This window comes from Pantherophis guttatus, chromosome 4 (genome assembly GCF_059756535.1).
Source record: "Pantherophis guttatus breed Tessera chromosome 4, ASM5975653v1, whole genome shotgun sequence".
Classification (NCBI taxonomy): domain Eukaryota; kingdom Metazoa; phylum Chordata; class Lepidosauria; order Squamata; family Colubridae; genus Pantherophis; species Pantherophis guttatus.
Window position 1 is genome coordinate 153,540,727 of NC_142066.1, and position 251,522 is coordinate 153,792,248.

Consider the following 251,522-nt stretch of genomic DNA (forward strand, 5'->3'; position numbering starts at 1 on the left):
GTCTGTTTTTCTTTGCTGTCTCATTGCTGGTCTCTGTTAGTGGTGTGCAGCTTGAGATGGTGAACCCCCTCTTCGTCTTCTTCTATTGGATCCCCCACTATGTCTGCTGTTTCTGAATGGACACCCTCCATTTTGGTGGTAAAAGCTGAGGTATTTGTTAACTGTATTTCAGAAACTGACTTGTTGGACAGCTCTGCCGCTCAGGCTTCATCTAAAGCCAATTGTAGTGGGAGTACAGTTTTGGTTAGCAGATGGCGCTGTAAGTGTAGGTCTCCGATGCCACAGGCAAGCCTATGTCGTAAGGCATAGTTGAGGTGTTCAAATTCACAGTAAAGAGCTGTGAATGAGGAGCTCAGAGTGAGGAGATATATTGGTTAATAGTTTCCCCCTCTTTTTGGTTTCTATGATAAAAGGCATGCCTCCTTGCTATTACAGAGGGAACAGGGGAGTAATAGTTTTTTAAATTTTCGCTTATTACATCCCAAGGTACGGTATGTAATTTCTGAGGGACCAGTACATTTTTTGCTGTTTCAAATACCTCATTCCTGCAGTAGGATAAAAAATAGGCTTTCTTTCTAAATGCTGGTATATTCATTAGCCAATAAAAAGCATTCGAACTTTTCTAAGTAGGTGTCCCAGGATTCTGTCGCAGGATTGAAAGCGGCAAAAACAGGCAAGGCTGCCATTCTCCACAGATGGGGAGACTCAGTTTCTTGTAGAAGCGTTGGGTGACTTCTCGTTGCTGACTGCAGGCTTCAGCTCTCGTAGTGACAGCTCGGTGACTTCCTTCGTGTTAGCTCTCATCTCTGTGCCTCAGTTTGGGATGAATCCCATCCTCGTCATCAGCTGAAATGTCTCTAGAAGGGACTGACAGACTGAGGTGAAACAGGGTTGAAGGCTAACTGGTTTAATTCTAACAAACAACTAACATAGCAATTGCTAACTCTGACAGCGGCAGCTGCTCGGCTCACTGGAGCAGCAGCTTGCCAGCACTTTGACATTTTATATACTCCTGCCGGCTGCGTCTCAACTGATCAGCGATCAGCGGCTCTTCGTCTTGGTGCGAACCGAAGTCTAACCCAGACACAGCACTCTCCCTTTGAATTTTCCAGGAAATTCTCTCCAGTTAAGAGCCACAGTGGCATAGTGATTAGAGTGCAGTACTGCAGCCTATTCCTGCTGATTGCTGGCTGCCAGCAGTTTGGCAGATCGAATTTCACCAGGCTCAAAAGGTTGACTCAGCCTTCCATCCTTCAAAGGTTGGTAAAATGAGGACACAGATTGTTGGGGGCAATACTCTGTAAATCATTTAGAGAGGGCTGTAAAAAGCACTGTGAAGCAGTATATAAGTCTAAGTGCTATTGCTATTGCTAATTAAAGGGGGAAGGTCCGACTGTCAACTCTGAAGTGAACCTGGCTGAAGCCATCTTGTAGTGCCTCATAGCTGCCATGAAGCCAGGGAGGGGGAAGTCAAAACAAAATGCTTTCTTGTGGAAACCAAGGTCATTGAAACAGGTGTCCGTTGAAAAAGGAGAAGAGCCTGCCTTCCATCTTCATTGGACAGTGTGACTGGTGGCACCTGGGAGGGGGGAGTTTGATTCTTTTAATTAGGTGAAAACCATGGGAACTTTCAGAATTGGTTTTCACCGACTGCCGATATGATGTATCCAATAAACATATCATTTAAGGAATCGGAGTTATGCTTTCAGAGGGTGCATTACTCAGAACACTGACAAAAGTCATCTTGGGTTATTCCCAAGGGCTCCCATTCAAAAGCAGAGCAGCAACGCCAAAGAACCAGCTTTGGCAGTGAAATCAGCAGATTGTTGGTAAGAGGGGAAAAAAAACATTACCGTGCAGCAGCCATCTTCAAAGGGGCGATAATAACCAGTAGTTCAGATCCTTGTAGAGAGAGCTTAAACTTGCGATAAGTGAATTCTTCATATTTAGAAGTGAGGGAAAACTCTGAATAGTTTTAAGCACTTGCTTTTAATAAGTCACAATGGTAGGTTGGGTCTGTATTCTGAAGCCATGAACTATGATGTACAAACCAGAAAAGACGAAGTGGGATGGGAGGGAAGGAAGAAGTGATGGGAGAGAGGGAGGAAGGAAACTGCAGTGAGAAAGGGCGATGGCCCTACTGTGAATGCCTCTTCTCCAATGTTGTGGAATGGTCCAGAAGTGGGTTGATACAGTGCAATCTGCCCAGAGTCGTAACTTTGGGCCACGCCCCCTCTTATGACCGTTGGGGCCCAGTTCTTGGCGAAGACGCCTGAAAGAAAACTTAACCAGAAATTAATAAGGACCAGCTCCAGGCCCACGAATGGGCAGGGCTGGACCATTCCGCAGCATTGGAGAAGAGGTGTTCACGGTAGGACCAACGCCCTTTCTCCCAATGGACTGCGGGAAGTAGGACATACCCAAGTTCGGCTGTCCCTTAAGGGCGGGAAGCCGTAGGAACTCGCGCCCTCAAGGCCAGGTGAACCTGTTACAGGACCCTCCTCCCGAAGGACGCCTCCGCCGAAGCATAGACATCCATCTTATAATGCCTGACGAAAGGCGAAGGAGTTGTCTACGTGGCTGCCCTGCAAAACTCCTCGAGGGATGCTTGCCGTTGTGGCAGCTGCTCCACGTGTCGAATGCGCCGTGATGCACTTGGACCTCGTATGCCCGGGCAATGCACGCCCTATATCAACCCACTTCTGAATCATTCCGCAGTCCATCGGGAGAAAGAATAATACAAAAAAGATCCCTCTCTTGGTCCAGCCAACCTCACAGGGTTGTTGTGGGGGAAAATAGCATTAAGCACACCATTTTGAGTTGCCCAAAAGAAAGGCAGTAAATAAGGAACAAATAAACAAATCAACCATATTCCAAATATATATCCTAACATTTTACTGGTGATAAAATTGAATATGTTCACCATCTTAAGTTATTTGTAAATATTAAGGCATTTATTTAGTGACCATTCAAAGTTACAATGGCACTGGTAAAAGTGACTTATGACCATTTTTCACACTTAAAATCATTACAGCATCTCCATATCATCAAAATTCAGACACTTGGCAACTGGTTCAAATTTATGACCATTGCTCAGGGATGAAATTTACTTACCTTCACTACCAGTTTGGAAATGTGAGCACGCGCACTCGCTACACTTGCATGCACCTCCCTGCATGCGCAGAGCCTTCTGAGCATGCGCAGAGGTTCAAAACCAGGACATGATAACATCCGGGCAGGTGGGCAGAGCCTCCCACTGCCGGTGCTACCAGTTCGCCCAAGCCTAATAGAACCGGCTGAATTTCACCATTGCCATTGCTGTGTCCAAGATCATAGGATCACCTTTTGTGACCTTCTGACAAGCAAAAGTCAGATGGGGAAGCCAGATTCACTTAACAACCGTGTTCCTATCTGATCAACCACAGTGATTCACTTAACAACCGAGGCAAGAAAAGTTACAAAATGGAGCAAAACTCACTTTAAAATGTCTCACTTAACAACAAATTTGGAGCTCAGATGAGACTACCTGTCTCATTTTTTTTTCCAGAAAATAATTCTGCTTTTCCACCAGGTGGCAGCAGAAGCACATAAATGCTTTTTGGATATATATATTTTTTTAACTAAAAGGGAATGTTGCAATTTTTTCAGAATAGTTGGCAATTTTAAGGCTCTTCTGAGAATCTTCCCTGTTAAATTCTGGGCGAAGAATGGAGGCGAAGCCAGAGTGATTTCTAACAGCTTTTTATTCAATACTGCCTGTGAGGCAACTGAAGTCCCTGGCTGATATAGCTCCTTTTATAGGAAACTGATCAGCCAAATAACCAATCAGGAGAGAGTCTTTTCCTGCTCCAACGGACCATAATGAGGACTTCACCTGACAACTATACAAACTATATATAAAAACAAACTATACAAAGCACCTCTCTCAAACAAGACGGAGCATTATGGTGCTCAAAATAACAATTTAACATATGTAGTCTTTTAGGTAGGCAGGGCGGCAATATGTCCATTGCAACCTATGAGGTTCTGTCCCAAGACCAGTAATTCCATAGCCTTGACTAGGTGGAGTGGCTGATGCTGCTTCAGGTGCAGCTTGCGGCAGCAGCAAGGGCTCACTCACTGGTGCTTCTAACACAAGAGGAACCGAGTCAGCAGGCATCACCACAGTCCCTTGTTGGTACCATTATTTGTGGTGGCTGAGCTGTTATGTCCTTAGCCGGAGCCATGAGGGATTGTTTGGTGTTGGGGCTTTGCAACCTCACGTTGCAAAGCTGATTACTTGCAAAGCCCAGAATAACATTTCAAGAGACTTATGGAAGAGGCAACGGCGACTGAGGCATCCCAGAAATCCGCAGCCGCAATGAAGAAAATGAATAAGGGGCCGCAAGGGAAGGAAGAATCGGCAATCCACTACGAGAATGTGGAAACCGAGTCAGAAGAAATGAGAGGGGACAAAGTGCATCACCTCCATTCAGAACGAAAGGGGAGACCCCAAAGAAAAAGGAAAGAGTTCTAGTGTGCAGGATGCGAAGGAAATCACCCAAGGACGGAGTGCAGATTCCGAGACGCAATCTGCCAGCAGTTCGACAGAAAAGGGCACATAGCAAGAGCCTGCAGGGCATCTCAGCCAGTATCTCACAGGAACAGACAAACCAGCCCATCACCAAGAACCAGACAATTCTAAGCAGGAAACCGGAAGCAGACATTTGGAAGAAACCGCAGGAGCGAGGACCATGGATCGGAGAGAGGGGAAACCCATCAGACAATAATAGTCGGACACGCGAGCGCGGGAAAGTCAAAGAAGATGGCAGTGACCGTTTACATCAAGGGGAGACCATGCAAAATGGAGGTCGACTCAGGGTCATGCCTGTCCATAGTCTCCTGGACGACCATCCAATCCCCAGACTCACAACCAGCGCACTCAAGCATCAAAGACTCATCCTGAAAGACTATCGGGGAACCGGATCCCAGTGCTGGGCATTGGAAAGTTCAATATAAAGTTCAACGACTTGCAGGGGAAACTGCCCCTCACCATAGTGGACCGGGACAGACCTAGCCTATTGGGTCTGGAGTGGTTCAAGCCTTTGGGACTGACAGTGACTGGAATCAATCAAGTTGAAGACGACAGCTGGGAAGAAGAACTGATGAGGGACTTCACAGACGTTTTTGACGGCAAATTGGGCAAGTACACGGGGTCCCCAATATCATTTAACCTAGATCCCCAAGTTGCCCCTGTCAGAATTAAACCTAGGAGGGTTCCTTTCATTCTACGGCCCAAAATAGATGAGCAACTGGACAAACTCGTTGCCCAAGAGGTATTGGAGCCGACAGACCATGGGTCTGTGCGCCTCTGTGAGGACTATAAGAGCACCTTAATAAAGCGTTACAACAGACCGCCTACTCAGTATCCATTGTGCAACACCTTTTACACTCTCAGGGGCAAGGGAACATATTTGCAAAGCTCAATCTGGCCCAGGCATACCAACAGCTACCTGTAGATGATGCCACAGCTGAAGCGCAAACAATAGTCACGAACGGGGGAGCATTCAAGTGCAAACGCCTGCAGTTTGGAGTACGCGTAGCCCTGGGACTGTTCCAAAGTCTTATGGAACGCCTGTTACAGGGAATCAAAGGGGTCATTCCCTATTTTGACGATGTGTTGATTTTGGCTATAAATCAGAAACAACAGCAGCATTTGAGAGCAGTGCTAACCAGATTCCAAGAAGTGGGGTTGAAAGTAAAAAGGGACAAATGCCAGCTAGCCGAAAAACAAGTAGAATTCCTGGGATACCTAATCGATGGTTCAGGAATACAACCCACCCTGGGCAAACTAAAGGCGATCAGAGAGGCACCAACCCACACAAATAAAACAGAATTGCAGGCATTTCTGGGGTTATTGAAATTTTACAATATTTTCCTGCCACAGAAAGCCACAATTGCTGAGCCACTTCACCAGTTACTGGATAGGAGAACGGAGTGGACGTGGGGGAAGACGGAGAAGAACGCATTTGAACAGATAAAAAGATTTTTAACTTCGGACAGAGTATTAGTATAGTACAGCGGAACGTTGCCATTAAGACTGATTTGTGATGCATCTCTGTTCAGCATTGGAGCCGTGCTAAGCCATTGCATGCCAAATGGCAAAGAAGCCCCCATCATATTCTATTCGCAAACGCTGTCCAAGCCGGAAAGAAACTACAGCCAGCTAGATAAAGAGGCATTGGCCGCCGTGGCTGGCATTAAAAGGTTCCATGAGTACCTATATGGAAGAAAATTTGAACTAATCATAGACCACTAGCCACTCCTGGGGATCATGGTGGGAGATAAACCTATGCCCCCATCCTATCCCCAAGAATGCTAAGGTGGACAAAATTCCTTGCAGCCTATGACTACCAGCTAAAGTACAGACCGGGAAAGACCATCGACCACGCTGATGTGCTCAGCAGATGTCTGGTTCCGGAACCAGTAGAAGACCCGGCACCAGCCACAACTACCCTGCTAATAGAAACCATGGAGAACACTCAAATCTCGGCTACAGACATCGCAAGAGCAACAGCAAGGGACGGAAATTTGGTGGGTGTTTTAAATTGGGTCTGGAAAGGATGGCCTGAGACGGGCATGGACACTGAATTCCAACCATTCAAAACAAGGCAAACAGAACTTTCTGAATTGAGAGGGTTGTGGGGGGATAGAGTAATAATCCCAAAATCGTTAAGAAATGACATATTAGATTTGTTACATGAGGGATACCCGGGGATAGTGAAAATGAAGGCGTTGGCAAGAAGCTACGTTTGGTGGCCAGGGATGGACAAAGAGACATGTGTATTGACTTCCACATCTTGCCAGGAATCCTGCCCAGCACCACACACAGCACCCACACACGACTGGGAGAATCCCGGGGCCACTTGGTCCCGCATACATATAGATTTTGCCGTGCCGTGCCAGGGAAACACATTTCTGATCATCGTTGATACCTATTCTAAATGGTTAGAGGTAAATTTAATGCCATCAACGACGACAGAAGCAATCATCCGAGTCCTCCGGTGACTGTTTGCAACACATGATTTACCCGATCTGGTAGTCTCCGACAATGGGCCCCAGTTCACGGCTAACCGATTCGAAAGCTTCTTAGCCAGCCAAGGGATACGACAAGCGCTATCCGCGCCCGGAAAACCGTCTACTAAGGGATTGGCTGAAAGGATGGTGCGGACGACAAAAGAAACCTTAGCAAGACTGGAATCAGGGGACATACAGGCGAAAATAGATAAGCTACTGAGCATACAGCACATTACACCCAGTGCCAACACACACAGAAGTTCCGCAGAACTGTTAATGGGAAGGAAACTAAGGTCTAGTTTAGACAGTCTTCACCCCCATTACAGCACAGAGAAGCCAGTTGACTCCACCAGCAGGACTACACAGTTCCAAGTAGGGGATAAAGTGTACGCAAAGAATTTTAGCGGAAACCCCTTATGGGTCCCAGCAGAAATAACTCAGGTCACAGGACCCCTGTCCTACAGGATAGAAACGCACGTTGCCTTACCTAAATGTCCCTTTTCGGGGCGCTGCAGATCCACTCCGTTCCCTCCCTATTTCTGGTTACTTGGCTGCCTGCTCTGGGGTCCTTTCTGCAGCATGACCCGTTCAAGGACCACACGGCCAACTGAAGCCACTGCGGTTCTGGATGGCAAACGGCCCCTTGGCACAGGGCAATCCGATGGGATGGGATCACCCACGGTCTGGACACGGAGAGCTGCAGTAGATCCGGGAACCAAGGCCGGCGGGACCAATGTGGCGCCACCAACAGTACTGTCAACGTGATCGGGGGGAAGGCGTACAACAGTCCGGTCGGCCAATGACACCTTAAGGTGTCCACAGCCTCCGCCAACGGTGTTGGATAACGAGAGATGAAGCAACGGAGGTGTGTGTTGGGAGTGGTGAAGAGATCGACCAGCGGGTCCCTGAATTGGAGGCAAAGTTCCCGAAACAGTCATGGATGTAACTGCCACTCGGCCTGGTCGATCAACTCCCTGCTGAGCCAGTCCGCCCGCCTGTTGTCCTCTCCGGAGATGTGGTCCACCCGAATCGAAAGAAGATGCCACTCCGCCCAACTGAAAAGTCTCTCCGACTCGAGCATCAAGACATAAGACTTGGTCCCTCCCTCCCGATTCACGTGTGCCTTTGCCAACGTGTTGTCTGTGAGAGCCAAGACGTGACTCCCCTGAATCACTGATCGAAATCGGAGGAGGGCCAACCGAATTGCCCGCAGTTCGAGTAGATTGATGCTCAGGGTGCACTCGGTCGGAGTCCAGAGGCCTTGAGCAAGCTGATTCGAGAGGTGGGCCCCCCAACCATGAAGTCTGGCATCTGTGGTGATCACTATGCGGTCCAGAACAAGAAAGTGACAGCCCCGCCGAATGGCCGGAGACTTCCACCAATGCAGGGACAGGCAGACCTGAGGGGGTACAGACACCTTCTTGGACGAGCTGGCACATCCCGCCCGTTGATGCGGGAGCAGGAGCCACTGTAAGGGTCGAGCATGTTTGTGGGACCACGGGAAGATCTGGTAACACGAGACAAACTTTCCGAACAATTGCGAGAGTGTTAGCAGAGGAACCGACCTCTGGGCGAGGACCTGGTCGAGAAGAGTCGAGATGTCCCGCACCCTCTCCAGTGACAGAAACATCTGCCCTTTCGCCAAATCTATTATGGAGCCGAGGTGCAGGATAGTCGTGGATGGAATGAGACAGCTTTTGTCCATGTTTACAGTGAACCCATGTGCCCGAAAAACTGTCAAAACCCGATCCATGTCCCGTGCTGCCTGTTCGGGAAGATGATAGGACCAGCACATCATCCAGGTAACACAGAGTCCTCACTGGTACCGAGCCGAGGGATGCCGCTATGACTGCAACCAACTTCGTAAAAGTTCTGGGTGCCAAGGAGAGCCCGAATGGCATGGCACAATATTGGTAGTGCTCGCCCCCAAACTCGAAGCGCAGGAACTGATGACGTGAGGGGTGGATGGACACATGCAGATAGGCCTCGCGTAAGTCCACTGACTGCATAAGATCCCCTTTGCGCACAGAAGCAAGAATTGAACGCAGAGAGTGCATTTTGAAGCGGCGATAACGCACCGCCCAGTTCAACTGCTTCAAATTGAGGATCCCCCTGACACCCCCAGAGCTCTTGGGCACTAGGAAGAGGATGGAGTAAAATCCGGTCCTAAGTTGATCCTGAGGAACCGGCTCTATCGCCCTGATTTCCAGAAGGTGGGCGATCTCTGCCAACATCAGTTGACGACGTTTGGAAGACAGTGGCACGGGGCACTTGACAAACCGTCTTGGTGGATGGTCCACAAATTCGATTGACAGTCCCTCGGACACAGTCTGGCGCACCCAAAGATCCTGGGTCAACAATGCCCACTGACGGTGAAAAGCCTGAAGACGACCGCCGATGGGGCCAGGAGCCGGTGAGTCATTTGCCCTGCCGGAAGGACTTGGAACCGGAACCGCGAAAGGGATGTTTGGAAGTGACTTGAGGATGGCCTCTGTCCCTAAAATTTTGCCTGTCCGAGAAACGGTCTGTCGGGTGGAACGGCTGGCTGTAAGTGGAGAGCCTGCCTTCCCAGAGTAGGGACGAAAGGACTGGTGGTGTGAGTATGGGTTGAAATGCCTGTCCTGTCTCCGGAAAGTCGATGGAAGAACTTTCTGCTTGTCCTTATCTTCCACAAGGACAGGTTCCAAGTCCACTCCAAACAAGGCGGGAGCTTCGTACGGTGCCGCCGCTAGTTTCCATTTAGTTTTGATGTCGACCTTCCAGGGGCACAACCAGAAGAGACGACGCGACATGACGGAGGCGGCGAGGGCTCTTGACACAAACTTCACTCAGTGATGCGTCCGCGGAGTATTCAGTCGCGGCGATAACTTTGTTGATATCGTGCTGTAAGCGCGTTTCCTCAGGCGGCATTGATCTGGCTGCAATTAACGCAGCCAGATCAATGAAGGACGATTAAAGAAGGACGTGGCCGTAGCCGTCCTAATGGCCCAAGACACTGCCTGGTGAGCCTTGCGAAAGGCCATTTCCACGCGCCTCTCCTTTGACTTTAAGCCATCCAGAGGATCTGCCGAGAGCATTGAGTGGGAAGTGAGGCCCGCCACCGGAGCATCCACCGATGGTAACTCTAGAAGCGAGTCCAACTCAGGAGCCGAACAAAAAAGTTTCTTGTCCAAATTGGTAGGCACCGAAGATGAGCCCGGCTGGCCCCGTGGCTCCTGCAGCACGTCAATGAATAGCTGAGGACATGGTATGAAGTCCTTCTCCTGTTTGGCCTTTCGGAACAGAGCATCGTGTGGACCATTTTCAGGTTGCGCCCCAACTGACCCCAAATTGGTAGTTAGCCGTGCCTCATGGAGCAGGGACTTGAATAAAGTAGGGCGAAACAATCCCGTAAAGGCAGGCGAATCCAGCAATAAGCCCTCGGCCTTGGAAAACTCGGGGTAATCGCCCTCAGAGTCAGACCCCTCAGACGATTCAGGTTCATGGCGCTGCGGCGAACGAGAGTGGCGTGGTGCGGGAGCCACAGGGGTCTCACGAGGTGTCTCTAGCGATGAACCTTGTACAGCGGGATGCATCCCTGCTGCCATGATGGAAGCCAAGGCTGTGGACAGCATGGTTTGAAAGTCCAATTGCTGGCCCGTGACCGGCTGAGGAACGTCTCGCAAACCGGCCGCCGTGGGTGTGAATGTGGCGGTAGGCGGAGGACTGGGAGGCCGCTGGGTGGAGACTAACCCGGCCACTGAGACGTCTGGTAAAGACTATGAAACTCCCCTAGACAGTGCCAGCGAAGGCGATGGGTAGGTTCCAGTCATGCCTCGCCCTGAACCAGAAGCTGTGAGATGAAAAGCTGACTCCGCCTGGCCATCCGGAGCGGCCGCAGCAAGCCGTGTCTTTTCACCTTGACGCTCCGGAGCCTTTTGTCGGCGCGGCGTGTCCTTATCAGTGGACGAAGACGCCTTGGAGTGGTGCGACGGCTGCTAGACTTTGACTTCTTGCCCGAATGCTTCTTATGGGACTTTATGGACCTGGCAGGGCTGGCTTCCAGCTCAAGGTCCAAAGAAAAGGACGAATCCGCTATAGTCTGGCCGGGTACTCAATCCAGAGCAGGCGCCTTATTGTATATAATTATTTATTTGTTATTGTTTTTTTGTTTTTGTTTTTAATATACAAAGGGCCGCCCTTAACTGCAAGGATAGTGGCAAAACAGTTCTGTTCCAGGCAGGCTTAATGCAGAGGCCTGTAAGGCCAGTTGGTCTACACCTTCAACCTCAGAAAGATTCAAATACGGGGGGAGAGGCAGGGCGACAGGCCTGCACAACCTCTGAAACCCCCCGACCGTCGTAGGCTCTCCTGGTGGTTTACGATGCGTGGGCAAGCAGAAAGGCGCCCCCCACGCTACCCACCGGCGTCGTGCTAGGGCCGCTCAAGCCGATACGAAAATGGCGGGCACCACGGATGGAAACAAAATGGCGCCCGCTGCCCCAAGGCCAAACAGCCGATGGTCCAATGTGGCGGAAACAAGCCTGCGTGCCCAAACGGCCACACAGCCTGGCCGTAAACAGGCTACTCACAGTGATTTTAAAGTCCGCCGCCAAATTGGAGGAAACGGCATGACTGATGGCACCGCCACAGAGCTCAGATGGGACAGTTGCCGTACGCTTGCTGCCGCAATTTTCGGGCCTGTACGAGCTCGTGCAGTGACCCTGATGCTGCCTGATTGGAAGGCTGGGGGCTGGGGGCTGATTGCCGAGAACGCGGTCCCCACACGATGGCCACCCACGGCACAAACGGCTGGATCCGCCCTGAAGGGTTGGGAGCTGGGAGCGCTGAGGCGCAGATCTTCGGCCTGACCTGTTCTTGCAGGCGTATAGCCGGCAAATCAGCTGGCAGTCGGCAAACGCCACAGCAAACTTCTGCTCTCTCCCGAAAGGAATAAAAAATTACTCAAAATGAAAGAAAAAGCCTAAACGGATGAAAGAACAACTCTAAAGAGCACAGAGCGACTTACACACTCAGTCTGTCAGCAACTGAGAGAAAGATTGGGGAGTTAGGAGCGGGGGCGTGGCTAGAGCACAGAGGGTGGGTAAATTAAGTTACAATTTCTCTCAGTTGCTGTCAGAATGGAGGGGAAATTCCATCTATGGAGTGGAGCCGCAGCGCTCTGGAAAACAGAGGACAGCCGGAGCTGGAAAAGACACATAGATCAGCTCAGGGGCCGACTAGTCAGAAGAGAACACGAATCACAAGAGGGAACCCAGGGGCGGAAAAAGGAAATTCACACAGAAACAGACCAGGCCCTACACCAAACACCACCAAACGAATAACAGGGACAACACTCAAACCCAACTAGAGACAGTGAACACTTATCTGGGGTCCAGGAGGGAGTTCTCAATAGCAGCGACAGTCCACCATTCCAGCTGGGGGGGAAGGAATAAACATCCAACAAAATAGGCCCACGCCTGCGCCGGAGTTCGAGAGAGTTCCGGAGGCGCCTCCAGGAGAGACACAGAACTCGACCTCTCACTCCAAGATCACTGGAACAACTGAACTGTGCAGGTCTAGTCGCGCCCCGAAAAGGCCCACCTACTTGCGTGACTACGTGGTTTGAGGATTCCAGGATTTGTTAATGCTGATCTAGAGGGGAGGGGTGTTGAGTATTGAATGACAATTCAAATGGACCAATTAGAAGCGAGTAAATAGAGTGGGAGATTTAGAAGCACGTCAGTGGCTGAAGCCGCGGACAGCTCCCTTTAAAAGAGGCTGCTGCTGCTAGGCAATCCATTGCTGTACCGGAGCTAATAAACTACTGTAACTGCTGTGCATGTCCTGTGTCCTTCCTGTGCCCACTATTCAACAGCTATCCGTTCTGTTCTTTTACTGCTAAGCAGAATACTTTACTCAGTTAAATCCAAATGGAGTTTGGGAGGCAAAGAGAAGGAAAGCAGGTTTTGTCACTTTTGTGGCTAAGCAAAGGTCTCAATTAGATGCAAACAAAGTCTTTTTATAAGTTGCGCACAGAGAAGAGATGCATTTTTTTGTTTGTTTGTTTTGTTTTGTTTTCTTCACTCAAACAGAATGTCCATCAAAGCTCCAAGAGAAAGAAAGGGAGGGGGTCAGGCAGTTTATGTCATTTTACTGTTTTGTTCTCCAGACATCTGGCTCCACTGGGAACAGGCAGATAAACTCTAGCAAACAGGTTTTCATGCAGATTATATTTATTTCGAGTATCCTCAAAACATAGACTTACAATCATGGCAAGTCAAGGTGAGGTTCATCCAAATGTTTCATAATCTATCCCATTTCTAGTGTAAAATGACAGTAGTTCTGTCCCCTTGCTCAGAAAGCATGCTCCTCTCTTCTGTGGTAGTTCAAAATGGCCGGGTCTTTGTTCTGCACCCAGGCAGAGAGCCTCAGTGGCCAATCAGACACACAGATGTGGTCACATGTCATGGACTACATTTCCCTTAATGCAATCTCTCTCTACATCTCCCACAATGCAATCTCTTAAGGACACAGCTCTTAATTCTTAAGGTAACTAATTCACTATAACTCATTATCTGAAAGAAGCACAGAGAGGCTGGCCTGACCGATGACGCTTCTGCCTTGCAGGTGCCTCCGGAGACGGTGAAGCAGTCCTCTCCCTGACTCTGTTGTCTTTTCTGCATTCTTTTGAGGCCAGTTTCTAGCCTTGCAGTGGTAGCTGTTGGTTGGTTTGCACGACAGACTCTGGCTAAATGTCCCTTCTTTTCACAGATGGCATTCTTGAACTAACATGCAGTTCACGGGTGATAGTTGCCACAACCAATTCATGCTGGTTGCCTCTTTTCTGTGGCTACATTCCTCCCCTTGAAGGATTTGAGGGGATAGATGTCATCATCCTGATCTGATGATTCACTGTGGTTAGCATCTTCATGATGCACAGTAACTGGTTTCCGCGATGCTGATGGGATGTTTGATTTTTTTAATCTCATCCGTTGTCTGATTGGACATCTCAGCTGCTTGTGCCTCATCAGCTGTCTCAAAGATCTCTGGGCCACAGAAGTTTAGGAAAAGTGCCTTAGAATTGTGGATTCAATTCTAAGTAGCAGCAGATACTTCTCTCTGGGCACAATGAGTTATTGTGTGCTGCGAACTCTGCATAGGTGTCAGGAAGGGCATCGGGCCAGTAAATGCTCGGCTCCATTCAGTTGCCCTGACTCCACCCCGATGCAAGGGATGCAGGGTCATTAATAGACACACACAAAAATTAATAACTGTCAGAAGTTATCACAGCCTTGGAAAGGGTGGTTTATGCCCTATAAACATTATCACAAAACATTGGCTCTTATTTACTTGCACTATCCTGTAGTCGCATGGTTTGTAATGTTTTGTTTGTTTTTTTAGTATGGTTATTAAGCAATTAAAATGGCCATAAGTCCAAATGGGGCTATTTTGCCAGGAACTGACTCTGTGATTTGGCCATACATTTGCTTTAACAATGATCCTAAATTAACAATCAGAAAATTGGGTCTGGTCAGTGTTGACTTGATTTACAACTACTACAATCTACCCCTGAAATTCCAGTCCCAATTGTGGCCCTAATTTGAAGATTACAGGATTTACAGAAATGTCTGTGGAGATTCTCAGTCATCCAGGTCATGGTTGTCCCAAAAGGCAACTGGACTCAGTCATCCAAGTCACAGTTGCTTTTTTAAAAGGCAACTGGACTTTCTTTGTTTTTCTTTGTATTTCTCATCCAAGAAGCTTCTTCTTCAGTTCTGGCTGGAAGGTGGAAGGACGTGTATTAATTGCAGTCATCTGGTCGTTAGCACTCTTAGAATTGTTGAGGCTTCTTCTGTCCTCCACCATTTCAAGTCCAGTTGCCTCTTGAAAAAGCATCTTTGGGATATTTACAGAAACAATAATTTACAGAAGGAATTACAGGCTACTGATTTGGTGTTATACAACCAGCAAATATGTTTTGTTTCCATTTGCTAGTTTCCCCTCAACCTTTTACTCTGGATCATTCTCATTATCTGCAAATATTTGGTTGTAGAGCACAGTGAAGCTGTCAAATAACATCCCTCTCTTGTTTCTTTTTTGCAAATGAAGTTCAGCATCGAATTTTCTCATCCATTCCCTCGTCCCAAAGGGATTGTGTCTGCTGGACTCTGTAGGGAAAGAAACAACCTTTGGAGGATTAGACCCAGAAAATGTCTTTAGAGATGTCAACCAAGATTAGTCATCCCAAATTAACAATATCCCTGTGATTCCCCAAGAGAGCACTTGGAACATTGTTAGATCGAAGGATCTAGCCCAATAACTCTCAGTACAACACAATAACTGGTATAGCTCATTTATTCGTAAGTGAAGGTATGATATAGGCCCAAGTATCTGACATTATATCTATGCCTTATAGATATTCGACTGGATCTGAGGGAGGTGCCCTTGTGGAGGGTCTCTTATACCCGGAGGGAGAAGTCAAAGGTAAGGTGGGGTTGTGGGGATGATGGGTTTGAGTGAGTTAACCCATGCTGAACCATGGTGTGGGGATCTGTACAAGAGTTAGACGTTTTATTTGACAAACATTGATTTTCACCAAGGTTCCCATCATTAAAAAAGAGAATAAGAATGATTCCTTTCTGGTAAAGAAAGGAAATTTTGCCACCAGGCTGAAAATGCATTTCCCTAAATCCAGATAGACCTTGACTTTTTAACAATCGTTTAAAGCCACAACAATAGCTATTTACGATCACAATCCAAAATCCCAACATCCGTGAACACATTTTGGGTGCTCAGTTCACGGCTGTTTGCAGCATCCCATGGTCACATACCACAATTTAATTTTTGTTGGAAACAAAACCATTTACTTCTGGTTCCTGCCCCCCACTCCCATAATGTTCTATGCATGTAGTCCTTGACTTAAAACCACAATTAAGCCCAAAATTTCTATTGCTAAGTGAGACAGTTGTTAAGTGAGTTTTGGCTTGTTTTATGATCTCACAGTCCATGATTAAATGATCTTGGATTCACTGAAAGGTCGTAACTATGAAAGGTTCTCATAAGTCACATTTTTCACTGCCATTGTAACTTTGAATGGTCACTAAATTAATTGTAAGCCGAGGACTACCTGTATATAATGTCCACTGGCAGAGATGAATTACTTAGGTATAGTCCTCGACTTGCAACCGGTTACAATGGACCTTTGGAGTATTTACAAACCTGATTTGGAAGTTCCGATAATTGGGCCTCCTATCGTCATGTGACAGCACTGTGCCCATAGGAAACCATTGGTTCGCATAACAACTGCTGCATTCATTTAATGGCTGCCACACTTGCTTTAAAATTGCTAATCATGGTCATCAAGTTGAGGACTACTTATATAAAACATTAAAGCATACAAATATTTATGCAAAAGATATTAAAATTTATGCTGATAAACATCAAGGCATTCTTTTCATTAGTATAGTATAAGGAACTGGGATGAACAAATATGTTGTTAGTTGCGAAGTCATGTCATCGCGAAGTCATCGCGACCCCATGGACAACTTTCCTCCAGGCCTTCCTGTCCTCTACCGTCCTATTTTAGCATTTCAATCCCCCATGATGATAAGGACAACATTTTTTGGTGTTAATTCTAGAAGGTGTTGTAGCTTTTCATAGAACCGGTCAATTTTAGCACCAATGGTTGGGACATAGACTTGGACTACTGTGATGTTGAATGGTTTGCCTTGGATTCGAACTGAGATCATTCTGTCATTTTGGGGATTGTATCCCAGTACTGCTTTTCCTATTCTTCTATTGACTATGAAGTCTACTCCATTTTGTCTGAGGGATTCTTGCCTGTAGTAGTATACTTGATGGTCATCTCAATTAAATTCACTCATTCCTGTCCATTTTAGTTTGCTGATTCCTAAGATGTCTATGTTCAGTCTTGTCCTCTCTTGTTTGACTACGTCCAGCTTGCCTTGATTCATGGATCTTACATTCCAGGTTCCTATGGAGAAAAAAATCTTTAGAGCATCGTACTTTCCTTTCACCACCAGGTACATCCGCAACTGAGGATCCTTTCGGTTTTGGCCCAGTCGCTTCACTCTTTCTGGCGCTACTAGTACTAGCCCTTTGCTCTTCCCTACTAGCATATTGGACATGTTCCGACCTGAGGGGCTCATCTTCCATTGTCATATCTTGGTACTGTCCATGGGGTTTTCATGGCAAAGATACTGGAGTGCGTTGCCATTTCCTTCTCCAGTGGATCACATTTTGTCAGAGCTCTCTGCTATGACCTGTCCGTCTTGGGTGGCCCTGCATGGCATAGCTCATAGCTTCATTGTACTATGCAAGCCCCTTCGCCACGACAAGGCAGTGATCCATGAAAGAAAACTATCAACTATCAATAAATATAGTTTTAGTCAATTCAATGTGTGAATAGTTCATTAACAAGCAATTCAAGAGTTGAATCAATTAAATTGGAAGTTAATTCTAGCATCAGATTCTTGCTTAGTCAATTAGATTGCCTGTGGGAAAATTGCAGGTCGGAAGTGAACCTGTGCAATTATTAAGTCCAAATTAATGTCTTGGGACGGATGAAGACTTTGATTTTCATCCATTTTCATTTAAATTGAATGGCTGCTTCTTCTAAATGAGAGAGAAGACCAGAACAGATTTACCATATAATATTAGCTTAGTATATTTTTATGACTTATAGGATAAAATAAATTTAAAAATGCAAAGCCATTGGGTGTTTCTTTAAAAAAGCTCCCATCTCTTTCTTAATTCGCAATATATAGTAATTTGGGTTTTTTTCCGGTTCAGGTGCTCTGTTTAATTTCCTCTGACTTTTAATATATAATTGAGACAAAGCAGAAGGGATGAAAATACATCTATATCCTTATTAAAGTCATTAAATTAAATCCACGGAATTTTTCTGCACCTCTGAGACAGAGCTTTACCATTCACCCAATCCTTCCTTTAGCACACAATTGTGCCTCCAGTGTTGTAGGCAGAGTCAAAAAAGTCAAAATGATGGCTTACGGTGTATAAAGGTTTAGAGCAGGAGTCCCCAACCCCTGGGCTGGCACAATTTGCACTGTCGGTGATGCTCCCCCCGCTACCCAATCAGAGTCCTGGGATTCCCTGCACCGCTCAGCTGATTGGCTTTGCTCTCCCTGCTCTCCCTGCAACACACTCCCCCCCCCACCCAAAGTTCTTTGGTACCCCAAAGAGTGAGGGACAGTATAGTGGGCTTCAGTAGGCAAGAACCAGACCAGCATAGCTGCAACAGCATTTATTGACTCAAAAATTGAATTGAGGAACTGCAGGCAAATGCTTGTAATTTATACTCTAGGCCCACAGGGCCGTAACCAATCATAGAACTAGAAGAAAGCCCACCCAAATATAAATGTTCTAAATTTCCCTCCAAAACAGTTGGAGGTCATCTAAAGGTTAGTTTCACCTTAGCACAACTATATACATTCAATACATAACACCCCTCCCCGCTAGAATAATTCTTATCCTCAGTCTGTTCGACATTCATAGTCTTTGAGATAGACTGGGGGCCCACTGATCCTACAGCCGCCAGGGACTGGTTGCATTGAAGAAGTGGAAAAACGGGGAGAAGCAAGAAGCTAACAGAGACTGCTGCCTTTCTGTCACTGTTTCGAACCTGCAGCACCAAGAAACAGCAAGCAAATGCTTAGTTACGAGCATTTAATCTTGGAAAGTGGCACAAAGCAACCAAAACAAAAGCAGCCCTAACTGTTGCTGCTTTCCCGCCAATTCAACCCCCCTGCTTGTGCCCGTCCCACCCATGCGGCCTCTGGATGCCGCGAAAGGCCTAGAACCGTGATGGCAAACCTACATGCCTGAAGTGGCACCACAGAGCCATGTCACCTGGCACGCATGGCATTGCCCGTTCCTCTTCCGGGTTTCTGGTGTGCATGTGCATGTGATGATCAGCAGTGCCGGAAAATGGAAGAGCTGGTCTTCCATTTTCCGGCATGAGATGCGTGCCAGCCAGCTGATTGGTGCATGCGCATGCATGGCAGTAACTGGAAGACATGCTGCATGCGTGCCAGAACCCAAAAGTACCTTATCTGGCACGCGCATGCCCCCTAGGCAGCTCCTCTTCCTGGTTGCAGCCCTAACACGTGCACACAAAGTCCTCCCTGTTTGGCACTTGCCAAAAGGTTTGCCATCACTGGCCTAGAATCTTCGGCCACACCTCTGCCATCCTTCAGCTGCCAGCCTGCTCTCTGTGCTCCAGCTGATCGGCGCTTCGTTCTTCAGCTGATCAGCTCCAACCCCCAGATGCTTTCCAACATGCCGACTTAACAGCAGAGCAGTGAAGCAGCATCGTGGCCTCCAACCGATGCGCCACTCCCCAGCTGATTGTAAGCCAGCTCCTTTGTTGCCCAGGTGATCATCACCATCGCTGTGAGTTCCAGTCCCGGCGGCTGTCCCTGCAGCCTCCCCCCGCACTCCGAATGGCCTGCCAGACGGGTTGACATTGTGGGTGCTCACTGGAGGTTTTCAAGAAGAGACTGGATAGCCATTTGTCCAGAATAGGATAGGGTCTCCTGCTGAAGCAGGAGGCCTTCAAGATCCCTAACAAATCTATTTTTCTAAATACGTGCCAGTTACCAAGTGCCCAAACACTTGACAATTGTAAATGTTGTAAATTGTAAAAGTCACTTTTTTCAGTGCCACTGTAACTGCGTGGTCACTAAACAAATGGTTGTAAGTCAAGCATTACCAATAACTGCAAATCTAACTATTGGATTAATTCACTGATTATATAGCAAGGCTGTGATGCATTATGATGAAAGGCAGCAGGGAGGAAAAAGGACAGAAGGAGCATTGGTGGGTTTAGGAAATAGTTCTTTCTAAGAAAATACAGGTAGTCCTCAATTTACAACATTCATTTGAAATGGAAGTGGATAGACTTACCTTAGAGCTCAAGGATAAATGTGGAACAGTACTATATAATCTGGAAAAATTTTTTATGAATGGCTAGACAAGAGGAGAATAGCTGAGACAAGGGTGTAGTGGTGGATGAGAAATATATACATTATGATGGATAATATATATGTAAATTGCATAAATAGGTACAGGTATAGATTAATAGACAAGTATGTATAATTGTGTAGAAATATGATATAGATTGTTAATATGATATGTATAAATAACGTATAAGATTAAAGAATTATAATATTAATTTTGTTATACAAATTATACATAATTTAAAATGTTGGAAGATATTTAGAACCAGTGATGTCATATTTATTTATTTTATTATTGTGATTTATATGCCGCCATTCTCCCGAAGGACTCAGGGCAGCTTACATACAACAATCATCAATACAAATCACAGTGTAGAAATTAAAATAAAATTAAAATGGGGAAGCCAGATTCGCTTAACAATTGTGATACTAAACAACTGCAGTGATTTACTTAACTGTGGCATGAAAAATCATACAATGGGTCTTAAGCAACAGAAATGTTGGGCTCAATTGTGTTTAGCAAATCAAACACGGCAGCAAATCAAAACTAACATGAAGGATGGGCGTTTTAATTTGGACTCCATATCTAGATCTTGAGGGGGTTCCATGAATAGCTCTAAAGGACTCTGTGAATTTAAAAGGATTATTTTCACTAATCCTCAATTTATGACCACAATAGAGACTAGAAAATGCATCGTCAAGCAGTAAAGTTGTTAAGTGAGACTTCAGATGACTACGGCCTGTTTCCCCATTAACTGCTTGTTGGAAGCCACTGGGAAGGTTACAAATGGTGATCAGGTGACCCTAGAATTCTGCAACCATCATAAATGCAAGTCAGTTGCTAAATGCTCAAATCACGATGACTGGACACAGCAATAGTTGTAAGTGTGAGGACTGGTCTCAAGCCACTTTTTCACAGTGCTGCCGTAAATTCCAACGTTCGCTAAAATAAATAAGTCGAGGACTACCATGTAACACTTGGGAATTTTCATTCAGTCATGCGTGCAGATAGGCCACAAACCCATTCGTGGCTTCTAGACTCAAAAGTTGTTTATTTGCTTCAATAACCCAACAGCGCTGCACTCTTAAACAAAGGGGGTTTGTTATTGGTTTAATGGATGAATAAAAGGCCCATGAAGATTATTTGTTATGTTTGGATCACTGTATTTGAGCGTAATTGGTTCTCTTTGTAATGCAGCTTATATCTCTGTATTTTATTTTGTGCCTTTGAGTATGTTTTCCTAAGAAGGGCTCTCCAGGTTTAGCCAAGAGGTCAGGGGCATAAAAGGATTGATTAACCTCTCAAGGCTAGATAGAGAGGGATGGTGAGGACAGGAAATGGCACTCAAAATTAGATTGTGATCATCAAAAGCCAGACAACATCTAATAGCGGAACAAATTCGTGGTGCATTAGGCTGGGATACAACTATACAAATATTCCGTTGCTCCAGAAAACTTAAAAATACAAGAAACTTTAGTTAAATATATTGCTGTTTGGCGCCAAGACATGCCCACTGTCTGGCCGCTGGGGGGCAGGAGGGATCAGTAGATTTAGGAGTTTTTGAGACCATGGGAGAAGGACATGGACAAGGATCAAGCTTATTATGCACTTCCTTGGATCCTACAAAAGAACAAGCAGATGTTTAAGGATTGTGATGACCTCCTGCTTCAATACCGGCTTCGGCTCCACCACTCTATAAAGGAATTTACCCCCTCTCCAAGCAGGTGGCCATTGGAAGGGGGGACACTAATAAGGTCCTTCTTCATACCCCCTTCTCCACATCTGACCTCTATGCATGGAAGGACAGATTGGGTTCCTACACTGTAGCCCCAAACAAGTATTCTGAATTGGTCTTGTCCATTATTCGCTTCTGCTGTTAACGGCGGCTGCAAAAAGAGCGGGAGGCCGAGCAACGCACCTCGCGCCAGCTTATCTAATGTTTGCACCAGCCATCCACGTAAAACAGCCTTGCAGCAGCAAGCTGCTCCAGCAACCCTGGCCACTGGGCCGCTTCTGCTGTGTAATTGAGGTTGCAAAAAGACTGGGAGGCCGAGCAATGCATGCCCCACGCCGGCTTACCAACCCAGGGTCCCATGATTCCCTTTTGCGACCTTCTGACAGGCAAAGTCGATGCGGAAATCCAGATTGACTTAGCAACCGTGTTGTAACTTAACAACTTCAGTGATTTCCTTGACAACTGGCAGGAAAGATTGTAAAATGAGGCAAAACTCGTTTTTTTTTTTGTCTCACTGCAAAAATTGCAAATCCCAACCAGCCAGTTCTCAAGGGAATCACTGCAGTTGTTGAGTTACAACACGGTTGTGAAGTCAATATGGATTTCCTTATTGACTTTGCCCATCAGGAGATCGCAAAAGGGAATCACGTGACCCCGGGTTATAACCGTCATAAATACGAGTCAGTTGCCAAGCTACTGAGCGTTGACCATGTGACACCCTGGCAGTGTTGCCATGAGTATCTGGGTGAAAAACAGGCATAAGTCACTTGTTTCAGTGGGATATTTGGAAAGAAGAGATTGCAAATATCCCAGCCAAGAGCATCAAATCCAAAACGTGCAACAAGAAACCTTTTTTTTTTTTTTTTGCAAAGAAAAGGCAGGTCTTATTTTTGGGGACACACGGTACTAACTTTCTTGACTATGGGCTAACTGTTAGTCCCTATAACACACCAATTCGATCTGTCAAGAAACTGGACAGCTCTTATAATTTTTGCCAAGACCTTCAAGCCATTAATATTTTACGAGAAAAGTCCAAGAGGGTGGAGTCCATTCCTCCACCCGCAATAAAATACCTTATGCCACCAGACTCCAAATTTTGGCCTTAGACAATTTAGAACTACGCTGACTTCAGTCTGATCTAAGCATAGTACATAAAATTATCTGCCACAATGTACTTCCTGTCAATAACTATTTTAGCTTCAACCACAACAATACATGAGCAAATAATAGATACAAATTCAAGGTAAACTGCTCCAAACTCGATTGCAGAAAATATGACTTCAGCAACAGAGTGGTCAATACCTGGAATGCACTACCTGACTCTGTGGTTTCTTCCCCAAACCCCCAAAACTTTAACTTTAAACTGTCTACTGTTGACCTCATCCCATTCCTAAGAGGTCTGTAAGGGGCATGCATAAGTGCACCAGCGTGTCTACCGTCCCTGTCGTAATATTCCTTTTTACTTACTCTTTTCATGTATTCAAATTATATTTATACTTTTACCTGTTATCTTATATATGCTTGACAAAATAAATCACTGTGACATTACATCAAATGGTACCTAACCTTATACCTCAATCAGTCAACTACATCTGCAAAGCTGGCTGGGGAATTCTGGGAGTTGAAGTCCGCCACGCTTAAAGTCACCAAGGTTGGAGACCCCTGCCATAGAGGATACTACCATTACAATATGTAGATGGTTTGCTGGTGGCTGTCTCTTAAATTCTGTCTCGTTGCTAAATTTCCTTTGTTGGTGGGATTACAAAGCTCCCAATGCTAAAGCTCAGCTTGTTCAATAGGAGGTCTGGTACTTGGTTATATCCTATCACAGGGAATTAGGAAGCTATCCCTGGAAAGGATCCAAGCTGTGTGCCTCCTTAAACCACCAATCACTAAGCGCCATCTTAGGGGTTTCCTGGGAATGGCAGGTTTCTGTGATATCTGGATTCCTAACTTTGCGTTAATAGCTAAGTCTTTATATCAGGCCATGATGGGCTCTGATGAGGAACCCTTTGAATGGATCAAAGAATGTCAGGTGGCATTCGACAACATTAAAACGGCCTTAAAAAACGCCCCTGCCGTTGGCATTCAGGACATTACTAGATAATTCACATTAACGCATTGTAAGCCGCCCTGAGTCTCTGGAGAAGGGCGGCATATAAATCGAACCAATAAATAAATAAATAAATTATTCATATCACAGAGCAGAGGGGTAGCTGCTGGAGTCCTGGCTCAAATCCTTGGTACTGGGTCACCTCCGGTAACATATTTCTCCAAGTAGCTTGACCCAGTCAACTGCTCAGGGATGGCTGGCTTGTGGTTACTGTCCTTTTGCTGAGGCTGCTGAACAATTAACCTTTGGCACCACTGTTACAGTGGAAACTCTGGGGATGCTGCCATGGTCAAAAGTGTGAGAAACTGTCATACGTCTTTTTTTTTTCAGTGCCATTGTAACTTTGAATGGTCACCAAATGAACTGTTGTAAGTTGAGGGCTACCTGTAATTGTTCTAACTGTCAGGAAATTTCTCCTGAATTCCAGGTTGCTTCTTCCCTTGATTAGTTTTTATCCGTTGCTTCTTGTCCTGCCTTCAGGTGTTTTGGAGAATAGCTTGACTCCCTCTTTGTTATGATAGCCTCTCAAATGTTGAAATACTGCTATCATGTCGCCCATTAGTCCCATCATGGCGAACCTATGGCATGCATGCCCAAAGTGGCATGCTAAGCCATGTCACCTGGCATGTGCAGCCTTGCCTGTTTGTCTTCCAGGTTTCTGGCACTCATGCACATATGATGATCAGATGTCTTTCGTGCACGCAAAAAAACTGTGTACATGTGTGCCAGCCAGTTGATTGTCGGGTGCACATGTGTGCCAGAACTTGGAAGTTCAGCTTTTCTGGAGGGCAATCCCTTTGTGCGCGCTACTGTGCCGAAAATCGGCCTTCACATGCACACCATCCAACTGATGATCGGGCACGCATGCATGCTAAAACCCAGAATTTCAGCTTTTTCAGAGCATCCCTTCAAAGTTTCTGTGCAACCTTTCGGCACTTGGTGCCAAAAATGTTCACCATCACTGCTGCTATGTTGAAGGAGATTGGGCTGTGCAATGACTTGAGACGAAACTCAGAACGAACAGGTAACTTTTATTAACCCACAACAGCCACAACAGAAGCAGCCGCGCCAGTTTGACAGCTCCTTATATACTCGCTATCAAACGGCTGAGCCAATCAGAATGATTTCCATGCTCTCCACTAGGGAAACGGGCCCCAGAGAGGACTTAGAACACGACACTCCTCCCCACCACATTCGCGCATGCATAGTCCTGGAGAAACTCTGGCCGCCACCGGGTCAGCCCTGATCGTCGGGGCCATGGAGTCTGCAACTGTTCTTTCAGAGTTGGCCTTTCGCCTGGAGTTGGATTATCGCTGCTCTCGGCTGCGTTTGTTCCATCTGATTTTTCCGGGTTCCTTTCGCCTCTGGGAGGTAAGTGCTGGGTTTCTCCATCTTTCACGTCGCGGGCCTCGGTCGGGGGTGGTGTGCTCGCTGTCTCAGTGTTCAGCTCTTGTTGTTGTTGTTGTTGTTGGGCCTCTCGCTCAGCATTGTCCCTTTGTTGTCGGCTTGAGTCAGGCCACCTAGCTCTCAGTTGATCTTTATGGTGTTTCCATACCCAGCCCTGACCCATATCCACCCTATATGAACAGGGCCCGGTAATGCTCACAATCTTCCCTGGCAGCCAGAGAGGTTTCTGGCTCCATAGTTTCAGGCATAAACCGTGTCCTCTACTTGGAACAACCGGTGCTTGCTTCCTGAGTCTAAAGGCTTGCTAGGGGCGTATTGGGGGTGCAACCGGTCTAATGTGGTCCTCAGTTTCCGGCCCATCAGGACCTTGGCCAGGCTCTCATTAGTGCTCTCACTTGGGGTGGTGTGCTGTCCCAACAAGTACTCATCTACCCTCTCCTGCCAACTCCTCGGCCCCATTTTCTTTAATGCCTCTTTGGCAGATCTCACAGCCCTCTCAGCAAATCCATTACTGGACAGATGGAATGGGAATATCAGGCAATGCCTGATTCCCAGGCGGGCCAGGAAGGACTCAAACAAGGTGAATGTTAACTGAGGCCCGTTGTCCGACATGAGCATGTTGGGCAATCCATGCATGGCAAATATTCTCCGGAGGGCCCTGATGGTAGCCTCCGAAGTGGCTGTGTGCATTAGGACTCTTCCACCCACTTCGAGTAAGCTTCGGCCACCACTAGGAATAGCTGTCCTTGCAGGGGGCCCGCGAAGTCAATATGGATGCGGGACCAGGGGGCTCTGGGTTCCTCCCATTCCCTAGGGTGGTCCTTGGTAGTATCGATTATCGATCTACCCTCTGGGCATTTCTGACAGGTTGAAACCTACTCTGTGACATCCTTGTCAAGGTATGGCCACCACATATAGCACCTCCCTAGGGCCTTCATCCTCACTATCCCCAGGTGACCCTGATGTAAGGTATTTAGTAAGGAGCACCGCAAGGAAGACGGCACTATCACTCGATGACCCCATAGCAAACACCCATTCTGAACAGGCAGTTTAAGCTGCCTCAATGTGTAAGGCTGTAGCTCCTGTCCAAAGGGTCCACGTGGCCACCCCCTGTTTACCCAGTCCATGACTTGGGCAATCACCTTATCTCGAGCAGACGCACGAGCAATGTCAGCGGCAGTCACGGGGAACGGTGAGTCATCAATAAGTAATACGGTGAATGCCAGAGCCGGGGCTGTCAGCAAGGTAGGGGGCATCGGTTCAGAGCATCGGCGTAGGCAAGATGCTTCCCCGGCCGATGGGGTATAAGAGTACGCTGCTAGGAAGATGGACCAGCGGGTCATCTATGGCGATAGGATCTGCGGGGTTTGGCGGTCATTGGCCAGGATTCCTAAAAGAGGCTTGTGGTCGGTAATCAAATAAAGGATTGACCATACAGATAGTCATGGAATCTTATGATCCCGGCCACCAGAGCCAAGGCCTCCTTATCCAATAGTGAATAGTTGCTCTCCATCAGTGTTCGGGAGAAATATGCCACTGGGAATTCAAATCCATTGGGGAACCTGTGGTTAGGACAGCTCCCATTCTGTATGGGGAGGCGTCGCACGCCAGCAGTAAGGGCAAGTGGTCACAATATTGAGTCAGGACAGAGTTAGAGACAAGGAGGTGCTTGACAGCTTTAAAAGCTGCTGCCTCCCTTGCTCCCCACGCCCACGGGGCCCCACGATCAAGGAGGCAGTGCAGCGGCTCCGCTACCGATGCCATCTGCGGAAGGAAAACCGCGTAGAAATTCAAAAGTCCAAGGAATGCTTGGAGCTCAGACTTACTGTGAGGGGGTGTGGCGTCCACAATAGCTGTCATTTTCGCCGCTGTAGGGTGAATTCCTGTTCCATCGACCAGGAAACCAAGGAACTCCACTTGGGGCACTGCGATGTGGCATTTTGTTCATTTAACCTTGAGGCCCACACATTGGACTTGTCACAGCATTCGTGAGTTCCGGCATCTGGTAGTGGAAACCAGCATGTCGTCGAAATATGGAACGACCCGGGGATTCCATGGAGGATCCATTCCATTAGGCTTTGGAAAAGCCCCGGGGCCACACTGACATCGAATTGGAGACGGCAACAGCGAAACGCACCTCGGTGCATGACAACTGTTTGAGCATCTGCAGTCTTATTGTCGACAGGCAACTGCTGGTATGTCTGGACTAAGTCCAACTTGGCGAACACTGATCCTTTATCCAAGGAGTGCAGCAGGTGGTGCACCATGGGAACCGGGTAGGCGTGTGTTTGTAGAGCTCTGTTAAGGGTTGCCCGGTAATCCACGTAAATGCGGATGGAACCATCAGACTTGATAGGAATCATGATTGGCATTTCCCAATGGGCATGGTCTACCGTCTCCAATATGCCCTGGGAAATGAGTTTCTCCAGTTTGGCATCGATTCTTGGCTTTAACACGAACGGCACCCGGCGGGGCTTCAATCTGCGAAGCGGGAACTGAGGATCTAGTCTGAAGGACACGGGAGTGCTGGTGTATTAACCCAATTTCCCATCGAAGACAGTGGGGAATTCATTGACCAGGATATCCAATTCAGAAGATTTAATAGAATTAACGCCCTGGATGATTAATCCCAGAGTGTCAAACCAATTTAAGCCTAACAAACTCCGCAGGGGGCCATCCACAATGACCAAGGATAGGCGGGCCGAGAATTTCTTAAATTGGACTCTGAATCTTTCACTGCCAACAATTGGAATAGGGTTTCCCTGATAGTCTCTTAGGTGTAGCCCACAAGGGGCTAGATGTCTTTTGGACATACTTGACATGAGATGTTTTAAGGTGCTCCATGACGCGATTGACGTGGCTGAGCCCTTTCTACCTCCATCTGGCAGGAACGTCCCTCGATGTTGACTGTGAGGCAAATTTTCTGCTTGATGGTTTGGTCAGCTTGCTACCCCACCAAATTCACCTCTGAGGGGTCTCAGACGTAGTCGATCTGGTTGTTCCGGAAACTCGATCTCTTGGTGGCAGCCACCTCTCTGTTTTAGGCGTATACCGTGGCAGCTTTGGCTATTGAGCCGACTGGCAGACCCTGGCTATGTGACCCCGCCAACCACAATAGCGGCAGATGGCTTCCCTGAACCGACAGGCGGTTCTTGGGTGATTTCCTCCACACCCCTTACAGTCCAGCGGCATAGGTTTGTTTCTGGGTTTCGGTTTCCTTAAACCGATTAACATCCCAATCCACATCCTCCTCATCATCTTCAACAAACTTGGCTTCACTGGAGTGCACGGCCTCATCCCTAGGCTTCAAGGGCCATGTCCCCTAGGCATAACAGCTATGGAGAGGGTGGCCAGTTCAGCGGCGCATGCTTTGTCTAATGCCTCCTGGAATGACAGCTCAGGCTTGTTAGAGGCCTTGGCTATTAATCAACATTTGAGGTGTTCATCCCGTACTCCCAGTGGTGGGATTCTGCCGGTTCTAGGCAGTTCGGCTGAACCGTTTATTAAATTGCTGGCTCGCCTTGCCCTGCCCCTCCGCACCACTATTTACTGGCCTTGGACCTCGCAACACACAAACCATTTGTTAAATTGCCGTTTGTTAAATTGCCAATAAATAGAGGTGGGGTGGGGCGAGCGAACCAGCAATTTAACAAACGGTTCGGGGTTTTTTTGTAATTTATTGGCCTCGCAGGACACCGAACTGTTTTTTAAATTGTAGCTCGCCCGCCCCTCACCCTGCCCCATCACTATTTATTGGTCATGCAGCACACCGAACCATTTGTTAAATTGCTGGCTCGCCCGCCCCTCACCTTGCCGTGCCCCACCACTATTTATTGGCCTCGCTCGCTGTGTTGCAAAGCTTGCCTTAGTGACACACCGAGGCATAGCTGCATTTCTTCTTTGGCTCCTCTCAACCACGTGGCCCAGCCTACTTTCCTACCTTTGCCTGTGGCGGCCTCCCACTCTGTTCCCGAACCCCACCTCGGACTGCCCTTACCGCTCCAGCAGCAGAACAGGTAAGTACAACTGAGTGCTGCCCTCAGGGAAGCGGCCGTGGCCTACCCTTTTTAAAAATGTAGGAGCAGAATTTTAACTTGGTAAACTGGACAGGAGAATGGACGTTGTCTTACCTGAACGTCCTTTTTCGGAACGCTGCGGATACACTCCAGCATTGGGAAAATCCTCATATTTGACAGCAACTGAGAGAACTTATATTTAAATTAGCTTGCCACTCTGTGCTCCTACCACACCCCTTTTGCACTCGAATCCCCAGTCTTGAACGAAGACACAGCCCAGAATAGGGAACAAACCGTTTATTGAAACAACGTAACAGCAACCACAAAAATGCAAAGTCAAAACAAAACAGGGAGGGATGGAGTGTATCCGCAGCGTTCCAAAAAAGGACGTTCAGGTAAGACAACGTCCATTTTCCAGAACGCTGCTACTACACTCCAGCATTGGGACATACCCAAGCCTAACTATCAGGGCCGGGCAACTGACTGCTCACCCCAGAAGACCCAGAAACCACACTCTGCAGAACCCTGCGCCCAAAGGACGCCTCAGCCGAGGCGAAGGCATCAATTCTATAATGTCTAATAAAGGGCGACAACGAAGTCCAAGTGACCGCCCTACAAATGTCCAACACAGAAGCTTGAGTCGCCCAAGCAGCCGACGTGGCAGCACTCCGAGTGGAATGGGCCTGGATCCTCGACGGAACAGGTCTGGCCTGCTTCTCGTAAGCCAAGGCTATACAAGCCTTGATCCAACGACCAATCATCACCGACGACACTTTTTGACCCATCGAGGCTGGATGGAACGAAACAAACAACACCTCCGACCTCCGAAATGAAGCGGTCCTCCGGATGTATCGCCTCAAGGCCCTACGCACATCAAGCGTGTGCCACAGAACCTCACGGTGATGTCTGGGTGACGGACAAAAATCCAGCAGAACTAGTTCCTGAGAGCGGTGGAACCACGAATTCACCTTGGGTGTGAATGCCGGGTCAAGACGAAGCACTACGGTGTTAGGGCGAAAGATACATAAGTCCTCCCGGACGGACAGAGCCGCCAGTTCGGAGATGCGTCTAGCCGACGTAATCACCAACAGGAAGGCCACTTTGAGCGATAGGTGCTTTAACGAAACTGAACCCAGAGGCTCGAACGGGGAAACAGTAAGAGCTTGCAAAACCAATGATAAATCCCACAAAGGATAACGATGAACAGTGGGTGGCCTCAGGTTCGTGGCACCATGGAGAAAACCCCTCACCCACGGGTGATGGGACAGTGACGTATATGGAGGAAAGGAGAGTACTGTGGTCAAGGCAGCCATCTGACGCCGCAAAGTAGACGGGGCGAGACCCTTGTCCAGCCCTGATTGGAGAAATATCAAAATGTCCTGAATTGAAGCCGATGTTGGATCCACGTGAGCTCCGGCACACCAACGACAAAAAGCCCTCCAGGAAGCTTCGTATATCCTAGTCGTGGAAGGCCTACGGGCCGCCTGCATCGTCCCAATCACAGTGTCCGGCAAGCAGCCCTTCTTGAGGATGACGCGCTCAAATGCCAAACGGCCAACTGGAGCCACTGGAGTTCTGGGTGGCGAATGACCCCTTGACACAGCGCTACTCGATGAGGCGGAATCACCCACGGATCAGACAACGAGAACTCCACGAGGTCCGCGAACCACGGTCTGCGCGGCCAGTTGGGTGCCACCAGCAACACTTCCGCCCTCTCCGCAATCATCTTCCGGATCACCTGGGGAATCAACGTTATCGGAGGGAAAGCGTACAGTAGGCCGACGGGCCACCGACACCTCAATGCGTCCACGTCCTCTGCCAACGGAGATGGGTAACGAGAGATGAACCTTGGAAGTTGGGCATTGGTGGGACTGGCGAACAAATCCACCACCGGATGTCCGAAGCATAGAGAGGCCTCCCGAAACAGCCTCAGGAGCAACTGCCATTCGGCTTGATCTATCAACTCCCTGCTGAGCCAGTCTGCCCGAGTGTTGGCCGTCCCCGAAATGTGGTCCGCACAAATTGACAACAGATGGCGTTCCGCCCAACCGAACAGCCACTCCGACTCGAGCATCAACGCCTTCGAACTCGTCCCCCCTTCTCGATTCACATGCGCCTTCGCGGAAGTATTGTCTGTGAGGACTAGAACGTGGCGCCCCTGGATCAACAGTCGGAAGTGGATTAAGGCCAGACGAATCGCTCGAAGCTCAAGAAGATTGATACTGTGAGCTTGTTCCTTCAGGGTCCACTGACCTTGGGCTACCTGGGCCCCCAGATGGGCCCCCCACCCATGAAGACTGGCATCGGTGGTGACCACGATCTGGTCCAGATCCAGAAACCAGCATCCCTTCAGAAGAGCAGACGACTTCCACCACCGAAGCGACAGCCGAACCTGGGGGGGGCACGATCACCTTCCTCGGAGAGTTGGCACAACCCTTCCTCTGAAAGGGAAGAAGCAGCCATTGAAGCGGCCGGGAGTGCCGTCGAGCCCATGGCACAATGCGGAAGCATGAGACCAGCTTCCCCAATAACTGCGATTAGGTCAGTAGAGGGACTGACCTCCGGACCAGGACCTGGTCTAACAGCGTGCGGATGCTCTTTACCCTCTCTGGCGACAGGAACACCTGACCCTTCACAGCGTCGATCACGGTCCCGAGGTGCAGGATCGAAGTAGACGGGACAAGATGGCTTTTTTCCAAGTTGATCGTGAAGCCGTGCTCCCTGAAGGTCGACAGCACGTGCTCCATGTCCCGAACTGCCTGAGCCCTAGAAGACGAGAGGACCAGGACATCGTCCAGGTAACACAGAACTCTCACTGGGACGGCACTGAGAGTCGCTGCCACCACCGCCACAAGCTTTGTAAATGTCCTGGGTGCCGAAGAAAGACCGAACGGCATTGCACAATACTGGTAATGCTCTCCCGCAAATTCGAAGCGCAGAAACTGTCGATGCGAGGGAAGTACCGGAACATGAAGATATGCCTCTTTCAAGTCCACCGACTGCAGGAAGTCCCCCTTGTGGACTGAAGCCAGGATCGAACGTAAGGAGTGCATCTTGAAGCGGTGATAACGTACCGTCTGGTTCAATTGCTTGAGGTTGAGAATCCCCCTGATGCCTCCCGACGACTTTGGCACCAGAAAAAGGATCGAGTAGAATCCGGTCCCCCATTGGTCGGGGGGAACCGATTCTATTGCATTTATTTCCAGCAAGTGTGAAATTTCTGCCTTCATGAGTCTGCGACGGTCGACCGACAAGGGAACCGGGCAGCGGATGAACCTTCGCGGGGGGTGATCTGTGAATTCTATCGCGAGGCCCTCCGAAATCGTACGACGTACCCACACATCCGGAGTGGACATCTCCCATCTGTGATGAAAAGCTCGAAGACGACCCCCCACTGGACCTGGAGTCGGTGAGTCATTTGCCCCTCCGGAAGGACTTGGAGTTGGACCCACGAAAGGGGCGTTTGGACGCGGTCTGATGTCTGCTGCGGTCTCGGAAACGCTGTCTATCCGAGAAATGGTCGGCAGGCTGGAAGGATTGTCTGAAAGTGGCAGGGCCTCCCGACCCCGAATAAGGACGAAAGGGCTGGCGTTGAGAGTAAGGAGTGTAACGTCTGTCCTGCTTATGAAGAGATGAAGGCAACACTTTCCTCTTGTCCTTGTCCTTAATTCGGACTGGTTCCAATGCGTCACCGAACAAGTTGGAAGCCTTGTACGGAGCTGCCGCCAGCTTCCACTTAGTCTTAACATCGACTTTCCATGGGCGTAGCCAGAAGAGCCGCCTTGAGGTGATGCCAGCCGCCATCGCACGCGAGGCGAATTTTACTGAATTCAGCGAGGCGTCCGCCGAATATTCCGTGGCTGCGATGATTTTATTGACATCATGGCGTAAGCGGGTCTCCTCTGGCAGGAGGCGGTCGCGAAGCTGACGCAACCAGATCAAGGAACCTCGATTGAAGAAAGAAGTGGCTGAGGCCGTCTTGATGGTCCAGGCCACCGCCTGATGAGCCCTCCGGAAAGCCAACACAGTACGCCTCTCCTCCGACTTGAGACCCTCTAGTGGATCAGACGAAACCATCGATTGAGTCGTGAGGGCCACAACAGGCGCGTCCACCGGAGGCAGATTCAACAGTGTTTCCAGCTCAGGAGCTGGATAGAACAATTTCTTGTCCAAATTGCTGGATGCGGTGGACGATCCGGGCTGGTTCCAAGGGGCCTGCAACACGTCTGTGAACAGCTGAGGGCACGGCACAAAATCCTTCTCTTGCTTGACTTGCTTGAACAAGGCATCATGTAGCCCCGGTTCAGATTGGGCTACCGGTGGCTGGGCTCCCACAGACCCCAAATTAGTTGTCAACCGAGCCTTGTGCAACAGGGATTTAAACAAGGCCGGGCGGAACAAGCCCGTGAAGGCCGGGATGTCCAGTGTTAAGCCCTCGTCCTCAGAAAACTCTAGGGCATCCGCATCCTCTTCCCCTTGGTCAGAGCTCTCAGACGAATCGGAATCCCCTCGAGGAGAAGATCGGACTCTGCGCGAAGTTGCGGCAGACCACCCGCGAGAAGAGGAGCCGGTCGAGGAAGTCTGGGCCGCTATTTGTGCACTCGCTGCCATGATGGATGCCAAGGCCGTAGAAAGCATAGACTGAAAGTCCATTTACGACTGAGGTGGAGAAGGATCCACCGACCTAAGCCCCGCCGCCGTAGGAGTGAAGGTGGCTGAAGGCCGATGTCGAGGTGGCTCCAATGAATCCAGGCCAACGAGCGACACATCTGGCATAGATTGAGACACGCCCCTCTGTAGAGACAAGGGAACTGGCTCCGCCGCCCGCGAATCTGTCTCATCAGGAATGGAAGGGTACTGCTGGCTAGACCCTGCTTCTCGGCTGGAGGAAGAGGCAGCCACTTGTTTGGCCTTTTCCCATTGCCGTTCCAGGGCCTTGTGACGGCGTTGGGCATCTTTGTCAGCTGTAGCGGAACCTTTAGGCAGGTGTGTCCCGAAGCTACTGGAAGCCGAGGTTTTGCGTGATTTCTTTTTCTGGGACTTGGAGGTCCGCACAGGACTGGCTTCCTGTTCCACATCGGAGGAGAACGAGGAGTCCGCCATGGGGCTTTTTTTTTTTTAATAATAATAATAAGAGGCTAGGTCAAATGAGACCAACGCCCACAGCAGAAGCCAGCCTCCCACGGGAGGAGCAGTAGGCCCTACTTTGCCCCAAGGGGGGGAAGGCCCAGAGAAAGAAAGGTGCACAGGCCAGGGACACAGGGAGGCTTCGTACGAAGGCCCCACCCACGTGACCCACAATTAATCTGGCAGATCTGCGGCCTAAACGACCCCCCCTGTCTCCGATGATGCCTTAATAGGTCTGGCCCAGGCCACCTTCGAAAGGCTCACCCTTCCCCACGAGGTCTGATCCGATGATGCGGCAATAAGGATCACAAAATGGCGGCCGCCCACGTGTTCAAAATGGCGGCCCCTCAAGCTGATGCAATAAGCGGTAGCGAGCCTCCCACCGGCCGCGATACACCGCTAGAGCTCCCCTGGCGCCTGCCTCACGGTCGCCACGTGGGGAGCGGACCTCCGATCGTCAATCACACGGCGGGGGGGGGCGGCGAGCCACTGCGAGCCACACCACACCCCTCCCGACCGTGACACATGGCCTCCGATCTGTGGCTGCAGATTGGGCCCAGCAACGGCGCCGCCCGCTGGAGCCTGACGGGACAGACACCGGAATCAGGCCGCAGCGATGCGCCCACGCTCTCTGCCGGCACCTTCCACCCGCCATCGCCGTGCTCCTTCAATTGCAGACAGCTGGGGAGGATGGCGAACCGCCCAGCCCCGACCCCTTCAGCGGTCAAATGTAGCCAGCTCTGCCCCGCAGGGACAGAGGCCGGTGGCTGTGAGCGCTCACAGCGCTCGCGTTGGAACGGCCCTGCTTACCGGCACGAAACCGACCTACACCTTCTAGTTGGGAAGTCAAACCACAAATTAAAGAACCAACTAAATTCCCGAAAGAAATAACAGAAAAATAAAAGGGGCTAATCAAAAATAAAACAAAGGCCTACATGCACTCCGGAGCACAGAAAAAACCCTCTCAGTCTGTCAGCAACTGAGAGAAAGACTGGGGATTCGAGTGCAAAAGGGGCGTGGTAGGAGCACAGAGTGGCAAGCTAATTTAAATATAAGTTCTCTCAGTTGCTGTCAGATATGAGGATTTTCCCAATGCTGAAGTTTAGTAGCAGCATTCTGGAAAATAAGATTATATTTGGCTTTTTTTTTCTATTCGTGATCTCCATGTGAACATAATACACTCAGCGGCGCCATCCTACCTAACCTACCCCATCCAGTCACTGCGACCATCTGCGCGCGGCTTTTCAATCGGCTCCAGGAGGAGGAGGGGTGCCAACTGCCCATTGCGAAGAGCAACCAGAGCCAGCTGCAAATGCAGCCGGGCGGGTACACGCCTCCAGGCCAGGGCAACATAATGGTTGACACTGCCGCCCCCGTACAGCCGATTGAGCGCTTCTCCTGGGTCTTCTCAGCAAATTCTAATGCTGCCGAGAGCAGCTCCCAAAAAAACTTATTGGCCAGCTTGGATTGGATGGCTGGGAGCATGTGACGTCGAGGTCAAGCTCCGGGTGTGGGTCAAAGAGAGAAGTCGTGCAGGTGTGTGTCTGGCTGTGGTCGTGGGGAGATTGGATTGCCCCATGTCACGTGTGGCGCCTGGGCCAAGCACGAAACTCCCGGGCGCCCTCGGGAAAGGAAGGGTTGTCGGCAGAAGAAGAGACGTGGCAAGGCGGAAGGGGTGGTGGCAACTTGTTGCACGCTCTTAAGCCGCGCACGCTCTTCTCCGAGGGAAGACCGGGGATGCAATGAATGGGACAACGTGGCTTGGCTTGTGGGAAAGCCATGGGATTTCTGTTAAATCCGGTGGGCAGACATAGACAGAGGCTTGGTTGCTGAGAACACTAACTTTATTAACTTAACACGTAACAGCAACAGGAACAGTCATGGAGAGATGGAACGGCAAAAGGCTCCTGACAGCTGCTTAAATAGCGAGCTGTCAGAGACGCGCACCAATTTCCCTCCACTTTGCTGCTCGCATCTGAACCAATCATCGGCTCCCGACAACAGGCACGGGCACCTACAGACGTAACTGAGAGAACTCAACACCCCTTTCCACCCGGACCGCGCATTCGTAGTCCTCCAAATACGCGGACCGCCGACGGCACCATCCAGACCAGCGCAGGCAGGGCATAGGTGATGCTGCTGCCGGAGTCACACCCTCCAACCCAGGAACCAGAGGAGCCTGCGCATCGCTTGCCGCACTGGAGGAACTTGAACTTGCCACTGGGCTTCACTGTGCAGGTAAGTCCTCTGCCGAGGGCTCGTTGGGCCGAAGTGGTTGGTTGGGCTCCAGTTGGGTTGGCGTCCCTTCGGGGTTGTGGTCCCTTGTGGCGGCTGCCGGGTCGTGGGCAGGCCGCAGTTCAGCCACCTCCACAGCCCGATGTCTCAGCTGATTTACATGCCGTCTCCAAAGTCTCCCATTGGTGAGTTGGACCCTATAAGAATAGGGCCCCGTTATTTGTGTTATCTCCCCGGGCAGCCATCAAAGGTCTTTATCGAAATTCAGCGCATAGACTAGTTCCCCCACCCCGAAAACCCTGGGTGGTAAACTAGCCCCTGGGGGCTGGTTCTGGGCGTAGTTTTGGTGCAGGTGGTCCAAGGTTGTTCGGAGCCGCCTGCCCATTAGAAGCTCAGCAGGGCTGTGTTTTGTGGAAGAGCAAGGGGTCGAGTGTTGTGCCAAGAGGTACTGGCAAATTTTGTGGTGCCAATCGGTGGTGCCCAAATGGCGTAGCGTGTCCTTGGCTGATCTAACAGCCCTCTCCGCCAGCCCATTAGCAGCTGGATGTGAGGGAGCTGTCTGGGCATGGCGGATGCCCAGCCGGGCTAAAAACAGCTGGAAGGGTGCCGAGGTGAATTGCGGGCCATTATCAGTGACTATGGTGTCCGGGAGCCCATGGGTAGCAAACAATCCCTCGAGTATCTTTATTATAGCTTGGGAGGTGGTAGAATGCATGATGGCCAGTTCCACCCATTTGGACTGTGCGTCCACCACAACTAGGAATGTTTGGCCCATGAAGGGTCCCGCTAAGTCCAGGTGAACTCTTGCCCAGGGGGCCTGAGGAATGTCCCATGCCTGCACAGGAGCCGCCGGGGGAGCTGGCCTTGAAAGTTGGTATTGCTGGCATCGGCCTACCCACTCCTCTACATCTTGATCAAACTGGGGCTACCATACGTAACTTCTGCCAAAGGCCTTCATGCAGACAATCCCCGGGTGGACAGTGTGGAGGTGAGTCAGCACCTGTACCCTAAGATCAGGGGGCACGACCACCCGGTTACCCCACAGGAGACAGCCCTGCAATACTGACAGCTCCAGGCGCCGGCAGAAATAAGGGAGGACCGCGGCAGACTCTGGGGCAGCGGGCCAGCCTCGGTGAGTCCAGTCTAGTCTATAATCTTGGACAGAAGAGGGTCAGCAGCAGAAGACGTATAAACGTCATTCGCCGCTACCAGAGACGGTCGTTCGTCCACCAGTAGGACGGACGCCGTGGGGGCCGGGTCATGGACAGGTAAGGGAAGCGGGCAGCTGCTTAGGGCATCAGCGTGCCCTATCGCCTTCCCTGGCTTGTAGATAAGTTGGTAAGAATAAGCCGCTAGAAACTCCGTCCAACGCGACATGCGCGGGGACAGGATCTGGGGGGGGTTTGCCTGTCACCTGCTAAGAGCCCCAGGAGGGGCTTGTGATCAGTAACAGGTAGAAGAACCTGCCATAAACGTAGTCATGGAATCGCTTGATTCCAGCAACGGCCGCTAAAGCCTCCCTATCAATCTGGCTGTAATTCCTCTCCGCAGCCGACAAAGTCCTGGAATAGTAGGCAACAGGAGCCTCTGCGCCATTGGGCAAGATGTGGCTCAGGACTACTCCCACCCCGTAGGGGGAGGCGTCATACATCAAAGACAGGGGCAAGCAGCTGTCATACTGAACCAGGACGGCGTCGGAGGAGAGGGTGTCCTTAACGGCTTGGAAGGAAGCAGAGGCGCGATGGTCCCAATGCCACGGGGATTTTGCATCTAACAGCCTATGGAGAGGCTCTGTCAATGAAGCTTAATGGGGCAGAAAAACTGAATAAAAATTGAGAAGGCCAAGAAATGCCTGAAGTTGAGCTTTGGAGGTGGGGGCAGGGGCATTTTTAATAGTCTCCACCTTGGTCGGCGCTGGTCGGATTCCGGAAGCATCAACAAGGAATCCCAAAAACTCGACCCTGGGAGCCCCAAAATGGCATTTTTCTTTCTTCATTTTTAACCCAACATCCCTAAAACAAGACAGGACAGCCCTAAGTTTAACGACAAGTTCGTCCTGATCAGCGGCCATGATCAGGACATCGTCAAAATAGGGCACCACCCCGGGAGGCCATGGAGCAGTCGCTCCATGAGACTCTGGAAAATCCCTGGGACCACACTGACCCCAAATTGCAGCCGGGTGCATTTAAATGCACTGCGGTGCGTAATGATCGCTTGGGCCATGGCAGTGTCATTATCAACCGGAAGCTGTTGATAAGCTTGGGCAAGGTTCAGCTTTGCGAAGATTTTGCCACTGCCCAAAGAGTGTAGCAAACGCTGGACTACGGGCACCGGGTAGTGGTTGGCCTGAAGCGCTCTATTGAGGGTGCCCTTGTAGTCGGCGCAGATCCTAATTGACCCATCCTGTTTAAGGGGGATACTATAGGGGTCTCCCATTTGGACTGTTCAATTGGTTGGAGTACCTCCTGAGCGATTAACTTGTCAAGCTCCTGGTCTACCGTGGGCCACAGTGCAAGAGGCACCCTCCGTGGCTTCAGCCTAATGAGCGCTACTTGCGGGTCCAAATTGAATGAAATGGGAAGGCCCTTGTATTTGCGAAGTTGACTGTCAAACACATCTGCAAATTCACACATAAGCGCAGCAGCAACATCAGAGTTTGCAGTGTGAATGCCGGAGAGCCCGAGGCAAAGGGCAGAGAACCAGTCCAACCCAAGCAAACAGGGGAGGCTGTCCCGGACAACAATCAGGGGCAAGAAACCAGAAAAAGAGCCATAGGCGACATGAAATGAGCCACAGCCTAGGGTGGGTATGGGTCTCCCCTGTAGTCCTTCAAGATGACATGGCAGGGCAGCAGCTGTCGGCGGGAGACAGAGGGTAACAAGGCCTTGAGGACAGGCAAGGCTATTAAGGACCTGAGGAGCCCGTGTCAACTTCCATCCGACAAGGGGCCCCCTCTAGTACGACAGTCAAGTAGATCTTACTATCGGGAAACGGGGAGGAGGCGTGGCTAATCAAGACCGCCGCTACTTCGGCATCGTGAGAGATCGTGAAACTCTCTCGGCGGCCCGGGCATTGGATCTTCTGGTGCTTGGAACCTGGCTCTCCTGTGTCGTCTGTTTCTGGGAAAACTGCATGGCAGACTCTGGAGAGATGTCCTCACTTTCCGCACCGTCGGCAGATGGCGGATCGGAACCTGCAGTCGGAGCGATTGTGAGGACCGCCGCAGCCTAGGCAGCTACTTTGGGATGTCTTCGCAGCGGCCGGCCACTTCTTCCACGGGGTCGTCTTGACGCGGCTCACCTCGCCATCCGCGTCGGAGGTTTCATTGTCGTCTGCCTCCCCGTAGTGAACGGACTGATGGCCATTGGCCATTGATGGCCATTCCTTCAGCCCCGGACTGGAATCGCTGAATTTCTGCCGAAGACTTGGCAGACATCTCGGCAGCCCAGGCTTCGTCTAAAGCGATCGGTAAAGTTAAGTCAGTACGGGCCAGCAACCTCTGCTGCAGCTTCAAATTCCACACTCCACACACTAATTGGGCCAGGAGCATGTCATCGAGCTCCTGGAACTCGCAATGCAGGGCCGCCGTACTCAATGAAGTCATATATTCATTGATGGACTCTCCCTCTCTCTGGGACCTCTGGTGAAATGCGTGTCAGCTCGCGATCTTGGACGGTGCAGAGACTAATCTTGTTTGAGTTTTCCCAGCAAGGTCTCCCAGGGTACCTCAAACACTGGCTGAGGGGCGGCTAGAGCCCTGGCCATCCCAAAGATTTCACGGCCGCACGAGCTGAGGAAATAGCTCCTCTTACGAGCACTGGCTATTTCTGACAGGTTGTTTGCCTGCAGGAAGCACTCAAACCTTACGAGGTAGTCCTACCAGGTCTCCGAAGCAAGCTCAAATGGAGTGAATGCCGGCAGCCCCGTTGCCATGGTTGATAGACGCCCGTAATACGCTCACCTGAATTCAGTCCAGACTCAGGCAACCGTCACCTCAGAAGGATCCCATCCTCGTCGCCACGTGTTAAATCCGGTGGGCAGCCATAGACAGAGGCTTGGTTGCTGAGAACACTAACTTTATTAACTTAACACGTAACAGCAACAGGAACAGTCACGGAGAGACGGAACGGCAAAAGGCTCCTGACAGCTGCTTAAATAGCGAGCTGTCAGAGACGCACACCAATGAGCGAGCAGCAATTTCCCTCCACTTTGCTGCTCGCGTCTGAACCAATCGGCAGCGCCCGGCAACAGGCACGGGTGCCTACAGACGTAACTGAGAGGACTCAACAATTTCCACTCTATTCTATGCCAGGTTTTGTTTGTTATATCAGCTGCTAGGCACTCTTTGAACGATGATTATTTGTTCTGTAGTTCTTATTACGCTTGTGGCTGCTCTTCCCCCAAATATCTGAAAAAGTTATAGATGGGAATGTGTTAAGGTCCATATCTGGAATATCCTGCATGGTGGCAAGAGGCATCAGTTTTCTCATTGACACTTTCCAGGATCTTTGACCTGCATTTTGAAGATATTCCTGTCTGTCTCCACCAGCTCTCAAAAATTTGGGGTCCTCTGCTCCGGATCCTGATGAACTGCAGTACCCAGCATTTTCACCACGGACTATCCTGGCTGAAATACTTGAAATGGTCTTTTAGCAACATTTTTTTAAAGCCAATGGTCCCCCACCCCTTGGACCAGAACTGGTCATAATACTGTACAAAAAAAGATGTCTTGTACTTTCACAATGCATTTGTACCTCTGAATAGAATAAACAGTACATATTGTGAGCTATGGTAAAAACCTTTATTTCCTTTACACTAATTATACAACAAACAAGGAATGCTTATTTTCTGAAATCATGTACATTCCAATTTTTTCCCCTTCTGGGCTCAATGTGGGCTTAAAATGAGCACAGGACCATAACCAAGTAAACGTATATAGTAAAGTACTAACAATCATTAGGTGGAGTAGCCATTTTAGATTATTTATGTTGGGTATTAGGGAAGTACCCAACAGGCTACATGGACAATGCACAGCTGCAATGCGTAGCTCTTAAATCAATCTCCTGAATTTAAAATGTTATATAGGCGCTAGTCTAAAGAAAGATTCCACTATCAGTCCAGTGTGATATTGCAATCACACATGTGTCAGTTCTACAACAACAGAACTATTCACAACAGATATTTATTCGAAGCAAGTCCCATTGACTATATGGGAAGGTGCATATTCCCAGGTAATTAAGAAATGACTGGGTGCTTAAGGTTGCAGACCCCTGACCTACCCCATCCCATTGCTTCACCTTGCAGCCAGCCCTGTAGGTCTGTGCCCGCCTCCCACCTGGGCAGCAGCGGCTTACCTACCCCAGTTGTATCACCTTGCCCTGCAGCCGGCCCGAACGCCTCGGACCGCCTTCGACTGCTCCAGCAGGTCATTTTTATTTAATTAATTTAATTAAGAATGCTACAATGGGCATAAATGATGACAGGTCAAAAGTGCGATGACCGGTCAGAAATCACTTTTTTCAGCCCTCTGGGTAGTCCCTATGTGCATATGGACTACTCAGAGGGCTGAAAAAGTTATTTTTGATAGGTCCTCATACTTTTGACCAATCCTTGCACTTAAACTGTCCTCACGTTTTATGTTTTGTGCCCTATCTTCTCACCGTGTTGAAGAGAACTAGTTGTGAAATGACTGACACAGTTGTTAAGAATGCTGCAATGGGCAGAAATGTGAGGATGGTCATAAGTGTGAGGACCAGTCAAAAGTGCGAGGACCAGTCAGAAATGACTTTTTCAGCCCTCTGAGTAGTCCCTATGCACATAGCCACACCCACCCTGTCACATGACCAGCTAGCCACACCCACCTGGTCACATGGCCAGCTAGCCACGCCCCCAACTAAGCCAAACTCACAGAACAGGTTGTTAAAAAAATTGAATCCCACCACTGCGTACTCTGCTAACAAGTCTTTCAAGGAGATAGTCATCAAGATCCACAAACTGACAGTGTCATGCCACTTTCCTCATAGCTGCCACATACTGATTGATCAATTCCCCCTCTGCCTGATCTCTGTGATAGAAGTCCTGGCGTCTTGCAATCCTCGACGGAGCTGGGGCATAGTGCTTCTTTAGTTTACTCATAAATTCATCCCAGGTCCCTGAATGAATGGACTGAGGGGCCATTAGCACCATGGCGGCTTCAAACATCTCAGTCCCACAGAAACTGAGGAAGTAGGCACGTTTCCGTTCGCTGGATAAGTTTGTATAGTCATTGGCGATAAGGAAACATTCAAACCTTGCAACATACGCCTCCCACGATTCGTTGTCGGATTAAACGGGGCGATGTTTTGTGAGGAAGCCATTCCCACCAACAGACTCAGCTTCACTGCTCTGTGTGACTGAAGCTGTGCGACGTCTCGTCGCTCACTGACTGTTCGCTAATGACTGTTCTTAGTAACCTCACTCTTCTCTTTTTCATTTCGCTCAGATTGCCATCCCATCCTCGTCGCCAGTGCTATGTTGAGGGAGATTGGGCTGCGCAATGACTGAGGTGAAACTCGGAACGAACAGGTAACTTTTATTAACCCACAACAGTCACAACAGAAGTAGCCGCGCCAGTTTGACAGCTCCTTATATACTTGCTGTCAAACGGCTGAGCCAATCAGAACGATGCTTGATTTCCATGCTCTCCACTAAGGGAACAGGCCCTGGAGACGACTTAGAACACGACAACTGCACTAGTCCTTCTTTTCATTAAACTAGTCATACCCAGTTCCTGCAACTGTTCTTCATGTGTTTTAGTCTCCAGCCCCCTAATCATCTTTGTTGCTCTTCTCTGCACTCTTTCCAGAGTCTCAACAGTTCCAGAAGTGTCCAGATTTCATGCATGTGACACCCTCTACACACCAGAATGTGGCAACTCGCCATAGCCAATTTGCCACAGGACAACTGAACATGCCCAACTTGTCATGGGGGCAATTCACTGTCGGACAATTCCACAATTCAATTTAATTTTTAAAAATAATTAATAATTTAATAATTTTTATCATTCACCCTTTATTTTATCCTTCCGTTGGCATCCTTTCTTTAATTTTTCTATTCTACTATTTCTTTGATAGTGGTCTAACTCTTGTCCCGCAACGAGTTGGCCACGGCACGTTGTCATAGACCCCCACACACCCTCCATCATCTCACAAAAACTATGTGTGGATTTGGTTATCTGTAGATTTTGTTTCCTTCTGTGCAAAGAGCAATAGAAGTGAGGCAATGCAGCTTGTTGGGTCGTTTGGAATTTTCTTAATAAGGTTGAGTTTGTTTTTGGCTGGAAAAATACTTGATTTACTGATTTCTGCACAAGCACCAGGCCGCCATGGTTAGAGTCGCAGAAAAACAGGAAATTCATCAGGTTTTCATTAACCTACAAACATGGCAGAGAAAAGGCTTCTCTATCCCAGAAAGCCAATTTTGCCTCCATTTAAGATTATCGACCCTCCTTGAAGCCTGATCCTGTGAATATTGTCCCCGTCATCCTATTTTGATTAAGAACCTTGTTTACATGGGCTCTTCAGAAGACTTTTTAAGCATTCCAAGTGACTCATGGAGAACATCTTGATTATATTGAGTTGTCAGCCAGAAGAAGTGGTTGGGGTCTTCTTCACTTCGAATAGAGGGAAGACACTCTAAGGCAAGGGTGTCAAACTCACAGCCCGCGGCCCGGATATATCATGCGCTGGCCACGTCCACCCCTGGTTTAGCGAAGAGGGGGAAAAGTCGCGATGCATCACATGATACCACGAGTTTGACACCCCTGCTCCAAGGGGACCTGCAATAACCAGGAAAGTGAACTGCATGATCTCTAAGATTCCCTCCCAACATTAGGAGTCTATGAAAAGGTTGTTAGTAAAATTGGACTACAGAAGAGAATATTTATAGCTCAGGGTTAATGATAGGGCAAGCCACGTAAACAGAGCAAACCCCCCTTCTTTCTTTAGCACTGATGATGTTACCTAATTTTTTTTTTTTTAATTTGATTTATATGCCGCCCTTCTCCGAAGACTCAGGGTGGCTTACAATGCGTTAAGCAATAGCCTTCATTCTTTTGTATATTTTATACAAAGTCAGCTTATTGCCCCCACAAACTGGGTCCTCATTTCACCTACCTTAGAAAGGATGGAAGGCTGAGTCAACCTTGAGCCTTGGCGAGATTCGAACCCTGCAGTAATTGCAGGCAGCTGGTCTTAATAACCAGCTTAATAACAGTGTGCCTTAAACCCCTGTACTACCAAGGCTCTTTTATTTGGTAATGAAACATCTGCAGGGAAGAAAAAATAAGCTCAGAGACTACTAAGGACCCCATAGTCCTCTTCCGCTCTGCAGGCTCCACTCTCTTCTAACACTGACGATGAAATGTCTGCAAGGAAACAAGCTCAGATAACACGAATGACACACACACACACACCCAGTCCTCCTCTCCACAACCCCTGCTCCCGTCTAGCACTGAAGAAATTACCTAGCTGGGTAATGAAAAGTCTGCAAGAAAACATCCAAGCTTTGAGAGCATCAAAGGATCCAAAATTGGAACTTCTAAAAATTAGGTTGGCTGATCAATCATGAAGTCATTGTTGGCTGGTAGTGACCACTTAGACAAATTGATAAAAATATAATTTAAAAAAAAGTAAAGAAGTAAGTACTCCCTTTGCCACAAGCATAAACATTTTTAACAAATTGTCCCTACTTGTTTTTTACAGGTCATCCTCGACTTAACAACCACAATAGATCCTGGGATTTTGGTCATAAATTGTTGTAGGTCGTATGTTGACCTACCATATAACCAGACTCGATTTTATGACCATTTTTATAACAACCATAAACGAATTACGTGACTGAATCAAAATCCAATGGCATTTTTTTTTGCTAAAAAACAGCAAAAAAAATAATAAAACCTGATAGTGTGACTGTTGGATTCTCAGTTGGTTGTTAATGCGAGACAACAGCTGAGCACCGGAAATGCAATTATATGACTGTGGCACTCATAACTTTGAGGGCAGATTATAAATAATTTTTTACAGAATCCATCATTAACTTCAAATGGTTGTTTAGCAACTGGCCATAAGTGTATGTATATACAATGTATGATAAAATGTATATACATTGCAAATCCCATGCAAATAAAAACAGCTGGATTTTCATGGTGTTGAGTGTGTTGCAAGCTGAATTTTTTGACCGTATGTTGTGGACATTCTCAGCATTTACTCGGTTCAGTTATTTGCCTTCAACTCTTGTGTGATGGTTGTGTTTGTTGTTTTCCAATATATTTGGATTTCCTTTTGTATTTTCACAAGACCGAGACCCCTTTCACCTAGGGTTAATCTTCCGTCACTTCTCCCTGCTGTTTTGGGAGTTGTTAATCTTCCAAAGCTTTCACAACCAGGTGTTTCATTTAACAACAAGCCATTGCAACCAGAAGCTGAGCCAGAGACCTTGAGGGCAGCAAATCTGAGTCTCTAGAGTTTGCACATAATTTGCCTTGTAGCTTAGCATCTGCTGGTTGAAAGTAAAGTCATGGTGAGCCTCTCATGAACTGGGCACCTCTTTGGTTTTCTTTATCTTTCTTGCCCTAACTTACAACAGTTCATTTAGTCACTGTTCAAAGTTTCAACGGCACCGAAAAAAGCGACTTAGGACTGTTTTTCACATTTACGACCATTACAGCATCTCCATGGTCACGAAATGATCAAAATTCAGTCACTTGGCAACTGACTCACATTTATGACCATAAATGTGTCATAGTGTCTTGGGATCATGGGATCCCCTTTTGCGACATTCTGACAAGCAAAGTCGATGGGGCAGCCAGATTCACTTAACAGCCAGGTTACTAATTTAACCACTGCAGTGATTCACTTAACAACTATGCCAAGAAAGGTCGTAAAACGGGGGCAAATTCACCTAACAAATGTCTCATTTAGGATCAATTGTTGTCGTAAGTTGAGGACTACCTGTATGACCCTCCTATCTAAGTGAACCCAGTATGCCAGAACCCTCAAAAATAACCGCTGTTTGCCAGATGCCCAACATCTGATCATGTGACTGAGGAATGCTGGAACAGTCATAAATGTGAAGACTGGTGATAAATCATCTTTTTCTGTGCTGTTGTAATTTTGAATGGTCAGTAAATGAATAATTGTAACTTAAGGACTATATGCATTGGTTTTTCTTTCCCTTACCTGGACTCTCCCACTCTCTCTCGCTCTCTCCCTCTTTCCCTCTTCTCTCTCCTCTCTTGCTCTTTCTTTCTCCTCTCTCTTTCCTTCTCTTTCCCTTTCTCCTCTCTCTCTTTCTCTCTTTCTTTCTCCTCTCTCTTTCTCTCTCCTCTCTCGTTCTTTCTTTCTCCTCTCTTTCCCCCCTCTCTCTCTCTTCTCCCCCACTCTCTCTCCTCCTCTTTCTTTCTCTTCTCTCTCTCTCCTCTCCCTCTTTCTCTCTCCTCTCTTTTTCTCTCTTTCTTTCTCCTCTCGCTTTCCCTCTCTATCTCTCCTCCCCCACTCTCTCTCCCCCTCTTTCTTTCTCTTCTCTCCTCTCTATCCCTCTTTCTCTCTCCTCTCTCTTTCTTTATCCTCTCTCGTTCTTTTTCTCCTCTCTTTCCCTCTCTCTCTTCTCCCCCACTCTCTCTCCCCCTCTTTCTTTCTCTTCTCTCTCTCCTCTCACTCTTTCTCTCTCCTCTCTCTCTTTCTCTCTCTCGCTCTTTCTTTCTCCTCTCGCTTTCCCTCTCTCTCTCCTCCCCACTCTCTCTCCCCCTCTCCCCCTCTTTCTTTCTCTTCTCTCTCTCCTCTCGTTCCTTCTCTCTCCTCTCTTTCTTTCTCCTCTCGCTCTTTCTTTCTTCTCTCTCTTTCCCTCTCTCTCTCTTCTCCCCTACTCTCTCTCCCCCTCTTTCTTTCCCTTCTCTCTCTCCTCTCTTTCCCTCTTTCTCTCCTCTCTCTCTTTCTCTCTCTCTCTCTTTCTTTCTCCTCTCCCTTTCCCTCTCTATCTCTCCTCCCCACTCTCTCTCCCCCTCTTTCTTTCTCTTCTCTCCTCTCTATCCCTCTTTCTCTCTCCTCTCTCTTTCTTTATCCTCTCTCGTTCTTTCTTTCTCCTCTCTCTTTCCCTCTCTCTCTCTTCTCCCCCACTCTCTCTCCCCCTCTTTCTTTCTCTTCTCTTTCTCTCCTCTCTCTCTTTCTCTCTCTCGCTCTTTCTTTCTCCTCTCGCTTTCCCTCTTCTCTCCTCCCCACTCTCCCTCCCCCTCTTTCTTTCTTTTCTCTCTCTCCCTTTCTCTCTCCTCTCTCTTTCTTTCTCCTCTCTCGCTCTTTGTTTCTCCTCTCTCTTTCCCTCTTTCTCTCCTCTCTCTCACACATACACACACTCTCTCTCTCACACACACACACACAGGAACATCAAATTTTCATGCTTTACCCCTTGTGCTTCTTTCCCTTTATCACATCTCATAGTGAGAAATAGGACACAGACATTTCTCATCGCTGTCTTCGCAAGTTCTAAGCCATGCAATAATCTACAAGGATGAATCTGAGTTCCAAGCAATGTTGGAACAAAAAATATGCCTGCTGCAGGCCAAGCCAGAATTTCGGCACTTAGCAACTGAATAACAGAGTTGGAAGGGTCCTTGGAGCAGTGGTGGGTTGCCCCCCCACCCGGTTCGCACGGGTTCTATAGAACCGGTCGTAAAACTGGCGGGAGGCTCGTCCACTGACTCTGATGTCATCAAAACGCTTCTGCGCATGTGCAGAAGTTCCTGCGCTTGTGCAGAAGAGTGCGTGTGCACATGAGCGAAGCTTCTTCTCCTGCCCTCCTGCCTTCTTCTCCTTACTTCTTCTCCTGCTTTCAGGTGCTTTGGAGAATAGGTTTACCCTCCCACTTTTTTCTGGCAGCCCTTCAAATACTGGAAGACACCCCTAGTCCTTTTTATTAAACTAGATCTGTGATGGCGAACCTATGGCACGCGTGCCACAGGTGGCACACGGAGCCATATCTATGGACACACAAATGTTGCCCTAGCTCAGCTCCAGCACGCTGGCCAGCTGATTTTCTGGCTTTCCGGTCCCACCGGAAGTTGTGAAACGGGCTGTTTCTGGCCTCCGGGGTGGGGTGGGGAAGGCCGTTTTCGGCCTCCCCAGGCTCCAAGACAGCTTCTGGAGCCTGGGGAGGGCGAAAAGCAGGCCTACCGGGCCCACCATGCAATCGCGTGCCGGGAGCGTGGGGGGGGTCACGTGTGCATGCGCGGGGGCATGGCGCATTGAATTATGGGTGTGGGCATGTGCATGCACAACCTCACCGCATTCCCCCTGCTTTTGGCACGTGACGGCAAAAAGGTTAGCCATCATTGAACTAGACATACCCAATTCCTGCAACTGTTCTTCATATGTTTTAGCCTCCAGCCCCCTATTCATCTTCGTTGCTCTTCTCTGTACTCTTTCTACAGTCTCAACATCTTTTTTATGTTGTGGTGACCAAAACTGGATGGCCACCATTCCACGTGTGGTTTTACCAAGGCATTATAGTCTGGGTCACTTTATGGGCGTTTGCAATATCCCACGGTCATATGCCCATGATTTTTGGCCTTTTGCCAGTTTCCTGCACTTACTTCTGATTTCCTACTAAAGATAACCATTGGATAAAATAGATTCACTTAATGACCACAATGGTGTTCACTTAATGACCATTCCAAAATAGGTTATAAGATCGGGTGACCTGCTTAACAACCATGATGATTCCAACCTTAATTCCGGGCTCAATTAATTACAGCCATAAGTCAAGGAGGTATGAATGTTCTACTAAACAGCAAGGGATCCATAAAAATGTCAATTCCTCAGTAACATTTTCCTACTTAAACAAAAACAATCCTCACCAAAGGATGAGCTTCCTCCCAAAATAACTTTTATGTGAAGTTTTTCTATCTGCTCCTCTATTTTATAATGCTAACGAATGCAAATATCTGATTGTGGTAGCATATTCCCCTGGATCTTTTGTTAATTTACTAGGCAAATAAGCCTATTAAAATCCTAGATTAATGACCAAAATCTCTTTTGGGTGGCTTTAAAAGAAAAACAGCTAGCAAATTATGAGGCTTACCAGAAAATTGTGTTTTCCCGCTCCATTTGCAAGCTTTAATTCACACTCACCTGACACCCTTGGTGGGTTAACAGAATATATAATGCTGAAAGTGGAGCTGGTACATGCAGTAAGAAAAATCAAGATGAGATCGAAGTTCTATCAGGTACAGCTGTCAACTCTCTTGCCCCAAAATCACTTACAATATGTTCTGTTCTTTGGACATAAAATGCTACGTGAATCCAATAATTTTATATGTTGTATAAACCCCCTCATAAAATGGGCCTGGAACACTGAAAATGGTTCTTCCAGAGCAGTCTTACTTAGCCTTAGCAAGTTTGAGATGGGTGAAGTTCAACTCCCAGAATTCCCCAGAGAGCATGATGGTTGGAGAATTCTGGGAGTTGGAGCCCACCCATCTTAAAGCATGGTGACTCTGGGAATTGAAGTCCATCCATCTTAAAGCGTGCTAGTTGGGGAATTCTGGAATTTGAAGTCCATCCATCTTAAAGCATGGTGACTGGGTAATTCTGGGAGTTGAAGTCCACCCATCTTAAAGTTGCCAAGGTTGATAGATGAATCTATGGATTATTTACTTATTCATGGGAATTCTGGGAATTGAAGTCCATCCATCATAAAGCATGCTAGTTGGGGAATTCTGGAATTTGAAGTCCATCCATCTTAAAGCATGGTGACTCTGGGAATTGAAGTCCATCCATCTTAAAGCGTGCTAGTTGGGGAATTCTGGAATTTGAAGTCCATCCATCTTAAAGCATGGTGACTGGGTAATTCTGGGAGTTGAAGTCCACCCATGTTAAAGTTGCCAAGGTTGATAGAGGAATCTATGGATTATTTACTTATTCATGGGAATTCTGGAATTTGAAGTCCATCCATCTTAAAGCATGGTGACTGGGTAATTCTGGGAGTTGAATTCCACCCATCTTAAAGTTGCCAAGCTTGATAGAGGAATCTATGGATTATTTACTTATTCATGAGTAATATTTACATGGCCACCTAACTTATTTAAGATCACCTGTGGCTGGCCAACCAAGCCAAAAGCAGGATCTGCCCCCCTCCCCCACCCATTACAACCAATCTTATTCCAGCCAAACTGACAAAATAATCTCGAATCACCTTACACATGTGCAGGCCACGTCCACCGCAAAGGGAAAAAAACGTGACGGCAGGAAAACCTACACCATTTCAAAGAAATGGTTGTCCAATATCTCTTCTTTAAAATTTGCAGTGTTGGGGCATTCACAACTTCTGGAGGCAAGCTGTTCCACTGATTAATTGTTCTCACTGACAGGAAATTTCTCCTTAATTCTAAGCTCTTTCTCTCCTTGTTAAGTTTCGATCCATTGCTTCAGGTGCTTTGGAGAATAGCTTGGCTCTCTCTTCTTTTGGCAGCCCCTCAAATATGGGAAGACTGTTATCATGTCACTCCTAGTCCTTCTTTTCATTAAACTAAAAGAGCCTTGATGGTACAGTGGTCTAAGCACCCTGTTATTAACACAGCTGCCTGCAATTACTGCTGGTTCGAATCTCTCCAAGGCTCAAGGTTGACTCAGCCTTCCATCCTTTCTAAGGTAGGTGAAATGAGGACCCAGTTTGTGGGGGCAATAAGCTGACTTTGTATAAAATATACAAAAGTATGAAGGCTATTGCTTAACGCATTGTAAGCTGCCCTGAGTCTCCGGAGAAGGGCGGCATATAAATCAAATTAAAACAAAAAACAAAAAACAAAAAACTAGACACTCAATTTATTCCAGCAACCATTCTTTATATGTTTTAGCCTCCAGTCCTTTAATCATTGCTGCTCTTCTCTTCATTCTTCCTAGAGTCTCAACATGTTTTTTGCATTTAAAGCGCTCCATGGCATTGGACCTGGATACCTTCGAGACCGTCTTCTGCCACCAGTAGCCTCCCACCGGCCAGTCCGCTCCCACAGAGAGGATCTCCTCAGGGTGCCATCGGCCAAATTATGTCGGCTGGCGACACCCAGGGGGAGGGCCTTCTCTGTGGGAGCCCCTGCCCTGTGGAACGAACTGCCCCCAGAAATTCGTAAGATCTCCGATCTCCGTGTATTTCGCTGTGCCCTCAAAACCTTGTTGTTCCGCCAGGCTGGGCTATCAATGTAAAGATTTTAATTGGTTTTAAATTGGTTTTAAAAATGGGATTTTAAATTTGGGGTTTTATAATTGAGCCTATTATTTAATAATTTTAATCATTTTTGTCTGTCTTTGCGCTTTTAATCAGGCTGTACACCGCCCTGAGTCCTTCGGGAGAAGGGCAGTATAGAAATAAAATTAATAAATAAATTAAATAAATAAATAAATTTGTGGTGACCAAAACTGGTTGCAGTATTCCAAGTGTGGCCTTACCAAGGCATTATAAAGCGGTACTAACACTTCATATGATCTTGATTCTATCCCTCTGTTAATGCAGCCTAGGACTGAGAAAAGCCAATGAAACTTGAGATGTCTTCTCTTTGCTTATGGATGGTTCTGGTTTGGTTACTTGAAGATCCATATTCAGAGAAGGAACCCAATACAGGTAGCCCTTGATTTAATCAAAACATCACCCTTTTTTTCCAACACGCATTACATGGAAAAGGATAGTGCACAAGTTATAAGTACAAATATATTTAACCTCTGTCTCTCAAGTTACATCATATTAGAGATAGTCTTCAAATTATGACCACAAAACTGAGCCTAAAATTTCCATTGCTAAGCAAGAAAGGTATTAAGTGAGTTTTGACCCGTTTTACAATCTTTCTTGCCACAGTTGTTAAGTGAATCACTGCAGTTGTTAAATTAAACTGTTAAAATGAATCTGGTCTCTCCATTGACTTTGCTTGTCAGAAGGTTGCAAAAGGAGATGACAGACCCTGGGACACCGCAACCGTCACAAACAAATGTCCATTGCCAAACATCTGGATTTTGCTCCCTTGACCATGAGGAAGCTGCAACGGTTGTAAGTGTAAAAAATTGCCATAAGTACCTTTTTTCAATGCTGTTCTAACATCAAATGGTCATTAAAGAAATGGTTATAACTTGACTACCTGCAAATTGATTGTATTTCTTTACCAACAGCCTTAGATGGAGCTTAGATCATGGGGGGTAAGGTGTTCTGCCCCAGCTACGGATCCCAAAGAACACAGCACACACAAATTCTGAACAAAACTTAGTTTACTCAAATAACACAGTTTTAGCAAATGCCGGCTGTTAATAAGCGTTCTTAACAGCCTGTGAGAATTCCACAGATAAGATAAGATTCAGAGTCTTACTGGAGTTGGCAGAGAGCCCAGAAGCAAGGTTGCAGATGAATCCCAACGCGATGATTAGCGAACTAAAGTTGTTTCCTGCAGCTTGTTACAAGCTGTGTTCTTTCTTAAATAGGCTAAGCGTGTGGACAAATAGCCCAAAGCCTTACTCTCGAGGAGACCTCCTCCTGAGGAACCACTCCTGCCTTTTGGCAGCTCTGTGTGCCCGTGCATTGAAAAAAGGCTCCTCCTCTTCCTCCTCTTCACTTAAAGGAGCCTCTGGAAGTTCTGAAGGCCCTGGCTGAATCCCTGCCTCTGGCATCACATCTTCAGCCTCCTTGCTGTCTGACTCAAATGCCGGCTACACAGGCTGCTGGCGCAGCACCACACCAGCCTCCTCCTCGTCGGGATCAGCAACAATCCGCGCAGGCCGCTGGCGGGCCACAACATAGGCGGAGGAAACAATCAGGATCTTCAGACATCAGATGGAAGATTTGCTTTCAAGTTCTTGGTTCAACCACTTGTCACCAAGGGAGGGCAAGGAACTATGTTGCAAGTTCTGCTAACGATTTGGGACTTGTTATTTTCCTGGGTTCCAAGATCACCGCAGATGGTGGTGGGATTCAAATTTTTTTACTACAGGTTCTGTGGGCGTGGCTTGGTGGGCGTGGCATAGCTTGGTGGGCGTGGCAGGGGAAGGATACTGTAAAATCCCCATTCCCTCCCCACTCCAGGGGAAGGTTACTGCAAAGTCCCCATTTCCTCCCAATCAGCTGGGACTCGGGAGACAGAGAATAGATGGGGGCGGGGCCAGTCAGAGGTGGTATTTACCAGTTCTCCAAACTACTCAAAATTACCATTACCAATTCTCCAGAACTGGTCAGAACCTGCTGAATACCACCTCTGACTACAGCCAAGAAATTAAAAGATGCTTGCTCCTCGGGAGGAAAGCTATGGCAAATCTAGACAGCATACTAAAAAGAAGAATGGGACAACAGAGAATGAGGTGGCTGGATGGAGTCACTGAAGCAGTCGGCGTGAGCTTAAATGGTCTCTGGGAGATGGTAGAGGACAGGAAGGCCTGGAGGAATGTTGTCCATGGGATCACGATGGGTCAGGCACAACTTCACGACTAACAACAACAGCAACAAAATGCAAGGTACTCAGTGTACCTCCTAATGAATAATAATGTTGGAAGAAATATTCATCTGGTCCAGCTTCCCACGATAATTTCTTCCTAATGGTCGCAACTGCAATCTCCATCATCCTCAGGCCCTGCTGTCTGCAATGATAGAAGATGCTATCCAAATGTTGTAGGACATCTTTGCTCAGTAAGAAAGAATTAAGCTGAACATGAAACATGCATCTTGCTGGTGATATCTGCCAACTTTAAATGAGGGCAGGACAAGAAGCAACGGATGGAAACTAATCAAGGAGAGACGCAACCTAGAAAAAATTTCCTGACAATGAGAACAATTAACCAGTGGAACGGCTTCCCTCCAGAAGTTGTGGGTGCTCCATCATTGGATGTTTTTAAGAAGAGATTGGATGAAGGAGAGTTTCCACTTCTCTGGAACGATGTAGGGTCTCCTAGTTGGGCAAGGGGTTGGACAAGAAGACCCCCAAGGTACTTCCAAATCTGTTATTCTGAATTCTGTATCTCCATGCTTAGCAGGGCAGACTCGTTAACGTATAGGTAGGAGGACATCAACAGGGCTAAGGACTAGAATGAGAAGCTGAGGAAAATGGCAAAGACCATCATCATCATCATCATCAAATCACCAGGACCTGAACTGAGCTGAACAAAAGCATCACTTTTATGGAAGGATTTATAGAAAGAAGTTATGTTCGGCAGCTTCATTCTGTGAATTAAAATGGAAGCTACCCCATATGCCAATTTATTTATTTATTTATTTATTTATTTATTTATTTATTTATTATTTATTTATTTATTTTTGGATTTGTATACGCCCTTCTCCGTAAGGACTCAAGGCGGTGTACAGCCACATAAAAACATAGACTACAAATATTAAAATACCATTAAAAGATATATATAAATTTGGCCCCATCATTAAAAACAGTAACAAACCAATTAAAACATTTAAAAAGTGTTAAGGGCACGGCAGAAGGCACCGAGGTCTTGGATTCTCCTTATCTCTGGGGGCAGTTGATTCCAGAGGGTGGGAGCCCCCACAGAGAAGGCCCTCCCCCTGGGGGTCACCAGCCTACATTGTTTGACTGATGGCACCCCGAGGAGGCCCTCTCTGTGGGAGCGCACGGGTCGATGGGAGGCCGTTGGTAGCAGCAGGCGGTCTCGAAGATAACTAGGTCCTATGCCATGGAGCGCTGCAATGCCAATTGATATCTTCTTAGGATGATACGGTCTCCTCCAAATATTTTACTATGCTCCACAGCCAACATACACAGTTTAGTAACCAGGAGATAAGTATTGTGAGAGCTGGTTTTGGATAGTGGTTAAGGTGCTGAGCTAGGAACTAGGAGATGGTGAGTTCTAGTGCCGCCTTAAGGCATGAAAACCAGATGGGCAACTTTGGGCCAGTTACTAGGAGAGGGAGAGTTCTAGTCCTGCCCTTAGGCATGAAAGCTTGCTGGATGAGTTTGGGCCAATCACCGAGAAACTGTCCCACTTCAAGCACAAAATCTGGCTGGGTGACACTGGACTATATTCAAGGACGCCAGGAGTTCTAGTTCTGTCTTGGACATGAAAACCAGCTGGATGATTGATTCAGTCCCTCTCTCTGGCCCAACACACCTCACACAGAAAATAGGAGGCAGAAGGAATATTAGATATGTCCATCGTCTTGAGTTACTTATAAAGTAATAAAGGCAGGCTAAAAGTCAAATAAATAAAAATGAAGTCCGGCAGAGGTGAAAGACAGCAGATCAGCAAAAACAGTCCTGCAGCAAAAGATGATAGAGTGGTACCTTGGTGTACTCCACTGCTTTGAAACTCATCGAATTTGGAACTCAACGCATTTTGACAACGAAAATTTTGTCCCAGTGCTCATCATTCACTTGGTACCAATGCACAAGCTTGAACTTGTAGGTGTAGGCTGCCTTGTGTGACTCACTACATTATATTCCTTATGGGGAAAAATTAGTTTGGTACTCATTGTTTTGGGGTCACATCACGCCTCCCGAAACCAATTAATGATGAGTACTGAGGTACCACTATTTTATTCGATTGCTGTTCCCATGACAAACTTACCTTTTAGGGAAAAAAATCTGTTTAAAACAGATAAAACCTTTTTCAGTATAAACTGAAAATCTGATAGTTACCCTGAATCAGTTAATTGCTGCTTGTACTTTTGAACTGTGACCAAAAGAATACAATTTGCCAAGAACAGATTGATTTGATGGAAGAAAATGGCAATAGATTCCATAAAATAAAGGACAAACATTTTGTTTGTAACTGCCTACAGCTGGAACAAGTTTCAACCTCAATTAAAAAAAGGAACAAATGAAAATTAAGCAACGCACAAACGCAGTAAAATTAAGGTACACCAAGATATAGTTACAATCCCAGTAAAAATTACATTTATAAAATTACAAAATTATAAACCTGCCTACCATCTAACTTTGCTCATAAGGTTTACAGCAAAACAGCTCAACTATTTTCCTTTGGATGATCTCGGGTAACACTTAGCAATAGACTTATATACCGCTTCACAGTGCTTTACAGCCCTCTCTAAGCAATTTACAGTGTCAACGTATTGCCCCCAACAATCTGGGCCCTCATTTTACCGACCTCGGAAAGGATAGAAGGCTGAGTCAACCTTGAGCCAGTCAGGATTGAACTGCTGGCAGTCGGCAGAGTTTGCCTGCAATGCTGCATTCTAATCACTGCGCCACCACAGCTTTTGTTGGACGAGAATGATGTCATATAGAAAGGAAGAGAATACACCCAAATAAATATTCCTTGGCATTCCTTTGAGGATGCCCAAACAGACATGGATTCTCAGGAGGCTTCTCCAATTTGAGAACAGAATAGAATAGAATTCTTTACTGGCCAAGTGTGATTGGACACACAAGGAATTTGTCTTTGGTGCATATGCTCTCAGGGACCAGAAATATCATTCCTCTTCCTCTTGTGCTTCTTCAAAGTCCAACTTTCATTTCCATCAAGACCATGGCCTGGACATCTAATCTATTCAGGTGGAGACATATCGTGGCATAACAACGATTGAGAGAACTAGGTATGTTTAGCCTAATGAAGACTAGGAATGATATGATAACAGTTTTCCAATATTTGAGGGGCTGCCCAAAGAAGAAGGGGCCAACCAAGGGGTGAAATTGACTTGCCTTCCCTACCAGTTTGCCAATGTACACACGCTATCATCTGCACATGTACAAACCCTTTGCGCATGCACAGAGGCTTAAAATGACACAAAAAAGCAATGTCATCAGTGGTGGGTTCCTCCTGGTTTGGTCCGGTTCGGCCGAGCCGGTAGCGGTGACGATATGACGTCACCGAACCGGTACTTTCCCCCCCCCGCCCTCCCCCCCACCCACATTATTCTTACCTTTTATTTTGTCTCACCCCCAATCTATTGCTGTCTCCTGAGTCCCAGTTGATGACTAGAGGGAAAAAACTGTTTAAACTCTTGCCGCGGGGCTTCAAAGGGCCGTCCTACAGCTGATCAGTGTTAAAAGCAAACAAATGAGTCGGATCGTAAGTGCGAGGACTGGTCAGAAGTGCGAGGACCTTCCAGAAATGACTCTGACCAGCTAGCCATGCCCACCTAGTCACATGACCTCCAAGCCACACCCACAAAATAAGCCACGCCCACAGAACCGGTAGTAAAAAAATTTAGAACCCACCCCTGAATGTCATGATGTCCGCGTGGGTGGGCGGAGCCAGTTCACCTGAGTTTACCAGTTTGCCCAGTTCTACTAGTTCGTCCAAGCCGGATAGAGTTGGCTTGATTTCACCCCTGGGCCAACCTATTTTCCAAAGCACCAGGACAAGAAGTAATAGAAGGAAACCTGTGAAGGAGAGATGCAACCTAAAACTAAGGAGAAGTTTCCTGACAGAACAATTAATCAGTGGAACGGCTTCCCTCCAGAAGTGGGTGCTCCATCACTGGAAGTTTTTAAGAAGAGCTCGGACAGCCAGTTGTCTGGAATGGTACAGGGTCTCCTGTTTAAGCAGACGGTTGGATTAGAAGAACTCTAAGGTTCCTTCATACTAACAAGCAGAGACATCACCCGGCCAAAAAATGTGTGTATAGTCAAGGCGATGATTTTCCCACTTGCAATGTATGGCTGTGAATGTTGGACCATAAGGAAGGCTGAGCGCCAAAGAATGGAGGCCTTTGAACTCTGGTGCTGGAGAAGACTCCCGCGAGTCCCTTGGACTACAAAGGCGATTAAAGTAGTCAATCCTAGAGAAGATCAACCCCAACTGCCCTTTAGAAGGCCAGATCCTGAAGATGAAACTCAAATACTTTGGCCACCTAATGAGAAGGAAGGACTTACTGGAGAAGAGCCTAATGCTGGGAACGATGGAGGGTAAAAGAAGAAGGGGACGGCAGAGAACGAGGTGGCTGGATGGCGTCACTGAGGCAGTCGGCGTGAGATTAAATGGGATGGTAGAAGAAAGGAAGGCCTGGAGGAACATTGTCCATGGGGTCGCAATGGGTCAGACACGACTTTGCAACTAACATCAACAAGGTTCCTTCCAACTCTGTTATTCTATGTTCTGTTTGAATATTTTATCAAAGGAGTGCTCTACCAAGTGTTAAGTATGGTTGATCCTAAAAGTCAGATATTATCCAACACTTTGACATATCCATTGCCATTTCTAAAAAAGAAATGTTATTTTGAATGCTCTGGTAGGAAAAACTTTAAGATAAAATAATAAGAGCACATTAAACATCTGGTGGGCTAAGATTTTTGCTTTTCTTGGATTCTTGGGCAGTAGATGTAGAGTTCCTAGTGCTCCCTTGGTTGTTTTTTTTTGCAGACATTTCGTGACCCAACTACAGTATGTAATATCATAATTGCTGGAAGGGAATGGGGTTTATGGAGAGGAGGACAATAACAGCTCTGGGGTCCTTGGTGCTCTCTGAGCTTGGTTGTTTTCATGCAGAGATTTCATTACTAAACTAAGTAACATCATCAGTGCTAATGAGAATTTCTCCCCTCTTTATCTGGCCCTGCCTATGTTGCTGGATATGTAGTTTTCTCCATGGTAATTTCCTTGGTTAGGATACTGTTTTCTAGTTGATTGTTTGTCTGGTATTAATCGCTGCTTATCTGGGAGTTGGTTTCTGAAGAGGTTGTGTTTTGGTCTTTTCGTTTCCTTTTTAGCTTTTTTATTTCTCTCTCTTAAATGGTTTGTCAGTGTGTTTTATCTCCACGTTTCTCTCTCCAGCAACACTTCACAAAGAGGTCAGTGTCACTTCACTCCTGTTGCGATGCTTTAGGAAAGTGGAAAATGCCAGGTCCAGCTCTGTTCTCAGCTACTTTTTGCTAGGAAATAAAAAAATCCAAATCCCCAAATCTTCGGGGTTTTCTTCCTTTTGCAAAACCTACTCAGCCTCTGAGAAATGAAGGAAAAAGAAAGGAGGGCATGCCGGCTGGGGAATTCTGGAAATTCAAGTCCATACATCTTAAAATCACGGAGGTTAAAAAAAATCACTATCAACCAGAGACGAACAGAAGTGAATCGGTAATTACGGCTTCTTTGATCTGCTTCACAAAGTTAACTATTTTTACAGAAAGCCTTGCTGAAGTACAGCTAGTCCTCATCTTACAACCATTTGTTTAGTGACCATTTGAAGTTACAATGGCAGTGGAAAAAGTGATTTATGACCAGTTTTCACACAACCGTTACATCATTGCCGTGGTCACATGATCAAAATTCAGAAGCTTGGCAACTGGCATGTACTTTTGACTGTTGCACTTTCCCAGGGTCACGTGATTGCTATTTGTAACTTTCCCAGCTGGTTTCCAACAAGCAAAGTCAGGGGGGGGAGCCAAATTCACTTAACTGTATGGTTTGATTAATACTTGCAGTGAGTGTCTTAATCATTGTAGCAAAAAGATAAAAAAATAGGGCACCATTCACTTAACAACTGTCCTGCTTAGCAACAGAGATTTTGGGTGCTGCCACTCACACGGCCAAATTCCCCTCTCCTCTCCCCCACACAACTCCCATCCAGGCCGCCAAGCTGCAAGGATTGGAGACACTTCTGATTTGCAACATCACTTCCTTATGCTCCGTCTCCTAATAACTGACCCATTGCTTCCAAGGTGTCTGCTCTAAGATTGCCTGCAGGTAGTCCTTGACTTATAACCATTCACTTAGTGACCAGTCACCATTTAGACCTATTTGAAAAAGAGGACTTGGGACCCAGAACCAAATTTCCAACAGTCGCCCCTCCCTCAAAGAGCCACATAACTGCACTCTGGATGCTCAACAACATGGCGGATTCTACGACTACTTGCAAGGCCCCACTGCCACGTGACACATTTTAAAATGGTTTCGCTAAAAACGGGTGCTTCTGGATTTCTGCGAAACCATGCCATAAAGAATAATGGATTCATTAAAACTTATTCAGCTTAACAGCCACTGCAAAAAAGTCACGAAAAAACGACTGTTAACAACTTATGACCATAACGGGCAGGTTCCATTATGGTCATAACTTGAAGATTATCTGTAATTTGATCTAGTGGTTAAGGCAACAGGCTAGAAAGCAGAGATAGGGAGTATTTATTTATTTATTTATTTATTCATTCATTCATTCATTCATTCATTCATTGGTTCAATTTATATGCTGCCCTTCTCCGGAGACTCAGGGCAGCTTACAATGCGTTATGCAATAGCCTTCATACTTTTGTATATACCTGCTTAGTAGGGCTTTCACCCCCCCCAAGCGGTGTTCTTTTTTATACAAAGTCAGCTTATTGCCCACACAATCCGGGTCCTCATTTTACCTACCTCGAAAGGATGGAAGGCTGAGTCAACCTTGAGCCTGGTGAGATTTGAACTTGCAGTAATTGCAGGCAGCTGGTGCTAGTTAACAGCACTTTAGTCTGCTGCGCCACCAAGGCTCTAATTCCATCATCATGAAAGCCATTTGGGGGTCTTTAGGCCAATCACCAGGAGATGGTGAGTTCTAGTTCTGCCTTACGCACGAAATGTGGCTGAGTGACTTTGGGCCAATTACCAGGAGACAGGGAGTTCTAGTCCCACTTTAAGACATGAAAACTAGCTGGGTGACTTTCGGCCAATCACTCTCAGCCCAACCTACCTCACAGGATTGTTGTTGTGGACGAATTAGGAAAATGTGTAGGCTATATTTGCCACTCTGAATTATTTGTAAAACTAGTAAAATAAAGAAATTGCAAAACCCCACTAGTCCCCTAACATGTTTATTTAATGGGACAATATTTTTTCCTTTTTCATTTTCACTTTCATTGTTTAATCCATTTCTTTTTTTAAAAAAATATTGTACATCTTTTGTTGGAGAGGAAATAAAAACTTAATTAATAGAAGCCTTACCCTTGCACCATCTGTGGCCATCTTTGAAAGCACATCCATACGGTTTCCCCTGAAGTGATAATTAAGGAAAATAAAACCTCTGTCCCAATTTGATCTACGATTTTGTCTGTGAATTATTTTCCTTCTCCAGGAGTATCAATAAGAAGCTGAGAAGTACAAAGTGTTGCTTTATACAATAAAGGAGGCAGGTAGAACGAAGACGAAGGACTAACATTATACTAGCACATTGCATAAATATTATCTCAGGACAGAATGTCCTGCAAGAAAATATGTGGTGTGGTTGTCTACTTCGGAATTAAATCAGAAGTCTGCAGAATGATAAAAAGTTAATACAATAGTGTGAATAAGAAGGAGGAGAGAATTTAACTGGCAACATTTGAGCAGATCTGATCTTCATCTCACAAAAAAATAAAGTTATAAACAAGTGATATGCTTAAGGACACACCCATCACAAGTAGTCCTCGATTTACAGTAGTTCATTTAGTGGACTGTTCAAAGTTACAACAGCACTGAAAAAAGTGACTTACAACCGTTTTTCACACAACTGTTGCAGCAACCCTGTGATCACGTGATCAAAAATCAAACGCTTGGCAAGGGTTTCATATTTATGACGGTTGCAGCATCCTGGGGTCACATGATCCCCTTCTGTGACCTTCTGACCAGCAAAGTCGATGGGAAAGCCAGACTCACTTAACAACCGTGTTACTAGCGTAACAATTGCAGTGATTCACTTAACAACTGTGGCAAGGAAGGTCGTAAAATGGGGCAAAACTCACCTAGCAAATGTTTCACTTAGCAACAACAGAATGTTGGGCTCAATTGTGATTATAAGTCGAGGACTACCTGTACAGGTAATCCTTGACCTGTGACCACAGTTGTGGCCAGATTTCCCGTTGCTAATCAAGGCAGGTTTTTAAATGAGCCATGCCTGATTTTATGATTGTTTTGGCATAGTGATTAAATGAATCACTACAGTTATTGAGTGGCTTCTCCCATTGACTTTCCTTATCAGAAACTGTCTGGGAAGGTCACAAATAGTGATCACATGATGTAGGACACTAACCGGGGATCCATGGAGATGTTGTAACAATTTTAAGTTTAAAGATTGGTGGTAAGTCAAGGACTATCTCGAGGATCAAAATTTCCATTGCTAACCAAGTTAGCTAAGTGAATGCATCTGATTTTATGTCATAGTTGTTAACTGCATCACTGAATGGATCACATGGTCATTAAATGAATCCAGCTTCCTCCCATTGTCTTCACTTGTGGGAAGCCAACTGAGAAGGCCATAAATGGTGATCCCATTATCCCAGATGCTGCAACAATAATTGATACATGCCAGTAACCAAGCATCTGAATTTTGATTATGTGAGCATGGGAATGCAATGGTCCTAAGTGCAAGGACTCATTATAAGTCATTTTTTAAGTGCCATTATAATGCTATCTATATCATCTATCTACCATCTATCTTATGTATCCATCCAACCACCCACACATAAATTCTGTACTTGAATCTGAATCTGATTTATGATGGTGCTATTCATTCAATTGTGTCGGATCGGTTTTATCTTTGAATTATATTCCAACTTTTCAATTCTGTTTTCTACCCACCGAAATATTTGCCTTTTCTTTCTCTGGCTTAAATCAAGCTTTCTGAAATTACGTTCTGAGTGCCAATGTTGAATCCTAGGCTAAGTTGAGCCTTGGACAGCTTGCAGGAAAACGGCATAAATTCTCCTAGAGAGCATTTCTCAGAGAGAAATGACCACAAAGTGAGACAGAAGTGTCCAAAGCAGTATATAGAAAGACAGGCATAAGCATCTATGTAGCCTGGGTTCCTTCAGCACCCTGGAGAGCTCCATATAGAAAGTTGTTGTTCTTACCAAGGGTTTCCCCAAGTAATGGGATATTTCAAAGCATGGGAATCTGATTAGATAGAGCCATATTTCATAACAACTTGAATAGACCCCATTGTATCTTCCCTGAAGCAGCAAAGAAGTGGAACAGACCCACTTCTGTCAACCTACTGCCAATGACCTCCTCATCTATCAAGTAACTGGTGGAACACCATGCTGAATACCATCTGTCAGCTTCTCTTACTCCCCTCTGAATGCTGAGTAAGAAGTTGCACAGTCCCATTTTTTTAAAAAAATTTGATTTATATGCCGCCCTTCTCCGGAAACTCAGGGCAGCTTACAATGCGCTAAGCAATAGCCTTCATCCTTTTGTATATTTATACAAAGTCAGCTTATTGCCCCCACAACTGGGTCCTCAATTTACCTACCTTAGAAAGGATGGAAGGCTGAGTCAACCTTGAGCCTGGCGAGATTCGAACCTGCAGTAATTGCAGGCAGCTGGTCTTAATAACAGGGTGCTTTAGACTACTGTACTACCAAGGCTCATTTGATCATTTGGCTGCTGTTCTTGCTGGTAAGCAGTATCTAAAGGGTTTACTCCCAGCACAAAGCAGCATGTTTCTGTACAATTACTTCCTCTGGCAGGGATTTTAGCCTCCGCCTCACTCAATAAATAGAATCTAATTTTTATTTACTCTTGTGGAATATTTTTATCCTGACATTCTCCTGAGAGAAAAAGCCCAGGGAAGTTTGAGAATAAAGGCTGGTTCTTAGAAGCATTACCTGAATGACACGATTCTTAAGGAGAAAGGAAAGCTGGTAGTTTCTTGGTATAACAATTATTGAAAGAAATAAAGTCTGGTTCATTGATTTTGCTATTCCAGGGGATGTTAGGATGGGGGTGAGGGTGGGGAATGATATGTTGGGACTTAGAGCAAAGATGAACACTGATGGGAAAAGAAAGGTGTAATGATGGTTATACCAATCACAATATCAGCTCTTAGAGTGATACATAAAGGGATTCCAAATTTATCATACCTGAACATCCTAATTTTACACACAGACACACACAAAATAGCTTGGAATTGCCTACATTCTGAGATGCTACCTTAATACTTTTAAGTCTCGGTTAAGACTTGAATTATTAAGCTTCTACCAGGATTAGACTGGGATCTATTCGTAGATATTCACCCAATATTAATATATTAATAAAACAATATCTATGAATGCCACTTATGGGGAATGGGTTTATGATATTCTAGTGAGCTTGAGAGTTGTTTGTTTGTTTGTTTACAAATCAAACTTTTAACCAACCCATTTCCTTCATTGAGCTACACCAGATACATCTTAGAGCCAGATGTAACTATCAACCTAGTGAGAAAATAGAAAAAAGAATATTATATACTGGTAGGTAGTCTTCAACCTACAACCATTCATTTAGTGACCATTTGAAGTTTCATAATGGTGCTAAAAAAAAAAGGGTGACATAACCATTTTTCACACTTATGACTTTGCAGCATCCCCATGGTCACATGATCAAAATTTGGATGCTTGGCAACTGGTTCATATTTATGATGGTTGCAGAGTCCCGGAGTCATGTGATCTCCTTTTGCAACCTTCCGACAAGCAAAGTCAATGGGGAAGCCAGATTCACTTAACAACCGTGTTACTAACTTTAAAATCTGTAGTGATTCACTTCATAATTGTGACAAGAAAGCAGGAGTGAAATTCAGCAGGTTCTGACAGGTTCTGGAAAACCGGTAGCGGAAATTTTGAGTAGTTTGGCGAACCGGCAAATACCACCTCTGGCTGGCCCCAGAGTGGAGTGGGAATGGGGATTTTGCAATATCTTTTCCCTGGAGTGGGGTGGGAATGGAGATTTTGCAGTATCCTTCCCCTGCCACGCCCACCAAGCCACACCCACCAAGCCACGCCCACAGGACCGGTAGTAAAAAAAAATTGGATTTCACTACTGCAAGAAAGGTTGTAAAATAGAACAAAAATCCACTTGACATCTGTCTTGCTTAGAAACCGAAGTTTTTGGCTCAGTTGAGGTTGTAGTTTGAGGACTAGCTGAATTGCATTGGTAACCTCCTGGGTCAACAAAGTCAGATGTTAAAATAGCAAGCGGGCAACAGGACTCAGCAATGAGACCTAGACCTGTAGAATTCCTCAAAGAACAACATCCACAGGTAAAACAAAAGTTACACACCATTATGGTGTGTAATTATAAATTGGAATCAATGAAGCAGGAGGACTTAAAGTGAATGTAAACAACATTAACTTTGAACGCTGGAAAAGAATTTATCCAGTCAAATATCACTGAACAACAATTAGCAGATGAAAGGGGATTAATTACCAGAAATAAAATATTTACGGATGAAGAACTGAAAGAGAGTTAGAAAACAGCCGGGAAGGGGGAGGAGGGAGAAGAAGAAGCAAAGGAGAGAAGGAGGGGAGGAGATAGACATGGAGGAAAAGTAGAAGATAGAAAAGGAGGAGAAGGAGGAGGAGGAGTCAGAATTAATAAACAACTACCCCCAAAACAAATGAATCTGCCAAAGGTTTGTTGGTCCTTCACAGGGGTGAAATTCGGCAGATTCCGGAGAACCAGTAGCAGAAATTTTGAATAGTTCGGAGAACCGGCAAATGCCACCTCTGGCTGGTCCGAGTGGGATGAGAATGGAGATTTTGCAATATCTTTCCTATGCCACACCCACCAAGCCACACCACACCCACCAAGCCACGCTCATAGAACCGGTAGTAAAAAAATTTGGATTTCACCACTGGTCCTTCCCCAGTGAATTTGGCACCCAACTTTCTTTGAAGTAGCCACAGCTGGAAACACAGCTGTGTGCCTGGTGTGAGCAATACTTTAGTGCTTCCCACAAATAATATTTCAGGAGAGTTAAGCCTGCAGAGAATATTTATTTATTTATTTATTTTTATTTATTTAATTTGATTTATATGCCGCCCTTCTCCGGAGACTCAGGGCGGCTTACAATGCATTAAGCAATAGCCTTCATACTTTTGCATATTTATACAAAGTCAGCTTATTGCCCCCACAAACTGGGTCCTCAATTTACCTACCTTAGAAAGGATGGAAGGCTGAGTCAACTGTGAGCCTGGGGATATTCGAACTTACAGTAATTGCAGAATAGGGAAACATTTCAACAAAGTCACCCTGACCGCATCAAAAATTTGATGGTTCTTTTTCCCACATTTCCCCCTTTAATTGTAAAAGCATCCAAAGGACAGACTACATCAGTGGGTTTTGAGAACTATGCTAAATTCCAGCCAAGGACCCTTGGAGGACTGCAAAAGAAAGTCCCAGCGGCTGATGTCCCCCCCCCCCAATTTAGGGGGAAAGCTCTTGATCTTTGGCCTTGTAGAGATCTATCAAGATCTTTGAATAACCACTATGGAAAAAACTGGAAGAGAAGGAGGGATCCATGCTAATTCAAGCTAGAGAAAAGTGTAACTTGGTATACACAAAATGATGTAAAAATATCATATGTGTACTCCTCGACTTACAACAATTCATTTAGCGACTCTTCAAAGTTACATCAACGAAAAAGTGACTTAAGACCATTTTACAACTATTGCGCCATCCTCATGGACATGTCAAAATTCAGATAGTTAGCAATTGACTCACATTTATGATGACTTGGAGTGTCCCGGGATTTTGAGCTCCATTATAGTCATAAATTGAGGTCTACTTGCATACAACATTCAAATGTCAACAAAAAAAATCTATACAAATAGTCTTCGACGTACGACCATAACTGAGCTCAAAATTTATGTTGCTAAGCAAGGTGAAGTGAGTTTTGCCCCATTTTATGATCTTTTTTGCCACAGCTGTTGTTAAGTGAATCATATGGTCATTAAGCAAATCTGACTTTCCTCATTGACTTTGCTTGTTGGCTGGGATGGTCACAAATGATGATCACATGACCCAGGAATGCAGCAACCATCGTAAATACATGTTGCGCCCAAATTTTGATCATGTGACCGTGGGAATGCTGCTGAAGTCGTAAGTACGATGACCTGTCATAAGTCTGTTTTTTAATATCATTTTAACTTCAGTCACTAAATGAACGTCATATAAGTAAAGGACCACCCATAATTTTAAACTGTTTAAACAACACACAAACAAAAATCCTAGATATAACAAGCAGAATTCACTAATGCACCAGACTGATCTTTTACCCTCTCAGTATTGTTATTATCAGGTACTTAATTCTTTTCCAGAATCTCAAACAATCCTACCAAATGTTCCAACACACACACTCATCCTCCACTTACAATTATAAATATTTTGTTCTTTTTATTCATTAGAAAAGGATTTGGGGCAGTTATTTGCCATCACTCATTTTATTCTTCTTTGCAAATCATCTTCCAAAAAAAAAAAAAAAAGAACAAGCTACTTAAACATAATCCAGTTTCTCCCAAAGCTTCCAAAAACAGTGAAAATTCTTTGCCAGCAGCTCATTAGAGCCCCAAGGCACTAAATTTTGACATTTTCCTATTTGCCAACACCAACTGGCCAGCTGTAGTTCATATTTAAATAAAGGAAGTCCTTGACTTATAGCCATTTGTTTACTGGCCATTCAAAGTTACAACGGCACTGAAAAAAGTGACTGATGACTATTTTTCATATTTACAACCATAAACAACCATATGTTGCAACCATATGCAACATCCCCATAGTCATCTGATTAAAATTCAGGCTCTTGGCAGCTGACTCATATTTATGACGGTTTCAGTGTCCCGGGTCATGTGATTAACTTTTGCAACCTCCTGACAAGCAAAAATCAATGAAGAAGATGGATTCACTTTACAACTATGTTGCTCACTTAACAACTGGAATGATTCATTTAACAATTGTAGCAAGAAATACGGGGCAAAATTCACTTAATACAATAATTCTGTCTCACTTAGTAATTAGTAACAGAAATTTTGGGCTCAGTTATGGTTGTATGTTGAGGACTAACTGTATATGTTATGAAATATTATGCAGGAACATTATCAGTTGCAAATATATTCTTTTTTATTAGTTCTAATGTAAAATACAAAAATATAAAATAAAATAGTAGGAAAATAAGGGAAAGGAAAACTTTAGGGGAAAGAAAAAAGAAAAGGCATTGACTTCCAATTCCCTTTGGTGTATTGAATAAGATAATAACATTAAGCCTCAACGTTTTGCTTTTACATAATAGTATAAATTAGCCATTTCTACAACCACAAACCTATTTAATCGATAAAACCCAAAATAAAATTTTCAATTCTTTTTCTACTTTAAGCACAAAGTCCAGAAGCGGTTTCCAAGTAGAAACAAAAATAATTGTATTTTTTTTTTCTTTAATCAAAGCAGCTAATTTTAACCATCTCTGCTAACTCCATCAACTTTTGCAACCATTTACCCATTGTGGGAATCAACGTATTCTTCCATATTTTGTGCATAAACTAATCTTGCTGCCTTCAATATATATAACATCAAAGTTCTAATTCCCCCCCCCCAAGTCTTTTTCCGTTAAACCCAAAAGAAAAGTTTCTGGTTTTCTCTTTATATTCACTTTGAAAATCTCCTGCATTAAGATGTGAATCCTACTCCGATATTTTTTTTTTTGCTAGTTGCAAATATATTCATCTGATGGACTCAGTCAGAGTTCGGTGAATGTGCAGTGTGGGTTGTATCTGACTTCTAAAGGCAAACACATCGAGTGCCCAGGGAAACACAAAAGCCATTGCAGATGAGAAGCTACTAAAGGTCAACGTTACCAGCTGCGTTTTAGGGCCACCAGATGTCCCAGAGATAAATTTGCGATGCAATCACCAACTTCTGGGGAAAAAAAAAAAAAGGACACAATGTCAGAGCTGTCTTTTTCATTTGCCCAAAAATGCTCCTCTTCCATAAGTCTCCAATTTTAACATTTTATAAATCTTTGGGTCTTGTTTCTGGAAAGGGTTAGATGTATAGGCATTGGTGTTTCAACAGAATTTAATAGAATAACAAAGTTGGAAAGGACCTTGGAGGTCTTCTAGTCCAATCTTCTACTCAAGCAGGAAACCCTATAACACGTCACAAAAATGGTTGTCTAATCTCTTCTTTAAAATTTCCAGTGTTGGAGCACCCCACAACCAGTCATTCCACTGGTTAATTGTTCTCATTGTCAGGAAATTTCTCCTTAGTTCTAGGTTGCTTCTCTCCTTGATTATTTTCCATCCGTTCCTTCTTGTCCTACTCTCACGTGCTTTGGAGAATAGCTTGACTCCCTCTTCTTTGTGGCAACCTCTGAGATATTGGAAGACTGCTATCATGTCTCCCCTAGTCCTTCTTTTTCATTAAACTAGACATACCCAGTTCTTGCAACCTTTCTTCATATGTTTTAGCCTCCAGTCCCTTAATCATCTTTGTTGCTCTTCTCTGCACTCTTTCCAGAATCTCAACATCTTTTTAATACAGTAATTCTCAACCCATGGCCACAACTGAGCTCCAAATTTCAATTGCTAAGCAAGACAGTTGTTAAGACAGTTTTGCCACATTGTACGACCTTTCTTGCCACAGTTGATAAGTGAATCAAGATTGTTAGATGCATCTGGCTTCCCCATTGCCTTTGGTCGTCAGAAGGATTACATGATCCTGGGATATTGGAACCATCATAAATATGAGACAATTGTCAAGCGTCTAAGATTTTGATCACATGAGCGAGGAATGCTGCAAAAGTTGTAAGTGTGAAAAAACTATCATAAGTCACTTTGTTTCAGAGCTGTGCAATTTCAAACGGTCACTAAACGAATAGTTCCTTCAGCTTTTTCGTCGGGCCCTGAAAACCTATTTATTTCAACTAGCTGGGCTGGCTTGAGTTAAATTTTAAATTGATTTTAAATTGGGTTGTTTTAATTTACGGCCAAAATATTTAATTATTTTAATACTGTTTTTAAATTTTGTATGCTCTGTTTTTTACTTTGGCTGTGCACCGCCCTGAGTCCTATTTGGAGAAGGGCGGTATAGAAATTTAATTAATAAATAAATTTAATTAATAAATATAGAAGTTTCTTCACAAAACTAGCTAGATGACTTCAGAGCCAGATATTCTTGTATTCAGCCCAATGTACCCTGCAGGCTGGTTGTTGTGGGAAAATAGGACGTATAAACATTAAATGTGCTACTTTTTATATAAAATAAAGCTGACGCATAAATATAATGATAGATGGATACAGGTACTCCTCCACTTACAACCACAATTGGGACCAGAATTTCTGTAGACCAGCAAGATAGTTGTTAAGTGAGCAAGTTTTGTGTTAAGCGAATCACTGCAGATCTTAAATGAAACACATGGTTGTTAAGTGAATCTGGCTTCCAACTATTCACATTGCTTGTCAGAGAAGGTTGTAGATGGTAATCACATGACCCAGCTGCAGTGATTGTAAATATATGCCAGCTGCCAAGCTACCAAACTTTGATCTAGGGATGCTGCAATGGTCATAAGTATGAGGACCAGTTTAAGTCACATTTCTCATTGCTGTTCTAACTTTGAATGGTCTCTGAATAAATAGCAATAGCACTTAGACTTATATACTGCTTCACAGTGCTTTTACAGCCCTCTTTAAGCGGTTTACAGAGTCAGCATATTGCCTCCAACAATCGAGGTCCTCCTCATCTTGGAAGGATGGAAGGCTGAGTCAACCTTGAGCCTGGTGGGATTTGAACTGCCAAATTGCAGGCAGCCAGCAGGCAACAGAAGTAGCCTGCAGTACTGCACTCTAACCACTGTGCCACCATGGCTAGTTGTAAGTCAAATATCTCTTACCCTCCCTCCCTCCCTCTCTTTATCTATCTATCTATCTATCTATCTATCTATCTATCTATCTATCTATCTATCTATCTATCTATCATCTTATCTACTTATCGACCTATCTATATATCAATATGTACCCTGTTTCCCACAAAATAAGACTTCCCCTGATAATAAGCCCAATTAGACTTTTGAGCGCATGGCAATAAGGCCAAGTTCTTATTTCAGAGTTCAAAAAAATATAAGACAGGGTCTTATTTTCTAGGAAACACGGTATATAAAGAGAGAGAGAGATCTATTTGTTTGTCTGTAGTCCTTGATATGTGTGTGGAGAAAGAGAGAGAGAAGTGGGAGATGATAGATGGTTAGAGAGAGAGATGAGACAGATGACAAATACATGATAAATAGAGATAGAAGAGAGAGAGAGATTAGATAGATAGATAGATAGATAGATAGATAGATAGATAGATAGATAGATAGATGTTAAAAGAGAGAAAAGAAAGAAATCACGAGAGGCACAATGGCCCTACCATCTCGCTGGTTCAGGTTTCTCTGCTTAGTATTTCAAATCAATTCTTCTGATCCATCAGAATGAGTGTGGGTTTCGTATTGGACACCAGCTCATCTGTCTTCTACCTGCCTGACAGCAATATTGATCTCCTAGAAGATGAATAGTCCTGTCTGAAGAAGCTGGCAGCCAGCGGACAAGTAAAATTAGACTACAGAAATAAATAATCAGAATTAAACCTTGAACTTTAACCTCGGACATTCAGGGACAGGATGGATAGAAGGCACTTCAAATTTAGGTTGGGAATGTAAAAAATCAAAATGGCACTGAAGATGTTACCTAGACAAATAAGGAAACATCTGCAAGAAAGCAGCTAAGTTCAGAGAACACCAAGAACTCCTAAGAAAAATGTTTTTAAAAGCTAGAAAATTCTGGGTTTAGATATATACAATGATTCACAGGATTTTGAAAATTAATATGCAGCTGGGTGGGACCAGAGGTTTTTCTTTTAGGACTGAGGAGCAAATAGCTGGAAAAAAAGGTCATGGGATTTTATTTTTGGATTTAATGACTGCAGTGAGATTACAGGTTCCTCACCTTACAATCACAATTGAGCCCCAAATTTCCATTGCAGGACAATGGAAGTTATAAAGTGAGTTTTGTCCTACGTTACCATTTTACTTGCCACAATTGCAAAGTGAATCACCATAGTTGTTAAGTTAGTAGTATGTTTGATAAATGAATCAGGTTTTCCCCCATTGATTGTGCCTGTCAGAAAGTTGCAACCATCCAGAGTCACTGCAACCGTCATAAATATGAGTCAGTTGTCAAGCATCTGAATTTTGGTCACATGAATCCGGGGAATGGTCATAAATGTGAAAAATGACTCGCCTTTTTCATTGCTCTTGTTCTTCCAGCTTTCATTTCATTGTAAGTTGAGAGATGACTCCATATTCCCTGGAGAGCTCAACAAGGAACACTTAAAGAAACTAGGTCTGTTTCATGGAGATAAAGAGAGAATTATTTTATTCTTTATGTCCCACTTCGATATTTTTTTCAAAAAATAACTCAAGGTGGTAAACATACCTAATAATTTGTTAGGAGGCTTTAAATATCTGAAGGAGTGTTATCCAGTGGCTTAAATATTGTGGTTCTGGTTAGACATGAGGAGGAAGTTTCTTGATTGCACGCGTTGTGAGCCAGAGGAACAGACTGCCACAAGAATGGAGAATTTACAGGAAGTGTTCAAATGAGGCCTCGATGGTCATCTTACTGCATAATGATGATGCTGTAATATAGCCTGTCCAGAACAAAAAGCTGCACTAGATGACCTATAACAGTGATGGCTAACCTTTTCCAGACCAAGTGCCCAGAGCGCCTGAACATCCAAAATGCAATGTGTGGGCAGCCCCCGTGCATGCGCCCCAACCCCGCACATGCATGGCCCCACATGCACCTGCCCCCCACATGTGTGCACAGCCTCCACATGCGCCTGCTCCCCGCGTGGGTGCACAACCCTTGCATGCACCTGCCCCCAGACATGGGTGCCCGGCCCCCCGCATGCACCTGCCCCCAGACATGGGTGCACGACCCTCGCATGCACCTGCCCCCCTACATGTGTGCCCGGCCCCCCGCATGCGGCCCCCGCATGTGCTCACAGCCCCCCGCCCCCCGCATGTGCAGCAGAGACCCGAAGACCAGCTGGCGGTGGGAGGCATGCACAGCAGAGCTAAACTGGGGCAACGGCTCACGCGCCCCCAAAAAGAGGGCGCTGCGTGCCACCCCTGGCACACATGTCATAGATTCACCATCACGGACCTCTAACGTATTCTTCAGTTCTAGGGTTCAATAATTCTATAATTAGATAGGCTTTTGGTTTCAACAATCCCAATTCAACAATTAAGATCAGGCTGAACTGAATTCCCAGTGGTTGAGATGTACCCATTTTCAAGTCTTGTTTGCTATTTTATTATATTATGAACTGTTAATTTGTATTAATTAATTATAGTTTCCTTTTTGTTTGTTTGCCTTTTTCCACAGCTTCGCATTGTGTGAGTTGAGTGCCAAATGAATAAGTAAGGTCCATCCTTGTGTTTATACAGGCTGGAAAGGGGTAAGGAAAGGGGCATTTTAAAAATAAAAGTGTTGTATGAGTGATAAACTGCAATCCAGGGGTGAAATGCTGTCGGTTCGGACCGGATCGCCCGATCCGGTAGCGATGGCGGTGGGTGGTTCGGAGAACCAATAGCAAACATCCCTGCACACACACCCCATGCCCAGCTGAGCAGCACCCATTATCAGAGGCTTTTTAAAATTATTTTTAAAAGCATTTTTTCTACAACCTCTTTGGCCGAAAAAATGCTTTTAAAAGTAAAAAAAAAAAAAAAAGCCTCTGATGATCCTGCGGCTCAGCTGGGATCGTCAGAGCCTTTTAAAAGCATTTTTTCTACAATCTCTTCCACCGAAGAGGTTGTAGAAAAAATGTTTTTAAAAGAAAAAAAAGCCTCTGCCGATCAGGCAACTCAGCTGGGATCGTCAGAGCCTTTTAAAAGCATTTTTTCTACAATCTCTTCCACCGAAGAGGTTGTAGAAAAAATGTTTTTAAAAGAAAAAAAAGCCTCTGCCGATCAGGCAACTCAGCTGGGATTGTCAGAGGCTTTTAAAAGCATTTTTAGGAGGTTGTAGAAAAAATGGTTTTAAAAGTTAAAAAAAAATAAAAAGTTAGCCTCGCCCACCCAGTCACATTAACCACCACCACCAAGCCACGCCCACAGAGCCAGTAGTAACAAATTTTACATTTCACCACTGCTGCAATCTACAGGTAGTCCTCAATTTACAACAGTTTGTTTAGTGACCGTTCAAAGTTAGAACAGCATTGAAAAAGGCAACATGACTGTTTTTCACTCTTATGACCGTTGCAGCATCCCCATGGTCACGTGATCAAAATTCAGACACTTAGCAACTTATTCATATTTATGACGGTTGCAGTTTGATCCCCTTTTGCGACCTTCTGACAAAGTCAATGGGGAAGCCGGATTCACTTAACGACGGTGTTCCTATCTTAACAATTGTGATGACAAAGTTCGTAAAATAGGGCAAAATTAACAACGGTCTCGCTTAGCAACAAAAATTTGGGGCTCACTTGTGGTCGTAAGTCAAGGACTACCTGCATTCATTTGTCAAAAGATTCCTGTAGGCCATTTTACCCCTTCATTGGAAAACGAAAACATAATTGAATAATCTCAATGTTTTTCAGCTTTAGCATCTTTGGATTTCAACTCCCGGAATTCCCCAGCCAGCAGATGAAGCATGCAGGCTGAGGAATTCTAGGAGTTGAAGTCCAGACATCTTAAAGTTGCTGGAATTGACAAACATTGCTCTAATGGACAAACACTATATAGCAGGGGTGAAATGTAAAATTTGTTACTGCCGGTTCTGTGGGCGTGGCTTGGTGGATGGGGGGGTAATGTGACTGGGTAGGTGTGGCCAACTTTTTTTTTTTTTCAAACTTTTCAAAGCATTTTTTCTAATGCTTTGAAAAGCCTCTGCCGATCAGGCAACTCAGCTGGGATCGTCAGAGAGGCTTTTTAAAAAATAACTCTCTGCCGATCAGGCAACTCAGAGACTTTTCTGAGTTTTTTTTTTTTTTTACCACCTCTTCGGCCAAGAGGCTGCAGAAAAAAATGCTTTGAAAAGCCTCTGACTATCCCAGCTGAGCTGCGCAATCATCAGAGGCTTTTTTTTTTTTTACTTTTAAAAGCATTTTTTCGTCGGAAGAGGTTGTAGAAAAAATGTTTTTAAAAGTAAAAAAGAAAAAAAGCCTCTGATGATTGTGCGGCTCAGCTGGGCATGGTGGGGGGCGGGGGGGTACAGGGATTTTTGCTACCGGTTCTCCAAACCACCCGCCGCCATCGCTACCGGATCAGGCGATCTGGTCCGAACCAGGAGCATTTCACCCCTGCTATATAGGTAATCCTCTATTTATGACTGTTTATTTAACAACAATCTGAAATTATGACAGCCTTGGCAAAAATAAGTTATGACCTGTACTCATGCTTACAACTATCAAAAATTGTCACACTGCATATACAGTCACATGATTGCAATTCATGACTTTTTTGCCAATTTGTGTCCAAAAAAGCCAACAACCACCTATTGGAGAAGCTGGATTCACGGTGACTCACTTTATAACTTGTAAAAATGGTCATAAAATCAGATCTGGTCACATGGTGCACAGATGTGCCACATCTACGCACAGTCACTCAGGCACTAGTCACTTCCCGCCTGGACTACTGCAACGCTCTCTACATGGGGCTCCCCCTGGGGTGCACCCGGAGGCTCCAGCTGGTCCAGAACGCGGCCCCGCGGGGGATTATGGGGGCGACGAGGCGCTCCCATGTGACACCTCTCCTGCGCGAGCTGCACTGGCTCCCGGTGGTCTTCCGGGTGCGCTTCAAGGTGTTGGTGACCACCTTTAAAGAGCTCCATGGCTTAGGGCCGGGGTATTTACGAGACCGCCTTCTGCCACCAACAGCCTCCCACCGGCCAGTACGCTCGCACAGAGTGGGCCTCCTCAGGGTGCCATCCGCCAGACAATGTCGGCTGGCGACCCCCAGGGGGAGAGCCTTCTCTGTGACGGCGCCCACCCTCTGGAACAACCTCCCCCCAGAGTTACGTATAATAACAGACCTCCGGATTTTTCGTCGGGCCCTGAAAACCTATTTATTTCTACTAGCTGGGCTGGCTTGAGCTAAATTTTAAATTGATTTTAAATTGGATTGTTTTAATTTACGGCCAGAATATTTAATTATTTTAATACTGTTTTTTAAATTTTGTATGCTCTGTTTTTACTTAGGCTGTGCACCGCCCTGAGTCCTATTTGGAGAAGGGCGGTATAGAAATTTAATTAATAAATAATAAATAATAAATAAATAAATGGTGACTCACCTAAAGATTTCCCTGAGAAGAAGAAAAAAAGCAGCAAGGATGATTAGGGGACTGGAGGCTAAAACATATGAAGAGTGGTTGCTGGAATTGGGTATGTCTCGTTTAATGAAAAGGAGGACTGGGGGTTGACATGATAGCAGTCTTCCAATATCTCAGGGGCTGCCACAAAGAAGAGGGGGTCAAGCTATTCTCCAAAGCACCCGAAGGCAGGACAAGAAGCAATGGGTGGAAACTAATCAGAGAAGCAACCTAGAACTAAGGAGAAATTTCCTGACAGTGAGAACAATTATTAAGCTGGTTATTAAGACCAGCTGCCTGCAATTACTGCAGGTTCGAATCTCGCCAAGGCTCAAGGTTGACTCAGCCTTCCATCCTTTCTAAGGTAGGTAAATTGAGGACCCAGTTGTGGGGGCAATAAGCTGACTTTGTATAAATATACAAAAGGATGAAGGCTATTGTTAACGCATTGTAAGCCACCCTGAGTCTCCGGAGAATATAAATCAAATTAAAAAAAAAAAAACAATTAATCAGTGGAACAGCTTGCCACCAGAAGTTGTGAATTCTCTAACACTGGAAGTTTTTAAGAGGAGGTTGGACAACCATTTGTCTGAAATGGTGTAGGTTTTTCTGCCTGGGCAGGGGGTTGGACTAGAAGACCTCCAAGATCCCTTCCGATTCTGCTATTCTGTGGTTTCAAATCAAGGACATATGTTGCTAGAAGAAGGGTGCAAAAATGAATGTAAATGCAGGGATGATGTGCCGGCCATTCAGGAAGATCAGCTGCTTTTCCCTAAAATTAGAAATACAGCTGGGGGGTGGGGGGGAGCAGGAATGTAGCTGTGTTGGAGTTGCAGCCCTGGAAACGGGCTTGGCTGGGAGTCAGCAATATTTATTGGAGGATGGGTAAGAGACACAAGGCTCAGGAGGCAGCGCATCGTTATTCTTAGAAAATTAAACCTGTCCAGAGTTTGTTTTGGAAGCATGCTCAGAATCAAAAGCAAAAATGTGTTGTTAACCTAGAATAAAAATGAGAAGAGATTTCGGGCAATATAGTACAAGTACTCCTCGACTTACAACCACAATTGACCCCCAACGTTTCTGTTGCTAAGTGAAACATTTGTTAAGTGAATCTGGCCCAATTTTAACATTTGCCACAATTGTTAAGTGAAACATTGCAGCTATTAAGTTAGTAACATGGTTGTTAAGTGAATCTGGCTTCCCCGTTGACTTTGCTTGCAAAGGAGGAATCCCATCACATCACCCCAGGATGATACAATAATTGTAAATACTATTTACCAAGCACCTGAATTTTAATCACGTGATTATGAAGCTGCTGTGAGAGTTTTAACTATGAAGATCAGTCGTAAGTCGCTTTTCCCACTGCGGTTGTAACTTTGATTGGCCGCTAAGCAAATGATTGTAAGTCGACATCTACCCTGTATTGCTGTGATGGCGAACCTATGGCACACGTGCTGGAAGTGGCACGCAGAGCCATCTCTCTGGACACGCCATCTGTCTCCCGTTGCTCTTCCTTGTTCCATTGAGCCAGCTGGTCTTTGCATGCACGGGAGCACCGGAAACTGGAAAAGCAGCTCCCTGGCGCACGCGTGTGTGCTGGGAAGCTGAACTTCCGGTTCCCAGTGCGCCAGCTGGTCTTTGCCCGCGCATGCGTGCCAGAAACCAAAAGATCAGGTGACTGGCACGCATTCACACGCCGGAAACCGGAAGCTCAGCTTCCTGGTGTGCACATGCGTGCCGGGGAACTGATCTTCTGGTTTCGGCGCTCCCGTTTCAGCACTCGATGCCAAAAAGGTTTGCCAACACAGCTGTATTATTACATAACTGCAGCTGTCAAAAAAGCCAACCCAGTCCTAGACTGCATGAACAGAGGGATAGCGTCACGATCACGTGGTTAGTACCTCTTTTTAATGCCTTGCTAATACCCTATTTGGAATAATTGCATCCAGATTTAGTCGCCACGAGACAAAAAAGATGTGGAGACTCAGAGAAGAGCAAAAAAGAGAATTAGGGGACTGGTGGCTAAAACATATGAAGAACGGTTGCAGGAACTGGGGATGTCTAGTTTAATGAAAAGAAGGACTAGGGGAGACATGATAGCAGTCTTCCAGCATTTTAGGGGCTGCCCCAAAGAAGAGGGAGTCAAGCTATTCTCCAAAACTCCTGAAGTCAGGAGAAGCAGCTATGGATGGAAACTAATCAAGGAGAGAAGCAACCTAGTGAGAACAATTAACCAGACTTGCCTCCAGAAATTTGGGGTGCTCCAACACTGAAGAATTTTAAAAAGAGATTGGACAACCATTTGTCTGCCATGGTGTAGGGTTTCCTGCCCGAGTAGGGGGTTGGACTAGAAGACCTCCAAGGTCCCATCCAATTCTGTTATTCCGTTCTGTTCTTAATATTCGGGTGTATGGCATTGCATTGTGTTACAAAACTAGTTTGATGTAGGTGTTAAGGAGCTAAGCTAGGAGTAAGGAGACTGGGTTCGAGTCCTGCTCACAAAAGCTCCCTGGGAAATTGGGACACAATCCCTCCCTCTCAACCCAAAAGTTTGGGGTAGTGAGGAAAGGCTGGACTGGATTGGAAGATCCCATGGGAAAAAAAAAAAAAGCTCTTGAGTGACTTTGGGCCAATGCTGATCTCTCAATCCAGCCTACCTTGCAGGGTTCCTGTGGCGGGAGAAAACTAACTGTTATGTCCGTCCCCTTGAGCTCCTGAAATAAAACCAGGATAAAAGTGTAGCAAACAACTCAATTAATATCGCAGCTTGGATCAACAGACAATCTCTTCTTTGCGATGTCCATAAAAAGGGGGAGGAATCTGATAACAATAGAGGCTGCTACCATCTTGACTTTTTTGACCTACCCTGGCCTGGAATGCAAGAAGGAAGCTCCCCAGCTGCCCACCAATTCATGTAATTCAAGTCCCCAAAAGCAGGTATAAAGTGGGAATAAAATATTATGAATATTAATAGCGATAATTTGATACAGCACCAACAGCCCAAGGCTCTCAAAGGTTTAGCATTTAAAAATAGAGTCCCCTTACTGCATGTTTGAAAAAAGAGGTGCTCAATTATTTACTATTTAAAATCATTTTTTAAATAAAACATTTGGCACCTCCAAGATGAAAATAGAGCAGGCAGTGGTTGCAGCTGCATTAATTCCCTCCTTCACTACAGCACAAAAGAGGCTGTCAAAGGAACAGATAGATAGATAAGAGACAAGGTAGCCCAGAACTCCACAGCGGGTGGGGGAAAAGCCAGATGCTGCAAACAGCTGTAAATGCAACCCAGCTGCTGAGCACTCAGAATGCAATCACGTAACTGTGTTGGTGTGTGTATGTGCGGCTGCCAGAACTCCAGAACCAGGTCAAAGGTCACTCTGGGAAAGTCTGTCAGAACTTTGAAAAGTTGTTAAGTGAACAGTCGTTATGTAAGGACCACTTGTAAATGCAAATGTAGGTAGTCCTGGACTTAGGACCACAACTGAGCCCAAAATTTATGTTGCCAAGTGAGACATTTGTTAAGTGAGGTTTGCCCCACTTTCTTGCCACAGTTGTTAAGTGAATCACTGCAGTCGTTCACTTAGTAACGCAGTCGTTAAGTGGATCTGGCTTCCCCATTGGCTTTGCTTGTTGGAAGGACGCAAAAGGGAGGATCAAATGATTTTGGGACACTGCAAATGTCATAAATATGAGTCAATTGCCAAGCATCTGAAGTTTGTTCACACGATTCGTACTGCAACGGTCGTAAGTATGAAAAACAGTCATAAGTCACTTTTTTCAGTGCCATTTAACTTCAAACAGTCACTAAATGAACTGTTGTAAATCGAGGACTACAGTACCTGTATAGTCCAACTTGTTTCTCTAAACATATGACTTTTCCACCATATGACTTTTCTTTCTATAATCTGCCCTGTTTAATCAACAAAGTCATAAATCACAAGTCTGGGTGTTTGGGTTTTTTTTTTCCCCATTTTTTGTAAAATGTCCCTTCCAGTCATTAATCAAGGTAGATCATGTCTTTTCTCTAATCAAAGAAGTTGGTTTATCCACCAGTCTCATCAGTGGTGGGATTCAAATAAATTAACAATTGGTTCTCTGCCCTAATGACCGGCTGGGTGGGCGTGGCCATGGTGGGCGTGGCCAGGGGGTGTGACAGGCAGCACTCAGCCTCCTGCACCCCCCTTGGGAGCAAAAATGGGCCAGGGGGGACACTGCCACTCCCGCGTCCTGTTTTGGGCCTAGTAGCCTCCTGGGAGGGCCTGTTTTCCACCTCCCCGGGCTCTGGAGGCTGGAAATAGGCCCATTTTCACCCTCCACGAACCACTGGGAGGCCCATTTTCCACCTCCCTGGGCTCCGGAGGCTCTCTGGAGGCAGGAAATAGGCCCATTTTTGCCCGCCACGAGCCTCTGGGAGGCCCGTTTTTCACCTCCCTGGACTCTACACGCCCCCTGCACTTACTTGAGATCCAAAACGGGCTGCGTGGGGACTCCTGGGAGGGGCGGGGTGGGGAGAGGCCAGTCGGTCATCAGAACTACCGGTTCGCCGAACCGGATGTAAAATTAACATCCATTCGCCCGAATTGGTCTGAACCGGCTGAATCCCACCTTTGAATCTCATCAACCATTTCCTCACTGTGGGCTGTGTCGAAGTTTTCCATTGCAGGGCATATAGTAGTAAGTAGGGTAATCAACTACAGGTAGTCCTCGACTTAAAACCTTAGTGGAGCCTGTCTATAACAGTCATAACTCATGACAGTTGTAAAATGGATCATCACATGTTCAAACAGGTTTTATTTATCCTCTTTTGTGGAGTTGTTAAGCGAACCCTTTGCCCACTATGGAATGCTTTGCTGAAAGGATAGCTCGTTTTTTTAACAAAAACATCGTAAAAACAGGTCAATTGTCAAGGGCCAAAAATGCAGTCATGTGACTGTGGGAAGGGGCAGTTCTCAGAATTTCGGAGCTGGGTCATAAGTACATTTTGTGGTGGTCCACTGTAATTTTGAACCCACCATACATCAAGAACTATGCACACAGATGGTCCTCAATTTACAATCATTTGTTTAGTGACCGTTTGAAGCGACAACGGCACTGAAAAAAGCGAATTATGATAAGTTTTCACACTTAATGACCATCACAGCATTCCCACAGTCACTTGATCAAAATTCGGGCTCTTGGTAAATTGCATGTATTTATGACGGTTGCAGCGTCCTGCGGTCATGGGATCACCATTGGTAACCTTCCCAGCCAGCTTCCAACAAGCAAAGCCAGCTTCACTTAACGACTGCATGATTCCTTAAAAACTGCAGTGATTCACTTAACAAGAATAGAATAGAATAGAACAGAACAGAACAGAATAGAACAGAACAACAAAATAATATAGAGTAGAGCAGATTAGAACAGAGCAGAACAACGATAGAATAGAGTAGAACAACAGAACAGAGTAGAATAAAGTAGAACAGAACAGTAGTATAAAAAGGTAAAAGTAAAGGTTCCCCTTGCACATATGTGCTAGTTGTTCCCGACTCTAGGGGGCGCTGCTCATCTTCGTTTCAAAGCCGAAGAGCCGGTGCTGTCCTAAGACGTCTCCGTGATCATATGGCCGGCATGACTAAACGCCAAAGGCGTACAGAACACTGTTCCCTTCCCACCAAAGGTGGTCCCTATTTTTCTACTTGCATATTTTACGTGCTTTCGACAGAAGGTGGGACAAGGAACGGGAACTCACCCCATTATGCAGCCCTAGGGATTCGAACCGCTGAACTGCCGACCTTTTGATCGACAAGCTCAGCGTCTTAGCCATTGAGCCACTATGTCCCACAGTAGAATAGAGCAGAGCAAAACAGAACAATGGAATGAAATGGAATGGAATGGAACGGAACGGAACAGAACACAACAGAACAGAATACTTTATTGTCACTTTATAGGTACATTAATCAGCATACATTAAAATGACATTTTGTTGCATTCAGCTTTCAAAAGATAGCCATTATGCATATACCCATATACACACACATATATTACACAGAGGAACATCACAGTTTAGTTCGGATGTACATATATACATGGTGAAAAAAAAAAGAATCTTGCGAGTTTACAAGACGGTTGGCATAAGGAACAAAGCCGTGATAGAATCTAGTAGTTTAGATTTAGATAATCTAGATCAGGGGTGTCGAACTCAATTTCATTGAGGGCCGCATCAGGGTTGTGTTTGACCTTGGCGGGCAGGGGTGGGCGTGGCCAGGGTGGGCGTGGCCAGCTCGACGTCACTCGGGTGGTGGCCTGAGCGCTCTGGCAGCGAACACAGGGTCCCGAGCTCCGTTTTCAGCTGCAATGGCCTCCTGCAACCCTCTGCCAGTGAAAATGAAGCGCAGGAGGACTGCACACAGCCCTCCCGAGCTCCATTTTCACTGGCACTGCAGCACAGTCCTTCGCTATTTCCAGGTCGGCCCTGCAGGCCAGATCTAAGCACCCCACGGCCGGATCTGGCCCCCAGGCCTTGAGTTTGACACCCCTGATCTAGATTTTACAACTGGGAAAATGGTTGTAAAAGTGGGGCAAAACTCATTTAACGACTGTTCTGCTTAGCAAAGGAGGCTTAGGCCTCCATTGTGGTCATAAGTGGAGGACTTCCTATAATGCAGCCGCCATCTTGATTTGTTTGATCTCTCCTCCGACATTATGAACAGTTCATGGCCAGGTGAAGATTGCTGAGCCATGAGCTGACGGTCATTTTCCAGGATACGGTCTCCACTCTTCGTGCAAATCATGCCAGTTCTGGACAGAGGATGCCAACTGTTCAGGGGGCGCCGGGGCAGGGCTGGGGCAGTCATCTGTCATCCATTCCATGCCTGTTATTCCTAAACCCCTTTCTATTTAAAAGGCAACAAAGAGCAGAGGGCTTAAAATACACCCACGATTGACAAGGACTGACCATCAGTAAAATATATCCCAAAGGCTCAGAGACTGGTGACAGACTAAAAAAAAAACTCCAAGCACTCTTGCATTTCAATACACAAACATAGACACACAATTTTGCACATATTTTAAAATGAGAGCCACACAGATGACAGGCGTCAATTGCTTTGGGGACATTAACGGGTGACATCCATTGTGTGAGCTTCCACACTTTTTGAAAGTTGTGATTGTTTTCTTTTCTTTTCTTTTTCTGCTGTCAGAACACATTTGCGGTGATAACTTGGATAACTTGGTGGGGTGGGGGGGGCAGGAAGGAAACCTTATGCAAGTTTTAAAGATGCGTTCAAGATTACATTGCTCAGTTCGTTTTAAGAACAATAGAAATGGATCTTCCATTGTATCTGTTGGGCAATCGACTGGAGTAGAGTAAGCACGCCTTTTGAGTTTCCAAGCAGAAATTAAACATCCCATAATGCATGAATGAAATGAGAGATTTGGGTGGGTGTGTGGAGGCAGGAGCTTCCAATTAACAGAGTTGGAAGGGATTTTGGAGGTCTTCTAGTCCAACCCCCTGCTCAGACAGAAGATTCTATACCATTTCAGACAAACGGTTATCCAATCTCTTCTTAAAAACCTCCAGTGTTGGAGCATTCACAACTTCTGGTGGCAGGTCGTTCCACTGGTTAATTGTTCTCAATGTCAGGAAATTTCTCCTTAGTTCTAGGTTGCTTTTCGATTAGTTTCCATCTGTTGCTTCTCGTCCTGCCCTCAGGTGCTTTGGAGAATAGGTTGCCCCCCCTTTTCTTTGTGGCAGCCCCTGAGATACTGGAACACTGCTCTCATGTCTCCCCTACTCCCCCTTTTCATTAAACTAGTCATACCCAATTCCTGCAACCGTTCTTCATATGTTTTAGTCTCTAGTCTAGGCCTTTATTCAGAGGTGAAATGCTACCTGTTTGCACCAGTTCGGGTGGACCAGTAGTGATAAAAACTGCCGGTTTGGGCAAACCTGTAGTAAAAAAATGCTTTAAAATTTTTTTAAAAAGGTTCAGATGATCACAGCTGTGCGATTGTTGGAACCTTTTTTAAAAACCTTTTTAAAGCATTTTTTACTACCGGTTCAGGCAAATAGGTAATAAAAAATGCTTTAAAAAGTTTTTTTAAAAAAAGTTGGCCATGCCCACCCAGTCACATCACCAAGCCACGACCCACCAAGCCACGCCCACAGAACCGGCAACAAAAAAATTTGCATTTCACCACTGCCTTTATTCACCTTAGTTGTTGTTCTCTGCACCCTTTCTAGAATGACAACATCTTTGTTGTAATGTGTTGATCAAAACTGGATGCAGTATTCCAGGTGGGGCCTTCCTAAGGCTTTATAAAGCAGTACTAAAACTTCACACGATTTTGATTCTATGCCTCTGTTTATACAACCAAGGATTGCATTGGATTTTTTGGCTGCTGCCACACGCTGCTGGCTCATGTTTAAGTGTGTGGCCCGTACGCAGCCTGTGCAGCTAGTAGCTGATTCAGACAGTGAGGAGGCTGGTGTGGTGCTGCGCCAGCAGCCTGTGCAGCTGGCATTCGAGTCGGACAATGAGGAGGCTGGAGAAGATGTGGTGCCAGAGGCAGGGATTCAGCCAGGGCCTTCAGAACCTCCAGAAGCTCCTTTAAGTGAAGAGGATGAAGAGGAGGAGTCTCTTCTCGATGCATGGGCGCACAGAGCTGCCAAAAGACAGGAGTGGCTCCTCAGGAGGAGGTCTCCTCGAGAGTAAATCTTGGGGCTAATTGGCCACTCCCTTAGCCTATTTAAGGAGGAACTCCGGCTGAAGCAATTTGCAGGGAACAACTTCGTTCACATACCTTCGTGTCTTATCTTGCTTATCTTATCAGCTTCCTGCAAATTGCTTCTGGGCATTCTGCCAACCATAGTAAGCTTTCAGTTATTATTCTTTGAATTCTTGGCGGCTGTTAATGCAATTAATTAACAACCGTTGTTGTAAAAGACTGGTTTATTCAGTAAATTAAGGTTTGAACGGACTTTGTGTGTGCTGCGTTCTTTGGGGTCCGTAGCTGGGGCAGAACATTAAGTGATCGTCCACTAGGACTCTTTAAGGTCCCTCTCACAGTGACTGTTCTTGAGCCAGGTCTCGCCTAATTGGTACTTGGCACCTTTGGTTTTTCTTGCTCAGGTGCAAATCCTTGCTTTTCTCCACATTATATTTCATTTTGTTGGATATTGTTTTTCTTCCCTTGTGAAGTCCCCCAGAGTTGTTTTGAGGCTGGAAATGCATCAAACCACCTTGCAACTTTGTGAGTTGTCCTGCTCTCTCATGCGCGGGTGCACTTTCTGCCTTCCCAAGAATGCGGTGCAAAAGGAAGCAAGGCCCAGCCCTGGCACTCTTAATTACATTCTTTCCACCTGCCGTCAATGGTTTCCAACAAATCCTGCCACTGTTCACTTCTTCCGAGCTGTTTTAATAAAGCTCCTTTTTCAATCTGCTTAAGCTGGCATTACAGGCAGAGAAGCAGCCTGAAAGAAAAAGGAAAATTGCCTGCCAAATCTCAGGGAGAGGCCAGTAGGGAGACCTGGGGATTGGAAGGTATAAACACTGTAGAGTGTGAACAGAAAGAGCTCTGTGATTTCACAGCCTCTAGCTGGCCTCCTGATGTGGTTAGACTACACTTGCCATCATCCCCAGCCAATACAGCCATTGGTGGGGAATTATAGGAACTGAGGAGGAGATAAGGGCAAGATCTGGGTTGGGGAACTTCATGGCATTTGGAGAGAGACAGGGAGGGAGGGAAGGAGAGGAAGAGAGAGAGAGAGCTTCCTCAGCGAACACTGGTGAGGTAGACATGGATGAATACCAAGAGAGAGAGAGAGAGAGAGAGAGAGAGAGAGAGAGAGAGAGAGAGAGAGAGAGAGAGAGAGAGAGGAGCTAGAGAAAGAACTGACAGCGATGGATGGATGGATGGATGGATGGATGGATGGATGGATGGATGGATAGATATTGGGAGAGGATGGATGGGTGGGTGGGTGGATGGATGGATGAATAGATGGATGGTTGGGTGGATGGATGGATGGATGGATGGATGGATGGATGGATGGATGGCAGAGGTAATGGATGGACAGATGGAAAGGATGGTTGGATATTGGGAGAGGATGGATGGATGGATGGGAGAGGTGATTGATGGAAGGAGGAGAGAAATGATGGATGTTGGGAGGGTAGATGGGTGAATGGAGAATGGATATTGGAAGAAATGGATGGATAGATGGATGGATGGATGGGAGAGGTGATTGATAGATAGAGGGAGGGAAGGAAAAATGTGCAAAATGATGGATGGATGGATGTTGGAGAGAGGATGAATGGAAACATGAATGGATATTGGAAGAAATGGATGGATGGATGGATGGATGGATGGATGGATGGATGGATGGGAGAGGTGATTGATGGAGGGAGGGGAAAAATGATGCGCTTAAGACTTCTTTATTTCATCAAGCTGGCCTGGCCTAAATCTTCTCCCCTTTTTAAATGTAAATTTTAATTTTGTTTTTAAATTATGGGGTATTTTAAATTCAGCCAAATTATTTAATTCGTTTTTAATTTATTTTAAATTTTTGTATTTATGTCCTTCGGGAGAAGGGCGGTATAGAAATTTAATAAAAATAAAAATAAAATAAATAAAATAAATGGATGTTGGGAGGGTAGATGGGTGAATGGAGAATGGGTATTGGAAGAAATGGATGGATAGATAGATGGATGGATGGGAAAGGTGATGGATAGATAGAGGGATGCGCAAAATGATGGATGGATGGATGTTGGAGAGAGGATGAATGGAATGATGAATGGATATTGGAAGAAATGATGGATGGATGGATAAAATGATGGATGGATGGGAGAGGTAATGGATGGATGGATGGATGGATAGGAGAAAAGATGAATGGTTGGGCCCATAAAAGAGATGAGAGAGACAACAGACAGATAATAGAGAAACTGTCTCTAAGATGGTAACTCCTGGAGTTGGACAGACAAACAACAGTACTCTTCTAAAAAAAAAAAAGACTCCCACTTAGGCATTCAGTCATTATCCCAACATGGTATGGAGGCAAGAGAGTGGTTAATTTCCCCCTCCCCTTCACTTATCTTATCCAAAAGGACCCCTTTGAAAACCTGACCTTCCACTTAGAAACTTCCATACATACATATTATCTGCATCGTTCTTTCTCTCGTTTCCACCACCCTCCCTTCAGATTGCATTTCAGTTCCTGCTGAAACACCATTGACAAAAGTCACTCAACATCCAGAAGAGGATTCTTCCTTTGCTTGTGTAGGAAGCACTTATCTCAATGGGGCATTGATTTCTCAAGAAAAGTCCTTGAGCTTTTTGTTACAAACTAAAATTAATTACACTGCTGGATTCGAAGGTCTCTAGGTGGGTTATTTTATTTTGAGAGAATAATTCTGCGCTCAGTCTACTGCTACTCTTCCATGTTGGGTTTCATCATGGTTAAAAATCATAATTATTTAAAAAAAATAATTAAAATAGCGAGGAGCTAGACAATGAAACTTCTTTTGCCTTCTAATTCACCCATTTTTTCTAAATATCTGCATGAAAATGTTGTATATAGCTGGAGGAGTTTTTTCCAAAGAGAGACATTTCAATTGCTTTATGTTTCCTTGTTAATGATACACATACTTATCAACATAAATGTGATTTAGAGTGAGAATAGGTCTCATATACAGGTAGTCCTCAATTTATGATCACAACTGAGCCCCAAATTTCTATTGCTAAGTGAGACAGTTGTTAACTGAGTTTTGCCTCATTTTTAAATACTTCTTGCCACACTTGTTAAGAGAATCACTGCACTTGTTCAGTTAGTAACATGGTTGTTATCTGAATCCGGCTTCCACACTGATTTTGCTTCTCAGAAGGTCGCAAAATGGGATCACATGACCCCAGGCAATCATAAATGTGAATCAATTGCCAATCATCTGAATTCTGATCACAGGATCATGGGGATGCTTCAACAGTTGTAAGTGTGAAAACTGTCATGAGCCACTTTTTTCAGTGCTGTTATAACTCTGAATGGTCACTAAACAAACTGTTGTAAATCGAGGACTACCTGTATTTTACCAAAAATTGTTAGATCAGCAATTATGTGTTTTGCTGAGTATATTTCCAAAACTCAGGTTTTGCAAATTCTGATTGAAAAAATTTCCATTGGAATACTGGCTCAGAAAGATGAAAACAGAAATCCATTCAAATGTGAAATTAAGTGAATGTATGTAATGATTTGACACAAATGATTATGCTCAAATTATCCTACTTTGGATACATGATCTGAAGATCCAGTTCTCTTCAGAAGATCTTGATACTTTATGAAGGAAAAAGGGAAGGAAAGGAAAGAGGGAGGGAGGAAAGGAAAAGAAAGGGAAGAAAGGAAAGGAAGATAGAAGAAGGAAAGGAAAATAAAGGATCAAAGAAGAAGACGGAAAGGAATGGAAAGTGGAAGGGAGGAAAGGAAAGGAAAAGAAAGGGAGGAAAGGAAATGAAGATAGAAAAGAAAGGAAAGGAAAAGAAAGGAAGATAGAAGAAGAAAAGGAAAGGAAGATAGAAAAAGGAAAGGAAAAGAAAGGGAGGGAGGAAAGGAAAGGGAGATAAAGGGAAAGGAAAGGAAGATAGAAGAAGAAAAGGAAAGGAAGATAGAAGAAGGAAAGAAAAGGATGACTAGTGGCAAGATGGATGGACTCATTTATAGATCATCTTGAAAAAGGTTGGTCTATCTGGTCATTAAATACCTTTCTTAAGAAGTCCATACACTGGGAAAATATTTCTTGAGAAGTCTACAATGCTGGGAAGAATGGAAGGAAAGAAAAGGAGAAGACAATCTGCAGAAGGTGGATGGACTCACGGTAGAAATGGGGCACCATTGGAAGATCTGAAGGACCAGGCTGGAGATACTTCATCTTGGAGAAGCCGTATCCATTTGTTTTCTAAAAATTGACACCAGTTTTATGGAATATAATATAATATATAATATAATATAAAATGTTCCATTTGCTTGTAGTCTTGCACACACCTTATGTTAAGACCCCAGGAGATATCTCACCACACTTTTGACCCACAATCTATAATCTGAGGTTGTGTGAATCAGTCCTCAAGAAAGTACAATTCCTTTGCCTGTTTTCTACTCCAGGGTGCACCAATAGCACCCAAAACCTGGCCATTGCTTAAAAGGAAACTTCTCACACATTCCAGAGAAGCTTCAGCAGTAGCCACTAACCATCCACTCATCGCTACTAGCGAAGTCATTGAAGATATGTACAGTATCTCCATGTCTTATAAACAAACATTTCCTTTCCAGGTTTTGTTCAAATCTCAGAGACATTCAGTGATTCTGTCATAAAATTATTTCCTTTGCTCAAAAGGAAAAAAAACCTCTCTCTCTCTCACACACATACAAGTTCAAAGAGCAAATGTTTCTAGTAGTGCGGTTCATGTTTTAAATAAACCGAGTGCCAAGTTTTAAATGCCTACCCAAATTAGATTCATTGTTGGGATATTTAAAGAACAGGTGGCTAATCATAGAAGAACCCAGAGTAGCATTTTCCAATCTTGGAAACTTTAAGATGTGTGGACTTCAACTCCCAGAATTCTCCAACCAGCCATTGCAGCATTTCCCCCCCACGCCTCCTCCAAGGTCACATGATCAAAATTCAGATGCTTTGCAACTGGCATGTATATATTACAGTTTGCTATGTCCTGGTTTCATGTGATCCCGTTTTCCCACCTTCTGACAAGCAAAGTCAATGGGGAAACCAGATTCACTTAACAACCGTGCTATTAATTTAACTGCAGCGACTCACTTAACAACTGATAAGAAAAGTGGTAAAAAGGGGCAAAATTCACTGAATAACTGTCTCACCTAGCAACAGACATTTGAGGGTCAGTTCTGGTTATAAATTGAGGACTACTTCAACACAAAAATTTAGGATTTCTGAAAACTTTGTGGTGGGTTTCCTGAAAGGGCTGAGATCAAGAAACTATGGTGGACATAGCCTCCTGCTATTTTGCAGATTTTAACAATTTGGCATGTTTTCACCCCCTCATTAATGCCTCCATTAAAATCACTGCACAGATTACCTGAGTGTTATGACACAATGGGGTATTTTTGTATATGCGTCATTGTTTTGACATCTTTGGGACTGGGGACAGACCCCCAGTGGCGCCTGTTGCATCTTTTTAAGATTATAACATCTCCTAAAAGCAGCCATCCCATTGTTCAACCGTGTTTCCAAAAATGTCTGTGACATTTTTTTTGCCATTTTGTGATATTTTTCTGGCAAAAAAACACCTATTGGATAACTTGGGATTCCAGACTCACAACTATATAATAATTTACTTAATAACTGCAGTGACCCACTTAATGACCATTGTAAAAATGATGGTTAAATCAAGTCCAGCCATGTGTTGGCTCAACTTGCAACCCCAATGTCTTATTATGACCAAAATTCCAGCCTCAACTGTGGTTGTAAGTCAAGGACTACCTGTGCTCCATCTTAAATACCAAGCAAAATTGAGCTGGGATAGTTTCTCTGTCGTGTTTTCTACTCATCTAGAACTAGAGTGATGTTTCTTCTTCCTTAATGAGTCTTCCAATCCTTTTTTCACACAGATGACCATTGCAGCATTCCCAAGGTCACTTGATGAAAATTTGGAAGCTTGGCATGTATTTATGACTGTTGCATTGTCCCATTGATCTCCTTTTGCCAACCTCTGGCAAGCAAAGTCAATGAGGAAGCCAGATTCATTTAATGGCCATATCACTCGCTTAACAACTATAGTGATTCACTTAACAACTATGGTGTAAAGGTCGTAAAAACAGGGTAAAACTTGGTTAACAACTGTCTCGCTTAACAACAGAAATTTTAGGCTCAATTGTGGCTGTAAATTGAGGATTGCCTGTAATCCAGTACATTTTGCATACTAAGCTAAGATGCAATTGGTACATTGGGATTCAGTTATTTTTAGGAAAAAGTAACACATTTCAGAAAGATTTGGGACATTTTACAGAAATGGTCTCTAAAGTGAGGTGTATGCATCAGGCTGTAGCCAAAGAAAATATTACAATGTCTATTTATATCATCTTCCCCTCACCCCCCCCTTTTTATAATTTTCATTTAAGAGCACATATTTTATAATGGATATAATACATATCCATGTATTATAATACATGTATATCATTTACAAATAAAAATATACAAGGGGATGAACCAGGGGAGAAATCCAGCAGATTCTGACAGGTTCTGGAGAACCGGTAGCGGAAATTTTGAGCAGTTCAGAGAACCGGCAAATACCACCTCTGGCTGGCCTCAGAGTGGGGAGGGAATGGAGATTTTGCAGTATCCTTCCCCTTGAATGGGGAGGGAATGGGGATTTTGCAGTATCCTTCCCCCAGGAGTGGGGAGGGAATGGGGATTTTGCAGTATCCTTCCCCTGCCACGCCCACCAAGCCACACCACGCCCACCAAGCCACGCCCACAGAACCGGTAGTAAAAAAATTTGGATTTCACCACTGGGATGAATGCTGTACATCAAGGGTGTGAAACTCAAGGCCTGGAGGCCAGATCCAGCCCACGGGGTGCTTAGATCTGGCTTGCAGGGCCACCCTGGAAACAAAAGAACCGGCCCACGGTGCCTCAACCAGCAAAAACAGAGCTCAGGAGGGCTGCTGGCTGCTGGCAGAGCTCTGTTTTCACTGGCAGAGGGTCGCAGGAGGCCGTTGCAGCCGAAAACGGAGTTTGGGAGCCCATTTTCGCTGGCAGACCACTTGGCTCACCACAGGTGCCCCGACACGAGTGACGTCGAGCTGGCCACGCCCCCCTGCCCCCCCCATCCCCGAGGTCAAACATAACCCTGATGCAGCTCTCAATGAAATCAAGTTTGACACCCCTGTTCTACATTATTTTTCTAATACAGGGATATAATAGAGAAAGTTTGAAAATCACTCTCAGTTATAAACATAATAAGCTGTGTGATAATGACTCAAAAACATGGTTTATTGCATGGTTATGTATCTGAATCCAGAAAACTGGCCAATTCATAAAACCATGGTTAAAACAAATGATAGCTTAGCTAGGTCAACATGCAACCCAGCTTATTAGCCTCATCAGAACATTTATATTATGATTTTAAACGCATTTTTCAATCAATCAATCAGAATAGAGCTGGAAGGGAACTTGGAAGTCTTCTAGACTAGTCCAGCCTCTGCTCAAGCAGGAGACCCTAAACCATTTCAGACTAGTGGTTGTCCAGTCTTCTTAAAAGCCTCCACTGATGAAAGACCCACAACTTCTGAAGGCAAGCTCTTCCACTGGTTAGTTGTTCCCACTGTTAGGAAATTTCTCCTTAATTCCAGGTTGCTTCTCCTTGATTAGTTTCCATCCCTTGTTTCTTCTCCTGCCTTCTGGTGCTTTGGAGCAGGGATCTCCAACCTTGGCAACTTTAAGCCTGGAGGACTTCCACTCCCAGAATTCCACAGCCAGCTTTGCTAGCTGGGGAATTCTGGGAGTGGAAGTCCCCCAGGCTTAAAGTTGCCAAGGTTAGAGACCCCTGCTTTGGAGAATAGGTTGACTCCCTGTTCTTTGTGGCAACCCCTTAGATATTGGAAGACTGCTATCATGTCTCCCCTAGTCCTCCTTTTCTCTCACTGGCCATATCCAACTCCTGCAACCATTCTTCATAGTCTCCAAGCATTTAATAAACCTAGTTGCTCTTCTCTGCACTTTTCCCCAAAGTCTCAATATATCATAGTTTGCTTCTCATCCAAGAAGCCTCTCCAGTTCAGCACCTTTGGGACAACCATGACCTGGATGGCTGAGAATCTCCATAGACATAAAGTTCTTTAAATTCATTTCCAGAACAGATGAACCTCCGTCAAAACCGTTCTCTGCACGTGTTCAAGAGCCATCGTACAGGTCATTCAGTTTGCAGATTCTTTAAAAGGCGCACGCCCTCCATCCGCCGATCCTCAAACGGAGATGCTGGTGACCAATGACTTCTCACTCAACCCCACCCCAAAATAATCTGAAACTCGGCACTATTCCCCCGCTCAGGAGACTGGGGGTGGGGGGGGAGCGAATGCCCTCTGCGCATGTTCAGAAGCCCCCGCGCAGTCCTGCGAATGAATTGAGCTCCGTTTCTGGAAAGGGACTGGCGCTCAAGGCAGGCTGCCTGCCTCCTCGCCGCCGTCGCTTGGCGGGACCCGCGGGCGCAGAGCGCGTCGCCGCGGGAACGAGCGAGGGAGGCAAGACGCCGGGAGCCTCGGAGCTGGGGGAAACAGTCCTGGTCCCCCTGAGATGCGCCCACGCAAGGGGGCAGCGGGACTGATGCTATGGGGCGGCCGACCCGGCGCCAGTGGAGACCCCGCGCTCTGCGCGCCGCCGCCTTTTTGGTGCTGCCCGTAAGTGGCCGGTGCGCTCCTGCCGTTCTGCGGGAAGTGGGGGAGGGGGCTAAATAGGGAAGGGGAAGCCCCTTTCAGAATACTTCACTCTTATAACATGGGTGGGTTGGGAAGGAGGTCCCCGAACTGAGCCCCGTTTTATTCCTTTGCAAAGTCTTCTTTTTCCTTTTTCCACCTGCTGCCAAGGGACCCCTTTGGCGAGACGCAGCTGGCGTCGGCATTGCTGCGGAACAGGGGAGGCGCTCTTCACATGACCAGAGGTCCGGTTGCCTCTGCATGTGTATGTGTGTAAAATAGTTAAGTTTCAGACCGGAGAAGAAAAAACTTAGCGATGGGTTCTGAACTTTGACTTAGTTTTTTTTTCCTTTGCCCTTTTGATCTTTAAAATAGAATCGGAAATGAAAGCTTTCCCCTTTTTTTCCTGTCTCAAAAAGAAAAATATCAAAGAGAAGTCTCTTTCTGAATCTTGGATTTTTAGCGGGGGGTGTGGGAGGCCAAGTTGTTGCAGAGGATAGTAGTTTTGGAAAAACCACTGGACTAAAAAGAGGCTGGATACCTTTGTTGTTTTGTTTTTGTATTATTATTATTATTATTATTATTATTATTATTATTATTATTATTTAATATTTACTGAGATTCACAGCCTTTGAAGCAGGTTAATAGCTCAGCAGCTCGAGTCCTAACCAAGGACCTAGGAACTGTTAAGGTATCGTCGGAGGATGTAAACTGTTCCAAGTAAGGTGGTTTTTTGTAGAGTCAAAATGTTCAAGTCCGGTAAATTTAGAATTTCTAAATAGCGAGGTAGCCCTTTGGGTATTGCCCCAAAGATTTGTTAAACTAGGGGCCAAAGGATCCCATTTGCATTTAAAGAATGATCTATTAATTAATCAGGCTGGTTCAGACAACATGCTCAGTTTCCATAGAAAACAAGCAAGTTTAATACTAACCAGATTTAGGCAGGATGTATCTTTGTGGAAACTCTGCCTCTGATTGACCTGATTAAGAATGCTGAGCGAACACAACCACTTCCTTCTTTTAAAAATGTATATATGGACAAACTTAAGGCTCTGAATGAGTGCTTTTAATTAGTAGAGCAGAGCATTTTTCCTTTGGTTATTTCTGAACTGGTTATCATTAGAAAATGTGTACCATCCGAGCTCTGGATTTTCAGATTTTAAAAAAAGAGTTTCTCTGAGCATGTACAGGTGTCATTCCATCTATGGGAATATTGGGAGGGTGTACTTTTTGAGATGAGACCAATTAAAAGTATTAAAATTATAAACATTATATATTTATAACTTCCAGAATTCTTAACCAGCACTTAGAATGGGTGTATACATTTCTTTTTTACAATTGCAAAAAAAAAAGGGGGGGAGGGGGGCTTTATACTTGCAGGAAACCATTAAATATAGAGGTAGCCCTCTACTTACAACTGGTCACTTAGCAAGAGTTTGAAGTTTTGCCAAAACCCAGAGTTTACTTTCAGTTTTTGGCAAGCCACGTCCATAGTGATGAATGACCCTGGCATTCATGTAATGACCACCACAAAAAAGATTGCAAAATGAAGTTAGTCATGTAACTGACCCATTTTATGACCATCATAACTTACAGTCATGATGGGAAGGCTACATTATGGTCTTAGGTCAAGGATTACCTGTACCGCTTTTCTGTTGCATATAAAATCTGTAAAACCTAGAACAAGCCCATGTCTAAATGAAAGGTGGTGAGATGGTTGCTAAGATGGAAAAAGCAAGAAAAATAATCATCCGACGTTTGGTGCTTGGCGTCTGTTGACAGCTGAAATACAGGTAATCCTTGACTTATGACCACAATTGAGTCAAAAACTTCCATAGCTAAGCAAGACTGTTGTTAAATGAGCCATGCCCCATGTTACGACTTTTTATGCCATGGTTGTTAAGCGAATCAATACAGTTATTAAGTGAATTAGGCAAATCTGGCTTCCCTCATTGACTTTGCTTGACAGAAGGCCGCAAAAGAGGATCATGTGACGCCTGGGCATGGCAACCATCATAAATATGAACCAGTTGCCAAGCATACAAATTTTGATCACATGACCATGGGGATGCTCCAGTGGTCATAAGTGTGAAACATAGTTAAAAGTCACTTTTTACAGTTTTGTTATAACTTCAAACGGTCACTAAATGAACTGTTGTAAATTGCAGACTACCTAGAGAGACAGAGAAAAGAAGGAAAGGAAGGAAGGAGGGAGGGAGGGAGGGAGGGAAAGAAAGAAAGAAAGAGGAAGGAAGGAAGGAAGGAAGGAAGGAAAGAAAAACGAAGGAAGAAAGAAAGGAAGAAAGAGGAAAGAAGGAAGGAAGGAAAGAAAGAAAAACAAAGACAGGAAGGAAGGAAGGAAGAAACAGGAAAGAAGGAAGGAAGGAAAGAAAGAAAGAAAAACAAAAAAAGAGGAAGGAAGGATGGAAGAAAGAAAGAAAAGAAAAGAAAACTGGTCATCAGTCCCTTTTCTTCAGTGCTGCTGTAACTTTGAACAGTCATTAAACAACCATTTAGTCAAGGACTATCTATAATATAAAGACACAAAGAGGGAACTTATTCATTTGCTCACATAAGCTCATAGTTCATAGTTAAAGATATATTATAGTTAACTGGAGAACCAGTTGGGTATAGTGGTTAAGGTGCCGGCCTAGAAAGCAGGAACCTGGGAGTTGTAGTCCACCTTCCTTAAGCTTCATTAGACTTGCCTGCAACTATATGTGGGTGTCAACATATAACTATGCTACGAAGGGGTTGATGTGTAAGCGTAGTTTGCAGATGGTTGCAGATGGGCTCATAGCAACTATACATTGTGCAGAGATATGAGTCCTGTCTGCTAATTGGTTGAATTGACTTCCTCTTGGGTGGCTCATTCAAATGACAACATGACTAACTAGAAGGTTTATGTATAAATACAACAATTACACAACCGTCACTTGACATGCAGTGACATAGAATTTTGCTCCAGACTTTAGGCACAAAAACTGGCTGGGTGACTTTGAGTGAATCACCAAGAAATGATGAATTCTAGTCCTGACTTAGGCTTGAAAGATGGTTGGGTGACTTGGAGCCAGTCCCAGGAGACAGTGAATTCTAGTCCCACCTTAGGCATGAAAGCTGGATGGGTAACCTTGGGCCAATCACCAGGAGGCAGTGAGTTCTAGTCCTGCCGTAGGCAGGAAAGCCAGCTGGGTGACTTTGAGCCAATCACCAGGAGTCGTTGAGTTCTAGTACCGCCTGAGTCTCCCAGACCAGCTGGGAGACTTTGAGCCAGTTCCTCTATCTCCACCCAATGGACCTCATGGGTTGGGAAAATAGGAGGAAGGAGGTCTGTTATTATGTATCTTTGCCAACTTGAGTTACTTATAAAATAACAAAGGTTGCATACAAATCTAATATAATCATAATAGTTATGACAGTTCATGAGGAAATTTTGGGAAAGATGGGGTGCATACATGTGACCCAAATTCTCTCTGTTACATCCTTCCTTGCATTTAACATTCCTGCACCAAATTGATGGCATACAGAATATTTCAGTGTTTCTTTACTTTGGCAACCTTAAGATATGTGGACTTCAGCTTCCAGGATTCTGCAACCAGCATCCTGGCTGTAGAATTCTGGGATTTGAAGTCCACACGTCTTAAGGGTGCCAAAGTAAAGAAACACTATTTTTACACGGACTTATAGACTGTGAAAACAACCACCTGATCCAGAGACACTGCAGCTACTGTAAAATATATGCTGGTTAAAGAATAACAGAGTTGGAAGGGACCTTGGAGGACTTCTAATCCACCCTCCTGCTCTATCAGGAAACCGTATATCATTACAGACAGATGGCTGTCTAATCTCTTCTTAAAAACCTCCTGTGATGGGGCACCCACAACTTCTGGAGCCAAGTCCTTCTGCTGGTTAGTTGTCCTCACTGTCAGGAAATTCCTCCTTGGTTCTAGGTTGATTCTCTCCTCAACTAGTTTCCATCCGTTGCTTCTTGTGCTGCCTTCAGTTTCTTTGGAGAATAGCTTGACCCCGTCCTCTCTGTGGCAGCCCCTCAAATATTGGAAGACTGATATCATGTCACCCCTAGTCCTTCTTTTCATTAAACCGGACATACCTAAATCCTGTAGCTGTTCTTTATATGTGTTAGCTTCCAGCCTCCTGGTTGCTAAACGAACACTTTGATTGTTTATTATATGACCATAAGAGGCAGTGGTGGGTTGCTACCAGTTCGCCCAGGTTCTGGCGAACCGGCGGCGGCGGCAGGAGCCTCCACGCACCCATTCCCCGGATGTCTCTGCACATGCGAACCAGTAGTGTCCAAAATTGAAACCCACTAATTACAGGAGGGATGATGCAATGGTCATAAGAGTGAGGCTGGATCATAAGTCACTTTTTTTAGTGCTGCCAACATTTCATAAATTTGTTGTATTACAGGTAGTCCTTGACTTACGAACACAACTGAAGCCAGAATTTCCCTTGCTGAGGTAGTCAGTTTTTAAGTGAGTTGCGATTTTATGACCTTTCATAAATTTTTATGACCTTTTTTTTTTTTGCTACAGTTGTTAAGCGAATCACTGCAGTTATTGAGTTTATCATGCGGTTGTTAAGTGAATCTGGCTTTCCACTGTTGACTTTGCTTGTAGGGACTTTGCAATCCCCTTTTGCGATCTTCTGACAAGCAAAGTCAATGGGGAAGCCAGATTCACTTAACAACCGTGTTACTAACTGAACAACTGCAGTGATTCACTTAACAACTGTGCCAAGAAAGGTCATAAACTGGGACAAAACAAATGTATCATTTAACAACAGAAATTTTGGGCTCCATTATGATTGTAAATTAGGGACTAACAACAGTTTACAGCAAACTCAGCAGAATCATTAAAAGTCCTATGGATTTATAGGAAAAAGTAGTGGCCAAAATTGTGGAAACCTTTTCGGAAAAGTGTATTTTCTAAAACTAGCTAATAATACCACTTTTTTGGGGGGAAGTGGTAGCATAAAATTATATATCAATGGAAAGATAATTTAATCAAGAATGTAATGCAGTAACTTTGCTGAAGGATTTGCTATTAGAATAGCAGTTACAGTATAAAGAACAAAAGTGGAACACGTACGAGATATATAGAAATTATCACCATAGAAAAAACAGAGATATACAAAAATTATCCCCATGTCAGTTAATACTTAGTTGGGGTAACCTTTAGCATGAATTACGGCCTTACAACATCTTCCCACTGAGTGAACCAAGTCTTTTAATTCTGCAGCTGTTATCATGTGAACCCAAGATTGAATGATGGCTTCTATTAACTGAGTTTTATTGCTGGATCGCTTCTGACTAACAAGTTTCTTTAGTTGGCTCCATAGATTTTCAATTGGGTGAAGGTCTGGGCTATTCCCAGGCCATTCCAGCAGTGGAATTGGATTATCTTGAAACTCAAAAAAAAAAAAAAAGTGGTGTTATTAGCCATCAAACCTCAAAAATACACTTTTCCCAAAAGGTTTCCACAATTTTGGCCACTACTGTAGGTTTAAAAGAAAAATGGTTAGCACTTTTACAAAATTCAGTGTTTATGCTGAGAAAGGAGCACATGGAAAACTGGAACAGGGTCTTCCGATTTGTGAAAGAATCCGAAATGTCTTACTGTTTTTGAGTCACATATGCAAAGCTGGATTAGTGTAGGTGGAGAATAAGAAGGGAGAATAACTACGTGTTCTGAGCAAAGCTGCATTTATTTTTGAGGCATCTCCAACTGAATGTTGGACAGAAATTACAGATACAGGTAGTCCTCGACTTACAACAGTTCGCTTAGTGACCATTCGAAGTTACAAAAGCACAGAAAAAAGTGGCTTATGACTATTTTTCACACTTATGACTGTTTTAGCATCCTTGCAGTCACGTGATCAAAATTCAGATGCTTGGCAACTGACTCATATTTATGACGGTTGCAATGTCCTGGGATCACAAAAGAGACCTTCTGACAAGTGAAGTCAATGGGGAAGCCAGATTTATTTAACATCCATGTTACCAACTCAACAACTGCAATGATTCACTTGACAAATTTGGCAAGAAAAGTCGTAAAATGGAGAAAAACTCACTTAGCAAACGTCGTAAAATGGAGAAAAACTCACTTAGCAAACGTCGTAAAATGGAGAAAAACGCACTTAACAAATTTCTTAGCAACATAAATTTTGGGCTCAACTGTGATCATCAGTTCAGGATTACCTGTAGTCCTCAATTTACAACAGCTCCATTAGTGACCATTTGAAGTTATAACGGCATTGAAAAAAACCCCTTTTCACACTTATTTGACCTTTGCAACGTCCCCATGGTCATGTGATCAAAATTTGGATGCTTGGGCAACATGGCTCATATTTATGACGCTGTCCTACGGTCATGTGTTCCTCTTTTGCGACCTTCTGACCAGCAAAGTTGGGGAAGTCAGATTCACTTAACAACCATGTTACTAACTTAAACGAACCACACTTAACAGCTGTGGCAAGAAGGGTGGTAAAGTGGGGCAAAAAAGAACTGTCTCACTTAGCAACAGTAAGGTTGGGCTCAATTGTGGTCATATGTTGAGGACTACCTATATAAAAAGAAGCTCCCAACTCTCTCTGTTCATCCATCTCCAGGATGGCTCTCAGAAACTGAACAGAACAGGGGTCCAAATATGGTTATTATACAGAGAAGCAGGCCAAAGAAAGATTGAATGTGACAACGGGAAAGATCTGACCAGGATTTCTGGAGAAAAACAAAAAATCCAAAAATATCCCCTATATGGGAATGATACATAGACAATGGCTCAAATAATGCTATCTGCTCCATTCTAAGCCCCTCCCTCCACCCTCCTGGTCACGTGATCCAGAGAATACCATACGGAGCCCAATGCACAGATGTTATATATATATGCATCAGGTGAAATCTACTTACCTTCCTTACTGGTTCGGAAGTGCACGCGCCACACGCATCACATGAGCATGCAGACCTGCGTGTGCGCAAAACCTGCGCATGCGCAGAAAGTAAAAAACACATTATTTCCTGGTTAAAACCAGGAAGAAATTACATCCAAGCGGGTGGGTGGAGCTTTGCTCCTCCATTGCTACCGGATCGCCGAACCAATGACCAAGATCGTTACTGGACCGGGCGATCTGGTCCGATCTGGGAGCATTTCACCCCTGGTATGCATGCACCACTGGGCAGGAGAAAACACAAATACACACAGAAATCTTTTATGTTGTGGCCCAGAACAGGGCAGGGTCTCCAACCTTGGCAACTTTAAGCCTGGTGGACTTCAACTCCCAGAATTCCCCAATGGAAGTTGAAGTCCACCAGGCTTAAAGTTGCCAAGGTTGGAGACCCCTGTCCCAGAGGACAATAAAGATGCATCCAATGGCCACCCCTAGTGAAGGGGCTGAAAAGAAAATAGCAGGATTTAGAATTAGAGGAACTCAGAATTTGTTTTTTCCTCCTTTGCTTTTCCAGTGAACTGATCTTCAGTAGGTGATCTAGCTGTCCAAGATCTCCACTTGATCATCTTCATACATCTGCAGCTTTTAATTCCTTTGTGTCAATCCCCATGGACTGCTGCTCCCTTTGTCCCTTACCTCTAAGAACCAAAATGCCACTGGGAGCCAAAAAAATGCCTATCTTTGATTGATTATGGACCATCTCAACTCTTAGTGACCACATCAAACTGTCTTCTCCTGGAAGATCTATTCTCATCCTGATCCTTCAGCTCTTCCAGCATCTTCACCATAAATACATCTATAAATCTTCTGCTCATATCCTCTTCTTCTCTTTCCTTCATTTCCTAGCTTTATAGACTTCTCAGATAGGTGGGCATTGATTTACCGATTGTTCCTTGATGTGTCTTCAAGTCCAAATCAGTTCTTAGTAAGCACATAGGTCTTCTCTAGGTTATCTGGGCCCAGCTTAGTCCTTGAGCTCTTCCAATGGCACATCCATCATCATTATGAGTAAGCCCATCTCACTTTCTGTTGCTCCTCCACCTCCTCCTTTTATTTTTCCTTCCATCTTTCTCAACCTTATGAACTTCTCCAGAAAGCTAAGTCTGCATGGAATGATTAAATGCATCATATGAGTCATGATTCTTAGTATCACACACCACATAAAAATATTTTCTTCATGACTCAGCCCTAACCTGGCCCTCAGTTATTCCAAGCATGTCCCCATCTCTTGCTGGTTGTCCTCTTCTTCTCTTTCCTACCACATTTATCCAACATTATGGACTTTTCAAGAGAGCTGGGTGATTGGCTGATTTAGACTGATTCATTATGTGCCTTCAAGTCAAAAGTGGGCTGTGAAATATCTACAGACCCCTCACATCCTGGACATAGATTGTTTCAACTTCTACCCTCAAAACGATGCTATAGAGCACCGCACACCAGAACAACTAGACACAAGAACAGTTTCCCCCCGAATGCCATCAGTCTGCTAAACAAGTAATTCCCACAACACTGTCAAACTATTTACTAAGACTGTATTACTATTCTTCTTCTCATCCTTCCTATTACCTATCTCCTCCCACTTATGACTATAATCATGTTGCTTATATCTTTACAATTTATATTGTTCTGTTTGCTTCCTAGTATGATTTGATTGCTTATTAGTAACCTATGACTAAGTGTTGTATCTTATGATTCTTGATGAATGTATTTTTTTTTCATTTACTGTATGTACACTGAGAGCATATGCACCAAAGACAGATTCTTTGTGGGTCCAATCACACTTGGCCAATAAAGAATCCTGTTCTGTTCTGTTCTGTTCTACTCTACTCTACTCTACTCTACTCTACTCTACTCTACTCTATTATGTTGATTGATTGATTGATTGATTGATTGATTGATTGATTACATGCCTTCTGGTCAATATTGACTTTTAGTGATGGATTGATATTCTCCAGGAGAATCTGTCCCCAAGTGATCTACCTGGCTGGTGATTATCCCCTTATTCTCTTTCTTTCCAACTTTCCCAACATCACAGTCTTCTCCAGAGAGCTGGATCTTCACATCATGAAAAGCAGGTTGATTTGAGCTGAATCTTTTGTGTTTTAAGTGAGAACGTTGCATCTCTTGCATCTAAGGAGACCCAGAGAGAACTACGGACAGAGAGTGTTGGAGGTTTCTTCCTTGCAAATTTACCATTTGTATTGACTAATATGTGAATTTTTCAGCTCCAGTGGCTTTGCATGGCATTAAGTGCCTCTTGATTGAATCTAGAGTTGCAAAACCAATCTGCCAGTTTAGGTTTGACTCAGCTTTGTCCGGATGGATAGATTTGATCTCACTTCAGTCCTTAGAACGCCACTTCAGTTCTACAGTGGAATTATTGAGTCTGTCATCTGCAGCTCTATAACTGTCTGGTTCAGCTTTGCAACCCAACAAGACAGACACAGACTTCAGAGGATAATTAGAACTGCAGAAAAAACAATGGCTACCAACCTGCCTTCCATGGAGGACCTGTATACTGCATGAGTCTGTGCAGTAGGGCTGTGAAAATATTTACAGACCCCTCACATCCTGGACATAAATTGTTTCAACTCCTACCCTCAAAACGACGCTATAGAGCACTGCACACCAGAACAACTAGATACAAGAACAGTTTTTTTCCCGAACGCCATATAATTCCAAATAATTTCCTCAACACTGTCAAATTAATACTAAGACTGTAGTTCTTCTCATCCTTACTAGTACCTTTCTCTTCCCACTTATGATTATATCCATGTTGCTTATATCTTTACAATTTATATTGCATTTATTGTATCCTAGTATGATTTTATTGCTTATTAGTATCCTATAACTATCACTAAGTGTTGTATCTTATGATTCTCGACGAAAAGTATTTTATTTTTTCTTTATGTACGCTGAGAGCATATCAGTGGTGGGTTTCTACCGGTTTGCCCTGGTTCCTGCGAACCTGCAGTGGCGGTGGTGGGAGGCTCCGCCCACCCGCCCGGATGTCATCACGGGCGCTCTGGGCATGCGCAGAAGGTTATGCTCATGCGCAGAAGCGCCTCACGCAAGCGAAGTGAGTTCCGAACCTGTAGCGAAGGTAAGAGGAACCCACTACTGGAGCATATGCACCAAAGATAAATTCCTTATGTGTCCAATCACACTTGGCCAACAAAGAATTCTATTCTGTTCTATTGTTGTTGAAAATAACATAGGAAGCAGTTTACATTAGCCACGTCAATTTTTTTTGCCTAAGTTCTCACAAACTGATATGGGTTTCCTTCTTGATTCAAAAGGATATTCTCTCTCTCTCCCTCTTTTTTTTCTTTCTTTCTCTCCCTTTCTCCCTCTCTCTTTTTCTCTCTCTCTCCCTCTCTTTCTTTCTCTTCTTCCATCTCTCTTTCTGTCTCTCTCCCTCTCTTTCTCTCTTTCTTTCTCTCCCTCTTTCTTTCTCTCCCTTTCTCTTTCTCCCTCTTTTTCTCTCCCTCTCTCTTTCCTTCTCTTCCTCCATCTCTCTCTCTTTCTGTCTCTCCCTCCCTCTCTCTTTCTGTCTCTCTCTCTCCCTCTCTCTTTCTCTCTCCTTCTCTCTCTTTCTTTTTCTTTCTCTCCCTCTTTCCCTCTCTTTCTCTTTCCCTCTCTCTCTTTCCTACCCTCCCTCCCTCCCTCTTTCTTTCTCTCTCTTTCTGTCTCTCTCCCTCTGTTTTTCTCTCTCTCCCTCTCTCTTTCTTTCTCTCTCTCTGTCTATCTCTCTCTCTCTCTTTCTCTCCCTTTCTCTCTTTCTTCCTCTTTCTCTCTCTCCCTCTCTCTTTCCTTCTCTCCCTCCCTCTCTCTTTCTGTCTCTTTCTGTCTCTCTCCCCTCCCTCTCTCCCCCGCTTCTCCCATTGACTATGCTTATTGGAAACCATCTATGAAGATTGCAAATGGCGATCACATGATACGGATCACATGACCAGGATATGTCAACATTCATAAACTCATGCTGGTTGCCCAGGTGCCCAAATTTTGATCACAGGGATGCTGCGATGGTCATATGTCTGAGGACTGGTTGTAAGTCACTTTTTTCAGTGCTGTTGTAACATCCAACGGTCACTATATGGATGATTGTAAGTTGAGGCCAGCTCCTTCCTGCAGTCAACACAAAATGCAGTCCATTTTATTATGTTTCTTGCCACAGTTGTTAAATGAATCACATGGTTGTTAAGCAAATCTGGCTTCTTCATTGACTTTGCTTGTCAGAAGGTCGCAAAAGCAGATCACATGACCTCGAGAACACTGCAGCTGTCATAAAAATGAACCAGTTGCCAAGTGTCTGAATTTTAATGTGACCACACGGTTGCTGCAACAGCCCTAAGTGTGAAAAATGGACATAAATTCCTTCTTTCAGTGTCATTGCAACTTTGGATGGTCACTAAATGAAAGGTTTAATGAGCCGAGGTGGCGCAGTGGTTAGAGTGCAGTACTGCAGCTACTTCAGCTGACTGCTAGATCAGCAGATCAAATCTCACCAGCTCAAAGTTGACTCAGCCTTCCATCCTTCCGAGGTGGGTAAAATGAGGACCCAGATTGTTGGGGGGCAATATGCTATTTAGTATACTGTCTTTGGTGTAAGCCACCCAGAGTCCTCGGACAGTGGGTGGCATAGAAATATAATTAATAAAATAATAATAAAAAATAATAAGGTTGTAAGTCGAGGACTACCTGTAGTAGATTCTTAGGTTCAGTTGGCCTCTTTAGAAACGAGAAGAATTAGGGATGTGTAATCTATAACTTCAAGTGGTCACTAAATGAATCGTTGTAAGTCGAGGACTATCTATCAATCCCAATTGTTGGCATTTTTGGATCCAAATGGAAGCAATGGCAGTGTTTGTCCAGAAAGGGTTTACAAAGCTGGCAGCTGCTTGACCTGGATGCCATTAAATCTGGGCATTCACAGTGCAGGATTCCTTCTCTGTCAATGTTAACCCAACAGTTCATGTAACAGTATATGTCAGGATTGCTTTTCAATCATTTTTACACTTCGATGCTTTTACGTTAGGGATGACCGGATCGCTTGAATGGATTTGCTTTGCCTGATATAAAAAGAACTTCAGAACTTTTTTCCATCTGAAAAAAAGGAAGAATGTCATCTTTGCCAATTCCAGTTGGCAACATCTGGACCAGCCTGGCTTTAACCCCTTCTGGAGATGGGAGTTATCTCTCTTAATAATTTCTGCCAGTTTCTGAACTTTCAGGTAGCACAGGGAAAGTTAGCTCTATCTCAAATATTCAGTCAAACATATATTTTCAAACCGATAGATGAAAATATTTACAGATCAAGGTTTAACTGTGAAGTCCTTGTTGCCCTCTGAACTTGGTTGTTTTCTTGCAGACGTTTAATGACCCAACTAAATTTTTTTAACATATTTTTAATTGGTTTGTTATCTTAAATTGGGGCAAAATTAATATATATCCTTTTAATTGTTTTTAAGGTTTGTATTGTATGTTTTTATCTGGCTGTACACCGCCCTGAGTCCCTCGGGAGAAGGTGCGGTATATAAATTTGAAATAAAATAAAAAATAAAATAAAATAAAATAAATAATATTATCAGTGCTACAAGGGAATGGGGTTTGCTCACTGATGGGGCAAATCACTTGCATATAGGAGAGAGAAAATCCAACTTCCTTTCAGATTTAGATTTGGGAGTTTTTAATATAAATTATATATTATGTATTTCATATTTTTAACTGGTTGTTTTATTGTTGTGAGCCGCCCTGAGCCCTCGGAGATAGGGCAGCATATAAATTTTATTAAATAAATAAATAAATAAAGATTCACGTAACAACTGTGTTACTAACAATAACTGCAATGATTCACTTAACAACTGTGGCAAGGCAGATCGCAAAATGGGGCAAACCTCACTTAACAAATGTCTCACTTAGCAACATAAACTTTGGGCTCCGTTGCGGTTGTAAGTCGAGGACCACTTATACAACGTGCAGCAAATGAGTTTTCAGACATGAGGTGTGTGTGTGTGTTTTTTTTTTTTCAAAAAATAATCTGTAATTTAAATTCTTCTGTTAGAAATGCAGAGTTGTACTAAATTGCCTCGGTTCCCATTCAGTCCTTTTGCTAACTTCCTCCTCTGTGTTTTCTTTCACCCAGTTGGTTCTACATTGTGATTCTTTAGTGAACAGCTCCCTTACTGATCTGCCACAGAAGTTTTGCGAAAACCAACCAGTGCTTCAAAACCTAACAGGTAAAATAACCCGAATAAAGCATATCATTATCTGCTAGCTATTTGTGAGATGCTATGAAAAGCTAATGTTTGTTGGTTTGTGAGTGGCTTTCAACCATAGTAGCCTAGTAAAACCTCCAAATTCAGAGTCAGTGTATCTCTAAATATCAAAGAACTTAGGACAGTGATGGCTAACCCTTTTGCCATCACGTGCCAAAAGCGGGGGGGAGCGGAGGTGGGTGGGTTGCACGCATGTGACTCCCCTGCTTTTGGCATGTGATGGCATGGTGGGCCCAGTAGGCCCGTTTTTCACTCTCCCCAGGCTCCAGAGCCTTTCTAGGAGCCTGGGGAGGGCGAAAACGGCCTTTCCCATCCCCTGGATAGGCTGTTTCCGGCCTCCGGAGGGCCTCTGGGGGGTTGGGGAAGGCTGTTTTCACCCTCCCCAGGCTCCTAGAAAGGCTCTGGAGCCTGGGGAGAGCGAAAAATGGGCCTTCCCCATCCCCCCAGAGGCCCTTTGGAGGCCAGAAACAACCTGCTTCCTGACTTCCGGTGGGCCCAGAAGGCCTGAAAATCAGCTGGCCAGCATGCACATGTGCACTGGAACTGAGCTCAAGTGCCCACCAATATGGCTCCACATGCCACCTGTGGCACGCGTGCCATAGGTTCCCCATCACGGACTTAGGATAACAAGAATTTGGAAGGGACCTTGGAGGTCATCTACTCCAACCACCTGCTCAAGTAGAAAACGCTATACTATTTCGGACAAATGGATTAAAAAACCTCCAGTGTTGGAGCACCCACATCTTCAGGAGGGAAGTCGTTCCACTGATTAATTGTTCTCACTGTCAGGAAATTTCTCTTTTATTTCCAGGTTGCTCCTCACCTTGATTAATTTCCGTCCGTTACTTCTTGTCCTGGCTTCAGGTGCTTTGGAGAAGAGGTGGATCCCCTCTTCTTTGCGGCAACCGCTCAAATATTGGAAGAGTACTCTCATGTTGCCCCTAGTCCTTCTTTCCTCCATCAAATGATGGAGAAAAATTAAATTATTTATCTTAGCAAATATTGACCATTATTGGAACTTGGAAGTACAAGTAGTCCTCAATTTACGACCACAAGTGTCCCTAAAATTTCTGTTTCTAACTTACAATTGTTGCAATATCCCCATTATCATATGATCAAAATTCCGACGCTTGGCAACTGACTCGTATTTATGACGATTGCCGTCTCAAGGTCATGTGATCTCCATTTGCGACTCTCTGACAAGCAAAATCAATGCATTTAAAAACCATGTTGCTAACTTAACCGCTGTAGTTATTCACTTAACAACTGTGGCAAGAGAGGTTGTAAAATGGGGGAAAAACTCATTCACCACTGTCTTGCTTAGCAACAGAAATGTTTGGTTCAACTGTGGTCATAGGTCGAGAGATATCTGTATAGCAACACTGCTTCCTGCTTATAATCTTGGATCAAACAGAAACCCTATTATGTTCCCTTAAAGTCCAGCTCATCGTCAAATGAATAGGATAGGATAGGATAGGATAGGATAGGATAGGATAGGATAGGATAGGATAGGAGAGGAGAGAAGAGAAGAGAAGAGAAGAGAAGAGAAGAGAAGAGAAGAGAAGAGAAGAGAAGAGAAGAGAAGAGAATTCTTTATTGGCCAAGTGTGATTGGACACACAAGGAATTGGTCTTTGGTGCATACGCTCTCAGTATACATAAAAAAAGAAGATACATTCGTCAAGAATCATAAGGTACAACACTTAATGATAGTCATAGGGTACAAGTAAGCAATCAGGAAACAATATCAATATAAATCATAAGGATACCAGCAACAAGGTTACAGTCATACAGTCATAAGTGGGAGGAGATGGGTGATGGGAACGATGAGAAAATTAATAGTAGTGCAGACTTAATAAATAGTTTGACAGTGTTGAGGGAATTATTTGTTTAGCAGAGTGATGGCGTTCGGGGAAAAACTGTCCTTGTGTCTAGTTGTTCTGGTGTGCAGTGCACTATAGCGTCGTTTTGAAGGTAGGAGTTGGAACAGTTTATGTCCAGGATGTGAGGGGTCTGAAAATATTTTCACAGCCCTCTTTTTGACTCGTGCCGTATACAGCTCCTCAATGGAAGGCAGGTTAGTAGCATAATGACTTTATGAAGGTATCCATGCTAGGATTTTTTGGGAGCCATATATAAGTGTCTTGCCATTGTTGTATTGTTGTTGTTTTCTATAAATGCATCCCACATATTGAAGTCAAAATGGAGCTGGAAGGGGACTTGGAGGTCTTCTAGTCCAACCCCCTGCTTAAGCAGGGAGACCCCATACCGTTTCAGACAGGTGACTGTCTAGTCTCTGGGTCACCTGTCTGGAAGAGGAGGAGGAGGAGAAAGACTGTGGTATTGGCTGAGCTTGGTTGTTTTTCTTGCAGACATTTTATGACCCAGCTAGGGAACATCATCAGTGCTAGGATAGCTAGCATTTTTAAATTGTGGGTTGCTTTGTTTCTATGGGTGTCGGGCTACTCCAATTTTAAATTGGATTGGGTTTTAAACTGTGTGGTTTGAATTGGGTTGTGTGTGGTTTCCCTTGCTTCATTTTGAATTCTCCCGTCTATTCCTTATTGTGTTTGCTATTTCTATATGTTGGTAGGTTGTTGTTTTTGTTTTTTCCTTTCTTTCAAACTGCTTTTATGGGACATTTTTGGCCGTTTGAAATGGTTAAAACATTTGTATATAGGCACAGACTGGGACAAAGAAATGAAAAGCCTATATAGTATAAACACAAAGTTGGAAAACGTCTCAGATGAATATCAAAATGGAAAAAAAATTATTTTCTCTTGCACTTTTTGCAGAATGAGGAATTATATGATTATATGGTGACCTGTTCAAGTTTGGGTTCTGGGCAATTCTGTTAGTTTTCCACCAGCAGGATTGATTCACCTTTCTCTGCCATCTGCCTCTGCTGTGTCCTACTTCTATTCTGCCAATTCAATTTTGTAGAAATATATTGCTTCTCCACCCCCCCACCCCCTTCTTCTCCCTAGTTCGTCTTTTACAATCTCTAAGGTAAAATTGAAAATGTTTACTTTTTCCTTTTTTATTGCTCCCATAACACATGTACGTGATATATTGTGTATGCTGCATTACATAAAATAAAAAATACCCATTAATTCTAGATAAGGGATCAGTTCAGTGGGAAATTCAGATTCTCTGCTGGCCTGGAATGGATTTTTTTTTTTTTGCTTTAATTTATATGCCGCCCTTCTCCGGAGACTCAGGGCGGCTTACAGTGCATTAAGCAATAGCCTTCATACTTTTGTATATTTATACAAAGTCAGCTTATTGCCCCCACAATCTGGGTCCTCATTTTACCTACCTTTGAAAGGATGGAAGCCTGAGTCAACCTTGAGCCTGGTGAGATTTGAACTTGCAGTAATTGCAAGCAGCAGATGTTAATAACAGTGCTTTAGTCCACTATACTACAGGCTTCTATTTGTATATTTATTTCCCGTCTTAACCCGGGATTCACACCGCTAGGTCATAGATCCTGGTTTGTACATAAAAGCTGGTTTAGTGCAATCTAGGAAGTAAAATTTAAGTCACGTTAAAGGTAATTCTTGACATATGATTATAATGGAATCTTATCTGCCCAGAATGGCCATATGATGTGATAGTTATAAAACTGATTGGTTGTGCGACCAATCTGATTTTATGTTTTATTGGCAGTCGTTAAGTGGATGTGCTGCTTATAAGGCAAACGCCATGGTCATTAAGTGGACAATGGGCATAAGTTTGCTGAAAACCAGATTTAAGTGATAATTTCCAACAAAACTCATAAAATGTGTTTAGTGGATGCTGCAAAATGGCCATAAATGAAGCCGTGGAGGGACCCACCTGTCTGGCCTAGTGGTTAAATAATCAGGCTAGAAAGCAGGAGATCATAAATTCCTTGAAATTTATGAAAGCCATCAGCCTCTCCTTCTCAGCCCAATCCACCTCACATAGTTGTGATGAAAGTAGCAGGAGGAAGGTATGGGCTATATTCACTGCCTTATTTATAAAAATAATAAGCTCTGGTAATGTAGGTAGGTAAGCGGATCCAGCTGGATGATCACTGAAGGGCCCTCTTTATTCATAGTATTGTAGGAAAGAAAATGGGCTTGCAAATTAACCAGTTGAGACGGTACAGAGGCAGAACAAACGTTCCTTTGAAGTAGAAACATTCAGAGAAGGGCCCCTCAGTTGTCAGAGATAAGAAACATTTGGTGATATACAGTATGAAGGTTAAAGAGATCAAGTATGACCACATGTAATATCAACAAGAGATAATTTGAATCTATGCTTCAGTAATTGGCAAAAAGAATTATGACTGTTGTCAAAGAATAATATGAAACAGTAATTGGGAAGTGTCAATTAAATGTATATGATATACAAATGTATATGATCACATAAACTGCTGAGTTAACAGAATCCTTTGTCTAGAAGGGTATAAAAACCATTGTAACTAATTTCTGTCTTTATTCAACGCTTCATGAACAGAGCTTTGAACCTATTGCGCAATATACAATGTCTCTGGCTAACCCTGAAAAGTTGTGTCGGTCTTATTAAATCCACAACACTGGGATACAAATAAAAATAAAGAAAGAAAAATAAATTTAAAAAAACAACCTCGAATCTGGATCACAAAAGTCCCGTTTTTCAGGTCAGTCATAACTTTGAATGGTCCCTACCCAACCTGCCTTAAAAAGAGGATGACCTATACAGCTTTAAATTCTACCATTCCTATTGGCCTTCTAGGATTTAATTTTGTGCAGATTTCTGGAGTAGTTTTCATTGAATTTCCAGTGTTATTTTCAATATTCAGCAATCGTTAATTTTTTTTTTCTTTCCCCTTGGATGGATAATTGATTCTCTTTGTCTCAGAAGCTCAGATATCTGACAAGGGACTAAGCTACAGAATTAACAACCAAACCCAAAATGTTTTTAAAAAGATATTTTTCAAACTGGCAACACTTCCCTTTAGCTAATGAACTGGCTAAAGCTGTGAAATGGAAGTTAGCTTTAAGGCTTGATGCCGTCTCTATTCATTTTATTCTCTGTCCCATTTGTTAAACTCTTAAAAGGCCTCAAGGGTTTTTTCCTAAGATGCGTGAAAATATTTCTGAGCCCTGTTTTCTTCAGAAGAATTGCAATGCTGATTATCCTCGACTTACACTCATTGGTTTAGTGGCCATTAGAAGTTACCGTGGCACTGAAAAAAGTGACTTACAACCAGTCCTCGCGCTTACAACCATTTCATCATCCCCACTGTCACGCGATCAGAGTTTGGGCAATTGGCATTGTGTTTGTGAGAATTGCAGTGTCAAGTAATCACCATTTGTGACCAGCCGCTTTCCAACAAGCAAAAGTACTGGAGGAAGCAGAATTCATTTAATGACCAGGTTATTCACTTACCAACTGCAGTGATTCACTTAACAACTGTGGTAAAAGAAAGCATCATAAAATCTTGTCAGGGTAATGAAAATAAAGCTTGGCTTTATTTTCGGGGAGGTCTTATTATTTTGGGGCGTGTGGAGCAAGATGGGGTTCCTCTTGCCGTTTTGCCAGATTTCCAGCTCTGTTTTTAAATATCTTCAGGGAGGGCTTATTTTAGCACATGCGCTCAGAAGCCTGACTGGGTTTATTATCAGGGGATGTCTTATTTTCGGGGAAACAGGGTACTCTAGATGAAATACGCCATTCCTTGAGCACATTGATTCTGTAACGGTTAGATTTGACTCAAGCACTGTTTTGTACTCATTTATTAGAGTTTTGTTGCACTTTTATTATTTTGTTGTAATTCAATGCAGCAAATATATCTGCTACTCCTTCCTTCTATTTTCCCTACAACAACCCTGTGAGGTGGGTTAGGGTGAGAAAGGAGAACTGGCTCAAAGACCCCCAACCAGCTTTTCATGCCTAAGACAGGACTAGAACTCACAGTCCCCTGGTGATTGGCTCAAAGTCATCCAGTTGGCTTCCATGGCTCAGGCAGGATTAGAACTCACCGTTTCCTGGAATTGGCCCATTGTCACTTTTGTGTTTGGGTTTTGTGACTAAGGCAGGACTGGAACTCATTGTCTCCTTGTCTTGGGGATAGCACTTTCATCACTACCTCAACATCACTACTGGCTCTTCCGTTCTGTTCGCTCTGTTCTGTTTGCTCTGTTCTGTTTGTTCTGGTCTGGTTTGTTCTTTTCTATTCTTTTCTGTGGTTTTGTTCTGCTCTGTTTTCTATTACATTATATGTCTGTGGTTCTTGAATTGGTTGATGCCTATAATAAAATTTCATGCTGCGAACCAGTAAATGAATCAATTAAGCCATAACATGTTGGGATTGAGTTTGGCATGAGAAGGAGGGTTAAATACAACCATCTTAGTCCACAAACTCGACTTTCACAACTGCCCAATACAATAAAGTATAACCGCATGTCACAATTAAGCATTGTACATTCCAGGTAGCCCAAAAGGGAATTGATAACTTCTCCTTAGGGCTGCTGGAGAGATATCAAGCACTGTTCGGTTGTGCATTTTAAGTTCTCTTTTCAATGCAAATACTGTTTTGGGCCGGCTCAGAATAAAAGAAAATCGCATCGTTTTTAACAATCATTTCTCAAGAAAGAAGGGAAGTTTTGACTGAAAGGATCCAGAAAGGCTGCTAAAAACAGGGGAATAACTTCGTTAGCTTTTAGCTGCTCAGTTCAAGAGCCAGGAAGCCTCCCCATCAGCAGTGGGTTTCACATTTTGTTACCACTGGTGTGTGTGCACCATGCATCCATGCATGCACCCGGCTTTCCCTGCATGTGCTTTGCTTGCTCATGTGCCTTCCACGAATGCGCCCAGCCTCAAACATGTGCCTAAATAGGACGGCATAATGCTGGAGCAGGGGGGCGGGCCCACCTGCGATCTCCGCTACCGATTTGCATGAACCGGCCCGAACCAGCTGAATGCCACATCTGCTCACCATCCTGTGTGAGCTAACAACAAGGTATTGAAAACTTAAAAAGGAATGTCTGTTGAGGACTACTTTGTATATAAATGTTTTAAATGAAATAAATAAATTTAAAATATTATATTTAGCTTGGAAGGCAAGCAATATTAAAGGCTAAGCTTTTGATCCAGTTCACAAAACCTTTATCAAAACTGGTTCTCATCTCCCACACCAAAACAAGCTGCAGGAACCCCTTTTTTAAAGTGGACAAAACATCCAGCCACAAACAAAAATGCTCTTTTGGAAGCTTAAAAGATGGACAAAGGGGGGAAAAAAAGAGGTAACAAATCGAATAAACAGAGAATGTGCATGCATCATAGAATTAATTAGGATTAAATTTGTTAGATAAGTATTTTCAAATTTCATTAGTTACTTTTATTAATACAACCCAAAGATCTGAACAGTGTCTCGAAAATTGTAGTTCCTTGCTAAAATCCAATTAGTATCTAAAGTACAGCAACATTCCGCAGAGTATTAATCATAAAGTAAAAGAATTACAATAATTGTGCAGTAACTTTATTAATCATAAAGTAAAACAGAGAATTATAGTAATTTTTGTCTGAACAGTGAAATATCACCAAATAGAGAAAGATCTATCTTTATTTAACAGATTGTTGAAAGTTAGAAAACTAAGACTTTGAAATATACCGTAGATTAGAATTTGGTAGAGGAGGGCCTATTTTTCACCGTGAGGGCCTTGGAAAAGTTATTCAAAGACCATGATCTATCTACATCAATGTTTCTCAATCTTGGCTGCTGTGAGATGTGTGGACTTCAACTCCCAGAATTCCCCAGCCAATGTACTGCTTAGGGCAGTGATGGCTAACCTTTTTGCCATCACGTGCCAAAAGCAGGGGGAGCCTGGGGGGGGTCGTACACGTGTGTGCCTACACCCATAATTCAATGCGCTCCATGTATGCGTGTGTGACCCTCCCAGGCTCCCCCTGCTTTTGGCACGCGATGGCACAGTGTGCCTGGTAGACCCGTTTTTTGCCCTCCCCAGGCTCCAGAGGCTTTCTTGGGGATTCCCAACCCCCCCAGAGGCCCTCCGGAGGCCAGAAATGGCCCATTTGCTGACTTCTGGTGGGACCAGAAGGCCCGTTTTTCGCTCTCCCCAGGCTCCAGAGCCTTTCTAGGAGCTTGGGGAGGGCGAAAACAGCTTTCTCCACCACACCCCGGAAGCCCTCCGGAGGCCGGAAATGACTCGTTTGCCAACTTCTGGTAGGCCGGAAGGCCCGAAAATCAGCTGGCGGAGCTGAGCTCATGTGCCCACTGATATGGCTTCATAGGTTCACCATCATGAGCTTAGGGAATTCTGGGAATTGAAGTCCATAAATGCTGGCTGGGGAATTCGACCGTTCAACACCACATACCTTAAATTTGCCAAGATGGAGCAACTACTACAAAGATTGGAATTATGTAAGATGTATTTTCATGACACTCAATCAAAGCAAAATGTGATTTACAGTTGTTTTTCATAGTTAGAACTTTGTAGCATCCCCATGCTCACATGATCAAAACTCAGACACCTCTAATCCTTCTTGTTTCAGTTGGAAGAAATGTCCTTCTGGATTCAGTTCCAAGTAGGGAGAAAGACACTGGAAACATGGTGGCTTCTTGGAAAGATGGTTTTAATGGTGAACAGGATCACATGCCTTGAAGATCTTGAGTGAAGAGGGGGAAAAAAGGGAAGAGATGCTGAGAGTGCCTGAGTTTTATATTCTCTCTGGGTTTTTGAAATTGAGCTTGTATTCTGATTGGTTGACAGACTCCCATGGGGCTATGTAGGGGTAATTTTGTAGGTTGTCTTTTTGAGTCCCAGGCTTGGTTGACTCTTGCTGGGTGATGATGAAAGGGCTTTGGGCAATTCCTACTATGGTTCTGCCTGAAGAAGGTAAAATAGACTGGCCCAGGCCTTAATGGCTCATTGACAAAGGTGTGGGGGCTGAGTTTCTGCCTCCCTTTTAGGGGAAACATTCTGCCCTGTTAATATTTCCTAAAATATCTTGTTTTCCTAGGAAAGGGATGGGTGCTAACTTCCTACATTTCTAGGAATGCCTACTGAACCTAAGAACTTAGGACTTACTACAGGTAGTCCTCAACTTACAACTGTTTATTTAGTGACTGAAGTTACAACAGCATTGAAAAAAAGTAACTTATGATAATTTTTCACACGTTGCAGCATCCCCACAGTCACATGATCAGAATTCTGACCCTTGACAACTGACTCATATTTATGACGTTGAGGCATCCCAGGGTCACGTGATCCCCTTTTGCGACCTCCTGACAAGCAACACCAATGGGGAAACATTCACTTAACAACCATGTTGCTAACTTAACAACTGCAGTGATTCACGTAATAACTCAGGCCAGGAAAATAGAGTAAATTAACCAATGTCTCGCTTAGGAACAGAAATGTTGGACTCAATTGTGGTCGCAAGGACTACCTGTAATTGTAAACTCAGCCACTTATGTCTTGTAAGTTGTTCTTTGTGTCTTAGCTCAGCTTGCGAACCCAGGATTCTTAGCTTATTAAAAACCATGGCTGGGACAAGCCACAGTTTCATGGAAGGACTGAAACCAACCTCACATCCCTCAATAAGCCAGCTTCAGTTCCCAAGTGCTCAAGATTACATTGTTCGGTGTGTCTCCCTTTCTAATTTTAATGTTTAATGTTTACTGCATCAAAAGCAAAACACCACTGCAAAACTTTCAGAAACTGCAGAGGTGCTTAAAATGCGAAGTGATGGATAAACAAATGAGCTTGGTGCCAGTTTAATCTACAGTACCAAAATTTTACGCACCCGTTTTAAGCAGCTTTTAATAGTCGGTCTCCAAAAAATTGTGTCCTTGTGTCCATACACTCTCTTAGTAGTCCCGCCGTACACTGTGTGTTTTTACAACTCTGCAGCACTCGTTTATCATTTTTCGGGTGTAATCGGATTTATGCTTAGTTTATATTTGGCTGGGGAGCACAAAACCGAGCTCATTCTTCTAATAAAATATTGCCACAGTACAGGTAGAAAACATTTTTCAGTCGCTTCCTTCTTCTTGCACTGCAGCCTGTAAAAACTTCTCTCTTCCAATTTTCCATTTTTCTTGCAGCTTAGGGATTCATCGTCAGCAATCTACATCTTGGCATTTTCTTCACAGATTCCCCAATTTTTAGGTTGTTTTTCTTTTGAACTGGTTTACACTAGACGCCAGTTGTTCACCTAAAAAAAACAAAGTTTATTCAGGAGAAAATTGGATAAGATTACTATAAGATTTCCCGCCCATACTGGCTGTGTAATTCTGGGACTTAAAATCCACACAATTTAAAGTTGCAGTGATTGTAAATCGTTCCTCTAACCCTGCCCTATAATCTCATTAGCAGTACATACAGGTAGTCCTTGACTTACAACCATTCGTTTAGTGACCGTTTGAAGTTACAAGGTCATTGGGAAAGGTGCTCACACTTAACACAGCATCCCGACAGTCATATGAATTGTGGTGGCACAGTGGTTAGAATGCAGTATTGCAGGCGGTCTCTGCCCACTGCCAGGAGTTCGATCCTGATGGGGCTCAAGGTTGACTCAGCCTTCCATCTTTTTGAGGTTGGTAAAATGAGGACCCAGATTGTTGGGTGCAAGATTCGGATTCTGCAAATCGCTTAAAGAAGGCTGCAAAGCACTGTGAAGCGGTATATAAGTCTTAAGTGCTATTGCTATTTGAGTGCTTAGCCACTGGCCTATATTTAGAACAGTTGCAGCATCCTGAGGTCACTTAATCACCATTTGCGACATTCCTGGCTAGCTTCCCACAAGCAAAGTCAATTGGGGAAGCCAGATTTGCTTAATGATTGCATGTTTCATTTAACAACTGCTGTGATTCATTTAAGAACCATGGTAGAAAAGTTCGTAAATTTGGCCAAAGCTCACTTAGCAACCCTCTTGCTTAGTAACTCTGAAATTCTGGTCCCAAGTTCTGGTCATAAATTGAGGATTATCTGTGATGGTGGAGGCATTCTGCCTATCTCCAGAAGGGACTGGATCAGCGGTGAAATGTAAAATTTGTTACTACCGGTTCTGTGGGCGTGGCTTGGTGGTGGTGGTGGGTAATGTGACTGGGTGGGCGTGGCCAACTTTTTTTTTTTTTTTAAACTTTTCAAAGCATTTTTTCTAATGCTTTGAAAAGCCTCTGCCGATCAGGCAACTCAGCTGGGATCGTCAGAGACTTTTCAAAGCATTTTTTTAACCACCTCTTCGGCCAAGAGGTTGCAGAAAAAAATGCTTTCGAAAAGCCTCTGACGATCCCAGCTGAGCCGCGCGATCATCAGAGGCTTTTTTTTTTTTTTTTACTTTTAAAAGCATTTTTTTGTCAGAAAAGGTTGTAGAAAAAATGCTTTTAAAAGTAAAAAAAAAAAAAAAAAAGCCTCTGATGATCGTGTGGCTCAGCTGGTCATGGGGGGAGGGCCAGGGATTTTTGCTACCGGTTCTCCGAACCACCCACCGCCATCGCTACCGGATCAGGCAATCTGATCCAAACCGGGAGCATTTCACCCCTGGACTGGATGGATGATCTTTAAGTGACCCTTTTCTTTCCACTGGAAGGAGGGACTGCCAGGAAAACCAGCTGTTACAGAGATCAATAGATCAGAAGTTAATCAAAAGACCAGTAAGTGTTCCCGGCAGGTGTGAATGGAGTTTTAACCAATACGGCATGTTGCTTCCAGGGCTAGCCTCACACAGCTGGATTTTTTTTTCACTAGAACTTGCTCATGTTTTTAACGCGAGCACGAAGCAAAAAGAATTGCGAAATGAAACGATAAACACATAGACCTCCCGTGTCCATCAACACATCCTTCTCCATAGCAAATCTAAAACTCCATTCCAGATACGGGTAATCCTCAATTTACATCCGTTTCTTTAATAACCATCTGGAGCGTCGCTTTGAGCGAATAGGTGGCTGTATAAAATTCCTAAATAAATAGGTTTGCTGAAAAAAAGTGGCATATAACCACTTTTGCGGCATATAACCTGTCCTCGCACTTACAACCATCACAATATCCCTGCAGTCACGCGATCAGAAATTAGGCAGAATGTGTTTACAACGGATATAAGCTTCCCAGGGTCAGAGGATTACCATTTGCAACTTTCCCAATCAACTGATGACAAGCAAAATGAAGATGCACTTGCAAAAAAAGATTATCGTATCGGCCAAGATTCACTTAACAACTGCATGACTTAGTGATCGAAATTCCAGTTTCCTTTGTGGCCGTATGTTGAGGATTATCTGTATTTCTCTGCTGCCAGTGGTTTTAATGGAGCATGCTGGGAATTGTAGTACATTTGAAGTCTGCAGGATCAACCCTCCCCTCTTGTAAAGCATGATTTAGGGATATTGAAGGCTGTGCCTGGTATTTATAAGAGCAAGAAAGGAAATCAAAGCAGCAGGTTTCTCACCTCCAGATGCCTCCAGATTCTGCTTTTAAAGAAAGCCCCCCCCCCCGCCTAAAATAGGGTTGTGATAACCACCTAACACAAAATAAAAATGATACAATCACTTCTAGTGATCATGTCTGGTGAGAAAAGGAGGAGTAGGGGTGACATGATAGCAGTCTTCCAATATTTGAGGGGCTGCTACAAAGAAGAGAGGGTCAACTTATTTTCCAAAGCATCAGAAGCTAAGAAAAAGAAACAATGGATGGAAACTAATCAAGAAGAAAAGCAACCGGGAATTGAGGAGAAACTTCCTGACAGAACAATTAACCTGTGGAACCACTTGCCTCCAGAAGTCCAACACTGGACGTTTTTGAGAAGAGACTAGACAGTCACATGTCTCAAATTTTATAGGGTCTCTTGTTTGAGTCCAGGGGTTGGAATAGAACAGGGATCTCCAACCTTGGCAACTTTAAGACTTGTGGACTTCAACTCCCAGAATTGCTGGCTGAGGAATTCTGAGGAATTCTGGGAGTTGAAGTCCACAAGTCTTAAAGTTGCCAAGGTTGGAGATCTCTGGACTAGAAGACTTCCAAGACCCCTTCCAGCTCTATTCTGATGATGGATCTTGATACCATCCCACTGTTGATGCAGGTTACACTGGCTTTTATGGCAGCTGCAGCGTATTACAGCCTCATCCTTAAGTGCAGCTCTTCTTTAAACTTTTAACTCTTTAACAAGAGGCAACAGGACTTTTCTGCTTTTTCTTTGAAGACGTTTCGCTTCTCATCCGAGAAGCTCCAACTCAGAGCTGAAGAAGCTCCTTGGACGAGAAGCGAGACGTCTTCAAAAGAAAAACCACTTGAAAAAAGCACTTTTGGGATAACCGTGGCCTGGATGGCTGAGAACCTCCATAGGCATTTAAATCTTTAATTTAGCTCCAAATCTTTCAACGAGCCCTTAAAATCCCGAGTTCACGTGAAACCTGATCCCTTCTGATTTGCCTCAAATGCGCTTCTTGGGACTAGTTGAGTAACAGAGCGTGTTGAAGACAGGAGCACGCATGTGCGATGGGGACCCTCGAGGTCTCTGCACTAAAAACCACTTCAAAGCTGAGTAATAGGGAGGATAGGACCTGTTGCCTAGCAACCCATCCATCGGGAGCCAGGTAGACCTGTGCGTGAGGCTGAGGGTGCTGGAGGGTTTTTTTTGTTTTGTTTTTTTTGCTCTTTTCCCTTCAGATCGCGGAGCGTGAAGAGCTGGCAGCTCGTCTGAAAGATCCCTGCAGTTTTGCAAAGCCAGCACTCCTCCTGTCTTCCTTGGAGTGCGGGGTTCTCAGACAACCATAGGCTGAGAAACTGACTGGACCTTGGAGGTCTTCTAGTGACTGGACCTTGGAGGTTTCAATGCTATCTCAAAATAAAGGAATTTCCAAACTGCCGATCTTTAAGGAAATTTTCTCTTTATTGAGCATAGTGATCTGTCCCTGGCTCTTTCGTGGTCAGCGTCCCTTCTCTGTCAGATCACATGTCCCCCTCCTCCCATCTCCGAGGAGACAGAATCTTCAAAGGAATTAAGTAGGCAAAAGTTCAAGCTTCTCCTCTCCTTATATATGTCAGTGCTGGGACGCTGACACCAGGGGTTCCCAACCTTAGCAACTTTAAGACTTGTAGACTTCAGCTCCCAGAATTCCTCAGCCAGCCAAGCAAAGTCCTAAAGTTGCCAAGGTTGGAGACTCCTGTAACCGAGTCCAATCTGCTGCTTGTGTAGGAAACCCTATACCATTTTAGAAAAATGGCTGTCCAATCTTCTTAAAAACCTCCAGTGATGAAGCACCCACAACTTCTAGAGGCAAGTGGTTAATTGTTCTCAATGTCAGGAAATTTCTCCTTAGTTCTAAGTTGCTTCTCTCCTTGATGAGTTTCCATCCATTGCTTCTTCTCCTGCCTTCCGGTGCTTTGGAGAATAGGTTGACTCCCTCTTCTTTGGGGCACAGTCTTTTGAGCTTTCCAAAGCACCCGAAGGCAAGACAAGAAGCAATGGAGGGAAACTAATCCAACAGAACCAATTTAGAATTAAAGAGAAATTTCCTGACTTTGAGAACAATTAACCAGTGGAACAACTTGCCTCCAGAAGTTGTGGATGCTACAACACTGGAAATTTTTAAGAAGAGACTGCACAACCATTTGTCTGAAATGAAATAGGGTTTCCTGCCTGAGCAGGGGATTGGACTAGAGAACCTCCAAGGTCCCTTCCATCTGTTATTCTGTGTCGCTCTATCTGAAAAGTCTGACCCCACATCCAAGCCTTTGAAGGTGGGAAGGCATCAGATTTTGATTCATTAAAGTTAAGGAAGTTTCTGCGCATAATAGGAATTGACTGCTTTCGACTGGGCTCAGAAGCCGAGCAGCGATGGATCTGATTTAGTTCTTGGATGGGAGACCACTAGGGGAATGCCCTGGCTTGGAAATTGAGTAGGGATTATTTGGGTAATTTGTGGACAGGAGACCACTAGGAAATGCCAGCTAGAACTTAAAATAGACTGGGGGAGATGAAGAATTTCCCAGAAGGCAGCAAACAAACACTTCGATTGTTGATACCATGAAAACTACAGGTCTATCTAGCTTTACAGTACAGGATGGACCTCAACCAGAGGTGGTATTCAGAAGGTTCTAGAGAACCGATAGTGGAAATTTTGAATAGTTCGGAGAACCGGTAAATACCTCCTCTGACTGGCCCCGCCCCCATCTATTCTCTGCCTCCCGAGTCCCAGCTGATCGGGAGGAAATGGGGATTTTGCAGTATCTTTCCCCACCAAGCCAAGCCACGCCCACCAAGCCACGCCCACAGAACCGTTAGTAAAAAAAAAAATTTGAATCCCACCACTGCCCTCAACCTGGAAGACACATTACCTTTTGAAACCCAGTGTTTTTTTTTTATTGTTGAGAAAAATAGCCTTTTCTTACAAAGAAAACCCCCTATTAAACAGATCCTGAATAAAAGCCTTTGAACAGATAACTCTAAATGCCACTATGAGTTGATTTTCAAAAGATTTAGCAGATTAACAAGAGTTGGAAGAGACCTTTGCAGGTCATCTAGTCCAACCCCCTGCCCAAGCAGGAGACCCTCCATCTGCCTCTACCTAGGATCGAACTCACAACTTCCTGATTGTGAGGCAAGAGCTCCACCTCTAGGCCACAGACCAAGAAGTTACAGATTTAAACTCCTTGGGACATTCCAAATACAGGCACAACTGAGCCCCACATTTCTTTTGGTAGGCGAAACTTTAGTTAAGTGAATTTTGCCCCATTTTACGACCTTTCTCGCCACAGTTGTTAAGTGAATCTTTTTTTTTTTTTAATTGATTTATATGCCGCCCTTCTCTGGAGACTCAGGGCGGCTTACAATGTGCTCAGCAATAGCCTTCATCCTTTTGTATATTTATACAAAGTCAGCTTATTGCCCCCACAAACTGGGTTCTCAATTTACCTACCTTAGAAAGGATGGAAGGCTGAGTCAACCTTGAGCCTTGGCGAGATTCGAACCCTGCAGTAATTGCAGGCAGCTGGTCTTAATAACCAGCTTAATAACAGGGTGCCTTAAACCCCTGTACTACCAAGGCTCTTATTGCAGTTGTTAAGTTAGCAACCTGGTTGTTAAGTGAATCTGGCTTCCCCATTGAGTTTGATTGTCAGAAGGGCACAAAAGGGGATCACAATGACCCCAGGACACTGCAACGGTCATAAATATGAGTCAGTTGCCAAGCGTCTGAATTTTGATCACATGACCACAGGGATGCTGCAATGGCTGTACGTGTGAAAAACGGTCATAAGCAGTGGTGGGTTGCTCCCGGTTCACACCGGTTCGCAAGAACCGGTAGTAAAAAAAATTTAGTAGTTCGGAGAACCGGTAATAACATTGGCTGGCCACACCCCCGAACTGGTCCCCGGCCTGGTCACCGCTCACTTACCTCGCTGACCTCATCAGAGGCTTTTTTTTCTTAACTTTTAAAAGCATTTTTTCTACAACCTCTTTGGTTGAAAAAAGGCTTTTAAAAGTTAAAAAAAAAAGCCTCTGATGATCGTGCGGCTCAGCTGGGATCTTCAGAGGCTTCTGAAAACATTTTTCCTGCAACCTCTTCAGCCGAGGAGGTTGTAGGAAAAAAAATCCCTTTAAAAGCCTCTGGCAATCCCAGCTGAGTTGCCTGATCGTCAGAAGCTTCTAAAAGCATTTTTTTTCTACAACCTCTTAAGGTTGTAGAAATAATGCTTTTAAAAGTAAAAAAAAAAAAAAGTTGGTCACGCCCACCCAGTCACATTACCCCAACCAAGCCACGCCCACAAAATAAGCCACGCCCACAGAACCGGTAGTAAAAAAATTTAGAACCCACCCCTAGTCATAAGTTACTTTTTTCAGTGCAATTAAAACTTTGAATTGTCACTAAATGAACTGCTATAAGTCAAGGACTATCTGTAAAGTGGTATTAATGCTTGAATTGATGACACAAAAAACTTCAGTGCTAGTTCTTAGGAAGGGAAACTTAATTGCCTAGAATTCATGCTTCAACCAAAATCCTTCCCCCCACCCCCACCCCCTTTTTTTTTCTTCTTTTTTTTTTTTGCCTCATGAAATCTAAGTTCAGAATGTGAAGAGGGTGGTATAGATGATCTTAAAGTACCCCTTCTCCACATTGCCATCTTCCAAATGCTGGCATGGACAATCCAGCTTCCTGGGTGAACTTTGAAGATTTTTTTAAATATACACATATCATTAGTAATAATAAGAACTATGACAAACTAAAATAGAAACAAGAATAAAGAAAACAAGAAGAGAGAGAAATAAAGGGAAAAGCTAAAAGTGCAATAAGAAAAAAAGTAGAAGACACTAGAAAAATATATATAAAAAGGCTTAAAGATAAAAAGAACTGCCTTCAGATATCCTTCACAGGAATTACAAGTGCACTTATATTTAAATCCCTCTCTCTATCTCTAAAGCTACATCATAACTCTCTTCTTTCTACTCTCTAGCCTGTCAATCATCAAAACCATAAATTGCTGTTGATTTTTTTTTAATGCAAAAAGACCATAAGAGGTTTTCAGTCTTTTAATAAATACATATTAATCCGATTGTTCTCAATCTTGGCAGCTTTAAGGCGTGTGGACTTCAACTCCCAGAATTCCTTGCAAACAAGGCTAGCTAGGGAATTCTGGGAGTTGAAGTTCAAACATCTTAAAAGTTACTAAAATTGAAAACCAGGGCTCTAATCTTACTTCTAGTTTCATTAGAAGTGTAGAAAGTTAGCACCCACTCCTAGGAGAATGAAATATTCTAGGAAATGTTAAAAAGCCAGAATATTATACCTCCCTGGATGAGAAAAGGAGAAACATGCTCTTGGAAAGCAGCCCCCACTTTTGTTAATAGCTCCAGAAAGACTGGAACAGCCGATCTACAAGACAAAAGACCTTCAGCTCCAGGATGATAGGAATAGCCCTCACTCAAGATCCAAATCGGGACAAAGCCATTAAGCCAGGAGTGAAATGCTTCCGGATCGGACCAGATTTTAACCAGGAAGTAATGTACACGTAGTATACGTACGTGTCTGCGCACGCACGTGTGCTACCGAACCGGTAAGAAAGGTAAGTAGATTTCACCCCTGCATTAAGCCATAATAGGAATTGCCCCAGCCCCTTCATTACATCACCCAGCAAGATTCAACCAAGCCTGAGACAGAGACAACCTCAGCTATGTCTGCATAGCCCCTTGGGAGTCTGACAACCAATTGGATACATGTCTTGCAAGGCCCAAGAGAGGGTGTAAATATATCTCACTCTCCACTTCATGTGGTCAGCTTCCCAGGACTTCAAACCCATGTGGTCCTATTCACCATTAAACCATACTTCCTAGCAACCTCCACGTTTCCAGTGCATTTCTCCCCACTTGGAATTGAATCCCAGATAGACATTTCTTCAAGCGGTGAGTTTCCAACCCACCAATATTCCGGCTGAATACCACCTCTGATTTCTTCCAACAGAAGCAAATATAGGTGAAGACATCCAAAAGGGACTGGTTGGATGATCTTCAGGGGACCTCTTGCTTTCTGCGTTTCTGCTGGAAATAAAGACTGGCAAGAAAACCAGTTGTTACAGAGATCGATAGATGAGAATTTAATCAAAAGGCCACAGAGGGGGATCCTGGCTGGTGTGAATGGAGATTTAACCAATGTGGTTTTTGCCTTCATGGGGGTGCTAGCCTCAGACAGCTGGATGTTTTTCCCTAGAACACACTCATGTCTCTAATGTGAGCACGAAGCAAAAAGTAAAAAGGATTATAAAATGAAAGGATCCTTCCCACAAGAGAGGAATGAATGATAAAGATATTGGACCATGCCTAAATTGACTTCTTACATTAGAGATCTATGTAGAGATCTCTTATGGACTTTTTTGCATGGAACAGAAAATACGAATCTTATCCTTTGCGGTTTTGATGACTGGACAGGATAGGTTATAGAAAGAAGAGAGTTGTGTTGTAACCTTAGATAAGAGGTACACTTATATTTACAACCGTTGTAAGGAGAATCCGAAATGACTGTCATATTTCTTTTCTTTACTTTCTTTTGCAGCTTTGAACCAATCCTTCCTTCCTTCCTTCCTTCCTTCCTTCCTTCCTTCCTTCCTTCCTTCCTTCCTTCCTTCTTCCCTTCCCTCTTCCCTTCCTCCCTTTCCTTCCTTTTCTTTTGTTGGAAGAAATAGAATAGAATAGAATAACAGAGTTGGAAGGGACCTTGGAGGTCTTCTAGTCCAACCCCCTGCTCAGGCAGGAAACCCTACACCACTTCAGACAAATGGTTATCCAACATCTTCTTAAAAACTTCCAGTGTTGGAGCATTTACAACTTCTGGAGGCAAGTTGTTCCACTTATTAATTGTTCTCACTGTCAGGAAGTTTCTCCTTAGTTCTAGGTTGCTTCTCTCCTTGATTAGTTTCCATCCGTTGCTTCTTGTCCTGCCCTCGGGTGCTTTGGAGAATAGATGGATTCTCTCTTCTTTTTGGCAGCCCCTGAGATATTGGAACACTGCTATCATGTCTCCCCTAGTCCTTCTTTTCATTAAACTAGACATACCCAATTCCAGCAACTTTATATGTTTTATCCTCCAGTCCCCTCATCATCTTTGTTGCTCTTCTCTGCACTCTTTCTAGAGTCTCAACATATTTTTTACCTCATAGCGACCAAAACTGAGTGCAGTATTCCAACTGTGGCCTTACCAAGGCATTATAAAGTGGCATTAACACGTCAAATGTCCATCTGGGTTCAGTTGCAAGTGGGGAGAAAGACACTGGAAACATGGAGGCTGATTGGAAAGATGGTTTATTGATGGACAGGACCACCTGGGTTTGAGGTCCTGGGTAGCTGACCACATGGAGTGGAGAGTGAGAGTTATTTATACCTTCTCTGGGCTTTGAACTTGAGCTTCCTGTTCCTGTGGCAAGAGCATATATTCTACTGGTTGCTGTCGGACTTCCATGGGGCTATGCAGGGGTCATAGCTGAGGTTGTCTGAGCTCCCAGGTTTGGTTGAAGCTTGGAGGGTGCTGATGTAATGAAGAAGCTTGTGTTCTCAAAGGGTGTTGGGCAATTCCTGTTGTGTCTTAATGGCTTTGTCCCAGTTTGGATCTTGAGTGAGGGCTAATCCCATCACCCTGGAGCTGAAGGTCTTTTGTCTTGTAGATAGGCTGGCCCCGGCTATTAACAAAGGTGGGGGCTGCTTTCCAAGAGCATGTTTCTCCTTTAGGGAAATATAATATTATGCCCTTTATAATATTTCTCAAAATATTTCATTCTTGTAGGAGAGGGGTGGGTGCTAATTTTCTACATTTCCCTTTCTCCAAAGACTCTTCCAACTCTAATATTCTGTTATATTTATTTGTTGGTTCGATTTATATGCCGCCCTTTTCCGGAGACTCAGGGCGGCTTACAATGCATTAAGCAATAGTCTTCATACTTTTGTATATTTATACAAAGTCAGCTTATTGCCCCCACAAACCGGGTCATCATTTTACCTACCTCGGAAGGATGGAAGGCTGAGTCAACCTTGAGCCTGGTGAGATTTGAACTTGCAGTAATTGCAGGCAGCTGGCAGCTAAGTGCTACTTTAACAGCATTTAGTCCACTGCGCCACCAAGGCTCATATATATATGAGCTTCTGTTTATTTTTAATCTTTCATTTTTTTAAAAAAATAAAATATTTTAGAAAGAAAAGGCAAACTCTTTTGGCCAAATGCACTATGTTACCCAAAACTTCTATTTCTATATCATATTGCAGACTTGGAGGCATCCCTTTAAAAAATAAAATTCAATAAATATATGGAGAAACCATAAATCAGATGTTTGTTCCAATGGATGCTAGCTAGTCAACCAGCAACCTGCCATGTTTCAATTTCCTGCTCTGAACAGGAGGATGATTGGAATGGATGACCTCAAGGGTGCCTTTCAATTTGACAATACTTTGATTCAGGGGTGAAATCCAGCAGGTTCTGACAGGTTCTGGAGAACCGGCAGCAGAAATTTTGAGCAGTTTGGAGAACCGGCAAATACCACTTCTGGCTGGCCCCAGAGTGGGGTAGGAATGGAGATTTTGCAATATCCTTCCCCCAGGAGTGGGGAGGGAGTGGGGATTTTGTAGTATCCTTCCCCTGCCACGCCCACCAAGACACACCACGCCCACCAAACCACGCCCACAGAGCCTGTAATAAAAAAAAAATTGATTTTGCCACTGCTTTGATTTTAACTCTTTCCTCCACAATAAGGCTGATAATGACACACTGATCCAGGACGTCCTCTCTGCTCAGCCTGAATGTTCCCTACCAAGCAGAAACTAACATGTGTTTCTCCAGCCGAGCCTCATTAGAGCAGCAATGTCTTTCTGACCTCTGGTACTTCTAGTCTTGCCTCTCAAGTGCCCGTTGTTGCACCTTCTTTTCAGTTCATCCTGTCCTCCCATTTTGCTTGCAATTCATTCTGTCCTCCGGTCACAGACTCTTTCCCATTGCAAAGAAATCCAATATTTGAGCAATTTCAGAGGAGAAATGGCAGGTAATAAGAGGAAATTAAGCTGACTCAGATTTTGCCTGCAGTCGTGAGACTCAGCCTAATTGTACCTGGTTAGAGAACCCCGAGGCTACGTTGTGAAGCTGAAGGAGGGGGGGGGGGGAAATCAAAGTTGTGAAACACTTCTTCCGCATCAGAACATTAAGAAAATTGCAAAGATGCCATCACTCAACCAGTACTGGATAAAAAACCCATTTTACTAGAAAATAGGAAACTTGGCTGCACTATGTAAGCAGAGCAAAATAGCTGATGACAAGGAGAATTTAGTTAAGTGAAACCCATCCCTACAAGCCCCCCCACTTAACCGGATCCAATTTTATAACCATTTTTATGGCGGTCATTAAGTGAGCCATGCAGACCTAACTTTGAATCTATTGTTCTGAATGGGCATTCCCCCCCCCCCAGAAACCAGCAGAAAACATCACAAATCATGATGGTATGACTACAGGATGTTGCAACTAATCATAAACGAAAAATGTGGTTGTGTGACTGCAGAGAGGGGGGGGGGAGAGAGGAAATGCCATTTTATGACAGTAAAAAATGTTTTACGAGCCATAAAAAGCACCCTTCTGAAGCCATAGTAACTCCAAACAGTCGATAAATGATTGGTCGTAAGTCGAGGACTATGTGAGTTGGAATCAGAGTTCAAACAAGAGAAGATTTTTCTTCTTCCGACGCTTTTCCCCAATATGCTGATGCTTCCTTTACTGTCCTGCATTGTTGAGCGTGTAAGAAAATGCAACCAGGTAGAGAAGAATAATGCGTGAATTTTATTGAGAAGAATAAATTCGTAGAAAAGGATCTGTGACCAAGAGCTAAAACCCTCGTCCCCTGGTCCTTTCTTCCTTCCCTGCTTTTTAGCTTTCTTGCTGCAGTTGCACTGCGAAAAACCCAGAGGGCAGAAATTTTCAGTTTTAAAAAAATCCCACTTCCAAATTGTGTCTTGAATCCAAGAGAATTTAAGAGGAAAAACAGACTTAGAAAGGACTTTGCCTTCGTTCCCATTCCCCAGTTCAAGCAGGAAACTCTGTCTGTACTATCCCAGTTCAAATGGCTAATCTTAAAAACCTCCAGTGTTGGAGCATTTCCACTGATTAATTTTTCCTACTGACAGGAAATTTCTCCTTAGTTCCAGGTTGCTTCTCTCCGTGATTAGTTTCCACCCATTGCTTCTTGTCCTGCCTTCAGGGGCTTTGGAGAATAGCTTGACTCCCTCTTCTTTGTGGCAGCCCCTGAGATATTGGAAGACTGCTATTATATCATCCCTAATCTTCCATTTCTTTAAACTAGACATACCCAATTCCAGCAACCGTTCTTCATAGGTGTCCCCTAATCCTCTTTGTTGCTCCTCTCTGCACTCTTTCTATCTAGAGCCATGATGGCGAACCTATGGCACGCGTGCCACAGATGGCACGTGGAGCCATATCTGTGGGCACGTGAGCATTGCCCTAGCTCAGCTCCAGCGTGCATGCGCCCGCCGGCCAGCTGATTTTCAGGCCCTCTAGGCCCACCAGAAGTCGGGAAACGAGCCATTTCTGACCTCCAGAGGGCCTCCGGGGCGATGAGGAAGGCTGTTTTTGCCCTCCCCAAGCTCCAAGAAAGCCTCTGGAACCTGGGGAGGTCGAAAATGGGCCTACCGGGCCCACTGTGCCATCGCCTGCCAAAAGCGGGGGGAGCACAGGGGGTCGCGCACGTATGCGTGGGGTGTGGGGCGCAGGGGGCATTGAGTGCGGGCACGCAACCCCCCCGTGCTCCCCCCACCTTTGGCACCCGACGGCAAAAGGGAGGGCCTACTCAGGGTGCCATCAGCTAGACAATGTCGGCTGGCGGCCCCCAGAGGTAGAGCTTTCTCTGTGGACGTGCCCACCCTTTGGAATCAACTCCCCCTGGGGCTCCGGTTGGCCCCTGACCTTCGCACTTTCCGCCGTGAACTAAAGACATGGCTGTTTAAATCGTCCAGCCTGGTTTAATTTTAATTGTTATGAGCCGCCCTGAGTCCTATGGAGATAGGGTGGCATACAAATAAATAAAATAATAAAATAAAATAAAATAAAATAAAATAAAATAAAATAAAATAAAATAAAATAAAATAAAATAAAATAAAATAAAATAAATAAAATAAAATAAAATAAAATAAAATAAAATAAAATAATAAAATAAAATAAAATAAAATAAAATAAAATAATAAAATAAAATAAAATAAAATAAAATAAAATATAAAATAAAATATAAAATAAAATATAAAATAAAATAAAATATAAAATAAAATATTAAATTAAATAATTAAATTAAAATAAATAAATAAATAAATAAATAAATAAATAAATAAATAATGAAAAGGTTAACCATCACTGATCTAGAGCCTCAACATCTTTTTTATATTATGGTGACCAAAACTTAAATTTTAAAATTTAAGCATCATAAAAAAAGGGGGGGGGGAACAAATTCAGCCCTGGGGAAATTGTGTTAACTCTCTAAGGCAAGGTGAGCACTTCACACCAAGGCCCACTTGGCCTCCCAAAAATCTATGGATCTGAAACAAATTATTAAAATGCCTGCCATTCCTTTTCAATAATAATGTAATTAAGTTAAACACAACCTGTATCATTTTAGAAGGGTGGCCAATCTTTTCTGAGATCAGAACTAAGGGATAGATCTGGTTGGGAGGCCACAAAGTTTTAGGTTAGAGGGAGAATTTTAAAAATGAGATAGGGAGCAAATATATTTAATAAAAGGTAAATTGTTGGCGAAATTTAAGTGGACACCAGTGGCCTTGAATCTCAGGCTGTCCACCAGATTAACAACTTTGAGTAAAGATGTCCATTCTTGGGGCAGCTACCCTAGATCAGTGTATCAGCAACTTTTAAGATGTGTGGACTTCAACTCCCAGAATTCCCCAGCCAGCTTGCATGAATTTCAGCTTCCCGGAATTTCCCAGCTCGCATGCATAGATACGAACTCCCAGAATTCCCCAGGAAATATATGGACTTCAACTCCCAGAATTCAAAGTTGTTCAGGCTGAGAAATAATGAGGTGGATTCTTTCTCCTTGTGCATTATCTGTTAGTCGAATTCCTGTGCTGCTTTCCCTCTCGAAACAACAAAACAGCACTCCTTCTCTTCCCCCTACAACAACCCTGTGAGGTAGGCTAGGCTAAGCTTCAAAGACAAGGGGTGCCTCTTCCACCACTGGGTACAACATAACCTGTAACTCTTCAGCCTCAGTTTCCCCAAAGTAGAACAGAACAGAATAGAATAGAGCAGAAGAATAGAATTGGCTTGTAGAAATAGAAGGAGCAGAGAATAGAATAGAATAGAATAGAATAGAATAGAATAGAATAGAATAGAATAGAATAGAATAGAATGTAGAGTAGAGTAGAGTAGAGTAGAGTAGAGTAGAGTAGAGTAGAGCAGAGTAAAGTAGAGTAGAGTAGAGTAGAGTAGAGTCTGAGTGGCGCAGCAGACTAATGCTACTGTTAAAAGTAGTATTTAGCTTCCAGCTGCCTGCAATTACTGCGACTTCAATTCTCACCAGGCTCAAGCTTGACTCACCTTGACTCAGCCTTCCATCCTTTCTAAGGTAGGTAATATGAGGACCCAGATTGTGGGGGCAATAAGCTGACTTTGTATAAAATATACAAAAGTATGAAGGCTATTGCTTAACGCATTGTAAGCCGCCCTGAGTCTCCGGAGAAGGGAGGCATATAAATAAAAAAAAAAGAGTAGAGTAGAATAGAAAATAGAGTAGAGTAGAATAGAATAGAGTAGGATAGGATAGGATAGGATAGGATAGGATAGGATAGGATAGGATAGGATAGGATAGAAAATAGAATAGAATAGAATAGAATAGAATAGAATAGAATAGAATAGAGGAATGGAATAGAATAGAATAGAATAGAATAGAATAGAATAGAATAGAATAGAATAGAATAGAATAGAATAGAATTCTTTATTGGCCAAGTGTGGATTGGACACATAAGGAATTTGTCCTTGTGTAGTAGAGCATGATGGAGCATGTGCAAAAAACATGCTTCCTTCCTCCAGATTCCTTCCCTGGTCCCCCCCCCCACTCAAACTGACCCAGCTGCCTAAAAAAGGAAGACCCCTTTCCCTTCCGTCTCCCTCTCAGCCAGATTCCCCCCTCCTCTCCCCCACCTTGCCTTCAGGACTCCCTGCTGGAAAAAGGAACCATCAAAGCAGTGAGAATGCTGAGTGTACGACAGACACACACACACACACACACACACACACACACACACACACACACGTGGGACTCCCCCCCCTCCTTATTCCCCACCAAAGAGGGAGAAGTAGATTAGCCCTCTCAGCCAATTGCCAGCTTCTGGGGCTGCTGAAGACGGGTGAAGAGGGGGGGGAGGGAGGGAGGCAAGGCTCTGCGGGTGGGGCCCGAAAGCCCCTTGCTGGGAGTTCCTGCCATGTTATTGGTTCCCCTCCTGCTGGTTTAAGAAGGAGCAAGGAAGCTTCCCCACCATCCAACACGCCTGCCTGCCCGCCCTCTAAGACTCAGAAGCGCTGAGCAGCGGGGGGGTGGGGGGGAGAGAGGGAGGGAGAAACAGAGAGAGAGAGAGAGATGCACCCCCAGAAACCTGGAGAAGCAGCTTGGCTTTAATACCGAACCTATAAAGGCAGGAGGACAAGAAGCAGGACCACACCTGGGGAAAGTCAGGATTCCCGCCATGAACAGAACCACCTTCCTCCACTTTTTCATTGAGGATTGGGATGCCAACTGCAGCCTCTTGGATGCCCTGCAGGAGAGCTTTGAGGGTAGGGTGGAAGAGGAGGCACGGGATAGGGGCGAGGAGGTGGTGATGTGGAGAATTTCACTTTGGCTTTGTACGCCCGGAAGCTGGAATGAATTTATTTCCTTTCTCTCTCTTTTTTTTTTTCTTTCTTTTCCTTCCTTTGCTTCTCCTCCTCCTTTACGGGGCGTTAAGGTCCTTCCTGCCGGGCCACCATGGACCAGATTGGGACCTGCTGGCCACGGAGCAGCGCCGGGGATCTGGTGGAGAGACCTTGCCCCGAGTTTGTCAACGGAGTCAAGTACAACACCACTCGTGAGTAGTCTGAGACCCTCCCCAAATGTTCTCCCTCATTTGGAGACTTCAAAGCTTCATCTCTGCATCCTCCCCACCCAAGTTATATTTCCTATATCAATCTTTTTGTTTGTTTGTTTGTTTTCCCCATCCAAGATGTGGCTGATAATGAGTTGGGTTTCTTGCAAGTTGATGGGGTGGACTTAACTTTGGGGGGGAAAATTAAGAACAGGATGCTGTTGACGATGCAGGAACGTGCGTCGTCCCGAATTCTCTCTTTGTGTGTGTGTGTGTGTGTAAATTAGTGTATTAGGTATTTATTAGTAAACAGTGCGTCAATCTCAACTTCAGTAATGTGTAGAAATCTCTCTGTGCGTTTGTGTGCCAGGATGATAATCTTACCTGCTACTGGAATTCCTTTCGCCAGTCCAGACAAACAAAATAGCTAAGAGAGTTGGCTCTCTATTGCAATATTATGTGTCTGGTGTGGGTTAATCTTCCTTCGTTCTTGCACAGCTTTGATTAAAAAAGAGGCCACCATCCTTTTTTCTAGACAAACTGAAGGCATTCTTGAATTTCAGCTTTGCAGATGCCGCTGTTCATTTCCAAGTGCCTGAATTGTCAGTTTCTATTTTGTATCCCAGAAATGTAAAAATTAGTTTTATGGTGGTAGTGGGGCAGGAAGAGGGTGCTTCCTACTACAGGCAGTCCTCGGCTTATGACCACAATTGAGCCCAATGCTTCTGTTGTTAAGTGAGACATTTGTTGAGTTTCGCCCCATTTTACAACCTTTCTTACCTCAGTGGTTAGGTGAATCACCGCAGCTGATAATTTAGTAACCCGGTTGTAAAGCGAATCTGGCTTCCCCATGGAAAGGTCGCAAAAATTGATCACATGTCCCTGGGACGCTTGCGACCGTCATAAAAACGAACCAGTTGCCAAGTGTCTTGAGTTTTGATCCCACAATTATAAGGACGCTGCAAAGGTCGTAACTGTGAAAAATGGTCGTATGTCAACTTTTTTCAGCGCAGTTGTAATTTTGAACGGTCACTAAATGAACTGTAGTAAGTTGAGGACTACCTGTATATCAGGGGTGGGTTCTTCTTACCTTTACTTACCGGTTCGCAATGGGAGAGCGCGCGCTTCTGTGCATGCACAGATCGTCAATTATGACATCCGGGCTGGTGGACGGAGCTTCCCGCCGCTTTTACTACCAGTTCTAAAGAACCGGACATAACCAGGAGCAACTCATCACTGCTGTATATGTGGGAGACGTATTTATGGCCGAATACAGATGGTCCTCGACTTATGATTGGTCACTTAGCGACTGTTCAAAGTTACAATGGACCCTAAAAAAAGGAGGATTTATGACCCAGTCCTGAAAGCCACATGACTACAATTTACAACATTTTTTCTAGTTTCCGTAGCAAGCATGAGATCTGGTTAATGCCGGCAGCCGCCATAAAAAAAACCCCAAAAAGACCACAAATTCAGTGATGGGATGACCTACTTTGCAGGCGTCACAATTTACAACCGAAATTGCCAGCTCGGTTACGATTGTAATTCAACTATTCGTACAGAATTTTTGTGGGTGGGGGGATAGTGTTCTGGTGTGAAATTTAACATTTATCACACTGGAGTCTTTGGGCTGATGGTGAATTTGGACAGAATAAGACAGAATTAGTTATTCCTTCCAGGAAGGAAGAATTACATAAATGATGGCAGTTTTTCCGTCGGACGAAATGAGTTTAGCAATAAACCAAGCAAAACATAATAATTGTTCGGCTGAACCTTCCGTGCTCAGTTTTTAAAAATCGAATGCCGATCAATTCTGGAATCCTTTTCTCTCATTTCAAAGTTAGTGAGAAAAAAGAGAGTAAAGCAGCTTGTCCTTATGGGAAACTCCTCTTTTACAACTCTCATCCCTTAAATAATTCAGGGTAGAATCGTGGTGACTGGATGGAGCTGAACGTTTACTGGCCGGATGCCCTTCCTGACACCATGTGGAGTTCGCAGCAGATATTTTTTTCTTTGCGTCTGCGGAGAGAGAGATATCAGCCGCTACCTAGGATTGAGGGAAACGATTGTGTATTATTTCACACTGTCAAGCCTTGATTGCAGGATCTGGAAACGCATCCTGGTATTTTGCAAAATATGAACGCCAAAGGCTGGAAACGGGTGAAATTCACTTATCTTTCCTACCGGTTCACAAATGTGCACATGCCGCGCATTTGTTTGTTTGTTTGTTTGTTCGATTTATATGCTGCCCTTCTCCGGAGACTCAGGGCGGCTTACAATGCATTAAGCAATAGCCTGCATACTTTTGTATATACCTGCTCAGTAGGGCTTTTGGCCCCCACCCCCAAGCGGTGTTCTACTTTATACAAAGTCAGCTTATTGCCCCCACAATCCGGGTCCTCATTTTACCTACCTTGAAAGGATGGAAGGCTGAGTCAACCTTGAGCCTGGTGAGATTTGAATTTGCAGTAATTGCAGGCAGCTGGCAACTAAGTGCTATTTTAACAGCACTTAGTCCACTGCGCCACCAGGCTCCTGCCTAGTGACCCATCCACGCACGCACAAAGCCTTCTGCGCATCCGCAGAGGCTGAAAATCATCGCAAAAAAGGGATGTCGTGACATCACACGGTTAGGCAGGGCTTCGCGCAGTTGGCCCTACCATACCGCGCGATCCGGTAGGAACCGGCTGAATTTCACCCCTGGCTGGAAATAAACAAGCACGTTACAGATAGTCCTTGCCTTACAACTGTTTGTTTAGTGACCGAAGTTACAACAGCACTGAAAAAAGTGATCGTTTCTCACACGATCGTTGTAGCCTCCCCGTGGTCATATGACCAAAATACAGATGCTTGGCAGGTGGGTCGTATTTATGACGGTTGCAGGGATCCCTTTCACGACCTTCTGACTAGCAGAGGTCAATGGGGAAGCCACAATCGTGTTACTACCTTAACAATGGCAGTGATTCATTTAATAATTGTGACAAGGAAGGTCGTAGAATGGGACAAAACTGATTTTGTCTTGCTCGGCAACAGAAATTTTGGGCTCAGTTGTGTTCGTAAGTCGAGGACTTCCTGTAGCTCGTGATAGTGAATTCCAAGAAGTTTTTTTTAAAAAAATATGTTATATAAAAATATATTTTCGTTCGTCCTGATTCTTCCAGCATTCCATTTCATTAGCCTACCTTTGATCGTAATATTTTGGTGAAAAGAAAATTGCGTCTCCCTTTCCACTTTATTTATAAGATGCATAATTTTGGGCGCTTACAGCATGTCCCCTTTCGCCTGCCTTCTTTCCAGAATAAAAGGCCCCAATGTCATAACTTTTCCTCCTGCAGAAACTGTTCCAACCTCTTAGCTCCACTTTTAACCCTTTGGAGTTGCAGTGACCAGAATACGTAGTCCTCACTTAACGACTTGTCACTTAGCGACCATTTGAAATTATGACAGATCCTCAATGGTGTGAGCTGGTTCTGGAGTCCAACAGACACACACACACACACACACACACAAAAAGTGAGTCAGCATTTTTGGCCATTTTCTGGCAAAAAGCAAAAATAAGAATGCGTTGATTTAATTCACAATTCCAGCCTGCTTTACAACCGTAATGTTTGCTTAATGACCACTGCAAAAAAAAAAAAAAGCTCATAAAATCGGATTAATCATGTAGGTGCCCCTACTTAATAACCATCATGACTTACAACAGAAATTTTGGTCTCCCTTAATGTTGTAAGTGAAGGACTACCTGTATTCCAAATGCAGGCATACAATTTAATTTCTATAAAAGCAATTATTTTTACTTATTAAATTCCTGTGCCTCCCATCTCACTGATAAGATGACTCTGGGCAGTTATATGATTATGTTATTGGTATTTGGGATTATCCTAATATGCTGTTAACTTTTTTTTTTCTCTTTAACTCTTCATTTACCTAATTCCACACTCACACACACAAAAAAAAACAACTCAGAAATTACAAACTTTTCATTTAAACCTGAATGATCCCTATTGTGAATTTGAACTCCACGCCAGGCTCATACATGTGTGCTAATTCTCCAGCGGGAAAAGTCCCCTTTAGAATCTTCCTAAGAATGAGAACAGAGATGGATATATGTGCTTAAGGATGCTAAGCAGTGGTGAAATCCAAATTTTTTTACTACCGGTTCTGTGGGCGTGGCTTGGTGGGCGTTACAGGGGAAGGATACTGCAAAATCTCCATTCCCACCCCACTCCTGGGGGAAGGATATTGCAAAATCTCCATTCCCACCCCACTCTGGGGCCAGCCAGACGTGGTATTTGCCGGTTCTCCGAACTACTCAAAATTTTCACTATCAGTTCTCCAGAACCTGTAAGAACCTGCTGGATTTCATCCCTGATGCTAAGGAAAAATTATTAACGAGGAATTATTCCAAGTGATCTGGACTTAATCAGAAATATGAATTACGTTACCACATATGCTCACCCTAAGACTTCTCTAAATGCATAATTTAAAATCAATTTTGCAAACAAACACCAATGGATATATAATAATTGGACTATTATATTATGGCACTGCTTCCACCTGATTTTTTTTTTTAATTATCACTGCCTCCCTGAGATTCTCAGAGCCAATTGAAAAGAATAACAGAGTTGGAAGGGACCTGGGAGATCTTCTAGTCCAACCCCCTGATCACGCAGGAGCCCCTATACCAGAAGTTCCCAAACCTGGCAGCTGTAAGACTTGTGGACCTGGGAGTTGAGGTCTACAAGTCTTAAAGCTGCCAAGTTTGAAGACCTCTGTCCCATACCATTTCAGACAAATGGTTGTCCAATCTCCTCTTAAAAATCTCCAGGTTTTTCGTTCCACTGATTAATTCTTATAGCTGTCAGGAAATTTCTCCTTAGCTCTAAGTTGCTTCTCTCCTTGATTTGTTTCCATCCATTGCTTCTTGTCCTGCCTTCAGGTGCTTAGGAGAATAGGTTGGCCCCCTCTTCTTTGGGGCAACCCCTTAGATATTGGAACACTGCTATCATGTCACCCCTAGTCCTTCTACCCAATTCCTGCAATCGTTCTTGTTATGTTTTAGCCTCCAGTCCCCTAATGATCTTTGTTGCTCTTCTCTGCACTCTTTCCAGAGTCTCAACTTCTTTTTTTATATATCATGGCGACCAAAACTGGATGCAATATTCCAAGTGTGGTCTTACCAGGGCATTATAAAGTGGCACTAACACATCATGTCATCTTGATCCTAACTTCAAGAAGCAAAATGCAACATAGGAAGCTTACAATTTGCTGAAACTTCTTTAAAAGTACAGCTACGATGGTTGTTTCAGATTAATTTATTCTTTTCCTCTTGGTTAGAATTCCTTTCCTTATTCGTGGGATGGAAATAATTGATTTCTTAAAGAATAATATCTTCTCTTGACTTCTCTTGATAGTTTGCTTCCTCCTTAAACTTGAAGTCATCTCTCTCCAGTGCAGTTTTGCAAAGGATCTTAAAACAATCTTTTTCTTCATTTTAATTTACGTGGTTGGCCGCTGCATCTTACCTGGAGACTAGAGCTGGTTGAAATAATGGAATTTTGACCCAAGCCAAGATAAGAAGCAATGTTTTAATGTCACCTTAGTTCAATAACTATAATTGAAATAGTCAATAGGCAGCCTAACTGTATCTGCAATCTGTGGAGTTTCATCTCCAGCCCATTTTTAAAAAGTGAAGAAAATCCCTAATCCTAAATCAGAATCAGGAAAAGAAGGAACATTACGTGATTTGGTTGGGTAAGATCTGTGAGTATCCAGTATCTTAGCTGGAATGAAGAGGGAAAGAGGCCACAAAAGAAAATTATTACATTGTTGTTGCAACTGTGGAATGCTTCCATAAATCTGTTTGTTTGTAAGACTGCACTAAGTCCAGAATTTTTTCAACAAAAAAACCCAGAAGGGATTTATTTTCCCCCCTCAGAAAAACATATTATTGAATCATATGCTAGAATGAGTTGGTGGATTGTGAGCTGCTACGCTGCAGGGCCTTATGAACCTATAAAGTGGTTTGATTTGTTGATAGTTTCGGTTTGCTTGGAGAAAGCATGTAAGGTGAATGCAGCCATATGGATTTATGATCCCAGCAGGTGGCAGTGCCTAGTTTACCTTAGAATACAGAATAATATTGGAAGCCAGCGATGGGTTTCAAATTTTTTTACTACTGGTTCTGTGGGTGTGGCTTGGTGGGCGTGGCTTGGCTTGGTGGGCGTGGCTTAGTGAGCGTGGCAGGGGGAGGATACTGTAAAATCTCCACCCCCCCCCCCAAATCCAGGGAAAGGTTACTGCAAAATCCCCATTTCCTCCCGATCAGCTGGGACTCCGAAGGCAGAGAATAGATGGGGGCGGGGCCAGTCAGAATTTTTACTACCGGTTCTCTGAACTACTCAAAATTTCTGCTACCGGTTCTCTAGAACTGGCCAGAACCTGCTGAAACCCACCTCTGGAAGAGACCTTGAGGTCTTCTAATCCAACCCCCTGCTCAAATAGGAGTCTCCATGCTTTTTCAGACAAATGGAGCACCACCAACTTCTGGAAACAAGCTGTTCCACTGATTCATTCTTCAAACCTGCAGGAAATTTCTGTTAATGGTTGTAAACCACAACCATTCAAAGCAATGCCCCAGGTTCGGACCAGTTCACAAGAACTAGTAGTAAAACCATCGGGAGGCCCCGCCCTCTGCCCTGATGTCATCATTGATGATCTGCGCACGTGTACAAGTAAGGCCTGCGCACACGCGTGAAGCAAGTGGGTGTGCACGATCCCGTTGCGAATCGGTAGTAAAGGAAAGTCAAACCCACCCCTGGTTCAAAGTTAACAACAGCACCGCTGTTTTTCACGCTTAATAAATATTGCCGCGTTCCCACAGTTACATGTTCAAAATTCAGATGTTTGGCAACTGACTCATATTTATGACGGTTTCAATCTCCCGGGGTCACGTGATCCCCTTTTGTGACTTTCTGACAAACAAAGTCAACGGGGAAGCCGTTGACAACCGGTTCGCTAACTCAATCACTGCAGTGATTCACTTAACAACTGTGGCAAGAAAGGTCGTAAAATGGGGCAAAATTCTCTTAAAAATTGTCTCACTTAGCAACAGAAATCTGGAGCTCAGTTGTGGTCATAAGTTGAGGACTATCTGTATAGCAATATCAGGAAATAGAGGCATACAAGGAGATCATATCAATTATTAAGAGCGCTCATGTATGAAAAGTTGAAAAGGGGACATTGTTGTTGCTTTTCCAAGCTGTTTATATTAAAATTTGTTTGTTTGATGAAATGCAGCTATAGAGGATGCAGTTCAGATGGACCCAGCTGTTGAGAATCTGTTGTCTGCTATGCATTAGATGTTTTTATTTAGCAAGTAGCTATCCTGTTGATCAAAGGTGGAAAAAAAACAAGCAAGGGAATTTACAGCAATTAAAAAGAAACGAACCACAAAAAACAGCATTATTTAGTGCAGAGCAAAAAAAATCAACCTCATATAAATAAGTCGTACGAGCAAGTAGTAAAAATGTTGTCGAAGATGTCAAGATTCAAGGCATATACGGGAAAATCTAGAAGGCCTTTAACAGAATTGAACGAGAAAGACAGAATGGCAGAAAGTCAAACTTAGATGGAAAAGCAAATCTGTCCAGGGGAAGTTTTTTTCAACCATGACAACTATAAGATATAAGGATTTCAATTCCCAGAATCCCCTGGGATTTGAAATCCACACATCTTAAAGTTACCACTGTTGAGAAACCCTGCTCTAGGGAAATATAAACCACATACAGAGCCATTTAATCATGCTTGGGGTACATATAAAAAAGCTTTTTAAAAAACGATTCTAATGCATACATTGATGTGGAGGGTTTTAAAGATTAATATTCAATCGAAACCAGAATTTTTTTCTTTTTAGGATCAGTGGATAAATAGAAAAGAGATGCATGGAAAATTATTTCAATGTATGATTTCTGTGGTGAGATTATTTATATGTACAAAGATGGAAAGATTTAGCATTACCTGTCAAGGAGGGATGGTTGGTGAAATTGATAGAACTCGCTGACATGAACAAATAGTCTTTGATTAGAGAAAAGTTATTACTGACATTCATCAGTGGCTTGAAACCTCACATGGACTTTCTGTGTGAGAAAGAAAATAACTTTGTGATTTATGGTTTTGATGATTACAGAGAGAAGGGAATTATGATGAAATTGGACAGAGTCATTTTATTAGAATTGTATATATAAGTGCCAAGAGGGGTATCGGAAGAGGTAACTTACATATGCTTTTCATTTTATTTTCTGTATCTTCTCTGCTTTTCTATATCTTCTTACAAGCTTGAAGAAGCCACTTTAATCATGAATTGGGATCGGTTGAAAACTTCCTAAGAAATGATCAGACAAGATCAGTGTTTTGGGGTATAATACAGGTCTAGTCCTCGATTTATGACTATGCTTCAGCCCAACATTTCTGTTGCTAAGTCAGACAATTGTTAAGTGAGTTTTGGCCCATTTTACGACATGCCTCGCCAAAGCTGTTAAGCGAATCTCTGCCGTTGTTAAGATAGTAACATGATTGCTGAGTGAATCTGGCTTCCCCATTGATTTGGCTTGTCAGAAGGTCGCCAAAGGGATCATGTGACCCTGGGAACCGGTTGCCAAGCGCCTGAATTTTGATCATGTGACCGTGGAGATGCAGCAATGATCATCAGTGTGAAAAAGTTACTTTTTTCAGTGCACTTTTTTCAGTGCTGTTGTAAACTGCACTATTTGCAGCATCTCATGGTCACATGATCACATTTTACAACGGTTTTGTTGAAAACTGCACTTAACTTCTGGTTTTGGGCAAAACCACATCCTAGTGAACAATGGACTCACTTAATGACCACAGCATACGCTTAATCGTGACTTTTGCTTAACAATTGCTATGTTCAATCAGCCGCCACAGTCACTTAAAGCCTGCTGCAGAAACATTATAAAATCAGGTTAGTCACATGACCAATCCGTTTTATGACCGTTGTGTTTTACGACGATAATGGACAAGCTCCATTACGGTCATAACTCGAGGTCTAACTTAACAATTCAGGGTTTTTCATGATTAACATCTCCACTTTCCGTAACATCTTGAAAAACGCACCATGATTTTGCTGGATCAGGAAGCTGTCTTCTCTCCTTAGGTGAGATTGAAAAATATTTTCAAAGGCAGCCTTGTGTCTCGTTCCTTGTTTCCTGGCCTTGAAAGGATGAAATAGTTAAATATGTTGCTAGGTTTTTCTTAACACTTTGGTGAGGGTTTTTTTTCTTTTCAGGTTATCAACCAGCAAAAGAGGATTTCTCATTTTATCTCATTCCATGTGTTGGCTTGCATAATCCTTAATGAACATCGAGTCAAATTGTTGGCTAAAAAATATAGAGTTGTCTTTTTCTCCTTCTTTTTGCCCCCTGTCTGTAACGGTGCGAAACCTCCCAGATAGCTTTTAGGAAATCACTAAAAATAGAGCTTTTCCCCAAGAAGAGTGTTCAGTGACACTAGCTGCACCTCTTCTCAAGATTTTTTTGCTCCTTCACTGTGGTTTTCACACTTCAAATTGTGTGTGCGGCTTCTACTGGGTTGTGTTGGGGTCTCAGGTTGACATCTGCAAAGTAGAAAGAGACTGGAAGCCCCTTTTCCCACTCCTAACTATGATTAAAAGGGAGAAGCTTTAGTGAAATGCAGCTCCCTTCACCACAAATGACACAAAAATTAAAACTAGCAGCTGGTTTTTCAGTTCACCAAATCATCTGCCTTTTAATAAAATGTACAGAGTGTCCTCGACTTCCAACCATCTGTTTAGTGACCATTCAAAGCACTGAAAAAAGCGGCTTACAATCAGTCTCGCACTTACAACTGTTGCAGCATTCCCCACAGGAATGTGATCAAAATTTAGAACTTAGCTAGTAGTTTACTGGCTGGACTCATATATCATTTAACTGCGGTTTAATCTTGGTTTATTGATTCAACCGCAATTAAACTAGATTCAAACATTAAGCAGGGAAGAGAGTCTAGGGATACAAAGCAACTAATCTGAAATCAAACCACAGAAAATATTTTATGCCCACTAGGCCTATCTCTCTCTCTCCCTCCCTCCCTCCCTCCCTCCCTCTCTCTCTCTCTATATATATATATATATATATATCTATATCTATCTATATCTATATCTATATCTATCTATCTATCTATCTATCTATCTATCTATCTATATATATATATGTCTTCTTAATTTTTTTTTTTTTTTTAATTTGATTTATATGCCGCCCTTCTCCGGAGACTCAGGGCGGCTTACAATGCGTTAAGCAATAGCCTTCATCCTTTTGTATATTTATACAAAGTCAGCTTATTGCCCCCACAAACTGGGTCCTCATTTCACCTACCTTAGAAAGGATGGAAGGCTGAGCCAACCTTGAGCCTTGGAGAGATTCGAACCAGCAGAAATTGCAGGCAGCTGTGTTAATGACAGGGTGCACTAAACCCCTGTACTATCAAGGCTCTTAAGTTTTCGCGGGTGTGCATATGCCAAAAATTAAAATCCCAGGTGTTTTAAAAGTTGCTTTTAAAGCCATTGGTAGAATTTTAACTGAAGATTTTAAAGGACCTTGCAGAGTGCTCTGTAAGGATTTTTAGAACATTTTAAGCTGGGATTTTAACCAGAATTTTAAACATTTTAACCAACTTATTTACAATGACGCGGGAAAACACCCGAGATTTTAATTTTTTGCATTCTATTCTATTCTATTCTATTCTATTCTATTCTATTCTATTCTATTCTATTCTATTCTATTCTATTCTATTCCCTGTTCTGTTCTGTTCTGTTCTGTTCTGTTCTATTCCCTATTCTATTCCATTCCATTCCGTTCCGTTCCGTTCCATTCCCTATTCTATTCTATTCTATTCTATTCTATTCTATTCTATTCTATTCTATTCTATTCCCTATTCTGCATTCCATATTCCATATTCCACATTCTATATTCTAGTCTAGTCTAGTATCTGTATTATTAGTGTCTTTTAGAGTATTATTAGTATTTATCTACCCTTGGTAGTCTTCAATTTACAACCATTCATTAGCAACCATTTGAACTTACAAAATGACTTACGACCTGTTTTCACACTGATGACCATTGCAGCATCCCCATGGTCATGTGATCAAAATTCGGGCACTTGGCAACTGGCATGTACTTATGACAGTTGTCTTGTCCCAGGGTCATGTGATCACCATTTGTGATCTTCCCAGCAGACTTCCAGCAAGCCAAACAACTTAAAAACAAGCCAGAGAAGCTGGATTCACTTAACAACATGCTTCATTCAACAACGGCAATGTTTCGCTTAAGAACCATTGCAAAAAAAGATCACTAAATCAGGAAGAGCTCATTCAATCACTGCCTTGCTTAGCGTGAGCTTTGAAAACTTCTGGATATACAAATTGCTGCTGACACCTGTCCCAATTTTAGTCCTAAGGTGAGGACTACCTGTTCTTACTTTATCTAATGGGCATCCTAGAAGCTACTCCCAATTCCCTTCTCAAACTTTTTTCTTGTATTATCAAAATCTCTTATCAGAAAGCTTTATCGAGTTTCAAGAACCCGGTCATAAAACCCTTCCTTCAGCCCCATCACAAACTTCGAACATTCGCTGAATGAACAGTCATAACTCGAGAACTGTATTATAAAAACAGTACGGAATGATCTTGATGCTATTTCAACCAATGACCATTTTCAAATACATTTCTGTATTTACCAAATTTTCAGTTATTTACCCAAGTTGGAGGAAGCCGTTCTCCAAAGCAGAGTTTCTCAATCTCAGCAACTTTAAGATATGTGGACTTCAATTCTCAGAATCCCCACAACTAGCTGTAGTTGATTAAGAAAAGCAAAAGGACATGAGTTCAAATTCTACCAACTAGAACCTGAATAAGAGTTCCATGACCAATTAAAGAGGAATGGGAGAGAGAAGAAACAACCTTGAACTATTTGCTTATCATTTGTTTCTTAATCCACAATTAATAATAAATAATTGTATAATAATTAATAACAAATAATTCCACAATTTTTTTTAAAAAAAGAAAATTAGCAAGTTCTGTAGCCTGAAAAAGTTTAAAACCCACTGATTTGGGCTCTGTGAGGTGCAGATTTCATGTTGTTTTTGCACCATCAAAAGCTACGTGGACTGTCTCAAGCTTCAAAACCCTGGTGTGTGTTGCGGTAAGTGTGCCATTTGCTTCCCTCACTCACAAGGTTAAGCTTCTGTTTACTTTTTGTTTTACAGTGCTTATTTTAGCATTTACATTATGTACACAATCTGTTCTGAGTGCAAGAAATTCGAGCTGGTGTAAAAAAAAAAAAGGGAGGAGGGGAAGAGCTACTGGTAATTTCCTAAATTCGTGCGGAAAAGAGCAAGTGAAATAGGGAGAAAGCAGATGGATCCAAGATTGCAGAATTGTTGTTGTAGAATTTTTTTGGCATGTAGAAGTAGAAGGACCAGAGAATAGAATAGAATAGAATAGAATAGAATAGAATAGAATAGAATAGAACAGAACAGAACAGAACAGAACAGAACAGAACAGAACAGAACAGAATAGAATATACAAAATGGAAGGGGAAGGGAAGGAGAACAGAACAGAACAGAATAGAAAATACAGAAGGGAAGGGAAAGGGAATAGAACAGATCAGAACAGAACAGTAGAATAGAATAGAATAGAATAGAATAGAATAGAATAGAATAGAATAGAATAGAATTTCTATTTTCTATTCTGTCCTACTCTATTCTATTCTATTCTATAACAGCATAGAAAAATAATGAATATAGCATAATGAATAGAATAGTGAACAGCATAAAATAAAAACTTTATTGTCACTTTAAATGTATACTAATTAGCATACATTAAAATAAAATTTCATTGCATACAGCTCTCAAAGGGTCTCCATCTCTAATATACACTACATAAACATGATAAGATAGATGACAAGATGCATATACCCACATACATTATATGACATGGAGAAATAACACAGTCCAGTTTGCATGTATACACATACATGGCGAGAGAAACGAACCTTGCTGAGTTTAGGAGACAAACGACACAGGGAACAAAGCTGTTGTTGTTGTTGTTGTTGTTGTTGTTGTTGTTGTTGTTGTTATTATTATTATTATTATTATTATTATTATTATTAATTAAATTTCTATACCGCCCTTCTCCAAATAGGACTCAGGGCGGTGCACAGCCTAAGTAAAAACAGAGCATACAAAATTTAAAAAACAGTATTAAAATAATTAAATATTTTGGCCGTAAATTAAAACAACCCAATTTAAAATCAATTTAAAATTTAGCTCAAGCCAGCCCAGCTAGTTGAAATAAATAGGTTTTCAGGGCCCGACGAAAATCTGGTAGTCCTGCTAGAAATACTTCGAAACCTCCTCCCAGAGGGAAGCAACAGAAACAGTGAAGTGGGTGTGTGGGGTCTCTAACAATGCTCTGAGCTCTAAGCACATAGCGTTTGCAAGCAGTATCCTGGATAGCAGGAAGTGAGCTTCCTATAATCTTCTCCACCGTCCTTACCACTCTCTGTATGGACTTTCTATCTGAGGCTCTGCTGACCCCAAACCAAACAGAGAGGCAGTTTGTTAAAACATTCTCAGTTGTGCCTCTATAAAAAATGGCCTGGACAGAAAGAGAAAGATGCGCTCTCCTCATCTGACGCAGGAAATGCAGACGCTGGTTTTCACACTTCACTAAGATGAGAGTGGATTCAAACTCCTGGCCAAAACACAGTGGGGTTTATGCCTCAGCTGTCTAGCTGCCTTAATAGTTTTCCAGGGTGAAGGAAGGAACGATCTACAGGCAGGGAAAATTGTGTGTCTCATCAGATTTAAATTAGCAGCCGTGTGGGCTTAGTAGAGAACCAAATCAGTTTTAAAGCCTGATTTTCCTCAGAACCATTCCGCTTCATCAGTTGAGGAAGAAGCTAAGAAAATCTGCTGTTAGACCCCTTGCAGTTTGCCTACCGAGCAAATAGAATGACAGATAATGCTGTTCATATGATTCTACACTACATCCTACAACATCGTGAATCTCCAAAGACCTATGCAAGGGTCCTGTGCAGCTGGCGCTCGAGTCGGACAGCGAGGAGGCTGGAGAAGATGTGGTCCCAGAGGCGGGGATTCAGCCAGGGCCTTCAGAACCTCCAGAAGCTCCTTTAAGTGAAGAGGAGGAGCCTCTTCTCGATGCACGGGCGCGCAGAGCTGCCAAAAGGCAGGAGTGGCTCCTCAGGAGGAGGTCTCCTCGAGAGTAAGGCTTGGGGCTAATTGGCCACTCCCTTAGCCTATTTAAGGACGGATAACGACTGAGGCAATTTGCAGGGAACAACTTCGTTCACTCTCCTTCGCGTCTGGATTTTAGTTCTTTTATCAGTTTCCTGCAAATTGCTTCTGGGCTTTCTGCCAATCCTAGTAAGATTACGATTATTTATTCTTTGGATTCTTGTAGGCTGTTAAGAAAGTTAATTAAGAGCCTTTGTTTGAAAAAGACTGATTTAATTTAGTAAACTAAGGTTTGTACAGACTTGGTGTGTGCTGCGTTCTTTGGGTCCGTAGCTGGGGCAGAACAAAAGGGGATTATATGACCCAGGGACATAGCGACCATCATAAATGCAAACCGTTGTTAAGTGTCAAATTTTGATCATGGGGATGCTGCAAAAATTGTAACTCTGAAAAACGATTGTAAGTCACATATACATTACAGTGCCATTGTAACTTTGAACGGTCACTAAACGACAGTTGTAAGTCGAGGATCACCTGTATAGGGAGGATATAATTACTTAAATACTATAAATAAAATAAGTTGAGGGCCTTCGCTAGGATGGACACTTCGGGTGAATTTCAGGAAGAGTCAGAAGGTCGCGAAACTTGAACACATGACCCCGGGACACTGCAACTGTCATGAATCCATGCCAGTTGCCAAGCATCTGAATTTTCATCACGTGATCAAGGGGATGTTGCAACAGTCCTTAAATGCGAAAAACTGCCCTAAGTCATTTTTTTCAGTGCCATTGTCACTTCAAATGGTCACTAAACGAACTGTTGTAAGTCAAGGACTACCTCAGTGGTGGGATCCAACCCGTTCGCACCACTTCGGTCAAACTGGTTGTTAAATTGCTGGCTGGCCCTTCCCCTCCCCGCACCACACCTTCCAGAAGTCCCCACGCACCCTGTTTTGGCTCCCAGTTAAGTGCAGAGAGGCCTACTAGGCCCAAAATGGGGCACAAGGGGGAGCGGGGCAGGGGTGGGTTCTAAATTTTTTTTACTACCGGTTCTGTGGGCGTGGCTTATTTTGTGGGTGTGGTTTGGAGGTCATGTGACTAGGTGGGTGTGGCTAGCTGGTCAGTCATTTCTGGAAGGTCCTCGACTTACGACCAGTCCTTGCACTTACGACCCGACTCATTTGTTTGTTTTTAACACTGATCAGCTGTAGGGCGGCCCTTTGAAGCCCCGCGGCAAGAGTTTAAACAGTTTTTTTCCCTCTAGTCATCAGCTGGGACTCAGGAGGCAGCAATAGATTGGGGGTGGGGCCAAATAAAAGGTAAGAATAACATCGGGGAGGGCGGGGGGAGAACCGGTTCGGTGACGTCATATCGTCACCGCTACCGGCTCCGCCGAACTGGACCGAACCGGGAGGAACCCACCACTGGAGCGGGGTGCTCCCCCCGCAACCCGTTGTTGCTCCCAAGGGGCTGCAAAGAGGCCTATTAGGGCCAAAACGGGGTGTGTGTGGGGGGGTACGGTGTGGCTAGTTGTTATTTGAATCCCACCACTGGGCTACATGTATATATATATATAGCCACCCACAGGAGTCGAAAACTAATCTTCATTCCAGCCACTCACATTTCAAATAAATAGAATTAAGTATATTTTGCTGTTAGATTTTTATTTTGATTGAGCTTCTCGTGCATTCTCCTCTGCCCCAGGAAGTATCGGTGGTAATTGAGTGCAGAAAAACAAATGTTTTTCAAGAAGACAAAGAAACGCAGACATTTTCTTTTTGAATACTTGAAAGTATTTTCAGATTAGTTGAGCACAGGACATGTTCCTTCTAAAAAGAAGCACCGACTTTTTTTTTTCCAAAGTGAACAGCTCCAGAGATCTGCTGTGGGAATCACCATCAAGGATGGGCAACTATGGCCCCTTTAAGACAGGTGGACTTCAACTCCCAGAAATCCTGAGGCACCCATGCTACCTCAGGAATTCTGGGAGTTGAAGTCCACAGGTCATAAAAGGGCCATAATCACCTACCCATTTTAAGGGCTGATTGCTTAGTCTTCCATATTCTTATCTTTTCCCCTTACCTGTGATGATAGAAGGCTTTTATCTGAACACCTGGGTTTTTGGAGATTAAGAACAATGGCGGAATGGCTGTTTTCATGTCATAACATTCTTCTGAGTCAGTGTTTCTCAACCTTGGAAGCTTGAAGATGGGTGGACTTCAACTCCCAGAATCCACCAGCCAGCAGCGCTGGCTGGGGGATTCTGGGAGTTGAAGTCCACCCATCTTCAAGCTTCCAAAGTTGAGAAACACTGTTCTGAGTAATGTTAGAATAGGGAATTTTTGGAAATTCCTTTATCCGCTGGTCCAACAGGCCAACTTTAAAGGATGGTGCTTGTTCTTTGCTGTGTGTTTCCTTGCTGTGTGTTTCAATAAATCAGAATACCCCAAACCCACAAGCTATATTAATACAGGTAGCCCTCAATTTATGACCACAGCTAGGGCCAGAATTTCCATTGCAAAGCAAGGTGGCTGTTAAGTAAGTTGTGCCTGATTTTATGACCTTTTGTGCCATTCAGTGAATCGCTGCAATCGTTAAAGTGAATCCTGTGGTCATTAAGCAAATCCAGCGTCCCCCATTGATTTCTCTGGATAGTAAGGTCACAAATAGCAATCACATGACCTCATGAAGTTGCAATTGTCGTAAATGCATGTCTGCTGCAAGCAGTCCGGTTTGATCATGTGACTGGGGGATGATGTTAAGATGGTCGTAAGCATAAGGACCACTAAGCATATTTTCACTGCCGTTGTAAATGAACTGTTGCTAAATGAATTATTGTAAGTCAAGAACTCCTTGTACATGGCCATTGATAGACCTAGACCTTGACCTTGATCTTTAAGCTCTGGGTGTTCAGATCCTCCACAGGTCAGGATTCAACATTGTTCAGTTTCAGGTGACTCTCCTGTTCGAATTTTGTATCTCATGGTGCTCCATTATCTTTTTGTTGATTGAACTCGTATATTTGATTTAATTGCTTTTCAGGAACCATGTACCAGGCACCAGCAAAGAACCAACATGTTACAATTATTCTCTGATGCATTCTTTGTATAAATTGGTTCATTAAAGAGGCGTCGAGAGCTGCAAGTAAGAGTTGTGTTTGTTTGTTGTTCTTTTCTAATTGCTCGTTTTCTTTGTCTGGGGTGAGAGGAAAGAGCCTCTTAATTGGAAACAGCAAAGACCAAAGCATGTAACATTCTCAACAATCAGGAGATCTTAGAGAGAACACAATTGAAATGCTTTTCTTTTGGGTTTTGCGATGTTGCTGTTATTATTAAAGTAGCAGTTAAGGGGTTACACAGCTGTGATGAGTGCATTGTAAAAAGACCTTAAAGGCCAGACTGTGGACAGACCATCCTGGAGAAGATCTGTCATCACGAATGAAGGCAAATATACCATATGTGTCCCAGGATAATGTTGCAAGATCAAATCTGTCACCGGGTCCACCTGAGCTTTTGGATTCGTGCTGGAGCCAATCTTCAGGGAATTCTCTCTAGCCTGTCATCCTGATTGTCAGAGTGGAGGTTGACAACCAACTCAATCAATCAATCAATGCAAAGATTCAGTTCCTTTAAGAAGACCATAAAGCTAATAAAAGTGGAAGGAAAGTGTAGAAGAGGACAACCAGCAAGATGGTAGATTGACTCACAGTAGTGATGAGTGCATTAGAAGAACAACTTGGAGACAGGCTCTTCTGTAGAACATCTGTGAGATCATTAAGAATTGATACCAGTTGGATGACACATAATCGATGAATGAATGAATGCAAAGATCCATCTCCTTTGATGTCCATAATGTTGGGAAAGGTGGAAGGAAAGAGAAGAAGAAGACAACCAGCAGGCTGGGATCAAATCAATGTGGAAAAATATTATCTATGAAGTCACCAAGAGTTGACATGAATTTGGTGGCCCATCACCAAGGAGGTTGAGATAATTTTGCTCCTTGCTAGTGAGAAAGTGGTTGAAGTGGGAAATAAAGGTTGGCCACTGGCTAATCTAGTGGGGATCAAAATAAAGATGGAGTCCACCTTGGGCAATATCACAGGATCAAGATCAAGAATCCAGAGATATTAAAAGAGGCACTGCTGCTGGGGAAGTCCATTTATGGAGAGATTGAAGGAAGGACACCAGTGTATCCTGATGGTGATAACTGATATTGAGAACAGGCAGTGACCATGAAAAACATTTTTTCAAAAGTCAAGAATGACCCTGTGATTGAAGCCTCATCCACTGGACACATAAAAGTTGGGTGGCATTTACTACAGTCCTGGTCATCTTGATTGTTAAAAAAATCTTCATCCTGGAAACCTATTTCCCTGAGTGATTTTCATCCTTTCCTTGTTTCTCTTCTCATAGTTTAATAAAAAGAAGGACTGGAATGACATGAGAGCAGTGTTCTAATATCTGAGGGGCTACCACAAAGAAGAGAGAGTCGGTCTGTTCTCCAAAGCACCTGAAGGCAGGACAAGAAACAACAAAAGGAAACTCATCAAGGGGAGAAGCAACCTAGAACTAATTAATTCTAATTTCCTGACAATTAGAACAAAGTGGAACAACTTGCCTCCAGAAGTTTTGAATGCTCCAACGCTTGAGGTTCTTAAGAATAGTCATTGGAAGAGATTAGACATGTACAGGGTCTCCGGCTTGATCAGGGGCTTGGACTTGAAGGTCATCTAGTCCAACCCCCTGTTCAAGCAGGAAACCCTATACCAGTGATGACTAACCTTTTTGCCATTGCGTGCCAAAAGCGGGGGGGAGCACGGTGGGGTCACATGCATGCGTGCCCACATCCATAATTCTATGCGCCCCACCCCACCGTGCTCCCCCCACTTTTGGCACGGTGGACCCGGTAGGCCTGTTTTTTGCTCTCCCCAGGTTCCAGAGCCTTTCTAGGAGCCTGGGGAGGGCAAAAAACAACCTTCCCCACCCACTCCAGAGGCCGGAAATAGTGTGTTTCCTGTCTTCTGGTGGGCCCAGAAGGCCCGAAAATCAGCTGGCTGGCGCACGCATGCGTGCCGGAGCTGAGCTCGCGTGCCCACCAATATGGCTCTGTGTGCCACCTGTGGCACCTGTGCCATAGGTTCACCATCACGGCCCTATACCATTGCAGTCAAATGGCTGTCCAATCTCTTCTTAAAAACCTCCGGTGATGGAGCACCCACGACTTCTGAAGGCAAGTCGTTCCACTGGTTAATTGTTTTAACCATCAGGAAATGCCTCCTTACTCCTCCTTAGGAGTAACTCCTCCTAAATTACTTCTCTCCTTGATGAGTTTCCACCCATTGCTTCTTGTCCTGCCTTCAGGTGCTTTGGAGAATAGCTTGACTCCCTCTTCTTTGTGGCAGCCCCTGAGATATTGGAACACTGCTATCCTGTCACCCCTAGTCCGTCTTTTCATCAAACTAGACATACCCAGTTCCTGCAACCGTTCTTTTATGTTTTTACCTCCAGCCCCCTGATCATCTTTGTTGCTCTTCTCCGCACTTTTTCTAGAGTCTCAACATCTTTTTTACATCATACTGGATGCAGTATTCAAAGTGTGGCTTTGCCAGAGTATTATAAAGTGGTATAGTTTTCATAGATTATTTCCCTTAAAATGTTTCCCATTTTGGTTTTGATAAATGGCCACAGGAAAGCAAAAGGCTGAAGTGCTCACTTTGTTCTAAATCTCCTTTAATTTTTCCTGATTGATATTACAATGAAGTGGTTCAGTGACTCACTGCAAAGGCAGGAAGTAGTTTCTCAAACCTTTTAATTATGATCTGTGTAGATCCTAGCTCATTTCTTCATGGGCAAGTTTCAGGGGTTTTTTTTTAAAAAAAAGAAGAGAGAATGAGAAGTAGAAATGCAGGGGAAGACAATCTGAAATGTGTTAATGAATGCCTTTTATTCGTTTGATCAATTGTGACCTTGTGGCTAAAACACATCCTTGAATCTTGGGAAATGCTCAAATTATTCCATTTTATAAGAAAGTGAAGGATTGTTGGCTGAATTATACAGCACTTCTCTCCTGTTGAATTAGGGTTTTGAAATTTAAACTGCAGTTCTGGAGGGGGAAATGTTCAATTTTTTCTTTTAACCCAGATCTCATGACTGCACAGGTTTTATTTATGGGGGGAAAAAAATAACAGCTAATGCAGTACAGGCAGTCCACATCTTACAATATCTCACTTAGTGACCATACGAAGTTAGAAAGGCACTGAAAAAGATAATTTAAGAGCTGTTTTTCACACTTATGACTGTTACATCAACTTCATGGTCATGTGATCAAAATTCAGGCACTTGGCAACTGACTCATATTTATGGTGGTTGCAGTGTCCCCGAGATACGTGATCACCTTTTGCTATCTGCTGTCAAGCAAAGTCAGGGCGGAAGCCAGATTCACTTAACAATCATGTTGCTAACTTAACAACTGCATTGATTCACATAACTGCTGTTCCCAGAAAAGTTGTAAAATGGATCAAAACTCACTTAATGAATGTTTTGCTTAACAACAGAAACTTTGGACTAAGTTGAGGTTATAAATTACCTATATTTACTAATATGGGCACTCTCTTGATGTGTCGACTTCAGCTCCCAGAATTCTCCAAGTGCTTTGGCCATTGCTGAGAATTCAGGGAGTTCAAGGCAACCACCAGACAAGTTGACTTCAGTTCCCAGAATTCCCTTGGTGGTGTTATCATAGCTAGAAATTCCAAAATCCCAAGTTCGGAAGTGGCCCAGAATGCAGAATCCTGCAATTATGGAATGACTTACAGTTATGAAGGACAGAATTTCAATACCCTTGATGTAGATCAGGGGTCTCCAACCTTGGCAACTTTAAGACTTGTGGACTTCAACTCCCAGAGTTCCTCAGCCAGCAAATTTTGGGAGTTGAAGTCCACAAGTCTTAAAGTTGTCAAGGTTGGAGACCCCTGATCTAGATGGTATTTATCAACCATTGGCAGCTTGGATACCTGTGGACTTCAACTGGCTGGGGAATTCTGGGAATTGAAGTCCACAGACCTTCAAAGTTTCCAAGTTTGAAAAATACTGGTCTAGAGCAGCGATCTCCAATCCTTCTGGCGGGGAGGGATGGTTTGACGTGAGCAGCGGATGAGTGCACACACACGCAGCTCCATTTGCAGAAACAGTGGGCGCACACATACGCACAAGTGGAGCTGTGAATGTGCTTGCCCACTGCTCACAAAAGTGTAGCTGACTGTGCACGCAGCCATGCATTTTCACCCAGCGCTTCCACGGCCTGGTTCCAAATGGGCTGCAGCGGCCTGGGGGTTGGGAACCCTGGTCTAGAGTACTTTCATAAAAGTAAGGCCAGATTGTACTACATTGGATTGGTTAAGAGCTATAGCTGGAAACATCTGGATGATGTGATGAACTGTAAATTAAAGCATCATAGGAATTAGCTTAACTCCATCCATGCTACTTGTATCTTCTCTACTACCTCTTGATCATAAGGAGCATAAAACAATTTCCTTATTATTTCTGAGACTAGATCGGTGTTAGATCAACCTTGAGGACTTGAAGATTTCTGGACTTCAGCTCCCAGAATATTCTGCGAGCTGAAGTCCACAAGATTGAAAGACACTAACCTACGTTGACCAGGAAAATCTCCCTGTCCATTAACTGATCATAAAACCTTGTTCTCTATTAATTCTGGTTCCTCAGCCTGATGGACTGGAGATGTTTTGGTCTTCAACTCTCACATTCTTCCAGTTGACTTCATTATACCTCAAAGTCTTTGTTGCAGAGAATTAGGAATGCAGAATTGTCAGGTGAAGAAGCTCTTCAACCTTCTGAATCCTTATCCCGTTGGTGCTTGTTTTGGCCAACCTTAACAAGAAATCTTCTCTGTGGCTTTGCTTCCTCACCCCCCCAAGAGAACTAAATGCCCCTAATCCTGTAAGCCTTGCAGAAGACTCGAATATCTAGATATTCATCTAGGCCCGTGATGGTGAACGTATGGCACATGTGTCCAAAGTGGCACGCAAAGCCATGTCGCCTGGCAGGCGTGGCCTTGCCTGTTTATCTTCTGGGTTTCTGGCGTGCATGGTGCGCAACGATCAGCTGTCCTTCATGTGCGTGGCAGTGCCGAAAACCGGTGTGCATATACGCATCGGCCAGCTGATTGTTGGGTGCACATGCACGCCAGAACCTGGAAGTTCGGCTTTTCTGGAGCGCGATCCTTCGCGTGCATGGCAGTGCTGAAAACTGGCCTACGCATGCACACATGGCTGGCTGATCATTGGGCGCGAATGCACACTAGAACCCAGAAGTTCAGCTTTTCCGGAGCACGGCCCCAACGAGCACACGCGTGCGATGTTTCGCCATCACTGATCTAGGCTTTGTGCCCCCAAAATTAGGTGAGTTATGTTGATAATATGGCTTCTTTTTGAGGGTATTTTTTAACCAAAGTTACAGCCATTCATTTACTGACAGTTCAATGTTACAGAGGCACTGAAGAGAGTGATTTATGGCTATTTTTCACATGCACAACCATTGCAACATCCCTGGGGTCACGTGATCAAAATTATGTTGCTGGGCAACTGGCTCATATTTATGACGGTTGCAATGTGCCAAGGAGTCATTTAATTCTCTTTTGCAACCTTCTGACAATGAGGAAGCCAGATTCATTTAACAACCATGTCATTCACTTAACAACTGCAGTGTCTGACTTAACAACTGTGCCAAGAATGGCCATAAAGTGTGGCAAAACTCACTTAACAACTGTCTTGCTTAGCAACAGAAATGTTGGGCGCAATTGTGTTTGTATGTTGAGGACTAACTGAATATTGTTACGCTGGTTTTGATGTTTATAGTTTACCCATGGTCATTGCTATGAAGTTGGGTGCTCTGGAAATCCTTTAAATAAATAACTAAGATTGCATGAGGTTAGGTAGAAGGAGTTGACTAGATTTATTGGGGAATAAATTTTAATAAGAATTGTAACCTGTGAAAACACAGAGAAGTGTCCTGAGTTCTGCGGGAGTAGGGCGGTATATAAATCTAAATCTAATAAAATAAGTTTCAGGATTAATGTCCCGCTTTTGAATTTTTTAATGGCATCTGAGTTTGCTCTGAAACGTGAGAATGCAGCAAAAGTAGAACTCCTATTTTCATTTTCTTATATATATGTGGCAGACCATAAATAAGAATTACCTCCAATGATGTTAGTTGAGGATTTTCTAAAGTGCTGTTTTTGAAGTGATCTGGTCTAGTGTATAAATGAATTTTCATCACTTAACAAAACTGCCTTTTTAGGTATATTCTTTTGGACGGTGAAAACATCATGTTGACTCTGCTCTTCTGTGACAAAATTCAAATTTGGGAGCTGTAAAAAAGTGTTTCTCAATCAAAGTTTATGGAGTTCAACTCCCAGAATTCCCCAGCTAGCATGACTGCCTGTAGAATTCTGGGAATTGAAGTCCACACTTAAAATGGCTGAGATTGAGAAACACTGCTTTAAAAGATTAAAAGAAAGACAACCTGACCAATTCTTTTCATTTCCCTCTATCATTTCTTTAAAATATTCCTTTTCCTTTGGAAAAGTGAAGCGAAAGTCTCTTTCCTTCTTTGTTCGATTTCCAGAATAATATTCAGCAATCCTTTTCACATTGTTTCTGCAGAAGTATCCCCTGACTGATAACAGATCTGGGCATTTAGTGACACTCTAAAATTACGCCTTCAATCAAGCAGATTCTGTCTTACTTGACTGAAGCAACATATCTCCCTGGTTGTTGACAAGAGACACTTCAGGGGCGCTGATTAGCTGAAAACCTGCATTACACAACTGGCGAAAATTGAGCTCCAGCTAAGTCCTGAATTTTCATGAGCCTCTGTTTGATTTCGGCTCTCTGCACACGTGCAGACTTCACTCAGCGGGTGCCACACGTGTGTGTCAATTCCTGTTCATCAGGAAGACAAATCGCAAATCACATCTGGCAGCCCAGTTGGTTGTGTTAGAGTTGCTAGCATCTTCTCTTCTCTCGCTAATAGGCTACACAACATGGTAGATGTGTAAAAATTAATCCTTTTATGTCATTTAAGTTTGAGTTTTTCAGCGCTGGCAATTTTAAGACGTGTGGTTTTCAACTCCCAAAATTCTGCAGCCAGCATGTTGGCCAGGGGATTCTGGGAAGTGAAGCAGTGGTGAAATCCAAATTGTTTTACTGCCGGTTCTGTGGGCGTGGCTTGGTGGGCATGGTGTGGCTTGGTGGGTGTGGCTTGGTGGGCGTGGCAAGGGAAGGATACTGCAAAATCCCCATCCCTCCCCACTCCTGGGGGAAGAATATTGCAAAATCTCCATTCCCACCCCACTCTGGGGCCAGCCAGAGGTCGTATTTGTCAGTTCTCTGAATTGCTCAAAATTTCCGTTACCGGTTTTCCAGAACCTGTCAGAACCTGCTGGATTTCACCTCTTGAAGTGAAGTCTATTCCTGCTGGCTGGGGGATTCTGGATGTTGAGATCTGCACAACAATGCTGGCTGAAGGATTCTGGGCATTGAAGTCCACTCAGGCTGGCTGGGGGATTCTGGGAAGCGGTCCATTCATGCTGGAGGATTCTGGGAAGTGAAGTCCACTCATCTCGAAGTTCCCACAGTTGAAAAACATTAGTATGAATTATAAAATCGATACATCACAAATAAAAACTGAAGAGCTGAAGTTCCTCCTAAATAATCCATCATCGCCTAGAAGTGTAATATAACCTCCACCCACATAGCGGTCCTCCAAATATTGAATTTTAACCAAATCCAATTTTAACCCAAGTGCCCAACTGCCTTCTTCCCCCATCTTCGCCATATTGTGTAATGTTTGTCTGACCCTTAAAACCATTCATTGATAGACATGACAAACCTTGTTTTTATGACCTTTTGAATTCAGATACAAGTAGTCCTCGACTTACAACAGTTCATTCAACGACCATTCAAAATTACAAAGGCACTGAAAAATGTGACTCATGAACCATTTTTCACATCTTCGTAACATCCCCGTGATCACATGACCAAAATTCAGATGCTTGGCAATGGACTCATACTTGCGACCAATGCTGTGTCCCAAGGTCATCTGATCAACTTTTGCGGCCCTTTCACAAGCAAACTCCATGGGAATGCCATATTCACTTAACAATCCTGTTACTAACTTATCTTCTGTGGTGATTCACTTAACAATTGTGGCAAGAAAGGTAAAATGGGACAAAACCCACTTAATAAATGTCTCACTCAACAATGGAAAATGATAGGCTCAATTGTGGTCATAAGTTGAGGACTACCTGTATTTTCAGGTCAAGAAAAAAATCTGGTGCAAGGTTTTTGAGTTTCTGTGTTACATTATAGAAAAACAGAAAACCTGAGCATGGGTTTAAACGAAAATCAAATGTGAAGGTTACTCCGACTGTAAATTCAGATATGGCCTTGCTTATAGCTCCTACATTAAATGTGATTCTTAGAAATACATATGAATAGAATAGAATAACGGAAGGGACCTTGGAGGTCTTCTAGTCCAACCCCCTGCTTAGGCAGGAAACCCTACACCACTTCAGACAAATGGTTATCTAATCTCTTCTTAAAAGCTTCCAGTGTTGGAGCATTCACAACTTCTGGAGGCAAGTTGTTCCACTGATTAATTGTTCTAACTATCAGGAAATTTCTCCTTAGTTCTAAGATGCTTCTTGATTAGTTTCCACCTATTGCTTCTTGTCCTGCCCTCAGGGGCTTTGGAGAATAGCTTGACTCTCTCTTCTTTGTGGCAACCCCTGAGATATTGGAACACTGCTATCATGTCAACCCTAGTCCTTCTTTTCATTAAACTAAGACATACCCAGTTCCTGCAGCTGTTCTTCATATGTTTTAGCCTCCAGTCCCCTAATTATCTTTGTTGCTCTTCTCTGCACTCTTTCTAGAGTCTCAACATCAATACATTTTAGATTAGTGATCCCAGCTTGCTGTTATAAAAACGAAAGTGGACAGCAGTTACTTTTGACTTTCTGGCCTTTTTTCCTGCAAGGTGAATCCGTTCCAAGGTTAAAATTATTTTATTATCCGTGCTCGTGTTTGGTGTAGCTTTTTGCTTCCATAAAAGTATTCATTTCACGCATTTTGCAATCCCCTTGGGAAGCATTGCAAAGCTTGATGGAATTATTAAAAGAGGGGGAATTTCATTAAGAGCCAATGGAAACCTGGACCGGGACGCCCTGCGCATAGTCACTTACGCCCTTGTTACCTCCCAGTTGGACTATTGTAATGCTCTCTACATGGGGCTCCCCTTGAAGAGCACTCAGAGGCTCCAACTGGTCCAGAATGCGGCCGCGCGGGTGGTTATGGGTGCGACCCGTTGCGCCCATGTGACACCCCTCCTGCGCGAGCTGCACTGGCTCCCAGTGGTCTTCCGGGTGCAATTCAAGGTGTTGGTCCCCACCTTTAAAGCGCTCCATGGCACAGGACCCGGGTACCTTCGAGACCGTCTTCTGCCACCGATAGCCTCCCACCGACTAGTCTGCTCCCACAGAGAGGGTCTCCTCAGGGTGCCATCGGCCAAGTCATGTCGGCTGGTGACACCCAGGGGGAGGGCCTTCTCTGTGGGAGCCCCTGCCCTGTGGAATGAACTGCCCCCGGAAATACGTAAGATCTCCGACCTCCGGGTGTTTCGCTGCGCACTCAAGACCCTGTTGTTCCGCCAGGCTGGGTTAGCAACATAATTTTAAATTGGATGTTTTAAATTTTTGGGGTTTTAAATTAAGCCAAATTTATTTAATATTTTTAAATTATTTTAAATTGATGTTGATTCTGTTTTTAAATAGGCTGTACACCGCCCTGAGTCCTTCGGGAGAAGGGCGGTATAGAAATAAAATTATTATTATTATTATTATTATTATTATTATTATTATTATTATTATTATTATTATTAAATGCAAAATTCACAAAGAAATTGAGCAGAAGGGTGGCTGCAAGAGTCTGACATCCACTTCAAACTTTTCCTTGGTCTACGATTCATTATCTGACCCTGCCCAAAAGTTCTTTGAAACAGAATGAATAAAACGGAGCTGTATTGCAATTTGCCTGTCGTGAAGGAGCAAATAAACAGGGAGCATAGAGATTACAGGCAGTCCTCGATTTACGACCACAATTGAGCCTGAAATTTTTGTTGCTAAGCGAAACACATGTTGAGTTTTGCCCCATTTTACAAGCTTTATTGCCACAGTTGTGAATCTGGCTTCCCCACTGACTTTGTCATAAAGGTCGCAAAAGGTGACACATGATCCTGGTACACTGCAACGGTCATAAATATGAGTCAGTTGCCAAGTGTATGAATTTTCAATCACGTGACAATGGGGATGCTGCAATCGTTGTAAATGTGATAAAAAAAACCCACTTTTTTCAGTGCCATTGTAACTTCGAAAGGTTACTAAACGAACTGTTGTAAATTGAGGACTACCTGTACATTGTAGTCTTCGTTTAATGGCCATTCAAAGTTATGACAAACTCCCCAGAGCTACTTACAACCCTGTTCCATGTGATGGGCACTTGGTAAATGGCTCACATTTATGCCGCTTGCAACATCGTGCAGTCACGATAATTGGAATTTTTTGTGTGTTTTTTAGCTAGTTTCTAACATATACTTCGCAAAAAAAAAAAATACCTCCTTTAAGAAAACACCTTTGTTTAAAATGACCTCAGCATTGTCAGGGTGCTAATTAATCCCATTCTGCTTTTGGATAATCGCACCTTGATTTAGAGACGTGGGTCGAGACTTTTCCCTTGAAGCATACTTTTGCAAGAAAATAAACCCGGAGATATATTTTTCTAAGAAAAACTCATTTATTTCTTATAAGGAAAATAAAACATCTCACTATCTAAATTAGTTACATTTTGGCAACGTTCCTGCTGGCCACCTCTCTGCAGCCGGACCTCTTGGCAGGAGAACAAAGAAAGATAGAAAGAAAGAAAGGAATGCGGACATGCGTAGTTAGCTTACTGATAAGAAATTTGGCAAGCTACAGAAAGTCTGAAAATCCAAAAATATGAGCTCATCTGGTAAATACAAAAACACAGTGACAAGCATTCGTTTAATAACTGTAGCATTTGCTTAGTGACTGCAGTGTTCGCTTAACGACTGTCACAAAAAAGGTTTAATCCATCCACAGGTATCCATCATTCGATCCATGGTTGAAAATGAAATCTTCTTTCCAATTACTTTCCTTGGAATTAAATACGAGCCATTCCACCACCACCCTCTCTTTACTTCCACCAGCTGGAAGTAAATTCTACTTATTAAGCACTTATTAAGGGTTGCATCAGTAATATTTTAAGAAAGGAGAACTTGTGTTGCATTTTTAGCCATATTTTTTTTTTAAAAAAAAAATTGTTCTGCATCCCTATGAAATTCGGTGCGAAGTTCCAGAAATACATAGATGTTCCTTCTATGGCCTAGGGCTTAAAACCCAGAGCAAATTCAATTTATCAGGCATGTAATTTTAATTCAGCTGCCATATCCAGCTGGAATTACAGAGTTCTGAGCCATAAAAGTTAAATCAAAGCACGCGGTTTAAAACCCTCTCAAAAACCACCTGAGTGAATAAGAGAGAACTCTGCAGCTAATGGTTTTTGAGAGCACTATCAGCAATCTTATTAAAGGGATCATTATCATTTTTATTTCATCAGCCTACCTACCACCTTTTCTTTTTATACACACACACACACACACACACAAACAAACACAACACCCCTAGGGTTGCCTTTTATCATAAGGTGGAAAATAATAACATAGCAAAAGAAATGCAATAAATAGAATCACTATGGAAACCTACACCATATCTCAGGTCTTTGGGAAAGGAAAGAAGAAAAAAAAAATTCTCTATTTTCCTTTCGTAATGAGTAAGAGGAGATAGAACAGGGGTGAAATGCTACTGGTTCGGGCCGGTTTGCCCAAACTGGTAGTAAAAAATGCTACTGGTTCGCTGAACCGCTAATAAAAATATTTTTTTTAAAAAAGTTCCGACGATCGCTCGTCGCTCAGCTGATCGTCGGAACTTTGTTTTTTACTTTTTAGGCATTTGTTTACTATCTATTCACCCGATCCAGTAGTAAAAAAATGCTTTTAAAAAGTTTTTTAAAAGGTTCCCACAATTGCGCGCCAAAGCTGATCATCCACCCATTCCCCGCGCTGTTCTACTTCCCAAGCCTCCTTTTGGGGCAGACTGCACATGCGCTCGCACAGCATGTGTTTGGCACGTGGCGCACATGTGCAGCCAGCGAACTGGTAGTAAACCAGTTCAGATTTCACCACTGAGAGAGAATCATGAAACATGGCTGGAATTAAACCCTGTTGGAATTAAATGCTGGGTAATAATAACAGTTGTAGTTACCCAGATATAGGATTCAAGCCCTTAAATCTTTAAGACTAAGAGCTATTGGTCCGAAGCAGGAAGAGCTCTTGAATTACACCACCAAGAGCCTTGGTGGCGCAACAGACTAAAGTGCTGTTAAGTGGCACCAACTGTCTGCAATTACTGCAAGTTCAAATCTCACCAGGCTCAAGGTTGACTCAGCCTTCTATCCTTTCGAGGTAGGTAAAATGAGGACCTGGATTGTGGGGGCAGTAAGCTGACCGTGTATAAAAAAGAACACCGCTTAGGGGGGCCCGAAAGCCCTACTGAGCAGGTATATACAAAAGTATGAAGGCTGTTGCTTAATGCATTGTAAGCCGCCCTGAGTCTCTGGAGAAGGGCGGCATATAAATCGAACCAATAAATGAATGAATGAATGAATGAATGAATGAATGAATGAATGAATAAATAAATAAACCCTTTCAATTCTGCATAGAGGAATATAGGTAATCCTCACTTTATGACCACAATTGAGCCCAAAAATTCTGTTGCTAAGTGAGACACTTATTAAGTGAGTTTTGCCCCATTTTACAATCTTTCCTGCCACTGTTGTTAAGCAAATCATTGCAGTTGTTAAGTTTGTCACACAGTTGTTAAGTGAATCTGGCTTCCCCATTGTCTTTGCTTGTCAGAAGGTCACAAAAGGGAGATCACATGACCCTGGGGACATTGCAACCGTCATAAATATGAACCAGTTACCAAGCATCTTAATTTTAATCACAGGATCATGGAGATGCTGCAAAGGTCGTAACTGTGAAAAACAGTCATAAGTCACACTTTTCAGCTTTGAATGGTCACTAAACAAACTATTGTAAGTCAAAGATTTTTGGTGAAGAGGGAGGGGACTTCTTGGATAGATGCACGCTTATTTATTTTTTTGCAACTTTCAGCCCCCCTCTCTTTTGGCCACACTGTACCTTCTTTTGATTATCCAGCTGCTGAAAAGGGGCTGGCAAAATTGAAGGAGAAGACATAAGAAAAAATTAAATTGTACAATTTGCCCATCACCAATTCCCAGCCAAAGAAAGGAAAAAGTCCTATTAAAATGCAAAACTCAGGATCCACATAAGAAAGATAATTCTCTTATATCCTGACTTTTTAAACCTGTGGATGGGTGATGATGAAAGTATTGTTTCTCTGCTTTGGCAAATTGATGAAGCGTGGACTTCAACTCCCAGAATTCCCCAGGCAACTCCCAGAATTACTCATAGCTGGCTGGGGAATTCTGGGAGTTGAAGTCCACGGTTCTTCAAGTTGCCAAGATAGACTGCATTAATGGATTGACTTAGCTTGACAATGTTACCTAGTTGGGGATGAAATGTCTACAAGCAATCAACGAAGCTCCAAGAATTCCGTAGACCAGGGCTGTCAAACTCCCGGCCGGCGGGCCAGATACATCACACACTGGCCACACCCGCGCCTGGTTTAGTGAAGGGGGGAAAAGTCCAGATACGTCACATGAGGCCGCCGTGACGATGTGAGTTTGACACGCCTCCCATAGACTGACTTATATTTTAATAGGGCTACAAGAGTTTTTATGAAGGCTGTTATTTTAGAAACGATGCTTTTTAGTCGTAAAATCTATGTTTGAGTATCGAACTGTGATACGACAGAGCTGGGGTGGCGCAGTGGTTAGAGTCCAGTACTGCAGGCTACTTCTGCTGACTGCTGATTGCCAGCAGTTCAGCAGTTCAAATCTCCCCAGGCTCAAGGCTGACTCAGCCTTCCATCCTTCCAAGGTTGGTAAAATGAGGACCCAGATTGTTGGGGACGATAGGTTGACTCTGTAAACTACTTAGAAAGGGCTGTAAAAGCATTGCGAAGCAAAATATAAGTCTAACTGCTATTGCTATCACGATGCTGTGAAATGGTAGCTTTTAAGAAGAGCTGGACAGCCACTGTTAGAGGATAACTCTTAGCATCTGATTGCTTAAGCAATGGGTTCTCTTAACTATCTCAGATTCCTTTATGATTGTTGTATGTAGAGAACACCTATAATTCTTTCCACCCCGTCCTGGATTCATTGCGTGACTGATATGTATAACTGGTCATTAGTACTCACTCTGAGAACTCTTGAGGCCATTTGAGCCCTCAAAATCACTTGAATCAGGGTGCAATTGGTTATGGAAATTTCTTGGAACTCCTACAAGGACAATGGTCCACGCTGTCCAGAATTTGGCTGGCTAAACATAACAGCCTTAAATCTCAACCTTCCTCTTCAAGGAATCCTACTTTCTATTAAAGAAGAGGAAAAGGACACTGTATTTGATCATGCAAATATTATATGCTGCTACTAAATACAGATTTAGTGCACACCACGTATGCTGTCAATTGCACGGTAAGAAAATTATAAAAATCACGAATTCTTCCCCTTCCTGCTTTCTTTGCCCAAATTCTGCGCTGAGAGCATCTCTTTTCCTGGAGAGAGATTGTCCCTTTAACGCAAAATAAGTCCCTTTGTAGGTTGTGCATCATTCAGATCAGTTTCTGAAATTTGGCAACTGGATCAGTGATGGGTTTCAAAAAATTTTACTACCGGTTCTGTGGGTGTGGCTTGGTGGGCATGGCGTGACTTGGTGGGCGTGGCTTGGTAGGCATGGCAAGGGAAGGTTACTGCAAAATCCCCATTCCCTCCCGATCAGCTGGGACTTGGGAGGCAAAGAATAGATGCGGGTGGGGCCAATCAGAATTTTTACTACCGGTTCTCTAAACTACTCAAAATTTCCACTACCAGTTCTCCAGAACTGGTCAGAACCTGCTGAAACCCACCTCTGAACTGGATGACCTGTGGACTTCAACTCCCAGGATTCCCCAGCCAGCCATGGGAATTCTGGGAATTGAAGTCCATAGGTCTTCAGTTGCCAAGTTTGCAAACACTGATTTAGATTGTGCTTTTTCAGGGAGAGAGGCATAAAGCACTCCCAACTATCCAAAGCCCCCACTTTTTTCATCCCCGCGGACAATTTCTGCAGAATTTGGCCCATTGAGAGGAACCATTCTGATAGTACTTGTAGAAAAGGGAAGGCATGCAAGCTGATTTTATTGCCGTAATGTTGGAAACCTGGACTCGATTTAGAAATAGGTTGTCTTCTGGGAGACATTAAGTTCCCAAATTGGCTCTTGCTCTTGAATAAATTGCATATTACAAAACAGCAGCCAACAAAGGGGGCTGATTGAATTACTTCTTTCGTCTTTTTTTGTGGCTGAAGATGTTTGAGTGGAGAAAAAAACCCAGCACCCTCTAAGGTGTCATTACAGAAGGAGAATATCTTAAGAAGAGATCAAAGCTTTGGATTCCTTGTTTAAGGGTTTTCTGTACACAAAAAGGATTTGGATTTTTCAGATCGAGCAACATAGAATAACAGAATAGCAAAGTTGGAAGGGACCTTGGAGGTCTTCTAGTCCAACCCCCTGCTCAAGTAGGAAACCCTGTACCATTTCATACAAATGGCTGTCCAATCTCTTCTTAAAAACCTCCAGTGTTGGAGCACTTACAACTTCGGGAGACAAGTCATTCCACTGATTGATTGTTCTCATTGTTAGAAATTTCTCCTTAGTTCTAGGTTGCTTCTCTCCTTGATTAGTTTCCATCCGTTGCTTCTTATCCTGCCTTCAGGTGCTTTGGAGAATTGGTTGACCGCCTCTTCTTTGTGGCAGCCCCTCAGATATTGACTCAGACTGCTATCATGCCTCCCCTATTCCTTCTCTTCGTTAAACCAGACATAACACAATTCTTGCAACCGTTCTTCCTATGTTTTAGCCTCCAGTCCCTTAATCACCTTTATTGCTCTTCTCTGCACTCTTTCCATTAACTAACAAATTTATTACTTGTTAGTCTTCTGAGAACACAGAAGGCAAACCCCAGTGGTCATCTTTTCATTCCCATTTGAGCTAAGCGAGGCAGTTGTTAAGTGAGCTGTGCCCTATTTAATGGCCTTTCTTGCCACACATGTTAAGTGAATCACTGCAGTGTTAAGTTACTAAGGTGGTTGTTAAGGGAATCCAGCTTCCTCATTGACTTTGCTTGTCAGAAGTTCGCAAAAGGTGCTCACAGGACCCAGGGACAGTGCATCCGTCATAAATTACGAGCCAGTTGCTGAACATCTGTATTTTAATCACATGATCATGCGGATGCTGCAACAGCTATGAATGTAAAAAAACCGGGTGTAAATTACTTTTTTCAGTGCCGTTTTAACTTCGAACAGTCAGTAAATGAATGGTTGTAAGTCAAGGACTACCTGCAATCCATCTGGAGATGACTTGGGCACAAGTGATTGTAGGCAACTTTGGCTTCCAGGCAGTGCCAAGGTCTGACCTCCACGGAGGGATCAAACCCATCCTGAAACATGGTTCAGCATTCTTAATGCGTTTTGGGGTTGCGAGGATAACTCTAATAAACGTGGACAGAATGGTTTTGAGGATGTCGAGATTTCTAAAAATACAGACTTGAACAATGGAGAGACGTGGGAGGTGACCTGGGTAGCAAAGAACTTGAAAACTAGAAACATAAAGTAGTTTCTCCTTTTGAAAAGCCAACGGAGGAATTGCCAGTGAGCAACGATAGATATAAAAAAATACTCTCCGCAAGAAAGCGGAGGCTGGAACAGTGCTCTAAGGAATTTATCAGTGGGCATTGACTGGTTCGAGTTGTCGTTAATTTGCCGATTATGCGTTTTATGATAATGTCATGCAAATAACTAGGACTCGTTAGTCTTCTGAGAAGGAAGAAGGCAAACCCCATTGGTGGTCTTACCCCTTGAAAGTAGGCACAATTGCAGACCTGATATAAAAATGAAACTGGAATCTTTTGACCTGCAAATTTTTACAGGCGTTGGATGATGGGAAAAATAGACATGGATTCCATGGTTGATAAGTTATAAGATAACAGGTAATCCTCGACTTACGACCACTGTTGAGCCCAGAATTTATGTTGATAAATGAGAGATTTATTAAGTGAATTTTGCCCCCTTTTTACGACTTTTCTTGCCACATTGGTTAAGTCAATCGCTGCGGTTGTTAAACTAGTAAAACGATTGTTAAGTGAATGTGAATTCCCCCATTGACTTTGCTAGTCAGAAGATTGCAAAAAGGGGATCACATAACCCCAGAACACTGCAACCGTCATAAATATATAAAATAAATAAATAAAATAAATTATAATATGAGTCAATTGCCGAGGGTCTGAATTTTGATCATGTGACCCTGGGGATGCTGCAATGGTCATAAGTGTGGGGGGGGAAATGGTAAAAAAGTCACTTTTTTCAGTGCAGTTTGAACAGTTCATTAAATGAACTGTTGTAAGTCGAGGACTACCTATAGGAAGGGGTCATGAAGATCATCTGGCCAACATGTAGCAAAGATAATAAATGCCTCCTAATTCTGCCAACCCCCCACTAGTTGAGTGAGTTTTGATCCATTTTACAACCTTTCTGGGAACAGTTGTTCTGTGAATCACTGCAGTTGCTAAGTTAGTAACATGGTTGTTAAGTGAATCTGGCTTCCCCCCCCATTGACTTTGCTTGTCAGAAGGTCGCAAAAGGGGATCACGTGACCCTGGGATATTGCAACCGTCATAAATATGAACCAGATGCCAAGCATCTGATTTTTTATCACGTTACCATCAGGTTACTGCAACCGTCGTAAGTGTGAAAATCACTCTTTCCAGTGCTGTCTCAACTACAACTGGTCACTAAATGAACTGCTGTAAGTCGATGAGTACCTATATAAGATAGATTTCATCTATGGTAATTGCAGAAAGGCTATTAAATGCACCCGAGATGGAAGACTACAGGTAGTCCTCAATTTATGACTGGAATTGGGGCCAGAATTTCCATTGATAAGCAAAGTGGTTGTTAAGTGAGTCACATTGAACTTTAGAACCTTTTTTGCCACAGTTGTTAAGTGAATCCAGTTTCCCCCATTGTCTTTGCTTGTCGTTTCTTTGCAAGGAAAATCACAGATAGCCTTCACATGACTCTGGATTTCTGCAGTCATTGTAAATGCCTGTTGGTTGCCAAGTATCCGAATTTTGATCACATGACCATGGAGATGCTGTAACTGTTGTATCAGTGGTGGGTTCTTCCCAGTTCCGCCCGGTTCCGCCAAGCCGGTAGCGTTGACGATATGACATCACCGAACTGGTTCTGCCCCCCCCGCCCCTCCCTGCGTTATTCTTACCTTTTATTTGGCCCCACCCTCAATCTATTGCTGCCTCCTGAGTCCCAGCTGATCGGCTAGAAGGAAAAAAACTGCTTAAACGCTTGCTGCGGGGCTTCAAAGGGCCGCCCTACAGCTGATCAGTGTTAAAAGGCAGTGTGGTGGTAGACCGGTGCCTCCAAAAACAAATGAGTAGACCGGTGCCTGCAAAAATAAATGGGTAGACCGGTGCCTGCAAAAATACATAAGTAGACCCGTGCCTGCAAAAATACATGAGTAGACTGGTGCCTGCAAAAATAAATGGGTAGACCGGTGCCTGCAAAAATACGTAAGTAGACCCGTGCCTGCAAAAATACATGAGTAGACCGGTGCCTGCAAAAATAAATGGGTAGACCGGTGCCTGCAAAAATACATAAGTAGACCCGTGCCTGCAAAAATACATGAGTAGACCGGTGCCTGCAAAAATAAATGGGTAGACCGGTGCCTGCAAAAATACGTAAGTAGACCCGTGCCTGCAAAAATACATGAGTAGACCGGTGCCTGCAAAAATAAATGGGTAGACCCGTGCCTGCAAAAATACATAAGTAGACCCGTGCCTGCAAAAATACATGAGTAGACCGGTGCCTGCAAAAATAAATGGGTAGACCGGTGCCTGCAAAAATACATAAGTAGACCCGTGCCTGCAAAAATACATGAGTAGACCGGTGCCTGCAAAAATAAATGGGTAGACCGGTGCCTGCAAAAATAAATGGGTAGACCGGTGCCTGCAAAAATACATGAGTAGACCGGTGCCTGCAAAAATAAATGGGTAGACCAATGCCTGCAAAAATACATGAGTAGACTGGTGCCTGCAAAAATAAATGGGTAGACCAGTGCCTGCAAAAAGGTTGACTCAGCCTTCCATCTTTTCTAAGGTAGGTAAATTGAGGACCCAGTTGTGGGGGCAATAAGCTGACTTTGTATGAATATACAAAAGGATGAAGGCTATTGCTTAGCATATTGTAAGCCGCCCTGAGTCTCCGGAGAAGGGCGGCATATAAATCAAATTAAAAAAAAAATACATGAGTAGACCGGTGCCTGCAAAAATAAATGGGTAGATAGGTACAGCTCTGCAAGCAGTTAAAAGCCTGGTAGACCAGTACCTCTGCTAAATCCTAAAGAATTGTCACATGACCATCAAGCCATGCCCACAAAATAAGCCATGCCCACAGAACCGGTAGTAAAAAAATTTAGAACCCACCCCTGTGTTGTATGTGTGAGGACTGGTAATAAGCCTTAATACTTTTCTCAAATCACAACACCTTTGTTGTACCCCGACTTCCGAGCCTGTCCTAACAGAGGAAGAGGACTCAGAAGGTGATGGGGAGGAACTGATAAGGCCTCCCTCTCCAGGACCCTCCTCTCTGGCAATGCTTCAGGTTCCATCTGAAGGCCAAGAGGAACAGCCTGGGATATGCCAAGAGGAAAGCATATCGGAACAACAACAGATAGGGAGTGAGGATGATGAATCCTGGCTTGATCCCAGGCAGCGTCGGAGGGAGAAGTGTGCGCAGCAACGAAAGAGGCGTGGGAGGGCCAGAGATTGAGCTGAGTCACTGAGCCACACCCCACAAGGAATAAAAGTGGGTGTGATTGCTCTTCAGGCTTTGTGACGGTCAAAGATAAAAACCTGAGAGTCACATCGCGTTACCTGAAATCTGGCTTGTGCATATTTGGATTGGATCTTGGCTAACTCTTGTTTAGTGGATAATTTTTTGCTATTGAACCAGACTGAGGATAAACTCTCTCTTGCTTACTGTGAGTGAAAACTGACTTGACAGGCATTTCGCAGTTTACTGCCAAAACTCATATCTGCAAGGATTTCTAATCTGATTGCTTAATAAAATCTTGGCAGGCGTGCCTGGTTGTATGTTTGCCTGTGTGGGGAAGGGGGACAGAACAACCTTGATAAAAGACTAGAAACCTTTTATGGATCACAGTCATGTGATCAAAATTTAGGTGCTTGGCAACTGGCAGGTATTTATGATGCTTGCAGCATCCCGGAGTCATGTGATCATCACAGCCGGCTTCCCACAAGAAAAGTCAATGGAGACTTACTGACTGCAGGATTCACTTATCAACTGCAGTGATTCCCTTAGCAAACATAGCAAAAAAAGTCATAGAGTTGGGTTACGACTTACTTAACAACCATCTTTCTTAGGGGTTGAAATTCTGGTCTTTATTGTGGTTGTGAGTTGAGGACTAGCTTTATTTATTGATGTAAAAGCCTGCGGGATGATGCTGGGTCAGTCCCTCTCTCTCAATCCAACCCACCTCACAGGGTTGTTGTGGTGGGGGTGTTGTTGTTGAGTTGTTTGTAAAAATAATAAAGGCAGAATGCAGATAGAAAGAGAGAGAGAGAGAGAGAATGATAGAGGTAAGGGATGAGTGGATTAATGGATGGATACACAGACAGACATGATAGAAGTTAGACAGACATGATAGAGAGAAACACAGGCAGACATGACAGAAGAGATAGATAGATAGATGGATGGATAGATATAGACAGACAGATAGACATGATAGAAATTAAAGATAGACAATGATAGATTAGATAGATAGATAGATAGATAGATAGATAGATAGATAGATAGATAGATATAGACAGACAGACAGATAGACAGACATGATAGAAGAGATAGAAAGAAGAGATAGAGACAGACAGACGTGATAGAAATTAAAGATAGACAATGATAGATAAGGTGAGATAGATAGATAGATAGATAGATAGATAGATAGATAGATAGATAGATAGATATAACTATAGACAGATAGACAGACATAATAGAAGAGATAGAAAGAAGAGATAGAGACAGACCGACAGACAGACATGATAGAAATTAAAGATAGACAATGATAGATTAGGATAGATTAGATAGATAGATAGATAGATAGATAGATAGATAGATAGATAGATAGATAGATAGATAGCTAGCTATAGACAGACAGATAGACAGACATGATAGAAGAGATAGAGACAGACAGACATGATAGAAATTAAAGATAGACGATGATAGATAAGGTGAGATAGATAGATAGATAGATAGATAGATAGATAGATAGTTAGATAGATAGATAGATAGATAGATATAGATATAGATAGATAGCTATAGACAGACAGATAGACAGACATAATAGAAGAGATAGAAAGGATAGAGACAGACCGACAGACAGACAGACATGATAGAAATTAAAGATAGACAATGATAGATTAGGATAGATTAAATAGATAGATAGATAGATAGATAGATAGATAGATAGATAGATATAGCTATAGACAGTCAGATAGACATGATAGAAGAGATAGAAAGGAGATAGAGACAGACAGACAGACATGATAGAAATGAAAGATAGACAATGATAGATAAGATGATAGATAAGGTGAGATAGATAGATAGATAGATAGATAGATAGATAGATAGATAGATAGATAGATAGATAGAAATAGACAGACAGACATGACAGAAATTAAAGACAAATAGACACAATAGATTAGGTGATAGGCAGACAGACAGTTTAAAAAGGTTTATCTATGCAAAGAAGGGAACCATATTATGATTGTGCATGGTGGGAGGAATTATAATTGTCTCTAAGCACTGGCTATTGCCACATCTTGTACAGGTGATTTTGACTATTAAAATTATGTTTTTATGAGAAAATAGCTTCCGTTCTGCTTGAGGCAGCTAGAGGAAGCCCAGATACATCACATCCAGCCTCCTTCGAACCAACTGCTTCTCTCTTTGTGATTCACAATGGCCCTCAACGCCCCTAAAATGGAAAGGACACTTTTAATGGGCGATGTTAGTCTGCAAGACGTTTTGTGGTTTCATCCCCTGATAAACACGGTTTACTGCCTTGTTTTGACAGCTATGCATAACTAAAGTTGAGAACATATCTCATCTTAATTATGGTGACCAGCTATGAACCCTGGTCAGAAAATAATTGGCACATGGCCCTCAGGTCCCGGTGATCTCCGCTTCTACATCTCTCAATCATAATTTGTTTTGTCCTAAGATGCTACAATGCAAAATATGTCACAATAATTTAACATTTACCGCTGGGATTCATCCCTGCTGGCTTCCAAACTGTTGGAATACAGGCAAGCAAGGATCTTTCTCACCTACCCTAGATATGGCTAATTCCCAGAGTTGTGGGCTTTTTCTTTTTCTGGGATTGATAAAATTTGGTTAGTGAAGTGTTGAGTGCAAATTGAGTGCCCTCAAAACATTCCTATTCCAGCAGGCCGGCCTGGCCTAACCTCTTTTTTAAACTGTTTTTAAATTTTTTAAATTTTAAATTTGTCTTATAAATTTGGGGTGTTTTAAATTTTGTTTTCTGGGCCAAATTATTTAATTGTATTTTAATGGGTTTTTTTAACATTTGTATTATATGTATTTTATCTTTTGGCTGTTCACTGCCCTGAGTCCTTCGGGAGTAGGGCGGTATACAAATTAATTAATTAATTAATTAAATAAATAAATAAATAAATAAATAAATAAATAAATAAATAAATAAATAAATAAATAAATAAATAAAATTATTAAAGGCCTGGAGACTAAAACACAGAGGTGAAATCCAGAAGATTGGAGAACCAACAGTGGAAATTTTGAATAGTTCAGAGAACTGGCAAATACCACCTCTGGCTGGCCCCAGAATGGGGTGGGAATGGAGATTTTGCAATATCCTTCCCCCAGGAGTGGGGAGAGAATGGGGATTTTGCAGTATCCTTCCCCTGCCACGCCCACCAAGCCACACCCACAGAACCAGTAGTAAAAAAAAATTGGATTTCACCACTGCTAAAACATATGAAGAAGGGTTGCAGGATTTGGGTTTTTTGGCTAGTCTGAAGAAAAGAAGAATTAGGGGTGACGTGATAGCAGTATTCCAGTACTTGGGGGGCTGCCACAAAGAAAAGCGGGGGGTCAAATTATTCTCCAAAGCACCAGAGGGCAGGACAAGGAACAAAAGTCGGAAACTAATCAAAGAGAAAAGCAATCTGGAACTAAGGAGAAATTTTCTGACAGTTAGACAATTAACCAATGGAACAGCTTACCTTCAGAAACCGTGGGAACTCCATCATTGGATGTTTTTAAGAAGAGACTGGAGTAGACACTCACTTATCTGAAATAGTATAAGTTCTCCTCAGTAGTGGGTTTCAATTTTGTTCGCTACTGGTTTGCTTGAGGCCGCGTGCAATGCTTCTGCACATGCGCAGAGACTTGCAGGTGGGCGGAGTCTCCCGTTGCCACTGCTACCAGTTTGCCTGATCCGGGGCGAACTGGTAGCAACCCACCACTGGTTCTCCTGCTTAAGCAGGGGGCTGGACTAGAAGACCTCCACGGTCCCTGGGGAGGGTGGGGAGGATGGACGTCCCTGGGGAGCCTGGGGAGAGTGAAAACAGCCTTCCCCACTCCCCAGAGGCCCTCCACAGGCCAGAAATGGCCCATTTCCCGACTTTCAATGGGCCCGGAAGGGCTGAAAATCAGATGGCCAGTGCACACATGCATTCTGGAGCTGAGCTAGGGCAACGGTCTCGTGCCCACAGATATGGCTCTGCATGCCACCTATGGCACGCGTGCCATAGGTTCGCCATCACAGGTATAAGGTCTCATGCTTGAGTAAGGAGTTGGACTAGTAGACTTCCAAGGTTCCCTCCAGGCTCCAGCCCTATTCTACTCTAAGAGATTCTAAAAGTGCATCTGATTAGCAATATGTTAAGCCAGATCTCGTCTGTTACACATCGGAAGCTTCTTGAGGCAGACTTTTTTCACCCGGAAAGAATGGAATGGATCTGGGAGCATCAGCTCCTGTCACCTGGCTAGTCCTCAGATTACAGCCATTCGTTTAGTGACCATTCAAACAGCCTTGAAAAATGTGATTTATGATCAGGGTTTAAAATTCAGAGCCTTGGTAGTACAGTGGACTAAAGCACTGTTATTAACCGTTATTAAGACCAGCTGCCTGCAATTACTGCAGGTTCGAATCTCGCCAGGCTCAAGGTTGACTCAGCCTTCCATCCTTTCTAAGGTAGGTTAAATGAGGACCCAGTTTGTGGGGGCAATAAGCTGACTTTGTATAAATATACAAAAGTATGAAGGCTATTGCTTAACGCACTGTAAGCCGCCCTGAGTCTCCGGAGAAGGGAGGCATATAAATTAAAGCAAAAAAAAAAAAAAAAATGAGGGGTGCTTGGTTCCTCAACCCTGAGCTACAAATATTCTACCTATGATAATTTTTCACACTTATGACCGTGGAGCACGCATGTGGTCAGGATGCTGGGTTGGAGGTAGGCAAGTCCTCATTCAAGACTCCGAATGCTGCTGGATGGTGGATGAACTCCTGTCATTCGCTCCAATGCCTTGACAGGGACATGAAAGGAGACCCCACAGGCAATGGAGATGTCACCAGCTAATCCTTCCAACCCAAAAGTGCCTTAAATCAGTGGCCCCCAACTATTTAGGGACTGATGCATTGGTGAAATCCAATTTTTTTTGCTACTAGTTCTGTGGGCGTGGCTTGGGCGTGGTGTGGCTTGGTGGGTGTGGCTTGGTGGGCATGGCAGGGGAACGATACTGCAAAATCTCCATTCCCACCCCACTCCTGGGGAAGGATACTGCAAAATCTCCATTCCCACCCCACTCTGGGACCAGCCAGAGGTGGTATTTGCTAGTTCTACGAACTACTCAAAATTTCCGCTGCCGGTTCTGTAGAACCTGTCAGAACCTGCTGGATTTCACCCCTGGACTGATTCCATAGAGAAAGGTTTTCCCACGAACCAGAGGGAGCATGGATTTGGGATGCTGCCTGCATGCCATGGATGGAGCTCTGCTTGTTTGCGCAGCCGAGTTGCTGGCGTGCCACGGACTGGTGCCAGTCCACGGACCAGGGTGTGAGGACCCCTGCCTTAAATGGTGCCTCTGACACGAAATGGGAGTTACGACCGTCGCAACATCCCCATGGACACATGATCAAAATTTGGACCCTTGGCCAACTGGTTCATGTTTTTGAAGGTTGCAATGTCACCTTTTGCAACCATCCAAGCAAAGTCAACAGGGAAGCCTTAACCACATAACAACCGTGTGACTAGCTTAATCAACTGCGGTGATTCATTTTACAACGGTAGCAAGAAAGGTCATAAAATGGGGTAAAACTCACTTAACCACTGTCTTAATTCACTTAGCAACAGAGCAGGCAACAGAATTTCATTTTAATGTGTGCCAGTGTGCCCATAGTAAAAAATGGCAATAAAGGTTTATCTATCTGTCTATCTATCTGACTGTCTGTCTGTTTATCTATCTCTATCTATATCCATCCATCCATCTTCTTTCTATCTATCATCTATCTATCTATTTTATCATCTATCTGTCTATCCATCCATCCATCCATCTATTTATCCATCCATCATCTATCTATCTATCCCGCCTCCCCTCCCCTCCCCTCTCCTCTTCCCTCCCCTCCCTTCCCCTCCTCTTCCCTTTTCTCCTTTCCTCTCCTCTCCCCTCCTCTCCCCCCCTTAGCAAAGATTCTTAATCGAATCCTGAAATTCTATAGATATTGAAGAAATACAGTTAATCTTCAATTTAAAACCATTTGTTTAGCGCTTATTCAAAGTTACAACTGAACTTTGCATTGGAAAAAGTGACTTAACAACCAGTCCTCAGACTTACGACCATTGCGACATTCCCACTCGCCTTATCAAAATTCGAGTGCTTGGCAACCAGCAGGTAGTGGCTGCATCCTGTTGTCATGTGATTTGCCATTTGTGACCTTCCCAGATGCTTTGCAACAAAGTAAATGGGGAGGCCAGATTCACTTAATGACTGCATGATTCTCTTAACAACCGTAGAGATTTGCTTAACAGCCATGGCAAAAAAAAAACATAGAATCAGACACAACTCGCTGAAGAACCTTGCATAGCAATGGAAATAGAACATAGAATAACAGAGTTGGAAGGACCTTAGAGGATTTCTAGTCTAGTCTGCTCAAGCAGGAAACCCTATACCAGTGATGGCTAACCTTTTTGCCATCGCGTGCCAGGAACGGGGTGGGAGGTTCGCACATGCGTGTGCCCACATCCATAATTCTATACGCCCCGCCCTGTGCATGCATGTGTGATCCCCCTCTCCACCCGTTCCTGGCCCGGTAGGCCCATTTTTCTTTCTCACCTGGCTCCAGATCCTCTCTATGCATCTGGGGAGGGCGAAAACAGCCTTCCCCACCCTCTCGGAGGCCCTCCAGAGGCAGGAAACATTCTGTTTCCCTACTTCTGATGGGCCCAGAAGGCCCAAAAATCAGCTGGCCGGAGCTGAGTTCAGTGGTGGGTTCCTCCCGGTTCGGCCCAGTTCGCGAGAGCCGGTAGCAGTGACGATATGATGTCACCGAACCGGTTCTCTGTCTTCGGGAGCTGGGCCCTCCCGCCCGCCCCTGCGTTTTTCTGACGTTATATGTCTGCTTTTTTCGCCCAACTGAGAGGTGCGGCAGAGCGGATTGTCACACCTCAGCTGGGCAGATTCACAACGCGCTTGCACAAAGCGCAAGTTTGGTATGCCTGCGAGCGAACCGAGCATGTGCGCGGCGATCACGCACTTGAAGAGGCGATCACGCGCGAAGCGCGCACACAAAGAGACCCAGTAGTATAGCCGGTTAGAACCCACCCCTGGCTGAGCTCCATGTGCCACCTGTGGCACGCGTGCCGTAGATTCACCATACCAGGTCGTGGTTGTCCCAAAGGTGCTTTTTCTGGAGGCAACTTCCTTGTTTTCTCTTTTTAAGACATTTCGCTTCTCTTGTTTTCTCTTTTTAAGACATTTCGCTTCTCATCCAAGAAGCTGTCTGCAAGGAATATAAATCCTTCCATTGTCCGCCATCCAGCCAGAGCTGAAGAAGCTTCTTGGATGAGAAGCGAAACGTCTTCGAAGAAAAAAGAAGAAAGTCCAGTTGCCTTCTGAAAAAGCACTTTTAGTTCTAGGTTGGTTCCCTCCTTGGTCATAAATTGAGGACTACCTGAATTTGCTTTGTCTGGAATGCCAGAAGAGAAAGACAGACCATTCCCATTAGAAACGATATACCAAGCATTGATTTCTACTTCATCCCCATTCCACCCTCTGCGGAGAAAATAAATCATTTATTTTCTGTTCTCAAGAAAAATCCACCTCCTCCTTGCCTGAATCTGGTTGAATCATCATAAAAATTAGATTGTAGGTAGTCTGCCTTCAACATGAATATATTCAACACTGAGGAAATGGATTCATGGCTTTTTTATTTTGCTGGCAAAATAATGTGAGGGGGCTGGATGCTTAAAAATTAATTCCTTAGATCGGAAGAAAAGTCCTGTCACTTAGAAATGGGTTAAACAATGGCAACAATTCATATGATTCAATTTTTTAAAATGTCGTGATTATCATAATTTTATGCTTGTGTGTGTGTGTGTTTGTGTATTTTGCATGTCTCTGTTTCTGTATTGAAACAAGTTTTGATCTCCCCAAATTATATCTTTTCAGCGCTGGTTTCTAATTCCAGACGATTCAGGAAATGTGAACCTTTTGTAATAAATCTAATATTAAAGTAAGCAGTTTTGCTGCATTTGCTCATGGTTTTCCATGGCTGGAGAAAATGAAAATGGGTAGAAAGCTGGATTCTATAGAAAGCTGACTGCAGAATGGTATAGTACACAGAAGAAAAGTCAAAAAAAGGCAAAAATGGCATCATAGCAACAAACAAAATCTAAGCAAGAGAGCTGCTGCTGGGTCATTCTCCTTTAAAAGAAAGTGTAATCCTCATTTAGTGACCATACAACAACATCATTGAAAAAAATCCACACATGGTTGGAAAAAATGACAAAGAAACACATTGACTTTAAACCAGAGATATTTTTATTAGGGATTTTACCAGAAACATATAATAGAGAATTGAGATACTTAATTGTGAATGTTTTAACAGCGGCTAGAATTGTATTTGCTAAAAACCTGGAAAAATGAGAAAATACGTACTGAAGATGACATTATTAAGAAAGTTATGGAATGTGCTGAAATGAGTAAATTGACATTTGAAATTAGAGAACAGGAAGATAAACAATTTTACATGATATGGGATTTATTTTATCAATGGCTAGATAATAAAGCATGGAAATGAAATATGAAATATGAAATAAATGTAAAAATAAAATATATGAAGCGGGTTTTTTAGGGGATAAATGCCATTGTTGAATAAAAGTTAAAGGAGAATAATAATACAATGAGATATAATAAATGTGATAAATAATTTGTAAAATTTTGGATACGGGATTAAGCACAAAAGAATTGTAACCGATTGATACACTTTCTGTGATTGTAATGGATGATGGTTGTTTTTATGTTTTGTTTGTTTAAAAAAAAAATCCAAAAAGAAAAAACATCATTAAAAAGTCATTTATGACCGCTTTTCACATTTACAACCACTGCAGCATCTCTTTGGTCATGTGATCAAAATTCAATTACTTGGCAAGTGACTCATATTTATGACTGTTGCAGTGTCCCGGGGTCACGTGATCCCCTTTTGCTACCTTCTGACAAGCAAAGCCAATGAGGAAGCCAGATTCATTTAACAACCATGTGACTCACTTAACAACTGCAATGATTCGCTTAATAACTATGGCAAGAAAGGTCATTAAAATGGGGCAAAACTCACTTAACAGCTTAATAACATAAATTTTGGGCTCAGTCGTGGTTGTAAGTCAAGGACAACCTTTATACATATGGATGGTTCATCCAAAATTCTGAATTTCACCGATCTATATTATATTCCAAATCTCTTGCTTCTTGTAATTCATGGCAAGGGAGATTGTATTTGGGTGTGATTGCCTTTGATTAGAACAAACAGGGTGACATCAATAGAAACACAACAAAATAAACGAATGGATGAATAATCTTGTGATTTTGGGATCTCATTATGCTGGAAATAGAATAACAGAGTTGGAAGGGACCTTGGAGGTCTTCTAGTCCAACCCCCAGCTTAGGCAGGAAACTCTACACCACTTCAGACAAATGGTTATCCAATATATTCTTTAAAGCTTCCAGTGTTGGAGCATTCACAACTTCTGGAGGCAAGTTGTTCCACTGATAAATTGTTCTAGCTGTCAGGAAATTTCTCCTTAGTTCTAAATTGCTTCTCTCCTTGATTAGTTTCCCCCCGTTGCTTCTTGTCCTGCCCGCAAGTGCTTTGGAGAATAGCTTGACTCCCTCTTCTTTGGGGCAGCCCCTGAGATATTGGAAGATTGCTATCAAGTCACCCCTATCCCTCTGTTGTAATACAGGTAGTTCTTGACTTACAAACAGCTCTTTAATCACCATTCAAAATTACAGCAGAACTGAAAAAAGTGACTTATAAATGTTCCTCGAACTTACAAGCCATTGAAGTTACAATGGCACTGAAAAAAGTGACTTACAACCAGTCCTCGCTCTTACAACCACTCATTTACCAACTGTTTGAAGTTACAATGGCACCGAAAAAATGACTTAACAACCGTACTTATGACTGTCATAATATCCCCACCATCACATGATCAAAATTTTGGGCACCTGGCAACTGGCCTGTATTTTTGACAATTTCAGCATCCTTGGGCCACGCGAATGATTATTTGCAAGCTTCCCAGCCAGCTTCTGACAATGGGAAGCTGCATTCACTTAACAACGGTGTGATCCACTTAACAACCGTGGTTAAAAAAGGTAATAAAATAATTCATGGTTCACTTAGCATCCTTCTCGCAACGGAAATTCAGATCCCAATTTTTACAAATATGACACCATGGTGCATTTTCTCTGTGTTTCGGATTGCTGAAATATTGGCTCCAAGGACTTTTGCTTCTGTTCAGATCCCTTTGTCCCAGTGCATATGTGATCAATGTCGGGTTGGCAGAAAATTACAATTTTTGTCATATTTGCAGCTGCTTAGCAGAGCTTCCCAGTGAAAACAGGGCTGGTTTCTATATTTCAGGCTTTTAGCCTTTTCTTTTTAAGACAGAGTTGTGTTAATGCTTTTGTTTGGAAGTTTAGCTCAATATTTCTATTGGTGTCTCTTTCCTCCCCTTAGGAAATGCATATCGAGAATGCATGGAAAATGGGACATGGGCTTTCAAAGTTAATTACACGCAGTGTGAACCGATTCTCGACGAAGAGGTACGTTGATCTGTGATTGGTTTTTCTGGGTGGAGGGATCAGGTCAAGGATGTGTGTAGGTGGGTTCAAAAACGTCAAGGCGGATCGAAGCCTCGCTCCTTTTTGATCGTGTGATTGCACCCATCCATCTTCATTTTTTTCCTACAATTTCTAAGCAGGCGCATCTAGAAAGAGAGTCAAAATCTGCAAAGTGTTAGTTGCAGAGTCAATGTTCAAAATCTTTTGCATGCATCACACAGGTAAACAAGTGAGCATGTGGCTGCACCGAGCATCTCGCACATGTTACCCGCACCACGTAGGAAGGAAGGATGAAAAGTAAACTGAACAATTACACAAAGTACTCATTTTACGCATTGCTCCCCATCCCCCTTTCTGAAGGCCAAAAGTAAATATAAACTTCCTCCTTGGGGATTCAGTCTAACTTAGAGTACAAATCCTACAGGCTTTAGAGCAGAGGTCTCCAACCTTAGCAACTTTAAGACTTGTGGACTTCAACTCCCAGAATTCCTCAGCCAGCAAAGCTTTAGAGAATACTTTGAAGTTCGTTGGGATCTGACCTTTTCTAAAAATAACCACCGTTCTTACTTTGAACAGCCTGCTGGATCATTAATTGATTTAATTAAATTAACATTTAACTGATTGCTGCATCTTTAATTAGTCACCACATAAAAAAAAAAAAAAGTTGAGACTTTGGAAAAAATGCCGAGAAGAGCAACTAAGACGATTAAAGGCCTGGAGACATAAACATAGAGAGAATGGTTGCAGGAATTATGTTTGGCAAAGCTGGAGAAGAGGAGGACTAGGAGTGACATGATAGCAGTGTTCCAGTATTTGAGGAGCTGCCACAAAGAAGAGGGAGTCAACCTATTCTCCAAAGCATCTGAAGTCAAGACAAGAAACAATGGATGGAAATTAATCAAGGAGAGAAGCAACCTGGAATGAAGGAGAAACTTCCTAACGGAGAGAAGAATTAATCAGCAGAACAGCTTGCTTTCAGTGCTCCATCCCTGGAGATTTTTAAGAAGAGACAGCCACCTGTCTGAAATGGAGTAGGGTCTCCTGCTTGAGCAAGGGGTTAGACTAAAAGACCCCCAAAGTCCCTTCCAGCTCAATTCTGATTGACTGATATAATATTGTGGGATGGGATGGGATAGGATAACAGAGTTGGAAGGAACTGGTTCATACTTACAACATTTGCAGTGTCCTGGGCAGTGATGAAATCCAATTTTTTTTTTTACTACCGGTTCTGTGGGCGTGGCTTGGTGGGCATGGCAGGGGAAGGATGCTGCAAAATCTCCATACCCACCCCACTCTGAGGCCAACCAGAGATGGTATTTGCCGGTTCTCTGAGCTACTCAAAATTTCCGCTACCGGTTCTGCAGAACCTGTTGGATTTCACCCCTGGTCCTGGGTGTGATCCCCTTTTGCGACCTTCAGAAAAACAAAGTCAATGGGGAAGGCTGATTCATTTAACAACCATGTTACTAACTTAAAAACTGCATTGACTGCCGATCGATTTAATTTATTTTAGTTATTTTTAACTTTTATATTATATGTATCTTAATTCCAGCTGTCCACCGCCCTGAGTCCTTCGGAAGAAGGGCGGTATATAAATTAATTAATTAATTAATTAATTAAATTAATAAATATATTAATTAATTAATTAATTAATTGATTCTATTGTATGAATGCAACTAACACAGAGAGAGATATACAGAAACTTAAAGATCTTCCCAATCAAAGTTTCTCATAATAGTCAGTATCAGCCTCTGTGAGTTGATCAGTCTATCTAAGACAGGGGTCTGCAATCTTAAACACTCAAAGAGCCATTTGGACCCATTTCCCACAGAAAAGAAAACACCGGGAGCCACAAAACCCTTCCCGTGCCTGACTATTTCCTGAGCGGCCACAAAACTAGCATATGTAGTTGAATTAAACGTTCTGTTTTCTTCTAAAACTTTTCTTTTCTTGGATTTATCCATGGTTGGCCTACCGGGGGTTGAAAAGCTCAATAAATCGCGTGCCAGCGGGTGTCGCACACTGACAGTGGTAACGCATATTTTGAGTGACGGAGCCACAGCAGAGGGCTGAAAGAGCCACATGCGGCTCTAGAGCTGCAGGTTGCCGACCCCTGATCTAAGAGATCAATAAATGACTGTGGGGTCAACAGGAACAAACTGAACCTGAAAGAGTGGAGCTAAAATTCACCAATCTCCAAAAAAACTACAAATGGTCCTCGACTTACAACTATTACGTTTAATGCCCTTTTGAAGTTTCCATGGCACCGAAAAAGTGACTTATGGATGTTTTTCACCCTTACGACCCTTGCACTACCCCCAGGGTTCACATGATAAAAATTCAGACACTTGGCAACTGACTCGCATTTATGACTGTAGCTGTGTTCTGTGTGTGTGTGTGTGTGTGTGTGTGTGTGTGTGTGTGTGTGTGTGATATGAATCACTGCAGTTGTTGATTTAGTAACAAGGTTGTAAAGTGAATCTGTCTTCCCCATGGACTTTGTTTGTCAAAAGGTCACAAGTCACATGACCTTGGGACACAGCGACGGTCATAAATATGAACCATTTGCCAAACATCTGAACATGGATCATGTGACTGTGGGAATGCTAAGTGTGAAAACAGTCATAAGTCATTTTTTTTTCCAAAAACGCCGTTGTAACTTTTGAACAGTTACTAATTGGGAACTACCTGCACTTATAATAAAGGCAGGATAAAAATGTCTAATAGTACCGTATTTTTCGGAGTATAAGATGCACCTTTTTTCCCCCTAAAAGGGGGTGAAAATTTAGGTGCGTCTTATACACCGAATGTAGCCCCGCCCACCCACTGGCCCCCACCCTTTGGCCTCTGCCTCGCAGCAGTTACCTCCTTGCAAGCAAACAGCAAGAAAAAACATCTCCTTTCAGCTTCAGCACAGCCTAAATAGCACAAGTTGATTGGATCGGCCTCCCGACTCTCAGCTGATTTGCTCTCAGCTGTTTTGCACAGAGCCTCTGCTGCTTGCTCCAAAGAAGAAAATTGCTGGAGCAGATTTTTTTTTTTCCTTGTGCTAATCAAGCTATGCTGAAAATGAAACTGAAAGTAAAGCAGGCTATTTGCTGCAAGGAGGCAAAATTGTTCAGAGGCAGAGGGAGATTTCTTTTTCTTCTTTTCCTCACCAAAAAAGATAGGTGCGTCTTATACTCCGAAAAATATGGTAAGTAAATAATTCAGTTGACGTTATTGGGTGAGCCAAAGCTGTATGCAGCAAGACACTGTGTTGAACAGGAAACTTGATTTCACTGAGCACCGCATCAGGATTGTGTTTGACCTCAGGAGACTGGGGTGGGTATGGCCAGGGTGGGGACGGCCAGCTCACTGTCACTCATGTTGGGGGGCACCTGTGGTGGCCCAAGTGCTCTGCCAGCAAAAACAGGCTCCTGAACTCAGTTTTCAGTGGCCATAGCTTCCTGCAACCCTCTTCCAGCAAAAATGGATTTGGAAGTGCCACTTGCAGCCCTCATGAGCTCCATTTTTGCTGGCACAGACACTGCAGGCCAGTCCTTTGCTGTTTTCAGGGCAACCCTGCAGGCCGGATCTAAGGACCCCGCGTGCCAGATGCAGCCCCCACGCCTTGAGTTTGACACCCCTGGTATTGAAGATCTGTCTAATAAATCAACGACCTGAATAGCATAGCATAGCATAGCATAGCATGGAATGAGCTGCTCCTAGAGCTCCGTCTTAGAGCTCCGTCTTAACCCCGACATGCGTACTTTTCGCCGCGCCCTTAAGACCCTCCTGTTCCAGCAAGCCGGACTGGCCTAATATGAATTTTATTATGGGTGTATGTGTGTTTTAAATCTGTGGGCCAATTTTATATATTGATTTTAATTTGGTTTTAAATTTTATAAATCTATGTGTTTTAATATGGCTGTACACCGCCCTGAGTCCTTCGGGAGAAGGGCGGTATAGAAATCTAATAAACTTAAACTTAAACTTAAACTTAAACTTAAACTTAAACTTAAACTTAAACTTAAACTTAAACTTAAACTTAAACTTATAGAATAGCACAGCATAGCATAGCATAGCATAGCATAGCATAGCATAGCATAGCATAGCATAGCATAGAATAGAATAGAATAGAATAGAATAGAATAGAATAGAATAGAATAGAATAACAGAGTTGGAAGGGACCTTGGAGGTCTTCTAGTCCAACCCCCTGCTCAGGCAGGAAACCCTACACCACTTCAGACAAATGGTTATCCAACCTCTTCTTAAAATTTTCCAGTGTTGGAGCTTTCACAACTTCTGCAGGCAATTAATAAGTTCCACTTATTAATTGTTCTAACTAATAATTATTATTAATAATAACAACTAATAACTAACTAATAATAATTGTTCTAACGAATAAATGTGGTCCTTGAAGGCAGATTTCCAGGGTTTTTTGTGCAGTTTTTCAACCGCACCTGGGATTGAACCAATTCTTAAACGGCTTTGGTTGCATTGTGAGTGTTGTCAAACTTGGAGTGAGTCCTTTTCAAAACCCCTCGACCCTGGAGTGTTGAATGTTCTCTTTAGCTAGACAGTCCTTAAATTAGAAATGTTTCCAAAAGTTATCTTGGTTTGAAAGGTACTCACAATTTCATTTGTTTGGGGGTTGGGTTTGGGGGGGTTTTTTTTGGCTCTTTGGGCTTGGTAAATATCAAACGTGGAATATTCCCTGAGTGTTTTAGAATTCAGCTCTTGGAAACAGATGCGTTTAGAACGAAACATTTGTCAGAAATCTTTAATTAAAGCTCAGGTTTTTCTCTGTTTAGAATGACCTTTTATTGCGGTTTATTCGTTGTTAATTTTAAGAGGTGGCATACATGGCATGAGCTGGCTGTTTTTCTGAGTTTTTAAAAGCAGTATTTATTCCCACCCATCCTTTGAATTGGGTAAATAAAATTGAATGTCTAAAGATAGAAATAAAGCATTTCTGGATTGTTTTGATGGGAGGAATATTCTCTGTTAACATTCCAACTCTCTGTAACAAAAACATCGAGAGATACGATATGCAAATAGATTGTTACTATTATTATCCAACTGCAGGCAGATATTCATTTTCTTGGTGTAAATTGTGCTTTGTAGCGTATTAGGATCAAAAGCAAAAAGAAGCTTCAAAGGGTACAGAGGCACAGATGCAGCTTCTGTCTACTGTAATTTTAAAATAGCCATGCCAAATTCAGTGATTATAAACAGAGGGATAGAATCAAGATCACGTGAAGTGTTAATACCACTTTATAATGCATTGGTAAGGCCACACTTGGAATATTGCATTCAGTTTTGGTCGCCACGATGTAAAAAGGATGTGGAGACTCTAGAAAGAGTGCACAGAAGAGCAACAAAGATGATTAGGGGACTGGAGGCTAAAACATATGAAGAACGGTTGCAGGAATTTTGGTATGTCTAGTTTAATGAAAAGGACTAGGGGAGACATGATAGCAGTCTTCCAATATCTCAGGGGCTGCCACAAAGAAGAGGGGGTCAAGCTATTCTCCAAAGCACCAGAAGGCAAGACAAGGAATAATGGGTGGAAACTCATCAAGCAGAGAAGCAACCTAGAACTAAGGAGAAATTTCCTGACAGTGAGAACGATTAATCAGTGGAACAACTTGCCTGCAGAAGTTGTGAATGCTCCAACACTGAAAGTTTTAAAGAATATATTGATAACCATTTGTCTGAAGTGGTGTAGGGTTTCCTGCCTGGGCAGGGGGTTGGACTAGAAGACCTCCAAGGTTCCTTCCAACTCTGTTATTCTATTTCTATATTGTAACTCCTGAGGAACAATTCTGGTTTATGTGTCCAATGAATCATTAATCAACCCATGGGGTCTCCCTTGAAGCACATATGACCAGACTCAAATTATCCTACTTTGGACACATGATGTGAAGACCCAACTCTCTGGAGAAGACTCTGATGCTAGGATAGATGGAAAGAAAGAAAGAGAAGAAGAGGGCAACAAGGAGCAGAGTAAATGGACTCAATTATGGTTGTGATGATGGTGGCACCATTGGAAGATCAGAAGAGCTAGGGTAGACCAAATTGTCATGGGTCTATCTGTGTGTTCACTAAAAGTTATCACCAATTTGATGGCACATATTCATTCAACGTAAAGATTTAGCATAACTGAGGAGTGTGCTTTCCACAATGGTGGAAAAGATGGAAGGGAAGAGAAGAAGAGGACAACCAGCAGCAAGGTAGATGGACTCTGTTATAGAAGTGATGGAAGGACCACTGGAAAACCTGAAGAACTAGTTAGGAAAAATTCTCCTGGAGAAGATCTATTCATGTGGTCAATAAAAGTCAACATTGACCAGAAGGTCAATCAATCAATCAATTGCCCAGTTCCCTTAAAAAGCCATAATGGTGGAAAATGGGGAAGGAATTAGGAGCAAGGTAGATGGCCTCAGCTATAGTGGTGATGGGGGCACCATTGGAAGACCTGAAGGACCAGGTCAGAGAAAGATCTTTCTGAAGAAGGTCGTATCTATCTGGATACAAAGATTTGACACCAAGTTGATAGCAGATAATCAATCAATGGAAGCATGAAGCTGCTCCTTTGAGAAGTGCACAATGTGAGAAAGGTGGAAGGAAAGAGAAGAAGTGGACAACCAGCAGCAGAGTGGACAGACCCAGTTATGGTCGTGCTGGGTGGACCATTGGAACACCTGATGGATCAGGTTGGGGACAGGTCATTCTATAGAAGGTCTACCAATGTGGTTGCTGAGAGTCATCACCAACTTGATGGCACATAGTCATTCCGCGTGAAGACTCTGAAGAAGATCATGATGCTGGAAGGAAAGAGAAGAAGACAACCAGGAACAAGATGGAGTGACTCAGTTGCAGTGGTGATGGAGACAGTGTTGGAAGAGCTGAAAGACTCAATTAAGTACATCAATCGTCTTGGAGAAGGTTTACCTCCAAAATTGAGGAATTGCAAATTCTGAATGAAAAACTCTTGGTTTGAATACAAGCTCAAAAAGATGAAAATAAAAGCCCATTCAAACGTAAAATTAAGTGAACATAATCTTCTGGTTCTTTCACTCAAGACACAAATGACTAAACTCATTTGGATGCATGATTCAGCTCTCTAGACAGGGCTCTGATGCTGGGAAAGATGGAAGGAAAGCAAAGAAGAGAATGACCAGTGGCAAGCTGGATGGACTCAGGTACAGTGGCAATGTGGACACTGTCAGAAGAACTGAAAGACACAGTTAGGTGCAGATCATCATAGAGAAGTTCTGCCTATGTGGTTGGCAAGGGTCAACATTGACTTCACAATATAATTAGCCAACCCAACAGAAAAACCAGGTTCCTTGAAAAATTCATTACAGGTAGTCTTTGACTTACGACCGCAATTAAGTGAAGCATTTGTTAAGAGAGTTTTGCCCCGTTTTACGACCTTTCTTGCCACAGTTGTTAAGTGAATCACTAAAGTTGTTAAGTAAGTAACACGGTTGTTAAGTGAATCTGGCTTCCCCACTGACTTTGCTTGTCAGAAGATCACAAAGGCGGATCGCATGATCCCAGAACACTGCAATCGTCATAAATATGAAACAGTTGCCAAGCGTCTGAATTTTAATCACGTGACCATGGGGACGCTCTAATGGTCATAACAAGAGCCTGTAGTACAGTGGACTAAAGCACTGTTATTAACATTCAGCTGCTTGCAATTACTGCAAGTTCGAATCTCGCCAAGGCTCAAGGTTGACTCAGCCTTCCATCCTTTCAAAGGTAGGTAAATTGAGGACCCAGATTGTGGGGGCAATAAACTGACTTTGTATAAATATACAAAAGTATGAAGGCTATTGCTTAACGCACTGTAAGCCGCCCTGAGTCTCCGGAGAAGGGAGGCATATAAATTAAAGCAAAACAAAAACAAAAACTGTGAAAAACGGTCCTAAGTCATTTTTTTCAGTGTTGTTGTAACTTCAAACGGTCACTAAAAGAACTGTTCTAAGTCAAGGACTACCTCTATGCTTGGAAATATGGACTAGAAGGAGGAGGATGGACTCACTTACATGCTGATGGGGACATCTTTGGAAGAGTTGTAGAACCAGACTGGAGACAGATCATTACGGAGAAAAAAATTGTCTATGAAGTCACCAAAGAGTCAAGAACAATTTGATAGCACATCATCATGGTGACCTTGTACAGATGACCCTTGACCTACAACCATTTATTTAGCAGCTGTTTGAAGTTACAAACAGCGCATTGAAAAAAAGTGACTTAGAACTGATCCTCACACTTACGACGATCACAGCATTCGCACATGATCAAAATTCGGCCAATGTTGCAGCATTCCAGAATGACATGATTGCCATGTGCATCCAATTACAGGGGAAGTCAGATTCACGTAATTCAACTGTGGCCAAAAAAAAATTCAAAATGGGGGATGATTCACTCAACAACTGCCCTGCAATGGGAATTCTGGTTCCAGTTGTGGTGGTATGTCGAGGACTATCTGTGTAGCTGCAGCACAATCCTAAGAAAAGACACACTTGGTGTGAGAAGAGCAGGCAATTGCTACGTGCTCCAAAGTACCCTTTTGCCTTTGAACTAAAATGTTACCCAGCTCTAATAAATATCCAGTAATGGGGTAATAATTCATCAGCTGAACATCTGCTTGTTGACTGGTTTGGAAGGCACCAGAGTCACCATTAAAACCTGGGGGGTGGGGGGATGCCTTCCACGCAGATGGCTCGTTTCACAATATGCATTAATGGACTGGAATCACATGTCCCTCTTAAATAGCTCATGGGCAGGATTAGCATCTGGTGCAGAGATGAAAACCCCATTCAGCAGTGGGAGTGGAGCGACTACTGTTAATCCCAAATGGTTTGGGGATTTGTGGGAGGTGAGGCAGTGTCAGCCTGCTCCCTTCCAGGTAGTAATGTCGGAGCCTGGCTAGGTGGCTCAGTGGCTAAGACACTGAGCTTGTCGGTCAGAAACGTATTCCTAGTTTAGGTCTCCTGCGTGAGCAGGGGTTTGGACTAGATGACCTCCAAGGTCCCTTCCAACTCTATTACTGTTACCTGAAGGTGGAAGAAAGAGAGATCCTGGATATAGAGATAAGTGTCTAGAGCAGCCCCATGAAAGCAGGCTTCTCTAGGCCGTGATCGGAGATAAAGAAGTGGGGTGTAATGGAATTAAGAATATGGGTGACTTGGCCTGCCTTCTCCCCATCTATAATGGTTCCCAACCAGTGGTGAGTTGCCCCCGGTTCGGACCAGTTCACAAGAACCGGTAGTAAAACTGGTGGCGGGCTCCGCCTACCGCCCCGGATGTCATCATAGGCGATCTGTGCATGTGCAGAAGCTTGGCGCATGCATGCGTGTGCGCGATCCCGTTGTGAACCAGTATTAAAGATAAGTAGAACCCACCCCTGCAGTGGTGGGTTGCCCCGGTTCAGGCCGGTTCGTAAGAACCGGTAGTAAAACCAGTGGGAGACTCCGCCCACCACCCTGGATGTTGTCATAGGCGATCTGCGCATGTGCAGAAGCTCAGTGTGCATGCAATCCCCTTGCGAACCGGTAGTAAAGGTAAGTAGAACCCACCCCTGCTCCGAACCCCAATGGGGTCACAGCACAGATGTCCTTTTTTTTTTTTTTTTTTTTACATTCTAGAAGGAAAACTAGGAATGCCCAGAAGAAAAACTTTGGAATTGTCATGGAGGAGAAAGGCTGGATAGCAGCCAATAGGAATCCTCCTTGTTGGACATCGAAAGTCCTGCTTTCTCTCCATCACTTCCAGACAGATCATCAGAGTATTACTCAGGATCACTGTTACTGGGTTAAAATCCATGAAGACCGGTTGCAGGAACTGGGTATGAAAAGAAGGACTAGGGGAGACATGATAGCAGTTTTCCAATATCTCAGGGGCTGCCACAAAGAAGAGGCAGTCAAGCTATTCTCCAAAGCATCTGAAAACAGGGGTGGAAACTAATCAAGGAGAGAAGCAACCTAGAACGAAGGAGAAATTTCCTGACATTGAGAACAATTAACCAGTGGAACAACTTGCCTCCAGCAGTTATGGATGCTCTATCAATGGAGGTTTTTAAGAAAAGATTAGACAGCCATTTGTCTGAAATGGTACAGGGTTTCCTGCTTGAGCAGAGGGTTGGACTAGAAGACCTCCAAGGCCCCATCCAACTCTGTTATTCTGTTCTGTTACTTTGTTTCATGGTATATATGTAAAACCTTGGGAATCTGGGCAAAGAGACACAGGTGAGGGAATGGCCAGATATAGGAGAAAGCATAATCCACGTTTCAGCAGTGAGAGGGATGTTTGGAAGACACCCTCCCTAGTTTCTTCGGTGGGAGATGTGGAGGGGAGGAGAGAATTATACTTTCTGTCTTGCAAGATTAATGTCAGCCCTACAAGGTAAACCAGACAGATGAACTAGTTCCACTTTATTGTAAAGCAACATTAGCAGAGTCTTGCAAGTCTGGAAGTACAATTCCATCATCACCCCGTAGCCTCTTTGAGAAATTAGGGAAGGTCTTTTCTGAGCCTCTTCCCCACCCATTGTGCAGTTGTGGATAATGCCGTCTTTTATCACACTGTTCCTCTGGCGGTGTCTCTATTTCCAAATCTTTCTCGCCTGTCATTGCATCTTGATCTGCAGTCCTATATTGACTTGTTCCATAAATATTACATTACATCTCTGTGGATAACCGCTGTTATCTTATTTTATCTTATACTTATTTTAATGCAACATAGATATCTGCGTTGCCCCAGGATAGAATCTTGCTGAGTAGGTTGCATTTGCACTCCTAAATGATTCATAGCCTCGGGAACTTCAGAAACCGTCCAGGGGTCTGAGGAATTAACAGGCACTCAAAAGAAGTAGGAATATTACGGAGTTCCAGTTAATGCTGGCTGGGGAATTCTGGGAGTTGAAATCCACACAGCGTTGTCAATTAGCGCTATCATTATTTAGATTCAGATAGATAGATAGATAGATAGATAGATAGATAGATAGATAGATAATAGATAGATGATAGATAGATAGATAGATAGATAGATAGATAGATAGATAGATAGATGGATGATAGATAGATAGATAGATAGATAGATAGATAGATAGATAGATGATAGAGCGATAGATAATAGATAGATAGATAGATAGATAGATAGATAGATAATAGATAGATGATAGATAGATAGATAGATAATAGATAGATAGATGATAGATAGATAGATAGATAATAGATAGATAATAGATAGATAGATAGATGATAGATAGATGATAGATAGATAGATAATAGATAGATAGATAGATAGATAGATAGATAGATAGATAATAGATAGATAGATAGATGATAGATAGATAGATAGATAATAGATAGATAGATAATAGATAGATAGATGATAGATAGATAGATAATAGATAGATAGATAGATAATAGATAGATGATAGATAGATAGATAGATAGATAATAGATAGATAGATAATAGATAGATAGATGATAGATAGATGATAGATAGATAGATAATAGATAGATAGATAGATAGATAGATAGATAGATAGATAGATAGATAGATAGATAGCACTCAGCACATATATACTGTTTCCTAGTGCCTTACAGCCCTCTCTAAGCGGTTTACAGAGTCAGCATTTTGCCCAGTGGTGGGATTCAATTTTTTTTACTACCAGTTCTGTGGGCGTGGCTTGGTGGGTGTGGCACGGCTTGGTGGGCGTGGCAGGGGAAGGTTACTGCAAAATCCCCATTCCCTCCCGATCAGCTGGGACTCGGGAAGCAGAGAATAGATGGGGGCGGGGCCAGTCAGAGGTGGTATTTACCGGTTCTCAGAACTACTAAAAATTTCCGCTACCAGTTCTCCAGAATTGGTTAGAACCTGCTGAAACCCACCTCTGATCTTGCCTCCAACAATCTGGCTCCTCATTTTACTGACCTCAGAAGGATTTTTATTTATTTATTTTTATTTATTTTATTTTTTATTTTTCGTCAAGCATGTAATAGGTAACAGATAGAAGCATAAACATAATTATGAATCCATGAAATGGATACATATTACAGGGAACATTAGGACAGGGACGATAGACACACTGCTGCGCTTATGCACGTCCCTTAGAGACCTCTTAGGAATGGGGTGAAAGGCTGAATCAGGATCGAACTCCTGGCAGTGAGCAGAGTTAGTCTTCATTGACTGCATTCTAACCACTATGCCCACCACGGCTATATGTTAAGCAAATAACTACAGTCGTTAAATGTATCATGCAGTTGTTAAGTGAATCATGTATTTGTTAAGGGAATTCAGCTTCCTCCATTCATTTTGCTTGATGGAAGCCAGCTGGGAAGGTCACAAACGGGCCTGGTAGCTCAGCAGACTAAAAGCATTGTGATTAACACCAGCTGTCTGTAATTACTGTAAGTTCGAATCTCACCAGGCTCAAGGTTGACTCAGCCTTCCATCCTTCTGAGGTAGGTAAATTGAGGACCCAGATTGTGGGGGCAATAAGCTGACTTTGTAAAAATATACAAAAGAATGAAGGCTATTGCTTAATGCATTGTAAGCCGCCCTGAGTCTCCGGAGAAGGACGGCATATAAATCAATTTTTTAAAAAAAAATGATGATCGTATGATCTTGGCATGCTCCAGCTTTTATAACCTGAATTTTGATCATGTTGACTGCATAGACATGTTGCCAGTCACTTTTTTCAGTGCCGTTTAATTTAATTAATTTAATTAATTTAATTTATATGCCGCCCCTCTCTGAAGACTCAGGGCGGCTCACAATACATTTTTAAAAATAATTATAAAAAAACCATTGAAAAATTTTAAAAACATTAAAAACTCATTCACACTGTAACTTCAAACATTTGATAAATGAATGATTGCAATTCAAGGGCTCACCTGTACATGATTTGATCCACTCCACGAATCCAGAAACCGGTTTAAATTAATTTAATTTAATTCACTCCATGAATCCAGAAACTGGCATGAATTGTACACTGCCTGTGTAGAGGTTGGTTCTCCTCAGTTAGAACAGTTTGACAAATGGCAGGAAATATACTTTTCCCTCTCTCAACATTTTCCTCTCTCAATATCTCTCAAGGGTCAGGCAGTCCTGGTGGGAAATGTGTAGGCCAGTATTTCTCAACCTTGTCAACTTTAAGGTGTGAGGCCTTCAACTCCCAGAATCCCCCAGCCAGCTCTGTACCACTGCTCTATACCATTTCAAAGCACCAGTTGTCCAATCTCTTAAAAATCTCCAATGTTGGAGTGCCCACAATTTCTGGAGACAAGTCACTTTTTTTTTGCAAACCAGGGTTATAACAGGGACTCTAATGGACCAGATTCCTTCTTAAATACCTGGAGGTTCTGGCCCACTTGAATATATCTGGCCCTGATCAGCTCTGGCTTCCTTCGGTAGGTTACACCTGAGTAGCCTTGCCGTTGTCACTTGCCTCTTGGCCAAGCTGAGCATTTCTATGTCTTTTCATCTCATGGCTTCCATCATTCAAGAAATGACATTCTCAAGGGTTAAGGAGATGAAGCTCCTGATCTAGATCAGGATCCTCTTATTCCTTGTTGGATACAAAAATCTGATGGACAAAATGTAATTGTTGGTGGTACATCTCCTGGTCTTGTTCTACATGTGAAGGAGCTTCTTGAGGCCAAACAGAATCAAGATCTTAGTTTCCAGGTTCTTCTTGATCCAACCCACCAACGGTCTCCATCCTTCCACCTCACACATTTAGACCAACCTCCTCATGAGTTTCACTCTTCTTCTTGGCCCCTGGTTCTGCCCATCTCATGTCCCCAGTAAGAATAATTGCTGTTGACCAACCCAACTCCAATCTTTTCATTTTATGGGAAGTTCCATCTTTCTCTTTCTTTCCTGCTCCACAGACCAAGCCTGCTCTTCATTACAAGGTGGCCATGATTATCAACTACCTGGGGCATTGCATCTCCATTGGAGCTCTTATCGTGGCCTTCTTATTGTTCCTCTGCTTGCGGTGAGTAATCTCTTTTTCATCCAGCTTTGTCAATGACTTGACTGGGCGGGAGTCATTGGAGGTGAGGGAAAGCAGCCAAATTAAATGAAGGTTGCAGATAGCAGTGGAAGGATGTTAACCTCCCCAGAGATATGGATGGATGGGCAGAAAGATGGACAGACAAGGATGGAGGGATGGATAGAGGGATGGATGGATGGATGAGCAGAAAGATGACAGACAAGGATGGAGGGATGGATAGAGGGATGGATAGATGTTTGGGCAGAAAGATGGACAGACAAGGATGGAGGGATAGATAGATAGAGGGATGGATGGATGGGCAGAAAGATGGACAGACAAGGATGGAGGAATGGATAGAGGGATGGATGGGCAGAAAGATGGACAGACAAGGATAGAGGGATGGATGGATGGGAGGGTGAGTGGGCAGAAGGATGGACAGACAAGGATGGAGGGATGGATAGAGGAATTGGATAGATGGACAGACAGGAATGAAGGAATGTATAGATGGATGGATGGATAGATGGAGGGAGGGAAGGAAGGAGGGATGAATTGGCAGAAGGATGGGATGGATAGAAGCTGGGAGGGAGGGATGGATAAGCAGACAGAGAGAGGGATGGATGAATGGACGGATAGCTGGCTCCTGCCAAGGCATTAATAGATTCTCCTGCAGACAGTTGGGTAGAGAGGTTGGGCCAGTCCTGTTGGTGGTTTTTGGTATGCGTGAATTGTAAAAGGATTTTAATTAACAAATTTAAATTTTAGACCCAAACGTACATTACATTATTTTGTAAATTGTATTTTTATTTTCATTCAGAATCACTGCTTTATGAGATCAGTGGTTTTATCAATTGTTTAAATAAATAAATCAAATAAATAAACATTTATCCTGAGGTTAATGACTTCTGCAGCTGTAGAGCTGGAATAAGAGTCGGTTTGGTCTAGTGACTAATGCATCAGGCCAGAGACAGGGAGATCATGAGTTCTAGACCTGCTTTAGGCATAAAAGACACCTGGGTGATTTTGGACCAATCACCAGGAAATGGTGAGTTATAGTCCTGCCTTAGGCACAAAAACCAGCTGAGTGACTTTGGGCCAATCACCCGGAGGCTGTGAATTCTAGTCTTACTTTAGGCATGAAAATCAGCTTGGGTGACTTTGGGCCAGACCGCTCTCTCATCTAAGCCCACCTCGCAGGATTGTGCAGAAAATAGGAGATGAAGAAGTATTAGGGATGTTTGCAATTGGCTTCCATGCCCAAGACAGAACTAGAACTCGCTGCCTCCTAGTGATTGGCCCATAGTCATTCAGCGGGCTTTCATGCCTAAAATGGGACTAGAACTCACATTCTTCTAGTTTATTGTCTGGTGCCTTAATCTGTAGATAGATCCTTCCTTCCTCCCTTCCTACCTGCTTGCCTGCCTTCCTTCCTTCCTTCCTTGGAAGGAACCCTCTGTGCCAAAATTCAGAGAAAAAAATCTTATTATAGGCACTGGGAGAATGAAAACTTGATCATTCCACATTAGCATTAGTTAAGGTAGCAATGACAGAAGCAGCTGTTTACCTGTCCTCTTGCTGAAAACCACAAAAATAGAACAACAACCTTGTAGAGGAGGCCACCATAGCTTTAGCTCCATTCCCATCCTCAGGGAGAGGAAGTTTTTGACATCTTGACATTTCTCACTTTCTATTTTGATTGCTCAGATATTTTTAAAGATTTGCAGCCACTGCAAATGGTGATGTATGATTTTTCTTTTCCTGTTTTTGTGGCTGAAACTGATTTGAAGTGCTGGTTTTTTTCTGCCTTTGGCCACCTAAGAACCAGGTGACGAAATAGGTGCGAGCCAGTTAAACAATATTTCTGTCCTTAAAATCATGTTTTTCTCTATGTGTGGGCAGTTCAACCCTGCAATCAAGCACTTTCATGTAGCCAAGACAGAAAACGGAATTACAGTAATAAACTGAACCTGTTTGGAAAGGTTTATTTTAGAAAAGGGGAGGGGGGAATGAAGCAAGAAATTTGGGTCCGACTTGCTTTTTTTGCTACTGAGTTTGCCTGAAAATAGTTTTTAATGCAAACTTAGTCACAAATGGGATATTGACAAGCCACGTTGACCACAGTTAAACAATTTTCAGCCCCGAATGAATAAAAGCAAAATTTGTCAATGGTCATAATCCCTAATTAATGTTAACGTTGAATCAGAAATGTGCTGGGCTGCTTAATGTGACAAGAAGCAGAATCCAATAACAACATTAACAACTCCTCTAAAGCAAATATTTCCAGGGAATTTTAGTGGCTAAAAAAATTTTTTTTTCTGGACCGGGACTCCTTGCACACGGTCACTCATGTCCTCATCACCTCCCGTCTGGACTACTGTAGTGCTCTCTACATGGGGCTCCCCTTGAAGAGCACTTGGAGGCTCCAAGTGGTCCAGAATGCAGCCGCGCGGGTGATTAGGGGAGCGACACGGCGCACCCATGTAACACCTCTCCTGCGCGAGCTGCACTGGCTCCCGGTGGTCTTCCGGGTGCGATTCAAGGTGTTGGTTACCATCTTTAAAGCGCTCCATGGCTTAGGACTTGGGTACTTACAAGATCGCCTTCTGCTACCGATAGCCTCCCACCGGCCAATATGCTCCAACAGAGAGGGACTCCTCAGGGTGCCATCGGTCAAACAATGTCGACTGGCGATCCCCAGGGGGAGAGCCTTCTCTGCGGAGGCACCTGCCCTCTGGAATGAATTGCCCCCAGAGATACGGATGATCCCTGACCTACGTGCCTTTCGCTGTGCCCGCAAGACCTTATTGTTCCAACAAGCTGGGCTGGCCTAAACATGAATTTTAATGGTTGTTTTAGTTTTTAATAAGACGGGGGCCAAATTATTTAATATATTTTTAAACTGCTTTTAAATTTTTTGTATATGTGTGTTTAGTGTTGGCTGTGCACCACACTGAGTCCTTCGGGAGAAGGGCGGTATAAAAATTTAAATAAATAAATAAATAAATAAATAAATAAATAAATAAATAAATAAATAAATAAATAAATAAATAAATAAATTTGAAGAGGAGAGAAAAATATTTATCAGGCAAAATCTCTCAGGTGAGAGATATCCTACATATCTAAAGCAGAAAAAAAAACATAAAAGTTAAATCTTGGGAAGAAATGTGGGGTTATTTTCTGCTTTTATTAATGATTTTTAAATATATTTTTAATACCTCTTTTATTGCTTTAATGCAATAGCTCAAAACAGTGCTAAAAACAATGAACATACCTATTACTCGTTTCTTCTCCTAGTTTCACAACAACCCTGCAAGATAGGTTGGGCTGGTCCAATGAGAGAGATAGAAAGAGAGAAAATGACTGATTCAGATGGCTTTTATGCCTAAAGCAGGACTAGAACTCACCATCTCCTGGTATTGGCCAAAAGTCACCCAGCCATCTTTCATGGTTAAGACAGGACTAGAACTCCCGGTCTCCTGGTTTTTAGCCTGGTGCCTTCCATCAGCAGACCAAACAGTTTCTTGTTTATAAAAGATAATTCCTTGTAATCATATCTTCTCTTCCTTTTTAGTGGAAAAAAACCCTAGAATGCCTCTTTTTAAATTCATCGTTCATTTTCTAGCTTGGCAGTTTCATTTTTCCACTCTTTTAAAAAAAATTAGGTATGCATTTCCCAAAATCAAAACCTGATCATTTTGTTTATGTCCTGTGTTATTCTGGAGTTAATATGCTTGTATCAGTAATGGGCTTTTTGTTCCCCAATAATACTTTATAGTGTTACTGGCATCATCTGTGCATCACGCCTGTAAGCTTAAAAGCAGATGTTTCACAATAGCCAGATCAATGAATATTTATCAGGTGGGGAATAATAACTAAATAAGCATCAACACAACTAAGGTTTCAGAGATGGCTCATATCAAGGATGCATAATTTTTCTCATCCAACAGCAGAGTTGAGCCCTTGGGCTGTTAAGAAACTTAACATTTCTTGCAAACAAGACAATAAGCCTTTATTTTAAATTCTGCATTTGGAAGAAGTTTTTAAATTATTATTATTATTTTGCCGTACCTTCTTCCTTACAGTATTGTGATCCAATATTGTGCTTCTCTTGTGCTGTAGGGACATTTTAAATAAATAAGGCAATACGAACAAAGGAAATTACAGAAACAACGTAGAGGAAATTCAGCGGTCAAGAGGTAGAGCTATTAACCATGATTAAGAGGCGCGCGAGAACAAATGATTCATGGTTCTTAATGAGATCTAGGCACTTAACAAAAGTCTTGAGGCATACAAACAGGAAGAAGGTCAAAGTGTTTATATTTGAGGTCAGGCAAAAGTCAGTTTTAATTGAGCTTCATCTCAGTGGACTGAAGACAAAGTCAATTTGCCATTGTTTGGAATGAAATAGTCCTCAATTTACAACCATTTATTTAGCAATCATACGATATTACAATAACAAAGAGAAAAGTAGCTTACAACTGCTCCTTGTGCTTATAACTGGCCACAAACACATAATCAAAATTTGGATGCTTGACAAATGGCATGTAACGGTATTTAGAAAGTTAGCAACATGTTGGCATCATATGATCGCCATTTTATTGTTTCCCCCATGTCAGTGAGGGAAACAGATTCACTTAATGACTGATTCACTTAACAACGACAGTGATTCACTTAACAACCATAGCAGAAAAGATAAAATCAAGCATGACTTACTAACAACCACCTAACTTAGCAACAGCAATTCTGCTCTCGATTATGGTCATAAGTTGAGGACTACCTGTGTTTTGAGTGAGAAGACGTAAGTATGTATGTCTCACTGGTTTCTGTGACCAGTTTCAAATGAGAAAATACAGGTAGTCCTCTGCTTACAGTGGTTCATTTAGTGACCAGTTTCAAATGAGAAAATACAGGTAGTCCTCTGCTTACAACGGTTCATTTAGTGACCATTCAAAGTTACAATGGCACTGAAAAAAGCAACTTATGACCATTTTTCACACTTACAAACTTTGCAGCATCCCCACAGTCACATGTTCAAAATTTGAACACTGGGCAACTGACTCATAATTATGACAGTTGCAGGGGTCATGTGATCCCCTTTTGCGACCGTCTGACAGGCAAAGTCAACGGGGTTGCCAGATTCACTTAACAACCATGTTACTAAGTTAACAACTGCAGCAGGGATTCACTTAGCATCTGTGGCAAGAAAGGTCACACAATGGGGCAAGACTCACTTAGCAAATGTCTCACTTAGCAACAGAAATGTTGGGTAACTTGGGTTCAATTGTGGTCGTAAACTGAGGATTGCTTGTATGTTTTAGGAAGGATTTTGAAAAGGTATAGGTTTGTTTTTAATCCCTGCCTGATACTGAGTGAATGGAAAGATGGATTAAATTGCATGAACATTAGAATTTCCGTTAGCTGCAAGTTCATTTTTGTTGCGGCCTATTTAACCACTCTGGCTCACATTTTTGGGCATGCTCACTATTCTCCATCGTAAGGCCTTTGTCTTCCAAATATAGGAAATAGAGAAAAAAAACTAATAATTATTAATAGATTCCATGGTTTACAATCCCAAAATAACTAGAGCACCATTCAATCTCCATGGTCATTGAAAAACTCACCATCAGTCAATTGCAAAAGGCAGCTTTATGCACAGCCCACAACTTACAACCATTCATTACACGATTGTTTAAAGTTACAACGGCACTGAAAAAAGTGACTTATGACTGTTTTTCACACTTATGACCTTTGCTGCATCCCCATGGTCACTGGATCAAAATTCAACAGCTTGTCAACTGACTCATATTTATGACGGTTGCTGTGTCCCGGGATCATGTGATCCCCTTTTTGCGACCTTCTGACAAGCAAAGTCAACGAGGAAGCCAGATTCACTTAGCAACCTTGTTACTAACTTAACAACCGCAGTGATTCACTTAATAACTTTGCTAGGAAAGGTTGCAAAATGACTCATTTAACAACTTGCTTAGCAACAGAAATTGCTCACTTAATCAAGAGGTCAAATTTTGATCATGTGACCATAGGGATATTGCAACGGTCGTAAGTGTGAGAAACAGTCACAAATCACTTTTTTCAGTGCCGTTGTAATTTGTAATTTGTAAGTTAAGAACTACCTGTATCATTACATCAGCTTTTTTTCCTTTAAGGGACATATACCTATTTTGGTTGTGCACATATGTGTCAAATCTCAGAGTAAGCTGCTTTTTGGCTATAAAGCTACATCAAATGTAATGTTATCTTTTCTTTGTTATTATTACGGTGCTGAAATTACAAGGAATTGCATGTTTCTTTGGAGAAACAGGGAGATCTAAAGCTCGGATGGGTTTTTTTTTCTCATTATACTCCCACTTTTAATAATAGCATAGACAATATCTGTTCTGTATTATAAGAATAATTTCTCGTGGGATTGATTTCCAGTACCCAAACTCCTGAAATGTAGTCCTCGACTTACGACTACAATTGTGCCCAAAGATTCTATTGCTAAGCGGGACATTTGTTGAGTAAGTTTTGCCCCATTTTACGACCTTTTCTTGCCACCATTCTTAGTAACACGGTTGTTAAGTGAATCAGACTTCCCCATTAACTTTGCTGGTCAGAAGGTCGCAAAAAGTGATCATATATCTCAAGGACACTGCGACTGTCATAAATATGAACCAGTTAACGAGTGTCTGAATTTTGATCACGTGACATGGGGGAGTACAATAGTCATCAGTGTGAAAAACAATCATGAGTCATTTTTTTCAGGGCTGTTGTAACTTCGGACAGTCACTAAATGAACATTTGTAAGTCAAGGACTCCCTGTACCAGCTTTTCTCATTCCATACCTTTCTGTTGAGATTTCACCTCCCAGAATCCCCCAGCCAGTGTGATCCCCACTTCTAGGGAATTCTGGGGGTTGAATCTCAAAATTAAGAACTTGCCAGATTGTGGAACATATGTGAAACTCAGTTACCTAATTCTTCACTGCCAAAAAAAGAGAATGCATAAAATTTGCCCGAACTTAGACGCATTAATTAGCAAATGCTGGATGCTATTTTTATGTTTCACATCTCCCGTAGGGGTTTTCTGAAAAATTTCTAGCTTAGATTTTTCCTTCCAAAATTCCTCTTCAGTATTTATTTTATTTTTATTTACTTATTAAATTGGTACAAACCGTACAGGTAGACCTCAACTTACGACCACATTTGAGCCGCCAGGTTTCTGTTGCTAAGCAATGCAGTATTGAGTTTTGCCTCATTTTATGACTTATTTTGCCACAGTTCTTCAGCGAGTCAATGCAGTTGTTCAGTTAGCGACAAGTTGTTAAGTGAATCTGGCTTCCCCATTGACTTTGCTTGTCAGAAGGTCATAAAAGTTGATCACATGACCCTGGGACACGGCAACCGTCATAAATATGAATCAGTTGCCTGGCATCCACATTTTGATCATGTGACCATAATGATGTTGCAATCGTCGTTAAGTGTGAAAAATGGCCATAAACACTTTTGAACGGTCACTAAACGAACTGTTGAAAGTCAAGGACTTCGTGTATTTTGATTTGAGTGGTTGAATGCGTGAACTCATTCCATTGAGCCTTTTTCCTCCGTGTTAGGATAATTACAAGCCTTCTCTGGTGTTCTGTAATATGATCCTTTTTTTTTCATTCCGCTCCAAGCAATTTCTTTTAATATCAAACTGACTGGGGAATTCTCGTAATTAAAGTCCACACAACTTAAAGTTGCTAAAGGCTGAGAATCATTCAATATAAGCCAGTAGGTTACAAAATGCAGAAATTGCAGAAATCTAAAATGCAATAGATTGAAGGAGTTTATCCTGGGAACCTTAATTTAAATCAATCAGAATAGATTTGGAATTGCTCAAGCAGGAGAACCTATACCGTTTCAGATAGGTCCAGTTTCTTCTTAAAAATCTTCAGTGATGGAGCATCCACAACTTCTGAAAGCAAGCTGTTCCACCGGTTAGTTGTTCTCACTGTTAGGAAGTTTCTCCTTAATTCCAGGTTGTTTCTCTCTTTGATTAGTTTCCATCCTTTGTTTCTTGTTCTGCCCTCTGGTGCCATACCCAATTCTTATAACTGTTCTTCATATGTTTTAGTCTCCAGGCCTTTAATCATCCTAGTTTCTCTTCTCTGTACTGTTTCCAAAATGCATTAATGGGTAGAGTTTATTTTAATTTTTTTCTATCTCCTCATCCCTTTTGATTTTGTATGTTTCACTTACCGATATTCTTCTTTACTATTTTTCACTAAGATTAGCGCTTATTTGTCTCTCTCTCATCCTTTTAGATTGTCCATGTATCATTTATTCTCAGCCAAGAGCAATAAAGATAGCTGATTTCACTTCAGCTGGCTTTGAATCTTAAGAGTGCCATTGCATTTATAAACCTGCTTTAAAATGTGCTTCCCAAGCCACCAGCAGTATTCAGAACAATTTATCTATGGTTTGTATTGCCGGAGAAATGTTGAAAACATCATTAGAATACAATTTTGGAGTCCCCATGATCATATCAGTCATAATATGCCGCTCGCTGTGATACACACAAGCTAAGCATTTGCCATTTTATTTCTATTGCAACATAAATTTTTGTTCTAAAATACTGTATTTTTCGGAATATAAGATGCACCTTTTTACCCCCCAAAAGGGGGTGAAAATTTAGGTGTGTCTTATACACTGAATGTAGCCCTGCCCACCCACTGGCCCCCACCCTTTGGCCTGTACCCTGCAGCAGTTACCTCCTTGCAAGCAAACAGCAAGAAAAAACAGCCCCTTTCAGTTTCAGCATAGGTTAATTAGCACAAGTTGATTAGATGGCCTCCCGACTCTCAGCTGATTTGCTCTCAGCTGTTTTGCGCAGGGCTCTCCTGCTTGCTGCAGAGTGCTGGAGCAGATTTTTTTTCCTAGCTATGCTGAAAAAGACGAAACTGAAAGTAAAGCAGGTTCTTTGCTGCAACGTGACAAAATGAGGCAGAGAGAGATTTCTTTTTCTTTTTTCTCACCAAAAAAGGTATGTGCAAACAATGGGAAATTTAGGGAAAAAGAGGAGAGTTCAAGATTTTAAAACACAAAAGAAAAAAAGCTCTATTTAACTAGGGAATTGTAATAATTGAGATAGAATTAATACAATTAATTGTATATTGTGTTGAAAGTTGAAATGGTTAAGTTGTGGTTTGGAGGAATATATGGGGAAAATTATTTGATTTATTATTATTGGTAAATATAATTAATTGATTTGTAAGAAATTGGATTGCATGGAAATAATTGGAATATTCATGTTCATATTGATTAATATAAAAAAACATAGTTATAACTAATTGATTTATATAAAAATGTTGAATTTGTATTAAACAATTGTAATATTAAATAATTAACCAATGTGAGGATGGATATAAAAATAGATGACAATGGGAAGGGGTATAATATAGAAGGGAAGGGAAAAATTGAATTTGATTAAGATTAGAGATGAGAATGAAGGGTAATATTGGTCTTTTTAAAAAAAATAGATAAGGAATAAATATGGCAAAACGGAAATATAGAAATTGTAAATTTAATTGAAATGACTAAACACTGTTTAAATTTGTGAACCAGCCAAACACTCTGTTCAAAGAAAATACATTGTATGTTTATATGTGTGTTTGTCTAAAAAATTTAAAAAAACTTTAAAAAAAACAACAACCAAAAAAGGTAGGTGCGTCTTATACTCCGGTGCGTCTTATATTTCGAAAAATACGTCATTGCTGGAGCATTTCCAAATATCCAGCTTTCTGGATAGAAGGAACGTTCCCCTCCTTTGTTAAAAAGAAGATTGAACCCCCCAAAAAAAAAAAAGATAAAAAAGATGTTGAGACTCTAGGACAGGGGTGTCAAACTCAATTTCTTTGAGGGCCGCATTGGGGTTGTGTTTGACTTTGTGGGGGCTGGGGAACAGTGGTGGGTTGCTACCGGTTCACCCCGGTTCGGGAGAATCGGTAGCGGCGGCGGCAGGAGGTAGCGGCAGCGGCAGGAGGTTTCGCCCACCAGCTAAGACATTATCAAAAATGTTCTGCGCATGCGCAGAAGCCCCACGCATTCGCAAAGCGAGCACAAGCGCCCACACACTACCAATCGTGAACCAGTAGCACCGGAATTTGAAACCCACTACTGCTGGGGAAGGCATGGCCACCTCGACATCACTTGTGTCGAGAGCACATCTGGTGGCCCGAGCGCTCTGCCAGTGAAAACGGAGCTTGGGAGGGCCGCGTGCAGCCCTCCCAAGCTCCATTTTTGCTGACAGGATTGCAGGAGGCCATCACAGCCGAAAACGGAGCACGGGGGGCCCTGTGAGGCCCTCCCTGAGCTCCGTTTTGGCTGGCAGAGGCACTGCGGGCTGGTCCTTCGCTGTTTCCAGGGTGGCCCTGCAGGCCAGATTTAAGCACCCTGTGCTCGCAGGCCGTGAGTTTGACACCCCTGTTCTAGAAAGAGTACAGAGAAGAGCAACAAAGATGATTAGGGGACCATATGAAGAACGGTTGCAGGAATTGAGCATGACTAGTTTAATGAAAAGAAGGACTAAGGGAGACATGATAGCAGACTTCCAATATCTCTGGGGCTGCCACAATGAAGAGGGAATCAAGCTCTTCTCCAAAGCACCTGAAGGCAGGACAAGAAACAAAGGGTGGAAACTAATCAAGGAGAGAAGCATTTTAGAACTAAGGAGAAATTTCCTGACAGTTAGAACAAATAATCAGTGGAACAACTGGCCTCCAGAAGTTGTGAATGCTCTAACACTGGAAGTTTTTAAGAAGATGTTGGATAACCATTTGTCTGAGATAGTTTGGGTTTTCTGCTTGAGCAGAAGGTTAGACTGGAATACCCCCAAGGTCCCTTACAACTCTATTATTCTGTTCAGATGTCAAAATATTTTATCTACTTCAGAATAAAGAATGGGACCGAAGCGCACAATCCATGCCCTCTGGAGTGAAGGAAAGGTAACTTTGCTGGAGTTGGTATAGAGCAGGGCCTTCTCACTGTGACGGCCATTTTCTTGACTGAATGCTTCAAGATTCCGCAGAGCGTACTCAGATGAATAGAACTGATCTATATATATATATATATATGTATATATATTTGCCATTTTAGGAGTATCCGATGCCTCCGCAACATTATCCACTGGAACTTGATCACGACGTTTATCGTGAGGAATATGATGTGGTTCGTGCTACAAACAATTGACCACAATATTCACGAGAGCAATGAGGTACTTCTTCCTCAAGAGATATGGCAGAAATTCAAGTACGGGTCATCCTTGACTTAAAACCATTCATTTAGTCACAAAGTTACAACAGCACTGAAAAAAGTGACTTATGACCGTTCCTCGCACTTGCAACCACTGGAGCCTCCCCATCAAAATTTGGTTGCTTAGCAACCTGCATGTGTTTATGATGGTTGCCTGTGATTGTCATGTGGCTGTCATTCTGGCAGTCATTGAGGGAAGCTGGGTTCGCTTAATGACCGCATGAGTCACTTAACAATGGCAGTCATTTGCTTGGCAACTTTGGCAGGAAACGTTGTGAAATTGGGTGAAACTCACTTCACAATCACCTTGCTTACCAGTGAAAATTCTGGTCAAATTGTGGTCATAAAACAAGGAATACTTGTAGCTGCGTTATGTTGCATTTTGTAAATCAGTCAAAATCAAAATGCAAAATAAAACTGCAGACCATTGAGTGCAAGTAGTCCTCAACTTGCAAGTTCGTTTAGTGACACTTCAAACACTGAAAAAAGTAACTTAGGACTGCTTTTCACACCTACGACCATTATAGTATCCCCATGGTCACGTGATCAAAATTCAGACGCTCAGCAACTGGCATGTACTTATGACCGTTGCAATGTCCCGGGTCATGTGATCCCCTTTTGCAATCTTCTGACAACCAAAGTCAACGGGGAAGCCAAGTTCACTTAACAACCATGTGATTAATCTGACAACTGCAGTGATTCACTTAACAACTGTGCCAAGAAAGGTCTTAAAGTGGGGCAAGACGCACTTAGCAACAGAAAATTTGGGCCCAGTTGTGGTCGTAAGTCGAGGATTTCCTGTACAAACATAGACGGCGTATGGTACAAACGGACTAAAATATGTGCCTATTTTCCAACAGCTTTGGTGTCGGTGCATCACAACCATCTTCAACTACTTCGTGGTGACCAATTTCTTCTGGATGTTTGTGGAAGGCTGCTACCTCCACACGGCCATTGTGATGACGTACTCGACAGACAAGCTGAAGAAATGGATTTTTCTCTTCATCGGCTGGTGTAAGCCATCTAAAAGCATAACCTGCTTCCCATGTTGCACTTGGGAGTTTCATTGTTAGCCAGACCTTTCAGAATTAACGAACAACAGACCTGGGAGGGGTCTTGGAGGTCTTTTACTCAAGCTCAAGCAGGAAATCCTGTTTGATGAATCAGGGTAGCAACAAGGCAGGGAGAGAGGGGGGGGGCTGATTATGCATCTGAGCTTCTATCTTTACTGAGGTCAGAGGGTGCATTTCAAAAATTGTTGTGGTCTAGCAATATCAATTGAGGGAGGGAGAGAAGCGGGGAGGGAAGGAGGGAAGGTGTTATATATTAGACAAACTATGCTGTTGTTAGGTCTTTGTTTCGGAGATATTTCCTGGAAGGAAGGAAGGAAGGAAGGAAGGAAGGAAGGAAGGAAGGAAGGAAGGAAGGAAGGAAGGAAAATGGAAGGAATATCGAGGGAGGAGGGAAGGAAGGAAAGAAAGAAGGAAGGGGAGGGAGAAGGAAGGAAAATGGAAGGAAAGGGAGGGAGGGAAGGAGGAAGGAAGAAAGGAAGGAAGGAAGGAAAGAAAATGGAAAGAAAGAGAGGGAGGAGGGAAGGAAAGAAAGAAAGAAGGTGAGGGAGGGAGGAAGAAAAATGGAAGGAAAGGGAAGGAGGAGGGAAGGAAGGAAAGAATGAAGGGGAGGGAAGAAAATTGGAAGGAAAGGGAGGGGGAGGGAGGGAAGGAAGGAAGGTGTTATATATTAGACAAATTATGTCCTTGTTAGGTCTTTGTTTCGGAGATATTTCCTGGAAGGAAGGAAGGAAGGAAGGAAGGAAGGAAGGAAGGAAGGAAGGAAGGAAGGAAGGAAAATGGAAGGAATATCGAGGGAGGAGGGAAGGAAGGAAAGAAAGAAGGAGGGAGAAGGAAGGAAAGAAGGAAAAGGGAAAGAAAGGGAGGGAGGAGGGAAGGAAGGAAAGAAAGAAAGAAGGAAGGGGAGGGAGGGAGGGAGAAGGAAGGGAAATGGAAGGAAAGGGAGGGAGGAGGGAAGGAAGGAAAGAAAGAAGGAAGGGGAGGGAAGAAGGAAGGAAGGAAAATGGAAGGAAAGAGGGAACGAAGGAGGAAGGAAGGAAGGAAAATGGAAAGAAAGGGAGGGAGGAGGGAAGGAAGGAAAAAATGAAGGGGAGGGAAGAAAATTGGAAGGAAAGGGAGGGAGGGAAGGAAGGAAGGTGTTATATATTAGACAAATTATGCCCTTGTTAGGTCTTTGTTTCAGGGATATTTCCTTACAGGAAGGAAGGAAGGGAAGGAAGGAAGGGAGAAGGTGGGAGGGAGGAAGCAAGGAAAATGGATTATTTTCATGAGTGGATGGATGGATAGGCAGATTACAGCAAAATTTTTATAAATGGGTGGATAGATTGAAGCAAATATCTGAAAGGGTCCATAAAACCTACACTATTCTAGTATTTTTTAGGAAAACAAATCTTTGATGTACCTCCTTCAGACTTCTGAAAAGGTTCCATTATAGTGGTGAATTTGTGACAATTCTTACTCCTTTCCTTCCGAGCTTTGAAGAAGACTCTTAGAACTTCCATTCTGGTTTTTTTATATTTTTTTCCTTTTTCTTGTAGGTATTCCTTGCCCCATTATCATTGTCTGGGCTGTCTGCAAGCTTTATTATGAAAATGAGCAGTAAGTATAAAAATGATTCAGCCCACTCCCTGTTTTTCTGCAAGCAAGAGATTTTCACTGTTGATGAAGAAACAGTTCAGCAAAAATGAGCTTTGCATCAGGATAATGACCTTCCTAGGCCATTTCCGAAATTACTAATTTAGGAGGAGGGAAACTCTCTTGTGGTCTCAGAGGGCTTCGTGGTTACTTCAAGATTCTGGGAGAAAGGTGGAATAGAAAAAATATACAATGAATTCAAATCGAGACAAGAATGCTTCGTGCAAATAGTCCTTAACTTATGACCAGAATTTTCATTGCTAAGCAAGGTGTTGTTAAAGAATAACACTCATTCTCTGACCATTTTTCTTTTCCATGGTTGTTAAGCAAATCACTGAAATCGTTAAGTGAATCATGCAGTCGATAAATTAATTCACTTTGCTTGTCAAAAGCCAGCTGGGAAGGTCACAAATGGCATTCACGTGATTTGGGATGATGCAACGGTCATAATAAATACATGGCAATTGCCAACACTTGGATTTTGATCACGGAATGCAACAAAAGTCATTAAAGGCAAGGAACAATTGCAAATCAGTTTTCAGGCAGGGAGGGAGGAGGAGGAGGAGAAAGAGAAGATAAGAAGATGGAGAAGATAGGAGGAGGAAGATAAGAAGATGGAGAAGATAGGGGAGGGAGAAGAGAAAAGGAGGAGGAGGAGAAAAGGATAAGAAGATGGAGGAGATAGGAGGAGGAAGATAAGAAGATGGAGAAGATAGGGGAGGGAGAAGAGAAAAGGAGGAGGAGGAGAAAAGGATAAGAAGATGGAGGAGATAGGAGGAGGAAGATAAGAAGATGGAGAAGATAGGGGAGGGAGAAGAGAAAAGGAGGAGGAGGAGAAAAGGATAAGAAGATGGAGGAGATAGGAGGAGGAAGATAAGAAGATGGAGAAGATAGGGGAGGGAGAAGAGAAAAGGAGGAGGAGGAGAAAAGGATAAGAAGATGGAGGAGATAGGAGGAGGAAGATAAGAAGATGGAGAAGATAGGGGAGGGAGAAGAGAAAAGGAGGAGGAGGAGAAAAGGATAAGAAGATGGAGGAGATAGGAGGAGGAAGATAAGAAGATGGAGAAGATAGGGGAGGGAGAAGAGAAAAGGAGGAGGAGGAGAAAAGGATAAGAAGATGGAGGAGATAGGAGGAGGAAGATAAGAAGATGGAGAAGATAGGGGAGGGAGAAGAGAAAAGGAGGAGGAGGAGAAAAGGATAAGAAGATGGAGGAGATAGGAGGAGGAAGATAAGAAGATGGAGAAGATAGGGGAGGGAGAAGAGAAAAGGAGGAGGAGGAGAAAAGGATAAGAAGATGGAGGAGATAGGAGGAGGAAGATAAGAAGATGGAGAAGATAGGGGAGGGAGAAGAGAAAAGGAGGAGGAGGAGATGGAGAAGATAGGAGGAGGAGGAGAAGAAGGTACAGAAGGAGGGGGAGGGAAAGAGAAAGAAAGAAGGAGAAAGAAAGAAAGAAAGCTCACAATTAGGCTCAAAATGAGGCTTCTTCCACACAAGCTACAACGAAAGTGAAGTCTCCTTCATATGATGTGCCGTAGTCACTTGACGATGCTCTGAGCTTGATGGAAAAAAGGCAGGTAAGAAGCCGAACGTGGTACATAAACACTCCATCCTGCCTCTTCAGAGTTTGCTGAGGATCAGGGTGAAAAAAATAATTGGCAGGGTGCCTTGGATTCTGCGAGGTGCTAATAAAGCGACAGTGGAGGTAGGAACAGAAGTGAAGTACCTGGAAACTGGATCTGCTAAAAGAGCCCATCCATCAGTCTCATTTGCATAGTTAAGCTGAAAAGCAAAACAAATCCTCAGCATTGCAAAGGCATAACTGAGAACCATTCCTAAAAGAACATTACAACATTCTTAGCTTTTATTTGATATATGGGGTTTATTTATTTATTTTATTTTTTATTTTATATCAAATTTATATACCGCCCTTCTCCCTGAGGACTCAGGGCGGTGTACAGCCAAATAAAAACATAAAGTACAAACATTAAAATACTATTAAAAAGATATATATAAATTTGGCCCCATAATTAAAAAACAATGACAAACCAGTTAAAAACATTTTAAAGTGTTAAACCAGCCCGGCTTGCTGGAAAAAGAAGGTTTTAAGGGCATGGCGGAAGGCACCGAGGTCTTGGATTCTCCTTATCTCTGGGGGCAGCTGATTCCAGAGGGTAGGTGCCCCCACAGAGAAGGCCCTCCCCCTGGGGGTCACCAGCCTATATTGTTTGGCTGATGGCACCCCGAGGAGGCCCTCTCTGTGGGAGCGCACGGGTCGATGGGAGGTCGTCGGTAGCAGCAGGCGGTCTCACAGATAGCTAGGCCCTATGCCATGGAGCGCTTTAAAGGTGATAACCAACACCTTGAAGCGCACCCGGAAGACCGCTGGGAGCCAGTGCAGCTCACGCAGGAGAGGTGTTGTATGGGAGCGCCATGCAAGTACTACTACAGGTAGTCCTCGACTTACGGCCACAACTGAGCCCAACATTTCCGTTTCTGAATCCATATACAGGTAATTCCTTAAGATTTGTTAAGTGACTTGGCCCCATTGTATGACCTTTCTTGCCACCGTTGTTAAGTGAATCACTGCAGCTGTTAACTTAGTCAAACTGCCGTGAAATGAATCTGGCTTCCCCACATGACGTTGCTTGTCAGAAGGTCACCAAAGGATATCACATGACCCCAGGACGCTGCGACCGTCATAAATACGAGCCAGTTGCCAAGCTTCTGAATTTTGATCTCGTGACCGCAAGGATGCTGCGGCAGTCATAAGTATGAAAAATGGTCGTAGGTCACTTTTTTCAATGCCGTTGTAACTTTGGTCGCTAAATGAATGGTTGTAAGTCGAGGACTGGCTGTACTAGTTCATACATCCATAAAGGTAGTCCTTGACATTTTGGGCACTCAGGAACTAGCCCACATTTACCGCCATTTGCAGAGTTCTGCGGTCACATGAATATGATTTGTGATTTTGCCAGAAAAGCCATTTACTGCGGAAAATGGGTTCACTTAACAATCTTCGTTTTAGTTTGACGACCAACACAAAAAATGTTGTACAATTGGGTCAGTCACGGGATGACCTGTTTAATAGCCAGTTTGACTTACATTGTAATTCCACATTCAATTACGGTCATAAGTTAAGGACTATCCATCTATCTATCTATCTATCTATATCTATCTATCTATCTATCTATCTATCTATCTATCTATCTATCTATATCTATCTATCTATCTATCTATCTATCTATCTATCTATCTATCTATATAAATGTATAAATGTATAAACTAGTCAGAAATAGATCTATCTTAGTCTCCCTTAAGTCTCACAACAGACAGTAAAAAGCTGATTCGATGTCTGATAAAGCCTAGAAACTAGTGAATGAGATTTCACTGAATTATGGCTGTATAAAGATCTTGATTTACGTAGGAAAAACTTGGCTGAGAGAAAAATACACATAAAGACCTACGAAAAGAGAATAAAATAAATAAATGTATGTATCCATCGTGCTCTTTCTTTTTAGGGTGAACATGCAGCTTTAATGCAGAGGATAATAAAAGAAGAAAGAAATAGCAAGTCAAATAAATTTGAAGCAGGGAATAAAAGGGGAGAGAAGATAAATGAACTAAATAGAATTTAAATTACAGCATTCAATATGTTTCCCCTGTGCTCCTTTCTGTGCTATCGCGGTGCTTATTCACTGCTTCCTATATTTTTCTCTTTTTCACCATTTCATCAACTCTATCCAACCACAACCTTCTCAAGATTTCCCTCCGTCTCCTCTCTTCCACTCTTCTTTCATCAATTTGTTTTTCCCCTTCGCTGTTTTTCATTCCCCCTGCATTACCTTAATACATGGTATCTATTTGCAGATGCTGGTTTGGAAAAGAACCGGGGAAATATATAGATTACATCTATCAAGGACCAGTGATTCTTGTTCTGCTGGTAAGATCTTTACTCTGAGATTTTTTATGAAGCTAGGCAGAATTTACCCCATCTCAAGTTCTTACTTGAAAGTAAGATTATTTGATTTACTGAGTGGCAGGGAACTCAGTTTTTCTCAACCTTGGCCATTTGAAGATGGGCATGCTGACTGGGAATTCTGGGAGTTGAAGTCCACGCAGGTTAGCTGGGGGATTTCTGAGAGCTGAAGTCCATTTTCTACAGAAGTTTTGGTAATCACTGAGACCTTCTCAACTGATCTCTGGGCTTCATCTTTATAAAGCAACCATCTCTCCCTCAAGCCAGTGAGTAAATAGGAAATGGAAGCTTCCATATGTTGGTGTGATTTAAGGAGCAACTTGTCCTGTCCTTTGGAAATGGGAAACACACGGAAATACATTTTCATTGTTTTCTATTTACCTTTCTACAGTTTGTGAGCCTCCTGGAGTCACCTTATCGGGGAGATCTGTGACATATAAATTAAATAAATATATAGAAATAATTTTAACAGAATAACAGTTGGAAGGGACCTTGGAGGTCTTCTAGTCCAACCCCCTGCTCAAGCAGGAAACCCATTCCAGACAGATGTCTCTCCAATCTCTTCTTAAAAATCTTCAGTGATGGAGCACCCACAACTCCTGAAAGCAAGTTAATTGTTCTCCCTGTCAGGAAATTCCTCCTTAGTTCTAGGTTGTTTCTCTCCTTGACTAGTTTCCATCCATTGCTTCTTCTCCTGCCTTCAGGTGGTTTGGAGAATAGATGGACCTTCTCTTCTTTGTGGCATCCCCTTAGATATTGGAAGACTGCTCTCATGTCATCCCTCGTCCTTCTTTTCTTTAGAGTAGCCATACCCAGTTCCTGCAGCTGTTCTTCATATGTTTTAGCCTCCAGTCCCCTAATCCTCTTTGTTGCTCTTCTCTGTACTCTTTCTAGAATCTACATCTCTTTTATAACATGGCAACAAAAACTGGATGCAATATTCCAAGTGTGGTCTTACCAAGGCATTGAAATGGTATTAATACTTCACATCATCTTGATTATATCTCTGTCTTAATGCAGCTCAAGTTTGCATTGGCTTTTTATTTATTTTTTTGCTTTTCCCCTCCTGACCCAAAAAATTCCAATGTCTCTTTGTCTCCCAAAGTTTCTTCAAGCTTCCTTCTTCGTGCAATATGCTGATTGAGGTTTCTTTCCCCACTACCCTATCTTTTCCTTGCTTATGCTTCATTTTTATTGCAAATGCTCTGTTATCATGCCACCTTTTTTATAGTCTGGGTTTTCTAAGTTAAATCAAATCACAAAGCCTTTTTTCTCCGCTTTTGAAAGAAGATTAGCATTTCCTTGTGACCTATCGAGGTCTGGATTGAGGATCTTTAATTAGCACGATTGATTGAAATCAAGTGATGCCCGGTCTTAAACAAAGAGCCGGCAAAGAAGCACAAGAAAAATTAGATGACTTTTCAAACCGATTCTGTGAGATATTTTTCTCAAGGAAGAATATTTGAGCAGAATGCCTCTCCCTGCCTGTTAGCTGATCTCAAATAACCCTGTTAAAAGGTGTAGAGCAATCCATCTGTCTTTGCACTGTTTTCCTGTTTCTTTTCTTTTCTTTTCTTTTCTTTTTTAATTTGGCTATATATTAAAACCGGCTGTCTGGGAGATTGGCTGCGAGCATAGGTCACTGCTTCCATGGACTGAGAATATTTAATTGGCATGTTAGTAAAATTTGGCAGGCCAGTTAGAGGAGGAATAAGAAAGAAAACTCAAAGAAGCAGGGGGGGGGGAAATCCCTTGGGAATGAAATATCAGATCCAATTCCCTTTTATCTCCTTTCCTTGTACGAATCATTTGCAAATCAGCTTGTGGACAAAATATTAGAGAAAGCTGTTTGCAAATGAGGTAGCATCTGCCTGGCCCAGAGGTTGTGATGCTTCACAGCTGGATGGGGGTGACTGCTTTGAAAATAGGGTTTTTCCCGATAAATCCCAGAATGTTCAGCTAGCAGATGAATGGTGGGAAAGGGAGAGCAAAAGAAGGATGATAGATGAAAAGAAAGAATAAGGGGTCACGTGATAACATTATTCCAGTGTGAGGATGGAGGCTTGTTCTCCGAGCTTGTGGGTTGGTTTCCGAACATTTCGTTACCTGGCTAGGTAACATCTTCAGTGGAGTTTAGGGGATGTCAGTGTTGGTGTTATAAGGGCTTCGTGTGGTCAGCAGGTCTTGTGATGAGAAGGCCATGTCAAGTGATGGATCTTGTGATGGGTCAGGTGTGGGTCACGTCAGGTAAAGGTCTGATGTGACCCACACCTGACCCCTCACAAGACCCCTCACCTGAGATGACCCTCCCATCACAAGACCTACTGACCACACGAAGCCCACACAAAACCAACCCACAAATGGAGAACACTCCACGCTCATCCTACAGCCAAACTACAGTATTCCAGTATTTGAGGGGCTGCCACAAAGAACTTATTTTCCAAAGCACCAGAAGGCAAGACAAGAAGCTACGGATGGAAACCAATCAAGGAGAGAAGCAACCTGGAATTAAGGAGAAACTTCCTAACAGTGAGATCAATTAACCAGTAGAACAGCTTGCCTTTAGAAGTTATGGGTGCTCCATCACTGGAGGCTTTTAAGAAGAGACTGGACTTGTCTGAAATGGTATAGGATCTCCTGCTTGAGTAGCCGGTTGGAGTAGGACCTCCAAGGTCTCTTCCAGCTCTATTCTGAATTGAATTGAAATCCTTGAGATAAGCGACATGCTGGCGCTCCCAAACTCTACTCTTCTGTGATGTGAAGATTGCATCACGCAGAGTTGACTCCCTTTGTCTTTCTTGCTCTTCTTAATTTCCCCCACCCCGTTTAATTACTCCATTTTACCACATTACGAATTAAACGCAAGCAAAGTTGCAGAGAATCCTTGACTTACAAACACAGTTTGGTCCCGAATTTCCATCGGTAAACAACAAGGCAGTTATTAAATGAGCTGCATCCAATTTTGCAACCTTTTCTGCCATATTGTTCAGTGAATCGTGCAGTTGTTAAGCACATCTGGATTCCCCCATTGACTTTGGCTGTCACCTGCCAGCTGGGAAGGTTGCAAATCACAACCTGGGAGGCTGCCGTCATCTTAAATACGTGCCAGATGCCAACTGTCCAACTTTGGATGGAACGACCATGGGGATGTTGCGATGGTGGTAAGCACATCTGCCTGGGGAATTCTGGGAGTTGAAGTCCACACATCTTAAAGTTGTAGAGATTGGGAAACACAGCTCAGGTGTCTTCTCCAGCCCCAAAGTTCAAAGGAATCAATCTACTTCTTCAAAGTCCATCTTTCGCTTAAATTGAGTGTCATAGGCAAAACCATGAATTGTTTTAGGGGTAGCGCTGAAGGTCTGTAGAGATTCTCAGTCACCCAAGTCATGGTGGTCCCAAAGATGCTTTTTCAGGAGGCAACTGGACTGTCTTGTTTTATTTTTCTTTTGAAGATGTTTTGCTTCTCATCTCATTGGCTTAGCTCAACAGACAGAAGCACTGTAATTTAACACCAGCTGTCTGCAATTAAAATAAGATCGAATCTCACCAGGCTCAAGTTTGACTCAGCCTTCCATCCTTTCTAAGGTAGGTAAAATGAGGACCCAGTTTGTGGGGGCAATAAGCTGACTTTGTATAAAAATATACAAAAGGATGAAGGCTGTTGCTTAACGCACTGTAAGCCACCCTGAGTCTCCGGAGAAGGGCGGCATATAAATCAAATTAAAAAAAAAAAAAAAAAAAAAGCTTCTTCAGCTTGATGGAAGGATTTATATTCCTTGTGGATAGCTGGTCATTTGCATCCTTTTTAGAGAGTCGTTGAAGCACTTGGAGGTTTATCTGTGTCCTCAGGGTAAATTTATTTATTTATTTATTGTTTCAATTTATATACCGCCCTTCTCCGGAGACTCAGGGCGGCTTACAATGTGTTAAGCAATAGCCTTCATACTTTTGTATATACCTGCTTAGTAGGGCTTTCGCCCCCCCCCCCCCCAGCGGTGTTCTTTTTTATACAAAGTCAGCTTATTGCCCCCACAATCCGGGTCCTCATTTTACCTACCTCAAAAGGATGGAAGGCTGAGTCAACCTTCAAGGGGCCTTGAAATGACCCTGTAAAAGAATGCAAATGACCAGCTGTCTGCAAGGAATATAAATCCTTCCATTCCCCACTATCCTGTCAGAGCTGAAGAAGCTTCTTGGATGAGAAGCAAAATGTCCAGTTGCTTCCTGAAAAAAAAGGTAGGTACAATAGACCCGAAATTTCAACAATTCCTTTAGTAACCGTTCAAAATTAGAATGGTATTGGGGAAAAAATTACTTAGGACCATTTCCCACACATAGGGCCATGGCAGCATCTCCATGGACATGTGATGATGTCCATTCGTATGCTTGGACAACTGACTCATATTTACGACAATGTCCCAGTGCCATGTGATCAATTTTTGCAACCTTCCAACACGCAAAGTCATTTGGGAAGATGGATTCTCATTAACAACCGTAACTGAACTGCAGTGATTTCACTTAACAACTGTGCCAAGAAAGGTTGTAAAATGGGGGAAAACTCATGTAAGAACTGTCTCACTTAGCAACATAAATTTTCGGCTCACTTGTGGTTGTAAGTTGAGGACTACCTGTGTTCTGACTTTTGTAGGTATAGACAATTAAGAATATTTAACCTGGAAAATTAAGAATATTTAAACTAAACAGAAGGAGGCCTTCATTTATCTAGTCATATATTTGCAGTCCAATACTTTTGGATATTTCAGCCTTCACATCTCAAAACAATGGCACAGAAAGTTGCTAATGGAATAGCCAGATATAGTAGCTGTAAGAGGAATAACTTTCTTCTGACAGCACGTAAATTATTCAAAGCCAAGGAATCAAATCTTCCGCTGAGTGGTGCACAAAGCTGCTCATACAAGGATATCTCTGCACTAAAAGGAATCAGTTTAATTTTCTGAAATCTTTGCTACTAGTCTCTCACTCAACTGCAAATGTGTTCCTTTGGTTCGAACTCGGATGGATCTCTTGAGACCAAGTGAAGGCTGGGCTCGACTGGCTTAAGGAAATACGTGGGATTGAACTTTTGACCTAGTTAGTACTGATGGACCCAGTTACTCTGGAAGAATCTAATTATGTCCGTGCAGATTTACGCCCCAATCTACATAGTAGACCAGGGGTGTCAAACTCAAGGCCTGGGGGCCAGATCCGGCCCGCGGAGTGCTTAGATTTGGCCCGCGGGCCCGCCTGCAAACAGCGAAGGACCGGCCCACGGTGCCTCTGCCAGCAAAAACGGAGCTTGGGAGGGCCACGCGCAGCCTGCCCAGGCTCCATTTCCGGCCACGACGGCCTCCTGCAGCCCTCTGCCAACAAAAATGGATCTCGGGCAGACTGCATGTGACTCGCCCAGACTCTGTTTTCAGCCGCGACAGCCTCCTTCAGCCCTCTGCCAGGAAAAACAGAGCCTGGACAGGCCACGCGCAGCCTCTCCGAGCTCCGTTTTCACTGGCAGAGGGCTGCAGGAGGCCGTTGCGGACAAAAATGGAGCCATGATGAATGATGTTGAGCTGGCCACACCCACCGCCACACACACACACACACACACACCCTAGCCCCCCAAAGTCAAACACAACCCAAAGATGCATTTTCCAATAAGCAACTGGACTTTCTTTGAAAATGTCGCGCTTCTCATCCAAGAAGTTTTTTGGATGGTAATCTTGAGATCTTGATATGGAAATGAATAGCGCTAATGACTTACACCTCTGCTTGTGTATCTATCCTGATGAAACCAAGTACTCCATTCTCACACCTGCTGTGTCTAAATACCATCCTTCATTCTGCTGATAGTGAAATTTGAAAATGTTCTTTATTAGGACCATGTATGTATTGAAACTGAACCATTTGGACACGGCTCTTTCAATTACCTCAAACATTAGAGTTAATGTCTAACATCAGCAGGCTAGAAACCAGGAGACAGTGAGTTCTAGTTCCATTTTAGACATGTAAGCTGGCTGGGTGATTTTGGGCCAATCACCAAGAGATGTGAGTTCTAGTCCCGCCTTAGGCATGAAAGCTGGCTGGGTGACTTTGGGCCAATCACCAAGAGATGTGAGATCTAGTCCCGCCTTAGACATGTAAGCTGGCTGGGTGACTTTGGGCCATTCACCAGGAGAGTGTGAATTCTAGTCCCGCCTTAGACATGAAAGCTGGCTGGGTGATTTTGGGCCAATCACCAAGAGATGTGAGTTCTAGTCCCGCCTTAGGCATGAAAGCTGGCTGGGTGACTTTGGGCCAATCACCAAGAGATGTGAGATCTAGTCCCGCCTTAGACATGTAAGCTGGCTGGGTGACTTTGGGCCATTCACCAGGAGAGTGTGAATTCTAGTCCCGCCTTAGACATGAAAGCTGGCTGGGTGACTTTGGGCCAATCACCAAGAGATGTCAGATCTAGTCCCACCTTAGGCATGAAAGTTGGCTGGGTGACTTTGGGCCAATCACCAGGAGAGTGTGAGTTCTAATCCTGCCGTAGGCATGAAAAACCAGTTGGGTGATCTTGGGCAAGTCCCTCTCTCTCTCAGCCCAACCCACCTCACAGGGTTGTTGTGAGGAAAATAGAAGAAAGAAGGCCCAAAGTGTACAATTCGTTGCCTTGATTCTTTATAAAAAGTAATAAAGGAGGGATAATTTTTTATGTATGTGTGTGTGTGTGTGTGTGTGTGTGTGTACACATCACATGATCTCATTTCATTGCAGCATTCCCTGGTCATGTGACATGATTTATGCCATTCCCCCACCCCAAGAGACTTTATACAGCCAGTCTCTACCAAAACAAGCCCTTAGGAATGTGGCAGACGTGTGAGAGATATAAGGCGGCAATTTATCTGTCCTTGCCATAGCGCTTATAATTCCCCTCCCACCCCCAAAAAATCTTCTCATCCAATTTAGTCTTTGCAATGTGATTCAGGCGGGTTGAAAGAGAGAAGTAACCCAAAGAGCATTGCTGAACTTCACTTCAAGTGGAGAATCAAACCTATTTTGTGGTCCGTGCGAAATAATATTTTCCTGTTTACAGCTCTCATCTTTCACTCTAGCAATTCCCTCGCTGGCTCTGAAAAAACGGGGGTTAATAACGGTTCTTCAGCTCCGTCAGTTCATAAAAGGGACTTTGGTAGCTGCCAGGTGCCTGTGTCTAGGAAGCCCTAAAGCATCCTTCTAAAAGGATTTTTAAAATAGCTCCTTGATTGCAAAGACTGAGTTCGGATATGTTGGCAGTCTTGATTTCCCCATCGACTCTCCTCTTGGGCTGGAGGACATGGCAAGGGCATCAGGAAATAAGCTATTACTCGAAACTCATGATTTGCAACGTTTTCCGGTTATTCTTCCCCTAAATCAGCAGCCCCCAAGTTTTCTGGCATGCGCAGAAGCTTCCTGATGACGTCAGGGTCGGTGGGCAGAACCTCTCTCCGGTTTTACTACCGGTTCTATAGAACCAGTCTGAACCGGGGGCAACTCACCACTGCTATGTATGCTAACCTACATCCTATACATATGCAAATGAAGCTTTGCTCGCTCACTTGTGCGGCCGAATTCGTATCAGGCCACTGGTACTGGTTCACAGACCGGGGTGGAGGAGCCCTGCCCTAAATTTTATTTCTGTACTGTGAAGAGCGAGAAGACAACGATAGTCAAAACCGAACAGACGATCCTATCTGTCTTTTCAGGGGTGGGTTCTAAATTTTTTTACTACCGGTTCTGTGAGCATGGCTTATTTTGTGGGTGTGGCTTGGAGGTCATGTGACTAGGTGGGCGTGGCTAGCTGGTCAGAGTCATTTCTGGAAGGTCCTCACACTTACGACCAGTCCTCGTACTTACGACCCGACTCATTTGTTTGCTTTTAACACTGATCAGCTGTAGGACGGCCCTTTGAAGCCCCGCGGCAAGAGTTTAAACAGTTTTTTTCCCTCTAGTCATCAGCTGGGACTCAGGAGGCAGCAATAGATTGGGGGTGGGACCAAATAAAAGGTAAGAATAACGTGGGGGGGTGGGAGGGCGGGGGGGAGAACCGGTTCGGTGATGTCATATCGTCACCGCTACCGGCTTGGCCGAACCGGACCGAACCGGGAGGAACCCACCACTGTGTCTTTTGAAGCTGGTGGCCCTTCTAGTTTTGAAGAGAACCTCAACCAGGTGTCACCTACAAGCCTTCATTCAAAACCTGTTCCACTCACCCACAGTCCCACCAGTGTCATCCAGTAGTCAGGGGTGGGCTTCAAAAATTTTAGCAAGGGGTTCTATGCCCGGTTGCTGGGTGGGCGTGGCCATGGTCAGCCTAGTCGGCCTCCTGCACCATGGTGGGGCGGGGGGCTTTTTGCCCATCGCAGGCTCTGGAGGCTTTCATTGAGCCTCCGCGAGGGCAAAAACGGCTTCCCCAGACTCCGGAGGCCCTCTAGAGGCTGGAAACGTGCCCTTTTCTGGCCTTCCCAAACTTCCTGTAAACCCGGTTTTTGCCCTCCCTGAGCCTTCGTGCATGCCCTGCACTTGCCTGCATCCAAAACAGGCTGCGTGGGGACTACTGGGAGGTGAGGGGACGGATGGGCAGGGCCAGCCAGGAGTGGGATTTGTGGGTTCTCCGAACTGCACAGAATCTTAGCTAGAGGTTCTCCCGAACCAGTGGTGGGTTGCCACTGGTTCGGATCGGTTCGCAAGAACTGGTAGTGCTGCCCCGGATGTCGTCATCGGCAATCTGCGCATGCACAGAAGCTTCTGTGCATGTGCGGACCCGAGCAAAGCTATTACGCATGTGCGATCCTGTTGCGAACCGGTAGTAAAGGTAAGTAGGACCCACCCTTGTCCCGAACCCCTGCAAACCCCCAGCAGCCCACCCCTGCCAGTAGTGATGCCAAAACATCACTACTGGATGACACCCCCTTAGAAGCATTATTCAGAAAATGCGGATGAGGCTTCCTGGTTCTTAACTAATCAGAATTGTATAGTATGATATGATTGCAAGTAGTCCTTGACTTATGAACACAGTTGAGGCCAAAATTTCCGTTGCTAAGCCTGACAGCTGCCAAGTGAGTATTGACCCATTTTATGACCTTTCTGGCCATAGTTGTTAAGTGAATCACTGCAGGTGTTAAGTTAGTAACATGGTTATTAAGTGAATCTGGCTTCCCCATTGACTTTGCTTGTCAGAAGGTCACAAAAAAGGATCACTTGACCCTGGGGCACTGCGACCGTCATTAATATGAACCAATTTGCAAGCATGCAAAGTGGTCATAAGAGTGAAAAGGCAGTCATTTTTTTTACAGAGCTGTCGTAACTTTGAATGATCACTAAATGAACAGTTGTAAGTCAAGGACTTCTTGCAAAGAATCCATGTTCTTTCGGTTGATCCTCACAGAGTAGGCCTCAAATCCCAATACAAGTAGTCCTCGACTTAACAACCATTCATTTAGTGACTGTTCAAAGTTATGACATCACTGAAAAAAGTGACTTACACTTATGGTCCTCACACTTATGACCTTAACAATGACCCTGAGGTCATTTATGACTATTCTTTTATGACGTCCCACATTTGTAATCTTCCCAGTCTGCTTCTTTTTTTTTATTTTTATTGAAAAAGTTTTACAATTACATTTTCTCCCCAATTCCCCCCCCAACCCTCCCTAACCCTCCCTAACCCCCCTAACCCTCCCCTACCCCCCAGACTTCCTCAGAATATAATCCAAATCAAAATCCCCTTTTTATAAAACTTGAACCCGTCCACCCCCTGTCCAGTCTGCTTCTGACAAGCAAAATCAATGGGGATGTTGACAAGGAAGATCAAAAATTACAGTACAGGCAGTCCTCAACTTATGACTGTAATTGAGCCCAAAATTTATGTTGGTAAATGAGACATTTGTTCAGTGAGTTCCAGTGAATTATTTTATGACTTTTCTTGCCACAGTTGTTAAGAGAATTGTTAAGTGAATTTGTCTTCCCCATTGATTGTCAAAAGATCGCAAAAGGTGATCAGGTGAGCCTGGGATATTGCAACCGTCATAAATATTAGCCGGTTGCCAAATATGGCTATGGGGATGTTGCACCGGTCATAAGTATGAAAAATGATCATGTCACTGTTTTCAGTGATGTGGTATCTTTGAATGGCCACTAAATGAACTGTTGTAAGTCAAGGACAACATGTAGTGTTTTACTTAACAACCATGGTGACTCATTTTATGACTGCAGCAAAAAAAGGTTGTAAAATCAGGTGCAATCATGTAATGCTTCATTTAATGACCCTACCACTTACAATTATTATTATTATTATTATTATTATTATTATTATTATTATTATTATTTTGATTTATATGCCGCCCTTCTCCGGAGACTCAGGGCGGCTTACAATGCGCTCAGCAATAGCCTTCATCCTTTTGTATATTTATACAAAGTCAGCTTATTGCCCCCACAACTGGGTCCTCAATTTACCTACCTTAGAAAGGATGGAAGACTGAGTCAACCTTGAGCCTTGGCGAGATTCGAACCTGCAGTAATTGCAGGCAGCTGGTCTTAATAACCAGCTTAATAACAGGGTGCCTTAGACCACTGTACTACCAAGGCTCTACAATGAATTGTCTAGTCCCTATTGTGGTTGTAAGCTGAGGACTATCTCTGTTTTTTCTTTGTCATCCTTCTCTAAGCTTTCTTTCCCTTCTCTATAATCCCTTAATCGGGGTAGAGTAGGGGCAACTGGATGGAGTTGAGCATTTACTGGCCGGATGCCTGATGCCTACGAAGGGTTCACAGCAGATATTTTTGCTTTGTGCTCTAAGAGAGAAACATATCCTGCTACCTAGGATTGAACTCTCAACCTTCCAAGTAGAAGGCGAGAGTCTTCATCACTAGACCCCCACAATTGTCTCATCTAAGATTTCTCTAAGCTGCCCAGAGTCATACACAGCACATCAGGGGCAGCCCAGAAGTGAAAGAGGGGCTCTTCTGCCAGACTAAGACCTGGATTTGCCCCTGGAGGCCTACTAATGATCATAGAGGCCTACTTGTCACTGATTTATCTGCCTAGAGAAGGCCTAGATAGCCCGTGACCAAAAGAAGGGCCATCCTGGGATTGATATCAGATCTTGAAAGTCAGTAACTGTAGATCTACAGCAAGGACAGACAATTATGGCCCCTTTAAGACCTGGGGACTTCAACTCCCAGAATTCCTAAGCCAGCTATGCTGAGCCAGCTATCTTGGCTCTGGAATTCTGGGAGTTGAAGTCCCCAGGTCTTAAAGGGGCCGTAGTTGCCTGCCCCTGATCTACAGTCTTATCTCGTCTCTAAAACCAAGTGTATATTTATTACGCTAGAATCGGACGGAGACAAGGACTGCTTCTGGACATCTGCAGCTGATAGAGTCTGCATTGTATTACGTTGATAAATTGTGTGTCATCGAGAAATGGCGTCCTCTTATCCTCAGAGTAGATCTTTCCAATTATATAACCTGGGGTTTTAAATTTGTCTTGGGCTAAATTGATTTAATTCAATTTTATTTCCGCTCTTAATTTTTGTATTTTACGTGTTTTATTCTGTGCCTGTTCACCGCCCTGAGTCCTTCGGGAGTAGGGCGGTATACAAATTAAATAAAATAAAAATAAAATAAATAAAATAAAATAAAAAATAGAGGCTTTGTAGCTATCCAAAAAGCAGCAGAATTTGACCAAAAATGCAGAAAGAATAGTGTTGGCACTGACTGAATCAACATTCAGTATATTCCCTTTTTCAGATTATATAACCATGAGGATATCTAGTACCACTTTAGGCATGAAAGTCAGATTGGTGACTTTGAGCAAGTCACCAGGAGACGGTGAGTTCTAGTCCCACCTCTGGCATAAAAGTTGGCTGGGTGACTTTGGGCCAGTCATCAGGAGACAGTGAGTTCTAGTCCTGCCTCAACCATGAAAGCTGACTCGGTGACCTTGAGCTAGTCACCAGGAGACTGTGAGTTCTAGTCTTGCCTTAGGTATGAAAGCTGGCTGGGTGACTTTGGGTCAAACACCTGGAGACGATGAGTTCTAATCTTGATTCAGGTATGAAAGCCAACTGTGTAATTTTGGATTAATCATGAGTTCTAGTCCTATTTTAGGCATGGAAGAGCCTCGGTGGCGCAGTGATTAGAGTACAGTACTGCAGGCTACTTCTGCTGCCTGTCAGCTGCCTGCAATTTGGCAGTTCAAATCCCACCAGGGTCAAAGTTGATCCTGCCTTCCATCCTTCCAAGGTGGGTAAAATGAGGACCCAGATTCAGCCATGGGCTGATTCTGTAAACTGCTTAGAGAGGGCTGTAAAAGCACTGTGAACCGGTATATAAGTCTAAATGCTATTGCTATTGCTATTGAAGCAACTCAGTGACCATGGACCACTCAGCCCAGCCCACCTCAAAGGAGTGTTGTTGGAAAAATAGGAAGAAGGAAGGAGTATTGGGTGCATTTGCTGCCTAATAAAAATAACAAAAGCAGGATATAAATTAATAAATAAATGTCAAGATTTAAACAGGAGAAAGGATGCCACGCTAGAACTGGGGAAATCACAACTTTAGTCTCCCTTCAGCCATAGACCCTCCTTGGCAGATCGCTCTGTCTCTCTCACCCAGTCTACTCTGCAGGGTTGTTGTAAGAGAAAGATAAGCTGTTTTGAGCTCCTGAATCAAGGAGTCTAATTCTGAATCGTTGCACGATCAGTGTGAGCATCGTAGACCATCTGCAATGAATTTCTTCTCTGAGTTTCTTCAAATTGTCTTTGACCTTCTTGAAATGTGAACATCACTCTGTGCACACGAAAACAAACTTTTGTAGTTGTTGTCATTATCATTTAAAAGCTGCAGACTACCAAGGCAGAAGTGAGTTGAAGCTGTGTGCTGATTAATGGAGCTTTTAATTTCAGTGGGTGAGTCAGGTTCCCTCTTTGCCTCACAAGGAAAAGGAAATCTGGAATGCTTCACGACCCTTTACTTGCTTATTAGATCCTTCTTTTCTGAGTGCCTATAAAGGCTCCATCGTGCTAGTGATTTCTGAATTTATTAACTTCCTCTGCAGTGGATGGAGTTTCCAGCTGCTTTAAATGAATTTGTGGTGAGCCCTTTATGGAGGAAGCCGTCTTCGGACATTTATTCAGTAGTCCTTGATTTATGACTATTCATTTAGTGACTTTTTGAAGTTACTGTTGTGATCCAAGCCCAAGTAGGTATTATCAGACGCAATCAGTTCGAAACAAACAGACTTTATTACAACAGCTGAGAATTAACTCATTCTCAGCGTAGTCCAAACTAATTCCAAACAAATTCTTCATAACACAATTTTTCAGCCTTATCACCAACCTTGGTCTAATTAGGCAACCTGCCAAAGGCTTCTCTTGGCAAAACTTCAGAAGCAGAAGACGCCAACAAGAAATAAATGCAGCAAGACAAGAAACAAATCTATCAACGTTGTTTTCCGACAAAGCCCAAGATCCGTTGCTGTCTTTTAAGCCTTATGGGAGGGGCCAATCATCTCTTGGCCCTACTCCCGAGTCGTCCTTTTTGCTTTAGCTGCTCTTGCCTTCTGGCAGCTCTTCTCATGTGTGCATTGGAACAGGCTCCTCCTGTTCCTCTGCCTCTCTGCTGTCAGCCTCTGGAAGCTCCAGAGTCCGCATATCACTCCCAGATGGCCCTGGCCCCATCTCTGCCCCCGACGCAGAGCCCTCATCTGGGCCTTCCCCAGCCTCCAGGACTGGCCCATGTTCTTCCTCAGCCTCCTCACTGTCCGACTCTGCTGCCAGCTCCGCAGATTGCTGGCGGACCACAACAGTTACGACAATACTGGGAAAAGTGATTATCCTTGCGTTTGCAGCCATCTCCATGGTCATGTTGTTGCAATTCAGATGCCTGGCAACTGACATGTGTTTACAATGGGGTCATGTGTTCACCCTTTGTGACCTTCCCAGCTGGCTTCTAACCAGCAAAGTCAGTGGGGGAAGCTAAATTTGCTTAACGACTATGTTGATTCACTTAACAACCGTGGCAAAAAGGTCCTGAAGTCAGACACGTTCACGTGATGACTTACTTAATGGCTCATGTGATGACTCACCAGAGGGCAGGACAAGAAACAATAGATGGAAACCAATCAAGGAGAGAAGCAACCTGGAATTAAGGATTTAATTAAGCTTGCCACCAGAAGTTGTGAATGCTCCATCACTGGAGGCTTTTAAGAAGAGACTGGACTTGTCTGAAATGGTATAGGATCTTCTGCTTGAGCAGCGGGTTGGAGTAGGACCTCCAAGGTCTCTTCCAGCTCTATTCTGAATTGAATTGAAATCCTTGAGATAAGCGACATGCTGGCGCTCCCAAACTCTACTCTTCTGTGATGTGAAGATTGCATCACGCAGAGTTGACTCCCTTTGTCTTTCTTGCTCTTCTTAATTTCCTCCACCCCGTTTAATTACTCCATTTTACCACATTACGAATTAAACGCAAGCAAAGTTGCAGAGAATCCTTGACTTACAAACACAGTTCGGTCCCGAATTACCATCGGTAAACAACAAGGCAGTTGTTAAATGAGCTGCATCCAATTTTGCAACCTTTTCTGCCATATTGTTCAGTGAATCGTGCAGTTGTTAAGCACATCTGGATTCCCCCATTGACTTTGGCTGTCAGAGGTCGGCTGGGAAGGTTGCAAATCACAACCTGGGAGGCTGCCGTCGTCTTAAATATGTGCCAGATGCCAACTGTCCAACTTTTGATGGAACGACCATGGGGATGTTGCAATGGTGGTAAGCACATCTGCCTGGGGAATTCTGGGAGTTGAAGTCCACACATCTTAAAGTTGTAGAGATTGAGAAACACAGCTCAGGTGTCTTCTCCAGCCCCAAAGTTCAAAGGAATCAATCTACTTTTTCAAAGTCCATCTTTCGCTTAAATTGAGTGTCATAGGCAAAACCATGAATTGTTTTACAGGTAGTCCTGAAGATGCCAAGTGTCCAAGGTTTTTAAGAAGAGACTGGACTTGTCTGAAATGGTATATGTTCTCCTGCTTGAGCAGGGGGTTGGACTAGAAGACCTCCAAGGTCCCTTCCAGCTCTATTCTGATTGATTGATTGACTGAGTATTTATCATTTCGCTTAGCAACAGATATTCTGGTCCTAATTGCAATCATAAGTCAAGGACTACCTGTAAGACCAATGTCCTGTACTTGCATGGAAGTTGTGTTCATCAGGAAATGAGCAACACGCCGAAAAGAGAAATGAAGGCAGAGAAAGAAAGTGTTAAAATTGTTAAAATTGAAAGAGTTTTAAGCTGTTTTGTAATCCTGAAGGAGATGGCCTAATTGATTCAACATCTCACATTCAGCCCCCACAAGCTTTAATTAGACCATCCAATATTTATGCTGATCTGTAGATACCAAATTATAGCAATGGTACTAAATCAGCCAGGATCTACCTTAATCCAGCATTTTCTTTCCAGATGACCTTCAAGCTGTAAGTAAAAAACTCATATCCTTGGCCCCCAAGAGCTGGCATTTTGGGGCAGGAAGGTGGTGATATGGAGTCTTCAAGACTCACAGTCTTCCATAGAATTATCCTTCACGAATTTATCTAATCCTTTCTTGGTGAACCATCTAGGATAATGGCCAAAGTTGCTTCTTAGCCACAAGCTCCATTACCTGGATCAGGGGGACAAAAAAAAAAAGAGAGAGAGACAAACCTAATATTTTTTTTTAAAAAAATGGCAGCAAGGAAAATAGGTGGAAAAGGGTTAGCTTACAAGATATGGAATATTGTGTTTGTCTGTCCATCCATCCATGTCTCCATCTAAAGAAGAGGTAGGGACCTACAACCCCTTTTAGGCTCAGGAATTCTGGGAGTCACAGGTCAAAAAAGAGCCATAGTTCCCCACCCTTGATCTGAAGAATGTTCTCCATCCATCTGTCCATCCTAAAGAATGTTCTCCTTCCAGCCTAATCATAACATCATCCCTTTCAAGCTACAGAGACAAACACTTCCTGAAATGCAAACAATTCTGGATTAATTAGGAATGCTGATGCTAGGATCAACTTCCCCAGCCTCTATAACTGCCAAATCTTAATTAACAAAGCAGAGTGGCTGAATTGTTTCATAGAGGAAACCTACTATTTGGATGAAGCTCCAAGACTCTTGAAAAATAAACAGTCAATTTTACAATTCATACTCATGTTTCTCAACTGTGGGAACTTTAAGAGGTGTAGACTTCAATTCCCAGAATTCCCCAATCTGCATGGCTGGCTAGGGAATTCTGAGAGTTGAAATCCATACATTTTAAAGTTGCCGTGTTTGAGAAACACTGTCTAGTCCATCATTTTCCATTCCTTATAAGCAACCAGAGGAATTCAAAGACTTAAATATAGAGTATATTTAGAAATATCAGTCATTAAAGATAATCCTCGGATTACAAACATAATGGAGTCTGCCCTTTACTGTCATAAGTCATGATAGCCGTAAAGCAGTCAACATATGATCAACCCAATTTTGCCACCATTTTTGCAGCGGTAATTAAGCGAATCACCATGGTTGTTAAATGCATATGCAGTTGCAACTCATTGTTCACCATGGGGCATTTTTGCCAAAAACTGGAAATAACCTAAATTTTAGCAAAAAAAAATTGTAAATTGTGGGTGCAGAGGCAGAAAGATTATCCAGTTGCATTTATTCCCTACTGAAGTTCCTTAGTTTGGTTTTCTCTCTTTTTCCCTTCTCACAGATCAATTTTGTGTTCCTGTTTAACATAGTTAGGATTCTAATGACGAAACTGAGAGCTTCAACCACCTCGGAAACTATTCAATACAGGTAAGTACAGTATTAAAGGCGTCCAATTTCATAACCTTTTTTATTGTCCCAGTCATTAAGCCGATCACCTTGGTTGTTAAGTTAATCACACGGTTGTTAAGCAAATTTGGTTTCTCCCGTTGACTTCGCTTGTTCACGGTGATAACATGATCCTAGGCATTCAAATTTTGATTGTGTGGCCATGGCGACGCTGCAAGGGTCAGAAGTGTGAAAAATAGCCATAGGTCACTTTTTTCAGCGTTGTTGTAACTTCGAACCAGTCACTAAATCGTGGGAGGACACCCGGAATGGAGGTTCCTGTCTCCTGGGATGGACCAGCTTGATATATCCCACTCTTTATGGACAGTCCCCTGTGCCTTGAGGTTCAGGGATGGTAGTACAAACATACGCAAGTGCGGACTTGGTCGCTCTGAGGGATGCCCCCCTTTCCTTGGAGTGGCCTGCTGGCCTGGCGAAGATCTTCCGTAATGACGGGTCCTGGGACCCCGAGAGGTGGCATGAGGGCTTTAAGGGTTTTAGTAAGGGGTCGTTTCATTGTTTTTTAGCTAGATTTTTAAGGGGTTTGGGGAGGGGGGTGGGTTTTGACATCCGGCTGGTGATTGTGGGGGCCCTGCCAGGTCGTTTCCAGTCCAGATTTTGGGGAGTTGGCGGAGGTTTTGGTGCGGTGCTGGCTCATCCGGTGCACCAGGGGTGAGGGTGGGATTTCAGATACCGGTTGTAATTGGGAATGGCTGTAGGTGGAGGAACGGAGGGCCGTATCGGACTTCGGGAGCCCGCCCTCGCTATCTCCGAGCGGTGGCGTGCTCCGACCCTCCTGGTTCTATCCAACCTCCTGAGGGTTTGAGAGATAGGGTCCCTAGGCTTAGGCTGGTCTATTTTAATGCTAGGTCTGTGGTCAATAAAGCTCCCCTCATTCGTGATTTGATTGAGGAGGAAACCGCAGACCTGGCTTGCATTATGGAAACCTGGTTGGGCTCAGAGGGGGGTGTCCCTCTGACTGAATTGTGCCCACCAGGCTTCCGGGTACTGCACCAGCCAAGGGCCCAGGGTAGGGGAGGGGTGGTGGTGATGGTTATTAGGGAGGTCCTCAGTCCGCGGGACGTCACTGCTTCTAAGATTGACGGATGTGAGGCCCTCCTCATGATGTGGGGCCTGTATGGCCAGTTGGGCTTGTTGATTGCATACCTGTCTCCCAGCTGCGTATCAACAGCCCTGCCCGGGCTACTTGACACCCTCTCGGGGCTGGTGGTGGAGTTTCCCAGACTCATTGTTCTGGGGGACTTCAATCTGCCATCCCTGGGTGCAGCATCGGGGGTGGCTCAGGAGTTCACGGCTTCCATGGTAGCTATGGACCTGACTCAGATTATTCAGGGCCCGACTCATGGGGGGGGGGGGCGACACGCCCGATCTTGCGAGTGGAGTTTGGTGGGGGATTGCCTTCTATTTATCCCCTGTCATGGACCGACCACTATCTCCTTCGGCTAGGCTTCCGTTATTCCACCCCTCCTCGCTGGGAGGCGGAACCAATCACCTGGTTCCGCCCCAGGCGCCTGATGGACCCAGAGAGGTTCCAGACGGAGTTTGGGATGATCCCTCTCTCTCTCTCCCATGCCCCAGCCACAACCCTGGTGGAGGCCTGGGAAGAGGCAGCTGCTGGGGCTCTGGACCGAGTCGTTCCTTTGTGACCTCTGACTCGTCGCAGACCCCAGTTGGCTCCCTGGTTTACCGAGGAGCTCCAGGGGATGAAGCGGCGTAGACGAGGTCTAGAGAGCCGTTGGAGAGCCAGTCGTTCCGAATCTGACTGATTTCAGTTAAGGTCGGCCACACGAGCCTACCTGGTGGAGTTGGCGGCGGCAAAGCACCGCTACTTCATCGATGTCATCGCATCCGCAGAGAATCGTCCGGCTGCCCTGTTCAGGGTGTCCCGCTCACTCTTAAATCAGAGAGTGAGGGAAGATCCTTTACAAGGACGAGCCGAGGAATTTGGTCAGCACCTGTCAGACAAAATCGCTCAGATTCAGGACAGCTTGGACTCTGACTGGACAGAGTCAGACAGGGGGTGAGGCAGCGGGTCTTGTGCTTTGGGAAGAGTTTGACTCTGTTACCCCAGAGGAAGTGGACAGGATCATGGGGAATCTGAGTGCGGCCACCTGTGTGCTGGACCCATGTCCCTCCTGGCTGGTTTATTCAGCCCGGGAGGTGACACGAGGCTGGATCCAGGTGGTGATAGTGGCTTCTTTGAGGGAGGGAAACTTCCCGACCACCTTGAAGGAGGCGGTGGTGAGGCCCCTCCTCAAGAAGCTGGCCTTGGATCCAGCTATTTTAAGTCATTTTCGGCCAGTCTCCAACCTCCATTTTTTAGCGAAGGTTGTCGAGAATGTGGTGGCGCGTCAGCTCCCGCTGATCCTGGATGAAGTGGATTACCTCGACCCGTACCAATTGGGTTTCAGGCCTGGCTACAGCACGGAGACGGCATTGGTCGCGCTGGTGAATGATCTCTAGAGGGCTGGGACAGAGGTTATTCCTCTGTTCTGGTCCTATTGGATCTTTCGGTGGCATTTGATACCGTCAACCACGGTATCTTGCTGCATCGCCTCGAGAGGCTGGGAGTGGGAGGCACTGTTCTACGGTGGTTCTCCTCCTACCTCTCAGGTCGAACGCAAGTGGTGTTGGCAGGGGGGCAGAGATCGACCTTGAGGCCCCTCACCTGTGGGATGCCCCAGGGGTCGGTCCTCTCGCCCCTCCTGTTCAACATTTATATGAAACTGCTAAGGGAGATCATCCGTGGTTTTGGGGTGAGGTATCATCAGTACGCTGATGATACTCAGCTCTTCATTTCCACCCCAAACCAACCCAGTGATGCACTCCATGTGATGGCCCGGTGCCTGGAAGCGGTACAGGTCTGGATGAGTAGAAACAGACTGCAACTCAACCCGGCCAAGACCGAGTGGCTGTGGGTACCGGCATCTCAGTTCAGGGGAGCGGTGCCATCGCTGACTATAGGGGGTGAAGTTTTGCCCCCTGTAGATAGGGTGCGCAACTTGGGCGTCGTCCTGGATTCACGGTTGAGCTTAGAAGATCATATAATGACCGTGACCAGGGGGGCATTCGCCCAGATACGTCTGGTGTGCCAGTTGCATCCCTACTTGGACCGAGATGCCCTACGCACAGTTACTCATGCGCTGGTCACCTCATGGATTAACTACTGCAATGCTCTCTACGTGGGGCTGCCCTTGAGGACCACTCGGAGGCTTCAGCTGGTGCAAAATGCAGCCGCGCGGGTTGTGATGGGAGAATCCCGATACTCCCATGTTACACCCCTCCTGCGCGGCTTGCATTGATTACCGGTTGCCCTCCAGGTGAGATTCAAGATGCTGGTGATGATCTATAAAGCCCTACATGGCTTAGGTCCAGGATATTTGGCAGACCACCTACAGCCAGCAACAATATCCCATCGCCCGGTTTGCGCCCATAGAGAGGGCCTGCTCAGGGTGCCGTCGGCTAGACAGTGTCGGCTGACGGCCCCCAGGGGTAGAGCCTTCTCAGTGGGTGCGCCCACCCTCTGGAATCAACTCCCCTTGGAGCTCCGATTAGCGCCTGAGCTTCGCATCTTCTGCCGTGAATTAAAAATCCCTTTTCAAATCCCTCAACCTGGACTGATGGGGTTTTAAGGGTTAAATTTTAAATTTTTTAGATTTTAGATTTTATTTTGTATTGTGGCTTGTGTTTTTATTATTGTGAGCCGCCCTGAGTCCATTAGGAGATAGGGCGGCATATAAGCCGAATAAAATAAATAAATAAAATAAATAAATAAATGAATGGTTGTAAGGAATACCTGTATGGTATGTTTTGGTTTCCACAATATAAAAAAGATGTTGAGACTCTAGAAAGAGTGCAGATAAGCTTTATGGTGCTTGACAGGCCTCTTTAAGCAATTTACAGAATCAGCCTATTGCCCCCAACAATCTGGGTCCTCATTTTACCGACCTCGGAAAGATGGAAGGCCGAGTCAACCTTGAGCCTGGTGAGGATCGAACTGCTGGCAGTTGGCAGAGTTAGCCTGCAATACCGCATTCTAACCGCTGCGCCACCAGGGCTCTTCAAAGCACCCGAAGTCAGGACAAGAAGCAATGGATGGGGTTGGATGTATGGGTATGTCTGGATTTTTGTCAATGACGGTCATCCTGGCGCAAGACTTGATCTCTGACTTCTCCTTAACAGGAAGGCAGTCAAAGCAACATTAGTCCTCCTGCCGCTTCTGGGAATTACCTACATGCTGTTTTTTGTCAACCCAGGAGAAGATGACATATCCCAGATCTTTTTCATCTACTTCAATTCCTTCTTGCAGTCTTTTCAGGTAAGTGGTGTGCAGAATCAGGAAGTGAGTATCAAGACTGCGTGAAGTTGGTACCGCTTTATAATGCCTTAGTAAGGCCACACTTGGAATATAGTATCCAATTTTGGTCACCGCGATATGAAAAGGATGTTGAGACTCTGGAAAGAGTGCAGAGAAGAGCAACAAAGATGATTAGAGGACTGGAGGCTAAAACATATGAAGAACGGTTGCAGGAACTGGGAATGCCTACTCTGATGAAAAGAAGGACTAGGGGAGACATGATAGCAGCCTTCCAATATCTCAGGGGCTGCCCCAAAGAAGAGGGAGTCAAGCTATTCTCCAAAGCACCTGAGGGCAGGATAAGAAGCAACAAGTAGAAACTAATCAAGGAGAGAAGCAACTTCGAACTAAGAAGAAATTTCCTAACAATGAGAATAATTAATCAATGGAATGACTTGTTTCCAGAAGTTATGGGTGCTCCATTACTTGAGGTTTTCAAGAAGTGATCAGACTGCCATTTGTCTAAAATTTTGGATCTCTGTATGTAAAGATCTATCTTATAATTTCTGTCCCTATCATCGATATTTGAAATGTATCACTTGGACTAGTTTCTTGCATCTAAAATCCAGCACTATTAATAGAGAGTAGAATTGTAATTAAAAGAATGCAGCTGAGCTTCCTCATATCTATAGATCAGTATTTTTCAATCTTAGAAAGTTAAAGCTATGCTGGCTGGAGAATTCTGGGAGTTGAAGTCCACAAGTCTTAAAGCTGCCAAGTTTGAAGACCCCTGCCCTAGACCATCACTAGATTTTGCCTAAAATTTAAACAGGTTTGGGAGAAGTTTAAACTTCTCTGAAACTGCCAGGTTGGGGGAGACATAACTATTATTATAGGCTACATCTTAATATGTAAAAGCTTGCATCTAAATTGCACACAACTCCTCTATTCCTATAAATGTTTTCTCTTTTTTCATCCCGAGGGGATGAATACCTCTTAATATTTCTCTTTTTTTTTTCCCTAGGGTTTTTTTGTGTCTGTGTTTTACTGCTTCTTAAACAGTGAGGTAAGTTGCGCTATCTCTGTTTTTATTAAACTAAAGGGAATTAATTGTTTGTGAAGAAATGAAAACTGTTCCAAATTGCAACAAACAACATGTGAATTATTAGATATAATTATTCTCCAATCACCCCAAGAAGAGCACCGTTAATTTTATACAGGGAAGACTGAAATGAAAGATAAGTGGAAAATGAATTATTATCTACTAAGGAGTAAATTTCAGTATGTGAGCTGCTTCCAATATCTGCCCTCAAAATCACATTTGTGGGATTATTCATTTTCTCTTTTTAATATAAAGATACATTAAGTATAATATAAATATTTTAATATAATATTTATATTATATTAAATTTATTTTATATTAAAAAGTAAAATGGTACTTTTAATAAAATAATATTTATATTTAATATAATATAAGTAATCTTTTATTAAGATTATCATTATATAAAATACAAATGAAATGGGAAGGGAAGAACTGTGGGATAAAGGAGAAAATGAATAAGGAAAAAAAAGCTTTGACTTCCAATATTTTTCAAAGTAGTAAAATACAAAATAAAAATACAGCCCCAACTTTTTTACTTTTCCATACTTAGTAAATACTAGCTATTGCTATAACAACAAAGTAATCAGCAAAACCTAATGTTGAGGCTTCATTTTTTCTATGTTCGGCATAAAATCTAGAAGCGGTTTCTAGAAACAAAATTAGACATATTATATTCTCTAATTAAAACAGTTGCAGGTAGTCCTTGACGTACGACCAAAATTGAGCCCAAAATTTCTGCTGCTGAGCAAGGTAATTGTTAATAGGTTTTGCCATGTTTTATGCCATGGTTGTTGAATGCAATTGTTAGTAACACGGTTGTTAAGTTGTTAAGACTTCCCCATTAACTTTGCTTGTCAGAAGGTCGCAAAAGGGGATCACTGCAACTGTCATAAGTACATGCCAGTTGCCAAGCATTCTAATTTTGATCACGTGACATATGGGGATGCTGCAATGGTTGTAAGTGTGAATCACACTTTTTTCCAGTTCCGTAATAGAATGAATGGTCTCTAAATGAACAGTTGTAAGACAAGGACTACCAGTAATTCTGTGGTAACGCCATCATTTTGGGGGGATTAATTATTTTCTATTAGCAGTCCTATCAGCTTCAGGAAAGTGACAGTCAGTAATGTGGAGTATCTGACCAACAAAGATAAATTCCAGATCCACTTTTCACACTTGCTTTAAAGCAGGGGGGTCAAACTCAAGTAATGTTGCCAGGTGTCCACTATTTGAGCGGACAGTCCGCTTTTTTCACATTATGTTCACTATTTTTTTCCACAAAATAGTGGACATTTTTTTTATTCAAAAGCTTTATGATGAAATTAAAATGTAATTTAATATTTTACATATTATTATAATATTTGATGTTTTGAATTTTAAGTAAAGTTTTGAAGTGATTATTTTAATACGTGTTAAAATGTTTGTAAGAAAATATATAATTTAATTGTAAATTTTTATTTTTTATTTTTTTACTACTTAACCCCACCCCCCACCCCCGCTTGTCCTCTATTTTTTGGAAGCAGATCTGGCAACCCTAAACTCAAGGCCCGCGGGCCGGATCTAGCCCACGGGGCCATCCTGGAAACAGTGAAGGACCGCCCCGTTGTGCCTCTACCAGCGAAAACTCAGGTCAGGGGCACCTGTGGTGGCCCCAGCGCTCTGCCAGTGAAAACGGAGCTCGGGAAGGCCCTATGTTTTCACTGGCAGAGCGCTGGGGCCGCCACAGGCGCCCCCGACATGAGTGACGCCTAGCTGGCCTCGCCCACCTGACCCCCAAGGCCAAACACAACCCTGATGCAGCCCTCAATGAAATCGAGTTTGACACCCCTGCTTTAAAGGTTGGCCCTGATTTTCACATTCATAAATGTGAGGAGGCCATTGAGTGAGAGGAGGGGGATTCCTCTTGAAATGGGATGCAGCAGAGTCCCATATTGGAATCTCCTCAGATCCCTCGAGATTTGGAGGCAAAATCAGTACAAAATGCATACATGTACAGATAGTCCTCAACTTATAACCGTTAGTTTAGTGACCGTTTGAAGTTTCAGCAGCACTGAGAAAAGTGACTTATGACCATTTTTCACGCTTATGACCGTTGCGCTTCGCAACTGACTCATATTTATGACAGTCGCAGTGTCCCGGGGTCATGTGATCCCCTTTTTTTTGACCTTCTAATCCGCAAAGGTCAATAGGGAAGCCAGATTCATTTAACAACCGTGTTGCTGACTTAACAACTGCAGGGATTCACTTAACAACTGTGGCGAGAAAGATCGTAAAATGGGGCAAAACTCACTTCACAAAATCTCTGTCTTGCTTAGCAACAGAAATTTTGGGCTCAATTGTGGTCGTAATGCAAGGATACCTGAACATAATAGAAATCTTAGTGGGCCTTGTTTTTTTTAAAAAATAGTGGCAAATCTGAATTGACATATGAAAAAGGGAAACTGAGGGGAACGGATATTGGAATATTCGCCCTTTTTTATTAAGGTAGTAAAAGGTGATTTATTTTCACTTAGAGAAGGATCTCTGGATCCACCCCATAATAGGACCACTAACCAGATTCCTCTCTTTTTTTTTATTTTCCAGGTGCGTTCTGCAGCTCGAAAAAGGTGGCACCGTTGGCAGGACCATCACTCCCTCCGGGTACGCGTGGCCCGTGCCATGTCCATGCCCACCTCTCCAACCAGGATTAGCTTTCACAGTATAAAACAAACTGCAGCTGTGTGAACAAGCCCAAAGCCCCTTGATCTGCCTGGAACAGTGTTTCTCAACCTTGGTCGCTGTAAGACAAATGGACTTCAATTCCCAGAATTCCCCAGCCAGCATAAAAGCTGAAGTTCACTCAAGATGGCTGGAGTATTCTGGGATTTGAAGTCCACCAATCCCTGCTGGGGAACTCTGAGAGCTGAAGTCCATCCAAGCTGGCTGAGGGATTCTGGGAATTGAAGTCCACCCACACTAACTGAGGGATTCTGGGAGTTGAAGTCCACCCAAACTGGCTGGGGGATTCTGGGAATTGAAGTCCACATGTCTTAAAGTTTCCAAGGTTGAGAACCACTAGTCTGGTGAGAGCTATTTTCCCTTGTAGTTTTCTCCCCTCCCTTCTGGAACTATATTTCCGTCCCATTTTTAATTCCCAAAAAAGAAACTTGGGTTTATTTCTCCAGAAAAAAACTCTTTGCTTTGATACAATGCTCTTCTTTTCAGAGGAACTGCAGTTCGTTTTTTTTAATGGGGGCAGTGGGAAGAAGCAGAATTGGAAAGGAATATCAGCAAGGAACCTTCCCTTGTTGTCCAAAATCCTAATTCTTTGGCTGGAAAGAATGACCAAGTGAGACACTGCAAGGAGAGAATGTGTAGCTGGTGTCAAAAAGTCGAGATGGCAGCTAGGAAAATGCAATTGCCTCTTTTTAAAAACCACCATTTATTTTTGATTTATATCTTTGTTATGCAACTCAAGGCACCCTAGCATCCCTTCCTCTGATTTCCCCTACAACAACAATCTTGTGAGGTAGGCTGAGTTGAGAGGGAGGGAGTGGCACAAAGTCACCCAGCCAGCTTTCGAGCCTAAGGCGGGACTAGAACTCACTGTCTCCTGATGATTGGTCCAAAGTCACCTGGCTGGTTTTGTGCCTAGGGCAGAACTGGAATTCACAGCCTTCCAATTTCTAGGCCAGCTGTAACCATTACATCAAACTCTCTGTTCAACTTTTCCCTTCCCCCCACTAGCCTTTCAAAAAGAACTAATAAAAAGTATTTATTTATATAATATTTATGATATAGATTTTCTCCCTTCTGTTTAATCACTTTGTTGAGTCCATTTTTACAAAAATAAAAATAAAAACACATAATAAGGTGATTCCCAGAGACTGCCTGGAAATCCCTGCAGTTTTCTTAGTAAAGTTTTTCAGAAGTGGTTTGCCATTGTCTCCTTTATAGGGCTGAGAGAGTGACTGGCTCAAGCTTACCCAGCTGGCTTTGTGCATAAAGCAAAACTAGAACTCACTGTCTTCTAGTTTTTAGCCCGGTGCCTTTAAACAGTGCACCAGTCTGGCTCTCCAATTGGCACTTCCCTTCTATATTTTTCAGGAAATCGTTTTGTTTTTTTCCTCCTGGATTTGATGCAGCCTCTATTGATTGCTTTGTGCTTTTATTCGCCCGGACTAAATACAGATTTAACATGCAGAATCTGCCAATCTTGGGCCCAAAGGAACAGATAAATAAATATATTTTATTCTATTTTTTATGAATAAAGAATCCGTGTCTCTAGTTTCACAGAGCAGGGAAATCTATTCTTCAGAAGGCTCCAATACATATTTACTCAAAAGTAAAAGAAGAAGAAAAAAAAAATGACGGGGAATTAAATTTGTCATTTTTAGGATGATAAAAGAACAGCCATTTCTTTCTTCTTTTTTTTTAGTGAGCATCAGAGATTAGATTTATAGATTTTGCTAAAATGTGGTTTATGTTCATAACAGCCTGCTAATAGAAAAGCTAGAAAGATTACACAATGGCTTTGCCTAATGTTTAATTAAATATACGTATATATGTATATATATATATTTATAAATTCTAGAGGGGAGTTTTTGCAACTTTCTTGGCAATAGAATTGAAGTAGCTTGCTATGGTTTTCCACTTTAGCCCATACAGGTAATCCTCTACTTATGACCACTTGTTTAGTGACTATTCGAAGTTACAACAGTTCTGGGGGGAAAATGTTATTTACAATCAGTTCCTACACTTACAACCGTCACAGCCAGTGTCATCATCAGAATTTGGCCACTGAGCAAAAAGCATGTATTTATGATCGGTTTAGTGTTATGAGATCTCACAATCACCATTTCTGACTTTCCCAGCAGGGCTTCTGATGAGCAGAGTCAATGGGGGAAGCCAAATCCTCTTAACAAACATATCATTTACTTAACAACCGGGGGGGGGGGACATAAAATTGGACATGACTCACTTAACAACCATCTTGTTTAGTGACAAGTTTCAGCCCCAATTTTGGTCATAAGTCAAGGACTACCTGTACCTCTTGGTTTCCCTGATGGTGTGTTTCTGAAATTTTAACTGAACTCTCTCTAGCTTGGTTTCTATAATTGTTTGAATTTAGTTAAATCTATGCTGAATCCAGTTTTAACTTCTAACGGGATGCAGAATAACAGAAGAAGAGAATTGGAAGGGAATTTGGAGATCTTTTAGTCCAACCCCCTGTTCAAGCAGGAAATCCTTTATAATTTTATATAAGTGGTTGTCCAATCTCTTCTTGAAAATTTCCAGTGTTGGAGCACCCACAACTTCTGGAGGCAAGCTGGTTCCACTGGTTAATTGTTCTCACTGTTAGGAAGTTTCTCCTTAGTTCTAGGCTGCTTCTCTCTTTGATTAGTTTCCAACCGTTGCTTCTTCTCCTGCCTTCTGGTGCTTGCAAAAAAAAACCCTTGCAAACACACATGGATGCTGCTGAGATTGCTGTGATTGTTGGTTTGTTTTGTTGTTGCTTGGAGTTACACTCCTGCCATCTTTTTTGTATAATAGAGTGTTTTTGAGTTACTGTAGGGGACATGATTAGCCCTTAAGAAGGCCTTGTTTTGGTCAGACGGACCTATTTTGAAAGTTCATGCATCAGTTTGTAAACGCCTGTTTGTGAACAGGGAATCCAGTGTGAGAGAGTTTTGCTGTGATGCTTGTGTAAAATAATTGTCTAGGTTTTTTTTTGTAGGGGTTGTGACATTATTTGAGACCAGCCAAAGAAAAAATTGAGTCAGATGACTTAAGAAGCATTGATGTAGGGGCTAAAAAAGTCAACATGAGGATGCAATCTCATAATATAAACCAGGGGTCTCCAAACTTGGCAATTTTAAGACTTGTGAACTTCAGCTCCCAGAATTCCTCAGCCAACATGGCTGACTGAGGAATTCTGGGAAATGAAGTCCATAAGTCTTAAAGTTGCCATGTTTAGAGATCCTTCATATAAGCTTTAGCCATCGGCCATTTTGACTTTTCTGACCCCCACTTTTCCTATGTAGGTGACCCTATTTTTTAGGAAGTATTAGCAGTCTTGAAATAGAAAGGTAGATTTCTAAAAACATCTGCTTTTTCAATATTTCTTGATTCTGTGTGGACAAAACATAGTTGAGCTTCAGTGAGGGTGATTTATAAGGACATCCATTTCCACCTTTAGAAACAAGGTTTTTAGGCTAGACTGCAAATTTGTCTGAATAAACTATGTTAGTGTATAACAGCCAAAATTCAAAAGGAATCTGATTGCCCTTTTTTCAGCTAACGTTTTATTCAAAGGCAGAAGCTTTCATCAGATGCATAGTGTGGTGGTTGATATTTCTCAAACTTAAGATGAATGGACTTCAATTCCCAGAATTCAATTCCCCTTCCCATGGGTGATTGGGGAAGATGAAGGCCACACATGCAGACTCGGGAATTCTGGGGGTTGGAGTCCTTGCATGCTGGCTGGGGAATTCTGGGAACTGAAGTCCACACATCTTTAAATTGCCTCGTTTGAAAACACTGGACTAGTTTGAGGTGAAATTTAAAATGAGATGGAAAGGGGAAGGAGAAAACCTGTAGCCTGTAACAGAGTCATTGCTCTGGTTTTTGAACCCCAGCCTCAAAAATTACAGTTTTGTTTTATAAAGGGAAACTTTGTATTAAAAATGTATTCAAAATGAAGGAAACGATGAACTTGGTTCCAAAAGTTGTGTTACACTGGAATGATCTAGTTAGGCTCTCCAAGAATTTTTATGTGATGTTGAAATAAAAGTGTAAATATTTTCAAAAATAAACACTTCTACATTTCTGGATTTCAAAGTCTGTGTGATTAATTTTGGGGAAGGAAAGGAAACCAGTTCTGACTGTCATCCCTCCAGAATTCACTACAGGGACCCCAGTGGTTCGTTTTCCCAGTTGGGAATGGTTTACGGCAGGTAGTCCTCGATTTACAACCATAATGGAGCCTGATCGTCCTAAGTTATGATGGTTGTAAATATGATTATTAAGCAAGGTGATACTCATAAAATGGCCTCTGATCATTTGTTTAGTGAGCGTTTAAAGTTACAATGGCACTGAAGAAGGTGATTTATGACTATTTTTCACACAACTATTGTAGCATCCCCATGATCACATGATCAAAATTCGGGAACTTGGCAACTGACTCATATTTATAACGGTTGCTGTGTTCTCGGCCCTTTTGCGACCTTTAACAAAGTCAGTGGAGAAGCCAGGTTCACTTAACAATCGTGTTACTAACTGAACAACAAATCCAATGATTCACTTAACAACTGTGGCAAGAGAGGCCATAAAATGAGGCAAAGCTCACTCAACAAATTTCTCACTTAACAACATAAATTTTGGGCTCAATAGTGGTTGGGTCATTCATTGAGAACTATCTGAAAATGCTATTTATTGGGATAACTTTTTTTAAAGTAATATTTATTTCAAAGAGAAGGTACTACATATAAAATAAACCCCTAGAAAGACGATAAAAAAGAAAAACAAAAGACAAGGCAAAAAGAATAAGAAAGAAATAATAAAGAAGTTTGCACAACATGTTTAGAATCAACGCTAAATATTGATCACATATCGTGTGAATGGTTGAATGTTGAAAAATATTTCTCACATGAATCTAACAGATCCCACCCCACCCCCTGTACAATGGGTCTACAAACAATTATAAACCTTCTCGACTAATGAAGCTTCTTGGAGCAGAAGCAAAACGTCTTCTTCAAATTAAATACAGTCTAGTTGCCTTTTGAAAAAGCACCTTTGAGATAACTACGAACTGGATGGCTGAGCATCTCCACAGACATTTCTCAACCATAGTTTTTGTCATAACTGTCATAAGATTGTAGGACACTACAAATGACAGCCACCTTCTGCTGGTTGTCCTCTTCTATTCTGTCCTTCCATATGTCCAAACAATTCATGGAATCTGGGTCTTTGTTTTCATTGACTGATCATATTCTGTCAAGACACTGTTGGACCTTACCAATCACATAGGGGCACCTGATGATCTATCCCCAACCTGGCCCTTCGGTTCTTCTGAAGAATGCCCTTATCAGCACCATAACTGAGTCCATCCACTCCGCTGCTAGTTGTCATCTTTCTCCTCCTCCTCTCCTTCCCATCCTCCTCCTCCTCCCTCTTCCTCCCCTCCTTCTTCCTCTACCTCCTCTGTCATCTTCTCCTCTTCCTCCTTCTCCTTCTTTTTCTTCTTTCTCCTCCTCTTCTTCCCCTCCTCCTTCCTCTTCCTCCTCCTTCTTCCTTTTCCTCATCTTCCTTCCTCTTCCTCCTTCTTCCTCTTCTTCCTCCTCCTCTTTCGCTTCTTCTCCTCTTCCTCCTCCTCTTTCGCTTCTTCTCCTCTTCCTCTTCTTCTTCTTCCCCTCCGCTTCCTCTTCCTCTGTCATCTTCTCCTCTTCCTCCTCCTCTTCCTCTTCTTCTCCTCCTCCTTCTTTTTCTTCCTTCTCCTCCTTCTCTTTCTTTCCAGCATTAGAAAGCATTAGAAGCTTCTCCAGGAAGCTGGGTCTTTGCATATGATGTACCAAATTTTACACTGGTTATTTGTGCCTGGAGTGAGAACTCTTTTTCTTCTGGGTTCTTGAGTTGACATGTTTTGATGATCTCTTAATGTGTTTCCTTGGCTGTCCATGCATTCTCCAACTCCAATCTTCAAAAGCACCAATGCTTCTCCCCTGCTTCTTCAAAGTCCACCTTTCCCTTCCGTAGAGGGCCACAGGGAATAGAGACAGTCCCCAAATTACAGCCACAACAAAGCCTGTCCTTCATAGCTATAATAGATATGACCGAAGATGGTCATAAATCAGACCACTTACATCAGTGACAAGATTTTATGATCTTTTTTTGCAGCAGTCATTAAGTAAATACCGCAGTCATAAAGTAACCACTCTGGTCATTAAGCAAATACCATAGTCATTAAGAAAATCAATGCATTGCTATGAATTGCTTTTACTGAAAACCTGGTTTGTAACAAAAAAAAATATGTCATAAAATGTAATCATGTAATCACAGGGCACTGCAAATGCCAGTATGCTACCGATAACCTCCCACCGGCCAATACGCTCCCACAGAGAGGGCCTCCTCAGGATGCCGTCGGTCAAGCAATGTCGACTGGCGGCCCCCAGGGGGAGAGCCTTCTCTGTGGGGGCACCCGCCCTGTGGAATGAGCTACCTCCTGGAACTGATCCTGGACCTCCGGCCCTGAAGACTTATTTATTCCAGCAAGCCGGCCCAGCCTAAATGGTTTTTAATGGGATTTTTAAATTTTATAGACTTGGGGTTTTAAATTGGGAGGCCGATTGATTTAATCTCTTTTAATTATCTTAACTTTTGTATTGTATGTATTTTAATTTTGGCTGTTCACCGCCCTGAGTCCCTTTTGGGAGAAGGGCGGTATACAAATAAAATAAAATAAATAAATTAAATAAATAAATAAATGCACCCGAAGACACTCAAGTAACCGTGGAGAGGCCATTATCAGAACTTCAAATTCTGGTTATAAGGGATGTCCGTCATAACTTTGAATGGTCACTAAGCAGCCGGTCGTAAGTCAAGGACTATCTATACCATGGCATGCAAAATTAAGAAGTCTGGAGTTATAAAGAGCCTGAACCACTGCAGGGAGAGCACAAAACTTTCCACAAGGGCATTCTTGATGGTGATAAAAAAATCACCCTAAACCAAGGTTAGAAATATGAAGACAATGCAAATATATATATTCCGTGAGTTTTGATGTAAAAAGAGAATTCTAAACATGGAAACAAAAGGAGCCATATTGTAATACTTGCTGGCGCTATCTAATATATTATGCAGTCCTAAGAAAAATTCTTAGATCTGGACATTGGTTCAAAACTTTTCTGATCATAGATTGGTTCCTGGTAAAGCTGTAAACCAGTGTGTCAGCGTTTCGATGCTGGCATAGAGAGCAGAGGAGAGAGAGAGATAAGCTCTGAACTTTTGCCTGCTAAATCCCTTTGGTGTCGGGTTGTTGTAGAAATGAAGCGGGGAGACATTCCTGGGAAATGATGAGACAAGAAGTCTGAAGAATGACTTGGAAGATAGCCAATGAGAAGCAGAGATTTGGGGATCGGAAAGGGAGGGATTGGGGGGCAAAAGGTCAGTCTTGTCCGCATCGAGTCATGATCCGGTGGCTGTGCTCAATTAAAGAAAAGATTTCCTTAAAGATTGGCAGCTTGGAAATTCATTTATTTTGAGATAGCATCGAAGTCTGACACAGTGTTTTCCACCTTGCAACTTGAAGACATGTGGACTTCAACTCCCAGAATTTCTCAGCCATCAGTGTGGGCAGTTTGAAGATGGGTGGACACTGAACTTCAATTCCCATAATTCCCTAGCTATGCTGGCTGGGGAATTCTGGGAGTTGAAGTCCATACGCCTTCAAGTTGCCAAGTTTTTAAGAACACTGCAATAAATCAAATGTCTCAATTGATAATAGCATACCTAACAAGCAGATCAAACAATAGGAACATGAACTTCAGTGGCTTAATTTAATTGCCGTTTTCAGAGTTTCATTGTCGCTTTGAAAATGGACATTTTTTTCTCCCCCCCATTAGTTCCTAATAAATGCTCCAGGAATCAGTTTCCTATCTGCAGGATCTTTTGCAACAGCCTCTTCATTCTTTGCTGGGATCTCTTTTCAGAGCTTTTCAGAACTTTTATCAGCTGCCCAAGACAGTGCTGTGTTTTGCCCAATCCCTTAAGCCTTGACTTTGACTTCGGATGAAGTTTCCGCACAAGAAATTAGTCATTTAATTCCCTATTGTTCTGTCCTCAATTGTAAAAGTGATGTCTCCGGCACATTTCAACAAAGGGGAGATTAAAAACGACGACTTTGCAGTACAATCTGCAGATGACTCAGCCTATTTTAGGGGATGACTTCGCATTCATTAGCAAAAGTAGTCCTCGTTTTACAACAGTTCGTTTAGTGACGGTTCAAAGTTACAACAGCACTGGGGGAAAAATTACTTAACAACCATGTTACCTACTTATCAACTGCAGTGGTTCACTTAACAACTGTGGCAAGTGAGGTTGTAAAGTGAGGCAAAATTCAATTCAACAAATTTCTCATTAACAACAGAAATTTTGGGCTCAATTGTGGTCGTAGATTGAGGACGACCTATACAGTGAAATTTAACTAAGGTGGAAATTATATAACTGTGATAATGTCAGAGAGAAAACCCCTATAGTTTATGGTGATTAAAGCGAGCCAAAATTCAAAGAGGAAAAAGTTCCCTATAATAAGTAAATTAGATTTATTTAGATAATAATTTATTAGTATTATATAATTTTACACACACGTTCAAACACATTACTCATGCCTACTGGTCAATTCATGTCTCATTGGACCATGCTATATTAGTGACAAAGTAGTAAACAGGAAGAACAGCAATAGTAAAACAAAATAAAATTAAAATTTCAAACCTCTCTGTTAACAAACTGTTATTATAATCCGCTGGTAGAAAATTTACCACAGTACTTTATCTATCCCAAATCAATAAAGCCAGTTTTTCCTTCAAAGTCACATTCTCTATTATTGGAGCCTAATTCAATATTACAACAAAATCTTTAACTGCTATGGCTTCAATTTCCCAGGGCTCTACTGATCGATATAATGATTTTAAAAAGGAGCCATAAAAGAGCAGATCATGTGAGTCAGACACTCAATTTTCTTTTTACAGCACCAGATTGGTGAAGATTTAACAAAAGAAATGCGGTACCTAATTTCTGCATTTTTCTCAGACGTTTCTATCCCTATAAATGAGAGTTTCTTTGTTCCTTTTTATCAGGGGTGGTTAACTGATTAACAGATTAACAGAGTTAGAAGAGACCTTACAGGTCATCTAGTCCAACCCTCCACCCAAGCAGGAGACCCTACACCATTTCTGACAGATCCAGTCTCTTCTTGAAAGCCTCCAGTGATGAAGCTCCCACAACTTCCAAAGGCAACTTCTGTTCCACTGGTTGATTGTTCTCACTGTCAGAAAGTTCCTCCTCATTTCTAGGTTGAATTTCTCCTTGTTCAGTTTCCATCCATTATTCCTTATCTGGCCTTCAGGTGCTTTCGAAAACAGCTTGACCCTCTCCTCTCTGTGGCAGCCCCTCAAATATTGGAAGACTGCTATCATGTCTCCCCTGGTCCTTCTCTTCACTAGACTAGCCATGCCCAGTTCCTGCAATCGTTCATCGTATGTTTTGGCCTCCAGTCCCCTCATCATCCTGGTTGCTCTCCTCTGCACTTTTTCTAGAGTCTCAACATCTATTTTATAATATTTACTTACTTTCCCTACTGGTTCCCAAATGTCCTCGCATATTCCTGGCCTTCCACACATGCACCAGCATCAAAAACATGCCTAAATAGGATGGCATAGAGCCCGGATGGGTGGGCAGGCCCATCCACGATTTCCGCTACCAGTTCAGGCAAACTGGTCCAAACGGGCTGAATGCCACCTCTGATTTTTATCCTGGGTTCTTGTATCTAGCCAGAGACCTATCAAAAATGAGTTCATAGGAATTAACAGCAGTTTCTGGCTTGTTATTTCCCAAAACCTGCATGAAACAAACTGACAAACAAGGCTTTTGTTTCTCCATCTTATTTTCAGCAACCTGAGGAATCGTTCCGAATTTCTCTTCAATGTCTTTGAAGCAAAACGTTGAATTTATTCGGTCAGCGATCTTTCTGTCTAATGAATTGCCAGCATGAATGAAAAGGGACAGGAAAAAAAAGATGGAATTGCGGAAGGAAGGAAGGAAGGAAGGAAGGAAGGAAGGAAAGATATCTTCACATGTGGGGTTTTTTTTAGAGCTTTCCTTCTCTGACTGACTGTCCAATTCTATTTCCCCAAATATTTTTACCAAGCCTTTAATTGGATTCCCACAACCAGGGAGAAGTTTATCATTCCAGCTGGTCGGTGTCCTTGAAAAATTTCCATCAGGATTTGGATTTTACCCACCTCACGATTGTTTGGTGGAAAGCAAGGCTGAGCAACGTCCAATTTCTTTGCCAGCCAGCAGTTGCAAAGTATTTTCAGCCATCTTTCTGAGGTAAAATAAATTTTAGAAAAGAAAAGAGCTTCTTTCTAGTTAAGGTCCCGGAATGATTTTGTAGGCCAGTGTTTCTCAACTTGGAAACTTTAAGATAGATGGACTCAGGGGTGAAATGCTACCGGTTTACACTGATTCAGGCGAATCAGTAGTTAAAAAAACTTACCGGCTCATCTGAACCGGTATTTCCAACGATCAGCTGTGCCGCGCGATTTATATTCGCTAGAAAGCAGGAAATCCTGCTTTCTAGTGAATCTAAATCACGCGGCACAACTGTTCCCCCCCGTTGCTATTCTACTTACCTTCTTAAGTCTCATTTTTCCGTGTGAAGCACCTGTTTAGTGCGCACTATGCATGCGTGTGCACACAATGTGCATTTGGTGTGTATTGCGCATGTGTAGGCAACGCACATTTGGCACATACCACGCATGCACGGGCAGTGAACCAGTGGCAAGCCACAGAGGATTTCACCACTGGATGGACTTCAACTCTCAGAATTATATGCTGGCTGGGGAATTCTGGGAATTGAAGTTCAGTGTTCACCCATCTTCAAGCTGCCACACTGATGGCTGAGGAATTCTGGGAGTTGAAGTCCACCCATCTTCATGCTGCAAATGTTGAGAAACACTGGCCCAGTCAATTTCAGACATTCCTCAAGTTACAGCCATTCATTTAGTGATTGTTCAAAAAAAAAGTGGCTTACAAATGGTCTTTGCACTCACAGCATCCCCATGGTCATGTGATCAAATTTTGAATGCTTGGCAACTGGCATGTATTTATGACAGTTGCATTGCCCCGGGTTCATGTGATCACCATTTGCAACCTTACCAACTAGCTTGTAACAAGCAAAAATCAATGGGGGAAACTAGATTTACTTTCCAATCTCATGATTCACTTAACAACTGTGGCAAAAAAAAAACGGTTTAAAAACTGGGTGCAATTCACTTAACAACCTCCTTTCTTTGCAACAGAACCAAGAGGTCCCATTTGTGGTTTTAAATTGAGGATTACCTGTATGGTGACTGTTACAGGTAGTCCTCGATTTACGACCACAATTGAGCCCAACATTTCTGTTTTTAAGGGAGACATTGGTTAAGTGAGTTTTGCCTCATTTTGCAACCTTTCTTGCTTCAGTTGTTAAGTGAATCCCTGCAGTTAATAAGTTAGTAACCCAATTTTTAAATGAATCTGGCTTCCCCATTGACTCTGCTCGTTAGACAGTCGCAAAAGGGGATCACATGACATCACATGATCACATGACAAAAGGGGATCATGGGACACTGCAACCGTCGTAAGTATGAACCAGTTGCCAAGCATCTGAATTTTCATCATGTGATCATGGGGTCTTAAGCGTGAAAAATAGTCCTAAGTTTCTTTCTTCAGTTCTGTTGTAACTTTGAATAGTCACTAAGTGAAGTGTTGTAAGTGGAGGACTACCTGTCTTTCCTTCTGCATGGTAACAAGATAATTGTATTCCATAGTCAATTTTTAGAGTACAAATACTGCTGTTGCTTTTGAGCAGCCTTATATAAATTCCAGCTGCTTCTTAGCATATTGAGAAGTGTTAAGGGACCTATCCAGATATAATGATTCCATATTGTTGCTTCTCGTCTTCCTTTGATTTATTATATCTATGCACGTTCAATGTAAGGCTGAAAACTTTCCGTCAGCATTGTGGAACAGATCTGTCAATTAGATGAGCTCAGGAGAAAAAAGGGGGTGTATTTTTTTTAAGCAAAAATAAAATATTTCCCCTGTCTGCAAAAGATCTGAGATTGGCATAACGCACAAAAATCATTCTTTTTTTTTCTTTTTTGTTTTTGTCAGAATGAATAGGTCCTTGGTGGAATTGCTCCCAGAAATAAAGAGACAGATCACATTGTCAGAACCACTGCATTTTTTTATTTTAATTCTTAATTATGGGTTGGATCAACTGCCACCAGATTTCTCCCAGTTCATCTGCATGTTTTTCTGGGTTACATTTCCCAGAATGCACTATTTTCGCGGCCTATCCCATAATTCTTAACCAGTGGCTGGTTGCTCTCTGGGGATTCTGGGCAATGTAGTCCCAACGTGAGTTTTCTGAATTAAAAAAAAAACCTTAATATGTTTATTTAGTGTAATGGAGAGGAGTCCCCCCCAAAAAAGATGTTGAGACTTTGGAAAAAGGGCAGAGAAGAGCAATTAAGATGATCAAAGGTCTGGAG

The 251,522-nt window shown here is 43.4% G+C and overlaps 1 protein-coding gene across 3 annotated transcripts; it reads left to right on the forward strand.

Moving 5' to 3' along the window:
- The first annotated feature begins 93,858 nt into the window (after positions 1-93,858).
- CRHR2 (corticotropin releasing hormone receptor 2) lies at positions 93,859-239,995 on the forward strand. 3 transcript variants are annotated; one of them, XM_034401662.3, is made up of 13 exons: positions 93,859-94,071; positions 107,198-107,291; positions 133,781-133,900; positions 181,885-181,970; positions 195,890-195,996; positions 207,123-207,240; positions 208,139-208,292; positions 209,887-209,947; positions 213,853-213,925; positions 230,706-230,791; positions 235,013-235,148; positions 236,152-236,193; positions 238,813-239,995. In XM_034401662.3, exons 1-13 carry the CDS (start codon positions 94,003-94,005, stop codon positions 238,951-238,953), a joined length of 1,287 nt encoding a protein of 428 aa, XP_034257553.1. In that variant the 5' UTR covers positions 93,859-94,002; the 3' UTR covers positions 238,954-239,995. The 3 variants fall into 3 exon arrangements, with proteins under 3 accessions (XP_034257553.1, XP_060539256.1, XP_034257555.1); XM_034401664.3 differs by lacking the exons at positions 93,859-94,071; positions 107,198-107,291 and adding an exon at positions 133,320-133,610; XM_060683273.2 differs by lacking the exons at positions 93,859-94,071; positions 107,198-107,291; positions 181,885-181,970 and adding an exon at positions 133,314-133,610.
- The last annotated feature ends 11,527 nt before the right edge of the window (positions 239,996-251,522 follow it).

Coding starts and splice junctions, on each gene's coding strand:
- CRHR2 (XM_034401662.3), top strand. CDS start 94,003: ATGGGGCGGCCGACCCGGCGCCAGTGGAGACCCCGCGCTCTGCGCGCC. Junction 133,901..181,884: donor AGTCAAGTACAACACCACTC/GTGAGTAGTCTG, acceptor TCCTCCCCTTAG/GAAATGCATATCGAGAATGC. Junction 181,971..195,889: donor AACCGATTCTCGACGAAGAG/GTACGTTGATCT, acceptor CCTGCTCCACAG/ACCAAGCCTGCTCTTCATTA.